Source organism: Eurosta solidaginis, unplaced genomic scaffold (assembly GCF_040869045.1).
Source record: "Eurosta solidaginis isolate ZX-2024a unplaced genomic scaffold, ASM4086904v1 ctg00001091.1, whole genome shotgun sequence".
NCBI lineage: Eukaryota > Metazoa > Arthropoda > Insecta > Diptera > Tephritidae > Eurosta > Eurosta solidaginis.
In genome coordinates this window covers 321,133-609,490 of record NW_027136929.1, presented here as the reverse complement: position 1 = coordinate 609,490, position 288,358 = coordinate 321,133, and positions in this window count along the sequence as shown.

The window sequence follows — 288,358 nt, the reverse complement described above, 5'->3', positions numbered from 1 at the left end:
TAAAATACGTAAGTCGTTTTGTTCAACAAATTTAAGTAGATAACTCATCAGTTGTTTGCATCAGAGAGATAATTTTTGAGATAGTTATTAAAACTGTTAAAGGTTGTCAAACGTTGTTTCTCGTTGTATATCCTTTAATTCTAGAGTTAAATTGATAAATAACGTGTACGAATTTGTTTAACGCATTTGTTTTGGTTACTCGACGTCTCCGTTCTCGTGTAGCCTACATATTGCGTTTTTTTTTTAATTTGCTTACCGGGCTAAAGGTTAACATGTTTAAAATACGTAAGTCGTTTTGTTCATCAAATTTAAGTAGATAACTCATCAGTTGTTTGCATCAGAGCGATAATTTTTGAGATAGTTATTAAAACTGTTTAAAGGTTGTCAAACGTTGTTTCTCGTTGTATATCCTTTAATTCTAGAGTTAAATTGATAAATAACGTGTACGAATTTGTTTAACGCATTTGTTTTGGTTACTCGACGTCTCCGTTCTCGTGCAGCCTACATATTGCGTTTTTTTTTTTTTTAATTTGCTTACCGGGCTAAAGGTTAGCATGTTTAAAATACGTAAGTCGTTTTGTTCAACAAATTTGAGTAGATAACTCAGCAGTTGTTTGCATCAGAGCGACAATTTTTGAGATAGTTATTAAAACTGTTTAAAGGTTGTCAAACGTTGTTTCTCGTTGTATATCCTTTAATTCTAGAGTTAAATTGATAAATAACGTGTACGAATTTGTTTAACGCATTTGTTTTGGTTACTCGACGTCTCCGTTCTCGTGTAGCCTACATATTGCGTTTCTTTTTTAATTTGCTTACCGGGCTAAAGGTTAACATGTTTAAAATACGTAAGTCGTTTTGTTCATCAAATTTAAGTAGATAACTCATCAGTTGTTTGCATCAGAGCGATAATTTTTGAGATAGTTATTAAAACTGTTTAAAGGTTGTCAAACGTTGTTTCTCGTTATATATCCTTTAATTCTAGAGTTAAATTGATAAATAACGTGTACGAATTTGTTTAACGCATTTCTTTTGGTTACTCGACGTCTCCGTTCTCGTGTAGCCTACATATTGCGTTTTTTTTTTAATTTGCTTACCGGGCTAAAGGTTAGCATGTTTAAAATACGTAAGTCGTTTTGTTCATCAAATTTAAGTAGATAACTCATCAGTTGTTTGCATCAGAGCGATAATTTTTGAGATAGTTATTAAAACTGTTTAAAGGTTGTCAAACGTTGTTTCTCGTTGTATATCCTTTAATTCTAGAGTTAAATTGATAAATAACGTGTACGAATTTGTTTAACGCATTTGTTTTGGTTACTCGACGTCTCCGTTCTCGTGTAGCCTACATATTGCGTTTTTTTTTTAATTTGCTTACCGGGCTAAAGGTTAGCATGTTTAAAATACGTAAGTCGTTTTGTTCAACAAATTTGAGTAGATAACTCAGCAGTTGTTTGCATCAGAGCGACAATTTTTGAGATAGTTATTAAAACTGTTTAAAGGTTGTCAAACGTTGTTTCTCGTTGTATATCCTTTAATTCTAGAGTTAAATTGATAAATAACGTGTACGAATTTGTTTAACGCATTTGTTTTGGTTACTCGACGTCTCCGTTCTCGTGTAGCCTACATATTGCGTTTTTTTTTTTTAATTTGCTTACCGGGCTAAAGGTTAGCATGCTTAAAATACGTAAGTCGTTTTGTTCAACAAACAATAATTTTTGAGATAGTTATTAAAACTGTTTAAAGGTTGTCAAACGTTGTTTCTCGTTGTATATCCTTTAATTCTAGAGTTAAATTGATAAATAACGTGTACGAATTTGTTTAACGCATTTGTTTTGGTTACTCGATGTCTCCGTTCTCGTGTAGCCTACATATTGCGTTTTTTTTTTAATTTGCTTACCGGGCTAAAGGTTAGCATGTTTAAAATACGTAAGTCGTTTTGTTCATCAAATTTAAGTAGATAACTCATCAGTTGTTTGCATCAGAGCGATAATTTTTGAGATAGTTATTAAAACTGTTTAAAGGTTGTCAAACGTTGTTTCTCGTTGTATATCTTTTAATTCTAGAGTTAAATTGATAAATAACGTGTACGAATTTGTTTAACGCATTTGTTTTTGTTACTCGACGTCTCCGTTCTCGTGTAGCCTACATATTGCGTTTTTTTTTTAATTTGCTTACCGGGCTAAAGGTTAGCATGTTTAAAATACGTAAGTCGTTTTGTTCAACAAATTTGAGTAGATAACTCAGCAGTTGTTTGCATCAGAGCGACAATTTTTGAGATAGTTATTAAAACTGTTTAAAGGTTGTCAAACGTTGTTTCTCGTTGTATATCCTTTAATTCTAGAGTTAAATTGATAAATAACGTGTACGAATTTGTTTAACGCATTTGTTTTGGTTACTCGACGTCTCCGTTCTCGTGTAGCCTACATATTGCGTTTTTTTTTTAATTTGCTTACCGTGCCAAAGGTTAGCATGTTTAAAATACGTAAGTCGTTTTGTTCAACAAATTTAAGTAGATAACTCATCAGTTGTTTGCATCAGAGCGACAATTTTTGAGATAGTTATTAAAACTGTTTAAAGGTTGTCAAACGTTGTTTCTCGTTGTATATCCTTTAATTCTAGAGTTAAATTGATAAATAACGTGTACGAATTTGTTTAACGCATTTGTTTTGGTTACTCGACGTCTCCGTTCTCGTGTAGCCTACATATTGCGTTTTTTTTTTAATTTGCTTACCGGGCTAAAGGTTAACATGTTTAAAATACGTAAGTCGTTTTGTTCATCAAATTTAAGTAGATAACTCATCAGTTGTTTGCATCAGAGCGATAATTTTTGAGATAGTTATTAAAACTGTTTAAAGGTTGTCAAACGTTGTTTCTCGTTGTATATCCTTTAATTCTAGAGTTAAATTGATAAATAACGTGTACGAATTTGTTTAACGCATTTGTTTTGGTTATTCGACGTCTCCGTTCTCGTGTAGCCTACATATTGCGTTTTTTTTTTTTAATTTGCTTACCGGGCTAAAGGTTAGCATATTTAAAATACGTAAGTCGTTTTGTTCAACAAATTTGAGTAGATAACTCAGCAGTTGTTTGCATCAGAGCGACAATTTTTGAGATAGTTATTAAAACTGTTTAAAGGTTGTCAAACGTTGTTTCTCGTTGTATATCCTTTAATTCTAGAGTTAAATTGATAAATAACGTGTACGAATTTGTTTAACGCATTTGTTTGGTTACTCGACGTCTCCGTTCTCGTGTAGCCTACATATTGCGTTTTTTTTTTAATTTGCTTACCGGGCTAAAGGTTTGCATGCTTAAAATACGTAAGTCGTTTTGTTCAACAAATTTAAGTAGATAACTCATCAGTTGTTTGCATCAGAGCGATAATTTTTGAGATAGTTATTAAAACTGTTTAAAGGTTGTCAAACGTTGTTTCTCGTTGTATATCCTTTAATTCTAGAGTTAAATTGATAAATAACGTGTACGAATTTGTTTAACGCATTTGTTTTGGTTACTCGACGTCTCCGTTCTCGTGTAGCCTACATATTGCGTTTTTTTTTTAATTTGCTTACCGGGCTAAAGGTTAGCATGTTTAAAATACGTAAGTCGTTTTGTTCATCAAATTTAAGTAGATAACTCATCAGTTGTTTGCATCAGAGCGATAATTTTTGAGATAGTTATTAAAACTGTTTAAAGGTTGTCAAACGTTGTTTCTCGTTGTATATCTTTTAATTCTAGAGTTAAATTGATAAATAACGTGTACGAATTTGTTTAACGCATTTGTTTTGGTTACTCGACGTCTCCGTTCTCGTGTAGCCTACATATTGCGTTTTTTTTTTAATTTGCTTACCGGGCTAAAGGTTAGCATGTTTAAAATACGTAAGTCGTTTTGTTCAACAAATTTGAGTAGATAACTCAGCAGTTGTTTGCATCAGAGCGACAATTTTTGAGATAGTTATTAAAACTGTTTAAAGGTTGTCAAACGTTGTTTCTCGTTGTATATCCTTTAATTCTAGAGTTAAATTGATAAATAACGTGTACGAATTTGTTTAACGCATTTGTTTTGGTTACTCGACGTCTCCGTTCTCGTGTAGCCTACATATTGCGTTTTTTTTTTAATTTGCTTACCGTGCCAAAGGTTAGCATGCTTAAAATACGTAAGTCGTTTTGTTCAACAAATTTAAGTAGATAACTCATCAGTTGTTTGCATCAGAGAGATAATTTTTGAGATAGTTATTAAAACTGTTAAAGGTTGTCAAACGTTGTTTCTCGTTGTATATCCTTTAATTCTAGAGTTAAATTGATAAATAACGTGTACGAATTTGTTTAACGCATTTGTTTTGGTTACTCGACGTCTCCGTTCTCGTGTAGCCTACATATTGCGTTTTTTTTTTAATTTGCTTACCGGGCTAAAGGTTAACATGTTTAAAATACGTAAGTCGTTTTGTTCATCAAATTTAAGTAGATAACTCATCAGTTGTTTGCATCAGAGCGATAATTTTTGAGATAGTTATTAAAACTGTTTAAAGGTTGTCAAACGTTGTTTCTCGTTGTATATCCTTTAATTCTAGAGTTAAATTGATAAATAACGTGTACGAATTTGTTTAACGCATTTGTTTTGGTTACTCGACGTCTCCGTTCTCGTGCAGCCTACATATTGCGTTTTTTTTTTTTTAATTTGCTTACCGGGCTAAAGGTTAGCATGTTTAAAATACGTAAGTCGTTTTGTTCAACAAATTTGAGTAGATAACTCAGCAGTTGTTTGCATCAGAGCGACAATTTTTGAGATAGTTATTAAAACTGTTTAAAGGTTGTCAAACGTTGTTTCTCGTTGTATATCCTTTAATTCTAGAGTTAAATTGATAAATAACGTGTACGAATTTGTTTAACGCATTTGTTTTGGTTACTCGACGTCTCCGTTCTCGTGTAGCCTACATATTGCGTTTTTTTTTTAATTTGCTTACCGGGCTAAAGGTTAACATGTTTAAAATACGTAAGTCGTTTTGTTCATCAAATTTAAGTAGATAACTCATCAGTTGTTTGCATCAGAGCGATAATTTTTGAGATAGTTATTAAAACTGTTTAAAGGTTGTCAAACGTTGTTTCTCGTTGTATATCCTTTAATTCTAGAGTTAAATTGATAAATAACGTGTACGAATTTGTTTAACGCATTTGTTTTGGTTACTCGACGTCTCCGTTCTCGTGTAGCCTACATATTGCGTTTTTTTTTAATTTGCTTACCGGGCTAAAGGTTAGCATGTTTAAAATACGTAAGTCGTCGTGTTCATCAAATTTAAGTAGATAACTCATCAGTTGTTTGCATCAGAGCGATAATTTTTGAGATAGTTATTAAAACTGTTTAAAGGTTGTCAATCGTTGTTTCTCGTTGTATATCCTTTAATTCTAGAGTTAAATTGATAAATAACGTGTACGAATTTGTTTAACGCATTTGTTTTGGTTACTCGACGTCTCCGTTCTCGTGTAGCCTACATATTGCGTTTTTTTTTTAATTTGCTTACCGGGCTAAAGGTTAGCATGTTTAAAATACGTAAGTCGTTTTGTTCAACAAATTTGAGTAGATAACTCAGCAGTTGTTTGCATCAGAGCGACAATTTTTGAGATAGTTATTAAAACTGTTTAAAGGTTGTCAAACGTTGTTTCTCGTTGTATATCCTTTAATTCTAGAGTTAAATTGATAAATGACGTGTACGAATTTGTTTAACGCATTGTTTTGGTTACTCGACGTCTCCGTTCTCGTGTAGCCTACATATTGCGTTTTTTTTTTTATTTTGCTTGCCGGGCTAAAGGTTAGCATGTTTAAAATACGTAAGTCGTTTTGTTCATCAAATTTAAGTAGATAACTCATCAGTTGTTTGCATTAGAGCGATAATTTTTGAGATAGTTATTAAAACTGTCTAAAGGTTGTCAAACGTTGTTTCTCGTTGTATATCCTTTAATTCTAGAGTTAAATTGATAAATAACGTGTACGAATTTGTTTAACGCATTTGTTTTGGTTACTCGACGTCTCCCTTCTCGTGTAGCCTACATATTGCGTTTTTTTTTAATTTGCTTACCGGGCTAAAGGTTAGCATGTTTAAAATACGTAAGTGGTTTTGTTCATCAAATTTAAGTAGATAACTCATCAGTTGTTTGCATCAGAGCGATAATTTTTGAGATAGTTATTAAAACTGTTTAAAGGTTGTCAAACGTTGTTTCTCGTTGTATATCCTTTAATTCTAGAGTTAAATTAATAAATAACGTGTACGAATTTGTTTAACGCATTTGTTTTGGTTACTCGACGTCTCCGTTCCCGTGTAGCCTACATATTGGGTTTTTTTTTTTAATTTGCTTACCGGGCTAAAGGTTAGCATGCTCAAAATACGTAAGTCGTTTTGTTCAACAAATTTGTGTAGATAACTCATCAGTTGTTTGCATCAGAGCGACAATTTTTGAGATAGTTATTAAAACTGTTTAAAGGTTGTCAAACGTTGTTTCTCGTTGTATATCCTTTAATTCTAGAGTTAAATTGATAAATAACGTGTACGAATTTGTTTAACGCATTTGTTTTGGTTACTCGACGTCTCCGTTCTCGTGTAGCCTACATATTGCGTTTTTTTTTTAATTTGCTTACCGGGCTAAAGGTTAGCATGTTTAAAATACGTAAGTCGTTTTGTTCAACAAATTTGAGTAGATAACTCATCAGTTGTTTGCATCAGAGCGACAATTTTTGAGATAGTTATTAAAACTGTTTAAAGGTTGTCAAACGTTGTTTCTCGTTGTATATCCTTTAATTCTAGAGTTAAATTGATAAATAACGTGTACGAATTTGTTTAACGCATTTGTTTTGGTTACTCGACGTCTCCGTTCTCGTGTAGCCTACATATTGCGTTTTTTTTTTAATTTGCTTACCGGGCTAAAGGTTAGCCTGCTTAAAATACGTAAGTCGTTTTGTTCATCAAATTTAAGTAGATAACTCATCAGTTGTTTGCATCAGAGCGATAATTTTTGAGATAGTTATTAAAACTGTTTAAAGGTTGTCAAACGTTGTTTCTCGTTGTATATCCTTTAATTCTAGAGTTAAATTGATAAATAACGTGTACGAATTTGTTTAACGCATTTGTTTTGGTTACTCGACGTCTCCGTTCTCGTGTAGCCTACATATTGCGTTTTTTTTTTTTAATTTGCTTACCGGGCTAAAGGTTAGCATATTTAAAATACGTAAGTCGTTTTGTTCAACAAATTTGAGTAGATAACTCAGCAGTTGTTTGCATCAGAGCGACAATTTTTGAGATAGTTATTAAAACTGTTTAAAGGTTGTCAAACGTTGTTTCTCGTTGTATATCCTTTAATTCTAGAGTTAAATTGATAAATAACGTGTACGAATTTGTTCAACGCATTTGTTTTGGTTACTCGACGTCTCCGTTCTCGTGTAGCCTACATATTGCTTTTTTTTTTAATTTGCTTACCGGGCTAAAGGTTTGCATGCTTAAAATACGTAAGTCGTTTTGTTCAACAAATTTAAGTAGATAACTCATCAGTTGTTTGCATCAGAGCGATAATTTTTGAGATAGTTATTAAAACTGTTTAAAGGTTGTCAAACGTTGTTTCTCGTTGTATATCCTTTAATTCTAGAGTTAAATTGATAAATAACGTGTACGAATTTGTTTAACGCATTTGTTTTGGTTACTCGACGTCTCCGTTCTCGTGTAGCCTACATATTGCGTTTTTTTTTTAATTTGCTTACCGGGCTAAAGGTTAGCATGTTTAAAATACGTAAGTCGTTTTGTTCATCAAATTTAAGTAGATAACTCATCAGTTGTTTGCATCAGAGCGATAATTTTTGAGATAGTTATTAAAACTGTTTAAAGGTTGTCAAACGTTGTTTCTCGTTGTATATCCTTTAATTCTAGAGTTAAATTGATAAATAACGTGTACGAATTTGTTTAACGCATTTGTTTTGGTTACTCGACGTCTCCGTTCTCGTGTAGCCTACATATTGCGTTTTTTTTTAATTTGCTTACCGGGCTAAAGGTTAGCATGTTTAAAATACGTAAGTCGTTTTGTTCAACAAATTTGAGTACATAACTCAGCAGTTGTTTGCATCAGAGCGACAATTTTTGAGATAGTTATTAAAACTGTTTAAAGGTTGTCAAACGTTGTTTCTCGTTGTATATCCTTTAATTCTAGAGTTAAATTGATAAATAACGTGTACGAATTTGTTTAACGCATTTGTTTTGGTTACTCGACGTCTCCGTTCTCGTGTAGCCTACATATTGCGTTTTTTTTTTAATTTGCTTACCGTGCCAAAGGTTAGCATGCTTAAAATACGTAAGTCGTTTTGTTCAACAAATTTAAGTAGATAACTCATCAGTTGTTTGCATCAGAGAGATAATTTTCGAGATAGTTATTAAAACTGTTAAAGGTTGTCAAACGTTGTTTCTCGTTGTATATCCTTTAATTCTAGAGTTAAATTGATAAATAACGTGTACGAATTTGTTTAACGCATTTGTTTTGGTTACTCGACGTCTCCGTTCTCGTGTAGCCTACATATTGCGTTTTTTTTTTTTAATTTGCTTACCGGGCTAAAGGTTAACATGTTTAAAATACGTAAGTCGTTTTGTTCATCAAATTTAAGTAGATAACTCATCAGTTGTTTGCATCAGAGCGATAATTTTTGAGATAGTTATTAAAACTGTTTAAAGGTTGTCAAACGTTGTTTCTCGTTGTATATCCTTTAATTCTAGAGTTAAATTGATAAATAACGTGTACGAATTTGTTTAACGCATTTGTTTTGGTTATTCGACGTCTCCGTTCTCGTGTAGCCTACATATTGCGTTTTTTTTTTTATTTTGCTTACCGGGCTAAAGGTTAGCATGTTTAAAATACGTAAGTCGTTTTGTTCATCAAATTTAAGTAGATAACTCATCAGTTGTTTGCATCAGAGCGATAATTTTTGAGATAGTTATTAAAACTGTTTAAAGGTTGTCAAACGTTGTTTCTCGTTGTATATCCTTTAATTCTAGAGTTAAATTGATAAATAACGTGTACGAATTTGTTTAACGCATTTGTTTTGGTTACTCGACGTCTCCGTTCTCGTGTAGCCTACATATTGCGTTTTTTTTTTAATTTGCTTACCGGGCTAAAGGTTAGCATGTTTAAAATACGTAAGTCGTTTTGTTCAACAAATTTAAGTAGATAACTCATCAGTTGTTTGCATCAGAGCGACAATTTTTGAGATAGTTATTAAAACTGTTTAAAGGTTGTCAAACGTTGTTTCTCGTTGTATATCCTTTAATTCTAGAGTTAAATTGATAAATAACGTGTACGAATTTGTTTAACGCATTTGTTTTGGTTACTCGACGTCTCCGTTCTCGTGTAGCCTACATATTGCGTTTTTTTTTTAATTTGCTTACCGGGCTAAAAGTTAGCATGTTTAAAATACGTAAGTGGTTTTGTTCATCAAATTTAAGTAGATAACTTATCAGTTGTTTGCATCAGAGCGATAATTTTTGAGATAGTTATTAAAACTGTTTAAAGGTTGTCAAACGTTGTTTCTCGTTGTATATCCTTTAATTCTAGAGTTAAATTGATAAATAACGTGTACGAATTTGTTTAACGCATTTGTTTTGGTTACTCGACGCCTCCGTTCTCGTGTAGCCTACATATTGCGTTTTTTTTTTAATTTGCTTACCGGGCTAAAGGTTAGCATGCTTAAAATACGTAAGTCGTTTTGTTCAACAAATTTGAGTAGATAACTCATCAGTTGTTTGCATCAGAGCGACAATTTTTGAGATAGTTATTAAAACTGTTTAAAGGTTGTCAAACGTTGTTTCTCGTTGTATATCCTTTAATTCTAGAGTTAAATTGATAAATAACGTGTACGAATTTGTTTAACGCATTTGTTTTGGTTACTCGACGTCTCCGTTCTCGTGTAGCCTACATATTGCGTTTTTTTTTTAATTTGCTTACCGGGCTAAAGGTTAGCATGTTTAAAATACGTAAGTCGTTTTGTTCATCAAATTTAAGTAGATAACTCATCAGTTGTTTGCATCAGAGCGACAATTTTTGAGATAGTTATCAAAACTGTTTAAAGGTTGTCAAACGTTATTTCTCGTTGTATATCCTTTAATTCTAGAGTTAAATTGATAAATAACGTGCACGAATTTGTTTAACGCATTTGTTTTGGTTACTCGACGTCTCCGTTCTCGTGTAGCCTACATATTGCGTGTTTTTTTTAATTTGCTTACCGGGCTAAAGGTTAGCATGTTTAAAATACGTAAGTTGTTTTGTTCAACAAATTTAAGTAGATAACTCATCAGTTGTTTGCATCAGAGCGACAATTTTTGAGATAGTTATTAAAACTGTTTAAAGGTTGTCAAACGTTGTTTCTCGTTGTATATCCTTTAATTCTAGAGTTAAATTGAAAAATAACGTGTACGAATTTGTTTAACGCATTTGTTTTGGTTACTCGACGTCTCCGTTCTCGTGTAGCCTACATATTGCGTTTTTTTTTTAATTTGCTTACCGGGCTAAAGGTTAGCATGTTTAAAATACGTAAGTCGTTTTGTTCAACAAATTTAAGTAGATAACTCATCAGTTGTTTGCATCAGAGCGACAATTTTTGAGATAGTTATTAAAACTGTTTAAAGGTTGTCAAACGTTGTTTCTCGTTGTATATCCTTTAATTCTAGAGTTAAATTGATAAATAACGTGTACGAATTTGTTTAACGCATTTGTTTTGGTTACTCGACGTCTCCGTTCTCGTGTAGCCTACATATTGCGTTTTTTTTTAATTTGCTTACCGGGCTAAAAGTTAGCATGTTTAAAATACGTAAGTGGTTTTGTTCATCAAATTTAAGTAGATAACTTATCAGTTGTTTGCATCAGAGCGATAATTTTTGAGATAGTTATTAAAACTGTTTAAAGGTTGTCAAACGTTGTTTCTCGTTGTATATCCTTTAATTCTAGAGTTAAATTGATAAATAACGTGTACGAATTTGTTTAACGCATTTGTTTTGGTTACTCGACGTCTCCGTTCTCGTGTAGCTTACATATTGCGTTTTTTTTTTTAATTTGCTTACCGGGCTAAAGGTTAACATGTTTAAAATACGTAAGTCGTTTTGTTCATCAAATTTAAGTAGATAACTCATCAGTTGTTTGCATCAGAGCGATAATTTTTGAGATAGTTATTAAAACTGTTTAAAGGTTGTCAAACGTTGTTTCTCGTTGTATATCCTTTAATTCTAGAGTTAAATTGATAAATAACGTGTACGAATTTGTTTAACGCATTTGTTTTGGTTACCCGACGTCTCCGTTCTCGTGCAGCCTACATATTGCGTTTTTTTTTTTAATTTGCTTACCGGGCTAAAGGTTAGCATGTTTAAAATACGTAAGTCGTTTTGTTCAACAAATTTGAGTAGATAACTCAGCAGTTGTTTGCATCAGAGCGACAATTTTTTAGATAGTTATTAAAACTGTTTAAAGGTTGTCAAACGTTGTTTCTCGTTGTATATCCTTTAATTCTAGAGTTAAATTGATAAATAACGTGTACGAATTTGTTTAACGCATTTGTTTTGGTTATTCGACGTCTCCGTTCTCGTGTAGCCTACATATTGCGTTTTTTTTTTATTTTGCTTACCGGGCTAAAGGTTAGCATGTTTAAAATACGTAAGTCGTTTTGTTCATCAAATTTAAGTAGATAACTCATCAGTTGTTTGCATCAGAGCGATAATTTTTGAGATAGTTATTAAAACTGTTTAAAGGTTGTCAAACGTTGTTTCTCGTTGTATATCCTTTAATTCTAGAGTTAAATTGATAAATAACGTGTACGAATTTGTTTAACGCATTTGTTTTGGTTACTCGACGTCTCCGTTCTCGTGTAGCCTACATATTGCGTTTTTTTTTTAATTTGCTTACCGGGCTAAAGGTTAGCATGTTTAAAATACTTAAGTCGTTTTGTTCATCAAATTTAAGTAGATAACTCATCAGTTGTTTGCATCAGAGCGACAATTTTTGAGATAGTTATTAAAACTGTTTAAAGGTTGTCAAACGTTGTTTCTCGTTGTATATCCTTTAATTCTAGAGTTAAATTGATAAATAACGTGTACGAATTTGTTTAACGCATTTGTTTTGGTTACTCGACGTCTCCGTTCTCGTGTAGCCTACATATTGCGTTTTTTTTTTAATTTGCTTACCGGGCTAAAGGTTAGCATGTTTAAAATACGTAAGTCGTTTCGTTCAACAAATTTGAGTAGATAACTCAGCAGTTGTTTGCATCAGAGCGACAATTTTTGAGATAGTTATTAAAACTGTTTAAAGGTTGTCAAACGTTGTTTCTCGTTGTATATCCTTTAATTCTAGAGTTAAATTGATAAATAACGTGTACGAATTTGTTTAACGCATTTGTTTTGGTTACTCGACGTCTCCGTTCTCGTGTAGCCTACATATTGCGTTTTTTTTTTAATTTGCTTACCGGGCTAAATGTTAGCATGCTTAAAATACGTAAGTCGTTTTGTTCAACAAATTTAAGTAGATAACTCATCAGTTGTTTGCATCAGAGCGATAAATTTTGAGATAGTTATTAAAACTGTTTAAAGGTTGTCAAACGTTGTTTCTCGTTGTATATCCTTTAATTCTAGAGTTAAATTGATAAATAACGTGTACGAATTTGTTTAACGCATTTGTTTTGGTTACTCGACGCCTCCGTTCTCGTGTAGCCTACATATTGCGTTTTTTTTTTTAATTTGCTTACCGGGCTAAAGGTTAGCATGCTTAAAATACGTAAGTCGTTTTGTTCAACAAATTTGAGTAGATAACTCATCAGTTGTTTGCATCAGAGCGACAATTTTTGAGATAGTTATTAAAACTGTTTAAAGGTTGTCAAACGTTGTTTCTCGTTGTATATCTCTTAATTCTAGAGTTAAATTGATAAATAACGTGTACGAATTTGTTTAACGCATTTGTTTTGGTTACTCGACGTCTCCGTTCTCGTGCAGCCTACATATTGCGTTTTTTTTTTTTAATTTGCTTACCGGGCTAAAGGTTAGCATGCTTAAAATACGTAAGTCGTTTTGTTCAACAAATTTGAGTAGATAACTCATCAGTTGTTTGCATCAGACCGACAATTTTTGAGATAGTTATTAAAACTGTTTAAAGGTTGTCAAACGTTGTTTCTCGTTGTATATCCTTTAATTCTAGAGTTAAATTGATAAATAACGTGTACGAATTTGTTTAACGCATTTGTTTTGGTTACTCGACGTCTCCGTTCTCGTGTAGCCTACATATTGCGTTTTTTTTTTAATTTGCTTACCGGGCTAAAGGTTAGCATGTTTAAAATACGTAAGTCGTTTTGTTCATCAAATTTAAGTAGATAACTCATCAGTTGTTTGCATCAGAGCGACAATTTTTGAGATAGTTATCAAAACTGTTTAAAGGTTGTCAAACGTTGTTTCTCGTTGTATATCCTTTAATTCTAGAGTTAAATTGATAAATAACGTGCACGAATTTGTTTAACGCATTTGTTTTGGTTACTCGACGTCTCCGTTCTCGTGTAGCCTACATATTGCGTGTTTTTTTTAATTTGCTTACCGGGCTAAAGGTTAGCATGTTTAAAATACGTAAGTCGTTTTGTTCAACAAATTTAAGTAGATAACTCATCAGTTGTTTGCATCAGAGCGACAATTTTTGAGATAGTTATTAAAACTGTTTAAAGGTTGTCAAACGTTGTTTCTCGTTGTATATCCTTTAATTCTAGAGTTAAATTGAAAAATAACGTGTACGAATTTGTTTAACGCATTTGTTTTGGTTACTCGACGTCTCCGTTCTCGTGTAGCCTACATATTGCGTTTTTTTTTTAATTTGCTTACCGGGCTAAAGGTTAGCATGTTTAAAATACGTAAGTCGTTTTGTTCAACAAATTTAAGTAGATAACTCATCAGTTGTTTGCATCAGAGCGACAATTTTTGAGATAGTTATTAAAACTGTTTAAAGGTTGTCAAACGTTGTTTCTCGTTGTATATCCTTTAATTCTAGAGTTAAATTGATAAATAACGTGTACGAATTTGTTTAACGCATTTGTTTTGGTTACTCGACGTCTCCGTTCTCGTGTAGCCTACATATTGCGTTTTTTTTTTTAATTTGCTTACCGGGCTAAAGGTTAGCATGTTTAAAATACGTAAGTCGTTTTGTTCATCAAATTTAAGTAGATAACTCATCAGTTGTTTGCATCAGAGCGACAATTTTTGAGATAGTTATTAAAACTGTTTAAAGGTTGTCAAACGTTGTTTCTCGTTGTATATCCTTTAATTCTAGAGTTAAATTGATAAATAACGTGTACGAATTTGTTTAACGCATTTGTTTTGGTTACTCGAAGTCTCCGTTCTCGTGTAGCCTACATATTGCGTTTTTTTTTTTTAATTTGCTTACCGGGCTAAAGGTTAGCATATTTAAAATACGTAAGTCGTTTCGTTCAACAAATTTGAGTAGATAACTCAGCCGTTGTTTGCATCAGAGCGACAATTTTTGAGATAGTTATTAAAACTGTTTAAAGGTTGTCAAACGTTGTTTCTCGTTGTATATCCTTTAATTCTAGAGTTAAATTGATAAATAACGTGTACGAATTTGTTTAACGCATTTGTTTTGGTTACTCGACGTCTCCGTTCTCGTGTAGCCTACATATTGCGTTTTTTTTTTAATTTGCTTACCGGGCTAAAGGTTAGCATGTTTAAAATACTTAAGTCGTTTTGTTCATCAAATTTAAGTAGATAACTCATCAGTTGTTTGCATCAGAGCGATAATTTTTGAGATAGTTATTAAAACTGTTTAAAGGTTGTCAAACGTTGTTTCTCGTTGTATATCCTTTAATTCTAGAGTTAAATTGATAAATAACGTGTACGAATTTGTTTAACTCATTTGTTTTGGTTACTCGACGTCTCCGTTCTCGTGTAGCCTACATATTGCGTTTTTTTTTTTAATTTGCTTACCGGGCTAAATGTTAGCATGCTTAAAATACGTAAGTCGTTTTGTTCAACAAATTTAAGTAGATAACTCATCAGTTGTTTGCATCAGAGCGATAATTTTTGAGATAGTTATTAAAACTGTTTAAAGGTTGTCAAACGTTGTTTCTCGTTGTATATCCTTTAATTCTAGAGTTAAATTGATAAATAACGTGTACGAATTTGTTTAACGCATTTGTTTTGGTTACTCGACGTCTCCGTTCTCGTGTAGCCTACATATTGCGTTTTTTTTTTTAATTTGCTTACCGGGCTAAAGGTTAGCATGTTTAAAATACGTAAGTCGTTTTGTTCATCAAATTTAAGTAGATAACTCATCAGTTGTTTGCATCAGAGCGACAATTTTTGAGATAGTTATTAAAACTGTTTAAAGGTTGTCAAACGTTGTTTCTCGTTCTATATCCTTTAATTCTAGAGTTATATTGATAAATAACGTGTACGAATTTGTTTAACGCATTTGTTTTGGTTACTCGACGTCTCCGTTCTCGTGTAGCCTACATATTGCGTTTTTTTTTTTTAATTTGCTTGCCGGGCTAAAGGTTACCATGTTTAAAATACGTAAGTCGTTTTGTTCATCAAATTTAAGTAGATAACTCATCAGTTGTTTGCATCAGAGCGACAATTTTTGAGATAGTTATTAAAACTGTTTAAAGGTTGTCAAACGTTGTTTCTCGTTGTATATCCTTTAATTCTAGAGTTAAATTGATAAATAACGTGTACGAATTTGTTTAACGTATTTGTTTTGGTTACTCGACGTCTCCGTTCTCGTGTAGCCTACATATTGCGTTTTTTTTTTTAATTTGCTTACCGGGCTAAAGGTTAGCATGTTTAAAATACGTAAGTCGTTTTGTTCATCAAATTTAAGTAGATAACTCATCAGTTGTTTGCATCAGAGCGACAATTTTTGAGATAGTTATTAAAACTGTTTAAAGGTTGTCAAACGTTGTTTCTCGTTGTATATCCTTTAATTCTAGAGTTAAATTGATAAATAACGTGTACGAATTTGTTTAACGCATTTGTTTTGGTTACTCGACGTCTCCGTTCTCGTGTAGCCTACATATTGCGTTTTTTTTTTAAATTTGCTTACCGGGCTAAAGGTTAGCATGTTTAAAATACGTAAGTCGTTTTGTTCATCAAATTTAAGTAGATAACTCATCAGTTGTTTGCATCAGAGCGACAATTTTTGAGATAGTTATTAAAACTGTTTAAAGGTTGTCAAACGTTGTTTCTCGTTGTATATCCTTTAATTCTAGAGTTAAAGTGATAAATAACGTGTACGAATTTGATAAACGCATTTGTTTTAGTTACTCGACGTCTCCGTTCTCGTGTAGCCTACATATTGCGTTTTTTTTTTAATTTGCTTACCGGGCTAAAGGTTAGCATGCTTAAAATACGTAAGTCGTTTTGTTCATCAAATTTAAGTAGATAACTCATCAGTTGTTTGCATCAGAGCGACAATTTTTGAGATAGTTATTAAAACTGTTTAAAGATTGTCAAACGTTGTTTCTCGTTGTATATCCTTTAATTCTAGAGTTAAATTGATAAATAACGTGTACGAATTTGTTTAACGCATTTGTTTTGGTTACTCGACGTCTCCGTTCTCGTGTAGCCTACATATTGCGTTTTTTTTTTAATTTGCTTACCGGGCTAAAGGTTAGCATGTTTAAAATACGTAAGTCGTTTTGTTCAACAAATCTGAGTAGATAACTCATCAGTTGTTTGCATCAGAGCGACAATTTTTGAGATAGTTATTAAAACTGTTTAAAGATTGTCAAACGTTGTTTCTCGTTGTATATCCTTTAATTCTAGAGTTAAATTGATAAATAACGTGTACGAATTTGTTTAACGCATTTGTTTTGGTTACTCGACGTCTCCGTTCTCGTGTAGCCTACATATTGCGTTTTGTTTTTAATTTGCTTACCGGGCTAAAGGTTAGCATGTTTAAAATACGTAAGTCGTTTTGTTCAACAAATCTGAGTAGATAACTCATCAGTTGTTTGCATCAGAGCGACAATTTTTGAGATAGTTATTAAAACTGTTTAAAGATTGTCAAACGTTGTTTCTCGTTGTATATCCTTTAATTCTAGAGTTAAATTGATAAATAAAGCGTACGAATTTGTTTAACGCATTTGTTTTGGTTACTCGACGTCTCCGTTCTCGTGTAGCCTACATATTGCGTTTTTTTTTTAATTTGCTTACCGGGCTAAAGGTTAGCATGTTTAAAATACGTAAGTCGTTTTGTCATCAAATTTGAGTAGATAACTCATCAGTTGTTTGCATCAGAGCGACAATTTTTGAGATAGTTATTAAAACTGTTTAAAGGTTGTCAAACGTTGTTTCTCGTTGTATATCCTTTAATTCTAGAGTTAAATTGATAAATAACGTGTACGAATTTGTTTAACGCATTTGTTTTGGTTACTCGACGTCTCCGTTCTCGTGTAGCCTACATATTGCGTTTTTTTTTTAATTTGCTTACCGGGCTAAAGGTTAGCATGCTTAAAATACGTAAGTCGTTTTGTTCATCAAATTTAAGTAGATAACTCATCAGTTGTTTGCATCAGAGCGATAATTTTTGAGATAGTTATTAAAACTGTTTAAAGGTTGTCAAACGTTGTTTCTCGTTGTATATCCTTTAATTCTAGAGTTAAATTGATAAATAACGTGTACGAATTTGTTTAACGCATTTGTTTTGGTTACTCGACGTCTCCGTTCTCGTGTAGCCTACATATTGCGTTTTTTTTTTAATTTGCTTACCGGGCTAAAGGTTAGCATGCTTAAAATACGTAAGTCGTTTTGTTCAACAAATTTAAGTAGATAACTCATCAGTTGTTTGCATCAGAGCGATAATTTTTGAGATATTTATTAAAACTGTTTAAAGGTTGTCAAACGTTGTTTCTCGTTGTATATCCTTTAATTCTAGAGTTAAATTGATAAATAACGTGTACGAATTTGTTTAACGCATTTGTTTTGGTTACTCGACGTCTCCGTTCTCGTGTAGCCTACATATTGCGTTTTTTTTTTAAATTTGCTTACCGGGCTAAAGGTTAGCATGTTTAAAATACGTAAGTCGTCGTGTTCATCAAATTTAAGTAGATAACTCATCAGTTGTTTGCATCAGAGCGATAATTTTTGAGATAGTTATTAAAACTGTTTAAAGGTTGTCAAACGTTGTTTCTCGTTGTATATCCTTTAATTCTAGAGTTAAATTGATAAATAACGTGTACGAATTTGTTTAACGCATTTGTTTTGGTTACTCGACGTCTCCGTTCTCGTGTAGCCTACATATTACGTTTTTTTTTAATTTGCTTACCGGGCTAAAGGTGAGCATGTTTAAAATACGTAAGTCGTTTTGTTCAACAAATTTGAGTAGATAACTCAGCAGTTGTTTGCATCAGAGCGACAATTTTTGAGATAGTTATTAAAACTGTTTAAAGGTTGTCAAACGTTGTTTCTCGTTGTATATCCTTTAATTCTAGAGTTAAATTGATAAATAACGTGTACGAATTTGTTTAACGCATTTGTTTTGGTTACTCGACGTCTTCGTTCTCGTGTAGCCTACATATTGCGTTTTTTTTTAATTTGCTTGCCGGGCTAAAGGTTAGCATGTTTAAAATACGAAAGTCGTTTTGTTCATCAAATTTAAGTAGATAACTCATCAGTTGTTTGCATCAGAGCGACAATTTTTGAGATAGTTATTAAAACTGTTTAAAGGTTGTCAAACGTTGTTTCTCGTTGTATATCCTTTAATTCTAGAGTTAAATTGATAAATAACGTGTACGAATTTGTTTAACGCATTTGTTTTGGTTACTTGACGTCTCCGTTCTCGTGTAGCCTACATATAGCGTTTTTTTTTTAATTTGCTTACCGGGCTAAAGGTTAGCATGTTTAAAATACGTAAGTCGTTTTGTTCAACAAATTTAAGTAGATAACTCATCAGTTGTTTGCATCAGAGCGACAATTTTTGAGATAGTTATTAAAACTGTTTAAAGGTTGTCAAACGTTGTTTCTCGTTGTATATCCTTTAAATCTAGAGTTAAATTGATAAATAACGTGTACGAATTTGTTTAACGCATTTGTTTTGGTTACTCGACGTCTCCGTTCTCGTGTAGCCTACATATTGCGTTTTTTTTTTTAATTTGCTTACCGGGCTAAAGGTTAGCATGTTTAAAATACGTAAGTCGTTTTGTTCAACAAATTTAAGTAGATAACTCATCAGTTGTTTGCATCAGAGCGACAATTTTTGAGATAGTTATTAAAACTGTTTAAAGGTTGTCAAACGTTGTTTCTCGTTGTATATCCTTTAATTCTAGAGTTAAATTGATAAATAACGTGTACGAATTTGTTTAACGCATTTGTTTTGGTTACTCGACATCTCCGTTCTCGTGTAGCCTACATATTGCGTTTTTTTTTTAATTTGCTTACCGGGCTAAAGGTTAGCATGTTTAAAATACGTAAGTCGTTTTGTTCATCAAATTTAAGTAGATAACTCATCAGTTGTTTGCATCAGAGCGATAATTTTTGAGATAGTTATTAAAACTGTTTAAAGGTTGTCAAACGTTGTTTCTCGTTGTATATCCTTTAAATCTAGAGTTAAATTGATAAATAACGTGTACGAATTTGTTTAACGCATTTGTTTTGGTTACTCGACGTCTCCGTTCTCGTGTAGCCTACATATTGCGTTTTTTTTTTAATTTGCTTACCGGGTTAGCATGTTTAGAATACGTAAGTCGTTTTGTTCAACAAATCTGAGTAGATAACTCATCAGTTGTTTGCATCAGAGCGACAATTTTTGAGATAGTTATTAAAACTGTTTAAAGGTTGTCAAACGTTGTTTCTCGTTGTATATCCTTTAATTCTAGAGTTAAATTGATAAATAACGTGTACGAATTTGTTTAACGCATTTGTTTTGGTTACTCGACGTCTCCGTTCTCGGGTAGCCTACATATTGCGTTTTTTTTTTTAATTTGCTTACCGGGCTAAAGGTTAGCATGTTTAAAATACGTAAGTCGTTTTGTCATCAAATTTGAGTAGATAACTCATCAGTTGTTTGCATCAGAGCGACAATTTTTGAGATAGTTATTAAAACTGTTTAAAGGTTGTCAAACGTTGTTTCTCGTTGTATATCCTTTAATTCTAGAGTTAAATTGATAAATAACGTGTACGAATTTGTTTAACGCATTTGTTTTGGTTACTCGACGTCTCCGTTCTCGTGTAGCCTACATATTGCGTTTTTTTTTTTAATTTGCTTACCGGGCTAAAGGTTAGCATGCTTAAAATACGTAAGTCGTTTTGTTCATCAAATTTAAGTAGATAACTCATCAGTTGTTTGCATCAGAGCGATAGTTTTTGAGATAGTTATTAAAACGGTTTAAAGGTTGTCAAACGTTGTTTCTCGTTGTATATCCTTTAATTCTAGAGTTAAATTGATAAATAACGTGTACGAATTTGTTTAACGCATTTGTTTTGGTTACTCGACGTCTCCGTTCTCGTGTAGCCTACATATTGCGTTTTTTTTTTAATTTGCTTACCGGGCTAAAGGTTAGCATGCTTAAAATACGTAAGTCGTTTTGTTCAACAAATTTAAGTAGATAACTCATCAGTTGTTTGCATCAGAGCGATAATTTTTGAGATAGTTATTAAAACTGTTTAAAGGTTGTCAAACGTTGTTTCTCGTTGTATATCCTTTAATTCTAGAGTTAAATTGATAAATAACGTGTACGAATTTGTTTAACGCATTTGTTTTGGTTACTCGACGTCTCCGTTCTCGTGTAGCCTACATATTGCGTTTTTTTTTAACTTGCTTACCGGGCTAAAGGTTAGCATGTTTAAAATGCGTAAGTCGTTTTGTTCAACAAATTTGAGTAGATAACTCAGCAGTTGTTTGCATCAGAGCGACAATTTTTGAGATAGTTATTAAAACTGTTTAAAGGTTGTCAAACGTTGTTTCTCGTTGTATATCCTTTAATTCTAGAGTTAAATTGATAAATAACGTGTACGAATTTGTTTAACGCATTTGTTTTGGTTACTCGACGTCTTCGTTCTCGTGTAGCCTACATATTGCGTTTTTTTTTAATTTGCTTGCCGGGCTAAAGGTTAGCATGTTTAAAATACGTAAGTCGTTTTGTTCATCAAATTTAAGTAGATAACTCATCAGTTGTTTGCATCAGAGCGACAATTTTTGAGATAGTTATTAAAACTGTTTAAAGGTTGTCAAACGTTGTTTCTCGTTGTATATCCTTTAATTCTAGAGTTAAATTGATAAATAACGTGTACGAATTTGTTTAACGCATTTGTTTTGGTTACTTGACGTCTCCGTTCTCGTGTAGCCTACATATTGCGTTTTTTTTTTAATTTGCTTACCGGGCTAAAGGTTAGCATGTTTAAAATACGTAAGTCGTTTTGTTCAACAAATTTAAGTAGATAACTCATCAGTTGTTTGCATCAGAGCGACAATTTTTGAGATAGTTATTAAAACTGTTTAAAGGTTGTCAAACGTTGTTTCCCGTTGTATATCCTTTAAATCTAGAGTTAAATTGATAAATAACGTGTACGAATTTGTTTAACGCATTTGTTTTGGTTACTCGACGTCTCCGTTCTCGTGTAGCCTACATATTGCGTTTTTTTTTTTAATTTGCTTACCGGGCTAAAGGTTAGCATGTTTAAAATACGTAAGTCGTTTTGTTCAACAAATTTAAGTAGATAACTCATCAGTTGTTTGCATCAGAGCGACAATTTTTGAGATAGTTATTAAAACTGTTTAAAGGTTGTCAAACGTTGTTCCTCGTTGTATATCCTTTAATTCTAGAGTTAAATTGATAAATAACGTGTACGAATTTGTTTAACGCATTTGTTTTGGTTACTCGACATCTCCGTTCTCGTGTAGCCTACATATTGCGTTTTTTTTTTAATTTGCTTACCGGGCTAAAGGTTAGCATGTTTAAAATACGTAAGTCGTTTTGTTCATCAAATTTAAGTAGATAACTCATCAGTTGTTTGCATCAGTGCGACAATTTTTGAGATAGTTATTAAAACTGTTTAAAGGTTGTCAAACGTTGTTCCTCGTTGTATATCCTTTAATTCTAGAGTTAAATTGATAAATAACGTGTACGAATTTGTTTAACGCATTTGTTTTGGTTACTCGACGTCTCCGTTCTCGTGTAGCCTACATATTGCGTTTTTTTTTTAATTTGCTTACCGGGCTAAAGGTTAGCATGTTTAAAATACGTAAGTCGTTTTGTTCAACAAATTTAAGTAGATAACTCATCAGTTGTTTGCATCAGAGCGACAATTTTTGAGATAGTTATTAAAACTGTTTAAAGGTTGTCAAACGTTGTTTCTCGTTGTATATCCTTTAATTCTAGAGTTAAATTGATAAATAACGTGTACGAATTTGTTTAACGCATTTGTTTTGGTTACTCGACGTCTCCGTTCTCGTGTAGCCTACATATTGCGTTTTTTTTTTAATTTGCTTACCGGGCTAAAGGTTAGCATGTTTAAAATACGTAAGTCGTTTTGTTCAACAAATTTGAGTAGATAACTCATCAGTTGTTTGCATCAGAGCGACAATTTTTGAGATAGTTATTAAAACTGTTTAAAGGTTGTCAAACGTTGTTTCTCGTTGTATATCCTTTAATTCTAGAGTTAAATTGATAAATAACGTGTACGAATTTGTTTAACGCATTTGTTTTGGTTACTCGACGTCTCCGTTCTCGTGTAGCCTACATATTGCGTTTTTTTTTTAATTTGCTTACCGGGCTAAAGGTTAGCATGTTTAAAATACGTAAGTCGTTTTGTTCAACAAATTTGAGTAGATAACTCATCAGTTGTTTGCATCAGAGCGATAATTTTTGAGATAGTTATTAAAACTGTTTAAAGGTTGTCAAACGTTGTTTCTCGTTGTATATCCTTTAATTCTAGAGTTAAATTGATAAATAACGTGTACGAATTTGTTTAACGCATTTGTTTTGGTTACTCGACGTCTCCGTTCTCGTGTAGCCTACATATTGCGTTTTTTTTTTATTTGCTTACCGGGCTAAAGGTTAGCATGTTTAAAATACGTAAGTCGTTTTGTTCAACAAATTTGAGTAGATAACTCAGCAGTTGTTTGCATCAGAGCGACAATTTTTGAGATAGTTATTAAAACTGTTTAAAGGTTGTCAAACGTTGTTTCTCGTTGTATATCCTTTAATTCTAGAGTTAAATTGATAAATAACGTGTACGAATTTGTTTAACGCATTTGTTTTGGTTACTCGACGTCTTCGTTCTCTTGTAGCCTACATATTGCGTTTTTTTTTTTATTTGCTTGCCGGGCTAAAGGTTAGCATGTTTAAAATACGTAAGTCGTTTTTTTCATCAAATTTAAGTAGATAACTCATCAGTTGTTTGCATCAGAGCGACAATTTTTGAGATAGTTATTAAAACTGTTTAAAGGTTGTCAAACGTTGTTTCTCGTTGTATATCCTTTAATTCTAGAGTTAAATTGATAAATAACGTGTACGAATTTGTTTAACGCATTTGTTTTGGTTACTTGACGTCTCCGTTCTCGTGTAGCCTACATATTGCGTTTTTTTTTTTAATTTGCTTACCGGGCTAAAGGTTAGCATGTTTAAAATACGTAAGTCGTTTTGTTCAACAAATTTAAGTAGATAACTCATCAGTTGTTTGCATCAGAGCGATAATTTTTGAGATAGTTATTAAAACTGTTTAAAGGTTGTCAAACGTTGTTTCTCGTTGTATATCCTTTAATTCTAGAGTTAAATTGATAAATAACGTGTAAGAATTTGTTTAACGCATTTGTTTTGGTTACTCGACGTCTCCGTTCTCGTGTAGCCTACATATTGCGTTTTTTTTTTTAATTTGCTTACCGGGCTAAAGGTTAGCATGTTTAAAATACGTAAGTCGTTTTGTTCAACAAATTTAAGTAGATAACTCATCAGTTGTTTGCATCAGAGCGACAATTTTTGAGATAGTTATTAAAACTGTTTAAAGGTTGTCAAACGTTGTTTCTCGTTGTATATCCTTTAATTCTAGAGTTAAATTGATAAATAACGTGTACGAATTTGTTTAACGCATTTGTTTTGGTTACTCGACGTCTCCGTTCTCGTGTAGCCTACATATTGCGTTTTTTTTTTAATTTTCTTACCGGGCTAAAGGTTAGCATGTTTAAAATACGTAAGTCGTTTTGTTCAACAAATTTGAGTAGATAACTCAGCAGTTGTTTGCATCAGAGCGACAATTTTTGAGATAGTTATTAAAACTGTTTAAAGGTTGTCAAACGTTGTTTCTCGTTGTATATCCTTTAATTCTAGAGTTAAATTGATAAATAACGTGTACGAATTTGTTTAACGCATTTGTTTTGGTTACTCGACGTCTCCGTTCTCGTGTAGCCTACATATTGCGTTTTTTTTTTAATTTGCTTACCGGGCTAAAGGTTAGCATGTTTAAAATACGTAAGTCGTTTTGTTCAACAAATTTGAGTAGATAACTCATCAGTTGTTTGCATCAGAGCGACAATTTTTGAGATAGTTATTAAAACTGTTTAAAGGTTGTCAAACGTTGTTTCTCGTTGTATATCCTTTAATTCTAGAGTTAAATTGATAAATAACGTGTACGAATTTGTTTAACGCATTTGTTTTGGTTACTCGACGTCTCCGTTCTCGTGTAGCCTACATATTGCGTTTTTTTTTTAATTTGCTTACCGGGCTAAAGGTTAGCATGTTTAAAATACGTAAGTCGTTTTGTTCAACAAATTTGAGTAGATAACTCATCAGTTGTTTGCATCAGAGCGATAATTTTTGAGATAGTTATTAAAACTGTTTAAAGGTTGTCAAACGTTGTTTCTCGTTGTATATCCTTTAATTCTAGAGTTAAATTGATAAATAACGTGTACGAATTTGTTTAACGCATTTGTTTTGGTTACTCGACGTCTCCGTTCTCGTGTAGCCTACATATTGCGTTTTTTTTTTATTTGCTTACCGGGCTAAAGGTTAGCATGTTTAAAATACGTAAGTCGTTTTGTTCAACAAATTTGAGTAGATAACTCAGCAGTTGTTTGCATCAGAGCGACAATTTTTGAGATAGTTATTAAAACTGTTTAAAGGTTGTCAAACGTTGTTTCTCGTTGTATATCCTTTAATTCTAGAGTTAAATTGATAAATAACGTGTACGAATTTGTTTAACGCATTTGTTTTGGTTACTCGACGTCTTCGTTCTCTTGTAGCCTACATATTGCGTTTTTTTTTAATTTGCTTGCCGGGCTAAAGGTTAGCATGTTTAAAATACGTAAGTCGTTTTGTTCATCAAATTTAAGTAGATAACTCATCAGTTGTTTGCATCAGAGCGACAATTTTTGAGATAGTTATTAAAACTGTTTAAAGGTTGTCAAACGTTGTTTCTCGTTGTATATCCTTTAATTCTAGAGTTAAATTGATAAATAACGTGTACGAATTTGTTTAACGCATTTGTTTTGGTTACTTGACGTCTCCGTTCTCGTGTAGCCTACATATTGCGTTTTTTTTTTAATTTGCTTACCGGGCTAAAGGTTAGCATGTTTAAAATACGTAAGTCGTTTTGTTCAACAAATTTAAGTAGATAACTCATCAGTTGTTTGCATCAGAGCGATAATTTTTGAGATAGTTATTAAAACTGTTTAAAGGTTGTCAAACGTTGTTTCTCGTTGTATATCCTTTAATTCTAGAGTTAAATTGATAAATAACGTGTACGAATTTGTTTAACGCATTTGTTTTGGTTACTCGACGTCTCCGTTCTCGTGTAGCCTACATATTGCGTTTTTTTTTTTTAATTTGCTTACCGGGCTAAAGGTTAGCATGTTTAAAATACGTAAGTCGTTTTGTTCAACAAATTTAAGTAGATAACTTATCAGTTGTTTGCATCAGAGCGATAATTTTTGAGATAGTTATTAAAACTGTTTAAAGGTTCTCAAACGTTGTTTCTCGTTGTATATCCTTTAATTCTAGAGTTAAATTGATAAATAACGTGTACGAATTTGTTTAACGCATTTGTTTTGGTTACTCGACGTCTCCGTTCTCGTGTAGGTTACATATTGCGTTTTTTTTTTAATTTGCTTACCGGGCTAAAGGTTAGCATGTTTAAAATACGTAAGTCGTCGTGTTCATCAAATTTAAGTAGATAACTCATCAGTTGTTTGCATCAGAGCGATAATTTTTGAGATAGTTATTAAAACTGTTTAAAGGTTGTCAAACGTTGTTTCTCGTTGTATATCCTTTAATTCTAGAGTTAAATTGATAAATAACGTGTACGAATTTGTTTAACGCATTTGTTTTGGTTACTCGACGTCTCCGTTCTCGTGTAGCCTACATATTGCGTTTTTTTTTAATTTGCTTACCGGGCTAAAGGTTAGCATGTTTAAAATACGTAAGTCGTTTTGTTCAACAAATTTGAGTAGATAACTCAGCAGTTGTTTGCATCAGAGCGACAATTTTTGAGATAGTTATTAAAACTGTTTAAAGGTTGTCAAACGTTGTTTCTCGTTGTATATCCTTTAATTCTAGAGTTAAATTGATAAATAACGTGTACGAATTTGTTTAACGCATTTGTTTTGGTTACTCGACGTCTTCGTTCTCGTGTAGCCTACATATTGCGTTTTTTTTTAATTTGCTTGCCGGGCTAAAGGTTAGCATGTTTAAAATACGTAAGTCGTTTTGTTCATCAAATTTAAGTAGATAACTCATCAGTTGTTTGCATCAGAGCGACAATTTTTGAGATAGTTATTAAAACTGTTTAAAGGTTGTCAAACGTTGTTTCTCGTTGTATATCCTTTAATTCTAGAGTTAAATTGATAAATAACGTGCACGAATTTGTTTAACGCATTTGTTTTGGTTACTTGACGTCTCCGTTCTCGTGTAGCCTACATATTGCGTTTTTTTTTTAATTTGCTTACCGGGCTAAAGGTTAGCATGTTTAAAATACGTAAGTCGTTTTGTTCAACAAATTTAAGTAGATAACTCATCAGTTGTTTGCATCAGAGCGACAATTTTTGAGATAGTTATTAAAACTGTTTAAAGGTTGTCAAACGTTGTTTCTCGTTGTATATCCTTTAAATCTAGAGTTAAATTGATAAATAACGTGTACGAATTTGTTTAACGCATTTGTTTTGGTTACTCGACGTCTCCGTTCTCATGTAGCCTACATATTGTGTTTTTTTTTTAATTTGCTTACCGGGCTAAAGGTTAGCATGTTTAAAATACGTAAGTCGCTTTGTTCAACAAATTTAAGTAGATAACTCATCAGTTGTTTGCATCAGAGCGACAATTTTTGAGATAGTTATTAAAACTGTTTAAAGGTTGTCAAACGTTGTTTCTCGTTGTATATCCTTTAATTCTAGAGTTAAATTGATAAATAACGTGTACGAATTTGTTTAACGCATTTGTTTTGGTTACTCGACATCTCCGTTCTCGTGTAGCCTACATATTGCGTTTTTTTTTTAATTTGCTTACCGGGCTAAAGGTTAGCATGTTTAAAATACATAAGTCGTTTTGTTCATCAAATTTAAGTAGATAACTCATCAGTTGTTTGCATCAGAGCGACAATTTTTGAGATAGTTATTAAAACTGTTTAAAGGTTGTCAAACGTTGTTTCTCGTTGCATATCCTTTAATTCTAGAGTTAAATTGATAAATAACATGTACGAATTTGTTTAACGCATTTGTTTTGGTTACTCGACGTCTCCGTTCACGTGTAGCCTACATATTGCGTTTTTTTTTTAATTTGCTTACCGGGCTAAAGGTTAAATAAAAAAAAATAAATGTAAGGCGCGATAACCTCCGAAGAGATCTAAGGCCGAGCTTCTCTTCCAATTTGCGTCGTGCTCCTCTTGATTTTTCCCTACAAATTGGCCGGACGGGACCTACATGTTTTATGCCGACTCCGAACGGCATCTGCAAGGCAGATGAGTTTTCACTGAGAGCTTTTCATGGCAGAAATACAATCGGAGCGCTTGCCAGACAAATTTAAGTAGATAACTCATCAGTTGTTTGCATCAGAGCGACAATTTTTGAGATAGTTATTAAAACTGTTTAAAGGTTGTCAAACGTTGTTTCTCGTTGTATATCCTTTAATTCTAGAGTTAAATTGATAAATAACGTGTACGAATTTGTTTAACGCATTTGTTTTGGTTACTCGACGTCTCCGTTGTCGTGTAGCCTACATATTGCGTTTTTTTTTTTAATTTGTTTACAGGGCTAAAGGTTAGCATGTTTAAAATACGTAAGTCGTTTTGTTCAACAAATTTAAGTAGATAACTCATCAGTTGTTTGCATCAGAGCGATAATTTTTGAGATAGTTATTAAAACTGTTTAAAGGTTGTCAAACGTTGTTTCTCGTTGTATATCCTTTAATTCTAGAGTTAAATTGATAAATAACGTGTACGAATTTGTTTAACGCATTTGTTTTGGTTACTCGACGTCTCCGTTCTCGTGTAGCCTACATATAGCGTTTTTTTTTTAATTTGCTTACCGGGCTAAAGGTTAGCATATTTAAAATACGTAAGTCGTCGTGTTCATCAAATTTAAGTAGATAACTCATCAGTTGTTTGCATCAGAGCGATAATTTTTGAGATAGTTATTAAAACTGTTTAAAGTTTGTCAAACGTTGTTTCTCGTTGTATATCCTTTAATTCTAGAATTAAATTGATAAATAACGTGTACGAATTTGTTTAACGCATTCGTTTTGGTTACTCGACGTCTCCGTTCTCGTGTAGCCTACATATTGCGTTTTTTTTTTTAATTTGCTTACCGGGCTAAAGGTTAGCATGTTTAAAATACGTAAGTCGTTTTGTTCATCAAATTTAAGTAGATAACTCATCAGTTGTTTGCATCAGTGCGACAATTTTTGAGATAGTTATTAAAACTGTTTAAAGGTTGTCAAACGTTGTTTCTCGTTGTATATCCTTTAATTCTAGAGTTAAATTGATAAATAACGTGTACGAATTTGTTTAACGCATTTGTTTTGGTTACTCGACGTCTCCGTTCTCGTGTAGCCTACATATTGCGTTTTTTTTTTAATTTTCTTACCGGGCTAAAGGTTAGCATGTTTAAAATACGTAAGTCGTTTTGTTCAACAAATTTGAGTAGATAACTCAGCAGTTGTTTGCATCAGAGCGACAATTTTTGAGATAGTTATTAAAACTGTTTAAAGGTTGTCAAACGTTGTTTCTCGTTGTATATCCTTTAACTCTAGAGTTAAATTGATAAATAACGTGTACGAATTTGTTTAACGCATTTGTTTTGGTTACTCGACGTCTCCGTTCTCGTGTAGCCTACATATTGCGTTTTTTTTTTAATTTGCTTACCGGGCTAAAGGTTAGCATGTTTAAAATACGTAAGTCGTTTTGTTCAACAAATTTGAGTAGATAACTCATCAGTTGTTTGCATCAGAGCGACAATTTTTGAGATAGTTATTAAAACTGTTTAAAGGTTGTCAAACGTTGTTTCTCGTTGTATATCCTTTAATTCTAGAGTTAAATTGATAAATAACGTGTACGAATTTGTTTAACGCATTTGTTTTGGTTACTCGACGTCTCCGTTCTCGTGTAGCCTACATATTGCGTTTTTTTTTAATTTGCTTACCGGGCTAAAGGTTAGCATGCTTAAAATACGTAAGTCGTTTTGTTCAACAAATTTAAGTAGATAACTCATCAGTTGTTTGCATCAGAGCGATAATTTTTGAGATAGTTATTAAAACTGTTTAAAGGTTGTCAAACGTTGTTTCTCGTTGTATATCCTTTAATTCTAGAGTTATATTGATAAATAACGTGTACGAATTTGTTTAACGCATTTGTTTTGGTTACTCGACGTTTCCGTTCTCGTGTAGCCTACATATTGCGTTTTTTTTTAATTTGCTTACCGGGCTAAATACGTAAGTCGTTTTGTTCAACAAATTTGAGTAGATAACTCATCAGTTGTTTGAATCAGAGCGATAATTTTTGAGATAGTTAATAAAACTGTTTAAAGGTTGTCAAACGTTGTTTCTCGTTGTATATCCTTTAATTCTAGAGTTAAATTGATAAATAACGTGTACGAATTTGTTTAACGCATTTGTTTTGGTTACTCGACGTCTCCGTTCTCGTGTAGCCTACATATTGCGTTTTTTTTTTAATTTGCTTACCGGGCTAAAGGTTAGCATATTTAAAATACGTAAGTCGTTTTGTTCAACAAATTTAAGTAGATAGCTCATCAGTTGTTTGCATCAGAGCGACAATTTTTGAGATAGTTATTAAAACTGTTTAAAGGTTGTCAAACGTTGTTTCTCGTTGTATATCCTTTAATTCTAGAGTTAAATTGATAAATAACGTGTACGAATTTGTTTAACGCATTTGTTTTGGTTACTCGACGTCTCCGTTCTCGTGTAGCCTACATATTGCGTTTTTTTTTTAATTTGCTTACCGGGCTAAAGGTTAGCATGTTTAAAATACGTAAGTCGTTTTGTTCAACAAATTTGAGTAGATAACTCAGCAGTTGTTTGCATCAGAGCGACAATTTTTGAGATAGTTATTAAAACTGTTTAAAGGTTGTCAAACGTTGTTTCTCGTTGTATATCCTTTAATTCTAGAGTTAAATTGATAAATAACGTGTACGAATTTGTTTAACGCATTTGTTTTGGTTACTCGACGTCTCCGTTGTCGTGTAGCCTACATATTGCGTTTTTTTTTTTAATTTGTTTACAGGGCTAAAGGTTAGCATGTTTAAAATACGTAAGTCGTTTTGTTCAACAAATTTAAGTAGATAACTCATCAGTTGTTTGCATCAGAGCGATAATTTTTGAGATAGTTATTAAAACTGTTTAAAGGTTGTCAAACGTTGTTTCTCGTTGTATATCCTTTAATTCTAGAGTTAAATTGATAAATAACGTGTACGAATTTGTTTAACGCATTTGTTTTGGTTACTCGACGTCTCCGTTCTCGTGTAGCCTACATATAGCGTTTTTTTTTTAATTTGCTTACCGGGCTAAAGGTTAGCATGTTTAAAATACGTAAGTCGTCGTGTTCATCAAATTTAAGTAGATAACTCATCAGTTGTTTGCATCAGAGCGATAATTTTTGAGATAGTTATTAAAACTGTTTAAAGGTTGTCAAACGTTGTTTCTCGTTGTATATCCTTTAATTCTAGAGTTAAATTGATAAATAACGTGTACGAATTTGTTTAACGCATTTGTTTTGGTTACTCGACGTCTCCGTTCTCGTGTAGCCTACATATTGCGTTTTTTTTTTTAATTTGCTTACCGGGCTAAAGGTTAGCATGTTTAAAATACGTAAGTCGTTTTGTTCAACAAATTTAAGTAGATAGCTCATCAGTTGTTTGCATCAGAGCGACAATTTTTGAGATAGTTATTAAAACTGTTTAAAGGTTGTCAAACGTTGTTTCTCGTTGTATATCCTTTAATTCTAGAGTTAAATTGATAAATAACGTGTACGAATTTGTTTAACGCATTTGTTTTGGTTACTCGACGTCTCCGTTCTCGTGTAGCCTACATATAGCGTTTTTTTTTTAATTTGCTTACCGGGCTAAAGGTTAGCATGTTTAAAATACGTAAGTCGTTTTGTTCAACAAATTTGAGTAGATAACTCAGCAGTTGTTTGCATCAGAGCGACAATTTTTGAGATAGTTATTAAAACTGTTTAAAGGTTGTCAAACGTTGTTTCTCGTTGTATATCCTTTAATTCTAGAGTTAAATTGATAAATAACGTGTACGAATTTGTTTAACGCATTTGTTTTGGTTACTCGACGTCTCCGTTCTCGTGTAGCCTACAGATTGCGTTTTTTTTTTTAATTTGCTTACCGGGCTAAAGGTTAGCATGTTTAAAATACGTAAGTCGTTTTGTTCAACAAATTTAAGTAGATAACTCATCAGTTGTTTGCATCAGAGCGACAATTTTTGAGATAGTTATTAAAACTGTTTAAAGGTTGTCAAACGTTGTTTCTCGTTGTATATCCTTTAATTCTAGAGTTAAATTGATAAATAACGTGTACGAATTTGTTTAACGCATTTGTTTTGGTTACTCGACGTCTCCGTTCTCGTGTAGCCTACATATTGCGTTTTTTTTTTTAATTTGCTTACCGGGCTAAAGGTTAGCATGTTTAAAATACGTAAGTCGTTTTGTTCAACAAATTTAAGTAGATAACTCATCAGTTGTTTGCATCAGAGCGACAATTTTTGAGATAGTTATTAAAACTGTTTAAAGGTTGTCAAACGTTGTTTCTCGTTGTATATCCTTTAATTCTAGAGTTAAATTGATAAATAACGTGTACGAATTTGTTTAGCGCATTTGTTTTGGTTACTCGACGTCTCCGTTCTCGTGTAGCCTACATATTGCGTTTTTTTTAAATTTTCTTACCGGGCTAAAGGTTAGCATGTTTAAAATACGTAAGTCGTTTTGTTCAACAAATTTGAGTAGATAACTCATCAATTGTTTGCATCAGAGCGACAATTTTTGAGATAGTTATTAAAACTGTTTAAAGGTTGTCAAACGTTGTTTCTCGTTGTATATCCTTTAATTCTAGAGTTAAATTGATAAATAACGTGTACGAATTTGTTTAACGCATTTGTTTTGGTTACTCGACGTCTCCGTTCTCGTGTAGCCTACATATTGCGTTTTTTTTTTTATTTGCTTACCGTGCTAAAGGTTAGCATGCTTAAAATACGTAAGTCGTTTTGTTCAACAAATTTAAGTAGATAACTCATCAGTTGTTTGCATCAGAGCGATAATTTTTGAGATAGTTATTAAAACTGTTTAAAGGTTGTCAAACGTTGTTTCTCGTTGTATATCCTTTAATTCTAGAGTTATATTGATAAATAACGTGTACGAATTTGTTTAACGCATTTGTTTTGGTTACTCGACGTTTCCGTTCTCGTGTAGCCTACATATTGCGTTTTTTTTTTTAATTTGCTTACCGGGCTAAAGGTTAGCATGTTTAAAATACGTAAGTCGTTTTGTTCAACAAATTTGAGTAGATAACTCATCAGTTGTTTGCATCAGAGCGATAATTTTTGAGATAGTTAATAAAACTGTTTAAAGGTTGTCAAACGTTGTTTCTCGTTGTATATCCTTTAATTCTAGAGTTAAATTGATAAATAACGTGTACGAATTTGTTTAACGCATTTGTTTTGGTTACTTGACGTCTCCGTTCTCGTGTAGCCTACATATTGCGTTTTTTTTTTTAATTTGCTTACCGGGCTAAAGGTTAGCATATTTAAAATACGTAAGTCGTTTTGTTCAACAAATTTAAGTAGATAGCTCATCAGTTGTTTGCATCAGAGCGACAATTTTTGAGATAGTTATTAAAACTGTTTAAAGGTTGTCAAACGTTGTTTCTCGTTGTATATCCTTTAATTCTAGAGTTAAATTGATAAATAACGTGTACGAATTTGTTTAACGCATTTGTTTTGGTTACTCGACGTCTCCGTTCTCGTGTAGCCTACATATTGCGTTTTTTTTTTAATTTGCTTACCGGGCTAAAGGTTAGCATGTTTAAAATACGTAAGTCGTTTTGTTCAACAAATTTGAGTAGATAACTCAGCAGTTGTTTGCATCAGAGCGACAATTTTTGAGATAGTTATTAAAACTGTTTAAAGGTTGTCAAACGTTGTTTCTCGTTGTATATCCTTTAATTCTAGAGTTAAATTGATAAATAACGTGTACGAATTTGTTTAACGCATTTGTTTTGGTTACTCGACGTCTCCGTTCTAGTGTAGCCTACATATTGCGTTTTTTTTTTAATTTGCTTACCGGACTAAAGGTTAGCATGTTTAAAATACGTAAGTCGTTTTGTTCATCAAATTTAAGTAGATAACTCATCAGTTGTTTGCATCAGAGCGACAATTTTTGAGATAGTTATTAAAACTGTTTAAAGGTTGTCAAACGTTGTTTCTCGTTGTATATCCTTTAATTCTAGAGTTAAATTGATAAATAACGTGTACGAATTTGTTTAACGCATTTGTTTTGGTTACTCGACGTCTCCGTTCTCGTGTAGCCTACATATTGCGTGTTTTTTTAATTTGCTTACCGGGCTAAAGGTTAGCATGCTTAAAATACGTAAGTCGTTTTGTTCATCAAATTTAAGTAGATAACTCATCAGTTGTTTGCATCAGAGCGATAATTTTTGAGATAGTTATTAAAACTGTTTAAAGGTTGTCAAAAGTTGTTTCTCGTTGTATATCCTTTAATTCTAGAGTTAAATTGATAAATAACGTGTACGAATTTGTTTAACGCATTTGTTTTGGTTACTCGACGTCTCCGTTCTCGTGTAGCCTACATATTGCGTTTTTTTTTTTTAATTTGCTTACCGGGCTAAAGGTTAGCATGTTTAAAATACGTAAGTCGTTTTGTTCATCAAATTTAAGAAGATAACTCATCAGTTGTTTGCATCAGAGCGACAATTTTTGAGATAGTTATTAAAACTGTTTAAAGGTTGTCAAACGTTGTTTCTCGTTGTATATCCTTTAATTCTAGAGTTAAATTGATAAATAACGTGTACGAATTTGTTTAACGCATTTGTTTTGGTTACTCGACGTCTCCGTTCTCGTGTAACCTACATATTGCGTTTTTTTTTAAATTTGCTTACCGGGCTAAAGGTTAGCATGTTTAAAATACGTAAGTCGTTTTGTTCATCAAATTTAAGTAGATAACTCATCAGTTGTTTGCATCAGAGCGACAATTTTTGAGATAGTTATTAAAACTGTTTAAAGGTTGTCAAACGTTGTTTGTCGTTGTATATCCTTTAATTCTAGAGTTAAATTGATAAATAACGTGTTCGAATTTGTTTAACGCATTTGTTTTGGTTACTCGACGTCTCCGTTCTCGTGTAGCCTACATATTGCGTTTTTTTTTTAATTTGCTTACCGGGCTAAAGGTTAGCATGTTTAAAATACGTAAGTCGTTTTGTTCATCAAATTTAAGTAGATAACTCATCAGTTTGCATCAGAGCGACAATTTTTGAGATAGTTATTAAAACTGTTTAAAGGTTGTCAAACGTTGTTTCTCGTTGTATATCCTTTAATTCTAGAGTTAAATTGATAAATAACGTGTACGAATTTGTTTAACGCATTTGTTTTGGTTACTCGACGTCTCCGTTCTCGTGTAGCCTACATATTGCGTTTTTTTTTTTAATTTGCTTACCGGGCTAAAGGTTAGCATGTTTAAAATACGTAAGTCGTTTTGTTCATCAAATTTAAGTAGATAACTCATCAGTTGTTTGCATCAGAGCGATAATTTTTGAGATAGTTATTAAAACTGTTTAAAGGTTGTCAAACGTTGTTTCTCGTTGTATATCCTTTAATTCTAGAGTTAAATTGATAAATAACGTGTACGAATTTGTTTAACGCATTTGTTTTGGTTACTCGACGTCTCCGTTCTCGTGTAGCCTACATATTGCGTTTTTTTTTTAATTTGCTTACCGGGCTAAAGGTTAGCATGTTTAAAATACGTAAGTCGTTTTGTTCAACAAATTTAAGTAGATAACTCATCAGTTGTTTGCATCAGAGCGATAATTTTTGAGATAGTTATTAAAACTGTTTAAAGGTTGTCAAACGTTGTTTCTCGTTGTATATCCTTTAATTCTAGAGTTAAATTGATAAATAACCTGTAGGAATTTGTTTATCGCATTTGTTTTGGTTACTCGACGTCTCCGTTCTCGTGTAGCCTACATATTGCGTTTTTTTTTTTTTAATTTGCTTACCGGGCTAAAGGTTAGCATGCTTAAAATACGTAAGTCGTTTTGTTCAACAAATTTAAGTAGATAACTCATCAGTTGTTTGCATCAGAGCGATAATTTTTGAGATAGTTATTAAAACTGTTTAAAGGTTGTCAAACGTTGTTTCTCGTTGTATATCCTTTAATTCTAGAGTTAAATTGATAAATAACGTGTACGAATTTGTTTAACGCATTTGTTTTGGTTACTCGACGTCTCTGTTCTCGTGTAGCCTACATATTGCGTTTTTTTTTTTAATTTGCTTACCGGGCTAAAGGTTAGCATGTTTAAAATACGTAAGTCGTTTTGTTCAACAAATTTAAGTAGATAACTCATCAGTTGTTTGCATCAGAGCGACAATTTTTGAGATAGTTATTAAAACTGTTTAAAGGTTGTCAAACGTTGTTTCTCGTTGTATATCCTTTAATTCTAGAGTTAAATTGATAAATAACGTGTACGAATTTGTTTAACGCATTTGTTTTGGTTACTCGACGTCTCCGTTCTCGTGTAGCCTACATATTGCGTTTTTTTTTAATTTGCTTACCGGGCTAAAGGTTAGCATGTTTAAAATACGTAAGTCGTTTTGTTCAACAAATTTGAGTAGATAACTCAGCAGTTGTTTGCATCAGAGCGACAATTTTTGAGATAGTTATTAAAACTGTTTATAGGTTGTCAAACGTTGTTTCTCGTTGTATATCCTTTAATTCTAGAGTTAAATTGATAAATAACGTGTACGAATTTGTTTAACGTATTTGTTTTGGTTACTCGACGTCTCCGTTCTCGTGTAGCCTACATATTGCGTTTTTTTTTAATTTGCTTACCGGGCTAAAGGTTAGCATGTTTAAAATACGTAAGTCGTTTTGTTCAACAAATTTGAGTAGATAACTCATCAGTTGTTTGCATCAGAGCGACAATTTTTGAGATAGTTATTAAAACTGTTTAAAGGTTGTCAAACGTTGTTTCTCGTTGTATATCCTTTAATTCTAGAGTTAAATTGATAAATAACGTGTACGAATTTGTTTAACGCATTTGTTTTGGTTACTCGACGTCCCCGTTCTCGTGTAGCCTACATATTGCGTTTTTTTTTTAATTTGCTTACCGGGCTAAAGGTTAGCATGCTTAAAATACGTAAGTCGTTTTGTTCAACAAATTTGAGTAGATAACTCATCAGTTGTTTGCATCAGAGCGACAATTTTTGAGATAGTTATTAAAACTGTTTAAAGGTTGTCAAACGTTGTTTCTCTTTGTATATCCTTTAATTCTAGAGTTAAATTGATAAATAACGTGTACGAATTTGTTTAACGCATTTGTTTTGGTTACTCGACGTCTCCGTTCTCGTGTAGCCTACATATTGCGTTTTTTTTTTTTTAATTTGCTTACCGGGCTAAAGGTTAGCATGTTTAAAATACGTAAGTCGTTTTGTTCAACAAATTTGAGTAGATAACTCAGCAGTTGTTTGCATCAGAGCGACAATTTTTGAGATAGTTATTAAAACTGTTTAAAGGTTGTCAAACGTTGTTTCTCGTTGTATATCCTTTAATTCTAGAGTTAAATTGATAAATAACGTGTGCGAATTTGTTTAACGCATTTGTTTTGGTTACTCGACGTCTCCGTTCTCGTGTAGCCTACATATTGCGTTTTTTTTTTTAATTTGCTTACCGGGCTAAAGGTTAGCATGTTTAAAATACGTAAGTCGTTTTGTTCAACAAATTTGAGTAGATAACTCAGCAGTTGTTTGCATCAGAGCGACAATTTTTGAGATAGTTATTAAAACTGTTTAAAGGTTGTCAAACGTTGTTTCTCGTTGTATATCCTTTAATTCTAGAGTTAAATTGATAAATAACGTGTACGAATTTGTTTAACGCATTTGTTTTGGTTACTCGACGTCTCCGTTCTCGTGTAGCCTACATATTGCGTTTTTTTTTTAATTTGCTTACCGGGCTAAAGGTTAGCATGCTTAAAATACGTAAGTCATTTTGTTCAACAAATTTAAGTAGATAACTCATCAGTTGTTTGCATCAGAGCGATAATTTTTGAGATAGTTATTAAAACTGTTTAAAGGTTGTCAAACGTTGTTTCTCGTTGTATATCCTTTAATTCTAGAGTTATATTGATAAATAACGTGTACGAATTTGTTTAACGCATTTGTTTTGGTTACTCGACGTTTCCGTTCTCGTGTAGCCTACATATTGCGTTTTTTTTTTTAATTTGCTTACCGGGCTAAAGGTTAGCATGTTTAAAATACGTAAGTCGTTTTGTTCAACAAATTTGAGTAGATAACTCATCAGTTGTTTGCATCAGAGCGATAATTTTTGAGATAGTTAATAAAACTGTTTAAAGGTTGTCAAACGTTGTTTCTCGTTGTATATCCTTTAATTCTAGAGTTAAATTGATAAATAACGTGTACGAATTTGTTTAACGCATTTGTTTTGGTTACTCGACGTCTCCGTTCTCGTGTAGCCTACATATTGCGTTTTTTTTTTTTAATTTGCTTACCGGGCTAAAGGTTAGCATATTTAAAATACGTAAGTCGTTTTGTTCAACAAATTTAAGTAGATAGCTCATCAGTTGTTTGCATCAGAGCGACAATTTTTGAGATAGTTATTAAAACTGTTTAAAGGTTGTCAAACGTTGTTTCTCGTTGTATATCCTTTAATTCTAGAGTTAAATTGATAAATAACGTGTACGAATTTGTTTAAGGCATTTGTTTTGGTTACTCGACGTCTCCGTTCTCGTGTAGCCTACATATTGCGTTTTTTTTTTAATTTGCTTACCGGGCTAAAGGTTAGCATGTTTAAAATACGTAAGTCGTTTTGTTCAACAAATTTGAGTAGATAACTCAGCAGTTGTTTGCATCAGAGCGACAATTTTTGAGATAGTTATTAAAACTGTTTAAAGGTTGTCAAACGTTGTTTCTCGTTGTATATCCTTTAATTCTAGAGTTAAATTGATAAATAACGTGTACGAATTTGTTTAACGCATTTGTTTTGGTTACTCGACGTCTCCGTTGTAGTGTAGCCTACATATTGCGTTTTTTTTTAATTTGCTTACCGGACTAAAGGTTAGCATGTTTAAAATACGTAAGTCGTTTTGTTCATCAAATTTAAGTAGATAACTCATCAGTTGTTTGCATCAGAGCGACAATTTTTGAGATAGTTATTAAAACTGTTTAAAGGTTGTCAAACGTTGTTTCTCGTTGTATATCCTTTAATTCTAGAGTTAAATTGATAAATAACGTGTACGAATTTGTTTAACGCATTTGTTTTGGTTACTCGACGTCTCCGTTCTCGTGTAGCCTACATATTGCGTGTTTTTTTAATTTGCTTACCGGGCTAAAGGTTAGCATGCTTAAAATACGTAAGTCGTTTTGTTCATCAAATTTAAGTAGATAACTCATCAGTTGTTTGCATCAGAGCGATAATTTTTGAGATAGTTATTAAAACTGTTTAAAGGTTGTCAAAAGTTGTTTCTCGTTGTATATCCTTTAATTCTAGAATTAAATTGATAAATAACGTGTACGAATTTGTTTAACGCATTTGTTTTGGTTACTCGACGTCTCCGTTCTCGTGTAGCCTACATATTGCGTTTTTTTTTTTTTAATTTGCTTACCGGGCTAAAGGTTAGCATGTTTAAAATACGTAAGTCGTTTTGTTCATCAAATTTAAGAAGATAACTCATCAGTTGTTTGCATCAGAGCGACAATTTTTGAGATAGTTATTAAAACTGTTTAAAGGTTGTCAAACGTTGTTTCTCGTTGTATATCCTTTAATTCTAGAGTTAAATTGATAAATAACGTGTACGAATTTGTTTAACGCATTTGTTTTGGTTACTCGACGTCTCCGTTCTCGTGTAACCTACATATTGCGTTTTTTTTTAAATTTGCTTACCGGGCTAAAGGTTAGCATGTTTAAAATACGTAAGTCGTTTTGTTCATCAAATTTAAGAAGATAACTCATCAGTTGTTTGCATCAGAGCGACAATTTTTGAGATAGTTATTAAAACTGTTTAAAGGTTGTCAAACGTTGTTTCTCGTTGTATATCCTTTAATTCTAGAGTTAAATTGATAAATAACGTGTACGAATTTGTTTAACGCATTTGTTTTGGTTACTCGACGTCTCCGTTCTCGTGTAGCCTACATATTGCTTTTTTTTTTAATTTGCTTACCGGGCTAAAGGTTAGCATGTTTAAAATACGTAAGTCGTTTTGTTCATCAAATTTAAGTAGATAACTCATCAGTTGTTTGCATCAGAGCGACAATTTTTGAGATAGTTATTAAAACTGTTTAAAGGTTGTCAAACGTTGTTTCTCGTTGTATATCCTTTAATTCTAGAGTTAAATTGATAAATAACGTGTACGAATTTGTTTAACGCATTTGTTTTGGTTACTCGACGTCTCCGTTCTCGTGTAGCCTACATATTGCGTTTTTTTTTTTAATTTGCTTACCGGGCTAAAGGTTAGCATGTTTAAAATACGTAAGTCGTTTTGTTCATCAAATTTAAGTAGATAACTCATCAGTTGTTTGCATCAGAGCGATAATTTTTGAGATAGTTATTAAAACTGTTTAAAGGTTGTCAAACGTTGTTTCTCGTTGTATATCCTTTAATTCTAGAGTTAAATTGATAAATAACGTGTACGAATTTGTTTAACGCATTTGTTTTGGTTACTCGACGTCTCCGTTCTCGTGTAGCCTACATATTGCGTTTTTTTTTTAATTTGCTTACCGGGCTAAAGGTTAGCATGTTTAAAATACGTAAGTCGTTTTGTTCAACAAATTTAAGTAGATAACTCATCAGTTGTTTGCATCAGAGCGATAATTTTTGAGATAGTTATTAAAACTGTTTAAAGGTTGTCAAACGTTGTTTCTCGTTGTATATCCTTTAATTCTAGAGTTAAATTGATAAATAACGTGTAGGAATTTGTTTATCGCATTTGTTTTGGTTACTCGACGTCTCCGTTCTCGTGTAGCCTACATATTGCGTTTTTTTTTTAATTTGCTTACCGGGCTAAAGGTTAGCATGCTTAAAATACGTAAGTCGTTTTGTTCAACAAATTTGAGTAGATAACTCAGCAGTTGTTTGCATCAGAGCGACAATTTTTGAGATAGTTATTAAAACTGTTTGTAGGTTGTCAAACGTTGTTTCTCGTTGTATATCCTTTAATTCTAGAGTTAAATTGATAAATAACGTGTACGAATTTGTTTAACGTATTTGTTTTGGTTACTCGACGTCTCCGTTCTCGTGTAGCCTACATATTGCGTTTTTTTTTAATTTGCTTACCGGGCTAAGGTTAGCATGTTTAAAATACGTAAGTCGTTTTGTTCAACAAATTTGAGTAGATAACTCATCAGTTGTTTGCATCAGAGCGACAATTTTTGAGATAGTTATTAAAACTGTTTAAAGGTTGTCAAACGTTGTTTCTCGTTGTATATCCTTTAATTCTAGAGTTAAATTGACAAATAACGTGTACGAATTTGTTTAACGCATTTGTTTTGGTTACTCGACGTCTCCGTTCTCGTGTAGCCTACATATTGCGTTTTTTTTTTTAATTTGCTTACCGGGCTAAAGGTTAGCATGCTTAAAATACGTAAGTCGTTTTGTTCAACAAATTTGAGTAGATAACTCATCAGTTGTTTGCATCAGAGCGACAATTTTTGAGATAGTTATTAAAACTGTTTAAAGGTTGTCAAACGTTGTTTCTCGTTGTATATCCTTTAATTCTAGAGTTAAATTGATAAATAACGTGTACGAATTAGTTTAACGCATTTGTTTTGGTTACTCGACGTCTCCGTTCTCGTGTAGCCTACATATTGCGTTTTTTTTTTTTTAATTTGCTTACCGGGCTAAAGGTTAGCATGTTTAAAATACGTAAGTCGTTTTGTTCAACAAATTTGAGTAGATAACTCAGCAGTTGTTTGCATCAGAGCGACAATTTTTGAGATAGTTATTAAAACTGTTTAAAGGTTGTCAAACGTTGTTTCTCGTTGTATATCCTTTAATTCTAGAGTTAAATTGATAAATAACGTGTACGAATTTGTTTAACGCATTTGTTTTGGTTACTCGACGTCTCCGTTCTAGTGTAGCCTACATATTGCGTTTTTTTTTTTAATTTGCTTACCGGGCTAAAGGTTAGCATGTTTAAAATACGTAAGTCGTTTTGTTCATCAAATTTAAGTAGATAACTCATCAGTTGTTTGCATCAGAGCGACAATTTTTGAGATAGTTATTAAAACTGTTTAAAGGTTGTCAAACGTTGTTTCTCGTTGTATATCCTTTAATTCTAGAGTTAAATTTATAAATAACGTGTACGAATTTGTTTAACGCATTTGTTTTGGTTACTCGACGTCTCCGTTCTCGTGTAGCCTACATATTGCGTGTTTTTTTTAATTTGCTTACCGGGCTAAAGGTTAGCATGCTTAAAATACGTAAGTCGTTTTGTTCATCAAATTTAAGTAGATAACTCATCAGTTGTTTGCATCAGAGCGATAATTTTTGAGATAGTTATTAAAACTGTTTAAAGGTTGTCAAACGTTGTTTCTCGTTGTATATCCTTTAATTCTAGAGTTAAATTGATAAATAACGTGTACGAATTTGTTTAACGCATTTGTTTTGGTTACTCGACGTCTCCGTTCTCGTGTAACCTACATATTGCGTTTTTTTTTTTTAATTTGCTTACCGGGCTAAAGGTTAGCATGTTTAAAATACGTAAGTCGTTTTGTTCATCAAATTTAAGTAGATAACTCATCAGTTGTTTGCATCAGAGCGACAATTTTTGAGATAGTTATTAAAACTGTTTAAAGGTTGTCAAACGTTGTTTCTCGTTGTATATCCTTTAATTCTAGAGCTAAATTGATAAATAACGTGTACGAATTTGTTTAACGCATTTGTTTTGGTTACTCGACGTCTCTGTTCTCGTGTAGCCTACATATTGCGTTTTTTTTTTTAATTTGCTTACCGGGCTAAAGGTTAGCATGTTTAAAATACGTAAGTCGTTTTGTTCATCAAATTTAAGTAGATAACTCATCAGTTGTTTGCATCAGAGCGACAATTTTTGAGATAGTTATTAAAACTGTTTAAAGGTTGTCAAACGTTGTTTCTCGTTGTATATCCTTTAATTCTAGAGTTAAATTGATAAATAACGTGTACGAATTTGTTTAACGCATTTGTTTTGGTTACTCGACGTCTCCGTTCTCGTGTAGCCTACATATTGCGTTTTTTTTTTAATTTGCTTACCGGGCTAAAGGTTAGCATGTTTAAAATACGTAAGTCGTTTTGTTCATCAAATTTAAGTAGATAACTCATCAGTTGTTTGCATCAGAGCGACAATTTTTGAGATAGTTATTAAAACTGTTTAAAGGTTGTCAAACGTTGTTTCTCGTTGTATATCCTTTAATTCTAGAGTTAAATTGATAAATAACGTGTACGAATTTGTTTAACGCATTTGTTTTGGTTACTCGACGTCTCCGTTCTCGTGTAGCCAACATATTGCGTTTTTTTTTTTAATTTGCTTACCGGGCTAAAGGTTAGCATGTTTAAAATACGTAAGTCGTTTTGTTCAACAAATTTAAGTAGATAACTCATCAGTTGTTTGCATCAGAGCGATAATTTTTGAGATAGTTATTAAAACTGTTTAAAGGTTGTCAAACGTTGTTTCTCGTTGTATATCCTTTAATTCTAGAGTTAAATTGATAAATAACGTGTAGGAATTTGTTTATCGCATTTGTTTTGGTTACTCGACGTCTCCGTTCTCGTGTAGCCTACATATTGCGTTTTTTTTTTAATTTGCTTACCGGGCTAAAGGTTAGCATGCTTAAAATACGTAAGTCGTTTTGTTCAACAAATTTAAGTAGATAACTCATCAGTTGTTTGCATCAGAGCGATAATTTTTAGATAGTTATTAAAACTGTTTAAATGTTGTCAAACGTTGTTTCTCGTTGTATATCCTTTAATTCTAGAGTTAAATTGATAAATAACGTGTACGAATTTGTTTAACGCATTTGTTTTGGTTACTCGACGTCTCTGTTCTCGTGTAGCCTACATATTGCGTTTTTTTTTTTAATTTGCTTACCGGGCTAAAGGTTAGCATGTTTAAAATACGTAAGTCGTTTTGTTCAACATATTTAAGTAGATAACTCATCAGTTGTTTGCATCAGAGCGACAATTTTTGAGATAGTTATTAAAACTGTTTAAAGGTTGTCAAACGTTGTTTCTCGTTGTATATCCTTTAATTCTAGAGTTAAATTGATAAATAACGTGTACGAATTTGTTTAACGCATTTGTTTTGGTTACTCGACGTCTCCGTTCTCGTGTAGCCTACATATTGCGTTTTTTTTTTTAATTTGCTTACCGGGCTAAAGGTTAGCATGTTTAAAATACGTAAGTCGTTTTGTTCAACAAATTTGAGTAGATAACTCAGCAGTTGTTTGCATCAGAGCGACAATTTTTGAGATAGTTATTAAAACTGTTTATAGGTTGTCAAACGTTGTTTCTCGTTGTATATCCTTTAATTCTAGAGTTAAATTGATAAATAACGTGTACGAATTTGTTTAACGCATTTGTTTTGGTTAGTCGACGTCTCCGTTCTCGTGTAGCCTACATATTGCGTTTTTTTTTAATTTGCTTACCGGGCTAAAGGTTAGCATGTTTAAAATACGTAAGTCGTTTTGTTCAACAAATTTGAGTAGATAACTCATCAGTTGTTTGCATCAGAGCGAAAATTTTTGAGATAGTTATTAAAACTGTTTAAAGGTTGTCAAACGTTGTTTCTCGTTGTATATCCTTTAATTCTAGAGTTAAATTGATAAATAACGTGTACGAATTTGTTTAACGCATTTGTTTTGGTTAGTCGACGTCTCCGTTCTCGTGTAGCCTACATATTGCGTTTTTTTTTTAATTTGCTTACCGGGCTAAAGGTTAGCATGCTTAAAATACGTAAGTCGTTTTGTTCAACAAATTTGAGTAGATAACTCATCAGTTGTTTGCATCAGAGCGACAATTTTTGAGATAGTTATTAAAACTGTTTAAAGGTTGTCAAACGTTGTTTCTCGTTGTATATCCTTTAATTCTAGAGTTAAATTGATAAATAACGTGTACGAATTTGTTTAACGCATTTGTTTTGGTTACTCGACGTCTCCGTTCTCGTGTAGCCTACATATTGCGTTTTTTTTTTTAATTTGCTTACCGGGCTAAAGGTTAGCATGCTTAAAATACGTAAGTCGTTTTGTTCATCAAATTTAAGTAGATAACTCATCAGTTGTTTGCATCAGAGCGATAATTTTTGAGATAGTTATTAAAACTGTTTAAAGGTTGTCAAACGTTGTTTCTCGTTGTATATCCTTTAATTCTAGAGTTAAATTGATAAATAACGTGTACGAATTTGTTTAACGCATTTGTTTTGGTTACTCGACGTCTCCGTTCTCGTGTAGCCTACATATTGCGTTTTTTTTTTTAATTTGCTTACCGGGCTAAGGTTAGCATGTTTAAAATACGTAAGTCGTTTTGTTCAACAAATTTAAGTAGATAACTCATCAGTTGTTTGCATCAGAGCGACAATTTTTGAGATAGTTATTAAAACTGTTTAAAGGTTGTCAAACGTTGTTTCTCGTTGTATATCCTTTAATTCTATAGTTAAATTGATAAATAACGTGTACGAATTTGTTTAACGCATTTGTTTTGTTTACTCGACGTCTCTGTTCTCGTGTAGCCTACATATTGGGTTTTTTTTTTTAATTTGCTTACCGGGCTAAAGGTTAGCATGCTTAAAATACTGTTACGAATATTAGCAAAACTAAGGAGTGCTGCCAGCTCTAAGCCGATCTAAGCAGTAACGTGAATGCACATCAATAATTCAATTATTATGTATCTACATAAACGAATAAATAATTGCGTCTACACATATGTACACATTCCGACGAGCAACAGTTACATACAAGGCAGCAAGAGATGAGATGTCACACACCGATGAATTTACTTATACGCTTATGTGGGTGCGGGAGACTGTAAACTACAAACACATGCATATACCTTATCTGAGTTGTCACAAGAGAGAGCAATAATTTGTGCGCGTAGTTGTGGCTGGCGATTTTGTAGCCGAAACAACTAGTAACTTCTGGAAATCGAAGAGCCTAGAAGTATGCAGCGTAAACTATAAAAGCGGCGCCAACGAGTAAGAAGTAATTCAGTTTGATTTGAATTGTCAAGCAGTTACGAGTAAGACAATATCTAGCGAGCAATACCACTATTATTTTGAAAGTCAGTTTCCTTTAAGATATCAGTTTGGTTATTAAGCTATTCGTTTTACAGTTTGAGTGTTATTGTGAAGTACTTAATAAAGGCCATTTTTCCATCATTCAATATTGGAGTTATTTATTCAACAGTTTAGTGATTCGAACTTAGCAGAGGATTGCAAATAAGAGGATTTGCAGCAAATTCGTTACAATTGGTGTCAGAAGAGGAATTGTTGAATAAATTCTAGAGGACAACAAGGACATGGCAAAGTTAAGTGAATTGAAGATCCCGCAACTGAAGAAGGAGTTGGAGAGCCGTGGATTGAATACAAGCGGCGTTAAACTCGAACTTCAGGCACGGCTACGAGAAGCAATGGAAGCAGAAGGAATTGATGTGGAAGAGCATGTCTTTCATCTTGATGGCGAGGAGACAACAAAAATTGAAGAGAAGAACGAAACATCGCAGACGGTTACCAGTACAGACTTGAACATGATTTTAGCTGCAATATCTGCTCAAACATCGACAGTGTCATCTCAACTGGCAGAACAGCAGACATATATGGAATCGCAGGAGAACCGTATAACATCCAAGATGGAAGAACAGAAGACATATATGGCATCACAACTAGAATCGCAGGAGACACGCATAACATCCAAGATTGAAGCACAAGAAACGCGTATGTCAGAAATGTCGACACAGATTACATCAAAAATGGAGACACAACTGAAAGCACAAGAGGCACGCATAACAGTACAACTCGAAGCACAAGAGGCGCGTATATCATCAAAACTCGAAGCACGTATGGACGAGAAAATAACGCAGTTTGAGGAAAAAATCGAAGCCGAGGTGGATGCTTTGAGAGGTCGTATACAAGAGTTGCAATTAAACCGCCCAGCTGTTTCAGCAAGCAATACAAAGGTAAAAACACCATCCTTTGACGGTTCTGTTCCTTTCCAGGTCTTTAAGCTACAGTTTGAGAAGACCGCAGCAGTGAACAACTGGAATGCGGAAGATAAAGTTGCTGCACTGTTCGTGGCATTGAAAGGGCCTGCAGCGGAAATCTTACAGACGATTCCAGAGTACGAACGGAACAGTTATGAAACATTGATGGCTGCTGTAGAACGACGTTATGGAAGCGAGCATAGGAAACAGATATTCCAAATTGAGTTGAAAAACCGCTATCAAAAAGCAAATGAGACATTGCAGGAGTTTGCTTCAGATATTGAAAGATTGGCTCATCTTGCAAATGCGGACGCACCCGTGGAATACACGGAAAGAGTGAAGATTCAAAGCTTTATAAATGGCATACGGGACGTCGAAACGAAGCGAGCCACATACGCGAACCCAAAGCAAACATTTTCTGAAACGGTATCACATGCATTGACTCAGGAAACGGCGTCATTATTGAGTAAACCAGCATACAAAGCTCATCGTGTGGAAGTAGAAAGGCCGGAGTGGGTAGACACAATTTTGGAAGCACTAAGGGGATCTCAACAGAAGAATGCCGGAGTTATTAAATGTTTCAAGTGCGGCAACCCAGGTCACATTGCACGTCATTGCGATCTTGGTCCTAATAGTTCCAACAATGTGGGTGGCCGTAAACGCAAAGCTGGCGGAAATGAGCAAGAGCGTGTCGAAAGTAAAGAACGAAAACTTGCCCCGGCTGTTGAATGTCCTGTGATATCTGTGTCGCAGATTGGAAGGAAATCAAGCAGTCTTACCATCAGAGGGAATGTGGATGGTAAAGAGCGTGTACTGACTGTAGATACGGGGGCATCTCATTCCTTGATTCGATCTGATTTGATCTACAGGGGAATAAAGTCATTACCTGGAGCGAGGTTGCGTACGGTCACAGGCGAATATAACCAAGTTCAGGGAGAAGTAATATGTGAAGTCCTAATTGGGAAGGTCATGGTTCTACACAAATTCGTTGTGGCGGAGATCGTTGATGAAGTTATATTGGGAGTGGATTTCTTGGTTGACCATGACATCAAGATCGATATGCAGAGAAGGGTGATGCATTATGAGAACCAAGATGTGCCACTTAACTTCAGTTTGGAAAAAGGGTTCAGCAGTAAGCGAGTGCTGGTCGAGGAGATTCGACAGAGACCACGAAAGTCAAGGAAAGTAGATCGAGCAAAGGTTGATGGATCGAATGTGCCAAATAAAGCGAAATTAAAAGTACCTGCGAGGAAAAGACCGGCATCAACAAACCCTAATGGACGCACTAAATTCACTGAAAGAATTTTTCAGAAAGAATGCAAGGATGATTTCAAGCCAGCGCGCACTTTTGTTGGGAAACGTCGGAACGATACTGAGTATGTGAAGCCAATCCGTCAAGAACAAGCTCTACAAAGTAGTTCTTCATTGGCCAAGCAACAGAGTGCGAGAGAACGATCCAGAATAATGAGTAGTAAGATGGAACACAGGTACGACAGGGAAAATAATTCGGAAGGTTTCCGGAATGGAGATTTGGTACTGTTAAACAACCCTCACCGGCGGAAAGGTGTCCCAGCCCAATTTCGGTGCAGTTGGGAAGGCCCGTACAAGATTGTGAAGAAGCTCAGTGATACCATCTACCGCATACAAAGCATTGAGAAACCACGGAGTAGAAGAAGAGTCAAACGTTGTTTCTCGTTGTATATCCTTTAATTCTAGAGTTAAATTGATAAATAACGTGTACGAATTTGTTTAACGCATTTGTTTTGGTTACTCGACGTCTCCGTTCTCGTGTAGCCTACATATTGCGTTTTTTTTTTTAATTTGCTTACCGGGCTAAAGGTTAGCATGTTTAAAATACGTAAGTCGTTTTGTTCAACAAATTTGAGTAGATAACTCAGCAGTTGTTTGCATCAGAGCGACAATTTTTGAGATAGTTATTAAAACTGTTTAAAGGTTGTCAAACGTTGTTTCTCGTTGTATATACTTTAATTCTAGAGTTAAATTGATAAATAACGTGTACGAATTTGTTTAACGCATTTGTTTTGGTTACTCGACGTCTCCGTTCTCGTGTAGCCTACATATTGCGTTTTTTTTTTAATTTGCTTATCGGGCTAAAGGTTAGCATGTTTAAAATACGTAAGTCGTTTTGTTCAACAAATTTAAGTAGATAACTCATCAGTTGTTTGCATCAGAGCGACAATTTTTGAGGTAGTTATTAAAACTGTTTAAAGGTTGTCAAACGTTGTTTCTCGTTGTATATCCTTTAATTCTAGAGTTAAATTGATAAATAACGTGTACGAATTTGTTTAACGCATTTGTTTTGGTTACTCGACGTCTCCGTTCTCGTGTAGCCTACATATTGCGTTTTTTTTTTAATTTGCTTACCGGGCTAAAAGTTAGCATGTTTAAAATACGTAAGTCGTTTTGTTCAACAAATTTAAGTAGATAACTCATCAGTTGTTTGCATCAGAGCGATAATTTTTGAGATTGTTATTAAAACTATTTAAAGGTTGTCAAACGTTGTTTCTCGTTGTATATCCTTTAATTCTAGAGTTAAATTGATAAATAACGTGTACGAATTTGTTTAACGCATTTGTTTTGGTTAATCGACGTCTCCGTTCTCGTGTAGCCTACATATTGCGTTTTTTTTTTAATTTGCTTACCGGGCTAAAGGTTAGCATGTTTAAAATACGTAAGTCGTTTTGTTCAACAAATTTAAGTAGATAACTCATCAGTTGTTTGCATCAGAGCGATAATTTTTGAGATAGTTACTAAAACTGTTTAAAGGTTGTCAAACGTTGTTTCTCGTTGTATATCCTTTAATTCTAGAGTTAAATTGATAAATAACGTGTACGAATTTGTTTAACGCATTTGTTTTGGTTACTCGACGTCTCCGTTCTCGTGTAGCCTACATATTGCGTTTTTTTTTTAATTTGTTTACCGGGCTAAAGGTTAGCTTGCTTAAAATACGTAAGTCGTTTTGTTCAACAAATTTAAGTAGATAACTCATCAGTTGTTTGCATCAGAGCGACAATTTTTGAGATAGTTATTAAAACTGTTTAAATGTTGTCAAACGTTGTTTCTCGTTGTATATCCTTTAATTCTAGAGTTAAATTGATAAATAACGTGTAAGAATTTGTTTAACGCATTTGTTTTGGTTACTCGACGTCTCCGTTCTCGTGTAGCCTACATATTGCGTTTTTTTTTTTAATTTGCTTACCGGGCTAAAGGTTAGCATGTTTAAAATACGTAAGTCGTTTTGTTCATCAAATTTGAGTAGATAACTCATCAGTTGTTTGCATCAGAGCGATAATTTTTGAGATAGTTATTAAAACTGTTTAAAGGTTGTCAAACGTTGTTTCTCGTTGTATATCCTTTAATTCTAGAGTTAAATTGATAAATAACGTGTACGAATTTGTTTAACGCATTTGTTTTGGTTACTCGACGTCTCCGTTCTCGTGTAGCCTACATATTGCGTTTTTTTTTTAATTTGCTTACCGGGCTAAAGGTTAGCATGTTTAAAATACGTAAGTCGTTTTGTTCATCAAATTTAAGTAGATAACTCATCAGTTGTTTGCATCAGAGCGACAATTTTTGAGATAGTTATTAAAACTGTTTAAAGGTTGTCAAACGTGGTTTCTCGTTGTATATCCTTTAATTCTAGAGTTAAATTGATAAATAACGTGTACGAATTTGTTTAACGCATTTGTTTTGGTTACTCGACGTCTCCGTTCTCGTGTAGCTTACATATTGCGTTTTTTTTTTAATTTGCTTACCGGGCTAAAGGTTAGCATGTTTAAAATACGTAAGTCGTTTTGTTCATCAAATTTAAGTAGATAACTCATCAGTTGTTTGCATCAGAGCGATAATTTTTGAGATAGTTATTAAAACTGTTTAAAGGTTGTCAAACGTTGTTTCTCGTTGTATATCCTTTAATTCTAGAGTTAAATTGATAAATAACGTGTACGAATTTGTTTAACGCATTTGTTTTGGTTACTCGACGTCTCCGTTCTCGTGTAGCCTACATATTGCGTTTTTTTTTTAATTTGCTTACCGGGCTAAACGTTAGCATGTTTAAAATACGTAATTGGTTTTGTTCATCAAATTTAAGTAGATAACTCATCAGTTGTTTGCATCAGAGCGACAATTGTTGAGATAGTTATTAAAACTGTTTAAAGGTTGTCAAACGTTGTTTCTCGTTGTATATCCTTTAATTCTAGAGTTAAATTGATAAATAACGTGTACGAATTTGTTTAACGCATTTGTTTTGGTTACTCGACGTCTCTGTTCTCGTGTAGCCTACATATTGCGTTTTTTTTTTTAATTTGCTTACCGGGCTAAAGTTTAGCATGTTTAAAATACGTAAGTCGTTTTGTTCATCAAATTTAAGTAGATAACTCATCAGTTGTTTGCATCAGAGCGACAATTTTTGAGATAGTTATTAAAACTGTTTAAAGGTTGTCAAACGTTGTTTCTCGTTGTATATCCTTTAATTCTAGAGTTAAATTGATAAATAACGTGTACGAATTTGTTTAACGCATTTGTTTTGGTTACTCGACGTCTCCGTTCTCGTGTAGCCTACATATTGCGTTTTTTTTTAATTTGCTTACCGGGCTAAAGGTTAGCATGCTTAAAATACGTAAGTCGTTTTGTTCAACAAATTTAAGTAGATAACTCATCAGTTGTTTGCATCAGAGCGATAATTTTTGAGATAGTTATTAAAACTGTTTAAAGGTTGTCAAACGTTGTTTCTCGTTGTATATCCTTTAATTCTAGAGTTAAATTGATAAATAACGTGTACGAATTTGTTTAACGCATTTGTTTTGGTTACTCGACGTCTCCGTTCTCGTGTAGCCTACATATTGCGTTTTTTTTTTAATTTTCTTACCGGGCTAAAGGTTAGCATGTTTAAAATACGTAAGTCGTTTTGTTCAACAAATTTGAGTAGATAACTCAGCAGTTGTTTGCATCAGAGCGACAATTTTTGAGATAGTTATTAAAACTGTTTAAAGGTTGTCAAACGTTGTTTCTCGTTGTATATCCTTTAATTCTAGAGTTAAATTGATAAATAACGTGTACGAATTTGTTTAACGCATTTGTTTTGGTTACTCGACGTCTCCGTTCTCGTGTAGCCTACATATTGCGTTTTTTTTTTAATTTGCTTACCGGGCTAAAGGTTAGCATGTTTAAAATACGTAAGTCGTTTTGTTCAACAAATTTAAGTAGATAACTCATCAGTTGTTTGCATCAGAGCGATAATTTTTGAGATAGTTATTAAAACTGTTTAAAGGTTGTCAAACGTTGTTTCTCGTTGTATATCCTTTAATTCTAGAGTTAAATTGATAAATAACGCGTACGAATTTGTTTAACGCATTTGTTTTGGTTACTCGACGTCTCCGTTCTCGTGTAGCCTACATATTGCGTTTTTTTTTTAATTTGCTTACCGGGCTAAAGGTTAGCATGTTTAAAATACGTAAGTCGTTTTGTTCATCAAATTTAAGTAGATAACTCATCAGTTGTTTGCATTAGAGCGACAATTTTTGAGATAGTTATTAAAACTGTTTAAAGGTTGTCAAACGTTGTTTCTCGTTGTATATCCTTTAATTCTAGAGTTAAATTGATAAATAACGTGTATGAATTTGTTTAACGCATTTGTTTTGGTTACTCGACGTCTCCGTTCTCGTGTAGCCTACATATTGCGTTTTTTTTTTAATTTGCTTACCGGGCTAAAGGTTAGCATGTTTAAAATACGTAAGTCGTTTTGTTCAACAAATGTAAGTAGATAACTCATCAGTTGTTTGCTTCAGAGCGATAATTTTTGAGATAGTTATTAAAACTGTTTAAAGGTTGTCAAACGTTGTTTCTCGTTGTATATCCTTTAATTCTAGAGTTAAATTGATAAATAACGTGTACGAATTTGTTTAACGCATTTGTTTTGGTTACTCGACGTCTCCGTTTTCGTGTAGCCTACATATTGCGTTTTTTTTTTAATTTGCTTACCGGGCTAAAGGTTAGCTTGCTTAAAATACGTAAGTCGTTTTGTTCAACAAATTTAAGTAGATAACTCATCAGTTGTTTGCATCAGAGCGACAATTTTTGAGATAGTTATTAAAACTGTTTAAAGGTTGTCAAACGTTGTTTCTCGTTGTATATCCTTTAATTCTAGAGTTAAATTGATAAATAACGTGTACGAATTTGTTTAACGCATTTATTTTGGTTACTCGACGTTTCCGTTCTCGTGTAGCCTACATATTGCGTTTTTTTTTTAATTTGCTTACCGGGCTAAAGGTTAGCATGTTTAAAATACGTAAGTCGTTTTGTTCATCAAATTTAAGTAGATAACTCATCAGTTGTTTGCATCAGAGCGATAATTTTTGAGATAGTTATTAAAACTGTTTAAAGGTTGTCAAACGTTGTTTCTCGTTGTATATCCTTTAATTCTAGAGTTAAATTGATAAATAACGTGTACGAATTTGTTTAACGCATTTGTTTTGGTTACTCGACGTCTCCGTTCTCGTGTAGCCTACATATTGCGTTTTTTTTTTTAATTTGCTTACCGGGCTAAAGGTTAGCATGTTTAAAATACGTAAGTCGTTTTGTTCATCAAATTTAAGTAGATAACTCATCAGTTGTTTGCATCAGAGCGACAATTTTTGAGATAGTTATTAAAACTGTTTAAAGGTTGTCAAACGTTGTTTCTCGTTGTATATCCTTTAATTCTAGAGTTAAATTGATAAATAACGTGTACGAATTTGTTTAACGCATTTGTTTTGGTTACTCGACGTCTCCGTTCTCGTGTAGCCTACATATTGCGTTTTTTTTTTTTTAATTTGCTTACCGGGCTAAAGGTTAGCATGTTTAAAATACGTAAGTCGTTTTGTTCATCAAATTTAAGTAGATAACTCATCAGTTGTTTGCATCAGAGCGATAATTTTTGAGATAGTTATTAAAACTGTTTAAAGGTTGTCAAACGTTGTTTCTCGTTGTATATCCTTTAATTCTAGAGTTAAATTGATAAATAACGTGTACGAATTTGTTTAACGCATTTGTTTTGGTTACTCGACGTCTCCGTTCTCGTGTAGCCTACATATTGCGTTTTTTTTTTAATTTGCTTACCGGGCTAAACGTTAGCATGTTTAAAATACGTAAGTCGTTTTGTTCATCAAATTTAAGTAGATAACCTCATCAGTTGTTTGCATCAGAGCGACAATTGTTGAGATAGTTATTAAAACTGTTTAAAGGTTGTCAAACGTTGTTTCTCGTTGTATATCCTTTAATTCTAGAGTTAAATTGATAAATAACGTGTACGAATTTGTTTAACGCATTTGTTTTGGTTACTCGACGTCTCTGTTCTCGTGTAGCCTACATATTGCGTTTTTTTTTTTAATTTGCTTACCGGGCTAAAGGTTAGCATGTTTAAAATACGTAAGTCGTTTTGTTCATCAAATTTAAGTAGATAACTCATCAGTTGTTTGCATCAGAGCGACAATTTTTGAGATAGTTATTAAAACTGTTTAAAGGTTGTCAAACGTTGTTTCTCGTTGTTTATCCTTTAATTCTAGAGTTAAATTGATAAATAACGTGTACGAATTTGTTTAACGCATTTGTTTTGGTTACTCGACGTCTCCGTTCTCGTGTAGCCTACATATTGCGTTTTTTTTTAATTTGCTTACCGGGCTAAAGGTTAGCATGCTTAAAATACGTAAGTCGTTTTGTTCAACAAATTTAAGTAGATAACTCATCAGTTGTTTGCATCAGAGCGATAATTTTTGAGATAGTTATTAAAACTGTTTAAAGGTTGTCAAACGTTGTTTCTCGTTGTATATCCTTTAATTCTAGAGTTAAATTGATAAATAACGTGTACGAATTTGTTTAACGCATTTGATTTGGTTACTCGACGTCTCCGTTCTCGTGTAGCCTACATATTGCGTTTTTTTTATTTGCTTACCGGGCTAAAGGCTAGCATGTTTAAAATAACGTAAGTCGTTTGTTCATCAAATTTAAGTAGATAACTCATCAGTTGTTTGCATCAGAGCGACAATTTTTGAGATAGTTATTAAAACTGTTTAAAGGTTGTCAAACGTTGTTTCTCGTTGTATATCCTTTAATTCTAGAGTTAAATTGATAAATAACGTGTACGAATTTGTTTAACGCATTTGTTTTGGTTACTCGACGTCTCCGTTCTCGTGTAGCCTACATATTGCGTTTTTTTTTTAATTTTCCTTACCGGGCTAAAGGTTAGCATGTTTAAAATACGTAAGTCGTTTTGTTCAACAAATTTGAGTAGATAACTCAGCAGTTGTTTGCATCAGAGCGACAATTTTTGAGATAGTTATTAAAACTGTTTAAAGGTTGTCAAACGTTGTTTCTCGTTGTATATCCTTTAATTCTAGAGTTAAATTGATAAATAACGTGTACGAATTTGTTTAACGCATGTTGTTTTGGTTACTCGACGTCTCCGTTCTCGTGTAGCCTACATATTGCGTTTTTTTTTAAATTTGCTTACCGGGCTAAAAGGTTAGCATGTTTAAAATACGTAAGTCGTTTTGTTCAACAAATTTAAGTAGATAAACTCATCAGTTGTTTGCCATCAGAGCGATACTTTTTGAGATAGTTATTAAAACTGTTTAAAAGGTTGTCAAACGTTGTTTCTCGTTGTATATCCTTTAATTCTAGAGTTAAATTGATAAATAACGTGTACGAATTTGTTTAACGCATTTGTTTTGGTTACTCGACGTCTCCGTTCTCGTGTAGCCTACATATTGCGTTTTTTTTTTAATTTGCTTACCGGGCTAAAGGTTAGCATGTTTAAAATACGTAAGGTCGTTTTGTTCATCAAATTTAAGTAGATAACTCATCAGTTGTTTGCATCAGAGCGACAATTTTTGAGATAGTTATTAAAACTGTTTAAAGGTTGTCAAACGTTGTTTCTCGTTGTATATCCTTTAATTCTAGAGTTAAATTGATAAATAACGTGTACGAATTTGTTTAACGCATTTGTTTTGGTTACTCGAACGTCTCCGTTCTCGTGTAGCCTACATATTGCGTTTTTTTTTTAATTTGCTTACCGGGCTAAAGGTTAGCATGTTTAAAATACGTAAGTCGTTTTGTTCATCAAATTTAAGTAGATAACTCATCAGTTGTTTGCATCAGAGCGACAATTTTTGAGATAGTTATTAAAACTGTTTAAAGGTTGTCAAACGTTGTTTCTCGTTGTATATCCTTTAATTCTAGAGTTAAATTGATAAATAACGTGTACGAATTTGTTTAACGCATTTCTTTTGGTTACTCGACGTCTCCGTTCTCGTGTAGCCTACATATTGCGTTTTTTTTTTTAATTTGCTTACCGGGCTAAAGGTTAGCATGTTTAAAATACGTAAGTCGTTTTGTTCATCAAATTTAAGTAGATAACTCATCAGTTGTTTGCATCAGAGCGATAATTTTTGAGATAGTTATTAAAATTGTTTAAAGGTTGTCAAACGTTGTTTCTCGTTGTATATCCTTTAATTCTAGAGTTAAATTGATAAATAACGTGTACAAATTTGTTTAACGCATTTGTTTTGGTTACCTCGACGTCTCCGTTCTCGTGTAGCCTACATATTGCGTTTTTTTTTTTAATTTGCTTACCGGGCTAAAGGTTAGCATGTTTAAAATACGTAAGTCGTTTTGTTCAACAAATTTAAGTAGATAACTCATCAGTTGTTTGCATCAGAGCGACAATTTTTGAGATAGTTATTTAAAACTGTTTAAAGGTTGTCAAACGTTGTTTCTCGTTTGTATATCCTTTAATTCTAGAGTTAAATTGATAAATAACGTGTACGAATTTGTTTAAACGCATTTGTTTTGGTTACTCGACGTCTCCGTTCTCGTGTAGCCTACATATTGCGTTTTTTTTTTAATTTGCTTACCGGGCTAAAGGTTAGCATGTTTAAAATACGTAAGTCGTTTTGTTCAACAAATTTGAGTAGATAACTCAGCAGTTGTTTGCATCAGAGCGACAATTTTTGAGATAGTTATTAAAACTGTTTAAAGGTTGTCAAACGTTGTTTCTCGTTGTATATCCTTTAATTCTAGAGTTAAATTGATAAATAACGTGTACGAATTTGTTTAACGCATTTGTTTTGGTTACTCGACGTCTCCGTTCTCGTGTAGCCTACATATTGCGTTTTTTTTTAATTTGCTTACCGGGCTAAAGGTTAGCATGCTTAAAATACGTAAGTCGTTTTGTTCAACAAATTTAAGTAGATAACTCATCAGTTGTTTGCATCAGAGCGATAATTTTTGAGATAGTTATTAAAACTGTTTAAAGGTTGTCAAACGTTGTTTCTCGTTGCATACCCTTTAATTCTAGAGTTAAATTGATAAATAACGTGTACGAATTTGTTTAACGTATTTGTTTTGGTTACTCGACGTCTCCGTTCTCGTGTAGCCTACATATTGCGTTTTTTTTTTTAATTTGCTTACCGGGCTAAAGGTTAGCATGTTTAAAATACGTAAGTCGTTTTGTTCAATAAATTTAAGTAGATAACTCATCAGTTGTTTGCATCAGAGCGACAATTTTTGAGATAGTTATTAAAACTGTTTAAAGGTTGTCAAACTTTGTTTCTCGTTGTATATCCTTTAATTCTAGAGTTAAATTGATAAATAACGTATACGAATTTGTTTAACGCATTTGTTTTGGTTACTCGACGTCTCCGTTCTCGTGTAGCCTACATATTGCGTTTTTTTTTTAATTTGCTTACCGGGCTAAAGGTTAGCATGTTTAAAATACGTAAGTCGTTTTGTTCATCAAATTTAAGTAGATAACTCATCAGTTGTTTGCATCAGAGCGACAATTTTTGAGATAGTTATTAAAACTGTTTAAAGGTTGTCAAACGTTGTTTCTCGTTGTATATCCTTTAGTTCTAGAGTTAAATTGATAAATAACATGTACGAATTTGTTTAACGCATTTGTTTTGGTTACTCGACGTCTCCGTTCTCGTGTAGCCTACATATTGCGTTTTTTTTTAATTTGCTTACCGGGCTAAAGGTTAGCATGTTTAAAATACGTAAGTCGTTTTGTTCAACAAATTTGAGTAGATAACTCATCAGTTGTTTGCATCAGAGCGACAATTTTTGAGATAGTTATTAAAACTGTTTAAAGGTTGTCAAACGTTGTTTCTCGTTGTATATCCTTTAATTCTAGAGTTAAATTGATAAATAACCTGTACGAATTTGTTTAACGCATTTGTTTTGGTTACTCGACGTCTCCGTTCTCGTGTAGCCTACATATTGCGTTTTTTTTTTTAATTTGCTTACCGGGCTCAAGGTTAGCATGTTTAAAATACGTAAGTCGTTTTGTTCAACAATCTGAGTAGATAACTCATCAGTTTGTTTGCATCAGAGCGACAATTTTTGAGATAGTTACTAAAACTGTTTTAAAGGTTGTCAAACGTTGTTTCTCGTTGTATATCCTTTAATTCTAGAGTTAAATTGATAAATAACGTGTACGAATTTGTTAACGCATTTGTTTTAATTACTTGACGTCTCCGTTCTCATGTAGCCTACTTATTGCGTTTTTTTTTTAATTTGCTTACCGGGCTAAAGGTTAGCATGTTTAAAATACGTAAGTCGTTTTGTTCAACAAATTTGAGTAGATAACTCATCAGTTGTTTGCATCAGAGCGATAATTTTTGAGATAGTTATTAAAACTGTTTAAAGTTGTCAAACGTTGTTTCTCGTTGTATATCCTTTAATTCTAGAGTTAAATTGATAAATAACGTGTACGAATTTGTTTAACGCATTTCTTTGGTTACTCGACGTCTCCGTTCTCGTGTAGCCTACATATTGCGTTTTTTTTTTTAATTTGCTTACCGGGCTAAAGGTTAGCATGCTTAAAATACGTAAGTCGTTTTGTTCAACAAATTTAAGTAGATAACTCATCAGTTGTTTGCATCAGAGCGATAATTTTTGAGATAGTTACTAAAACTGTTTAAAGGTTGTCAAACGTTGTTTCTCGTTGTATATCCTTTAATTCTAGAGTTAAATTGATAAATAACGTGTACGAATTTGTTTAACGCATTTGTTTTGGTTACTCGACGTCTCCGTTCTCGCGTAGCCTACATATTGCGTTTTTTTTTAATTTGCTTACCGGGCTAAAGGTTAGCATGTTTAAAATTCGTAAGTCGTTTTGTTCAACAAATTTGAGTAGATAACTCATCAGTTGTTTGCATCAGAGCGACAATTTTTGAGATAGTTATTAAAACTGTTTAAAGGTTGTCAAACGTTGTTTCTCGTTGTATATCCTTTAATTCTAGAGTTAAATTGATAAATAACGTGTACGAATTTGTTTAACGCATTTGTTTTGGTTACTCGACGTCTCCGTTGTCGTGTAGCCTACATATTGCGTTTTTTTTTTTAATTTGCTTACCGGGCTAAAGGTTAGCATGTTTAAAATACGTAAGTGGTTTTGTTCATCAAATTTAAGTAGATAACTCATCAGTTGTTTGCATCAGAGCGACAATTTTTGAGATAGTTTTTAAAACTGTTTAAAGGTTGTCAAACGTTGTTTCTCGTTGTATATCCTTTAATTCTAGAGTTAAATTGATAAATAACGTGTACGAATTTGTTTAACGCATTTGTTTTGGTTACTCGACGTCTCCGTTCTCGTGTAGCCTACATATTGCGTTTTTTTTTAATTTGCTTACCGGGCTAAAGGTTAGCATGTTTAAAATACGTAAGTCGTTTTGTTCATCAAATTTAAGTAGATAACACATAAGTTGTTTGCATCAGAGCGACAATTTTTGAGATAGTTATTAAAACTGTTTAAAGGTTGTCAAACGTTGTTTCTCGTTGTATATCCTTTAATTCTAGAGTTAAATTGATAAATAACGTGTACGAATTTGTTTAACGCATTTGTTTTGGTTACTCGACGTCTCCGTTCTCGTGTAGCCTACATATTGCGTTTTTTTTTTAATTTGCTTACCGGGCTAAAGGTTAGCATGTTTAAAATACGTAAGTCGTTTTGTTCAACAAATTTGAGTAGATAACTCATCAGTTGTTTGCATCAGAGCGATAATTTTTGAGATAGTTATTAAAACTGTTTAAAGGTTGTCAAACGTTGTTTCTCGTTGTATATCCTTTAATTCTAGAGTTAAATTGATAAATAACGTGTACGAATTTGTTTAACGCATTTGTTTTGGTTACTCGACGTCTCCGCTCTCGTGAAGCCTACATGTTGCGTTTTTTTTAATTTGCTTACCGGGCTAAAGGTTAGCATGTTTAAAATACGTAAGTCGTTTTGTTCATCAAATTTATGTAGATAACTCATCAGTTGTTTGCATCAGAGCGACAATTTTTGAGATAGTTATTAAAACAGTTTAAAGGTTGTCAAACGTTGTTTCTCGTTGTATATCCTTTAATTCTAGAGTTAAATTGATAAATAACGTGTACGAATTTGTTTAACGCATTTGTTTTGGTTACTCGACGTCTCCGCTCTCGTGTAGCCTACATGTTGCGTTTTTTTTAATTTGCTTACCGGGCTAAAGGTTAGCATGTTTAAAATACGTAAGTCGTTTTGTTCATCAAATTTAAGTAGATAACTCATCAGTTGTTTGCATCAGAGCGACAATTTTCGAGATAGTTTTTAAAACTGTTTAAAGGTTGTCAAACGTTGTTTCTCGTTGTATATCCTTTAATTCTAGAGTTAAATTAATAAATAACGTGTACGAATTTGTTTAACGCATTTGTTTTGGTTACTCGACGTCTCCGTTCTCGTGTAGCCTACATATTGCGTTTTTTTTTTTAATTTGCTTACCGGGCTAAAAGTTAGCATGTTTAAAATACGTAAGTCGTTTTGTTCAACAAATTTGAGTAGATAAGTCAGCAGTTGTTTGCATCAGAGCGACAATTTTTGAGATAGTTATTAAAACTGTTTAAAGGTTGTCAAACGTTGTTTCTCGTTGTATATCCTTTAACTCTAGAGCTAAATTGATAAATAACGTGTACGAATTGGTTTAACGCATTTGTTTTGGTTACTCGACGTCTCCGTTCTCGTGTAGCCTACCTATTGCGTTTTTTTTTTTAATTTGCTTACCGGGCTAAAGGTTAGCATGCTTAAAATACGTAAGTCGTTTTGTTCATCAAATTTAAGTAGATAACTCATCAGTTGTTTGCATCAGAGCGACAATTTTTGAGATAGTTATTAAAACTGTTTAAAGGTTGTCAAACGTTGTTTCTCGTTGTATATCCTTTAATTCTAGAGTTAAATTGATAAATAACGTGTACGAATTTGTTTAACGCATTTGTTTTGGTTACTCGACGTCTCCGTTCTCGTGTAGCCTACCGATTGCGTTGTTTTTTAATTTGCTTACCGGGCTAAAGGTTAGCATGCTTAAAATACGTAAGTCGTTTTGTTCAACAAATTTGAGTAGATAACTCATCAGTTGTTTGCATCAGAGCGACAATTTTTGAGATAGTTATTAAAACTGTTTAAAGGTTGTCAAACGTTGTTTCTCGTTGTATATCCTTTAATTCTAGAGTTAAATTGATAAATAACGTGTACGAATTTGTTTAACGCATTTGTTTTGGTTACTCGACGTCTCCGTTCTCGTGTAGCCTACATATTGCGTTTTTTTTTAAATTTGCTTACCGGGCTAAAAGTTAGCATGTTTAAAATACGTAAGTCGTTTTGTTCATCAAATTTAAGTAGATAACTCATCAGTTATTTGCATCAGAGCGACAATTTTTGAGATAGTTATTAAAACTGTTTAAAGGTTGTCAAACGTTGTTTCTCGTTGTATATCCTTTAATTCTAGAGTTAAATTGATAAATAACGTGTACGAATTTGTTTAACGCATTTGTTTTGGTTACTCGACGTCTCCGTTCTCGTGTAGCCTACCTATTGCGTTTTTTTTTTAATTTGCTTACCGGGCTAAAGGTTAGCATGCTTAAAATACGTAAGTCGTTTTGTTCAACAAATTTGAGTAGATAACTCATCAGTTGTTTGCATCAGAGCGACAAGTTTTGAGATAGTTATTAAAACTGTTTAAAGGTTGTCAAACGTTGTTTCTCGTTGTATATCCTTTAATTCTAGAGTTAAATTGATAAATAACATGTACGAATTTGTTTAACGCATTTGTTTTGGTTACTCGACGTCTCCGTTCTCGTGTAGCCTACATATTGCGTTTTTTTTTAATTTGCTTACCGGGCTAAAGGTTAGCATGTTTAAAATACGTAAGTCGTTTTGTTCATCAAATTTAAGTAGATAACTCATCAGTTGTTTGCATCAGAGCGACAATTTTTGAGATAGTTATTAAAACTGTTTAAAGGTTGTCAAACGTTGTTTCTCGTTGTATATCCTTTAATTCTAGAGTTAAATTGATAAAAAACGTGTACGAATTTGTTTAACGCATTTGTTTTGGTTACTCGACGTCTCCGTTCTCGTGTAGCTTACATATTGCGTTTTTTTTTTAATTTGCTTGCCGGGCTAAAGGTTAGCATGTTTAAAATACGTAAGTCGTTTTGTTCATCAAATTTAAGTAGATAACTCATCAGTTGTTTGCATCAGAGCGACAATTGTTGAGATAGTTATTAAAACTGTTTAAAGGTTGTCAAACGTTGTTTCTCGTTGTATATCCTTTAATTCAAGAGTTAAATTGATAAATAACGTGTACGAATTTGTTTAACGCATTTGGTTTGGTTACTCGACGTCTCTGTTCTCGTGTAGCCTACATATAGCGTTTTTTTTTAATTTGCTTACCGGGCTAAAGGTTAGCATGTTTAAAATACGTAAGTCGTTTTGTTCATCAAATTTAAGTAGATAACTCATCAGTTGTTTGCATCAGAGCGACAATTTTTGAGATAGTTATTAAAACGGTTTAAAGGTTGTCAAACGTTGTTTCTCGTTGTATATCCTTTAATTCTAGAGTTAAATTGATAAATAACGTGTACGAATTTGTTTAACGCATTTGTTTTGGTTGCTCGACGTCTCTGTTCTCGTGTAGCCTACATATTGCGTTTTTTTTTAATTTGCTTACCGGGCTAAAGGTTAGCATGTTTAAAATACGTAAGTCGTTTTGTTCATCAAATTTAAGTAGATAACTCATCAGTTGTTTGCATCAGAGCGACAATTTTTGAGATAGTTATTAAAACTGTTTAAAGGTTGTCAAACATTGTTTCTCGTTGTATATCCTTTAATTCTAGAGTTAAATTGATAAATAACGTGTACGAATTTGTTTAACGTATTTGTTTTGGTTACTCGACGTCTCCGTTCTCGTGTAGCCTACATATTGCGTTTTTTTTTTAATTTGCTTACCGGGCTAAAGGTTAGCATGCTTAAAATACGTAAGTCGTTTTGTTCAACATATTTAAGTAGATAACTCAGCAGTTGTTTGCATCAGAGCGACAATTTTTGAGATAGTTATTAAAACCGTCTAAAGGTTGTCAAACGTTGTTTCTCGTTGTGTATCCTTTAATTCTAGAGTTAAATTGATAAATAACGTGTACGAATTTGTTTAACGCATTTGTTTTGGTTACTCGACGTCTCCGTTCTCGTGTAGCCTACATATTGCGTTTTTTTTTAATTTGCTTACCGGGCTAAAGGTTAGCATGCTTAAAATACGTAAGTCGTTTTGTTCAACAAATTTGAGTAGATAACTCATCAGTTGTTTGCATCAGAGCGACAAGTTTTGAGATAGTTATTAAAACTGTTTAAAGGTTGTCAAACGTTGTTTCTCGTTGTATATCCTTTAATTCTAGAGTTAAATTGATAAATAACATGTACGAATTTGTTTAACGCATTTGTTTTGGTTACTCGACGTCTCCGTTCTCGTGTAGCCTAAATATTGCGTTTTTTTTTAATTTGCTTACCGGGCTAAAGGTTAGCATGTTTAAAATACGTAAGTCGTTTTGTTCATCAAATTTAAGTAGATAACTCATCAGTTGTTTGCATCAGAGCGACAATTTTTGAGATAGTTATTAAAACTGTTTAAAGGTTGTCAAACGTTGTTTCTCGTTGTATATCCTTTAATTCTAGAGTTAAATTGATAAAAAACGTGTACGAATTTGTTTAACGCATTTGTTTTGGTTACTCGACGTCTCCGTTCTCGTGTAGCTTACATATTGCGTTTTTTTTTTAATTTGCTTGCCGGGCTAAAGGTTAGCATGTTTAAAATACGTAAGTCGTTTTGTTCATCAAATTTAAGTAGATAACTCATCAGTTGTTTGCATCAGAGCGACAATTGTTGAGATAGTTATTAAAACTGTTTAAAGGTTGTCAAACGTTGTTTCTCGTTGTATATCCTTTAATTCAAGAGTTAAATTGATAAATAACGTGTACGAATTTGTTTAACGCATTTGGTTTGGTTACTCGACGTCTCTGTTCTCGTGTAGCCTACATATAGCGTTTTTTTTTTAATTTGCTTACCGGGCTAAAGGTTAGCATGTTTAAAATACGTAAGTCGTTTTGTTCATCAAATTTAAGTAGATAACTCATCAGTTGTTTGCATCAGAGCGACAATTTTTGAGATAGTTATTAAAACGGTTTAAAGGTTGTCAAACGTTGTTTCTCGTTGTATATCCTTTAATTCTAGAGTTAAATTGATAAATAACGTGTACGAATTTGTTTAACGCATTTGTTTTGGTTGCTCGACGTCTCTGTTCTCGTGTAGCCTACATATTGCGTTTTTTTTTAATTTGCTTACCGGGCTAAAAGTTAGCATGTTTAAAATACGTAAGTCGTTTTGTTCATCAAATTTAAGTAGATAACTCATCAGTTGTTTGCATCAGAGCGACAAAATTTGAGATAGTTATTAAAACTGTTTAAAGGTTGTCAAACATTGTTTCTCGTTGTATATCCTTTAATTCTAGAGTTAAATTGATAAATAACGTGTACGAATTTGTTTAACGTATTTGTTTTGGTTACTCGACGTCTCCGTTCTCGTGTAGCCTACATATTGCGTTTTTTTTTTAATTTGCTTACCGGGCTAAAGGTTAGCATGCTTAAAATACGTAAGTCGTTTTGTTCAACATATTTAAGTAGATAACTCAGCAGTTGTTTGCATCAGAGCGACAATTTTTGAGATAGTTATTAAAACCGTTTAAAGGTTGTCAAACGTTGTTTCTCGTTGTGTATCCTTTAATTCTAGAGTTAAATTGATAAATAACGTGTACGAATTTGTTTAACGCATTTGTTTTGGTTACTCGACGTCTCCGTTCTCGTGTAGCCTACATATTGCGTTTTTTTTTAAATTTGCTTACCGGGCTAAAGGTTAGCATGCTTAAAATACGTAAGTCGTTTTGTTCAACAAATTTAAGTAGATAACTCAGCAGTTGTTTGCATCAGAGCGACAATTTTTGAGATAGTTATTAAAACTGTTTAAAGGTTGTCAAACGTTGTTTCTCGTTGTATATCCTTTAATTCTAGAGTTAAATTGATAAATAACGTGTACGAATTTGTTTAACGCATTTGTTTTGGTTACTCGACGTCTCCGTTCTCGTGTAGCCCACATATTGCATTTTTTTTTTAATTTGCTTACCGGGCTAAAGGTTAGCATGTTTAAAATACGTAAGTCGTTTTGTTCATCAAATTTAAGTAGATAACTCATCAGTTGTTTGCATCAGAGCGATAATTTTTGAGATAGTTATTAAAACTGTTTAAAGGTTGTCAAACGTTGTTTCTCGTTGTATATCCTTTAATTCTAGAGTTAAATTGATAAATAACGTGTACGAATTTGTTTAACGCATTTGTTTTGGTTACTCGACGTCTCTGTTCTCGTGTAGCCTACATATTGCGTTTTTTTTTTATTTGCTTACCGGGCTAAAGGTTAGCATGTTTAAAATACGCAAGTCGTTTTGTTCATCAAATTTAAGTAGATAACTCATCAGTTGTTTGCATCAGAGCGACAATTTTTGAGATAGTTATTAAAACTGTTTAAAGGTTGTCAAACGTTGTTTCTCGTTGTATATCCTTTAATTCTAGAGTTAAATTGATAAATAACGTGTACGAATTTGTTAACGTATTTGTTTTGGTTACTCGACGTCTCAGTTCTCGGGTAGCCTACATATTGCTTTTTTTTTTTAATTTGCTTACCGGGCTAAAGGTTAGCATGTTTAAAATACGTAAGTCGTTTTGTTCAACAAATTTGAGTAGATAACTCAGCAGTTGTTTGCATCAGAGCGACAATTTTTGAGATAGTTATTAAAACTGTTTAAAGGTTGTCAAACGTTGTTTCTCGTTGTATATCCTTTAATTCTAGAGTTAAATTGATAAATAACGTGTACGAATTTGTTTAACGCATTTGTTTTGGTTACTCGACGTCTCCGTTCTCGTGTAGCCTACATATTGCGTTTTTTTTTTAATTTGCTTACCGGGCTAAAGGTTAGCATGCTTAAAATACGTAAGTCGTTTTGTTCAACAAATTTAAGTAGATAACTCATCAGTTGTTTGCATCAGAGCGATAATTTTTGAGATAGGTATTAAAACTGTTTAAAGGTTGTCAAACGTTGTTTCTCGTTGTATATCCTTTAATTCTAGAGTTAAATTGATAAATAACGTGTACGAATTTGTTTAACGCATTTGTTTTGGTTACTCGACGTCTCCGTTCTCGTGTAGCCTACATATTGCGTTTTTTTTTTAATTTGCTTACCGGGCTAAAGGTTAGCATGTTTAAAATACGTAAGTCGTTTTGTTCATCAAATTTAAGTAGATAACTCATCAGTTGTTTACATCAGAGCGACACTTTTTGAGATAGTTATTAAAACTGTTTAAAGGTTGTCAAACGTTGTTTCTCGTTGTATATCCTTTAATTCTAGAGTTAAATTGATAAATAACGTGTACGAATTTGTTTAACGCATTTGTTTTGGTAACTCGACGTCTCCGTTCTCGTGTAGCCTACATATTGCGTTTTTTTTTTTAATTTGCTTACCGGGCTAAAGGTTAGCATGTTTAAAATACGTAAGTCGTTTTGTTCATCAAATTTAAGTAGATAACTCATCAGTTGTTTGCATCAGAGCGACAATTTTTGAGATAGTTATTAAAACTGTTTAAAGGTTGTCAAACGTTGTTTCTCGTTGTATATCCTTTAATTCTAGAGTTAAATTGATAAATAACGTGTACGAATTTGTTTAACGCATTTGTTTTGGTTACTCGACGTCTCCGTTCTCGTGTAGCCCACATATTGCTTTTTTTTTTTAATTTGCTTACCGGGCTAAAGGTTAGCAGGTTTAAAATACGTAAGTCGTTTTGTTCATCAAATTTAAGTAGATAACTCATCAGTTGTTTGCATCAGAGCGATAATTTTTGAGATAGTTATTAAAACTGTTTAAAGGTTGTCAAACGTTGTTTCTCGTTGTATATCCTTTAATTCTAGAGTTATATTGATAAATAACGTGTACGAATTTGTTTAACGCATTTGTTTTGGTTACTCGACGTCTCTGTTCTCGTGTAGCCTACATAATGCGTTTTTTTTTTAATTTGCTTACCGGGCTAAAGGTTAGCATGTTTAAAATACGTAAGTCGTTTTGTTCATCAAATTTAAGTAGATAACTCATCAGTTGTTTGCATCAGAGCGACAATTTTTGAGATAGTTATTAAAACTGTTTAAAGGTTGTCAAACGTTGTTTCTCGTTGTATATCCTTTAATTCTAGAGTTAAATTGATAAATAACGTGTACGAATTTGTTTAACGTATTTGTTTTGGTTACTCGACGTCTCCGTTCTCGTGTAGCCTACATATTGCGTTTTTTTTTAATTTGCTTACCGGGCTAAAAGTTAGCATGTTTAAAATACGTAAGTCGTTTTGTTCAACAAATTTGAGTAGATAACTCAGCAGTTGTTTGCATCAGAGCGACAATTTTTGAGATAGTTATTAAAACTGTTTAAAGGTTGTCAAACGTTGTTTCTCGTTGTATATCCTTTAATTCTAGAGTTAAATTGATAAATAACGTGTACGAATTTGTTTAACGCATTTGTTTTGGTTACTCGACGTCTCCGTTCTCGTGTAGCCTACATATTGCGTTTTTTTTTTTAATTTGCTTACCGGGCTAAAGGTTAGCATGCTTAAAATACGTAAGTCGTTTTGTTCAACAAATTTAAGTAGATAACTCATCAGTTGTTTGCATCAGAGCGATAATTTTTGAGATAGTTATTAAAACTGTTTAAAGGTTGTCAAACGTTGTTTCTCGTTGTATATCCTTTAATTCTAGAGTTAAATTGATAAATAACGTGTACGAATTTGTTTAACGCATTTGTTTTGGTTACTCGAAGTCTCCGTTCTCGTGTAGCCTACATATTGCGTTTTTTTTTTAATTTGCTTACCGGGCTAAAGGTTAGCATGTTTAAAATACGTAAGTCGTTTTGTTCATCAAATTTAAGTAGATAACTCATCAGTTGTTTGCATCAGAGCGACAATTTTTGAGATAGTTATTAAAACTGTTTAAAGGTTGTCAAACGTTGTTTCTCGTTGTATATCCTTTAATCCTAGAGTTAAATTGATAAATAACGTGTACGAATTTGTTTAACGCATTTGTTTTGGTTACTCGACGTCTCCGTTCTCGTGTAGCCTACATATTGCGTTTTTTTTTTAATTTGCTTACCGGGCTAAAGGTTAGCATGTTTAAAATACGTAAGTCGTTTTGTTCATCAAATTTAAGTAGATAACTCATCAGTTGTTTGCATCAGAGCGACAATTTTTGAGATAGTTATTAAAACTGTTTAAAGGTTGTCAAACGTTGTTTCTCGTTGTATATCCTTTAATTCTAGAGTTAAATTGATAAATAACGTGTACGAATTTGTTTAACGCATTTGTTTTGGTTACTCGACGTCTCCGTTCTCGTGTAGCCCACATATTGCGTTATTTTTTTAATTTGCTTACCGGGCTAAAGGTTAGCATGTTTAAAATACGTAAGTCGGTTTGTTCAACAAATTTGAGTAGATAACTCAGCAGTTGTTTGCATCAGAGCGACAATTTTTGAGATAGTTATTAAAACTGTTTAAAGGTTGTCAAACGTTGTTTCTCGTTGTATATCCTTTAATTCTAGAGTTAAATTGATAAATAACGTGTACGAATTTGTTTAACGCATTTGTTTTGGTTACTCGACGTCTCCGTTCTCGTGTAGCCCACATATTGCGTTTTTTTTTTAATTTGCTTACCGCGCTAAAGGTTAGCATGTTTAAAATACGTAAGTCGTTTTGTTCATCAAATTTAAGTAGATAACTCATCAGTTGTTTGCATCAGAGCGACAATTTTTGAGATATTTATTAAAACTGTTTAAAGGTTGTCAAACGTTGTTTCTCGTTGTATATCCTTTAATTCTAGAGTTAAATTGATAAATAACGTGTACGAATTTGTTTAACGCATTTGTTTTGGTTACTCGATGTCTCCGTTCTCGTGTAGCCTACATATTGCGTTTTTTTTTTAATTTGCTTACCGGGCTAAAGGTTAGCATGTTTAAAATACGTAAGTCGTTTTGTTCAACAAATTTGAGTAGATAACTCAGCAGTTGTTTGCATCAGAGCGACAATTTTTGAGATAGTTATTAAAACTGTTTAAAGGTTGTCAAACGTTGTTTCTCGTTGTATATCCTTTAATTCTAGAGTTAAATTGATAAATAACGTGTACGAATTTGTTTAACGCATTTGTTTTGGTTACTCGACGTCTCCGTTCTCGTGTAGCCTACATATTGCGTTTTTTTTTTAATTTGCTTACCGGGCTAAAGGTTAGCATGTTTAAAATACGTAAGTCGTTTTGTTCAACAAATTTGAGTAGATAACTCAGCAGTTGTTTGCATCAGAGCGACAATTTTTGAGATAGTTATTAAAACTGTTTAAAGGTTGTCAAACGTTGTTTCTCGTTGTATATCCTTTAATTCTAGAGTTAAATTGATAAATAACGTGTACGAATTTGTTTAACGCATTTGTTTTGGTTACTCGACGTCTCCGTTCTCGTGTAGCCCACATATTGCGTTTTTTTTTTAATTTGCTTACCGGGCTAAAGGTTAGCATGTTTAAAATACGTAAGTCGTTTTGTTCATCAAATTTAAGTAGATAACTCATCAGTTGTTTGCATCAGAGCGATAATTTTTGAGATAGTTATTAAAACTGTTTAAAGGTAGTCAAACGTTGTTTCTCGTTGTATATCCTTTAATTCTAGAGTTAAATTGATAAATAACGTGTACGAATTTGTTTAACGCATTTGTTTTGGTTACTCGACGTCTCCGTTCTCGTGTAGCCTACATATTGCGTTTTTTTTTTAAATTTGCTTACCGGGCTAAAGGTTAGCATGTTTAAAATACGTAAGTCGTTTTGTTCATCAAATTTAAGTAGATAACTCATCAGTTGTTTGCATCAGAGCGACAATTTTTGAGATAGTTATTAAAACTGTTTAAAGGTTGTCAAACGTTGTTTCTCGTTGTATATCCTTTAATTCTAGAGTTAAATTGATAAATAACGTGTACGAATTTGTTTAACGCATTTGTTTTGGTTACTCGACGTCTCCGTTCTCGTGTAGCCTACATATTGCTTTTTTTTTTTAATTTGCTTACCGGGCTAAAGGTTAGCATGTTTAAAATACGTAAGTCGTTTTGTCCATAAAATTTAAGTAGATAACTCATCAGTTGTTTGCATCAGAGCGACAATTTTTGAGGTAGTTATTAAAACTGTTTAAAGGTTGTCAAACGTTGTTTCTCGTTGTATATCCTTTAATTCTAGAGTTAAATTGATAAATAACGTGTACGAATTTGTTTAACGCATTTGTTTTGGTTACTCGACGTCTCCGTTCTCGTGTAGCCTACATATTGCGTTTTTTTTTTAATTTGCTTACCGGGCTAAAGGTTAGCATGTTTAGAATACGTAAGTCGTTTTGTTCATCAAATTTAAGTAGATAACTCAGCAGTTGTTTGCATCAGAGCGACAATTTTTGAGATAGTTATTAAAACTGTTTAAAGGTTGTCAAACGTTGTTTCTCGTTGTATATCCTTTAATTCTAGAGCTAAATTGATAAATAACGTGTACGAATTTGTTTAACGCATTTGTTTTGGTTACTCGATGTCTCCGTTCTCGTGTAGCCTACATATTGCGTTTTTTTTTAATTTGCTTACCGGGCTAAAGGTTAGCATGTTTAAAATACGTAAGTCGTTTTGTTCAACAAATTTAAGTAGATAACTCAGCAGTTGTTTGCATCAGAGCGACAATTTTTGAGATAGTTATTAAAAATGTTTAAAGGCTGTCAAACGTTGTTTCTCGTTGTATATCCTTTAATTCTAGAGTTAAATTGATAAATAACGTGTACGAATTTGTTTAACGCATTTGTTTTGGTTACTCGACGTCTCCGTTCTCGTGTAGCCTACATATTGCGTTTTTTTTTTAATTTGCTTACCGGGCTAAAGGTTAGCATGTTTAAAATACGTAAGTCGTTTTGTTCATCAAATTTAAGTAGATAACTCATCAGTTGTTTGCATCAGAGCGATAATTTTTGAGATAGTTACTAAAACTGTTTAAAGGTTGTCAAACGTTGTTTCTCGTTGTATATCCTTTAATTCTAGAGTTAAATTGATAAATAACGTGTACGAATTTGTTTAACGCATTTGTTTTGGCTACTCGACGTCTCCGTTCTCGTGTAGCCTACATATTGCGTTTTTTTTTTTTTTAATTTGCTTACCGGGCTAAAGGTTAGCATGTTTAAAATACGTAAGTCGTTTTGTTCATCAAATTTAAGTAGATAACTCATCAGTTGTTTGCATCAGAGCGACAATTTTTGAGATAGTTATTAAAACTGTTTAAAGGTTGTCAAACGTTGTTTCTCGTTGTATATCCTTTAATTCTAGAGTTAAATTGATAAATAACCTGTACGAATTTGTTTAACGCATTTGTTTTGGTTACTCGACGTCTCCGTTCTCGTGTAGCCTACATATTGCGTTTTTTTTTTAATTTGCTTACCGGGCTAAAGGTTAGCATGTTTAAAATACGTAAGTCGTTTTGTTCATCAAATTTAAGTAGATAACTCATCAGTTGTTTGCATCAGAGCGATAATTTTTGAGATAGTTATTAAAACTGTTTAAAGGTTGTCAAACGTTGTTTCTCGTTGTATATCCTTTAATTCTAGAGTTAAATTGATAAATAACGTGTACGAATTTGTTTAACGCATTTGTTTTGGTTACTCGACGTCTCCGTTCTCGTGTATCCTACATATTGCGTTTTTTTTTAATTTGCTTACCGGGCTAAACGTTAGCATGTTTTAAATACGTAAGTCGTTTTGTTCATCAAATTTAAATAGATAACTCCTCAGTTGTTTGCATCAGAGCGACAATTGTTGAGATAGTTATTAAAACTGTTTAAAGGTTGTCAAACGTTGTTTCTCGTTATATATCCTTTAATTCTAGAGTTAAATTGATAAATAACGTGTACGAATTTGTTTAACGCATTTGTTTTGGTTACTCGACGTCTCTGTTCTCGTGTAGCCTACATATTGCGTTTTTTTTTTAATTTGCTTACCGGGCTAAAGGTTAGCATGTTTAAAATACGTAAGTCGTTTTGCTCATCAAATTTAAGTAGATAACTCATCAGTTGTTTGCATCAGAGCGACAATTTTTGAGATAGTTATTAAAACTGTTTAAAGGTTGTCAAACGTTGTTTCTCGTTGTATATCCTTTAATTCTAGAGTTAAATTGATAAATAACGTGTACGAATTTGTTTAACGCATTTGTTTTGGTTAGTCGACGTCTCCGTTCTCGTGTAGCCTACATATTGCGTTTTTTTTTTAATTTGCTTACCGGGCTAAAGGTTAGCATGCTTAAAATACGTAAGTCGTTTTGTTCAACAAATTTAAGTAGATAACTCATCAGTTGTTTGCATCAGAGCGATAATTTTTGAGATAGTTATTAAAACTGTTTAAAGGTTGTCAAACGTTGTTTCTCGTTGTATATCCTTTAATTGTAGAGTTAAATTGATAAATAACGTGTACGTATTTGTTTAACGCATTTGTTTTGGTTACTCGACGTCTCAGTTCTCGTGTAGCCTACATATTGCGTTTTTTTTTAATTTGCTTACCGGGCTAAAGGTTAGCATGTTTAAAATACGTAAGTCGTTTTGTTCATCAAATTTAAGTAGATAACTCATCAGTTGTTTGCATCAGAGCGATAATTTTTGAGATAGTTATTAAAACTGTTTAAAGGTTTTCAAACGTTATTTCTCGTTGTATATCCTTTAATTCTAGAGTTAAATTGATAAATAACGTGTACGAATTTGTTTAACGCATTTGTTTTGGTTACTCGACGTCTCCGTTCTCGTGTAGCCTACATATTGCGTTTTTTTTTTAATTTTCTTACCGGGCTAAAGGTTAGCATGTTTAAAATACGTAAGTCGTTTTGTTAAACAAATGTGAGTAGATAACTCAGCAGTTGTTTGCATCAGAGCGACAATTTTTGAGATAGTTATTAAAACTGTTTAAAGGTTGTCAAACGTTGTTTCTCGTTGTATATCCTTTAATTCTAGAGTTAAATTGCTAAATAACGTGTACGAATTTGTTTAACGCATTTGTTTTGGTTACTCGACGTCTCCGTTCTCGTGTAGCCTACATATTGCGTTTTTTTTTTTTAATTTGCTTACCGGGCTAAATGTTAGCATGTTTAAAATACGTAAGTCGTTTTGTTCAACAAATTTAAGTAGATAACTCATCAGTTGTTTGCATCAGAGCGATAATTTTTGAGATAGTTATTAAAACTGTTTAAAGGTTGTCAAACGTTGTTTCTCGTTGTATATCCTTTAATTCTAGAGTTAAATTGATAAATAACGTGTACGAATTTGTTTAACGCATTTGTTTTGGTTACTCGACGTCTCCGTTCTGGTGTAGCCTACATATTGCGTTTTTTTTTTAATTTGCTTACCGGGCTAAAGGTTAGCATGTTTAAAATACGTAAGTCGTTTTGTTCATCAAATTTAAGTAGATAACTCATCAGTTGTTTGCATCAGAGCGACAATTTTTGAGATAGTTATTAAAACTGTTTAAAGGTCAAACGTTGTTTCTCGTTGTATATCCTTTAATTCTAGAGTTAAATTGATAAATAACGTGTACGAATTTGTTTAACGCATTTGTTTTGGTTACTCGACGTCTCCGTTCTCGTGTAGCCTACATATTGCGTTTTTTTTTTAATTTGCTTACCGGGCTAAAGGTTAGCATGTTTAAAATACGTAAGTCGTTTTGTTCATCAAATTTAAGTAGATAACTCATCAGTTGTTTGCATCAGAGCGATAATTTTTGAGATAGTTATTAAAACTGTTTAAAGGTTGTCAAACGTTGTTTCTCGTTGTATATCCTTTAATTCTAGAGTTAAATTGATAAATAACGTGTACGAATTTGTTTAACGCATTTGTTTTGGTTACTCGACGTCTCCGTTCTCGTGTAGCCTACATATTGCGTTTTTTTTAATTTGCTTACCGGGCTAAACGTTAGCATGTTTTAAATACGTAAGTCGTTTTGTTCATCAAATTTAAGTAGATAACTCATCAGTTGTTTGCATCAGAGCGACAATTGTTGAGATAGTTATTAAAACTGTTTAAAGGTTGTCAAACGTTGTTTCTCGTTGTATATCCTTTAATTCTAGAGTTAAATTGATAAATAACGTGTACGAATTTGTTTAACGCATTTGTTTTGGTTACTCGACGTCTCTGTTCTCGTGTAGCCTACATATTGCGTTTTTTTTTTTTAATTTGCTTACCGGGCTAAAGGTTAGCATGTTTAAAATACGTAAGTCGTTTTGCTCATCAAATTTAAGTAGATAACTCATCACTTGTTTGCATCAGAGCGACAATTTTTGAGATAGTTATTAAAACTGTTTAAAGGTTGTCAAACGTTGTTTCTCGTTGTATATCCTTTAATTCTAGAGTTAAATTGATAAATAACGTGTACGAATTTGTTTAACGCATTTGTTTTGGTTACTCGAAGTCTCCGTTCTCGTGTAGCCTACATATTGCGTTTTTTTTTAATTTGCTTACCGGGCTAAAGGTTAGCATGCTTAAAATACGTAAGTCGTTTTGTTCAACAAATTTAAGTAGATAACTCATCAGTTGTTTGCATCAGAGCGATAATTTTTGAGATAGTTATTAAAACTGTTTAAAGGTTGTCAAACGTTGTTTCTCGTTGTATATCCTTTAATTGTAGAGTTAAATTGATAAATAACGTGTACGAATTTGTTTAACGCATTTGTTTTGGTTACTCGACGTCTCAGTTCTCGTGTAGCCTACATATTGCGTTTTTTTTTAATTTGCTTACCGGGCTAAAGGTTAGCATGTTTAAAATACGTAAGTCGTTTTGTTCATCAAATTTAAGTAGATAACTCATCAGTTGTTTGCATCAGAGCGATAATTTTTGAGATAGTTATTAAAACTGTTTAAAGGTTGTCAAACGTTGTTTCTCGTTGTATATCCTTTAATTCTAGAGTTAAATTGATAAATAACGTGTACGAATTTGTTTAACGCATTTGTTTTGGTTACTCGATGTCTCCGTTCTCGTGTAGCCTACATATTGCGTTTTTTTTTTGATTTTCTTACCGGGCTAAAGGTTAGCATGTTTAAAATACGTAAGTCGTTTTGATCAACAAATGTGAGTAGATAACTCAGCAGTTGTTTGCATCAGAGCGACAATTTTTGAGATAGTTATTAAAACTGTTTAAAGGTTGTCAAACGTTGTTTCTCGTTGTATATCCTTTAATTCTAGAGTTAAATTGATAAATAACGTGTACGAATTTGTTTAACGCATTTGTTTTGGTTACTCGACGTCTCCGTTCTCGTGTAGCCTACATATTGCGTTTTTTTTTTAATTTGCTTACCGGGCTAAAGGTTAGCATGTTTAAAATACGTAAGTCGTTTTGTTCAACAAATTTAAGTAGATAACTCATCAGTTGTTTGCATCAGAGCGATAATTTTTGAGATAGTTATTAAAACTGTTTAAAGGTTGTCAAACGTTGTTTCTCGTTGTATATCCTTTAATTCTAGAGTTAGATTGATAAATAACGTGTACGAATTTGTTTAACGCATTTGTTTTAGTTACTCGACGTCTCCGTTCTCGTGTAGCCTACATATTGCGTTTTTTTTTAATTTGCTTACCGGGCTAAAGGTTAGCATGCTTAAAATACGTAAGTCGTTTTGTTCAACAAATTTAAGTAGATAACTCATCAGTTGTTTGCATCAGAGCGATAATTTTTGAGATAGTTATTAAAACTGTTTAAAGGTTGTCAAACGTTGTTTCTCGTTGTATATCCTTTAATTCTAGAGTTAAATTGATAAATAACGTGTACGAATTTGTTTAACGCATTTGGTTTTGTTACTCGACGTCTCCGTTCTCGTGTAGCCTACATATTGCGTTTTTTTTTTAAATTTGCTTAACGGGCTAAAGGTTAGCATGTTTAAAATACGTAAGTCGTTTTGTTCATCAAATTTAAGTAGATAACTCATCAGTTGTTTGCATCAGAGCGATAATTTTTGAGATAGTTATTAAAACTGTTTAAAGGTTGTCAAACTTTGTTTCTCGTTGTATATCCTTTAATTCTAGAGTTAAATTGATAAATAACGTGTACGAATTTGTTTAACGCATTTGTTTTGGTTACTCGACGTCTCCGTTCTCGTGTAGCCTACATATTGCGTTTTTTTTTTAATTTTCTTACCGGGCTAAAGGTTAGCATGTTTAAAATACGTAAGTCGTTTTGTTCAACAAATTTGAGTAGATAACTCAGCAGTTGTTTGCATCAGAGCGACAATTTTTGAGATAGTTATTAAAACTGTTTAAAGGTTGTCAAACGTTGTTTCTCGTTGTATATCCTTTAATTCTAGAGTTAAATTGCTAAATAACGTGTACGAATTTGTTTAACGCATTTGTTTTGGTTACTCGACGTCTCCGTTCTCGTGTAGCCTACATATTGCGTTTTTTTTTTTTAATTTGCTTACCGGGCTAAAGGTTAGCATGTTGAAAATACGTAAGTCGTTTTGTTCAACAAATTTAAGTAGATAACTCATCAGTTGTTTGCATCAGAGCGATAATTTTTGAGATAGTTATTAAAACTGTTTAAAGGTTGTCAAACGTTGTTTCTCGTTGTATATCCTTTAATTCTAGAGTTAAATTGATAAATAACGTGTACGAATTTGTTTAACGCATTTGTTTTGGTTACTCGACGTCTCCGTTCTGGTGTAGCCTACATATTGCGTTTTTTTTTTAATTTGCTTACCGGGCTAAAGGTTAGCATGTTTAAAATACGTAAGTCGTTTTGTTCATCAAATTTAAGTAGATAACTCATCAGTTGTTTGCATCAGAGCGATAATTTTTGAGATAGTTATTAAAACTGTTTAAAGGTTGTCAAACGTTGTTTCTCGTTGTATATCCTTTAATTCTAGAGTTAAATTGATAAATAAAATGTACGAATTTGTTTAACGCATTTGTTTGGTTACTCGACGTCTCCGTTCTCGTGTAGCCTACATATTGCGTTTTTTTTTTAATTTGCTTACCGGGCTAAAGGTTAGCATGTTTAAAATACGTAAGTCGTTTTGTTCATCAAATTTAAGTAGATAACTCATCAGTTGTTTGCATCAGAGCGATAATTTTTGAGATAGTTATTAAAACTGTTTAAAGGTTGTCAAACGTTGTTTCTCGTTGTATATCCTTTAATTCTAGAGTTAAATTGATAAATAACGTGTACGAATTTGTTTAACGCATTTGTTTTGGTTACTCGACGTCTCCGTTCTCGTGTAGCCTACATATTGCGTTTTTTTTTTTAATTTGCTTACCGGGCTAAAGGTTAGCATGTTTAAAATAGGTAAGTCGTTTTGTTAATCAAATTTAAGTAGATAACTCATCAGTTGTTTGCATCAGAGCGACAATTTTTGAGATAGTTATTAAAACTGTTTAAAGGTTGTCAAACGTTGTTTCTCGTTGTATATCCTTTAATTCTAGAGTTAAATTGATAAATAACGTGTACGAATTTGTTAAACGCTAAAGGTTAGCATGTTTAAAATACGTAAGTCGTTTTGTTCAACAAATTTAAGTAGATAACTCAGCAGTTGTTTGCATCAGAGCGACAATTTTTGAGATAGTTATTAAAACTGTTTAAAGGCTGTCAAACGTTGTTTCTCGTTGTATATCCTTTAATTCTAGAGTTAAATTGATAAATAACGTGTACGAATTTGTTTAACGCATTTGTTTTGGTTACTCGACGTCTCCGTTCTCGTGTAGCCTACATATTGCGTTTTTTTTTTAATTTGCTTACCGGGCTAAAGGTTAGCATGTTTAAAATACGTAAGTCGTTTTGTTCATCAAATTTAAGTAGATAACTCATCAGTTGTTTGCATCAGAGCGACAATTTTTGAGATAGTTATTAAAACTGTTTAAAGGTTGTCAAACGTTTTTTCTCGTTGTATATCCTTTAATTCTAGAGTTAAATTGATAAATAACGTGTACGAATTTGTTTAACGCATTTGTTTTGGTTACTCGACGTCTCCGTTCTCGTGTAGCCAACATATTGCGTTTTTTTTTTTTAATTTGCTTACCGGGCTAAAGGTTAGCATGTTTAAAATACGTAAGTCGTTTTGTTCAACAAATTTAAGTAGATAACTCATCAGTTGTTTGCATCAGAGCGATAATTTTTGAGATAGTTATTAAAACTGTTTAAAGGTTGTCAAACGTTTTTTCTCGTTGTATATCCTTTAATTCTAGAGTTAAATTGATATATAACGGGTACGAATTTGTTTAACGCATTTGTTTTGGTTACTCGACGTCTCCGTTCTCGTGTAGCCTACATATTGCGTTTTTTTTTTAATTTGCTTACCGGGCTAAAGGTTAGCTTGCTTAAAATACGTAAGTCGTTTTGTTCAACAAATTTAAGTAGATAACTCATCAGTTGTTTGCATCAGAGCGACAATTTTTGAGATAGTTATTAAAACTGTTTAAAGGTTGTCAAACGTTGTTTCTCGTTGTATATCCTTTAATTCTAGAGTTAAATTGATAAATAACGTGTACGAATTTGTTTAACGAATTTGTTTTGGTTACTCGACGTCTCCGTTCTCGTGTAGCCTACATATTGCGTTTTTTTTTAATTTGCTTACCGGGCTAAAGGTTAGCATGTTTAAAATACGTAGGTCGTTTTGTTCATCAAATTTAAGTAGATAACTCATCAGTTGTTTGCATCAGAGCCATAATTTTTGAGATAGTTATTAAAACTGTTTAAAGGTTGTCAAACGTTGTTTCTCGTTGTATATCCTTTAATTCTAGAGTTAAATTGATAAATAACGTGTACGAATTTGTTTAACGCATTTGTTTTGGCTACTCGACGTCTCCGTTCTCGTGTAGCCTACATATTGCGTTTTTTTTTTAATTTGCTTACCGGGCTAAAGGTTAGCATGTTTAAAATACGTAAGTCGTTTTGTTCATCAAATTTAAGTAGATAACTCATCAGTTGTTTGCATCAGAGCGACAATTTTTGAGATAGTTATTAAAACTGTTTAAAGGTTGTCAAACGTTGTTTCTCGTTGTATATCCTTTAATTCTAGAGTTAAATTGATAAATAACGTGTACGAATTTGTTTAACGCATTTGTTTTGGTTACTCGACGTCTCCGTTCTCGTGTAGCCTACATATTGCGTTTTTTTTTTAATTTGCTTACCGGGCTAAAGGTTAGCATGTTTAAAATACGTAAGTCGTTTTGTTCATCAAATTTAAGTAGATAACTCATCAGTTGTTTGCATCAGAGCGATAATTTTTGAGATAGTTATTAAAACTGTTTAAAGGTTGTCAAACGTTGTTTCTCGTTGTATATCCTTTAATTCTAGAGTTAAATTGATAAATAACGTTTACGAATTTGTTTAACGCATTTGTTTTGGTTACTCGACGTCTCCGTTCTCGTGTAGCCTACATATTGCGTTTTTTTTTTAATTTGCTTACCGGGCTAAACGTTAGCATGTTTTAAATACGTAAGTCGTTTTGTTCATCAAATTTAAGTAGATAACTCATCAGTTGTTTGCATCAGAGCGACAATTGTTGAGATAGTTATTAAAACTGTTTAAAGGTTGTCAAACGTTGTTTCTCGTTGTATATCCTTTAATTCTAGAGTTAAATTGATAAATAACGTGTACGAATTTGTTTAACGCATTTGTTTTGGTTACTCGACGTCTCTGTTCTCGTGTAGCCTACATATTGCGTTTTTTTTTTTAATTTGCTTACCGGGCTAAAGGTTAGCATGTTTAAAATACGTAAGTCGATTTGTTCATCAAATTTAAGTAGATAACTCATCAGTTGTTTGCATCAGAGCGACAATTTTTGAGATAGTTATTAAAACTGTTTAAAGGTTGTCAAACGTTGTTTCTCGTTGTATATCCTTTAATTCTAGAGTTAAATTGATAAATAACGTGTACGAATTTGTTTAACGCATTTGTTTTGGTTACTCGACGTCTCCGTTCTCGTGTAGCCTACATATTGCGTTTTTTTTTAATTTGCTTACCGGGCTAAAGGTTAGCATGCTTAAAATACGTAAGTCGTTTTGTTCAACAAATTTAAGTAGATAACTCATCAGTTGTTTGCATCAGAGCGATAATTTTTGAGATAGTTATTAAAACTGTTTAAAGGTTGTCAAACGTTGTTTCTCGTTGTATATCCTTTAATTCTAGAGTTAAATTGATAAATAACGTGTACGAATTTGTTTAACGCATTTGTTTTGGTTACTCGACGTCTCAGTTCTCGTGTAGCCTACATATTGCGTTTTTTTTAATTTGCTTACCGGGCTAAAAGTTAGCATGTTTAAAATACGTAAGTCGTTTTGTTCATCAAATTTAAGTAGATAACTCATCAGTTGTTTGCATCAGAGCGATAATTTTTGAGATAGTTATTAAAACGGTTTAAAGGTTGTCAAACGTTGTTTCTCGTTGTATATCCTTTAATTCTAGAGTTAAATTGATAAATAACGTGTACGAATTTGTTTAACGCATTTGTTTTGGTTACTCGACGTCTCCGTTCTCGTGTAGCCTACATATTGCGTTTTTTTTTAATTTTTTAACCGGGCTAAAGGTTAGCATGTTTAAAATACGTAAGTCGTTTTGTTCAACAAATGTGAGTAGATAACTCAGCAGTTGTTTGCATCAGAGCGACAATTTTTGAGATAGTTATTAAAATTGTTTAAAGGTTGTCAAACGTTGTTTCTCGTTGTATATCCTTTAATTCTAGAGTTAAATTGATAAATAACGTGTACGAATTTGTTTAACGCATTTGTTTTGGTTACTCGACGTCTCCGTTCTCGTGTAGCCTACATATTGCGTTTTTTTTTTTAATTTGCTTACCGGGCTAAAGGTTAGCATGCTTAAAATACGTAAGTCGTTTTGTTCAACAAATTTAAGTAGATAACTCATCAGTTGTTTGCATCAGAGCGATAATTTTTGAGATAGTTATTAAAACTGTTTAAAGGTTGTCAAACGTTGTTTCTCGTTGTATATCCTTTAATTCTAGAGTTAAATTGATAAATAACGTGTACGAATTTGTTTAACGCATTTGGTTTGGTTACTCGACGTCTCCGTTCTCGTGTAGCCTACATATTGCGTTTTTTTTTTAATTTGCTTACCGGGCTAAAGGTTAGCATGCTTAAAATACGTAAGTCGTTTTGTTCAACAAATTTAAGTAGATAACTCATCAGTTGTTTGCATCAGAGCGATAATTTTTGAGATAGTTATTAAAACTGTTTAAAGGTTGTCAAACGTTGTTTCTCGTTGTATATCCTTTAATTCTAGAGTTAAATTGATAAATAACGTGTACGAATTTGTTTAACGCATTTGTTTTGGTTACTCGACGTCTCCGTTCTCGTGTAGCCTACATATTGCGTTTTTTTTTTAATTTGCTTACCGGGCTAAAGGTTAGCATGTTTAAAATACGTAAGTCGTTTTGTTCATCATATTTAAGTAGATAACTCATCAGTTGTTTGCATCAGAGCGATAATTTTTGAGATAGTTATTAAAACTGTTTAAAGGTTGTCAAACGTTGTTTCTCGTTGTATATCCTTTAATTCTAGAGTTAAATTGATAAATAACGTGTACGAATTTGTTTAACGCATTTGTTTTGGTTACTCGACGTCTCCGTTCTCGTGTAGCCTACATATTGCGTTTTTTTTTTAATTTGCTTACCGGGCTAAAGGTTAGCATGTTTAAAATACGTAAGTCGTTTTGTTCATCATATTTAAGTAGATAACTCATCAGTTGTTTGCATCAGAGCGATAATTTTTGAGATAGTTATTAAAACTGTTTAAAGGTTGTCAAACGTTGTTTCTCGTTGTATATCCTTTAATTCTAGAGTTAAATTGATAAATAACGTGTACGAATTTGTTTAACGCATTTGTTTTGGTTACTCGACGTCTCCGTTCCCGTGTAGCCTACATATTGCGTTTTTTTTTTTAATTTGCTTACCGGGCCAAAAGTTAGCATGTTTAAAATACGTAAGTCGTTTTGTTCATCATATTTAAGTAGATAACTCATCAGTTGTTTGCATCAGAGCGACAATTTTTGAGATAGTTACTAAAACTGTTTAAAGGTTGTCAAACGTTGTTTCTCGTTGTATATCCTTTAATTCTAGAGTTAAATTGATAAATAACGTGTACGAATTTGTTTAACGCATTTGTTTTGGTTACTCGACGTCTCCGTTCTCGTGTAGCCTACATATTGCGTTTTTTTTTTAATTTGCTTACCGGGCTAAAGGTTAGCATGTTTAAAATACGTAAGTCGTTTTGTTCATCATATTTAAGTAGATAACTCATCAGTTGTTTGCATCAGAGCGATAATTTTTGAGATAGTTATTAAAACTGTTTAAAGGTTGTCAAACGTTGTTTCTCGTTGTATATCCTTTAATTCTAGAGTTAAATTGATAAATAACGTGTACGAATTTGTTTAACGCATTTGTTTTGGTTACTCGACGTCTCCGTTCTCGTGTAGCCTACATATTGCGTTTTTTTTTTTAATTTGCTTACCGGGCTAAAGGTTAGCATGTTTAAAATACGTAAGTCGTTTTGTTCATCAAATTTAAGTAGATAACTCATCAGTTGTTTGCATCAAAGCGATAATTTTTGAGATAGTTATTAAAACTGTTTAAAGGTTGTCAAACGTTGTTTCTCGTTGTATATCCTTTAATTCTAGAGTTAAATTGATAAATAACGTATACGAATTTGTTTAACGCATTTGTTTTGGTTACTCGACGTCTCCGTTCTCGTGTAGCCTACATATTGCGTTTTTTTTTTAATTTGCTTACCGGGCTAAAGGTTAGCATGTTTAAAATACGTAAGTCGTTTTGTTCATCAAATTTAAGTAGATAACTCATCAGTTGTTTGCATCAGAGCGATAATTTTTGAGATAGTTATTAAAACTGTTTAAAGGTTGTCAAACGTTGTTTCTCGTTGTATATCCTTTAATTCTAGAGTTAAATTGATAAATAACGTGTACGAATTTGTTTAACGCATTTGTTTTGGTTACTCGACGTCTCCGTTCTCGTGTAGCCTACATATTGCGTTTTTTTTTTAATTTGCTTACCGGGCTAAAGGTTAGCATGTTTAAAATACGTAAGTCGTTTTGTTCGTCATATTTAAGTAGATAACTCATCAGTTGTTTGCATCAGAGCGATAATTTTTGAGATAGTTATTAAAACTGTTTAAAGGTTGTCAAACGTTGTTTTTCGTTGTATATCCTTTAATTCTAGAGTTAAATTGATAAATAACGTGTACGAATTTGTTTAACGCATTTGTTTTGGTTACTCGACGTCTCCGTTCTCGTGTAGCCTACATATTGCGTTTTTTTTTTTAATTTGCTTACCGGGCTAAAGGTTAGCATGTTTAAAATACGTAAGTCGTTTTGTTCATCAAATTTAAGTAGATAACTCATCAGTTGTTTGCTTCAGAGAGATAATTTTTGAGATAGTTATTAAAACTGTTTAAAGGTTGTCAAACGTTGTTTCTCGTTGTATATCCTTTAATTCTAGAGTTAAATTGAAAAATAACGTGTACCAATTTGTTTAACGCATTTGTTTTGGTTACTCGACGTCTCCGTTCTCGTGTAGCCTACATATTGCGTTTTTTTTTTTTATTTGCTTACCGGGCTAAAGGTTAGCATGTTTAAAATACGTAAGTGGTTTTGTTCATCAAATTTAAGTAGATAACTCATCAGTTGTTTGCATCAGAGCGATAATTTTTGAGATAGTTATTAAAACTGTTTAAAGGTTGTCAAACGTTGTTTCTCGTTGTATATCCTTTAATTCTAGAGTTAAATTGATAAATAACGTGTACGAATTTGTTTAACGCATTTGTTTTGGTTACTCGACGTCTCCGTTCTCGTGTAGCCTACATATTGCGTTTTTTTTTTAATTTGCTTACCGGGCTAAAGGTTAGCATGTTTAAAATACGTAAGTCGTTTTGTTCATCAAATTTAAGTAGATAACTCATCAGTTGTTTGCATCAGAGCGACAATTTTTGAGATAGTTATTAAAACTGTTTAAAGATTGTCAAACGTTGTTTCTCGTTGTATATCCTTTAATTCTAGAGTTAAATTGATAAATAACGTGTACGAATTTGTTTAACGCATTTGTTTTGGTTACTCGACGTCTCCGTTCTCGTGTAGCCTACATATTGCGTTTTTTTTTTAATTTGCTTACCGGGCTAAAGGTTAGCATGTTTAAAATACGTAAGTCGTTTTGTTCATCAAATTTAAGTAGATAACTCATCAGTTGTGTGCATCAGAGCGACAATTTTTGAGATAGTTATTAAAACTGTTTAAAGGTTGTCAAACGTTGTTTCTCGTTGTATATCCTTTAATCCTAGAGTTAAATTGATAAATAACGTGTACGAATTTGTTTAACGCATTTGTTTTGGTTACTCGACGTCTCCGTTCTCGTGTAGCCTACATATTGCGTTTTTTTTTTAATTTGCTTACCGGGCTAAAGGTTAGCATGTTTAAAATACGTAAGTCGTTTTGTTCATCAAATTTAAGTAGATAACTCAGCAGTTGTTTGCATCAGAGCGAAAATTTTTGAGATAGTTATTAAAACTGTTTAAAGGTTGTCAAACGTTGTTTCTCGTTGTATATCCTTTAATTCTAGAGTTAAATTGATAAATAACGTGTACGAATTTGTTTAACGCATTAGTTTTGGTTACTCGACGTCTCCGTTCTCGTGTAGCCTACATATTGCGTTTTTTTTTTAATTTGCTTACCGGGCTAAAGGTTAGCATGTTTAAAATACGTAAGTCGTTTTGTTCATCATATTTAAGTAGATAACTCATCAGTTGTTTGCATCAGAGCGATAATTTTTGAGATAGTTATTAAAACTGTTTAAAGGTTGTCAAACGTTGTTTCTCGTTGTATATCCTTTAATTCTAGAGTTAAATTGATAAATAACGTGTACGAATTTGTTTAACGCATTTGTTTTGGTTACTCGACGTCTCCGTTCTCGTGTAGCCTACATATTGCGTTTTTTTTTAATTTGCTTACCGGGCTAAAGGTTAGCATGTTTAAAATACGTAAGTCGTTTTGTTCATCATATTTAAGTAGATAACTCATCAGTATTTGCTTACCGGGCTAAAGGTTAGCATGTTTAAAATACGTAAGTCGTTTTGTTCAACAAATTTAAGTAGATAACTCATCAGTTGTTTGCATCAGAGCGACAATTTTTGAGATAGTTATTAAAACTGTTTACAGGTTGTCAAACGTTGTTTCTCGTTGTATATCCTTTAATTCTAGAGTTAAATTGATAAATAACGTGTACGAATTTGTTTAACGCATTTGTTTTGGTTACTCGACGTCTCCGTTCTCGTGTAGCCTACATATTGCGTTTTTTTTTTAATTTGCTTACCGGGCTAAAGGTTAGCATGTTTAAAATACGTAAGTCGTTTTGTTCATCAAATTTAAGTAGATAACTCATCAGTTGTTTGCATCAGAGCGATAATTTTTGAGATAGTTATTAAAACTGTTTAAAGGTTGTCAAACATTGTTTCTCGTTGTATATCCTTTAATTCTAGAGTTAAATTGATAAATAACGTCTACGAATTTGTTTAACGCATTTGTTTTGGTTACTCGACGTCTCCGTTCTCGTGTAGCCTACATATTGCGTTTTTTTTTAATTTGCTTACCGGGCTAAAGGTTAGCATGTTTAAAATACGTAAGTCGTTTTGCTCATCAAATTTAAGTAGATAACTCATCAGTTGTTTGCATCAGAGCGACAATTGTTGAGATAGTTATTAAAACTGTTTAAAGGTTGTCAAACGTTGTTTCTCGTTGTATATCCTTTAATTCTAGAGTTAAATTGATAAATAACGTGTACGAATTTGTTTAACGCATTTGTTTTGGTTACTCGACGTCTCCGTTCTCGTGTAGCCTACATATTGCGTTTTTTTTTTTAATTTGCTTACCGGGCTAAAGGTTAACATGTTTAAAATACGTAAGTCGTTTTGTTCATCAAATTTAAGTAGATAACTCATCAGTTGTTTGCATCAGAGCGACAATTTTTGAGATAGTTATTAAAACTGTTTAAAGGTTGTCAAACGTTGTTTCTCGTTGTATATCCTTTAATTCTAGAGTTAAATTGATAAATAACGTGTACGAATTTGTTTAACGCATTTGTTTTGGTTACTCGACGTCTCCGTTCTCGTGTAGCCTACATATTGCGTTTTTTTTTAATTTGCTTACCGGGCTAAAGGTTAGCATGTTTAAAATACGTAAGTCGTTTTGTTCATCAAATTTAAGTAGATAACTCATCAGTTGTTTGCATCAGGGCGACAATTGTTGAGATAGTTATTAAAACTGTTTAAAGGTTGTCAAACGTTGTTTCTCGTTGTATATCCTTTAATTCTAGAGTTAAATTGATAAATAACGTGTACGAATTTGTTTAACGCATTTGTTTTGGTTACTCGACGTCTCTGTTCTCGTGTAGCCTACATATTGCGTTTTTTTTTTAATTTGCTTACCGGGCTAAAGGTTAGCATGTTTAAAATACGTAAGTCGTTTTGTTCAACCAATGTGAGTAGATAACTCATCAGTTGTTTGCATCAGAACGACAATTTTTGAGATAGTTATTAAAACTGTTTAAAGGTTGTCAAACGTTGTTTCTCGTTGTATATCCTTTAATTCTAGAGTTAAATTGATAAATAACGTGTAAGAATTTGTTTAACGCATTTGTTTTGGTTACTCGACGTCTCCGTTCTCGTGTAGCCTACATATTGCGTTTTTTTTTTAATTTGCTTACCGGGCTAAAGGTTAGCATGTTTAAAATACGTAAGTCGTTTTGTTCAACAAATTTGAGTAGATAACTCATCAGTTGTTTGCATCAGAGCGACAATTTTTGAGATAGTTATTAAAACTGTTTAAAGGTTGTCAAACGTTGTTTCTCGTTGTATATCCTTTAATTCTAGAGTTAAATTGATAAATAACGTGTACGAATTTGTTTAACGCATTTGTTTTGGTTACTCGACGTCTCCGTTCTCGTGTAGCCTACATATTGCGTTTTGTTTTTTTAATTTGCTTACCGGGCTAAAGGTTAGCATGTTTAAAATACGTAAGTCGTTTTGTTCATCAAATTTAAGTAGATAACTCATCAGTTGTTTGCATCAGAGCGACAATTGTTGAGATAGTTATTAAAACTGTTTAAAGGTTGTCAAACGTTGTTTCTCGTTGTATATCCTTTAATTCTAGAGTTAAATTGATAAATAACGTGTACGAATTTGTTTAACGCATTTGTTTTGGTTACTCGACGTCTCCGTTCTCGTGTAGCCCACATATTGCGTTTTTTTTTAATTTGCTTACCGGGCTAAAGGTTAGCATGCTTAAAATACGTAAGTCGTTTTGTTCAACAAATTTAAGTAGATAACTCATCAGTTGTTTGCATCAGAGCGACAATTTTTGAGATAGTTATTAAAACTGTTTAAAGGTTGTCAAACGTTGTTTCTCGTTGTATATCCTTTAATTCTAGAGTTAAATTGATAAATAACGTGTACGAATTTGTTCAACGCATTTGTTTTGGTTACTCGACGTCTCCGTTCTCGTGTAGCCTACATATTGCGTTTTTTTTTTAATTTGCTTACCGGGCTAAAGGTTAGCATGTTTAAAATACGTAAGTCGTTTTGTTCATCATATTTAAGTAGATAACTCATCAGTTGTTTGCAGCAGAGCGATAATTTTTGAGATAGTTATTAAAACTGTTTAAAGGTTGTCAAACGTTGTTTCTCGTTGTATATCCTTTAATTCTAGAGTTAAATTGATAAATAACGTGTACGAATTTGTTTAACGCATTTGTTTTGGTTACTCGACGTCTCCGTTCTCGTGTAGCCTACATATTGCGTTTTTTTTTTAATTTGCTTACCGGGCTAAAGGTTAGCATGTTTAAAATACGTAAGTCGTTTTGTTCATCAAATTTAAGTAGATAACTCATCAGTTGTTTGCATCAGAGCGATAATTTTTGAGATAGTTATTAAAACTGTTTAAAGGTTGTCAAACGTTGTTTCTCGTTGTATATCCTTTAATTCTAGAGTTAAATTGATAAATAACGTGTACGAATTTGTTTAACGCATTTGTTTTGGTTACTCGACGTCTCCGTTCTCGTGTAGCCTACATATTGCGTTTTTTTTTTTAATTTGCTTACCGGGCTAAAGGTTAGCATGTTTAAAATACGTAAGTCGTTTTGTTCAACAAATTTGAGTAGATAACTCAGCAGTTGTTTGCATCAGAGCGACAATTTTTGAGATAGTTATTAAAACTGTTTAAAGGTTGTCAAACGTTGTTTCTCGTTGTATATCCTTTAATTCTAGAGTTAAATTGATAAATAACGTGTACGAATTTGTTTAACGCATTTGTTTTGGTTACTCGACGTCTCCGTTCTCGTGTAGCCTACATATTGCGTTTTTTTTTTAATTTGCTTACCGGGCTAAAGGTTAGCATGTTTAAAATACGTAAGTCGTTTTGTTCAACAAATTTGAGTAGATAACTCAGCAGTTGTTTGCATCAGAGCGACAATTTTTGAGATAGTTATTAAAACTGTTTAAAGGTTGTCAAACGTTGTTTCTCGTTGTATATCCTTTAATTCTAGAGTTAAATTTATAAATAACGTGTACGAATTTGTTTTGGTTACTCGACGTCTCCGTTCTCGTGTAGCCTACATATTGCGTTTTTTTTTTAATTTGCTTACCGGGCTAAAGGTTAGCATGTTTAAAATACGTAAGTCGTTTTGTTCATCATATTTAAGTAGATAACTCATCAGTTGTTTGCATCAGAGCGATAATTTTTGAGATAGTTATTAAAACTGTTTAAAGGTTGTCAAACGTTGTTTCTCGTTGTATATCCTTTAATTCTAGAGTTAAATTGATAAATAACGTGTACGAATTTGTTTAACGCATTTGTTTTGGTTACTCGACGTCTCCGTTCTCGTGTAGCCTACATATTGCGTTTTTTTTTTTAATTTGCTTACCGGGCTAAAGGTTAGCATGTTTAAAATACGTAAGTCGTTTTGTTCATCAAATTTAAGTAGATAACTCTTCAGTTGTTTGCATCAGAGCGATAATTTTTGAGATAGTTATTAAAACTGTTTAAAGGTTGTCAAACGTTGTTTCTCGTTGTATATCCTTTAATTCTAGAGTTAAATTGATAAATAACGTGTACGAATTTGTTTAACGCATTTGTTTTGGTTACTCGACGTCTCCGTTCTCGTGTAGCCTACATATTGCGTTTTTTTTAATTTGCTTACCGGGCTAAACGTTAGCATGTTTTAAATACGTAAGTCGTTTTGTTCATCAAATTTAAGTAGATAACTCATCAGTTGTTTGCATCAGAGCGACAATTGTTGAGATAGTTATTAAAACTGTTTAAAGGTTGTCAAACGTTGTTTCTCGTTGTATATCCTTTAATTCTAGAGTTAAATTGATAAATAACGTGTACGAATTTGTTTAACGCATTTGTTTTGGTTACTCGACGTCTCTGTTCTCGTGTAGCCTACATATTGCGTTTTTTTTTTTAATTTGCTTACCGGGCTAAAGGTTAGCATGTTTAAAATACGTAAGTCGTTTTGCTCATCAAATTTAAGTAGATAACTCATCACTTGTTTGCATCAGAGCGACAATTTTTGAGATAGTTATTAAAACTGTTTAAAGGTTGTCAAACGTTGTTTCTCGTTGTATATCCTTTAATTCTAGAGTTAAATTGATAAATAACGTGTACGAATTTGTTTAACGCATTTGTTTTGGTTACTCGACGTCTCCGTTCTCGTGTAGCCTACATATTGCGTTTTTTTTTAATTTGCTTACCGGGCTAAAGGTTAGCATGCTTAAAATACGTAAGTCGTTTTGTTCAACAAATTTAAGTAGATAACTCATCAGTTGTTTGCATCAGAGCGATAATTTTTGAGATAGTTATTAAAACTGTTTAAAGGTTGTCAAACGTTGTTTCTCGTTGTATATCCTTTAATTCTAGAGTTAAAATATATAAATAACGTGTACGAATTTGTTTAACGCATTTGGTTTGGTTACTCGACGTCTCCGTTCTCGTGTAGCCTACATATTGCGTTTTTTTTTAAATTTGCTTAACGGGCTAAAGGTTAGCATGTTTAAAATACGTAAGTCGTTTTGTTCATCAAATTTAAGTAGATAACTCATCAGTTGTTTGCATCAGAGCGATAATTTTTGAGATAGTTATTAAAACTGTTTAAAGGTTGTCAAACGTTGTTTCTCGTTGTATATCCTTTAATTCTAGAGTTAAATTGATAAATAACGTGTACGAATTTGTTTAACGCATTTGTTTTGGTTACTCGACGTCTCCGTTCTCGTGTAGCCTACATATTGCGTTTTTTTTTTAATTTTCTTACCGGGCTAAAGGTTAGCATGTTTAAAATACGTAAGTCGTTTTGTTCAACAAATTTGAGTAGATAACTCAGCAGTTGTTTGCATCAGAGCGACAATTTTTGAGATAGTTATTAAAACTGTTTAAAGGTTGTCAAACGTTGTTTCTCGTTGTATATCCTTTAATTCTAGAGTTAAATTGCTAAATAACGTGTACGAATTTGTTTAACGCATTTGTTTTGGTTACTCGACGTCTCCGTTCTCGTGTAGCCTACATATTGCGTTTTTTTTTTTTTTAATTTGCTTACCGGGCTAAAGGTTAGCATGTTTAAAATACGTAAGTCGTTTTGTTCAACAAATTTAAGTAGATAACTCATCAGTTGTTTGCATCAGAGCGATAATTTTTGAGATAGTTATTAAAACTGTTTAAAGGTTGTCAAACGTTGTTTCTCGTTGTATATCCTTTAATTCTAGAGTTAAATTGATAAATAACGTGTACGAATTTGTTTAACGCATTTGTTTTGGTTACTCGACGTCTCCGTTCTGGTGTAGCCTACATATTGCGTTTTTTTTTTAATTTGCTTACCGGGCTAAAGGTTAGCATGTTTAAAATACGTAAGTCGTTTTGTTCATCAAATTTAAGTAGATAACTCATCAGTTGTTTGCATCAGAGCGATAATTTTTGAGATAGTTATTAAAACTGTTTAAAGGTTGTCAAACGTTGTTTCTCGTTGTATATCCTTTAATTCTAGAGTTAAATTGATAAATAAAATGTACGAATTTGTTTAACGCATTTGTTTTGGTTACTCGACGTCTCCGTTCTCGTGTAGCCTACATATTGCGTTTTTTTTTTAATTTGCTTACCGGGCTAAAGGTTAGCATGTTTAAAATACGTAAGTCGTTTTGTTCATCAAATTTAAGTAGATAAATCATCAGTTGTTTGCATCAGAGCGATAATTTTTGAGATAGTTATTAAAACTGTTTAAAGGTTGCCAAACGTTGTTTCTCGTTGTATATCCTTTAATTCTAGAGTTAAATTGATAAATAACGTGTACGAATTTGTTTAACGCATTTGTTTTGGTTACTCGACGTCTCCGTTCTCGTGTAGCCTACATATTGCGTTTTTTTTTTAATTTGCTTACCGGGCTAAAGGTTAGCATGTTTAAAATAGGTAAGTCGTTTTGTTCATCAAATTTAAGTAGATAACTCATCAGTTGTTTGCATCAGAGCGACAATTTTTGAGATAGTTATTAAAACTGTTTAAAGGTTGTCAAACGTTGTTTCTCGTTGTATATCCTTTAATTCTAGAGTTAAATTGATAAATAACGTGTACGAATTTGTTAAACGCTAAAGGTTAGCATGTTTAAAATACGTAAGTCGTTTTGTTCAACAAATTTAAGTAGATAACTCAGCAGTTGTTTGCATCAGAGCGACAATTTTTGAGATAGTTATTAAAACTGTTTAAAGGTTGTCAAACGTTGTTTCTCGTTGTATATCCTTTAATTCTAGAGTTAAATTGATAAATAACGTGTACGAATTTGTTTAACGAATTTGTTTTGGTTACTCGACGTCTCCGTTCTCGTGTAGCCTACATATTGCGTTTTTTTTTAATTTGCTTACCGGGCTAAAGGTTAGCATGTTTAAAATACGTAGGTCGTTTTGTTCATCAAATTTAAGTAGATAACTCATCAGTTGTTTGCATCAGAGCCATAATTTTTGAGATAGTTATTAAAACTGTTTAAAGGTTGTCAAACGTTGTTTCTCGTTGTATATCCTTTAATTCTAGAGTTAAATTGATAAATAACGTGTACGAATTTGTTTAACGCATTTGTTTTGGCTACTCGACGTCTCCGTTCTCGTGTAGCCTACATATTGCGTTTTTTTTTTTTAATTTGCTTACCGGGCTAAAGGTTAGCATGTTTAAAATACGTAAGTCGTTTTGTTCATCAAATTTAAGTAGATAACTCATCAGTTGTTTGCATCAGAGCGACAATTTTTGAGATAGTTATTAAAACTGTTTAAAGGTTGTCAAACGTTGTTTCTCGTTGTATATCCTTTAATTCTAGAGTTAAATGGATAAATAACGTGTACGAATTTGTTTAACGCATTTGTTTTGGTTACTCGACGTCTCCGTTCTCGTGTAGCCTACATATTGCGTTTTTTTTTTAATTTGCTTACCGGGCTAAAGGTTAGCATGTTTAAAATACGTAAGTCGTTTTGTTCATCAAATTTAAGTAGATAACTCATCAGTTGTTTGCATCAGAGCGATAATTTTTGAGATAGTTATTAAAACTGTTTAAAGGTTGTCAAACGTTGTTTCTCGTTGTATATCCTTTAATTCTAGAGTTAAATTGATAAATAACGTGTACGAATTTGTTTAACGCATTTGTTTTGGTTACTCGACGTCTCCGTTCTCGTGTAGCCTACATATTGCGTTTTTTTTTTAATTTGCTTACCGGGCTAAACGTTAGCATGTTTTAAATACGTAAGTCGTTTTGTTCATCAAATTTAAGTAGATAACTCATCAGTTGTTTGCATCAGAGCGACAATTGTTGAGATAGTTATTAAAACTGTTTAAAGGTTGTCAAACGTTGTTTCTCGTTGTATATCCTTTAATTCTAGAGTTAAATTGATAAATAACGTGTACGAATTTGTTTAACGCATTTGTTTTGGTTACTCGACGTCTCTGTTCTCGTGTAGCCTACATATTGCGTTTTTTTTTTAATTTGCTTACCGGGCTAAAGGTTAGCATGTTTAAAATACGTAAGTCGTTTTGTTCATCAAATTTAAGTAGATAACTCATCAGTTGTTTGCATCAGAGCGACAATTTTTGAGATAGTTATTAAAACTGTTTAAAGGTTGTCAAACGTTGTTTCTCGTTGTATATCCTTTAATTCTAGAGTTAAATTGATAAATAACGTGTACGAATTTGTTTAACGCATTTGTTTTGGTTACTCGACGTCTCCGTTCTCGTGTAGCCTACATATTGCGTTTTTTTTTAATTTGCTTACCGGGCTAAAGGTTAGCATGCTTAAAATACGTAAGTCGTTTTGTTCAACAAATTTAAGTAGATAACTCATCAGTTGTTTGCATCAGAGCGATAATTTTTGAGATAGTTATTAAAACTGTTTAAAGGTTGTCAAACGTTGTTTCTCGTTGTATATCCTTTAATTCTAGAGTTAAATTGATAAATAACGTGTACGAATTAGTTTAACGCATTTGTTTTGGTTACTCGACGTCTCAGTTCTCGTGTAGCCTACATATTGCGTTTTTTTTTTAATTTGCTTACCGGGCTAAAGGTTAGCATGTTTAAAATACGTAAGTCGTTTTGTTCATCAAATTTAAGTAGATAACTCATCAGTTGTTTGCATCAGAGCGATAATTTTTGAGATAGTTATTAAAACGGTTTAAAGGTTGTCAAACGTTGTTTCTCGTTGTATATCCTTTAATTCTAGAGTTAAATTGATAAATAACGTGTACGAATTTGTTTAACGCATTTGTTTTGGTTACTCGACGTCTCCGTTCTCGTGTAGCCTACATATTGCGTTTTTTTTTTAATTTTTTAACCGGGCTAAAGGTTAGCATGTTTAAAATACGTAAGTCGTTTTGTTCAACAAATGTGAGTAGATAACTCAGCAGTTGTTTGCATCAGAGCGACAATTTTTGAGATAGTTATTAAAACTGTTTAAAGGTTGTCAAACGTTGTTTCTCGTTGTATATCCTTTAATTCTAGAGTTAAATTGATAAATAACGTGTACGAATTTGTTTAACGCATTTGTTTTGGTTACTCGACGTCTCCGTTCTCGTGTAGCCTACATATTGCGTTTTTTTTTTTAATTTGCTTACCGGGCTAAAGGTTAGCATGCTTAAAATACGTAAGTCGTTTTGTTCAACAAATTTAAGTAGATAACTCATCAGTTGTTTGCATCAGAGCGATAATTTTTGAGATAGTTATTAAAACTGTTTAAAGGTTGTCAAACGTTGTTTCTCGTTGTATATCCTTTAATTCTAGAGTTAAATTGATAAATAACGTGTACGAATTTGTTTAACGCATTTGGTTTGGTTACTCGACGTCTCCGTTCTCGTGTAGCCTACTTATTGCGTTTTTTTTTTAATTTGCTTACCGGGCTAAAGGTTAGCATGTTTAAAATACGTAAGTCGTTTTGTTCATCAAATTTAAGTAGATAACTCATCAGTTGTTTGCATCAGAGCGATAATTTTTGAGATAGTTATTAAAACTGTTTAAAGGTTGTCAAACGTTGTTTCTCGTTGTATATCCTTTAATTCTAGAGTTAAATTGATAAATAACGTGTACGAATTTGTTTAACGCATTTGTTTTGGTTACTCGACGTCTCCGTTCTCGTGTAGCCTACATATTGCGTTTTTTTTTTAATTTTCTTACCGGGCTAAAGGTTAGCATGTTTAAAATACGTAAGTCGTTTTGTTCAACAAATTTGAGTAGATAACTCAGCAGTTGTTTGCATCAGAGCGACAATTTTTGAGATAGTTATTAAAACTGTTTAAAGGTTGTCAAACGTTGTTTCTCGTTGTATATCCTTTAATTCTAGAGTTAAATTGATAAATAACGTGTACGAATTTGTTTAACGCATTTGTTTTGGTTACTCGACGTCTCCGTTCTCGTGTAGCCTACATATTGGGTTTTTTTTTTTTTTAATTTGCTTACCGGGCTAAAGGTTAGCATGTTTAAAATACGTAAGTCGTTTTGTTCAACAAATTTAAGTAGATAACTCATCAGTTGTTTGCATCAGAGCGATAATTTTTGAGATAGTTATTAGAACTGTTTAAAGGTTGTCAAACGTTGTTTCTCGTTGTATATCCTTTAATTCTAGAGTTAAATTGATAAATAACGTGTACGAATTTGTTTAACGCATTTGTTTTGGTTACTCGACGTCTCCGTTCTGGTGTAGCCTACATATTGCGTTTTTTTTTTAATTTGCTTACCGGGCTAAAGGTTAGCATGTTTAAAATACGTAAGTCGTTTTGTTCATCAAATTTAAGTAGATAACTCATCAGTTGTTTGCATCAGAGCGATAATTTTTGAGATAGTTATTAAAACTGTTTAAAGGTTGTCAAACGTTTTTTCTCGTTGTATATCCTTTAATTCTAGAGTTAAATTGATAAATAACGTGTACGAATTTGTTTAACGCATTTGTTTTGGTTACTCGACGTCTCCGTTCTCGTGTAGCCTACATATTGCGTTTTTTTTTTTTAATTTGCTTACCGGGCTAAAGGTTAGCATGTTTAAAATACGTAAGTCGTTTTGTTCATCAAATTTAAGTAGATAACTCATCAGTTGTTTGCATCAGAGCGACAATTTTTGAGATAGTTATTTAAACTGTTTAAAGGTTGTCAAACGTTGTTTCTCGTTGTATATCCTTTAATTCTAGAGTTAAATTGATAAATAACGTGTACGAATTTGTTTAACGCATTTGTTTTGGTTACTCGACGTCTCCGTTCTCGTGTAGCCTACATATTGCGTTTTTTTTTTAATTTGCTTACCGGGCTATAGGTTAGCATGTTTAAAATAGGTAAGTCGTTTTGTTCATCAAATTTAAGTAGATAACTCATCAGTTGTTTGCATCAGAGCGACAATTTTTGAGATAGTTATTTAAACTGTTTAAAGGTTGTCAAACGTTGTTTCTCGTTGTATATCCTTTAATTCTAGAGCTAAATTGATAAATAACGTGTACGAATTTGTTTAACGCATTTGTTTTGGTTACTCGACGTCTCCGTTCTCGTGTAGCCTATATATTGCGTTTTTTTTTTAATTTGCTTACCGGGCTAAAGGTTAGCATGTTTAAAATACGTAAGTCGTTTTGTTCAACAAACTTAAGTAGATAACTCATCAGTTGTTTGCATCAGAGCAATAATTTTTGAGATAGTTATTAAAATTGTTTAAAGGTTGTCAAACGTTGTTTCTCGTTGTATATCCTTTAATTCTAGAGTTAAATTGATAAATAATGTGTACGAATTTGTTTAACGCATTTGTTTTGGTTACTCGACGTCTCCGTTCTCGTGTAGCCTATATATTGCGTTTTTTTTTTAATTTGCTTACCGGGCTAAAGGTTAGCATGTTTAAAATACGTAAGTCGTTTTGTTCATCAAATTTAAGTAGATAACTCATCAGTTGTTTGCATCAGAGCGATAATTTTTGAGATAGTTATTAAAACTGTTTGAAGGTTGTCAAACGTTGTTTCTCGTTGTATATCCTTTAATTCTAGAGTTAAATTGATAAATAACATGTACGAATTTGTTTAACGCATTTGTTTTGGTTACTCGACGTCTCCGTTCTCGTGTAGCCTACATATTGCGTTTTTTTTTTAATTTGCTTACCGGGCTAAAGGTTAGCATGTTTAAAATACGTAAGTCGTTTTCTTCATCATATTTAAGTAGATAACTCATCAGTTGTTTGCATCAGAGCGATAATTTTTGAGATAGTTATTAAAACTGTTTAAAGGTTGTCAAACGTTGTTTCTCGTTGTATATCCTTTAATTCTAGAGTTAAATTGATAAATAACGTGTACGAATTTGTTTAACGCATTTGTTTTGGTTACTCGACGTCTCCGTTCTCGTGTAGCCTACATATTGCGTTTTTTTTTTAATTTGCTTACGGGGCTAAAGGTTAGCATGTTTAAAATACGTAAGTCGTTTTGTTCATCATATTTAAGTAGATAACTCATCAGTTGTTTGCATCAGAGCGATAATTTTTGAGATAGTTATTAAAACTGTTTAAAGGTTGTCAAACGTTGTTTCTCGTTGTATATCCTTTAATTCTAGAGTTAAATTGATAAATAACGTGTACGAATTTGTTTAACGCATTTGTTTTGGTTACTCGACGTCTCCGTTCTCGTGTAGCCTACATATTGCGTTTTTTTTTTAATTTGCTTACTGGGCTAAAGGTTAGCATGTTTAAAATACGTAAGTCGTTTTGTTCATCATATTTAAGTAGATAACTCATCAGTTGTTTGCATCAGAGCGATAATTTTTGAGATAGTTATTAAAACTGTTTAAAGGTTGTCAAACGTTGTTTCTCGTTGTATATCCTTTAATTCTAGAGTTAAATTGATAAATAACGTGTACGAATTTGTTTAACGCATTTGTTTTGGTTACTCGACGTCTCCGTTCTCGTGTAGCCTACATATTGCGTTTTTTTTTTTAATTTGCTTACCGGGCTAAAGGTTAGCATGTTTAAAATACGTAAGTCGTTTTGTTCATCAAATTTAAGTAGATAACTCATCAGTTGTTTGCATCAGAGCGATAATTTTTGAGATAGTTATTAAAACTGTTTAAAGGTTGTGAAACGTTGTTTCTCGTTGTATATCCTTTAATTCTAGAGTTAAATTGATAAATAACGTGTACGAATTTGTTTAACGCATTTGTTTTGGTTACTCGACGTCTCCGTTCTCGTGTAGCCTACATAATGCGTTTTTTTTTTTTATTTGCTTACCGGGCTAAAGGTTAGCATGTTTAAAATACGTAAGTCGTTTTGTTCAACAAATTTAAGTAGATAACTCATCAGTTGTTTGCATCAGAGCGACAATTTTTGAGATAGTTATTAAAACTGTTTAAAGGTTGTCAAACGTTGTTTCTCGTTGTATATCCTTTCATTCTAGAGTTAAATTGATAAATAACGTGTACGAATTTGTTTAACGCATTTGTTTTGGTTACTCGACGTCTCCGTTCTCGTGTAGCCTACATATTGCGTTTTTTTTTTAATTTGCTTACCGGGCTAAAGGTTAGCATGTTTAAAATACGTAAGTCGTTTTGTTCATCATATTTAAGTAGATAACTCATCAGTTGTTTGCATCAGAGCGATCATTTTTGAGATAATTATTAAAACTGTTTAAAGGTTGTCAAACATTGTTTCTCGTTGTATATCCTTTAATTCTAGAGTTAAATTGATAAATAACGTGTACGAATTTGTTTAACGCATTTGTTTTGGTTACTCGACGTCTCCGTTCTCGTGTAGCCTACATATTGCGTTTTTTTTTAAATTTGCTTACCGGGCTAAAGGTTAGCATGTTTAAAATAGGTAAGTCGTTTTGTTCATCAAATTTAAGTAGATAACTCATCAGTTGTTTGCATCAGAGCGATAATTTTGAGATAGTTATTAAAACTGTTTAAAGGTTGTCAAACGTTGTTTCTCGTTGTATATTCTTTAATTCTAGAGTTAAATTGATAAATAACGTGTGCGAATTTGTTTAACGCATTTGTTTTGGTTACTCGACGTCTCCGTTCTCGTGTAGCCTACATATTGCGTTTTTTTTTTAATTTGCTTATCGGGCTAAAGGTTAGCATGTTTAAAATACGTAAGTCGTTTTGTTCAACAAATTTAAGTAGATAACTCATCAGTTGTTTGCATCAGAGCGACAATTTTTGAGATAGTTATTAAAACTGTTTAAGGGTTGTCAAACGTTGTTTCTCGTTGTATATCCTTTAATTCTAGAGTTAAATTGATAAATAACGTGTACGAATTTGTTTAACGCATTTGTTTTGGTTACTCGACGTCTCCGTTCTCGTGTAGCCTACATATTGCGTTTTTTTTTTAATTTGCTTACCGGGCTAAAGGTTAGCATGTTTAAAATACGTAAGTCGTTTTGTTCATCATATTTAAGTAGATAACTCATCAGTTGTTTGCATCAGAGCGATAATTTTTGAGATAGTTATTAAAACTGTTTAAAGGTTGTCAAACGTTGTTTCTCGTTGTATATCCTTTAATTCTAGAGTTAAATTGATAAATAACGTGTACGAATTTGTTTAACGCATTTGTTTTGGTTACTCGACGTCTCCGTTCTCGTGTAGCCTACATATTGCGTTTTTTTTTTAATTTGCTTACCGGGCTAAAGGTTAGCATGTTTAAAATACGTAAGTCGTTTTGTTCATCATATTTAAGTAGATAACTCATCAGTTGTTTGCATCAGAGCGATAATTTTTGAGATAGATATTAAAACTGTTTAAAGGTTGTCAAACGTTTTTTCTCGTTGTATATCCTTTAATTCTAGAGTTAAATTGATAAATAACGTGTACGAATTTGTTTAACGCATTTGTTTTGGTTACTCGACGTCTCCGTTCCCGTGTAGCCTACATATTGCGTTTTTTTTTTTAATTTGCTTACCGGGCCAAAGGTTAGCATGTTTAAAATACGTAAGTCGTTTTGTTCATCATATTTAAGTAGATAACTCATCAGTTGTTTGCATCAGAGCGACAATTTTTGAGATAGTTATTAAAACTGTTTAAAGGTTGTCAAACGTTGTTTCTCGTTGTATATCCTTTAATTCTAGAGTTAAATTGATAAATAACGTGTACGAATTTGTTTAACGCATTTGTTTTGGTTACTCGACGTCTCCGTTTTCGTGTAGCCTACATATTGCGTTTTTTTTTTAATTTGCTTACCGGGCTAAAGGTTAGCATGTTTAAAATACGTAAGTCGTTTTGTTCATCATATTTAAGTAGATAACTCATCAGTTGTTTGCATCAGAGCGATAATTTTTGAGATAGTTATTAAAACTGTTTAAAGGTTGTCAAACGTTGTCTCTCGTTGTATATCCTTTAATTCTAGAGTTAAATTGATAAATAACGTGTACGAATTTGTTTAACGCATTTGTTTTGGTTACTCGACGTCTCCGTTCTCGTGTAGCCTACATATTGCGTTTTTTTTTTAAATTGCTTACCGGGCTAAAGGTTAGCATGTTTAAAATACGTAAGTCGTTTTGTTCATCAAATTTAAGTAGATAACTCATCAGTTGTTTGCATCAAAGCGATAATTTTTGAGATAGTTATTAAAACTGTTTAAAGGTTGTCAAACGTTGTTTCTCGTTGTATATCCTTTAATTCTAGAGTTAAATTGATAAATAACGTATACGAATTTGTTTAACGCATTTGTTTTGGTTACTCGACGTCTCCGTTCTCGTGTAGCCTACATATTGCGTTTTTTTTTTAATTTGCTTACCGGGCTAAAGGTTAGCATGTTTAAAATACGTAAGTCGTTTTGTTCATCAAATTTAAGTAGATAACTCATCAGTTGTTTGCATCAGAGCGATAATTTTTGAGATAGTTATTAAAACTGTTTAAAGGTTGTCAAACGTTGTTTCTCGTTGTATATCCTTTAATTCTAGAGTTAAATTGATAAATAACGTGTACGAATTTGTTTAACGCATTTGTTTTGGTTACTCGACGTCTCCGTTCTCGTGTAGCCTACATATTGCGTTTTTTTTTTAATTTGCTTACCGGGCTAAAGGTTAGCATGTTTAAAATACGTAAGTCGTTTTGTTCATCATATTTAAGTAGATAACTCATCAGTTGTTTGCATCAGAGCGATAATTTTTGAGATAGTTATTAAAACTGTTTAAAGGTTGTCAAACGTTGTTTCTCGTTGTATATCCTTTAATTCTAGAGTTAAATTGATAAATAACGTGTACGAATTTGTTTAACGCATTTGTTTTGGTTACTCGACGTCTCCATTCTCGTGTAGCCTACATATTGCGTTTTTTTTTTTAATTTGCTTACCGGGCTAAAGGTTAGCATGTTTAAAATACGTAAGTCGTTTTGTTCATCAAATTTAAGTAGATAACTCATCAGTTGTTTGCTTCAGAGCGATAATTTTTGAGATAGTTATTAAAACTGTTTAAAGGTTGTCAAACGTTGTTTCTCGTTGTATATCCTTTAATTCTAGAGTTAAATTGAAAAATAACGTGTACCAATTTGTTTAACGCATTTGTTTTGGTTACTCGACGTCTCCGTTCTCGTGTAGCCTACATATTGCGTTTTTTTTTTTTATTTGCTTACCGGGCTAAGGGCTAAAGGTTAGCATGTTTAAAATACGTAAGTCGTTTTGTTCATCAAATTTAAGTAGATAACTCATCAGTTGTTTGCATCAGAGCGATAATTTTTGAGATAGTTATTAAAACTGTTTAAAGGTTGTCAAACGTTGTTTCTCGTTGTATATCCTTTAATTCTAGAGTTAAATTGATAAATAACGTGTACGAATTTGTTTAACGCATTTGTTTTGGTTACTCGACGTCTCCGTTCTCGTGTAGCCTACATATTGCGTTTTTTTTTTAATTTGCTTACCGGGCTAAAGGTTAGCATGTTTAAAATACGTAAGTCGTTTTGTTCATCAAATTTAAGTAGATAACTCATCAGTTGTTTGCATCAGAGCGACAATTTTTGAGATAGTTATTAAAACTGTTTAAAGGTTGTCAAACGTTGTTTCTCGTTGTATATCCTTTAATTCTAGAGTTAAATTGATAAATAACGTGTACGAATTTGTTTAACGCATTTGTTTTGGTTACTCGACGTCTCCGTTCTCGTGTAGCCTACATATTGCGTTTTTTTTTTAATTTGCTTACCGGGCTAAAGGTTAGCATGTTTAAAATACGTAAGTCGTTTTGTTCATCAAATTTAAGTAGATAACTCATCAGTTGTGTGCATCAGAGCGACAATTTTTGAGATAGTTATTAAAACTGTTTAAAGGTTGTCAAACGTTGTTTCTCGTTGTATATCCTTTAATCCTAGAGTTAAATTGATAAATAACGTGTACGAATTTGTTTAACGCATTTGTTTTGGTTACTCGACGTCTCCGTTCTCGTGTAGCCTACATATTGCGTTTTTTTTTTAATTTGCTTACCGGGCTAAAGGTTAGCATGTTTAAAATACGTAAGTCGTTTTGTTCATCAAATTTAAGTAGATAACTCAGCAGTTGTTTGCATCAGAGCGAAAATTTTTGAGATAGTTATTAAAACTGTTTAAAGGTTGTCAAACGTTGTTTCTCGTTGTATATCCTTTAATTCTAGAGTTAAATTGATAAATAACGTGTACGAATTTGTTAAACGCATTAGTTTTGGTTACTCGACGTCTCCGTTCTCGTGTAGCCTACATATTGCGTTTTTTTTTTAATTTGCTTACCGGGCTAAAGGTTAGCATGTTTAAAATACGTAAGTCGTTTTGTTCATCATATTTAAGTAGATAACTCATCAGTTGTTTGCATCAGAGCGATAATTTTTGAGATAGTTATTAAAACTGTTTAAAGGTTGTCAAACGTTGTTTCTCGTTGTATATCCTTTAATTCTAGAGTTAAATTGATAAATAACGTGTACGAATTTGTTTAACGCATTTGTTTTGGTTACTCGACGTCTCCGTTCTCGTGTAGCCTACATATTGCGTTTTTTTTTAATTTGCTTACCGGGCTAAAGGTTAGCATGTTTAAAATACGTAAGTCGTTTTGTTCATCATATTTAAGTAGATAACTCATCAGTTGTTTGCATCAGAGCGATAATTTTTGAGATAGTTATTAAAACTGTTTAAAGGTTGTCAAACGTTATTTCTCGTTGTATATCCTTTAATTCTAGAGTTAAATTGATAAATAACGTGTACGAATTTGTTTAACGCATTTGTTTTGGTTACTCGACGTCTCCGTTCTCGTGTAGCCTACATATTGAGTTTTTTTTTTTAAATTTGCTTACCGGGCTAAAGGTTAGCATGTTTAAAATACGTAAGTCGTTTTGTTCAACAAATTTAAGTAGATAACTCATCAGTTGTTTGCATCAGAGCGACAATTTTTGAGATAGTTATTAAAACTGTTTAAAGGTTGTCAAACGTTGTTTCTCGTTGTATATCCTTTAATTCTAGAGTTAAATTGATAAATAACGTGTACGAATTTGTTTAACGCATTTGTTTTGGTTACTCGACGTCTCCGTTCTCGTGTAGCCTACATATTGCGTTTTTTTTTTAATTTGCTTACCGGGCTAAAGGTTAGCATGTTTAAAATACGTAAGTCGTTTTGTTCATCAAATTTAAGTAGATAACTCATCAGTTGTTTGCATCAGAGCGACAATTGTTGAGATAGTTATTAAAACTGTTTAAAGGTTGTCAAACGTTGTTTCTCGTTGTATATCCTTTAATTCTAGAGTTAAATTGATAAATAACGTGTACGAATTTGTTTAACGCATTTGTTTTGGTTACTCGACGTCTCCGTTCTCGTGTAGCCTACATATTGCGTTTTTTTTTTTAATTTGCTTACCGGGCTAAAGGTTAGCATGTTTAAAATACGTAAGTCGTTTTGTTCATCAAATTTAAGTAGATAACTCATCAGTTGTTTGCATCAGAGCGATAATTTTTGAGATAGTTATTAAAACTGTTTAAAGGTTGTCAAACATTGTTTCTCGTTGTATATCCTTTAATTCTAGAGTTAAATTGATAAATAACGTCTACGAATTTGTTTAACGCATTTGTTTTGGTTACTCGACGTCTCCGTTCTCGTGTAGCCTACATATTGCGTTTTTTTTTTAATTTGCTTACCGGGCTAAAGGTTAGCATGTTTAAAATACGTAAGTCGTTTTGTTCATCAAATTTAAGTAGATAACTCATCAGTTGTTTGCATCAGAGCGACAATTGTTGAGATAGTTATTAAAACTGTTTAAAGGTTGTCAAACGTTGTTTCTCGTTGTATATCCTTTAATTCTAGAGTTAAATTGATAAATAACGTGTACGAATTTGTTTAACGCATTTGTTTTGGTTACTCGACGTCTCCGTTCTCGTGTAGCCTACATATTGCGTTTTTTTTTTTAATTTGCTTACCGGGCTAAAGGTTAACATGTTTAAAATACGTAAGTCGTTTTGTTCATCAAATTTAAGTATATAACTCATCAGTTGTTTGCATCAGAGCGACAATTTTTGAGATAGTTATTAAAACTGTTTAAAGGTTGTCAAACGTTGTTTCTCGTTGTATATCCTTTAATTCTAGAGCTAAATTGATCAATAACGTGTACGAATTTGTTTAACGCATTTGTTTTGGTTACTCGACGTCTCCGTTCTCGTGTAGCCTACATATTGCGTTTTTTTTTTAATTTGCTTACCGGGCTAAAGGTTAGCATGTTTAAAATACGTAAGTCGTTTTGTTCATCAAATTTAAGTAGATAACTCATCAGTTGTTTGCATCAGAGCGACAATTGTTGAGATAGTTATTAAAACTGTTTAAAGGTTGTCAAACGTTGTTTCTCGTTGTATATCCTTTAATTCTAGAGTTAAATTGATAAATAACGTGTACGAATTTGTTTAACGCATTTGTTTTGGTTACTCGACGTCTCTGTTCTCGTGTAGCCTACATATTGCGTTTTTTTTTTAATTTGCTTACCGGGCTAAAGGTTAGCATGTTTAAAATACGTAAGTCGTTTTGTTCAACCAATGTGAGTAGATAACTCATCAGTTGTTTGCATCAGAACGACAATTTTTGAGATAGTTATTAAAACTGTTTAAAGGTTGTCAAACGTTGTTTCTCGTTGTATATCCTTTAATTCTAGAGTTAAATTGATAAATAACGTGTACGAATTTGTTTAACGCATTTGTTTTGGTTACTCGACGTCTCCGTTCTCGTGTAGCCTACATATTGCGTTTTTTTTTAATTTGCTTACCGGGCTAAAGGTTAGCATGTTTAAAATACGTAAGTCGTTTTGTTCAACAAATTTGAGTAGATAACTCATCAGCTGTTTGCATCAGAGCGACAATTTTTGAGATAGTTATTAAAACTGTTTAAAGGTTGTCAAACGTTGTTTCTCGTTGTATATCCTTTGATTCTAGAGTTAAATTGATAAATAACGTGTACGAATTTGTTTAACGCATTTGTTTTGGTTACTCGACGTCTCCGTTCTCGTGTAGCCTACATATTGCGTTTTTTTTTAATTTGCTTACCGGGCTAAAGGTTAGCATGTTTAAAATACGTAAGTCGTTTTGTTCAACAAATTTGAGTAGATAACTCATCAGTTGTTTGCATCAGAGCGACAATTTTTGAGATAGTTATTAAAACTGTTTAAAGGTTGTCAAACGTTGTTTCTCGTTGTATATCCTTTAATTCTAGAGTTAAATTGATAAATAACGTGTACGAATTTGTTTAACGCATTTGTTTTGGTTACTCGACGTCTCCGTTCTCGTGTAGCCTACATATTGCGTTTTGTTTTTTTAATTTGCTTACCGGGCTAAAGGTTAGCATGTTTAAAATACGTAAGTCGTTTTGTTCATCAAATTTAAGTAGATAACTCATCAGTTGTTTGCATCAGAGCGACAATTGTTGAGATAGTTATTAAAACTGTTTAAAGGTTGTCAAACGTTGTTTCTCGTTGTATATCCTTTAATTCTAGAGTTAAATTGATAAATAACGTGTACGAATTTGTTTAACGCATTTGTTTTAGTTACTCGACGTCTCCGTTCTCGTGTAGCCCACATATTGCGTTTTTTTTTAATTTGCTTACCGGGCTAAAGGTTAGCATGCTTAAAATACGTAAGTCGTTTTGTTCAACAAATTTAAGTAGATAACTCATCAGTTGTTTGCATCAGAGCGACAATTTTTGAGATAGTTATTAAAACTGTTTAAAGGTTGTCAAACGTTGTTTCTCGTTGTATATCCTTTAATTCTAGAGTTAGATTGATAAATAACGTGTACGAATTTGTTCAACGCATTTGTTTTGGTTACTCGACGTCTCCGTTCTCGTGTAGCCTACATATTGCGTTTTTTTTTTAATTTGCTTACCGGGCTAAAGGTTAGCATGTTTAAAATACGTAAGTCGTTTTGTTCATCATATTTAAGTAGATAACTCATCAGTTGTTTGCATCAGAGCGATAATTTTTGAGATAGTTATTAAAACTGTTTAAAGGTTGTCAAACGTTGTTTCTCGTTGTATATCCTTTAATTCTAGAGTTAAATTGATAAATAACGTGTACGAATTTGTTTAACGCATTTGTTTTGGTTACTCGACGTCTCCGTTCTCGTGTAGCCTACATATTGCGTTTTTTTTTTAATTTGCTTACCGGGCTAAAGGTTAGCATGTTTAAAATACGTAAGTCGTTTTGTTCATCAAATTTAAGTAGATAACTCATCAGTTGTTTGCATCAGAGCGATAATTTTTGAGATAGTTATTAAAACTGTTTAAAGGTTGTCAAACGTTGTTTCTCGTTGTATATCCTTTAATTCTAGAGTTAAATTGATAAATAACGTGTACGAATTTGTTTAACGCATTTGTTTTGGTTACTCGACGTCTCCGTTCTCGTGTAGCCTACATATTGCGTTTTTTTTTTAATTTGCTTACCGGGCTAAAGGTTAGCATGTTTAAAATACGTAAGTCGTTTTGTTCAACAAATTTGAGTAGATAACTCAGCAGTTGTTTGCATCAGAGCGACAATTTTTGAGATAGTTATTAAAACTGTTTAAAGGTTGTCAAACGTTGTTTCTCGTTGTATATCCTTTAATTCTAGAGTTAAATTTATAAATAACGTGTACGAATTTGTTTAACGCATTTGTTTTGGTTACTCGACGTCTCCGTTCTCGTGTAGCCTACATATTGCGTTTTTTTTTTAATTTGCTTACCGGGCTAAAGGTTAGCATGTTTAAAATACGTAAGTCGGTTCATCATATTTAAGTAGATAACTCATCAGTTGTTTGCATCAGAGCGATAATTTTTGAGATAGTTATTAAAACTGTTTAAAGGTTGTCAAACGTTGTTTCTCGTTGTATATCCTTTAATTCTAGAGTTAAATTGATAAATAACGTGTACGAATTTGTTTAACGCATTTGTTTTGGTTACTCGACGTCTCCGTTCTCGTGTAGCCTACATATTGCGTTTTTTTTTTTAATTTGCTTACCGGGCTAAAGGTTAGCATGTTTAAAATACGTAAGTCGTTTTGTTCATCAAATTTAAGTAGATAACTCTTCAGTTGTTTGCATCAGAGCGATAATTTTTGAGATAGTTATTAAAACTGTTTAAAGGTTGTCAAACGTTGTTTCTCGTTGTATATCCTTTAATTCTAGAGTTAAATTGATAAATAACGTGTACGAATTTGTTTAACGCATTTGTTTTGGTTACTCGACGTCTCCGTTCTCGTGTAGCCTACATATTGCGTTTTTTTTTTAAATTTGCTTACCGGGCTAAAGGTTAGCATGTTTAAAATACGTAAGTCGTTTTGTTCATCATATTTAAGTAGATAACTCATCAGTTGTTTGCATCAGAGCGATAATTTTTGAGATAGTTATTAAAACTGTTTAAAGGTTGTCAAACGTTGTTTCTCGTTGTATATCCTTTAATTCTAGAGTTAAATTGATAAATAACGTGTACGAATTTGTTTAACGCATTTGTTTTGGTTACTCGACGTCTCCGTTCTCGTGTAGCCTACATATTGCGTTTTTTTTTTAATTTGCTTACCGGGCTAAAGGTTAGCATGTTTAAAATACGTAAGTCGTTTTGTTCATCAAATTTAAGTAGATAACTCATCAGTTGTTTGCATCAGAGCGATAATTTTTGAGATAGTTATTAAAACTGTTTAAAGGTTGTCAAACGTTGTTTCTCGTTGTATATCCTTTAATTCTAGAGTTAAATTGATAAATAACGTGTACGAATTTGTTTAACGCATTTGTTTTGGTTACTCGACGTCTCCGTTCTCGTGTAGCCTACATATTGCGTTTTTTTTTAAATTTGCTTACCGGGCTAAAGGTTAGCATGTTTAAAATACGTAAGTCGTTTTGTTCATCATATTTAAATAGATAACTCATCAGTTGTTTGCATCAGAGCGATAATTTTTGAGATAGTTATTAAAACTGTTTAAAGGTTGTCAAACGTTGTTTCTCGTTGTATATCCTTTAATTCTAGAGTTAAATTGATAAATAACGTGTACGAATTTGTTTAACGGATTTGTTTTGGTTACTCGACGTCTCCGTTCTCGTGTAGCCTACATATTGCGTTTTTTTTTTAATTTGCTTACCGGGCTAAAGGTTAGCATGTTTAAAATACGTAAGTCGTTTTGTTCAACAAATTTAAGTAGATAACTCATCAGTTGTTTGCATCAGAGCGATAATTTTTGAGATAGTTATTAAAACTGTTTAAAGGTTGTCAAACGTTGTTTCTCGTTGTATATCCTTTAATTCTAGAGTTAAATTGATAAATAACGTGTACGAATTTGTTTAACGCATTTGTTTTGGTTACTCGAAGTCTCCGTTCTCGTGTAGCCTACATATTGCGTTTTTTTTTTAATTTGCTTACCGGGTTAAAGGTTAGCATGTTTAAAATACGTAAGTCGTTTTGTTCATCAAATTTAAGTAGATAACTCATCAGTTGTTTGCATCAGAGCGATAATTTTTGAGATAGTTATTAAAACTGTTTAAAGGTTGTCAAACGTTGTTTCTCGTTGTATATCCTTTAATTCTAGAGTTAAATTGATAAATAACGTGTACGAATTTGTTTAACGCATTTGTTTTGGTTACTCGACGTCTCCGTTCTCGTGTAGCCTACATATTGCGTTTTTTTTTTTAATTTGCTTACCGGGCTAAAAGTTAGCATGTTTAAAATACGTAAGTCGTTTTGTTCAACAAATTTGAGTAGATAACTCATCAGTTGTTTGCATCAGAGCGACAATTTTTGAGATAGTTATTAAAACTGTTTAAAGGTTATCAAACGTTGTTTCTCGTTGTATATCCTCTAATTCTAGAGTTAAATTGATAAATAACGTGTACGAATTTGTTTAACGCATTTGTTTTGGTTACTCGACGTCTCCGTTCTCGTGTAGCCTACATATTGCGTTTTTTTTTAATTTGCTTACCGGGCTAAAGGTTAGCATGTTTAAAATACGTAAGTCGTTTTGTTCATCAAATTTAAGTAGATAACTCATCAGTTGTTTGCATCAGAGCGATAATTTTTGAGATAGTTATTAAAACTGTTTAAAGGTTGTCAAACGTTGTTTCTCGTTGTATATCCTTTAATTCTAGAGTTAAATTGATAAATAACGTGTACGAATTTGTTTAACGCATTTGTTTTGGTTACTCGACGTCTCCGTTCTCGTGTAGCCTACATATTGCGTTTTTTTTTTAATTTGCTTACCGGGATAAAGGTTAGCATGTTTAAAATACGTAAGTCGTTTTGTTCAACAAATTTAAGTAGATAACTTATCAGTTGTTTGCATCAGAGCGATAATTTTTGAGATAGTTATTAAAACTGTTTAAAGGTTGTCAAACGTTGTTTCTCGTTGTATATCCTTTAATTCTAGAGTTAAATTGATAAATAACGTGTACGAATTTGTTTAACGTATTTGTTTTGGTTACTCGACGTCTCCGTTCTCGTGTAGCCTACATATTGCGTTTTTTTTTTTAATTTGCTTACCGGGCTAAAGGTTAGCATGTTTAAAATACGTAAGTCGTTTTGTTCAACAAATTTAAGTAGATAACTCATCAGTTGTTTGCATCAGAGCGATAATTTTTGAGATAGTTATTAAAACTGTTTAAAGGTTGTCAAACGTTGTTTCTCGTTGTATATCCTTTAATTCTAGAGTTAAATTGATAAATAACGTGTACGAATTTGTTTAACGCATTTGTTTTGGTTACTCGACGTCTCCGTTCTCGTGTAGCCTACATATTGCGTTTTTTTTTAATTTGCTTACCGGGCTAAAGGTTAGCATGTTTAAAATACGTAAGTCGTTTTGTTCAACAAATTTGAGTAGATAACTCATCAGTTGTTTGCATCAGAGCGACAATTTTTGAGATAGTTATTAAAACTGTTTAAAGGTTGTCAAACGTTGTTTCTCGTTGTATATCCTTTAATTCTAGAGTTAAATTGATAAATAACGTGTACGAATTTGTTTAACGCATTTGTTTTGGTTACTCGACGTCTCCGTTCTCGTGTAGCCTACATATTGCGTTTTGTTTTTTTAATTTGCTTACCGGGCTAAAGGTTAGCATGTTTAAAATACGTAAGTCGTTTTGTTCATCAAATTTAAGTAGATAACTCATCAGTTGTTTGCATCAGAGCGACAATTGTTGAGATAGTTATTAAAACTGTTTAAAGGTTGTCAAACGTTGTTTCTCGTTGTATATCCTTTAATTCTAGAGTTAAATTGATAAATAACGTGTACGAATTTGTTTAACGCATTTGTTTTGGTTACTCGACGTCTCCGTTCTCGTGTAGCCCACATATTGCGTTTTTTTTTAATTTGATTACCGGGCTAAAGGTTAGCATGCTTAAAATACGTAAGTCGTTTTGTTCAACAAATTTAAGTAGATAACTCATCAGTTGTTTGCATCAGAGCGACAATTTTTGAGATAGTTATTAAAACTGTTTAAAGGTTGTCAAACGTTGTTTCTCGTTGTATATCCTTTAATTCTAGAGTTAGATTGATAAATAACGTGTACGAATTTGTTCAACGCATTTGTTTTGGTTACTCGACGTCTCCGTTCTCGTGTAGCCTACATATTGCGTTTTTTTTTTAATTTGCTTACCGGGCTAAAGGTTAGCATGTTTAAAATACGTAAGTCGTTTTGTTCATCATATTTAAGTAGATAACTCATCAGTTGTTTGCATCAGAGCGATAATTTTTGAGATAGTTATTAAAACTGTTTAAAGGTTGTCAAACGTTGTTTCTCGTTGTATATCCTTTAATTCTAGAGTTAAATTGATAAATAACGTGTACGAATTTGTTTAACGCATTTGTTTTGGTTACTCGACGTCTCCGTTCTCGTGTAGCCTACATATTGCGTTTTTTTTTTAATTTGCTTACCGGGCTAAAGGTTAGCATGTTTAAAATACGTAAGTCGTTTTGTTCATCAAATTTAAGTAGATAACTCATCAGTTGTTTGCATCAGAGCGATAATTTTTGAGATAGTTATTAAAACTGTTTAAAGGTTGTCAAACGTTGTTTCTCGTTGTATATCCTTTAATTCTAGAGTTAAATTGATAAATAACGTGTACGAATTTGTTTAACGCATTTGTTTTGGTTACTCGACGTCTCCGTTCTCGTGTAGCCTACATATTGCGTTTTTTTTTTAATTTGCTTACCGGGCTAAAGGTTAGCATGTTTAAAATACGTAAGTCGTTTTGTTCAACAAATTTGAGTAGATAACTCAGCAGTTGTTTGCATCAGAGCGACAATTTTTGAGATAGTTATTAAAACTGTTTAAAGGTTGTCAAACGTTGTTTCTCGTTGTATATCCTTTAATTCTAGAGTTAAATTTATAAATAACGTGTACGAATTTGTTTAACGCATTTGTTTTGGTTACTCGACGTCTCCGTTCTCGTGTAGCCTACATATTGCGTTTTTTTTTTAATTTGCTTACCGGGCTAAAGGTTAGCATGTTTAAAATACGTAAGTCGTTTTATTCATCATATTTAAGTAGATAACTCATCAGTTGTTTGCATCAGAGCGATAATTTTTGAGATAGTTATTAAAACTGTTTAAAGGTTGTCAAACGTTGTTTCTCGTTGTATATCCTTTAATTCTAGAGTTAAATTGATAAATAACGTGTACGAATTTGTTTAACGCATTTGTTTTGGTTACTCGACGTCTCCGTTCTCGTGTAGCCTACATATTGCGTTTTTTTTTTTAATTTGCTTACCGGGCTAAAGGTTAGCATGTTTAAAATGTAAGTCGTTTTGTTCATCAAATTTAAGTAGATAACTCTTCAGTTGTTTGCATCAGAGCGATAATTTTTGAGATAGTTATTAAAACTGTTTAAAGGTTGTCAAACGTTGTTTCTCGTTGTATATCCTTTAATTCTAGAGTTAAATTGATAAATAACGTGTACGAATTTGTTTAACGCATTTGTTTTGGTTACTCGACGTCTCCGTTCTCGTGTAGCCTACATATTGCGTTTTTTTTTTTAAATTTGCTTACCGGGCTAAAGGTTAGCATGTTTAAAATACGTAAGTCGTTTTGTTCATCATATTTAAGTAGATAACTCATCAGTTGTTTGCATCAGAGCGATAATTTTTGAGATAGTTATTAAAACTGTTTAAAGGTTGTCAAACGTTGTTTCTCGTTGTATATCCTTTAATTCTAGAGTTAAATTGATAAATAACGTGTACGAATTTGTTTAACGCATTTGTTTTGGTTACTCGACGTCTCCGTTCTCGTGTAGCCTACATATTGCGTTTTTTTTTTAAATTTGCTTACCGGGCTAAAGGTTAGCATGTTTAAAATACGTAAGTCGTTTTGTTCATCAAATTTAAGTAGATAACTCATCAGTTGTTTGCATCAGAGCGATAATTTTTGAGATAGTTATTAAAACTGTTTAAAGGTTGTCAAACGTTGTTTCTCGTTGTATATCCTTTAATTCTAGAGTTAAATTGATAAATAACGTGTACGAATTAGTTTAACGCATTTGTTTTGGTTACTCGACGTCTCCGTTCTCGTGTAGCCTACATATTGCGTTTTTTTTTTAAATTTGCTTACCGGGCTAAAGGTTAGCATGTTTAAAATACGTAAGTCGTTTTGTTCATCATATTTAAATAGATAACTCATCAGTTGTTTGCATCAGAGCGATAATTTTTGAGATAGTTATTAAAACTGTTTAAAGGTTGTCAAACGTTGTTTCTCGTTGTATATCCTTTAATTCTAGAGTTAAATTGATAAATAACGTGTACGAATTTGTTTAACGGATTTGTTTTGGTTACTCGACGTCTCCGTTCTCGTGTAGCCTACATATTGCGTTTTTTTTTTAATTTGCTTACCGGGCTAAAGGTTAGCATGTTTAAAATACGTAAGTCGTTTTGTTCAACAAATTTAAGTAGATAACTCATCAGTTGTTTGCATCAGAGCGATAATTTTTGAGATAGTTATTAAAACTGTTTAAAGGTTGTCAAACGTTGTTTCTCGTTGTATATCCTTTAATTCTAGAGTTAAATTGATAAATAACGTGTACGAATTTGTTTAACGCATTTGTTTTGGTTACTCGAAGTCTCCGTTCTCGTGTAGCCTACATATTGCGTTTTTTTTTTAATTTGCTTACCGGGTTAAAGGTTAGCATGTTTAAAATACGTAAGTCGTTTTGTTCATCAAATTTAAGTAGATAACTCATCAGTTGTTTGCATCAGAGCGATAATTTTTGAGATAGTTATTAAAACTGTTTAAAGGTTGTCAAACGTTGTTTCTCGTTGTATATCCTTTAATTCTAGAGTTAAATTGATAAATAACGTGTACGAATTTGTTTAACGCATTTGTTTTGGTTACTCGACGTCTCCGTTCTCGTGTAGCCTACATATTGCGTTTTTTTTTTAATTTGCTTACCGGGCTAAAAGTTAGCATGTTTAAAATACGTAAGTCGTTTTGTTCAACAAATTTGAGTAGATAACTCATCAGTTGTTTGCATCAGAGCGACAATTTTTGAGATAGTTATTAAAACTGTTTAAAGGTTATCAAACGTTGTTTCTCGTTGTATATCCTTTAATTCTAGAGTTAAATTGATAAATAACGTGTTCGAATTTGTTTAACGCATTTGTTTTGGTTACTCGACGTCTCCGTTCTCGTGTAGCCTACATATTGCGTTTTTTTTTTAATTTGCTTACCGGGCTAAAGGTTAGCATGTTTAAAATACGTAAGTCGTTTTGTTCATCAAATTTAAGTAGATAACTCATCAGTTGTTTGCATCAGAGCGATAATTTTTGAGATAGTTATTAAAACTGTTTAAAGGTTGTCAAACGTTGTTTCTCGTTGTATATCCTTTAATTCTAGAGTTAAATTGATAAATAACGTGTACGAATTTGTTTAACGCATTTGTTTTGGTTACTCGACGTCTCCGTTCTCGTGTAGCCTACATATTGCGTTTTTTTTGTTAATTTGCTTACCGGGATAAAGGTTAGCATGTTTAAAATACGTAAGTCGTTTTGTTCAACAAATTTAAGTAGATAACTTATCAGTTGTTTGCATCAGAGCGATAATTTTTGAGATAGTTATTAAAACTGTTTAAAGGTTGTCAAACGTTGTGTCTCGTTGTATATCCTTTAATTCTAGAGTTAAATTGATAAATAACGTGTACGAATTTGTTTAACGTATTTGTTTTGGTTACTCGACGTCTCCGTTCTCGTGTAGCCTACATATTGCGTTTTTTTTTTAATTTGCTTACCGGGCTAAAGGTTAGCATGTTTAAAATACGTAAGTCGTTTTGTTCAACAAATTTAAGTAGATAACTCATCAGTTGTTTGCATCAGAGCGATAATTTTTGAGATAGTTATTAAAACTGTTTAAAGGTTGTCAAACGTTGTTTCTCGTTGTATATCCTTTAATTCTAGAGTTAAATTGATAAATAACGTGTACGAATTTGTTTAACGCATTTGTTTTGGTTACTCGACGTCTCCGTTCTCGTGTAGCCTACATATTGCGTTTTTTTTTTAATTTGCTTACCGGGCTAAAGGTTAGCATGTTTAAAATACGTAAGTCGTTTTGTTCATCATATTTAAGTAGATAACTCATCAGTTGTTTGCATCAGAGCGATAATTTTTGAGATAGTTATTAAAACTGTTTAAAGGTTGTCAAACGTTGTTTCTCGTTGTATATCCTTTAATTCTAGAGTTAAATTGATAAATAACGTGTACGAATTTGTTTAACGCATTTGTTTTGGTTACTCGACGTCTCCGTTCTCGTGTAGCCTACATATTGCGTTTTTTTTGTTAATTTGCTTACCGGGCTAAAGGTTAGCATGTTTAAAATACGTAAGTCGTTTTGTTCAACAAATTTAAGTAGATAACTCATCAGTTGTTTGCATCAGAGCGACAATTTTTGAGATAGTTATTAAAACTGTTTAAAGGTTGTCAAACGTTGTTTCTCGTTGTATATCCTTTAATTCTAGAGTTAAATTGATAAATAACGTGTACGAATTTGTTTAACGCATTTGTTTTGGTTACTCGACGTCTCCGTTCTCGTGTAGCCTACATATTGCGTTTTTTTTTAATTTGCTTACCGGGCTAAAGGTTAGCATGTTTAAAATACGTAAGTCGTTTTGTTCATCATATTTAAGTAGATAACTCATCAGTTGTTTGCATCAGAGCGATAATTTTTGAGATAGTTATTAAAACTGTTTAAAGGTTGTCAAACGTTGTTTCTCGTTGTATATCCTTTAATTCTAGAGTTAAATTGATAAATAACGTGTACGAATTTGTTTAACGCATTTGTTTTGGTTACTCGACGTCTCCGTTCTCGTGTAGCCTACATATTGCGTTTTTTTTTTTAATTTGCTTACCGGGCTAAAGGTTAGCATGTTTAAAATACGTAAGTCGTTTTGTTCAACAAATTTAAGTAGATAACTCATCAGTTGTTTGCATCAGAGCGACAATTTTTGAGATAGTTATTAAAACTGTTTAAAGGTTGTCAAACGTTGTTTCTCGTTGTATATCCTTTAATTCTAGAGTTAAATTGATAAATGACGTGTACGAATTTGTTTAACGCATTTGTTTTGGTTACTCGACGTCTCCGTTCTCGTGTAGCCTACATATTGCGTTTTTTTTTAATTTGCTTACCGGGCTAAAGGTTAGCATGTTTAAAATACGTAAGTCGTTTTGTTCAACAAATTTGAGTAGATAACTCAGCAGTTGTTTGCATCAGAGCGACAATTTTTGAGATAGTTATTAAAACTGTTTAAAGGTTGTCAAACGTTGTTTCTCGTTGTATATCCTTTAATTCTAGAGTTAAATTGATAAATAACGTTTACGAATTTGTTTAACGCATTTGTTTTGGTTACTCGACGTCTCCGTTCTCGTGTAGCCTACATATTGCGTTTTTTTTTTAATTTGCTTACCGGGCTAAAGGTTAGCATGTTTAAAATACGTAAGTCGTTTTGTTCATCATATTTAAGTAGATAACTCATCAGTTGTTTGCATCAGAGCGATAATTTTTGAGATAGTTATTAAAACTGTTTAAAGGTTGTCAAACGTTGTTTCTCGTTGTATATCCTTTAATTCTAGAGTTAAATTGATAAATAACGTGTACGAATTTGTTTAACGCATTTGTTTTGGTTACTCGACGTCTCCGTTCTCGTGTAGCCTACATATTGCGTTTTTTTTTTAATTTGCTTACCGGGCTAAAGGTTAGCATGTTTAAAATACGTAAGTCGTTTTGTTCATCAAATTTAAGTAGATAACTCATCAGTTGTTTGTATCAGAGCGATAATTTTTGAGATAGTTACTAAAACTGTTTAAAGGTTGTCAAACGTTGTTTCTCGTTGTATATCCTTTAATTCTAGAGTTAAATTGATAAATAACGTGTACGAATTTGTTTAACGCATTTGTTTTGGTTACTCGACGTCTCCGTTCTCGTGTAGCCTACATATTGCGTTTTTTTTTAATTTGCTTACCGGGCTAAAGGTTAGCATGTTTAAAATACGTAAGTCGTTTTGTTCATCATATTTAAGTAGATAACTCATCAGTTGTTTGCATCAGAGCGATAATTTTTGAGATAGTTATTAAAACTGTTTAAAGGTTGTCAAACGTTGTTTCTCGTTGTATATCCTTTAATTCTAGAGTTAAATTGATAAATAACGTGTACGAATTTTTTTAACGCATTTGTTTTGGTTACTCGACGTCTCCGTTCTCGTGTAGCCTACATATTGCGTTTTTTTTTAATTTGCTTACCGGGCTAAATGTTAGCATGTTTAAAATACGTAAGTCGTTTTGTTCATCAAATTTAAGTAGATAACTCATCAGTTGTTTGCATCAGAGCGATAATTTTTGAGATAGTTATTAAAACTATTTAAAGGTTGTCAAACGTTGTTTCTCGTTGTATATCCTTTAATTCTAGAGTTAAATTGATAACTAACGTGTACGAATTTGTTTAACGCATTTGTTTTGGTTACTCGACGTCTCCGTTCTCGTGTAGCCTACATATTGCGTTTTTTTTTAAATTTGCTTACCGGGCTCAAGGTTAGCATGTTTAAAATACGTAAGTCGTTTTGTTCATCATATTTAAGTAGATAACTCATCAGTTGTTTGCATCAGAGCGATAATTTTTGAGATAGTTATTAAAACTGTTTAAAGGTTGTCAAACGTTGTTTCTCGTTGTATATCCTTTAATTCTAGAGTTAAATTGATAAATGACGTGTACGAATTTGTTTAACGCATTTGTTTTGGTTACTCGACGTCTCCGTTCTCGTGTAGCCTACATATTGCGTTTTTTTTTTAATTTGCTTACCGGGCTAAAGGTTAGCATGTTTAAAATACGTAAGTCGTTTTGTTCAACAAATTTAAGTAAATAACTCATCAGTTGTTTGCATCAGAGCGATAATTTTTGAGATAGTTATTAAAACTGTTTGAAGGTTGTCAAACGTTTTTTCTCGTTGTATATCCTTTAATTCTAGAGTTAAATTGATAAATAACGTGTACGAATTTGTTTAACGCATTTGTTTTGGTTACTCGACGTCTCCGTTCTCGTGTAGCCTACATATTGCGTTTTTTTTTTTAATTTGCTTACCGGGCTAAAGGTTAGCATGTTTAAAATACGTAAGTCGTTTTGTTCAACAAATTTAAGTAGATAACTCATCAGTTGTTTGCATCAGAGCGATAATTTTTGAGATAGTTATTAAAACTGTTTAAAGGTTGTCAAACGTTGTTTCTCGTTGTATATCCTTTAATTCTAGAGTTAAATTGATAAATAACGTGTACGAATTTGTTTAACACATTTGTTTTGGTTACTCGACGTCTCCGTTCTCGTGTAGCCTACATATGGCGTTTTTTTTTTTAATTTGCTTACCGGGCTAAAGGTTAGCATGTTTAAAATACGTAAGTCGTTTTGTTCATCAAATTTAAGTAGATAACTCATCAGTTGTTTGCATCAGAGCGATAATTTTTGAGATAGTTATTAAAACTGTTTAAAGGTTGTCAAACGTTGTTTCTCGTTGTATATCCTTTAATTCTAGAGTTAAATTGATAAATAACGTGTACGAATTTGTTTAACGCATTTGTTTTGGTTACTCGACGTCTCCGTTCTCGTGTAGCCTACATATTGCGTTTTTTTTTTTAATTTGCTTACCGGGCTAAAGGTTAGCATGTTTAAAATACGTAAGTCGTTTTGTTCATCATATTTAAGTAGATAACTCATCAGTTGTTTGCATCAGAGCGATAATTTTTGAGATAGTTATTAAAACTGTTTAAAGGTTGTCAAACGTTGTTTCTCGTTGTATATCCTTTAATTCTAGAGTTAAATTGATAAATAACGTGTACGAATTTGTTTAACGCATTTGTTTTGGTTACTCGACGTCTCCGTTCTCGTGTAGCCTACATATTGCTTTTTTTTTTAATTTGCTTACCGGGCTAAAGGTTAGCATGTTTAAAATACGTAAGTCGTTTTGTTCATCAAATTTAAGTAGATAACTCATCAGTTGTTTGCATCAGAGCGATAATTTTTGAGATAGTTATTAAAACTGTTTAAAGGTTGTCAAACGTTGTTTCTCGTTGTATATCCTTTAATTCTAGAGTTAAATTGATAAATAACGTGTACGAATTTGTTTAACGCATTTGTTTTGGTTACTCGACGTCTCCGTTCTCGTGTAGCCTACATATTGCGTTTTTTTTTTAATTTGCTTACCGGGCTAAAAGTTAGCATGTTTAAAATACGTAAGTCGTTTTGTTCAACAAATTTGAGTAGATAACTCATCAGTTGTTTGCATCAGAGCGACAATTTTTGAGATAGTTATTAAAACTGTTTAATGGTTATCAAACGTTGTTTCTCGTTGTATATCCTTTAATTCTAGAGTTAAATTGATAAATAACGTGTACGAATTTGTTTAACGCATTTGTTTTGGTTACTCGACGTCTCCGTTCTCGTGTAGCCTACATATTGCGTTTTTTTTTTAATTTGCTTACCGGGCTAAAGGTTAGCATGTTTAAAATACGTAAGTCGTTTTGTTCATCAAATTTAAGTAGATAACTCATCAGTTGTTTGCATCAGAGCGATAATTTTTGAGATAGTTATTAAAACTGTTTAAAGGTTGTCAAACGTTGTTTCTCGTTGTATATACTTTAATTCTAGAGTTAAATTGATAAATAACGTGTACGAATTTGTTTAACGCATTTGTTTTGGTTACTCGACGTCTCCGTTCTCGTGTAGCCTACATATTGCGTTTTTTTTTTAATTTGCTTACCGGGCTAAAGGTTAGCATGTTTAAAATACGTAAGTCGTTTTGTTCATCAAATTTAAGTAGATAACTCATCAGTTGTTTGCATCAGAGCGATAATTTTTGAGATAGTTACTAAAACTGTTTAAAGGTTGTCAAACGTTGTTTCTCGTTGTATATCCTTTAATTCTAGAGTTAAATTGATAAATAACGTGTACGAATTTGTTTAACGCATTTGTTTTGGTTACTCGACGTCTCCGTTCTCGTGTAGCCTACATATTGCGTTTTTTTTAATTTGCTTACCGGGCTAAAGGTTAGCATGTTTAAAATACGTAAGTCGTTTTGTTCATCATATTTAAGTAGATAACTTATCAGTTGTTTGCATCAGAGCGATAATTTTTGAGATAGTTATTAAAACTGTTTAAAGGTTGTCAAACGTTGTTTCTCGTTGTATATCCTTTAATTCTAGAGTTAAATTGATAAATAACGTGTACGAATTTGTTTAACGCATTTGTTTTGGTTACTCGACGTCTCCGTTCTCGTGTAGCCTACATATTGCGTTTTTTTTTTAATTTGCTTACCGGGCTAAAGGTTAGCATGTTTAAAATACGTAAGTCGTTTTGTTCATCAAATTTAAGTAGATAACTCATCAGTTGTTTGCATCAGAGCGATAATTTTTGAGATAGTTATTAAAACTGTTTAAAGGTTGTCAAACGTTGTTTCTCGTTGTATATCCTTTAATTCTAGAGTTAAATTGATAAATAACGTGTACGAATTTGTTTAACGCATTTGTTTTGGTTACTCGACGTCTCCGTTCTCGTGCAGCCTACATATTGCTTTTTTTTTTAATTTGCTTACCGGGCTAAAGGTTAGCATGTTTAAAATACGTAAGTCGTTTTGTTCATCAAATTTAAGTAGATAACTCATCAGTTGTTTGCATCAGAGCGATAATTTTTGAGATAGTTATTAAAACTGTTTAAAGGTTGTCAAACGTTGTTTCTCGTTGTATATCCTTTAATTCTAGAGTTAAATTGATAAATAACGTGTACGAATTTGTTTAACGCATTTGTTTTGGTTACTCGACGTCTCCGTTCTCGTGTAGCCTACATATTGCGTTTTTTTTTTAATTTGCTTACCGGGCTAAAAGTTAGCATGTTCAAAATACGTAAGTCGTTTTGTTCAACAAATTTGAGTAGATAACTCATCAGTTGTTTGCATCAGAGCGACAATTTTTGAGATAGTTATTAAAACTGTTTAATGGTTATCAAACGTTGTTTCTCGTTGTATATCCTTTAATTCTAGAGTTAAATTGATAAATAACGTGTACGAATTTGTTTAACGCATTTGTTTTGGTTACTCGACGTCTCCGTTCTCGTGTAGCCTACATATTGCGTTTTTTTTTTAATTTGCTTACCGGGCTAAAAGTTAGCATGTTTAAAATACGTAAGTCGTTTTGTTCAACAAATTTGAGTAGATAACTCATCAGTTGTTTGCATCAGAGCGACAATTTTTGAGATAGTTATTAAAACTGTTTAATGGTTATCAAACGTTGTTTCTCGTTGTATATCCTTTAATTCTAGAGTTAAATTGATAAATAACGTGTACGAATTTGTTTAACGCATTTGTTTTGGTTACTCGACGTCTCCGTTCTCGTGTAGCCTACATATTGCGTTTTTTTTTAATTTGCTTACCGGGCTAAAGGTTAGCATGTTTAAAATACGTAAGTCGTTTTGTTCATCAAATTTAAGTAGATAACTCATCAGTTGTTTGCATCAGAGCGATAATTTTTGAGATAGTTACTAAAACTGTTTAAAGGTTGTCAAACGTTGTTTCTCGTTGTATATCCTTTAATTCTAGAGTTAAATTGATAAATAACGTGTACGAATTTGTTTAACGCATTTGTTTTGGTTACTCGACGTCTCCGTTCTCGTGTAGCCTACATATTGCGTTTTTTTTAATTTGCTTACCGGGCTAAAGGTTAGCATGTTTAAAATACGTAAGTCGTTTTGTTCATCATATTTAAGTAGATAACTTATCAGTTGTTTGCATCAGAGCGATAATTTTTGAGATAGTTATTAAAACTGTTTAAAGGTTGTCAAACGTTGTTTCTCGTTGTATATCCTTTAATTCTAGAGTTAAATTGATAAATAACGTGTACGAATTTGTTTAACGCATTTGTTTTGGTTACTCGACGTCTCCGTTCTCGTGTAGCCTACATATTGCGTTTTTTTTTTTAATTTGCTTACCGGGCTAAAGGTTAGCATGTTTAAAATACGTAAGTCGTTTTGTTCATCAAATTTAAGTAGATAACTCATCAGTTGTTTGCATCAGAGCGATAATTTTTGAGATAGTTATTAAAACTGTTTAAAGGTTGTCAAACGTTGTTTCTCGTTGTATATCCTTTAATTCTAGAGTTAAATTGATAAATAACGTGTACGAATTTGTTTAACGCATTTGTTTTGGTTACTCGACGTCTCCGTTCTCGTGTAGCCTACATATTGCGTTTTTTCTTTAATTTGCTTACCGGGCTAAAGGTTAGCATGTTTAAAATACGTAAGGCGTTTTGTTCATCATATTTAAGTAGATAACTCATCAGTTGTTTGCATCAGAGCGATAATTTTTGAGATAGTTATTAAAACTGTTTAAAGGTTGTCAAACGTTGTTTCTCGTTGTATATCCTTTAATTCTAGAGTTAAATTGATAAATAACGTGTACGAATTTGTTTAACGCATTTGTTTTGGTTACTCGACGTCTCCGTTCTCGTGCAGCCTACATATTGCTTTTTTTTTAATTTGCTTACCGGGCTAAAGGTTAGCATGTTTAAAATACGTAAGTCGTTTTGTTCATCAAATTTAAGTAGATAACTCATCAGTTGTTTGCATCAGAGCGATAATTTTTGAGATAGTTATTAAAACTGTTTAAAGGTTGTCAAACGTTGTTTCTCGTTGTATATCCTTTAATTCTAGAGTTAAATTGACAAATAACGTGTACGAATTTGTTTAACGCATTTGTTTTGGTTACTCGACGTCTCCGTTCTCGTGTAGCCTACATATTGCGTTTTTTTTTAAATTTGCTTACCGGGCTAAAAGTTAGCATGTTCAAAATACGTAAGTCGTTTTGTTCAACAAATTTTAGTAGATAACTCATCAGTTGTTTGCATCAGAGCGACAATTTTTGAGATAGTTATTAAAACTGTTTAAAGGTTATCAAACGTTGTTTCTCGTTGTATATCCTTTAATTCTAGAGTTAAATTGATAAATAACGTGTACGAATTTGTTTAACGCATTTGTTTTGGTTACTCGACGTCTCCGTTCTCGTGTAGCCTACATATTGCGTTTTTTTTTAATTTGCTTACCGGGCTAAAGGTTAGCATGTTTAAAATACGTAAGTCGTTTTGTTCATCAAATTTAAGTAGATAACTCATCAGTTGTTTGCATCAGAGCGATAATTTTTGAGATAGTTATTAAAACTGTTTAAAGGTTGTCAAACGTTGTTTCTCGTTGTATATACTTTAATTCTAGAGTTAAATTGATAAATAACGTGTACGAATTTGTTTAACGCATTTGTTTTGGTTACTCGACGTCTCCGTTCTCGTGTAGCCTACATATTGCGTTTTTTTTTTAATTTGCTTACCGGGCTAAAGGTTAGCATGTTTAAAATACGTAAGTCGTTTTGTTCAACAAATTTAAGTAGATAACTTATCAGTTGTTTGCATCAGAGCGATAATTTTTGAGATAGTTATTAAAACTGTTTAAAGGTTGTCAGACGTTGTTTCTCGTTGTATATCCTTTTATTCTAGAGTTAAATTGATAAATAACGTGTACGAATTTGTTTAACGCATTTGTTTTGGTTACTCGACGTCTCCGTTCTCGTGTAGCCTACATATTGCGTTTTTTTTTTTTAATTTGCTTACCGGGCTAAAGGTTAGCATGTTTAAAATACGTAAGTCGTTTTGTTCAACAAATTTAAGTAGATAACTCATCAGTTGTTTGCATCAGAGCGATAATTTTTGAGATAGTTATTAAAACTGTTTAAAGGTTGTCAAACGTTGTTTCTCGTTGTATATCCTTTAATTCTAGAGTTAAATTGATAAATAACGTGTACGAATTTGTTTAACGCATTTGTTTTGGTTACTCGACGTCTCCGTTCTCGTGTAGCCTACATATTGCGTTTTTTTTTTAATTTGCTTACCGGGCTAAAGGTTAGCATGTTTAAAATACGTAAGTCGTTTTGTTCATCATATTTAAGTAGATAACTCATGAGTTGTTTGCATCAGAGCGATAATTTTTGAGATAGTTATTAAAACTGTTTAAAGGTTGTCAAACGTTGTTTCTCGTTGTATATCCTTTAATTCTAGAGTTAAATTGATAAATAACGTGTACGAATTTGTTTAACGCATTTGTTTTGGTTACTCGACGTCTCCGTTCTCGTGTAGCCTACATATTGCGTTTTTTTTAAATTTGCTTACCGGGCTAAAGGTTAGCATGTTTAGAATACTGTTACGAATATTAGCAAAACTGAGGAGTGCTGCCATCTCCAGGCCGATGCTAAGCAGTGACGTCAATTCACATCAATAATTCAATCATTATGATCTCCATAAACGAATCAATAATTGCGTCTACACATATGTACACATTCCGACGAGCAACATTTACATACAAGGCAGCGAGAGATGAGATGTCACACACCGATGAATTTACTTATACGCTTATGTGTGTGCGGGAGACTGTAAACTACAAACACATGCATATACCTTATCTGAGTTGTCACAAGAGAGGGCAATAATTTGTGCACGTAGTTGTGGCTGGCGATTTTGTAGCCGAAACAACTAGTAACTTCTGGAAATCGAAGAGCCTAGAAGTATGCAGCGTAAACTATAAAAGCGATGCAGGCGAGTAAGAAGGAATTCAGTTTGATTTGAATTGTCAAGCAGTTACGAGTAAGACGATATCGAGCGAGCAATAGCAGTGTTATTTTGAATAGTAGAGTTTCATTGAGCTATCAAACAGTGTGGTTATTAAGCAAGCTATTCGTTGCACAGTTTGTTATTGTGAAGTACTTTAATAAAGGCCATTTTGCATTATTACAAATTGGAGTTATTTATTCAACAGTTTAGTGATTCGAACTTAGCAGAGGATTGCAAATAAGAGGATTTGCAAGCAAATCCGTTACAATTGGTGTCAGAAGAGGAATTGTTGAATAAATTCCAGAGGACAACAACGACATGGCAAAGTTCAGCGAATTGAAGATCCAGCAACTGAAAAAGGAGTTGGAGAACCGTGGATTAAATACAACCGGCAATAAGATCGAACTTCAAGCACGGCTACGAGAGGTAATGGAGTCGCAAGGAATTGATGTGGACGAGTTTGTCTTTTATCCTGATGGGGACGAAACAACAACAAAAATTGAAGAGAAAAACGAAACATCGCAGACGGTTACCAGCACAGACTTGAACATGATATTGGCTGCAATATCTGCACAAACATCGACAGTAGCATCAATGTCGTCGCAACTGGCATCCCAACTGGAAGCGCAGGAGACACGCATAACATCGAAGATGGAATCGCAGGAAACCCGTATAACATCACAATTGGAAGAACAGAAGACATATTTGGCATCTCAACTGGAAGCGCAAGAGGCACGTATATCTGAAATGTCGGCACTAATTTCGGAACAGGTATCATCGCAGCTCTTTGTGAAACTGGAAGAGCAGGATGCAAAAATTTTACAACTCGAGGACAAAATTGATGCCGAAATAGAAGCGTTAAAAGGTCGTATGGAGCAGTTACAACTAAACCGCCCAGCTGTTTCAGCGAGTAATCCAAAGGTAAAGACACCATCCTTTGACGGTTCTGTTCCTTTTCAGGTCTTTAAGCTACAGTTTGAGAAGACCGCAGCAGTGAACCAATGGAATGCTGAAGATAAAGTTGCAGCTCTGTTCGTGGCACTGAAAGGGACTGCCGCGGAAATCTTACAGACCATCCCAGAGTACGAGCGGAACCACTACGAAACATTGATGAGCGCTTTAGAGAGACGTTACGGAAGCGAGCATAGGAAACAGATATTCCAAATTGAGTTGCAAAACCGCTACCAAAAAGCAAATGAGACATTGCAGGAGTTTGCTTCAGATGTTGAAAGGTTGGCTCATCTCGCAAATGCGGGCGCACCCGTGGAATACACCGAGAGGGTAAAAATCCAGAGTTTTATAAATGGCATACGAGACGTGGAAACGAAGCGAGCTACATACGCGAACCCAAAACTGACATTTGCTGAAACGGTATCACATGCATTGACTCAGGAAACTGCCTCCCTATTAAGTAAACCAGCATATAAGGCTCATCGTGTAGAAGTAGAAAGGCCAGAATGGGTAGACACAATTTTGGAAGCACTGAAGGGATCACAACAGAAGAATGCCGGAGTTATTAAATGTTTCAAGTGCGGCAACCAAGGTCACATTGCACGTCATTGCGATCTTGGTCCTAATAGTTCCAACAATGTGGGTGGCCGCAAACGCAAAGCTGGCGGAAATGAGCAAGAGCGTGTCGAATGTAAAGAACGAAAACTTGCCCCTGCTGTTGAATGTCCTGTGATATCTGTGTCGCAAATCGGAAGGAAATCAAGCAGTCTTACCGTCAGAGGGAATGTGGATGGTAAAGAGCGTGTACTGACTGTAGATACGGGGGCATCTCATTCCTTGATTCGATCTGATTTGGTCTACAGGAGAGTAAAGTCATTACCTGGAGCAAGGTTGCGTACGGTAACAGGCGAATATAATCAAGTCCAAGGCGAAGTGGTATGTGAGGTATTAATTGGAAAAGTCATGGTTCTACACAAATTCGTTGTGGCGGAGATCGTTGATGAAGTCATATTGGGAGTGGACTTCTTGGTTGACCATGACGTCAGGATCGATATGCGGAGAAAAATTATGCGCTATAAGAACCAGGACATACCACTTAACTTTAGTTTGGAAAAAGGGTTCAGCAGTAATCGGGTACTGGTGGAAAAGACTCGACAAAGACCACGAAAGTCAAAGGCAAAGGTTGATAGATCGAATGGGGCAAATAAATCAAAATCAAAAGTACCAGCGAGAGAAACACTGGCATTGAAAAAACCTAAAATACGCAGGAAAACGAAGCAACGAATTTCCGAGAAAGAATGCGAGGGTAGTTTCAAGCCGGAGCGCACTACTGTTGTAAAATGTGGGAACGATACCGATTATGCAAAGAAAATTCGTCCAGCGCAAGCTCTACGAAGTGGTTCATTGACCAAACAACAGAGTGTGAAGGAACGGCCCAGGGTAATGAGTAGTAAGATGAAACACTGGCATGACAAGAACTTTAATTCGGAAGGTTTCTTGGCGGGAGATTTGGTACTGTTAAACAACCCTCACCGGCGGAAAAGTGTTCCAGCCAAATCTCGGTGCAGTTGGGAAGGCCCGTACAAAGTTGTGAAGAAGATCAGTGATACCATCTACCGCATACAAACCACTGGGAAACCACGGATTAGAAGAGTGGTACATTTGGAGATCCTAGCGGCGTTTAGATTGGGAGATTTGTCTGATCGGGACGATCAGACTTAGGTGGAGGGCAGTGTTACGAATATTAGCAAAACTGAGGAGTGCTGCCATCTCCAGGCCGATGCTAAGCAGTGACGTCAATTCACATCAATAATTCAATCATTATGATCTCCATAAACGAATCAATAATTGCGTCTACACATATGTACACATTCCGACGAGCAACATTTACATACAAGGCAACGAGAAATGAGATGTCACACACCGATGAATTTACTTATACGCTTATGTGTGTGCGGGAGACTGTAAACTACAAACACATGCATATACCTTATCTGAGTTGTCACAAGAGAGGGCAATAATTTGTGCACGTAGTTGTGGCTGGCGATTTTGTAGCCGAAACAACTAGTAACTTCTGGAAATCGAAGAGCCTAGAAGTATGCAGCGTAAACTATAAAAGCGATGCAGGCGAGTAAGAAGGAATTCAGTTTGATTTGAATTGTCAAGCAGTTACGAGTAAGACGATATCGAGCGAGCAATAGCAGTGTTATTTTGAATAGTAGAGTTTCATTGAGCTATCAATCAGTGTGGTTATTAAGCAAGCTATTCGTTGCACAGTTTGTTATTGTGAAGTACTTTAATAAAGGCCATTTTGCATTATCACAAATTGGAGTTATTTATTCAACAGTTTAGTGATTCGAACTTAGCAGAGGATTGCAAATAAGAGGATTTGCAAGCAAATCCGTTACAATACGTAAGTCGTTTTGTTCATCATATTTAAGTAGATAACTCATCAGTTGTTTGCATCAGAGCGATAATTTTTGAGATAGTTATTAAAACTGTTTAAAGGTTGTCAAACGTTGTTTCTCGTTAAATATCCTTTAATTCTAGAGTTAAATTGATAAATAACGTGTACGAATTTGTTTAACGCATTTGTTTTGGCTACTCGACGTCTCCGTTCTCGTGTAGCCTACATATTGCGTTTTTTTTTTAATTTGCTTACCGAGCTAAAGGTTAGCATGTTTAAAATACGTAAGTCGTTTTGTTCAACAAATTTAAGTAGATAACTCATCAGTTGTTTGCATCAGAGCGATAATTTTTGAGATAGTTATTAAAACTGTTTAAAGGTTGTCAAACGTTTTTTCTCGTTGTATATCCTTTAATTCTAGAGTTAAATTGATAAATAACGTGTACGAATTTGTTTAACGCATTTGTTTTGGTTACTCGACGTCTCCGTTCTCGTGTAGCCTACATATTGCGTTTTTTTTTAATTTGCTTACCGGGCTAAAGGTTAGCATGTTTAAAATACGTAAGTCGTTTTGTTCATCATATTTAAGTAGATAACTCATCAGTTGTTTGCATCAGAGCGATAATTTTTGAGATAGTTATTAAAACTGTTTAAAGGTTGTCAAACGTTGTTTCTCGTTGTATATCCTTTAATTCTAGAGTTAAATTGATAAATAACGTGTACGAATTTGTTTAACGCATTTGTTTTGGTTACTCGACGTCTCCGTTCTCATGTAGCCTACATATTGCGTTTTTTTTTTAATTTGCTTACCGGGCTAAAGGTTAGCATGTTTAAAATACGTAAGTCGTTTTGTTCAACAAATTTAAGTAGATAACTCATCAGTTGTTTGCATCAGAGCGACAATTTTTGAGATAGTTATTAAAACTGTTTAAAGGTTGTCAAACGTTGTTTCTCGTTGTATATCCTTTAATTCTAGAGTTAAATTGATAAATAACGTGTACGAATTTGTTTAACGCATTTGTTTTGGTTACTCGACGTCTCCGTTCTCGTGTAGCCTACATATTGCGTTTTTTTTTTAATTTGCTTACCGGGCTAAAGGTTAGCATGTTTAAAATACGTAAGTCGTTTTGTTCATCATATTTAAGTAGATAACTCATCAGTTGTTTGCATCAGAGCGATAATTTTTGAGATAGTTATTAAAACTGTTTAAAGGTTGTCAAACGTTGTTTCTCGTTGTATATCCTTTAATTCTAGAGTTAAATTGATAAATAACGTGTACGAATTTGTTTAACGCATTTGTTTTGGTTACTCGACGTCTCCGTTCTCGTGTAGCCTACATATTGGGTTTTTTTTTTAATTTGCTTACCGGGCTAAAGGTTAGCATGTTTAATATACGTAAGTCGTTTTGTTCAACAAATTTAAGTAGATAACTCATCAGTTGTTTGCATCAGAGCGACAATTTTTGAGATAGTTATTAAAACTGTTTAAAGGTTGTCAAACGTTGTTTCTCGTTGTATATCCTTTAATTCTAGAGTTAAATTGATAAATAACGTGTACGAATTTGTTTAACGCATTTGTTTTGGTTACTCGACGTCTCCGTTCTCGTGTAGCCTACATATTGCGTTTTTTTTAAATTTGCTTACCGGGCTAAAGGTTAGCATGTTTAAAATACGTAAGTCGTTTTGTTCATCATATTTAAGTAGATAACTCATCAGTTGTTTGCATCAGAGCGATAATTTTTGAGATAGTTATTAAAACTGTTTAAAGGTTGTCAAACGTTGTTTCTCGTTGTATATCCTTTAATTCTAGAGTTAAATTGATAAATAACGTGTACGAATTTTTTTAACGCATTTGTTTTGGTTACTCGACGTCTCCGTTCTCGTGTAGCCTACATATTGCGTTTTTTTTTTAATTTGCTTACCGGGCTAAAGGTTAGCATGTTTAAAATACGTAAGTCGTTTTGTTCAACAAATTTAAGTAGATAACTCATCAGTTGTTTGCATCAGAGCGATAATTTTTGAGATAGTTATTAAAACTGTTTAAAGGTTGTCAAACGTTGTTTCTCGTTGTATATCCTTTAATTCTAGAGTTAAATTGATAAATAACGTGTACGAATTTGTTTAACGCATTTGTTTTGGTTACTCGACGTCTCCGTTCTCGTGTAGCCTACATATTGCGTTTTTTTTTTAATTTGCTTACCGGGCTAAAGGTTAGCATGTTTAAAATACGTAAGTCGTTTTGTTCATTATATTTAAGTAGATAACTCATTAGTTGTTTGCATCAGAGCGACAATTTTTGAGATAGTTATTAAAACTGTTTAAAGGTTGTCAAACGTTGTTTCTCGTTGTATATCCTTTAATTCTAGAGATAATTTGATAAATAACGTGTACGAATTTGTTTAACGCATTTGTTTTGGTTACTCGACGTCTCCGTTCTCGTGTAGCCTACATATTGCGTTTTTTTTTTAATTTGCTTACCGGGCTAAAGGTTAGCATGTTTAAAATACGTAAGTCGTTTTGTTCATCATATTTAAGTAGATAACTCATCAGTTGTTTGCATCAGAGCGATAATTTTTGAGATAGTTATTAAAACTGTTTAAAGGTTGTCAAACGTTGTTTCTCGTTGTATATCCTTTAATTCTAGAGTTAAATTGATAAATAACGTGTACGAATTTGTTTAACGCATTTTTTACGTCTCCGTTCTCGTGTAGCCTACATATTGCGTTTTTTTTTTAATTTGCTTACCGGGCTAAAGGTTAGCATGTTTAAAATACGTAAGTCGTTTTGTTCAACAAATTTTAGTAGATAACTCAGCAGTTGTTTGCATCAGAGCGACAATTTTTGAGATAGTTATTAAAACTGTTTAAAGGTTGTCAAACGTTGTTTCTCGTTGTATATCCTTTAATTCTAGAGTTAAATTGATAAATAACGTGTACGAATTTGTTTAACGCATTTGTTTTGGTTACTCGACGTCTCCGTTCTCGTGTAGCCCACATATTGCGTTTTTTTTTAATTTGCTTACCGGGCTAAAGGTTAGCATGTTTAAAATACGTAAGTCGTTTTGTTCATCATATTTAAGTAGATAACTCATCAGTTGTTTGCATCAGAGCGATAATTTTTGAGATAGTTATTAAAACTGTTTAAAGGTTGTCAAACGTTGTTTCTCGTTGTATATCCTTTAATTCTAGAGTTAAATTGATAAATAACGTGTAGGAATTTGTTTAACGCATTTGTTTTGGTTACTCGACGTCTCCGTTCTCGTGTAGCCTACATATTGCGTTTTTTTTTTTAATTTGCTTACCGGGCTAAAGGTTAGCATGTTTAAAATACGTAAGTCGTTTTGTTCATCAAATTTAAGTAGATAACTCATCAGTTGTTTGCATCAAAGCGATAATTTTTGAGATAGTTATTAAAACTGTTTAAAGGTTGTCAAACGTTGTTTCTCGTTGTATATCCTTTAATTCTAGAGTTAAATTGATAAATAACGTGTACGAATTTGTTTAACGCATTTGTTTTGGTTACTCGACGTCTCCGTTCTCGTGTAGCCTACATATTGCGTTTTTTTTTAATTTGCTTACCGGGCTAAAGGTTAGCATGTTTAAAATACGTAAGTCGTTTTGTTCATCATATTTAAGTAGATAACTCATCAGTTGTTTGCATCAGAGCGATACTTTTTGAGATAGTTATTAAAACTGTTTAAAGGTTGTCAAACGTTGTTTCTCGTTGTATATCCTTTAATTCTAGAGTTAAATTGATAAATAACGTGTACGAATTTGTTTAACGCATTTGTTTTGGTTACTCGACGTCTCCGTTCTCGTGTAGCCTACATATTGCGTTTTTTTTTTAATTTGCTTACCGGGCTAAAGGTTAGCATGTTTAAAATACGTAAGTCGTTTTGTTCATCAAATTTAAGTAGATAACTCATCAGTTGTTTGCATCAGAGCGATAATTTTTTAGATAGTTATTAAAACTGTTTAAAGGTTGTCAAACGTTGTTTCTCGTTGTATATCCTTTAATTCTAGAGTTAAATTGATAAATAACGTGTACGAATTTGTTTAACGCATTTGTTTTGGTTACTCGACGTCTCCGTTCTCGTGTAGCCTACATATTGCGTTTTTTTTTAAATTTGCTTACCGGGCTAAAGGTTAGCATGTTTAGAATACGTAAGTCGTTTTGTTCATCATATTTAAGTAGATAACTCATCAGTTGTTTGCATCAGAGCGATAATTTTTGAGATAGTTATTAAAACTGTTTAAAGGTTGTCAAACGTTGTTTCTCGTTGTATATCCTTTAATTCTAGAGTTAAATTGATAAATAACGTGTACGAATTTGTTTAACGCATTTGTTTTGGCTACTCGACGTCTCCGTTCTCGTGTAGCCTACATATTGCGTTTTTTTTTTAATTTGCTTACCGGGCTAAAGGTTAGCATGTTTAAAATACGTAAGTCGTTTTGTTCAACAAATTTAAGTAGATAACTCATCAGTTGTTTGCATCAGAGCGATAATTTTTGAGATAGTTATTAAAACTGTTTAAAGGTTGTCAAACGTTGTTTCTCGTTGTATATCCTTTAATTCTAGAGTTAAATTGATAAATAACGTGTACGAATTTGTTTAACGCATTTGTTTTGGTTACTCGACGTCTCCGTTCTCGTGTAGCCTACATATTGCGTTTTTTTTTTTAATTTGCTTACCGGGCTAAAGGTTAGCATGTTTAAAATACGTAAGTCGTTTTGTTCATCAAATTTAAGTAGATAACTCATCAGTTGTTTGCATCAGAGCGATAATTTTTTAGATAGTTATTAAAACTGTTTAAAGGTTGTCAAACGTTGTTTCTCGTTGTATATCCTTTAATTCTAGAGTTAAATTGATAAATAACGTGTACGAATTTGTTTAACGCATTTGTTTTGGTTACTCGACGTCTCCGTTCTCGTGTAGCCTACATATTGCGTTTTTTTTTAAATTTGCTTACCGGGCTAAAGGTTAGCATGTTTAGAATACGTAAGTCGTTTTGTTCATCATATTTAAGTAGATAACTCATCAGTTGTTTGCATCAGAGCGATAATTTTTGAGATAGTTATTAAAACTGTTTAAAGGTTGTCAAACGTTGTTTCTCGTTGTATATCCTTTAATTCTAGAGTTAAATTGATAAATAACGTGTACGAATTTGTTTAACGCATTTGTTTTGGTTACTCGACGTCTCCGTTCTCGTGTAGCCTACATATTGCGTTTTTTTTTAAATTTGCTTACCGGGCTAAAGGTTAGCATGTTTAGAATACGTAAGTCGTTTTGTTCATCATATTTAAGTAGATAACTCATCAGTTGTTTGCATCAGAGCGATAATTTTTTAGATAGTTATTAAAACTGTTTAAAGGTTGTCAAACGTTGTTTCTCGTTGTATATCCTTTAATTCTAGAGTTAAATTGATAAATAACGTGTACGAATTTGTTTAACGCATTTGTTTTGGTTACTCGACGTCTCCGTTCTCGTGTAGCCTACATATTGCGTTTTTTTTTAAATTTGCTTACCGGGCTAAAGGTTAGCATGTTTAGAATACGTAAGTCGTTTTGTTCATCATATTTAAGTAGATAACTCATCAGTTGTTTGCATCAGAGCGATAATTTTTGAGATAGTTATTAAAACTGTTTAAAGGTTGTCAAACGTTGTTTCTCGTTGTATATCCTTTAATTCTAGAGTTAAATTGATAAATAACGTGTACGAATTTGTTTAACGCATTTGTTTTGGCTACTCGACGTCTCCGTTCTCGTGTAGCCTACATATTGCGTTTTTTTTTTAATTTGCTTACCGGGCTAAAGGTTAGCATGTTTAAAATACGTAAGTCGTTTTGTTCAACAAATTTAAGTAGATAACTCATCAGTTGTTTGCATCAGAGCGATAATTTTTGAGATAGTTATTAAAACTGTTTAAAGGTTGTCAAACGTTTTTTCTCGTTGTATATCCTTTAATTCTAGAGTTAAATTGATAAATAACGTGTACGAATTTGTTTAACGCATTTGTTTTGGTTACTCGACGTCTCCGTTCTCGTGTAGCCTACATATTGCGTTTTTTTAAATTTGCTTACCGGGCTAAAGGTTAGCATGTTTAAAATACGTAAGTCGTTTTGTTCATCATATTTAAGTAGATAACTCATCAGTTGTTTGCATCAGAGCGATAATTTTTGAGATAGTTATTAAAACTGTTTAAAGGTTGTCAAACGTTGTTTCTCGTTGTATATCCTTTAATTCTAGAGTTAAATTGATAAATAACGTGTACGAATTTGTTTAACGCATTTGTTTTGGTTACTCGATGTCTCCTTTCTCGTGTAGCCTACATATTGCGTTTTTTTTTTAATTTGCTTACCGGGCTAAAGGTTAGCATGTTTAAAATACGTAAGTCGTTTTGTTCATCATATTTAAGTAGATAACTCATCAGTTGTTTGCATCAGAGCGATACTTTTTGAGATAGTTATTAAAACTGTTTAAAGGTTGTCAAACGTTGTTTCTCGTTGTATATCCTTTAATTCTAGAGTTAAATTGATAAATAACGTGTACGAATTTGTTTAACGCATTTGTTTTGGTTACTCGACGTCTCCGTTCTCGTGTAGCCTACATATTGCGTTTTTTTTTTAATTTGCTTACCGGGCTAAAGGTTAGCATGTTTAAAATACGTAAGTCGTTTTGTTCATCATATTTAAGTAGATAACTCATCAGTTGTTTGCATCAGAGCGATACTTTTTGAGATAGTTATTAAAACTGTTTAAAGGTTGTCAAACGTTGTTTCTCGTTGTATATCCTTTAATTCTAGAGTTAAATTGATAAATAACGTGTACGAATTTGTTTAACGCATTTGTTTTGGTTACTCGACGTCTCCGTTCTCGTGTAGCCTACATATTGCGTTTTTTTTTTTAATTTGCTTACCGGGCTAAAGGTTAGCATGTTTAAAATACGTAAGTCGTTTTGTTCATCAAATTTAAGTAGATAACTCATCAGTTGTTTGCATCAGAGCGATAATTTTTTAGATAGTTATTAAAACTGTTTAAAGGTTGTCAAACGTTGTTTCTCGTTGTATATCCTTTAATTCTAGAGTTAAATTGATAAATAACGTGTACGAATTTGTTTAACGCATTTGTTTTGGTTACTCGACGTCTCCGTTCTCGTGTAGCCTACATATTGCGTTTTTTTTTAAATTTGCTTACCGGGCTAAAGGTTAGCATGTTTAGAATACGTAAGTCGTTTTGTTCATCATATTTAAGTAGATAACTCATCAGTTGTTTGCATCAGAGCGATAATTTTTGAGATAGTTATTAAAACTGTTTAAAGGTTGTCAAACGTTGTTTCTCGTTGTATATCCTTTAATTCTAGAGTTAAATTGATAAATAACGTGTACGAATTTGTTTAACGCATTTGTTTTGGCTACTCGACGTCTCCGTTCTCGTGTAGCCTACATATTGCGTTTTTTTTTTAATTTGCTTACCGGGCTAAAGGTTAGCATGTTTAAAATACGTAAGTCGTTTTGTTCATCATATTTAAGTAGATAACTCATCAGTTGTTTGCATCAGAGCGATACTTTTTGAGATAGTTATTAAAACTGTTTAAAGGTTGTCAAACGTTGTTTCTCGTTGTATATCCTTTAATTCTAGAGTTAAATTGATAAATAACGTGTACGAATTTGTTTAACGCATTTGTTTTGGTTACTCGACGTCTCCGTTCTCGTGTAGCCTACATATTGCGTTTTTTTTAAATTTGCTTACCGGGCTAAAGGTTAGCATGTTTAAAATACGTAAGTCGTTTTGTTCATCATATTTAAGTAGATAACTCATCAGTTGTTTGCATCAGAGCGATAATTTTTGAGATAGTTATTAAAACTGTTTAAAGGTTGTCAAACGTTGTTTCTCGTTGTATATCCTTTAATTCTAGAGTTAAATTGATAAATAACGTGTACGAATTTGTTTAACGCATTTGTTTTGGTTACTCGACGTCTCCGTTCTCGTGTAGCCTACATATTGCGTTTTTTTTTTAATTTGCTTACCGGGCTAAAGGTTAGCATGTTTAAAATACGTAAGTCGTTTTGTTCAACAAATTTAAGTAGATAACTCATCAGTTGTTTGCATCAGAGCGATAATTTTTGAGATAGTTATTAAAACTGTTTAAAGGTTGTCAAACGTTTTTTCGCGTTGTATATCCTTTAATTCTAGAGTTAAATTGATAAATAACGTGTACGAATTTGTTTAACGCATTTGTTTTGGTTACTCGACGTCTCCGTTCTCGTGTAGCCTACATATTGCGTTTTTTTAAATTTGCTTACCGGGCTAAAGGTTAGCATGTTTAAAATACGTAAGTCGTTTTGTTCATCATATTTAAGTAGATAACTCATCAGTTGTTTGCATCAGAGCGATAATTTTTGAGATAGTTATTAAAACTGTTTAAAGGTTGTCAAACGTTGTTTCTCGTTGTATATCCTTTAATTCTAGAGTTAAATTGATAAATAACGTGTACGAATTTGTTTAACGCATTTGTTTTGGTTACTCGATGTCTCCTTTCTCGTGTAGCCTACATATTGCGTTTTTTTTTTAATTTGCTTACCGGGCTAAAGGTTAGCATGTTTAAAATACGTAAGTCGTTTTGTTCATCATATTTAAGTAGATAACTCATCAGTTGTTTGCATCAGAGCGATACTTTTTGAGATAGTTATTAAAACTGTTTAAAGGTTGTCAAACGTTGTTTCTCGTTGTATATCCTTTAATTCTAGAGTTAAATTGATAAATAACGTGTACGAATTTGTTTAACGCATTTGTTTTGGTTACTCGACGTCTCCGTTCTCGTGTAGCCTACATATTGCGTTTTTTTTTTAATTTGCTTACCGGGCTAAAGGTTAGCATGTTTAAAATACGTAAGTCGTTTTGTTCATCATATTTAAGTAGATAACTCATCAGTTGTTTGCATCAGAGCGATACTTTTTGAGATAGTTATTAAAACTGTTTAAAGGTTGTCAAACGTTGTTTCTCGTTGTATATCCTTTAATTCTAGAGTTAAATTGATAAATAACGTGTACGAATTTGTTTAACGCATTTGTTTTGGTTACTCGACGTCTCCGTTCTCGTGTAGCCTACATATTGCGTTTTTTTTTTTAATTTGCTTACCGGGCTAAAGGTTAGCATGTTTAAAATACGTAAGTCGTTTTGTTCATCAAATTTAAGTAGATAACTCATCAGTTGTTTGCATCAGAGCGATAATTTTTTAGATAGTTATTAAAACTGTTTAAAGGTTGTCAAACGTTGTTTCTCGTTGTATATCCTTTAATTCTAGAGTTAAATTGATAAATAACGTGTACGAATTTGTTTAACGCATTTGTTTTGGTTACTCGACGTCTCCGTTCTCGTGTAGCCTACATATTGCGTTTTTTTTTAAATTTGCTTACCGGGCTAAAGGTTAGCATGTTTAGAATACGTAAGTCGTTTTGTTCATCATATTTAAGTAGATAACTCATCAGTTGTTTGCATCAGAGCGATAATTTTTGAGATAGTTATTAAAACTGTTTAAAGGTTGTCAAACGTTGTTTCTCGTTGTATATCCTTTAATTCTAGAGTTAAATTGATAAATAACGTGTACGAATTTGTTTAACGCATTTGTTTTGGCTACTCGACGTCTCCGTTCTCGTGTAGCCTACATATTGCGTTTTTTTTTTAATTTGCTTACCGGGCTAAAGGTTAGCATGTTTAAAATACGTAAGTCGTTTTGTTCATCATATTTAAGTAGATAACTCATCAGTTGTTTGCATCAGAGCGATACTTTTTGAGATAGTTATTAAAACTGTTTAAAGGTTGTCAAACGTTGTTTCTCGTTGTATATCCTTTAATTCTAGAGTTAAATTGATAAATAACGTGTACGAATTTGTTTAACGCATTTGTTTTGGTTACTCGACGTCTCCGTTCTCGTGTAGCCTACATATTGCGTTTTTTTTAAATTTGCTTACCGGGCTAAAGGTTAGCATGTTTAAAATACGTAAGTCGTTTTGTTCATCATATTTAAGTAGATAACTCATCAGTTGTTTGCATCAGAGCGATAATTTTTGAGATAGTTATTAAAACTGTTTAAAGGTTGTCAAACGTTGTTTCTCGTTGTATATCCTTTAATTCTAGAGTTAAATTGATAAATAACGTGTACGAATTTGTTTAACGCATTTGTTTTGGTTACTCGACGTCTCCGTTCTCGTGTAGCCTACATATTGCGTTTTTTTTTTAATTTGCTTACCGGGCTAAAGGTTAGCATGTTTAAAATACGTAAGTCGTTTTGTTCAACAAATTTAAGTAGATAACTCATCAGTTGTTTGCATCAGAGCGACAATTTTTGAGATAGTTATTAAAACTGTTTAAAGGTTGTCAAACGTTGTTTCTCGTTGTATATCCTTTAATTCTAGAGTTAAATTGATAAATAACGTGTACGAATTTGTTTAACGCATTTGTTTTGGTTACTCGACGTCTCCGTTCTCGTGTAGCCTACATATTGCGTTTTTTTTAAATTTGCTTACCGGGCTAAAGGTTAGCATGTTTAAAATACGTAAGTCGTTTTGTTCATCATATTTAAGTAGATAACTCATCAGTTGTTTGCATCAGAGCGATAATTTTTGAGATAGTTATTAAAACTCTTTAAAGGTTGTCAAACGTTGTTTCTCGTTGTATATCCTTTAATTCTAGAGTTAAATTGATAAATAACGTGTACGAATTTGTTTAACGCATTTGTTTTGGTTACTCGACGTCTCCGTTCTCGTGTAGCCTACATATTGCGTTTTTTTTTTTTTTTTGCTTACCGGGCTAAAGGTTAGCATATTTAGAATACGTAAGTCGTTTTGTTCAACAAATTTAAGTAGATAACTCATCAGTTGTTTGCATCAGAGCGATAATTTTTGAGATAGTTATTAAAACTGTTTAAAGGTTGTCAAACGTTGTTTCTCGTTGTATATCCTTTAATTCTAGAGTTAAATTGATAAATAACGTGTACGAATTTTTTTAACACATTTGTTTTGGTTACTCGACGTCTCCGTTCTCGTGTAGCCTACATATTGCGTTTTTTTTTTAATTTGCTTACCGGGCTAAAGGTTAGCATGTTTAAAATACGTAAGTCGTTTTGTTCATCATATTTAAGTAGATAACTCATCAGTTGTTTGCATCAGAGCGACAATTTTTGAGATAGTTATTAAAACTGTTTAAAGGTTGTCAAACGTTGTTTCTCGTTGTATATCCTTTAATTCTAGAGTTAAATTGATAAATAACGTGTACGAATTTGTTTAACGCATTTGTTTTGGTTACTCGACGTCTCCGTTCTCGTGTAGCCTACATATTGCGTTTTTTTTTAATTTGCTTACCGGGCTAAAGGTTAGCATGTTTAAAATACGTAAGTCGTTTTGTTCATCATATTTAAGTAGATAACTCATCAGTTGTTTGCATCAGAGCGATAATTTTTGAGATAGTTATTAAAACTGTTTAAAGGTTGTCAAACGTTGTTTCTCGTTGTATATCCTTTAATTCTAGAGTTAAATTGATAAATAACGTGTACGAATTTGTTTAACGCATTTTTTTTGGTTACTCGACGTCTCCGTTCTCGTGTAGCCTACATATTGCGTTTTTTTTTAATTTGCTTACCGGGCTAAAGGTTAGCATGTTTAAAATACGTAAGTCGTTTTGTTCAACAAATTTGAGTAGATAACTCAGCAGTTGTTTGCATCAGAGCGACAATTTTTGAGATAGTTATTAAAACTGTTTAAAGGTTGTCAAACGTTGTTTCTCGTTGTATATCCTTTAATTCTAGAGTTAAATTGATAAATAACGTGTACGAATTTGTTTAACGCATTTGTTTTGGTTACTCGACGTCTCCGTTCTCGTGTAGCCCACATATTGCGTTTTTTTTTTAATTTGCTTACCGGGCTAAAGGTTAGCATGTTTAAAATACGTAAGTCGTTTTGTTCATCATATTTAAGTAGATAACTCATCAGTTGTTTGCATCAGAGCGATAATTTTTGAGATAGTTATTAAAACTGTTTAAAGGTTGTCAAACGTTGTTTCTCGTTGTATATCCTTTAATTCTAGAGTTAAATTGATAAATAACGTGTACGAATTTGTTTAACGCATTTGTTTTGGTTACTCGACGTCTCCGGTCTCGTGTAGCCTACATATTGCGTTTTTTTTTTAAATTTGCTTACCGGGCTAAAGGTTAGCATGTTTAAAATACGTAAGTCGTTTTGTTCATCAAATTTAAGTAGATAACTCATCAGTTGTTTGCATCAGAGCGATAATTTTTGAGATAGTTATTAAAACTGTTTAAAGGTTGTCAAACGTTGTTTCTCGTTGTATATCCTTTAATTCTAGAGTTAAATTGATAAATAACGTGTACGAATTTGTTTAACGCATTTGTTTTGGTTACTCGACGTCTCCGTTCTCGTGTAGCCTACATATTGCGTTTTTTTTTTAATTTGCTTACCGGGCTAAAGGTTAGCATGTTTAAAATACGTAAGTCGTTTTGTTCATCATATTTAAGTAGATAACTCATCAGTTGTTTGCATCAGAGCGATACTTTTTGAGATAGTTATTAAAACTGTTTAAAGGTTGTCAAACGTTGTTTCTCGTTGTATATCCTTTAATTCTAGAGTTAAATTGATAAATAACGTGTACGAATTTGTTTAACGCATTTGTTTTGGTTACTCGACGTCTCCGTTCTCGTGTAGCCTACATATTGCGTTTTTTTTTTTAATTTGCTTACCGGGCTAAAGGTTAGCATGTTTAAAATACGTAAGTCGTTTTGTTTATCAAATTTAAGTAGATAACTCATCAGTTGTTTGCATCAGAGCGATAATTTTTGAGATAGTTATTAAAACTGTTTAAAGGTTGTCAAACGTTGTTTCTCGTTGTATATCCTTTAATTCTAGAGTTAAATTGATAAATAACGTGTACGAATTTGTTTAACGCATTTGTTTTGGTTACTCGACGTCTCCGTTCTCGTGTAGCCTACATATTGCGTTTTTTTTTAAATTTGCTTACCGGGCTAAAGGTTAGCATGTTTAGAATACGTAAGTCGTTTTGTTCATCATATTTAAGTAGATAACTCATCAGTTGTTTGCATCAGAGCGATAATTTTTGAGATAGTTATTAAAACTGTTTAAAGGTTGTCAAACGTTGTTTCTCGTTGTATATCCTTTAATTCTAGAGTTAAATTGATAAATAACGTGTACGAATTTGTTTAACGCATTTGTTTTGGTTACTCGACGTCTCCGTTCTCGTGTAGCCTACATATTGCGTTTTTTTTTAATTTGCTTACCGGGCTAAAGGTTAGCATGTTTAAAATACGTAAGTCGTTTTGTTCATCATATTTAAGTAGATAACTCATCAGTTGTTTGCATCAGAGCGATAATTTTTGAGATAGTTATTAAAACTGTTTAAAGGTTGTCAAACGTTGTTTCTCGTTGTATATCCTTTAATTCTAGAGTTAAATTGATAAATAACGTGTACGAATTTTTTTAACACATTTGTTTTGGTTACTCGACGTCTCCGTTCTCGTGTAGCCTACATATTGCGTTTTTTTTTTAATTTGCTTACCGGGCTAAAGGTTAGCATGTTTAAAATACGTAAGTCGTTTTGTTCATCATATTTAAGTAGATAACTCATCAGTTGTTTGCATCAGAGCGACAATTTTTGAGATAGTTATTAAAACTGTTTAAAGGTTGTCAAACGTTGTTTCTCGTTGTATATCCTTTAATTCTAGAGTTAAATTGATAAATAACGTGTACGAATTTGTTTAACGCATTTGTTTTGGTTACTCGACGTCTCCGTTCTCGTGTAGCCTACATATTGCGTTTTTTTTTAATTTGCTTACCGGGCTAAAGGTTAGCATGTTTAAAATACGTAAGTCGTTTTGTTCATCATATTTAAGTAGATAACTCATCAGTTGTTTGCATCAGAGCGATAATTTTTGAGATAGTTATTAAAACTGTTTAAAGGTTGTCAAACGTTGTTTCTCGTTGTATATCCTTTAATTCTAGAGTTAAATTGATAAATAACGTGTACGAATTTGTTTAACGCATTTTTTTTGGTTACTCGACGTCTCCGTTCTCGTGTAGCCTACATATTGCGTTTTTTTTTAATTTGCTTACCGGGCTAAAGGTTAGCATGTTTAAAATACGTAAGTCGTTTTGTTCAACAAATTTGAGTAGATAACTCAGCAGTTGTTTGCATCAGAGCGACAATTTTTGAGATAGTTATTAAAACTGTTTAAAGGTTGTCAAACGTTGTTTCTCGTTGTATATCCTTTAATTCTAGAGTTAAATTGATAAATAACGTGTACGAATTTGTTTAACGCATTTGTTTTGGTTACTCGACGTCTCCGTTCTCGTGTAGCCCACATATTGCGTTTTTTTTTTAATTTGCTTACCGGGCTAAAGGTTAGCATGTTTAAAATACGTAAGTCGTTTTGTTCATCATATTTAAGTAGATAACTCATCAGTTGTTTGCATCAGAGCGATAATTTTTGAGATAGTTATTAAAACTGTTTAAAGGTTGTCAAACGTTGTTTCTCGTTGTATATCCTTTAATTCTAGAGTTAAATTGATAAATAACGTGTACGAATTTGTTTAACGCATTTGTTTTGGTTACTCGACGTCTCCGGTCTCGTGTAGCCTACATATTGCGTTTTTTTTTTAAATTTGCTTACCGGGCTAAAGGTTAGCATGTTTAAAATACGTAAGTCGTTTTGTTCATCAAATTTAAGTAGATAACTCATCAGTTGTTTGCATCAGAGCGATAATTTTTGAGATAGTTATTAAAACTGTTTAAAGGTTGTCAAACGTTGTTTCTCGTTGTATATCCTTTAATTCTAGAGTTAAATTGATAAATAACGTGTACGAATTTGTTTAACGCATTTGTTTTGGTTACTCGACGTCTCCGTTCTCGTGTAGCCTACATATTGCGTTTTTTTTTTAATTTGCTTACCGGGCTAAAGGTTAGCATGTTTAAAATACGTAAGTCGTTTTGTTCATCATATTTAAGTAGATAACTCATCAGTTGTTTGCATCAGAGCGATACTTTTTGAGATAGTTATTAAAACTGTTTAAAGGTTGTCAAACGTTGTTTCTCGTTGTATATCCTTTAATTCTAGAGTTAAATTGATAAATAACGTGTACGAATTTGTTTAACGCATTTGTTTTGGTTACTCGACGTCTCCGTTCTCGTGTAGCCTACATATTGCGTTTTTTTTTTTAATTTGCTTACCGGGCTAAAGGTTAGCATGTTTAAAATACGTAAGTCGTTTTGTTTATCAAATTTAAGTAGATAACTCATCAGTTGTTTGCATCAGAGCGATAATTTTTGAGATAGTTATTAAAACTGTTTAAAGGTTGTCAAACGTTGTTTCTCGTTGTATATCCTTTAATTCTAGAGTTAAATTGATAAATAACGTGTACGAATTTGTTTAACGCATTTGTTTTGGTTACTCGACGTCTCCGTTCTCGTGTAGCCTACATATTGCGTTTTTTTTTAAATTTGCTTACCGGGCTAAAGGTTAGCATGTTTAGAATACGTAAGTCGTTTTGTTCATCATATTTAAGTAGATAACTCATCAGTTGTTTGCATCAGAGCGATAATTTTTGAGATAGTTATTAAAACTGTTTAAAGGTTGTCAAACGTTGTTTCTCGTTGTATATCCTTTAATTCTAGAGTTAAATTGATAAATAACGTGTACGAATTTGTTTAACGCATTTGTTTTGGTTACTCGACGTCTCCGTTCTCGTGTAGCCTACATATTGCGTTTTTTTTTTAATTTGCTTACCGGGCTAAAGGTTAGCATGTTTAAAATACGTAAGTCGTTTTGTTCAACAAATTTAAGTAGATAACTCATCAGTTGTTTGCATCAGAGCGATAATTTTTGAGATAGTTATTAAAACTGTTTAAAGGTTGTCAAACGTTGTTTCTCGTTGTATATCCTTTAATTCTAGAGTTAAATTGATAAATAACGTGTACGAATTTGTTTAACGCATTTGTTTTGGTTACTCGACGTCTCCGTTCTCGTGTAGCCTACATATTGCGTTTTTTTTTTTTTAATTTGCTTACCGGGCTAAAGGTTAGCATGTTTAAAATACGTAAGTCGTTTTGTTCAACAAATTTAAGTAGATAACTCATCAGTTGTTTGCATCAGAGCGATAATTTTTGAGATAGTTATTAAAACTGTTTAAAGGTTGTCAAACGTTGTTTCTCGTTGTATATCCTTTAATTCTAGAGTTAAATTGATAAATAACGTGTACGAATTTGTTTAACGCATTTGTTTTGGTTACTCGACGTCTCCGTTCTCGTGTAGCCTACATATTGCGTTTTTTTTTTTTAATTTGCTTACCGGGCTAAAGGTTAGCATGTTTAAAATACGTAAGTCGTTTTGTTCATCAAATTTAAGTAGATAACTCATCAGTTGTTTGCATCAGAGCGATAATTTTTGAGATAGTTATTAAAACTGTTTAAAGGTTGCCAAACGTTGTTTCTCGTTGTATATCCTTTAATTCTAGAGTTAAATTGATAAATAACGTGTACGAATTTGTTTAACGCATTTGTTTTGGTTACTCGACGTCTCCGTTCTCGTGTAGCCTACATATTGCGTTTTTTTTTTAATTTGCTTACCGGGCTAAAGGTTAGCATGTTTAAAATACGTAAGTCGTTTTGTTCATCATATTTAAGTAGATAACTCATCAGTTGTTTGCATCAGAGCGATAATTTTTGAGATAGTTATTAAAACTGTTTAAAGGTTGTCAAACGTTGTTTCTCGTTGTATATCCTTTAATTCTAGAGTTAAATTGATAAATAACGTGTACGAATTTGTTTAACGCATTTGTTTTGGTTACTCGACGTCTCCGTTCTCGTGTAGCCTACATATTGGGTTTTTTTTTTAATTTGCTTACCGGGCTAAAGGTTAGCATGTTTGAAATACGTAAGTCGTTTTGTTCATCAAATTTAAGTAGATAACTCATCAGTTGTTTGCATCAGAGCGATAATTTTTGAGATAGTTATTAAAACTGTTTAAAGGTTGTCAAACGTTGTTTCTCGTTGTATATCCTTTAATTCTAGAGTTAAATTGATAAATAACGTGTACGAATTTGTTTAACGCATTTGTTTTGGTTACTCGACGTCTCCGTTCTCGTGTAGCCTACATATTGCGTTTTTTTTTTAATTTGCTTACCGGGCTAAAGGTTAGCATGTTTAAAATACGTAAGTCGTTTTGTTCAACAAATTTAAGTAGATAACTCATCAGTTGTTTGCATCAGAGCGATAATTTTTGAGATAGTTATTAAAACTGTTTAAAGGTTGTCAAACGTTGTTTCTCGTTGTATATCCTTTAATTCTAGAGTTAAATTGATAAATAACGTGTACGAATTTGTTTAACGCATTTGTTTTGGTTACTCGACGTCTCCGTTCTCGTGTAGCCTACATATTGCGTTTTTTTTTTTAATTTGCTTACCGGGCTAAAGGTTAGCATGTTTAAAATACGTAAGTCGTTTTGTTCAACAAATTTAAGTAGATAACTCATCAGTTGTTTGCATCAGAGCGATAATTTTTGAGATAGTTATTAAAACTGTTTAAAGGTTGTCAAACGTTGTTTCTCGTTGTATATCCTTTAATTCTAGAGTTAAATTGATAAATAACGTGTACGAATTTGTTTAACGCATTTGTTTTGGTTACTCGACGTCTCCGTTCTCGTGTAGCCTACATATTGCGTTTTTTTTTTTTAATTTGCTTACCGGGCTAAAGGTTAGCATGTTTAAAATACGTAAGTCGTTTTGTTCATCAAATTTAAGTAGATAACTCATCAGTTGTTTGCATCAGAGCGATAATTTTTGAGATAGTTATTAAAACTGTTTAAAGGTTGCCAAACGTTGTTTCTCGTTGTATATCCTTTAATTCTAGAGTTAAATTGATAAATAACGTGTACGAATTTGTTTAACGCATTTGTTTTGGTTACTCGACGTCTCCGTTCTCGTGTAGCCTACATATTGCGTTTTTTTTTTAATTTGCTTACCGGGCTAAAGGTTAGCATGTTTAAAATACGTAAGTCGTTTTGTTCATCATATTTAAGTAGATAACTCATCAGTTGTTTGCATCAGAGCGATAATTTTTGAGATAGTTATTAAAACTGTTTAAAGGTTGTCAAACGTTGTTTCTCGTTGTATATCCTTTAATTCTAGAGTTAAATTGATAAATAACGTGTACGAATTTGTTTAACGCATTTGTTTTGGTTACTCGACGTCTCCGTTCTCGTGTAGCCTACATATTGGGTTTTTTTTTAATTTGCTTACCGGGCTAAAGGTTAGCATGTTTGAAATACGTAAGTCGTTTTGTTCATCAAATTTAAGTAGATAACTCATCAGTTGTTTGCATCAGAGCGATAATTTTTGAGATAGTTATTAAAACTGTTTAAAGGTTGTCAAACGTTGTTTCTCGTTGTATATCCTTTAATTCTAGAGTTAAATTGATAAATAACGTGTACGAATTTGTTTAACGCATTTGTTTTGGTTACTCGACGTCTCCGTTCTCGTGTAGCCTACATATTGCGTTTTTTTTTTAATTTGCTTACCGGGCTAAAGGTTAGCATGTTTAAAATACGTAAGTCGTTTTGTTCAACAAATTTAAGTAGATAACTCATCAGTTGTTTGCATCAGAGCGATAATTTTTGAGATAGTTATTAAAACTGTTTAAAGGTTGTCAAACGTTGTTTCTCGTTGTATATCCTTTAATTCTAGAGTTAAATTGATAAATAACGTGTACGAATTTGTTTAACGCATTTGTTTTGGTTACTCGACGTCTCCGTTCTCGTGTAGCCTACATATTGCGTTTTTTTTTTTAATTTGCTTACCGGGCTAAAGGTTAGCATGTTTAAAATACGTAAGTCGTTTTGTTCAACAAATTTAAGTAGATAACTCATCAGTTGTTTGCATCAGAGCGATAATTTTTGAGATAGTTATTAAAACTGTTTAAAGGTTGTCAAACGTTGTTTCTCGTTGTATATCCTTTAATTCTAGAGTTAAATTGATAAATAACGTGTACGAATTTGTTTAACGCATTTGTTTTGGTTACTCGACGTCTCCGTTCTCGTGTAGCCTACATATTGCGTTTTTTTTTTTTAATTTGCTTACCGGGCTAAAGGTTAGCATGTTTAAAATACGTAAGTCGTTTTGTTCATCAAATTTAAGTAGATAACTCATCAGTTGTTTGCATCAGAGCGATAATTTTTGAGATAGTTATTAAAACTGTTTAAAGGTTGCCAAACGTTGTTTCTCGTTGTATATCCTTTAATTCTAGAGTTAAATTGATAAATAACGTGTACGAATTTGTTTAACGCATTTGTTTTGGTTACTCGACGTCTCCGTTCTCGTGTAGCCTACATATTGCGTTTTTTTTTTAATTTGCTTACCGGGCTAAAGGTTAGCATGTTTAAAATACGTAAGTCGTTTTGTTCATCATATTTAAGTAGATAACTCATCAGTTGTTTGCATCAGAGCGATAATTTTTGAGATAGTTATTAAAACTGTTTAAAGGTTGTCAAACGTTGTTTCTCGTTGTATATCCTTTAATTCTAGAGTTAAATTGATAAATAACGTGTACGAATTTGTTTAACGCATTTGTTTTGGTTACTCGACGTCTCCGTTCTCGTGTAGCCTACATATTGGGTTTTTTTTTAATTTGCTTACCGGGCTAAAGGTTAGCATGTTTGAAATACGTAAGTCGTTTTGTTCATCAAATTTAAGTAGATAACTCATCAGTTGTTTGCATCAGAGCGATAATTTTTGAGATAGTTATTAAAACTGTTTAAAGGTTGTCAAACGTTGTTTCTCGTTGTATATCCTTTAATTCTAGAGTTAAATTGATAAATAACGTGTACGAATTTGTTTAACGCATTTGTTTTGGTTACTCGACGTCTCCGTTCTCGTGTAGCCTACATATTGCGTTTTTTTTTTTAATTTGCTTACCGGGCTAAAGGTTAGCATGTTTAAAATACGTAAGTCGTTTTGTTCAACAAATTTAAGTAGATAACTCATCAGTTGTTTGCATCAGAGCAATAATTTTTGAGATAGTTATTAAAACTGTTTAAAGGTTGTCAAACGTTGTTTCTCGTTGTATATCCTTTAATTCTAGAGTTAAATTGATAAATAACGTGTACGAATTTGTTTAACGCATTTGTTTTGGTTACTCGACGTCTCCGTTCTCGTGTAGCCTACATATTGCGTTTTTTTTTTAATTTGCTTACCGGGCTAAAGGTTAGCATGTTTAAAATACGTAAGTCGTTTTGTTCATCAAATTTAAGTAGATAACTCATCAGTTGTTTGCATCAGAGCGATAATTTTTGAGATAGTTATTAAAACTGTTTAAAGGTTGTCAAACGTTGTTTCTCGTTGTATATCCTTTAATTCTAGAGTTAAATTGATAAATAACGTGTACGAATTTGTTTAACGCATTTGTTTTGGTTACTCGACGTCTCCGTTCTCGTGTAGCCTACATATTGCGTTTTTTTTTTTAATTTGCTTACCGGGCTAAAGGTTAGCATGTTTAAAATACGTAAGTCGTTTTGTTCATCATATTTAAGTAGATAACTCATCAGTTGTTTGCATCAGAGCGACAATTTTTGAGATAGTTATTAAAACTGTTTAAAGGTTGTCAAACGTTGTTTCTCGTTGTATATCCTTTAATTCTAGAGTTAAATTGATAAATAACGTGTACGAATTTGTTTAACGCATTTGTTTTGGTTACTCGACGTCTCCGTTATCGTGTAGCCTACATATTGCGTTTTTTTTTTTAATTTGCTTACCGGGCTAAAGGTTAGCATGTTTAAAATACGTAAGTCGATTTGTTCATCAAATTTAAGTAGATAACTCATCAGTTGTTTGCATCAGAGCGACAATTTTTGAGATAGTTATTAAAACTGTTTAAAGGTTGTCAAACGCTGTTTCTCGTTGTATATCCTTTAATTCTAGAGTTAAATTGATAAATAACGTGTACGAATTTGTTTAACGCATTTGTTTTGGTTACTCGACGTCTCCGTTCTCGTGTAGCCTACATATTGCGTTTTTTTTTAAATTTGCTTACCGGGCTAAAGGTTAGCATGTTTAAAATACGTAAGTCGTTTTGTTCATCATATTTAAGTAGATAACTCATCAGTTGTTTGCATCAGAGCGATAATTTTTGAGATAGTTATTAAAACTGTTTAAAGGTTGTCAAACGTTGTTTCTCGTTGTATATCCTTTAATTCTAGAGTTAAGTTGATAAATAACGTGTACGAATTTGTTTAACGCATTTGTTTTGGTTACTCGACGTCTCCGTTCTCGTGTAGCCTACATATTGGGTTTTTTTTTTAATTTGCTTACCGGGCTAAAGGTTAGCATGTTTCAAATACGTAAGTCGTTTTGTTCAACAAAGTTAAGTAGATAACTCATCAGTTGTTTGCATCAGAGCGACAATTTTTGAGATAGTTATTAAAACTGTTTAAAGGTTGTCAAACGTTGTTTCTCGTTGTATATCCTTTAATTCTAGAGTTAAATTGATAAATAACGTGTACGAATTTGTTTAACGCATTTGTTTTGGTTACACGACGTCTCCGTTCTCGTGTAGGCCACATATTGCGTTTTTTTTTTAATTTGCTTACCGGGCTAAAGGTTAGCATGTTTAAAATACGTAAGTCGTTTTGTTCATCAAATTTAAGTAGATAACTCATCAGTTGTTTGCATCAGAGCGATAATTTTTGAGATAGTTATTAAAACTGTTTAAAGGTTGTCAAACGTTGTTTCTCGTTGTATATCCTTTAATTCTAGAGTTAAATTGATAAATAACGTGTACGAATTTGTTTAACGCATTTGTTTTGGTTACTCGACGTCTCCGTTCTCGTGTAGCCTACATATTGCGTTTTTTTTTTAATTTGTTTACCGGGCTAAAGGTTAGCATGTTTAAAATACGTAAGTCGTTTTGTTCATCAAATTTAAGTAGATAACTCATCAGTTGTTTGCATCAGAGCGATAATTTTTGAGATAGTTATTAAAACTGTTTAAAGGTTGTCAAACGTTGTTTCTCGTTGTATATCCTTTAATTCTAGAGTTAAATTGATAAATAACGTGTACGAATTTGTTTAACGCATTTGTTTTGGTTACTCGACGTCTCCGTTCTCGTGTAGCCTACATATTGCGTTTTTTTTTTAACTTGCTTACCGGGCTAAAGGTTAGCATGTTTAAAATACGTAAGCCGTTTTGTTCATCAAATTTAAGAAGATAACTCATCAGTTGTTTGCATCAGAGCGACAATTTTTGAGATAGTTATTAAAACTGTTTAAAGGTTGTCAAACGTTGTTTCTCGTTGTATATCCTTTAATTCTAGAGTTAAATTGATAAATAACGTGTACGAATTTGTTTAACGCATTTGTTTTGGTTACTCGACGTCTCCGTTCTCGTGTAGCCTACATATTGCGTTTTTTTTTTTAATTTGCTTACCGGGTTAAGGTTAGCATGTTTAAAATACGTAAGTCGTTTTGTTCAACAAATTTAAGTAGATAACTCATCAGTTGTTTGCATCAGAGCGACAATTTTTGAGATAGTTATTAAAACTGTTTAAAGGTTGTCAAACGTTGTTTCTCGTTGTATATCCTTTAATTCTAGAGTTAAATTGATAAATAACGTGTACGAATTTGTATAACGCATTTGTTTTGGTTACTCGACGTCTCCGTTCTCGTGTAGCCTACATATTGCGTTTTTTTTTTAATTTGCTTACCGGGCTAAAGGTTAGCATGTTTAAAATACGTAAGTCGTTTTGTTCATCAAATTAAGGTAGATAACTCATCAGTTGTTTGCATCAGAGCGACAATTTTTTAGATAGTTATTAAAACTGTTTAAAGGTTGTCAAACGTTGTTTCTCGTTGTATATCTTTTAATTCTAGAGTTAAATTGATAAATAACGTGTACGAATTTGTTTAACGCATTTGTTTTGGTTACTCGACGTCTCCGTTCTCGTGTAGCCTACATATTGCGTTTTTTTTTAATTTGCTTACCGGGCTAAAGGTTAGCATGTTTAAAATACGTAAGTCGTTTTGTTCATCATATTTAAGTAGATAACTCATCAGTTGTTTGCATCAGAGCGATAATTTTTGAGATAGTTATTAAAACTGTTTAAAGGTTGTCAAACGTTGTTTCTCGTTGTATATCCTTTAATTCTAGAGTTAAATTGATAAATAACGTGTACGAATTTGTTTAACGCATTTGTTTTGGTTACTCGACGTCTCCGTTCTCGTGTAGCCTACATATTGCGTTTTTTTTTTAATTTGCTTACCGGGCTAAAGGTTAGCATGTTTAAAATACGTAAGTCGTTTTGTTCATCATATTTAAGTAGATAACTCATCAGTTGTTTGCATCAGAGCGATAATTTTTGAGATAGTTATTAAAACTGTTTAAAGGTTGTCAAACGTTGTTTCTCGTTGTATATCCTTTAATTCTAGAGTTAAATTGATAAATAACGTGTACGAATTTGTTTAACGCATTTGTTTTGGTTACTCGACGTCTCCGTTCTCGTGTAGCCTACATATTGCGTTTTTTTTTAAATTTGCTTACCGGGCTAAAGGTTAGCATGTTTAAAATACGTAAGTCGTTTTGTTCAACAAATTTAAGTAGATAACTCATCAGTTGTTTGCATCAGAGCGACAGTTTTTGAGATAGTTATTAAAACTGTTTAGAGGTTGTCAAACGTTGTTTCTCGTTGTATATCCTTTAATTCTAGAGTTAAATTGATAAATAACGTGTACGAATTTGTTTAACGCATTTGTTTTGGTTACTCGACGTCTCCGTTCTCGTGTAGCCTACATATTGCGTTTTTTTTTTAATTTGCTTACCGGGCTAAAGGTTAGCATGTTTAAAATACGTAAGTCGTTTTGTTCATCAAATTTAAGTAGATAACTCATCAGTTGTTTGCATCAGAGCGACAATTTTTGAGATAGTTATTAAAACTGTTTAAAGGTTGTCAAACGTTGTTTCTCGTTGTATATCCTTTAATTCTAGAGTTAAATTGATAAATAACGTGTACGAATTTGTTTAACGCATTTGTTTTGGTTACTCGACATCTCCGTTCTCGTGTAGCCTACATATTGCGTTTTTTTTTAATTTGCTTACCGGGCTAAAGGTTAGCATGTTTAAAATACGCAAGTCGTTTTGTTCATCATATTTAAGTAGATAACTCATCAGTTGTTTGCATCAGAGCGATAATTTTTGAGATAGTTATTAAAACTGTTTAAAGGTTGTCAAACGTTGTTTCTCGTTGTATATCCTTTAATTCTAGAGTTAAATTGATAAATAACGTGTACGAATTTGTTTAACGCATTTGTTTTGGTTACTCGACGTCTCCGTTCTCGTGTAGCCTACATATTGCGTTTTTTTTTTAATTTGCTTACCGGGCTAAAAGTTAACATGTTTAAAATACGTAAGTCGTTTTGTTCATCAAATTTAAGTAGATAACTCATCAGTTGTTTGCATCAGAGCGATAATTTTTGAGATAGTTATTAAAACTGTTTAAAGGTTGTCAAACGTTGTTTCTCGTTGTATATCCTTTAATTCTAGAGTTAAATTGATAAATAACGTGTACGAATTTGTTTAACGTATTTGTTTTGGTTACTCGACGTCTCCGTTCTCGTGTAGCCTACATATTGCGTTTTTTTTTTTAATTTGCTTACCGGGCTAAAGGTTAGCATGTTTAAAATACGTAAGTCGTTTTGTTCATCATATTTAAGTAGATAACTCATCAGTTGTTTGCATCAGAGCGATAATTTTTGAGATAGTTATTAAAACTGTTTAAAGGTTGTCAAACGTTGTTTCTCGTTGTATATCCTTTAATTCTAGAGTTAAATTGATAAATAACGTGTACGAATTTGTTTAACGCATTTGTTTTGGTTACTCGACGTCTCCGTTCTCGTGTAGCCTACATATTGCGTTTTTTTTTTAATTTGCTTACCGGGCTAAAGGTTAGCATGTTTAAAATACGTAAGTCGTTTTGTTCATCATATTTAAGTAGATAACTCATCAGTTGTTTGCATCAGAGCGATAATTTTTGAGATAGTTATTAAAACTGTTTAAAGGTTGTCAAACGTTGTTTCTCGTTGTATATCCTTTAATTCTAGAGTTAAGTTGATAAATAACGTGTACGAATTTGTTTAACGCATTTGTTTTGGTTACTCGACGTCTCCGTTCTCGTGTAGCCTACATATTGCGTTTTTTTTTTTAATTTGCTTACCGGGCTAAAGGTTAGCATGTTTAAAATACGTAAGTCGTTTTGTTCATCAAATTTAAGTAGATAACTCATCAGTTGTTTGCATCAGAGCGATAATTTTTGAGATAGTTATTAAAACTGTTTAAAGGTTGTCAAACGTTGTTTCTCGTTGTATATCCTTTAATTCTAGAGTTAAATTGATAAATAACGTGTACGAATTTGTTTAACGCATTTGTTTTGGTTACTCGACGTCTCCGTTCTCGTGTAGCCTACATATTGCGTTTTTTTTTAATTTGCTTACCGGGCTAAAGGTTAGCATGTTTAAAATACGTAAGTCGTTTTGTTCATCATATTTAAGTAGATAACTCATCAGTTGTTTGCATCAGAGCGATAATTTTTGAGATAGTTATTAAAACTGTTTAAAGGTTGTCAAACGTTGTTTCTCGTTGTATATCCTTTAATTCTAGAGTTAAATTGATAAATAACGTGTACGAATTTGTTTAACGCATTTGTTTTGGTTACTCGACGTCTCCGTTCTCGTGTAGCCTACATATTGCGTTTTTTTTTTTAATTTGCTTACCGGGCTAAAGGTTAGCATGTTTAAAATACGTAAGTCGTTTTGTTCAACAAATTTAAGTAGATAACTCATCAGTTGTTTGCATCAGAGCGATAATTTTTGAGATAGTTATTAAAACTGTTTAAAGGTTGTCAAACGTTGCTTCTCGTTGTATATCCTTTAATTCTAGAGTTAAATTGATAAATAACGTGTACGAATTTGTTTAACGCATTTGTTTTGGTTACTCGACGTCTCCGTTCTCGTGTAGCCTACATATTGCGTTTTTTTTTTTAATTTGCTTACCGGGCTAAAGGTTAGCATGTTTAAAATACGTAAGTCGTTTTGTTCAACAAATTTAGGTAGATAACTCATCAGTTGTTTGCATCAGAGCGATAATTTTTGAGATATTTATTAAAACTGTTTAAAGGTTGTCAAACGTTGTTTCTCGTTGTATATCCTTTAATTCTAGAGTTAAATTGATAAATAACGTGTACGAATTTGTTTAACGCATTTGTTTTGGTTAGTCGACGTCTCCGTTCTCGTGTAGCCTACATATTGCGTTTTTTTTTTAATTTGCTTACCGGGCTAAAGGTTAGCATGTTTAAAATACGTAAGTCGTTTTGTTCATCAAATTTAAGTAGATAACTCATCAGTTGTTTGCATCAGAGCGACAATTTTTGAGATAGTTATTAAAACTGTTTAAAGGTTGTCAAACGTTGTTTCTCGTTGTATATCCTTTAATTCTAGAGTTAAATTGATAAATAACGTGTACGAATTTGTTTAACGCATTTGTTTTGGTTACTCGACGTCTCCGTTCTCGTGTAGCCTACATATTGCGTTTTTTTTTTAATTTGCTTACCGGGCTAAAGGTTAGCATGTTTAAAATACGTAAGTCGTTTTGTTCGTCATATTTAAGTAGATAACTCATCAGTTGTTTGCATCAGAGCGATAATTTTTGAGATAGTTATTAAAACTGTTTAAAGGCTGTCAAACGTTGTTTCTCGTTGTATATCCTTTAATTCTAGAGTTAAATTGATAAATAACGTGTACGAATTTGTTTAACGCATTTGTTTTGGTTACTCGACGTCTCCGTTCTCGTGTAGCCTACATATTGCGTTTTTTTTTTAATTTGCTTACCGGGCTAAAGGTTAGCATGTTTAAAATACGTAAGTCGTTTTGTTCATCATATTTAAGTAGATAACTCATCAGTTGTTTGCATCAGAGCGATAATTTTTGAGATAGTTATTAAAACTGTTTAAAGGTTGTCAAACGTTGTTTCTCGTTGTATATCCTTTAATTCTAGAGTTAAATTGATAAATAACGTGTACGAATTTGTTTAACGCATTTGTTTTGGTTACTCGACGTCTCCGTTCTCGTGTAGCCTACATATTGCGTTTTTTTTTTTAATTTGCTTACCGGGCTAAAGGTTAGCATGTTTAAAATACGTAAGTCGTTTTGTTCAACAAATTTGAGTAGATAACTCATCAGTTGTTTGCATCAGAGCGATAATTTTTGAGATAGTTATTAAAACTGTTTAAAGGTTGTCAAACGTTGTTTCTCGTTGTATATCCTTTAATTCTAGAGTTAAATTGATAAATAACGTGTACGAATTTGTTTAACGCATTTGTTTTGGTTACTCGACGTCTCCGTTCTCGTGTAGCCTACATATTGCGTTTTTTTTTTAATTTGCTTACCGGGCTAAAGGTTAGCATGTTTAAAATACGTAAGTCGTTTTGTTCATCAAATTTAAGTAGATAACTCATCAGTTGTTTGCATCAGAGCGATAATTTTTGAGATAGTTATTAAAACTGTTTAAAGGTTGCCAAACTTTGTTTCTCGTTGTATATCCTTTAATTCTAGAGTTAAATTGATAAATAACGTGTACGAATTTGTTTAACGCATTTGTTTTGGTTACTCGACGTCTCCGTTCTCGTGTAGCCTACATATTGCGTTTTTTTTTTAATTTGCTTACCGGGCTAAAGGTTAGCATGTTTAAAATACGTAAGTCGTTTTGTTCATCATATTTAAGTAGATAACTCATCAGTTGTTTGCATCAGAGCGATAATTTTTGAGATAGTTATTAAAACTGTTTAAAGGTTGTCAAACGTTGTTTCTCGTTGTATATCCTTAATTCTAGAGTTAAATTGATAAATAACGTGTACGAATTTGTTTAACGCATTTGTTTTGGTTACTCGACGTCTCCGTTCTCGTGTAGCCTACATATTGCGTTTTTTTTTTAATTTGCTTACCGGGCTAAAGGTTAGCATGTTTAAAATACGTAAGTCGTTTTGTTCATCAAATTTAAGTAGATAACTCATCAGTTGTTTGCATCAGAGCGATAATTTTTGAGATAGTTATTAAAACTGTTTAAAGGTTGTCAAACTTTGTTTCTCGTTGTATATCCTTTAATTCTAGAGTTAAATTGATAAATAACGTGTACGAATTTGTTTAACGCATTTGTTTTGGTTACTCGACGTCTCCGTTCTCGTGTAGCCTACATATTGCGTTTTTTTTTTAATTTGCTTACCGGGCTAAAGGTTAGCATGCTTAAAATACGTAAGTCGTTTTGTTCAACAAATTTAAGTAGATAACTCATCAGTTGTTTGCATCAGAGCGACAATTTTTGAGATAGTTATTAAAACTGTTTAAAGGTTGTCAAACGTTGTTTCTCGTTGTATATCCTTTAATTCTAGAGTTAAATTGATAAATAACGTGTACGAATTTGTTTAACGCATTTGTTTTGGTTACTCGACGTCTCCGTTCTCGTGTAGCCTACATATTGCGTTTTTTTTTAATTTGCTTACCGGGCTAAAGGTTAGCATGTTTAAAATACGTAAGTCGTTTTGTTCATCATATTTAAGTAGATAACTCATCAGTTGTTTGCATCAGAGCGATAATTTTTGAGATAGTTATTAAAACTGTTTAAAGGTTGTCAAACGTTTTTTCTCGTTGTATATCCTTTAATTCTAGGGTTAAATTGATAAATAACGTGTACGAATTTGTTTAACGCATTTGTTTTGGTTACTCGACGTCTCCGTTCTCGTGTAGCCTACATATTGCGTTTTTTTTTTAATTTGCTTACCGGGCTAAAGGTTAGCATGTTTAAAATACGTAAGTCGTTTTGTTCATCATATTTAAGTAGATAACTCATCAGTTGTTTGCATCAGAGCGATAATTTTTGAGATAGTTATTAAAACTGTTTAAAGGTTGTCAAACGTTGTTTCTCGTTGTATATCCTTTAATTCTAGAGTTAAATTGATAAATAACGTGTACGAATTTGTTTAACGCATTTGTTTTGGTTACTCGACGTCTCCGTTCTCGTGTAGCCTACATATTGCGTTTTTTTTTTAATTTGCTTACCGGGCTAAAGGTTAGCATGTTTAAAATACGTAAGTCGTTTTGTTCATCATATTTAAGTAGATAACTCATCAGTTGTTTGCATCAGAGCGATAATTTTTGAGATAGTTATTAAAACTGTTTAAAGGTTGTCAAACGTTGTTTCTCGTTGTATATCCTTTAATTCTAGATTTAAATTGATAAATAACGTGTACGTATTTGTTTAACGCATTTGTTTTGGTTACTCGACGTCTCCGTTCTCGTGTAGCCTACATATTGCGTTTTTTTTTAATTTGCTTACCGGGCTAAAGGTTAGCATGTTTAAAATACGTAAGTCGTTTTGTTCATCAAATTTAAGTAGATAACTCATCAGTTGTTTGCATCAGAGCGATAATTTTTGAGATAGTTATTAAAACTGTTTAAAGGTTGTCAAACGTTGTTTCTCGTTGTATATCCTTTAATTCTAGAGTTAAATTGATAAATAACGTGTACGAATTTGTTTAACGCATTTGTTTTGGTTACTCGACGTCTCCGTTCTCGTGTAGCCTACATATTGCGTTTTTTTTTTAATTTGCTTACCGGGCTAAAGGTTAGCATGTTTAAAATACGTAAGTCGTTTTGTTCATCAAATTTAAGTAGATAACTCATCAGTTGTTTGCATCAGAGCGATAATTTTTGAGATAGTTATTAAAACTGTTTAAAGGTTGTCAAACGTTGTTTCTCGTTGTATATCCTTTAATTTTAGAGTTAAATTGATAAATAACGTGTACGAATTTGTTTAACGCATTTGTTTTGGTTACTCGACGTCTCCGTTCTCGTGTAGCCTACATATTGCGTTTTTTTTTTAATTTGCTTACCGGGCTAAAGGTTAGCATGTTTAAAATACGTAAGTCGTTTTGTTCATCAAATTTAAGTAGATAACTCATCAGTTGTTTGCATCAGAGCGATAATTTTTCAGATAGTTATTAAAACTGTTTAAAGGTTGTCAAACGTTGTTTCTCGTTGTATATCCTTTAATTCTAGAGTTAAATTGATAAATAACGTGTACGAATTTGTTTAACGCATTTGTTTTGGTTACTCGACGTCTCTGTTCTCGTGTAGCCTACATATTGCGTTTTTTTTTTAATTTGCTTACCGGGCTAAAGGTTAGCATGTTTAAAATACGTAAGTCGTTTTGTTCATCATATTTAATAGATAACTCATCAGTTGTTTGCATCAGAGCGATAATTTTTGAGATAGTTATTAAAACTGTTTAAAGGTTGTCAAACGTTGTTTCTCGTTGTATATCCTTTAATTTTAGAGTTATATTGATAAATAACGTGTACGAATTTGTTTAACGCATTTGTTTTGGTTACTCGACGTCTCCGTTCTCGTGTAGCCTACATATTGCGTTTTTTTTTTAATTTGCTTACCGGGCTAAAGGTTAGCATGTTTAAAATACGTAAGTCGTTTTGTTCAACAAATTTAAGTAGATAACTCATCAGTTGTTTGCATCAGAGCGATAATTTTTGAGATAGTTATTAAAACTGTTTAAAGGTTGTCAAACGTTGTTTCTCGTTGTATATCCTTTAATTCTAGAGTTAAATTGATAAATAACGTGTACGAATTTGTTTAACGCATTTGTTTTGGTTACTCGACGTCTCCGTTCTCGTGTAGCCTACATATTGCGTTTTTTTTTTAATTTGTTTACCGGGCTAAAGGTTAGCATGTTTAAAATACGTAAGTCGTTTTGTTCATCAAATTTAAGTAGATAACTCATCAGTTGTTTGCATCAGAGCGATAATTTTTGAGATAGTTATTAAAACTGTTTAAAGGTTGTCAAACGTTGTTTCTCGTTGTATATCCTTTAATTCTAGAGTTAAATTGATAAATAACGTGTACGAATTTGTTTAACGCATTTGTTTTGGTTACTCGACGTCTCCGTTCTCGTGTAGCCTACATATTGCGTTTTTTTTTAATTTGCTTACCGGGCTAAAGGTTAGCATGTTTAAAATACGTAAGTCGTTTTGTTCAACAAATATGTGTAGATAACTCATCAGTTGTTTGCATCAGAGCGATAATTTTTGAGATAGTTATTAAAACTGTTTAAAGGTTGTCAAACGTTGTTTCTCGTTGTATATCCTTTAATTCTAGAGTTAAATTGATAAATAACGTGTACGAATTTGTTTAACGCATTTGTTTTGGTTACTCGACGTCTCCGTTCTCGTGTAGCCTACATATTGCGTTTTTTTTTAATTTGCTTACCGGGCTAAAGGTTAGCATGTTTAAAATACGTAAGTCGTTTTGTTCAACAAATTTAAGTAGATAACTCATCAGTTGTTTGCATCAGAGCGATAATTTTTGAGATAGTTATTAAAACTGTTTAAAGGTTGTCAAACGTTGTTTCTCGTTGTATATCCTTTAATTCTAGAGTTAAATTGATAAATAACGTGTACGAATTTGTTTAACGCATTTGTTTTGGTTACTCGACGTCTCCGTTCTCGTGTAGCCTACATATTGCGTTTTTTTTTTAATTTGCTTACCGGGCTGAAGGTTAGCATGTTTAAAATACGTAAGTCGTTTTGTTCATCAAATTTAAGTAGATAACTCATCAGTTGTTTGCATCAGAGCGACAATTTTTGAGATAGTTATTAAAACTGTTTAAAGGTTGTCAAACGTTGTTTCTCGTTGTATATCCTTTAATTCTAGAGTTAAATTGATAAATAACGTGTACGAATTTGTTTAACGCATTTGTTTTGGTTACTCGACGTCTCCGTTCTCGTGTAGCCTACATATTGCGTTTTTTTTTTAATTTGCTTACCGGGCTAAAGGTTAGCATTCTTAAAATACGTAAGTCGTTTTGTTCATCAAATTTAAGTAGATAACTCATCAGTTGTTTGCATCAGAGCGACAATTTTTGAGATAGTTATTAAAACTGTTTAAAGGTTGTCAAACGTTGTTTCTCGTTGTATATCCTTTAATTCTAGAGTTAAATTGATAAATAACGTGTACGAATTTGTTTAACGCATTTGTTTTGGTTACTCGACGTCTCTGTTCTCGTGTAGCCTACATATTGCGTTTTTTTTTAATTTGCTTACCGGGCTAAAGGTTAGCATGTTTAAAATACGTAAGTCGTTTTGTTCATCAAATTTAAGTAGATAACTCATCAGTTGTTTGCATCAGAGCGACAATTTTTGAGATAGTTATTAAAACTGTTTAAAGGTTGTCAAACGTTGTTTCTCGTTGTATATCCTTTAATTCTAGATTTAAATTGATAAATAACGTGTACGTATTTGTTTAACGCATTTGTTTTGGTTACTCGACGTCTCCGTTCTCGTGTAGCCTACATATTGCGTTTTTTTTTTAATTTGCTTACCGGGCTAAAGGTTAGCATGTTTAAAATACGTAAGTCGTTTTGTTCATCAAATTTAAGTAGATAACTCATCAGTTGTTTGCATCAGAGCGATAATTTTTGAGATAGTTATTAAAACTGTTTAAAGGTTGTCAAACGTTGTTTCTCGTTGTATATCCTTTAATTCTAGAGTTAAATTGATAAATAGCGTGTACGAATTTGTTTAACGCATTTGTTTTGGTTACTCGACGTCTCCGTTCTCGTGTAGCCTACATATTGTGTTTTTTTTTTAATTTGCTTACCGGGCTAAAGGTTAGCATGTTTAAAATACGTAAGTCGTTTTGTTCATCAAATTTAAGTAGATAACTCATCATTTGTTTGCATCAGAGCGATAATTTTTGAGATAGTTATTAAAACTGTTTAAAGGTTGTCAAACGTTGTTTCTCGTTGTATATCCTTTAATTCTAGAGTTAAATTGATAAATAACGTGTACGAATTTGTTTAACGCATTTGTTTTGGTTACTCGACGTCTCCGTTCTCGTGTAGCCTACATATTGCGTTTTTTTTTTAATTTGCTTACCGGGCTAAAGGTTAGCATGTTTAAAATACGTAAGTCGTTTTGTTCATCATATTTAAGTAGATAACTCATCAGTTGTTTGCATCAGAGCGATAATTTTTGAGATAGTTATTAAAACTGTTTAAAGGTTGTCAAACGTTGTTTCTCGTTGTATATCCTTTAATTTTAGAGTTAAATTGATAAATAACGTGTACGAATTTGTTTAACGCATTTGTTTTGGTTACTCGACGTCTCCGTTCTCGTGTAGCCTACATATTGCGTTTTTTTTTTAATTTGCTTACCGGGCTAAAGGTTAGCATGTTTAAAATACGTAAGTCGTTTTGTTCAACAAATTTAAGTAGATAACTCATCAGTTGTTTGCATCAGAGCGATAATTTTTGAGATAGTTATTAAAACTGTTTAAAGGTTGTCAAACGTTGTTTCTCGTTGTATATCCTTTAATTCTAGAGTTAAATTGATAAATAACGTGTACGAATTTGTTTAACGCATTTGTTTTGGTTACTCGGCGTCTCCGTTCTCGTGTAGCCTACATATTGCGTTTTTTTTTTAATTTGCTTACCGGGCTAAAGGGCATGTTTAAAATACGTAAGTCGTTTTGTTCAACAAATTTAAGTAGATAACTCATCAGTTGTTTGCATCAGAGCGATAATTTTTGAGATAGTTATTAAAACTGTTTAAAGGTTGTCAAACGTTGTTTCTCGTTGTATATCCTTTAATTCTAGAGTTAAATTGATAAATAACGTGTACGAATTTGTTTAACGCATTTGTTTTGGTTACTCGACGTCTCCGTTCTCGTGTAGCCTACATATTGCGTTTTTTTTTAATTTGCTTACCGGGCTAAAGGTTAGCATGTTTAAAATACGTAAGTCGTTTTGTTCATCTAATTTAAGTAGATAACTCATCAGTTGTTTGCATCAGAGCGACAATTTTTGAGATAGTTATTAAAACTGTTTAAAGGTTGTCAAACGTTGTTTCTCGTTGTATATCCTTTAATTCTAGAGTTAAATTGATAAATAACGTGTACGAATTTGTTTAACGCATTTGTTTTGGTTACTCGACGTCTCCGTTCTCGTGTAGCCTACATATTGCGTTTTTTTTTAATTTGCTTACCGGGCTAAAGGTTAGCATTCTTAAAATACGTAAGTCGTTTTGTTCATCAAATTTAAGTAGATAACTCATCAGTTGTTTGCATCAGAGCGACAATTTTTGAGATAGTTATTAAAACTGTTTAAAGGTTGTCAAACGTTGTTTCTCGTTGTATATCCTTTAATTCTAGAGTTAAATTGATAAATAACGTGTACGAATTTGTTTAACGCATTTGTTTTGGTTACTCGACGTCTCCGTTCTCGTGTAGCCTACATATTGCGTTTTTTTTTTAATTTGCTTACCGGGCTAAAGGGCATGTTTAAAATACGTAAGTCGTTTTGTTCAACAAATTTAAGTAGATAACTCATCAGTTGTTTGCATCAGAGCGATAATTTTGGAGATAGTTATTAAAACTGTTTAAAGGTTGTCAAACGTTGTTTCTCGTTGTATATCCTTTAATTCTAGAGTTAAATTGATAAATAACGTGTACGAATTTGTTTAACGCATTTGTTTTGGTTACTCGACGTCTCCGTTCTCGTGTAGCCTACATATTGCGTTTTTTTTTTTAATTTCCTTACCGGGCTAAAGGTTAGCATGTTTAAAATACGTAAGTCCTTTTGTTCATCAAATTTAAGTAGATAACTCATCAGTTGTTTGCATCAGAGCGATAATTTTTGAGATAGTTATTAAAACTGTTTAAAGGTTGTCAAACGTTGTTTCTCGTTGTATATCCTTTAATTCTAGAGTTAAATTGATAAATAACGTGTACGAATTTGTTTAACGCATTTGTTTTGGTTACTCGACGTCTCCGTTCTCGTGTAGCCTACATATTGCGTTTTTTTTTTAATTTGCTTACCGGGCTAAAGGTTAGCATGTTTAAAATACGTAAGTCGTTTTGTTCATCATATTTAAGTAGATAACTCATCAGTTGTTTGCATCAGAGCGATAATTTTTGAGATAGTTATTAAAACTGTTTAAAGGTTGTCAAACGTTGTTTCTCGTTGTATATCCTTTAATTCTAGAGTTAAATTGATAAATAACGTGTACGAATTTGTTTAACGCATTTGTTTTGGTTACTCGACGTCTCCGTTCTCGTGTAGCCCACATATTGCGTTTTTTTTTTAATTTGCTTACCGGGCTAAAGGTTAGCATGTTTAAAATACGTAAGTCGTTTTGTTCATCAAATTTAAGTAGATAACTCATCAGTTGTTTGCATCAGAGCGATAATTTTTGAGATAGTTATTAAAACTGTTTAAAGGTTGTCAAACGTTGTTCCTCGTTGTATATCCTTTAATTCTAGAGTTAAATTGATAAATAACGTGTACGAATTTGTTTAACGCATTTGTTTTGGTTACTCGACGTCTCCGTTCTCGTGTAGCCTACATATTGCGTTTTTTTTTTTAATTTGCTTACCGGGCTAAAGGTTAGCATGTTTAAAATACGTAAGTCGTTTTGTTCATCATATTTAAGTAGATAACTCATCAGTTGTTTGCATCAGAGCGATAATTTTTGAGATAGTTATTAAAACTTTTTAAAGGTTGTCAAACGTTGTTTCTCGTTGTATATCCTTTAATTCTAGAGTTAAATTGATAAATAGCGTGTACGAATTTGTTTAACGCATTTGTTTTGGTTACTCGACGTCTCCGTTCTCGTGTAGCCCACATATTGCGTTTTTTTTTTTAATTTGCTTACCGGGCTAAAGGTTAGCATGTTTAAAATACGTAAGTCGTTTTGTTCATCAAATTTAAGTAGATAACTCATCAGTTGTTTGCATCAGAGCGATAATTTTTGAGATAGTTATTAAAACTGTTTAAAGGTTGTCAAACGTTGTTTCTCGTTGTATATCCTTTAATTCTAGAGTTAAATTGATAAATAACGTGTACGAATTTGTTTAACGCATTTGTTTTGGTTACTCGACGTCTCCGTTCTCGTGTAGCCTACATATTGCTTTTTTTATTTAATTTGCTTACCGGGCTAAAGGTTAGCATGTTTAAAATACGTAAGTCGTTTTGTTCATCATATTTAAGTAGATAACTCATCAGTTGTTTGCATCAGAGCGACAATTTTTGAGATAGTTATTAAAACTGTTTAAAGGTTGTCAAACGTTGTTTCTCGTTGTATATCCTTTAATTCTAGAGTTAAATTGATAAATAACGTGTACGAATTTGTTTAACGCATTTGTTTTGGTTACTCGACGTCTCCGTTCTCGTGTAGCCCACATATTGCGTTTTTTTTTTAATTTGCTTACGGGGCTAAAGGTTAGCATGTTTAAAATACGTAAGTCGTTTTGTTCATCAAATTTAAGTAGATAACTCATCAGTTGTTTGCATCAGAGCGATAATTTTTGAGATAGTTATTAAAACTGTTTAAAGGTTGTCAAACGTTGTTTCTCGTTGTATATCCTTTAATTCTAGAGTTAAATTGATAAATAACGTGTACGAATTTGTTTAACGCATTTGTTTTGGTTACTCGACGTCTCCGTTCTCTTGTAGCCTACATATTGCGTTTTTTTTTTAATTTGCTTACCGGGCTAAAGGTTTGCATGTTTAAAATACGTAAGTCGTTTTGTTCAACAAATTTAAGTAGATAACTCATCAGTTGTTTGCATCAGAGCGACAATTTTTGAGATAGTTATTAAAACTGTTTAAAGGTTGTCAAACGTTGTTTCTCGTTGTATATCCTTTAATTCTAGAGTTAAATTGATAAATAACGTGTACGAATTTGTTTAACGCATTTGTTTTGGTTACTCGACGTCTCCGTTCTCGTGTAGCCTACATATTGCGTTTTTTTTTTTAATTTGTTTACCGGGCTAAAGGTTAGCATGTTTAAAATACGTAAGTCGTTTTGTTCATCATATTTAAGTAGATAACTCATCAGTTGTTTGCATCAGAGCGATAATTTTTGAGATAGTTATTAAAACTGTTTAAAGGTTGTCAAACGTTGTTTCTCGTTGTATATCCTTTAATTCTAGAGTTAAATTGATAAATAACGTGTACGAATTTGTTTAACGCATTTGTTTTGGTTACTCGACGTCTCCGTTCTCGTGTAGCCTACATATTGCGTTTTTTTTTTAATTTGCTTACCGGGCTAAAGGTTAGCATGTTTAAAATACGTAAGTCGTTTTGTTCATCATATTTAAGTAGATAACTCATCAGTTGTTTGCATCAGAGCGATAATTTTTGAGATAGTTATTAAAACTGTTTAAAGGTTGTCAAACGTTGTTTCTCGTTGTATATCCTTTAATTCTAGAGTTAAATTGATAAATAACGTGTACGAATTTGTTTAACGCATTTGTTTTGGTTACTCGACGTCTCCGTTCTCGTGTAGCCTACATATTGCGTTTTTTTTTTAATTTGCTTACCGGGCTAAAGGTTAGCATGTTTAAAATACGTAAGTCGTTTTGTTCATCAAATTTAAGTAGATAACTCATCAGTTGTTTGCATCAGAGCGATAATTTTTGAGATAGTTATTAAAACTGTTTAAAGGTTGTCAAACGTTGTTTCTCGTTGTATATCCTTTAATTCTAGAGTTAAATTGATAAATAACGTGTACGAATTTGTTTAACGCATTTGTTTTGGTTACTCGACGTCTCCGTTCTCGTGTAGCCTACATATTGCGTTTTTTTTTTAATTTTCTTACCGGGCTGAAGGTTAGCATGTTTAAAATACGTAAGTCGTTTTGTTCATCAAATTTAAGTAGATAACTCATCAGTTGTTTGCATCAGAGCGACAATTTTTGAGATAGTTATTAAAACTGTTTAAAGGTTGTCAAACGTTGTTTCTCGTTGTATATCCTTTAATTCTAGAGTTAAATTGATAAATAACGTGTACGAATTTGTTTAACGCATTTGTTTTGGTTACTCGACGTCTCCGTTCTCGTGTAGCCTACATATTGCGTTTTTTTTTTAATTTGCTTACCGGTCTAAAGGTTAGCATTCTTAAAATACGTAAGTCGTTTTGTTCATCAAATTTAAGTAGATAACTCATCAGTTGTTTGCATCAGAGCGACAATTTTTGAGATAGTTATTAAAACTGTTTAAAGGTTGTCAAACGTTGTTTCTCGTTGTATATCCTTTAATTCTAGAGTTAAATTGATAAATAACGTGTACGAATTTGTTTAACGCATTTGTTTTGGTTACTCGACGTCTCTGTTCTCGTGTAGCCTACATATTGCGTTTTTTTTTAATTTGCTTACCCGGCTAAAGGTTAGCATGTTTAAAATACGTAAGTCGTTTTGTTCATCAAATTTAAGTAGATAACTCATCAGTTGTTTGCATCAGAGCGATAATTTTTGAGATAGTTATTAAAACTGTTTAAAGGTTGTCAAACGTTGTTTCTCGTTGTATATCCTTTAATTCTAGAGTTAAATTGATAAATAACGTGTACGAATTTGTTTAACGCATTTGTTTTGGTTACTCGATGTCTCCGTTCTCGTGTAGCCTACATATTGCGTTTTTTTTTTAATTTGCTTACCGGGCTAAAGGTTAGCATGTTTAAAATACGTAAGTCGTTTTGTTCAACAAATTTAAGTAGATAACTCATCAGTTGTTTGCATCAGAGCGACAAGTTTTGAGATAGTTATTAAAACTGTTTAAAGGTTGTCAAACGTTGTTTCTCGTTGTATATCCTTTAATTCTAGAGTTAAATTGATAACTAACGTGTACGAATTTGTTTAACGCATTTGTTTTGGTTACTCGACGTCTCCGTTCTCGTGTAGCCTACATATTGCGTTTTTTTTTTTAATTTGTTTACCGGGCTAAAGGTTAGCATGTTTAAAATATGTAAGTCGTTTTGTTCATCATATTTAAGTAGATAACTCATCAGTTGTTTGCATCAGAGCGATAATTTTTGAGATAGTTATTAAAACTGTTTAAAGGTTGTCAAACGTTGTTTCTCGTTGTATATCCTTTAATTCTAGAGTTAAATTGATAAATAACGTGTACGAATTTGTTTAACGCATTTGTTTTGGTTACTCGACGTCTCCGTTCTCGTGTAGCCTACATATTGCGTTTTTTTTTTAATTTGCTTACCGGGCTAAAGGTTAGCATGTTTAAAATACGTAAGTCGTTTTGTTCATCATATTTAAGTAGATAACTCATCAGTTGTTTGCATCAGAGCGATAATTTTTGAGATAGTTATTAAAACTGTTTAAAGGTTGTCAAACGTTGTTTCTCGTTGTATATCCTTTAATTCTAGAGTTAAATTGATAAATAACGTGTACGAATTTGTTTAACGCATTTGTTTTGGTTACTCGACGTCTCCGTTCTCGTGTAGCCTACATATTGCGTTTTTTTTTTAATTTGCTTACCGGGCTAAAGGTTAGCATGTTTAAAATACGTAAGTCGTTTTGTTCATCAAATTTAAGTAGATAACTCATCAGTTGTTTGCATCAGAGCGATAATTTTTGAGATAGTTATTAAAACTGTTTAAAGGTTGTCAAACGTTGTTTCTCGTTGTATATCCTTTAATTCTAGAGTTAAATTGATAAATAACGTGTACGAATTTGTTTAACGCATTTGTTTTGCTTACTCGACGTCTCCGTTCTCGTGTAGCCTACATATTGCGTTTTTTTTTTAAATTTTCTTACCGGGCTGAAGGTTAGCATGTTTAAAATACGTAAGTCGTTTTGTTCATCAAATTTAAGTAGATAACTCATCAGTTGTTTGCATCAGAGCGACAATTTTTGAGATAGTTATTAAAACTGTTTAAAGGTTGTCAAACGTTGTTTCTCGTTGTATATCCTTTAATTCTAGAGTTAAATTGATAAATAACGTGTACGAATTTGTTTAACGCATTTGTTTTGGTTACTCGACGTCTCCGTTCTCGTGTAGCCTACATATTGCGTTTTTTTTTTAATTTGCTTACCGGGCTAAAGGTTAGCATTCTTAAAATACGTAAGTCGTTTTGTTCATCAAATTTAAGTAGATAACTCATCAGTTGTTTGCATCAGAGCGACAATTTTTGAGATAGTTATTAAAACTGTTTAAAGGTTGTCAAACGTTGTTTCTCGTTGTATATCCTTTAATTCTAGAGTTAAATTGATAAATAACGTGTACGAATTTGTTTAACGCATTTGTTTTGGTTACTCGACGTCTCCGTTCTCGTGTAGCCTACATATTGCGTTTTTTTTTTAATTTGCTTACCGGGCTAAAGGTTAGCATGTTTAAAATACGTAAGTCGTTTTGTTCAACAAATTTAAGTAGATAACTCATCAGTTGTTTGCATCAGAGCGACAATTTTTGAGATAGTTATTAAAACTGTTTAAAGGTTGTCAAACGTTGTTTCTCGTTGTATATCCTTTAATTCTTGAGTTAAATTGATAAATAACGTGTACGAATTTGTTTAACGCATTTGTTTTGGTTACTCGACGTCTCCGTTCTCGTGTAGCCTACATATTGCGTTTTTTTTTAAATTTGTTTACCGGGCTAAAGGTTAGCATGTTTAAAATACGTAAGTCGTTTTGTTCATCATATTTAAGTAGATAACTCATCAGTTGTTTGCATCAGAGCGATAATTTTTGAGATAGTTATTAAAACTGTTTAAAGGTTGTCAAACGTTGTTTCTCGTTGTATATCCTTTAATTCTAGAGTTAAATTGATAAATAACGTGTACGAATTTGTTTAACGCATTTGTTTTGGTTACTCGACGTCTCCGTTCTCGTGTAGCCTACATATTGCGTTTTTTTTTTAATTTGCTTACCGGGCTAAAGGTTAGCATGTTTAAAATACGTAAGTCGTTTTGTTCATCATATTTAAGTAGATAACTCATCAGTTGTTTGCATCAGAGCGATAATTTTTGAGATAGTTATTAAAACTGTTTAAAGGTTGTCAAACGTTGTTTCTCGTTGTATATCCTTTAATTCTAGAGTTAAATTGATAAATAACGTGTACGAATTTGTTTAACGCATTTGTTTTGGTTACTCGACGTCTCCGTTCACGTGTAGCCTACATATTGCGTTTTTTTTTAATTTGCTTACCGGGCTAAAGGTTAGCATGTTTAAAATACGTAAGTCGTTTTGTTCATCAAATTTAAGTAGATAACTCATCAGTTGTTTGCATCAGAGCGATAATTTTTGAGATAGTTATTAAAACTGTTTAAAGGTTGTCAAACGTTGTTTCTCGTTGTATATCCTTTAATTCTAGAGTTAAATTGATAAATAACGTGTACGAATTTGTTTAACGCATTTGTTTTGGTTACTCGACGTCTCCGTTCTCGTGTAGCCTACATATTGCGTTTTTTTTTAAATTTTCTTACCGGGCTGAAGGTTAGCATGTTTAAAATACGTAAGTCGTTTTGTTCATCAAATTTAAGTAGATAACTCATCAGTTGTTTGCATCAGAGCGACAATTTTTGAGATAGTTATTAAAACTGTTTAAAGGTTGTCAAACGTTGTTTCTCGTTGTATATCCTTTAATTCTAGAGTTAAATTGATAAATAACGTGTACGAATTTGTTTAACGCATTTGTTTTGGTTACTCGACGTCTCCGTTCTCGTGTAGCCTACATATTGCGTTTTTTTTTTTAATTTGCTTACCGGGCTAAAGGTTAGCATGTTTAAAATACGTAAGTCGTTTTGTTCAACAAATTTAAGTAGATAACTCATCAGTTGTTTGCATCAGAGCGACAATTTTTGAGATAGTTATTAAAACTGTTTAAAGGTTGTCAAACGTTGTTTCTCGTTGTATATCCTTTAATTCTTGAGTTAAATTGATAAATAACGTGTACGAATTTGTTTAACGCATTTGTTTTGGTTACTCGACGTCTCCGTTCTCGTGTAGCCTACATATTGCGTTTTTTTTTTAATTTGCTTACCGGGCTAAAGGTTAGCATGTTTAAAATACGTAAGTCGTTTTGTTCAACAAATTTAAGTAGATAACTCATCAGTTGTTTGCATCAGAGCGATAATTTTTGAGATAGTTATTAAAACTGTTTAAAGGTTGTCAAACGTTGTTTCTCGTTGTATATCCTTTAATTCTAGAGTTAAATTGATAAATAACGTGTACGAATTTGTTTAACGCATTTGTTTTGGTTACTCGACGTCTCCGTTCTCGTGTAGCCTACATATTGCGTTTTTTTTTAAATTTTCTTACCGGGCTGTCAAACGTTGTCATCAGTTGTTTGCATCAGAGCGACAATTTTTGAGATAGTTATTAAAACTGTTTAAAGGTTGTCAAACGTTGTTTCTCGTTGTATATCCTTTAATTCTTGAGTTAAATTGATAAATAACGTGTACGAATTTGTTTAACGCATTTGTTTTGGTTACTCGACGTCTCCGTTCTCGTGTAGCCTACATATTGCGTTTTTTTTTTAATTTGTTTACCGGGCTAAAGGTTAGCATGTTTAAAATACGTAAGTCGTTTTGTTCATCATATTTAAGTAGATAACTCATCAGTTGTTTGCATCAGAGCTATAATTTTTGAGATAGTTATTAAAACTGTTTAAAGGTTGTCAAACGTTGTTTCTCGTTGTATATCCTTTAATTCTAGAGTTAAATTGATAAATAACGTGTACGAATTTGTTTAACGCATTTGTTTTGGTTACTCGACGTCTCCGTTCTCGTGTAGCCTACATATTGCGTTTTTTTTTTTTAATTTGCTTACCGGGCTAAAGGTTAGCATGTTTAAAATACGTAAGTCGTTTTTTTCATCATATTTAAGTAGATAACTCATCAGTTGTTTGCATCAGAGCGATAATTTTTGAGATAGTTATTAAAACTGTTTAAAGGTTGTCAAACGTTGTTTCTCGTTGTATATCCTTTAATTCTAGAGTTAAATTGATAAATAACGTGTACGAATTTGTTTAACGCATTTGTTTTGGTTACTCGACGTCTCCGTTCTCGTGTAGCCTACATATTGCGTTTTTTTTAATTTGCTTACCGGGCTAAAGGTTAGCATGTTTAAAATACGTAAGTCGTTTTGTTCATCAAATTTAAGTAGATAACTCATCAGTTGTTTGCATCAGAGCGATAATTTTTGAGATAGTTATTAAAACTGTTTAAAGGTTGTCAAACGTTGTTTCTCGTTGTATATCCTTTAATTCTAGAGTTAAATTGATAAATAACGTGTACGAATTTGTTTAACGCATTTGTTTTGGTTACTCGACGTCTCCGTTCTCGTGTAGCCTACATATTGCGTTTTTTTTTAAATTTTCTTACCGGGCTGAAGGTTAGCATGTTTAAAATACGTAAGTCGTTTTGTTCATCAAATTTAAGTAGATAACTCATCAGTTGTTTGCATCAGAGCGACAATTTTTGAGATAGTTATTAAAACTGTTTAAAGGTTGTCAAACGTTGTTTCTCGTTGTATATCCTTTAATTCTAGAGTTAAATTGATAAATAACGTGTACGAATTTGTTTAACGCATTTGTTTTGGTTACTCGACGTCTCCGTTCTCGTGTAGCCTACATATTGCGTTTTTTTTTTAATTTGCTTACCGGGCTAAAGGTTAGCATTCTTAAAATACGTAAGTCGTTTTGTTCATCAAATTTAAGTAGATAACTCATCAGTTGTTTGCATCAGAGCGACAATTTTTGAGATAGTTATTAAAACTGTTTAAAGGTTGTCAAACGTTGTTTCTCGTTGTATATCCTTTAATTCTAGAGTTAAATTGATAAATAACGTGTACGAATTTGTTTAACGCATTTGTTTTGGTTACTCGACGTCTCTGTTCTCGTGTAGCCTACATATTGCGTTTTTTTTTAATTTGCTTACCCGGCTAAAGGTTAGCATGTTTAAAATACGTAAGTCGTTTTGTTCATCAAATTTAAGTAGATAACTCATCAGTTGTTTGCATCAGAGCGATAATTTTTGAGATAGTTATTAAAACTGTTTAAAGGTTGTCAAACGTTGTTTCTCGTTGTATATCCTTTAATTCTAGAGTTAAATTGATAAATAACGTGTACGAATTTGTTTAACGCATTTGTTTTGGTTACTCGACGTCTCCGTTCTCGTGTAGCCTACATATTGCGTTTTTTTTTTAATTTGCTTACCGGGCTAAAGGTTAGCATGTTTAAAATACGTAAGTCGTTTTGTTCATCATATTTAAGTAGATAACTCATCAGTTGTTTGCATCAGAGCGATAATTTTTGAGATAGTTATTAAAACTGTTTAAAGGTTGTCAAACGTTGTTTCTCGTTGTATATCCTTTAATTCTAGAGTTAAATTGATAAATAACGTGTACGAATTTGTTTAACGCATTTGTTTTGGTTACTCGACGTCTCCGTTCTCGTGTAGCCTACATATTGCGTTTTTTTTTTAATTTGCTTACCGGGCTAAAGGTTAGCATGTTTAAAATACGTAAGTCGTTTTGTTCATCAAATTTAAGTAGATAACTCATCAGTTGTTTGCATCAGAGCGATAATTTTTGAGATAGTTATTAAAACTGTTTAAAGGTTGTCAAACGTTGTTTCTCGTTGTATATCCTTTAATTCTAGAGTTAAATTGATAAATAACGTGTACGAATTTGTTTAACGCATTTGTTTTGGTTACTCGACGTCTCCGTTCTCGTGTAGCCTACATATTGCGTTTTTTTTTAAATTTTCTTACCGGGCTGAAGGTTAGCATGTTTAAAATACGTAAGTCGTTTTGTTCATCAAATTTAAGTAGATAACTAATCAGTTGTTTGCATCAGAGCGACAATTTTTGAGATAGTTATTAAAACTGTTTAAAGGTTGTCAAACGTTGTTTCTCGTTGTATATCCTTTAATTCTAGAGTTAAATTGATAAATAACGTGTACGAATTTGTTTAACGCATTTGTTTTGGTTACTCGACGTCTCCGTTCTCGTGTAGCCTACATATTGCGTTTTTTTTTTTAATTTGCTTACCGGGCTAAAGGTTAGCATTCTTAAAATACTTAAGTCGTTTTGTTCATCAAATTTAAGTAGATAACTCATCAGTTGTTTGCATCAGAGCGACAATTTTTGAGATAGTTATTAAAACTGTTTAAAGGTTGTCAAACGTTGTTTCTCGTTGTATATCCTTTAATTCTAGAGTTAAATTGATAAATAACGTGTACGAATTTGTTTAACGCATTTGTTTTGGTTACTCGACGTCTCTGTTCTCGTGTAGCCTACATATTGCGTTTTTTTTTAATTTGCTTACCCGGCTAAAGGTTAGCATGTTTAAAATACGTAAGTCGTTTTGTTCATCAAATTTAAGTAGATAACTCATCAGTTGTTTGCATCAGAGCGACAATTTTTGAGATAGTTATTAAAACTGTTTAAAGGTTGTCAAACGTTGTTTCTCGTTGTATATCCTTTAATTCTAGAGTTAAATTGATAAATAACGTGTACGAATTTGTTTAACGCATTTGTTTTGGTTACTCGACGTCTCCGTTCTCGTGTAGCCTACATATTGCGTTTTTTTTTTAATTTGCTTACCGGGCTAAAGGTTAGCATGCTTAAAATACGTAAGTCGTTTTGTTCAACAAATTTAAGTAGATAACTCATCAGTTGTTTGCATCAGAGCGACAATTTTTGAGATAGTTATTAAAACTGTTTAAAGGTTGTCAAACGTTGTTTCTCGTTGTATATCCTTTAATTCTAGAGTTAAATTGATAAATAACGTGTACGAATTTGTTTAACGCATTTGTTTTGGTTACTCGACGTCTCCGTTCTCGTGTAGCCTACATATTGCGTTTTTTTTTTAATTTGCTTACCGGGCTAAAGGTTAGCATGTTTAAAATACGTAAGTCGTTTTGTTCAACAAATTTAAGTAGATAACTCATCAGTTGTTTGCATCAGAGCGACAATTTTTGAGATAGTTATTAAAACTGTTTAAAGGTTGTCAAACGTTGTTTCTCGTTGTATATCCTTTAATCCTAGAGTTAAATTGATAAATAACGTGTATGAATTTGTTTAACGCATTTGTTTTGGTTACTCGACGTCTCCGTTCTCGTGTAGCCTACATATTGCGTTTTTTTTTAATTTGCTTACCGGGCTAAAGGTTAGCATGTTTAAAATACGTAAGTCGTTTTGTTCAACAAATTTAAGTAGATAACTCATCAGTTGTTTGCATCAGAGCGACAATTTTTGAGATAGTTATTAAAACTGTTTAAAGGTTGTCAAACGTTGTTTCTCGTTGTATATCCTTTAATTCTAGAGTTAAATTGATAAATAACGTGTACGAATTTGTTTAACGCATTTGTTTTGGTTACTCGACGTCTCCGTCCTCGTGTAGCCAACATATTGCGTTTTGTTTTTAATTTGCTTACCGGGCTAAAGGTTAGCATGTTTAAAATACGTAAGTCGTTTTGTTCATCAAATTTAAGTAGATAACTCATCAGTTGTTTGCATCAGAGCGATAATTTTTTAGATAGTTATTAAAACTGTTTAAAGGTTGTCAAACGTTGTTTCTCGTTGTATATCCTTTAATTCTAGAGTTAAATTGATAAATAACGTGTACGAATTTGTTTAACGCATTTGTTTTGGTTACTCGACGTCTTCGTTCTCGTGTAGCCTACATATTGCGTTTTTTTTTTTTAATTTGCTTACCGGGCTAAAGGTTAGCATGTTTAAAATACGTAAGTCGTTTTGTTCAACAAATTTAAGTAGATAACTCTTCAGTTGTTTGCATCAGAGCGACAATTTTTGAGATAGTTATTAAAACTGTTTAAAGGTTGTCAAACGTTGTTTCTCGTTGTATACCCTTTAATTCTAGAGTTAAATTGATAAATAACGTGTACGAATTTGTTTAACGCATTTGTTTTGGTTACTCGACGTCTCCGTTCTCGTGTAGCCCACATATTGCGTTTTTTTTTTTAATATGCTTACCGGGCTAAAGGTTAGCATGTTTAAAATACGTAAGTCGTTTTGTTCAACAAATTTAAGTAGATAACTCATCAGTTGTTTGCATCAGAGCGATAATTTTTGAGATAGTTATTAAAACTGTTTAAAGGTTGTCAAACATTGTTTCTCGTTGTATATCCTTTAATTCTAGAGTTAAATTGATAAATAACGTGTACGAATTTGTTTAACGCATTTGTTTTGGTTACTCGACGTCTCCGTTCTCGTGTAGCCTACATATTGCGTTTTTTTTTTAATTTGCTTACCGGGCTAAAGGTTAGCATGTTTAAAATACGTAAGTCGTTTTGTTCATCAAATTTAAGTAGATAACTCATCAGTTGTTTGCATCAGAGCGATAATTTTTTAGATAGTTATTAAAACTGTTTAAAGGTTGTCAAACGTTGTTTCTCGTTGTATATCCTTTAACTCTAGAGTTAAATTGATAAATAACGTGTACGAATTTGTTTAACGCATTTGTTTTGGTTACTCGACGTCTCCGTTCTCGTGTAGCCTACATATTGCGTTTTTTTTTTAATTTGCTTACCGGGCTAAAGGTTAGCATGTTTAAAATACGTAAGTCGTTTTGTTCATCAAATTTAAGTAGATAACTCATCAGTTGTTTGCATCAGAGCGATAATTTTTGAGATAGTTATTAAAACTGTTTAAAGGTTGTCAAACGTTGTTTCTCGTTGTATATCCTTTAATTCTAGAGTTAAATTGATAAATAACGTGTACGAATTTGTTTAACGCATTTGTTTTGGTTACTCGACGTCTCCGTTCTCGTGTAGCCTACATATTGCGTTTTTTTTTTTAATTTGCTTACCGGGCTAAAGGTTAGCATGTTTAAAATACGTAAGTCGTTTTGTTCATCATATTTAAGTAGATAACTCATCAGTTGTTTGCATCAGAGCGATAATTTTTTAGATAGTTATTAAAACTGTTTAAAGGTTGTCAAACGTTGTTTCTCGTTGTATATCCTTTAATTCTAGAGTTAAATTGATAAATAACGTGTACGAATTTGTTTAACGCATTTGTTTTGGTTACTCGACGTCTCCGTTCTCATGTAGCCTACATATTGCGTTTTTTTTTTAATTTGCTTACCGGGCTAGAGGTTAGCATGTTAAAAATACGTAAGTCGTTTTGTTCAACAAATTTAAGTAGATAACTCATCAGTTGTTTGCATTAGAGCGATAATTTTTGAGATAGTTATTAAAACTGTTTAAAGGTTGTCAAACGTTGTTTCTCGTTGTATATCCTATAATTCTAGAGTTAAATTGATAAATAACGTGTACGAATTGGTTTAACGCATTTGTTTTGGTTACTCGACGTCTCCGTTCTCGTGTAGCCTATATATTGCGTTTTTTTTTTAATTTGCTTACCGGGCTAAAGGTTAGCATGTTTAAAATACGTAAGTCGTTTTGTTCATCAAATTTAAGTAGATAACTCATCAGTTGTTTGCATCAGAGCGATAATTTTTTAGATAGTTATTAAAACTGTTTAAAGGTTGTCAAACGTTGTTTCTCGTTGTATATCCTTTAATTCTAGAGTTAAATTGATAAATAACGTGTACGAATTTGTTTAACGCATTTGTTTTGGTTACTCGACGTCTCCGTTCTCGTGTAGCCTACATATTGCGTTTTTTTTTTAATTTGCTTACCGGGCTAAGGGTTAGCATGTTTAAAATACGTAAGTCGTTTTGTTCATCAAATTTAAGTAGATAACTCATCAGTTGTTTGCATCAGAGCGATAATTTTTGAGATAGTTATTAAAACTGTTTAAAGGTTGTCAAACGTTGTTTCTCGTTGTATATCCTTTAATTCTAGAGTTAAATTGATAAATAACGTGTACGAATTTGTTTAACGCATTTGTTTTGGTTACTCGACGTCTCCGTTCTCGTGTAGCCTACATATTGCGTTTTTTTTTAAATTTTCTTACCGGGCTGAAGGTTAGCATGTTTAAAATACGTAAGTCGTTTTGTTCATCAAATTTAAGTAGATAACTCATCAGTTGTTTGCATCAGAGCGACAATTTTTGAGATAGTTATTAAAACTGTTTAAAGGTTGTCAAACGTTGTTTCTCGTTGTATATCCTTTAATTCTAGAGCTAAATTGATAAATAACGTGTACGAATTTGTTTAACGCATTTGTTTTGGTTACTCGACGTCTCCGTTCTCGTGTAGCCTACATATTGCGTTTTTTTTTAAATTTGCTTACCGGGCTAAAGGTTAGCATTCTTAAAATACGTAAGTCGTTTTGTTCATCAAATTTAAGTAGATAACTCATCAGTTGTTTGCATCAGAGCGACAATTTTTGAGATAGTTATTAAAACTGTTTAAAGGTTGTCAAACGTTGTTTCTCGTTGTATATCCTTTAATTCTAGAGTTAAATTGATAAATAACGTGTACGAATTTGTTTAACGCATTTGTTTTGGTTACTCGACGTCTCTGTTCTCGTGTAGCCTACATATTGCGTTTTTTTTTAATTTGCTTACCCGGCTAAAGGTTAGCATGTTTAAAATACGTAAGTCGTTTTGTTCATCAAATTTAAGTAGATAACTCATCAGTTGTTTGCATCAGAGCGACAATTTTTGAGATAGTTATTAAAACTGTTTAAAGGTTGGTAAACGTTGTTTCTCGTTGTATATCCTTTAATTCTAGAGTTAAATTGATAAATAACGTGTACGAATTTGTTTAACGCATTTGTTTTGGTTACTCGACGTCTCCGTTCTCGTGTAGCCTACATATTGCGTTTTTTTTTTTAATTTGCTTACCGGGCTAAAGGTTAGCATGCTTAAAATACGTAAGTCGTTTTGTTCAACAAATTTAAGGAGATAACTCATCAGTTGTTTGCATCAGAGCGACAATTTTTGAGATAGTTATTAAAACTGTTTAAAGGTTGTCAAACGTTGTTTCTCGTTGTATATCCTTTAATTCTAGAGTTAAATTGATAAATAACGTGTACGAATTTGTTTAACGCATTTGTTTTGGTTACTCGACGTCTCCGTTCTCGTGTAGCCTACATATTGCGTTTTTTTTTAATTTGCTTACCGGGCTAAAGGTTAGCATGTTTAAAATACGTAAGTCGTTTTGTTCAACAAATTTAAGTAGATAACTCATCAGTTGTTTGCATCAGAGCGACAATTTTTGAGATAGTTATTAAAACTGTTTAAAGGTTGTCAAACGTTGTTTCTCGTTGTATATCCTTTAATCCTAGAGTTAAATTGATAAATAACGTGTACGAATTTGTTTAACGCATTTGTTTTGGTTACTCGACGTCTCCGTTCTCGTGTAGCCTACATATTGCGTTTTTTTTTAATTTGCTTACCGGGCTAAAGGTTAGCATGTTTAAAATACGTAAGTCGTTTTGTTCAACAAATTTAAGTAGATAACTCATCAGTTGTTTGCATCAGAGCGACAATTTTTGAGATAGTTATTAAAACTGTTTAAAGGTTGTCAAACGTTGTTTCTCGTTGTATATCCTTTAATTCTAGAGTTAAATTGATAAATAACGTGTACGAATTTGTTTAACGCATTTGTTTTGGTTACTCGACGTCTCCGTCCTCGTGTAGCCCACATATTGCGTTTTGTTTTTAATTTGCTTACCGGGCTAAAGGTTAGCATGTTTAAAATACGTAAGTCGTTTTGTTCATCAAATTTAAGTAGATAACTCATCAGTTGTTTTCATCAGAGCGATAATTTTTTAGATAGTTATTAAAACTGTTTAAAGGTTGTCAAACGTTGTTTCTCGTTGTATATCCTTTAATTCTAAAGTTAAATTGATAAATAACGTGTACGAATTTGTTTAACGCATTTGTTTTGGTTACTCGACGTCTTCGTTCTCGTGTAGCCTACATATTGCGTTTTTTTTTTAATTTGCTTACCGGGCTAAAGGTTAGCATGTTTAAAATACGTAAGTCGTTTTGTTCAACAAATTTAAGTAGATAACTCAGTTGTTTGCATCAGAGCGACAATTTTTGAGATAGTTATTAAAACTGTTTAAAGGTTGTCAAACGTTGTTTCTCGTTGTATATCCTTTAATTCTAGAGTTAAATTGATAAATAACGTGTACGAATTTGTTTAACGCATTTGTTTTGGTTACTCGACGTCTCCGTTCTCGTGTAGCCCACATATTGCGTTTTTTTTTTTAATATGCTTACCGGGCTAAAGGTTAGCATGTTTAAAATACGTAAGTCGTTTTGTTCAACAAATTTAAGTAGATAACTCATCAGTTGTTTGCATCAGAGCGATAATTTTTGAGATAGTTATTAAAACTGTTTAAAGGTTGTCAAACATTGTTTCTCGTTGTATATCCTTTAATTCTAGAGTTAAATTGATAAATAACGTGTACGAATTTGTTTAACGCATTTGTTTTGGTTACTCGACGTCTCCGTTCTCGTGTAGCCTACATATTGCGTTTTTTTTTTAATTTGCTTACCGGGCTAAAGGTTAGCATGTTTAAAATACGTAAGTCGTTTTGTTCATCAAATTTAAGTAGATAACTCATCAGTTGTTTGCATCAGAGCGATAATTTTTTAGATAGTTATTAAAACTGTTTAAAGGTTGTCAAACGTTGTTTCTCGTTGTATATCCTTTAACTCTAGAGTTAAATTGATAAATAACGTGTACGAATTTGTTTAACGCATTTGTTTTGGTTACTCGACGTCTCCGTTCTCGTGTAGCCTACATATTGCGTTTTTTTTTTAATTTGCTTACCGGGCTAAAGGTTAGCATGTTTAAAATACGTAAGTCGTTTTGTTCATCAAATTTAAGTAGATAACTCATCAGTTGTTTGCATCAGAGCGATAATTTTTGAGATAGTTATTAAAACTGTTTAAAGGTTGTCAAACGTTGTTTCTCGTTGTATATCCTTTAATTCTAGAGTTAAATTGATAAATAACGTGTACGAATTTGTTTAACGCATTTGTTTTGGTTACTCGACGTCTCCGTTCTCGTGTAGCCTACATATTGCGTTTTTTTTTTTAATTTGCTTACCGGGCTAAAGGTTAGCATGTTTAAAATACGTAAGTCGTTTTGTTCATCATATTTAAGTAGATAACTCATCAGTTGTTTGCATCAGAGCGATAATTTTTTAGATAGTTATTAAAACTGTTTAAAGGTTGTCAAACGTTGTTTCTCGTTGTATATCCTTTAATTCTAGAGTTAAATTGATAAATAACGTGTACGAATTTGTTTAACGCATTTGTTTTGGTTACTCGACGTCTCCGTTCTCGTGTAGCCTACATATTGCGTTTTTTTTTAATTTGCTTACCGGGCTAGAGGTTAGCATGTTAAAAATACGTAAGTCGTTTTGTTCAACAAATTTAAGTAGATAACTCATCAGTTGTTTGCATTAGAGCGATAATTTTTGAGATAGTTATTAAAACTGTTTAAAGGTTGTCAAACGTTGTTTCTCGTTGTATATCCTATAATTCTAGAGTTAAATTGATAAATAACGTGTACGAATTGGTTTAACGCATTTGTTTTGGTTACTCGACGTCTCCGTTCTCGTGTAGCCTACATATTGCGTTTTTTTTTTAATTTGCTTACCGGGCTAAAGGTTAGCATGTTTAAAATACGTAAGTCGTTTTGTTCATCATATTTAAGTAGATAACTCATCAGTTGTTTGCATCAGAGCGACAATTTTTGAGATAGTTATTAAAACTGTTTAAAGGTTGTCAAACGTTGTTTCTCGTTGTATATCCTTTAATTCTAGAGTTAAATTGATAAATAACGTGTACGAATTTGTTTAACGCATTTGTTTTGGTTACTCGACGTCTCCGTTCTCGTGTAGCCTACATATTGCGTTTTTTTTTAAATTTGCTTACCGGGCTAAAGGTTAGCATGTTTAAAATACGTAAGTCGTTTTGTTCAACAAATTTAAGTAGATAACTCATCAGTTGTTTGCATCAGAGCGACAATTTTTGAGATAGTTATTAAAACTGTTTAAAGGTTGTCAAACGTTGTTTCTCGTTTTATATCCTTTAATTCTAGAGTTAAATTGATAAATAACGTGTACGAATTTGTTTAACGCATTTGTTTTGGTTACTCGACGTCTCCGTTCTCCTGTAGCCTACATATTGCGTTTTTTTTTTAATTTGCTTACCGGGTTAAAGGTTAGCATGTTTAAAATACAAAAGTCGTTTTGTTCATCAAATTTAAGTAGATAACTCATCAGTTAATTGCATCAGAGCGATAATTTTTGAGATAGTTATTAAAACTGTTTAAAGGTTGTCAAACGTTGTTTCTCGTTGTATATCCTTTAATTCTAGAGTTAAATTGATAAATAACGTGTACGAATTTGTTTAACGCATTTGTTTTGGTTACTCGACGTCTCCGTTCTCGTGTAGCCTACATATTGCGTTTTTTTTTTAATTTGCTTACCGGGCTAAAGGTTAGCATGTTTAAAATACGTAAGTCGTTTTGTTCAACAAATTTAAGTAGATAACTCATCAGTTGTTTGCATCAGAGCGACAATTTTTGAGATAGTTATTAAAACTGTTTAAAGGTTGTCAAACGTTGTTTCTCGTTGTATATCCTTTAATTCTAGAGTTAAATTGATAAATAACGTGTACGAATTTGTTTAACGCATTTGTTTTGGTTACTCGACGTCTCCGTTCTCGTGTAGCCTACATATTGCGTTTTTTTTTAATTTGCTTACCGGGCTAAAGGTTAGCATGTTTAAAATACGTAAGTCGTTTTGTTCAACAAATTTAAGTAGATAACTCATCAGTTGTTTGCATCAGAGCGACAATTTTTGAGATAGTTATTAAAACTGTTTAAAGGTTGTCAAACGTTGTTCTCGTTGTATATCCTTTAATTCTAGAGTTAAATTGATAAATAACGTGTACGAATTTGTTTAACGCATTTGTTTTGGTTACTCGACGTCTCCGTTCTCGTGTAGCCTAGATATTGCGTTTTTTTTTTTAATTTGCTTACCGGGCTAAAGGTTAGCATGTTTAAAATACGTAAGTCGTTTTGTTCATCAAATTTAAGTAGATAACTCATCAGTTGTTTGCATCAGAGCGATAATTTTTGAGATAGTTATTAAAACTGTTTAAAGGTTGTCAAACGTTGTTTCTCGTTGTATATCCTTTAATTCTAGAGTTAAATTGATAAATAACGTGTACGAATTTGTTTAACGCATTTGTTTTGGTTACTCGACGTCTCCGTTCTCGTGTAGCCTACATATTGCGTTTTTTTTTTAATTTGCTTACCGGGCTAAAGGTAAGCATGTTTAAAATAAGTAAGTCGTTTTGTTCATCATATTTAAGTAGATAACTCATCAGTTGTTTGCATCAGAGCGTTAATTTTTGAGATAGTTATTAAAACTGTTTAAAGGTTGTCAAACGTTGTTTCTCGTTGTATATCCTTTAATTCTAGAGTTAAATTGATAAATAACGTGTACGAATTTGTTTAACGCATTTGTTTTGGTTACTCGACGTCTCCGTTCTCGTGTAGCCCACATATTGCGTTTTTTTTTTAATTTGCTTACCGGGCTAAAAGTTAGCATGTTTAAAATACGTAAGTCGTTTTGTTCATCAAATTTAAGTAGATAACTCATCAGTTGTTTGCATCAGAGCGATAATTTTTGAGATAGTTATTAAAACTGTTTAAAGGTTGTCAAACGTTGTTTCTCGTTGTATATCCTTTAATTCTAGAGTTAAATTGATAAATAACGTGTACGAATTTGTTTAACGCATTTGTTTTGGTTACTCGACGTCTCCGTTCTCGTGTAGCCTACATATTGCGTTTTTTTTTAATTTTCTTACCGGGCTAAAGGTTAGCATGTTTAAAATACGTAAGTCGTTTTGTTCAACAAATTTAAGTAGATAACTCATCAGTTGTTTGCATCAGAGCGACAATTTTTGAGATAGTTATTAAAACTGTTTAAAGGTTGTCAAACGTTGTTTCTCGTTGTATATCCTTTAATTCTAGAGTTAAATTGATAAATAACGTGTACGAATTTGTTTAACGCATTTGTTTTGGTTACTCGACGTCTCCGTTCTCGTGTAGCCTACATATTGCGTTTTTTTTTAATTTGCTTACCGGGCTAAAGGTTAGCATGTTTAAAATACGTAAGTCGTTTTGTTCAACAAATTTAAGTAGATAACTCATCAGTTGTTTGCATCAGAGCAACAATTTTTGAGATAGTTATTAAAACTGTTTAAAGGTTGTCAAACGTTGTTTCTCGTTGTATATCCTTTAATTCTAGAGTTAAATTGATAAATAACGTGTACGAATTTGTTTAACGCATTTGTTTTGGTTACTCGACGTCTCCGTTCTCGTGTAGCCTACATATTGCGTTTTTTTTTTAATTTGCTTACCGGGCTAAAGGTTAGCATGTTTAAAATACGTAAGTCGTTTTGTTCATCATATTTAAGTAGATAACTCATCAGTTGTTTGCATCAGAGCGATAATTTTTGAGATAGTTATTAAAACTGTTTAAAGGTTGTCAAACGTTGTTTCTCGTTGTATATCCTTTAATTCTAGAGTTAAATTGATAAATAACGTGTACGAATTTGTTTAACGCATTTGTTTTGGTTACTCGACGTCTCCGTTCTCGTGTAGCCCACATATTGCGTTTTTTTTTTAATTTGCTTACCGGGCTAAAGGTTAGCATGTTTAAAATACGTAAGTCCTTTTGTTCATCAAATTTAAGTAGATAACTCATCAGTTGTTTGCATCAGAGCGATAATTTTTGAGATAGTTATTAAAACTGTTTAAAGGTTGTCAAACGTTGTTTCTCGTTGTATATCCTTTAATACTAGAGTTAAATTGATAAATAACGTGTACGAATTTGTTTAACGCATTTGTTTTGGTTACTCGACGTCTCCGTTCTCGTGTAGCCTACATATTGCGTTTTTTTTTTAATTTGCTTACCGGGCTAAAGGTGAGCATGTTTAAAATAAGTAAGTCGTTTTGTTCATCATATTTAAGTAGATAACTCATCAGTTGTTTGCATCAGAGCGATAATTTTTGAGATAGTTATTAAAACTGTTTAAAGGTTGTCAAACGTTGTTTCTCGTTGTATATCCTTTAATTCTAGAGTTAAATTGATAAATAACGTGTACGAATTTGTTTAACGCATTTGTTTTGGTTACTCGACGTCTCCGTTCTCGTGTAGCCCACATATTGCGTTTTTTTTTAATTTGCTTACCGGGCTAAAGGTTAGCATGTTTAAAATACGTAAGTCGTTTTGTTCATCAAATTTAAGTAGATAACTCATCAGTTGTTTGCATCAGAGCGATAATTTTTGAGATAGTTATTAAAACTGTTTAAAGGTTGTCAAACGTTGTTTCTCGTTGTATATCCTTTAATTCTAGAGTTAAATTGATAAATAACGTGTACGAATTTGTTTAACGCATTTGTTTGGTTACTCGACGTCTCCGTTCTCGTGTAGCCTACATATTGCGTTTTTTTTTTAATTTGCTTACCGGGCTAAAGGTTAGCATGTTTAAAATACGTAAGTCGTTTTGTTCATCATATTTAAGTAGATAACTCATCAGTTGTTTGCATCAGAGCGATAATTTTTGAGATAGTTATTAAAACTGTTTAAAGGTTGTCAAACGTTGTTTCTCGTTGTATATCCTTTAATTCTAGAGTTAAATTGATAAATAACGTGTACGAATTTGTTTAACGCATTTGTTTTGGTTACTCGACGTCTCCGTTCTCGTGTAGCCCACATATTGCGTTTTTTTTTTTAATTTGCTTACCGGGCTAAAGGTTAGCATGTTTAAAATACGTAAGTCGTTTTGTTCATCAAATTTAAGTAGATAACTCATCAGTTGTTTGCATCAGAGCGATAATTTTGAGATAGTTATTAAAACTGTTTAAAGGTTGTCAAACGTTGCTTCTCGTTGTATATCCTTTAATTCTAGAGTTAAATTGATAAATAACGTGTACGAATTTGTTTAACGCATTTGTTTTGGTTACTCGACGTCTCCGTTCTCGTGTAGCCTACATATTGCGTTTTTTTTTTTTAATTTGCTTACCGGGCTAAAGGTTAGCATGTTTAAAATACGTAAGTCGTTTTGTTCAACAAATTTAAGTAGATAACTCATCAGTTGTTTGCATCAGAGCGACAATTTTTGAGATAGTTATTAAAACTGTTTAAAGGTTGTCAAACGTTGTTTCTCGTTGTATATCCTTTAATTCTAGAGTTAAATTGATAAATAACGTGTAAGAATTTGTTTAACGCATTTGTTTTGGTTACTCGACGTCTCTGTTCTCGTGTAGCCTACATATTGCGTTTTTTTTTTAATTTGCTTACCGGGCTAAAGGTTAGCATGTTTAAAATACGTAAGTCGTTTTGTTCATCATATTTAAGTAGATAACTCATCAGTTGTTTGCATCAGAGCGACAATTTTTGAGATAGTTATTAAAACCGTTTAAAGGTTGTCAAACGTTGTTTCTCGTTGTATATCCTTTAATTCTAGAGTTAAATTGATAAATAACGTGTACGAATTTGTTTAACGCATTTGTTTTGGTTACTCGACGTCTCCGTTCTCGTGTAGCCTACATATTGCGTTTTTTTTTTTAATTTGCTTACCGGGCTAAAGGTTAGCATGTTTAAAATACGTAAGTCGTTTTGTTCATCATATTTAAGTAGATAACTCATCAGTTGTTTGCATCAGAGCGATAATTTTTGAGATAGTTATTAAAACTGTTTAAAGGTTGTCAAACGTTGTTTCTCGTTGTATATCCTTTAATTCTAGAGTTAAATTGATAAATAACGTGTACGAATTTGTTTAACGCATTTGTTTTGGTTTCTCGACGTCTCCGTTCTCGTGTAGCCTACATATTGCGTTTTTTTTTTAATTTGCTTACCGGGCTAAAGGTTAGCATGTTTAAAATACGTAAGTCGTTTTGTTCATCAAATTTAAGTAGATAACTCATCAGTTGTTTGCATCAGAGCGATAATTTTTGAGATAGTTATTAAAACTGTTTAAAGGTTGTCAAATGTTGTTTCTCGTTGTATATCCTTTAATTCTAGAGTTAAATTGATAAATAACGTGTACGAATTTGTTTAACGCATTTGTTTTGGTTACTCGCCGTCTCCGTTCTCGTGTAGCCTACATATTGCGTTTTTTTTTTTATTTGCTTACCGGGCTAAAGGTTAGCATGTTTAAAATACGTAAGTCGTTTTGTTCAACAAATTTAAGTAGATAACTCATCAGTTGTTTGCATCAGGAGCGATAATTTTTGAGATAGTTATTAAAACTGTTTAAAGGTTGTCAAACGTTGTTTCTCGTTGTATATCCTTTAATTCTAGAGTTAAATTAATAAATAACGTGTACGAATTTGTTTAACGCATTTGTTTTGGTTACTCGACGTCTCCGTTCTCGTGTAGCCTACATATTACGTTTTTTTTTTAATTTGCTTACCGGGCTAAAGGTTAGCATGTTTAAAATACGTAAGTCGTTTTGTTCATCAAATTTAAGTAGATAACTCATCAGTTGTTTGCATCAGAGCGATAATTTTTGAGATAGTTATTAAAACTGTTTAAAGGTTGTCAAACGTTGTTTCTCGTTGTATATCCTTTAATTCTAGAGTTAAATTGATAAATAACGTGTACGAATTTGTTTAACGCATTTGTTTTGGTTACTCGACGTCTCCGTTCTCGTGTAGCCTACATATTGCGTTTTTTTTTTAATTTGCTTACCGGGCTAAAGGTTAGCATGCTTAAAATACGTAAGTCGTTTTGTTCAACAAATTTAAGTAGATAACTCATCAGTTGTTTGCATCAGAGCGATAATTTTTGAGATAGTTATTAAAACTGTTTAAAGGTTGTCAAACGTTGTTTCTCGTTGTATATCCTTTAATTCTAGAGTTAAATTGATAAATAACTTGCACGAATTTGTTTAACGCATTTGTTTTGGTTACTCGACGTCTCCGTTCTCGTGTAGCCTACATATTGCGTTTTTTTTTTAATTTGCTTACCGGGCTAAAGGTTAGCATGTTTAAAATACGTAAGTCGTTTTGTTCATCAAATTTAAGTAGATAACTCATCAGTTGTTTGCATCAGAGCGATAATTTTTGAGATAGTTATTAAAACTGTTTAAAGGTTGTCAAACGTTGTTTCTCGTTGTATATCCTTTAATTCTAGAGTTAAATTGATAAATAACGTGTACGAATTTGTTTAACGCATTTGTTTTAGTTACTCGACGTCTCCGTTATCGTGTAGCCTACATATTGCGTTTTTTTTTTTAATTTGCTTACCGGGCTAAAGGTTAGCATGTTTAAAATACGTAAGTCGTTTTGTTCATCAAATTTAAGTAGATAACTCATCAGTTGTTTGCATCAGAGCGATAATTTTTGAGATAGTTATTAAAACTGTTTAAAGGTTGTCAAACGTTGTTTCTCGTTGTATATCCTTTAATTCTAGAGTTAAATTGATAAATAACGTGTACGAATTTGTTTAACGCATTTGTTTTGGTTACTCGACGTCTCCGTTCTCGTGTAGCCTACATATTGCGCTTTTTTTAATATGCTTACCGGGCTAAAGGTTAGCATGTTTAAAATACGTAAGTCGTTTTATTCATCAAATTTAAGTAGATAACTCATCAGTTGTTTGCATCAGAGCGACAATTTTTGAGATAGTTATTAAAACTGTTTAAAGGTTGTCAAACGTTGTTTCTCGTTGTATATCCTTTAATTCTAGAGTTAAATTGATAAATAACGTGTACGAATTTGTTTAACGCATTTGTTTTGGTTACTCGACGTCTCCGTTCTCGTGTAGCCTACATATTGCGTTTTTTTTTAAATTTGCTTACCGGGCTAAAGGTTAGCATGTTTAAAATACGTAAGTCGTTTTGTTCATCATATTTAAGTAGATAACTCATCAGTTGTTTGCATCAGAGCGATAATTTTTGAGATAGTTATTAAAACTGTTTAAAGGTTGTCAAACGTTGTTTCTCGTTGTATATCCTTTAATTCTAGAGTTAAATTGATAAATAACGTGTACGAATTTGTTTAACGCATTTGTTTTCGTTACTCGACGTCTCCGTTCTCGTGTAGCCTACATATTGCGTTTTTTTTTAATTTGCTTACCGGGCTAAAGGTTAGCATGTTTAAAATACGTAAGTCGTTTTGTTCATCAAATTTAAGTAGATAACTCATCAGTTGTTTGCATCAGAGCGATAATTTTTGAGATAGTTATTAAAACTGTTTAAAGGTTGTCAAACGTTGTTTCTCGATGTATATCCTTTAATTCTAGAGTTAAATTGATAAATAACGTGTACGAATTTGTTTAACGCATTTGTTTTGGTTACTCGACGTCTCCGTTCTCGTGTAGCCTACATATTGCGTTTTTTTTTAAATTTGCTTACCGGGCTAAAGGTTAGCATGTTTAAAATACGTAAGTCGTTTTGTTCATCAAATTTAAGTAGATAACTCATCAGTTGTTTGCATCAGAGCGACAATTTTTGAGATAGTTATTAAAACTGTTTAAAGGTTGTCAAACGTTGTTTCTCGTTGTATATCCTTTAATTCTAGAGTTAAATTGATAAATAACGTGTACGAATTTGTTTAACGCATTTGTTTTGGTTACTCGACGTCTCCGTTCTCGTGTAGCCTACATATTGCGTTTTTTTTTTAATTTGCTTACCGGGCTAAAGGTTAGCATGTTTAAAATACGTAAGTCGTTTTGTTCATCAAATTTAAGTAGATAACTCATCAGTTGTTTGCATCAGAGCGATAATTTTTGAGATAGTTATTAAAACTGTTTAAAGGTTGTCAAATGTTGTTTCTCGTTGTATATCCTTTAATTCTAGAGTTAAATTGATAAATAACGTGTACGAATTTGTTTAACGCATTTGTTTTGGTTACTCGCCGTCTCCGTTCTCGTGTAGCCTACATATTGCGTTTTTTTTTTTATTTGCTTACCGGGCTAAAGGTTAGCATGTTTAAAATACGTAAGTCGTTTTGTTCAACAAATTTAAGTAGATAACTCATCAGTTGTTTGCATCAGGAGCGATAATTTTTGAGATAGTTATTAAAACTGTTTAAAGGTTGTCAAACGTTGTTTCTCGTTGTATATCCTTTAATTCTAGAGTTAAATTAATAAATAACGTGTACGAATTTGTTTAACGCATTTGTTTTGGTTACTCGACGTCTCCGTTCTCGTGTAGCCTACATATTACGTTTTTTTTTTAATTTGCTTACCGGGCTAAAGGTTAGCATGTTTAAAATACGTAAGTCGTTTTGTTCATCAAATTTAAGTAGATAACTCATCAGTTGTTTGCATCAGAGCGATAATTTTTGAGATAGTTATTAAAACTGTTTAAAGGTTGTCAAACGTTGTTTCTCGTTGTATATCCTTTAATTCTAGAGTTAAATTGATAAATAACGTGTACGAATTTGTTTAACGCATTTGTTTTGGTTACTCGACGTCTCCGTTCTCGTGTAGCCTACATATTGCGCTTTTTTTAATATGCTTACCGGGCTAAAGGTTAGCATGTTTAAAATACGTAAGTCGTTTTATTCATCAAATTTAAGTAGATAACTCATCAGTTGTTTGCATCAGAGCGACAATTTTTGAGATAGTTATTAAAACTGTTTAAAGGTTGTCAAACGTTGTTTCTCGTTGTATATCCTTTAATTCTAGAGTTAAATTGATAAATAACGTGTACGAATTTGTTTAACGCATTTGTTTTGGTTACTCGACGTCTCCGTTCTCGTGTAGCCTACATATTGCGTTTTTTTTTAAATTTGCTTACCGGGCTAAAGGTTAGCATGTTTAAAATACGTAAGTCGTTTTGTTCATCATATTTAAGTAGATAACTCATCAGTTGTTTGCATCAGAGCGATAATTTTTGAGATAGTTATTAAAACTGTTTAAAGGTTGTCAAACGTTGTTTCTCGTTGTATATCCTTTAATTCTAGAGTTAAATTGATAAATAACGTGTACGAATTTGTTTAACGCATTTGTTTTCGTTACTCGACGTCTCCGTTCTCGTGTAGCCTACATATTGCGTTTTTTTTTAATTTGCTTACCGGGCTAAAGGTTAGCATGTTTAAAATACGTAAGTCGTTTTGTTCATCAAATTTAAGTAGATAACTCATCAGTTGTTTGCATCAGAGCGATAATTTTTGAGATAGTTATTAAAACTGTTTAAAGGTTGTCAAACGTTGTTTCTCGATGTATATCCTTTAATTCTAGAGTTAAATTGATAAATAACGTGTACGAATTTGTTTAACGCATTTGTTTTGGTTACTCGACGTCTCCGTTCTCGTGTAGCCTACATATTGCGTTTTTTTTTAAATTTGCTTACCGGGCTAAAGGTTAGCATGTTTAAAATACGTAAGTCGTTTTGTTCATCAAATTTAAGTAGATAACTCATCAGTTGTTTGCATCAGAGCGACAATTTTTGAGATAGTTATTAAAACTGTTTAAAGGTTGTCAAACGTTGTTTCTCGTTGTATATCCTTTAATTCTAGAGTTAAATTGATAAATAACGTGTACGAATTTGTTTAACGCATTTGTTTTGGTTACTCGACGTCTCCGTTCTCGTGTAGCCTACATATTGCGTTTTTTTTTAATTTGTTTACCGGGCTAAAGGTTAGCATGTTTAAAATACGTAAGTCGTTTTGTTCATCATATTTAAGTAGATAACTCATCAGTTGTTTGCATCAGAGCGATAATTTTTGAGATAGTTATTAAAACTGTTTAAAGGTTGTCAAACGTTGTTTCTCGTTGTATATCCTTTAATTCTAGAGTTAAATTGATAAATAACGTGTACGAATTTGTTTAACGCATTTGTTTTGGTTACTCGACGTCTCCGTTCTCGTGTAGCCTACATATTGCGTTTTTTTTTTAATTTGCTTACCGGGCTAAAGGTTAGCATGCTTAAAATACGTAAGTCGTTTTGTTCAACAAATTTAAGTAGATAACTCATCAGTTGTTTGCATCAGAGCGATAATTTTTGAGATAGTTATTAAAACTGTTTAAAGGTTGTCAAACGTTGTTTCTCGTTGTATATCCTTTAATTCTAGAGTTAAATTGATAAATAACTTGCACGAATTTGTTTAACGCATTTGTTTTGGTTACTCGACGTCTCCGTTCTCGTGTAGCCTACATATTGCGTTTTTTTTTAATTTGCTTACCGGGCTAAAGGTTAGCATGTTTAAAATACGTAAGTCGTTTTGTTCATCAAATTTAAGTAGATAACTCATCAGTTGTTTGCATCAGAGCGATAATTTTTGAGATAGTTATTAAAACTGTTTAAAGGTTGTCAAACGTTGTTTCTCGTTGTATATCCTTTAATTCTAGAGTTAAATTGATAAATAACGTGTACGAATTTGTTTAACGCATTTGTTTTAGTTACTCGACGTCTCCGTTCTCGTGTAGCCTACATATTGCGTTTTTTTTTTTAATTTGCTTACCGGGCTAAAGGTTAGCATGTTTAAAATACGTAAGTCGTTTTATTCATCAAATTTAAGTAGATAACTCATCAGTTGTTTGCATCAGAGCGACAATTTTTGAGATAGTTATTAAAACTGTTTAAAGGTTGTCAAACGTTGTTTCTCGTTGTATATCCTTTAATTCTAGAGTTAAATTGATAAATAACGTGTACGAATTTGTTTAACGCATTTGTTTTGGTTACTCGACGTCTCCGTTCTCGTGTAGCCTACATATTGCGTTTTTTTTTAAATTTGCTTACCGGGCTAAAGGTTAGCATGTTTAAAATACGTAAGTCGTTTTGTTCATCATATTTAAGTAGATAACTCATCAGTTGTTTGCATCAGAGCGATAATTTTTGAGATAGTTATTAAAACTGTTTAAAGGTTGTCAAACGTTGTTTCTCGTTGTATATCCTTTAATTCTAGAGTTAAATTGATAAATAACGTGTACGAATTTGTTTAACGCATTTGTTTTCGTTACTCGACGTCTCCGTTCTCGTGTAGCCTACATATTGCGTTTTTTTTTAATTTGCTTACCGGGCTAAAGGTTAGCATGTTTAAAATACGTAAGTCGTTTTGTTCATCAAATTTAAGTAGATAACTCATCAGTTGTTTGCATCAGAGCGATAATTTTTGAGATAGTTATTAAAACTGTTTAAAGGTTGTCAAACGTTGTTTCTCGATGTATATCCTTTAATTCTAGAGTTAAATTGATAAATAACGTGTACGAATTTGTTTAACGCATTTGTTTTGGTTACTCGACGTCTCCGTTCTCGTGTAGCCTACATATTGCGTTTTTTTTTAAATTTGCTTACCGGGCTAAAGGTTAGCATGTTTAAAATACGTAAGTCGTTTTGTTCATCAAATTTAAGTAGATAACTCATCAGTTGTTTGCATCAGAGCGACAATTTTTGAGATAGTTATTAAAACTGTTTAAAGGTTGTCAAACGTTGTTTCTCGTTGTATATCCTTTAATTCTAGAGTTAAATTGATAAATAACGTGTACGAATTTGTTTAACGCATTTGTTTTGGTTACTCGACGTCTCCGTTCTCGTGTAGCCTACATATTGCGTTTTTTTTTTAATTTGTTTACCGGGCTAAAGGTTAGCATGTTTAAAATACGTAAGTCGTTTTGTTCATCATATTTAAGTAGATAACTCATCAGTTGTTTGCATCAGAGCGATAATTTTTGAGATAGTTATTAAAACTGTTTAAAGGTTGTCAAACGTTGTTTCTCGTTGTATATCCTTTAATTCTAGAGTTAAATTGATAAATAACGTGTACGAATTTGTTTAATGCATTTGTTTTGGTTACTCGACGTCTCCGTTCTCGTGTAGCCTACATATTGCGTTTTTTTTTTAATTTGCTTACCGGGCCAAAGGTTAGCATGTTTAAAATACGTAAGTTGTTTTGTTCATCAAATTTAAGTAGATAACTCATCAGTTGTTTGCATCAGAGCGATAATTTTTGAGATAGTTATTAAAACTGTTTAAAGGTTGTCAAACGTTGTTTCTCGTTGTATATCCTTTAATTCTAGAGTTAAATTGATAAATAACGTGTAAGAATTTGTTTAACGCATTTGTTTTGGTTACTCGACGTCTCCGTTCTCGTGTAGCCTACATATTGCGTTTTTTTTTAATTTGCTTACCGGGCTAAAGGTTAGCATGTTTAAAATACGTAAGTCGTTTTGTTCATCAAATTTAAGTAGATAACTCATCAGTTGTTTGCATCAGAGCGATAATTTTTGAGATAGTTATTAAAACTGTTTAAAGGTTGTCAAACGTTGTTTCTCGTTGTATATCCTTTAATTCTAGAGTTAAATTGATAAATAACGTGTACGAATTTGTTTAACGCATTTGTTTTGGTTACTCGACGTCTCTGTTCTCGTGTAGCCTACATATTGCGTTTTTTTTTTAATTTGTTTACCGGGCTAAAGGTTAGCATGTTTAAAATACGTAAGTCGTTTTGTTCAACAAATTTAAGTAGATAACTCATCAGTTGTTTGCATCAGAGCGACAATTTTTGAGATAGTTATTAAAACTGTTTAAAGGTTGTCAAACGTTGTTTCTCGTTGTATATCCTTTAATTCTAGAGTTAAATTGATAAATAACGTGTACGAATTTGTTTAACGCATTTGTTTTGGTTACTCGAAGTCTCCGTTCTCGTGTAGCCTACATATTGCGTTTTTTTTTTTAATTTGCTTACCGGGCTAAAGGTTAGCATGTTTAAAATACGTAAGTCGTTTTGTTCACCAAATTTAAGTAGATAACTCATCAGTTGTTTGCATCAGAGCGACAATTTTTGAGATAGTTATTAAAACTGTTTAAAGGTTGTCAAACGTTGTTTCTCGTTGTATATCCTTTAATTCTAGAGTTAAATTGATAAATAACGTGTACGAATTTGTTTAACGCATTTGTTTTGGTTACTCGACGTCTCCGTTCTCGTGTAGCCTACATATTGCGTTTTTTTTTTAATTTGCTTACCGGGCTAAAGGTTAGCATGTTTAAAATACGTAAGTCGTTTTCTTCATCAAATTTAGGTAGATAACTCATCAGTTATTTGCATCAGAGCGATAATTTTTGAGATAGTTATCAAAACTGTTTAAAGGTTGTCAAACGTTGTTTCTCGTTGTATATCCTTTAATTCTAGAGTTAAATTGATAAATAATGTGTACGAATTCGTTTAACGCATTTGTTTTGGTTACTCGACGTCTCCGTTCTCGTGTAGCCTACATATTGCGTTTTTTTTTTAATTTGCTTACCGGGCTAAAGGTTAGCATGTTTAAAATACGTAAGTCGTTTTGTTCAACAAATTTAAGTAGATAAATCATCAGTTGTTTGCATCAGAGCGACAATTTTTGAGATAGTTATTAAAACTGTTTAAAGGTTGTCAAACGTTGTTTCTCGTTGTATATCCTTTAATTCTAGAGTTAAATTGATAAATAACGTGTACGAATTTGTTTAACGCATTTGCTTTGGTTACTCGACGTCTCCGTTCTCGTGTAGCCTACATATTGCGTTTTTTTTTTAATTTGCTTACCGGGCTAAAGGTTAGCATGTTTAAAATACGTAAGTCGTTTTCTTCATCAAATTTAAGTAGATAACTCATCAGTTGTTTGCATCAGAGCGATAATTTTTGAGATAGTTATTAAAACTGTTTAAAGGTTGTCAAACGTTGTTTCTCGTTGTATATCCTTTAATTCTAGAGTTAAATTGATAAATAACGTGTACGAATTTGTTTAACGCATTTGTTTTGGTTACTCGACGTCTCCGTTCTCGTGTAGCCTACATATTGCGTTTTTTTTTTTTAATTTGCTTACCGGGCTAAAGGTTAGCATGTTTAAAATACGTAAGTCGTTTTGTTCATCATATTTAAGTAGATAACTCATCAGTTGTTTGCATCAGAGCGATAATTTTTGAGATAGTTATTAAAATTGTTTAAAGGTTGTCAAACGTTGTTTCTCGTTGTATATCCTTTAATTCTAGAGTTAAATTGATAAATAACGTGTACGAATTTGTTTAACGCATTTGTTTTGGTTACTCGACGTCTCCGTTCTCGTGTAGCCTACATATTGCGTTTTTTTTTTAATTTGCTTACCGGGCTAAAGGTTAGCATGTTTAAAATACGTAAGTCGTTTTGTTCATCATATTTAAGTAGATAACTCATCAGTTGTTTGCATCAGAGCGATAATTTTTGAGATAGTTATTAAAACTGTTTAAAGGTTGTCAAACGTTGTTTCTCGTTGTATATCCTTTAATTCTAGAGTTAAATTGATAAATAACGTGTACGAATTTGTTTAACGCATTTGTTTTGGTTACTCGACGTCTCCGTTCTCGTGTAGCCTACATATTGCGTTTTTTTTTTAATTTGCTTACCGGGCTAAAGGTTAGCATGTTTAAAATACGTAAGTCGTTTTGTTCATCATATTTAAGTAGATAACTCATCAGTTGTTTGCATCAGAGCGATAATTTTTGAGATAGTTATTAAAACTGTTTAAAGGTTGTCAAACGTTGTTTCTCGTTGTATATCCTTTAATTCTAGAGTTAAATTGATAAATAACGTGTACGAATTTGTTTAACGCATTTGTTTTGGTTACTCGACGTCTCCGTTCTCGTGTAGCCTACATATTGCGTTTTTTTTTAATTTGCTTACCGGGCTAAAGGTTAGCATGCTTAAAATACGTAAGTGGTTTTTTTCAACAAATTTAAGTAGATAACTCATCAGTTGTTTGCATCAGAGCGACAATTTTTGAGATAGTTATTAAAACTGTTTAAAGGTTGTCAAACGTTGTTTCTCGTTGTATATCCTTTAATTCTAGAGTTAAATTGATAAATAAATTGTACGAATTTGTTTAACGCATTTGTTTTGGTTACTCGACGTCTCCGTTCTCGTGTAGCCTACATATTGCGTTTTTTTTAATTTGCTTACCGGGCTAAAGGTTAGCATGCTTAAAATACGTAAGTCGTTTTTTTCAACAAATTTAAGTAGATAACTCATCAGTTGTTTGCATCAGAGCGACAATTTTTGAGATAGTTATTAAAACTGTTTAAAGGTTGTCAAACGTTGTTTCTCGTTGTATATCCTTTAATGCTAGAGTTAAATTGATAAATAACGTGTACGAATTTGTTTAACGCATTTGTTTTGGTTACTCGACGTCTCCGTTCTCGTGTAGCCTACATATTGCGTTTTTTTTTAAATTTGCTTACCGGGCTAAAGGTTGGCATGTTTAAAATACGTAAGTCGTTTCGTTCAACAAATTTAAGTAGATAACTCATCAGTTGTTTGCATCAGAGCGATAATTTTTGAGATAGTTATTAAAACTGTTTAAAGGTTGTCAAACGTTGTTTCTCGTTGTATATCCTTTAATTCTAGAGTTAAATTGATAAATAACGTGTACGAATTTGTTTAACGCATTTGTTTGGTTACTCGACGTCTCCGTTCTCGTGTAGCCTACATATTGCGTTTTTTTTTTAATTTGCTTACCGGGCTAAAGGTTAGCATGTTTAAAATACGTAAGTCGTTTTGTTCATCAAATTTAAGTAGATAACTCATCAGTTGTTTGCATCAGAGCGATAATTTTTGAGATAGTTATTAAAACTGTTTAAAGGTTGTCAAACGTTGTTTCTCGTTGTATATCCTTTAATTCTAGAGTTAAATTGATAAATAACGTGTACGAATTTGTTTAACGCATTTGTTTTAGTTACTCGACGTCTCCGTTCTCGTGTAGCCTACATATTGCGTTTTTTTTTTTAATTTGCTTACCGGGCTAAAGGTTAGCATGTTTAAAATACGTAAGTCGTTTTGTTCATCAAATTTAAGTAGATAACTCATCAGTTGTTTGCATCAGAGCGATAATTTTTGAGATAGTTATTAAAACTGTTTAAAGGTTGTCAAACGTTGTTTCTCGTTGTATATCCTTTAATTCTAGAGTTAAATTGATAAATAACGTGTACGAATTTGTTTAACGCATTTGTTTGGTTACTCGACGTCTCCGTTCTCGTGTAGCCTACATATTGCGTTTTTTTTTTAATTTGCTTACCGGGCTAAAGGTTAGCATGTTTAAAATACGTAAGTCGTTTTGTTCATCATATTTAAGTAGATAACTCATCAGTTGTTTGCATCAGAGCGATAATTTTTGAGATAGTTATTAAAACTGTTTAAAGGTTGTCAAACGTTGTTTCTCGTTGTATATCCTTTAATTCTAGAGTTAAATTGATAAATAACGTGTACAAATTTGTTTAACGCATTTGTTTTGGTTACTCGACGTCTCCGTTCTCGTGTAGCCCACATATTGCGTTTTTTTTTTAATTTGCTTACCGGGCTAAAGGTTAGCATGTTTAAAATACGTAAGTCGTTTTGTTCATCAAATTTAAGTAGATAACTCATCAGTTGTTTGCATCAGAGCGATAATTTTGAGATAGTTATTAAAACTGTTTAAAGGTTGTCAAACGTTGCTTCTCGTTGTATATCCTTTAATTCTAGAGTTAAATTGATAAATAACGTGTACGAATTTGTTTAACGCATTTGTTTTGGTTACTCGACGTCTCCGTTCTCGTGTAGCCTACATATTGCGTTTTTTTTTTTTAATTTGCTCACCGGGCTAAAGGTTAGCATGTTTAAAATACGTAAGTCGTTTTGTTCAACAAATTTAAGTAGATAACTCATCAGTTGTTTGCATCAGAGCGACAATTTTTGAGATAGTTATTAAAACTGTTTAAAGGTTGTCAAACGTTGTTTCTCGTTGTATATCCTTTAATTCTAGAGTTAAATTGATAAATAACGTGTAAGAATTTGTTTAACGCATTTGTTTTGGTTACTCGACGTCTCTGTTCTCGTGTAGCCTACATATTGCGTTTTTTTTTTAATTTGCTTACCGGGCTAAAGGTTAGCATGTTTAAAATACGTAAGTCGTTTTGTTCATCATATTTAAGTAGATAACTCATCAGTTGTTTGCATCAGAGCGACAATTTTTGAGATAGTTATTAAAACTGTTTAAAGGTTTTTAAACGTTGTTTCTCGTTGTATATCCTTTAATTCTAGAGTTAAATTGATAAATAACGTGTACGAATTTGTTTAACGCATTTGTTTTGGTTACTCGACGTCTCCGTTCTCGTGTAGCCTACATATTGCGTTTTTTTTTTTAATTTGCTTACCGGGCTAAAGGTTAGCATGTTTAAAATACGTAAGTCGTTTTGTTCATCATATTTAAGTAGATAACTCATCAGTTGTTTGCATCAGAGCGATAATTTTTGAGATAGTTATTAAAACTGTTTAAAGGTTGTCAAACGTTGTTTCTCGTTGTATATCCTTTAATTCTAGAGTTAAATTGATAAATAACGTGTACGAATTTGTTTAACGCATTTGTTTTGGTTTCTCGACGTCTCCGTTCTCGTGTAGCCTACATATTGCGTTTTTTTTTTAATTTGCTTACCGGGCTAAAGGTTAGCATGTTTAAAATACGTAAGTCGTTTTGTTCATCAAATTTAAGTAGATAACTCATCAGTTGTTTGCATCAGAGCGATAATTTTTGAGATAGTTATTAAAACTGTTTAAAGGTTGTCAAATGTTGTTTCTCGTTGTATATCCTTTAATTCTAGAGTTAAATTGATAAATAACGTGTACGAATTTGTTTAACGCATTTGTTTTGGTTACTCGCCGTCTCCGTTCTCGTGTAGCCTACATATTGCGTTTTTTTTTTTATTTGCTTACCGGGCTAAAGGTTAGCATGTTTAAAATACGTAAGTCGTTTTGTTCAACAAATTTAAGTAGATAACTCATCAGTTGTTTGCATCAGGAGCGATAATTTTTGAGATAGTTATTAAAACTGTTTAAAGGTTGTCAAACGTTGTTTCTCGTTGTATATCCTTTAATTATAGAGTTAAATTAATAAATAACGTGTACGAATTTGTTTAACGCATTTGTTTTGGTTACTCGACGTCTCCGTTCTCGTGTAGCCTACATATTACGTTTTTTTTTTAATTTGCTTACCGGGCTAAAGGTTAGCATGTTTAAAATACGTAAGTCGTTTTGTTCATCAAATTTAAGTAGATAACTCATCAGTTGTTTGCATCAGAGCTATAATTTTTGAGATAGTTATTAAAACTGTTTAAAGGTTGTCAAACGTTGTTTCTCGTTGTATATCCTTTAATTCTAGAGTTAAATTGATAAATAACGTGTACGAATTTGTTTAACGCATTTGTTTTGGTTACTCGACGTCTCCGTTCTCGTGTAGCCTACATATTGCGTTTTTTTTTTAATTTGCTTACCGGGCTAAAGGTTAGCATGCTTAAAATACGTAAGTCGTTTTGTTCAACAAATTTAAGTAGATAACTCATCAGTTGTTTGCATCAGAGCGATAATTTTTGAGATAGTTATTAAAACTGTTTAAAGGTTGTCAAACGTTGTTTCTCGTTGTATATCCTTTAATTCTAGAGTTAAATTGATAAATAACTTGCACGAATTTGTTTAACGCATTTGTTTTGGTTACTCGACGTCTCCGTTCTCGTGTAGCCTACATATTGCGTTTTTTTTTTAATTTGCTTACCGGGCTAAAGGTTAGCATGTTTAAAATACGTAAGTCGTTTTGTTCATCAAATTTAAGTAGATAACTCGTCAGTTGTTTGCATCAGAGCGATAATTTTTGAGATAGTTATTAAAACTGTTTAAAGGTTGTCAAACGTTGTTTCTCGTTGTATATCCTTTAATTCTAGAGTTAAATTGATAAATAACGTGTACGAATTTGTTTAACGCATTTGTTTTAGTTACTCGACGTCTCCGTTCTCGTGTAGCCTACATATTGCGTTTTTTTTTTTAATTTGCTTACCGGGCTAAAGGTTAGCATGTTTAAAATACGTAAGTCGTTTTGTTCATCAAATTTAAGTAGATAACTCATCAGTTGTTTGCATCAGAGCGATAATTTTTGAGATAGTTATTAAAACTGTTTAAAGGTTGTCAAACGTTGTTTCTCGTTGTATATCCTTTAATTCTAGAGTTAAATTGATAAATAACGTGTACGAATTTGTTTAACGCATTTGTTTTGGTTACTCGACGTCTCCGTTCTCGTGTAGCCTACATATTGCGTTTTTTTTAATATGCTTACCGGGCTAAAGGTTAGCATGTTTAAAATACGTAAGTCGTTTTATTCATCAAATTTAAGTAGATAACTCATCAGTTGTTTGCATCAGAGCGACAATTTTTGAGATAGTTATTAAAACTGTTTAAAGGTTGTCAAACGTTGTTTCTCGTTGTATATCCTTTAATTCTAGAGTTAAATTGATAAATAACGTGTACGAATTTGTTTAACGCATTTGTTTTGGTTACTCGACGTCTCCGTTCTCGTGTAGCCTACATATTGCGTTTTTTTTTTAAATTTGCTTACCGGGCTAAAGGTTAGCATGTTTAAAATACGTAAGTCGTTTTGTTCATCATATTTAAGTAGATAACTCATCAGTTGTTTGCATCAGAGCGATAATTTTTGAGATAGTTATTAAAACTGTTTAAAGGTTGTCAAACGTTGTTTCTCGTTGTATATCCTTTAATTCTAGAGTTAAATTGATAAATAACGTGTACGAATTTGTTTAACGCATTTGTTTTCGTTACTCGACGTCTCCGTTCTCGTGTAGCCTACATATTGCGTTTTTTTTTAATTTGCTTACCGGGCTAAAGGTTAGCATGTTTAAAATACGTAAGTCGTTTTGTTCATCAAATTTAAGTAGATAACTCATCAGTTGTTTGCATCAGAGCGATAATTTTTGAGATAGTTATTAAAACTGTTTAAAGGTTGTCAAACGTTGTTTCTCGATGTATATCCTTTAATTCTAGAGTTAAATTGATAAATAACGTGTACGAATTTGTTTAACGCATTTGTTTTGGTTACTCGACGTCTCCGTTCTCGTGTAGCCTACATATTGCGTTTTTTTTTAAATTTGCTTACCGGGCTAAAGGTTAGCATGTTTAAAATACGTAAGTCGTTTTGTTCATCAAATTTAAGTAGATAACTCATCAGTTGTTTGCATCAGAGCGACAATTTTTGAGATAGTTATTAAAACTGTTTAAAGGTTGTCAAACGTTGTTTCTCGTTGTATATCCTTTAATTCTAGAGTTAAATTGATAAATAACGTGTACGAATTTGTTTAACGCATTTGTTTTGGTTACTCGACGTCTCCGTTCTCGTGTAGCCTACATATTGCGTTTTTTTTTTAATTTGTTTACCGGGCTAAAGGTTAGCATGTTTAAAATACGTAAGTCGTTTTGTTCATCATATTTAAGTAGATAACTCATCAGTTGTTTGCATCAGAGCGATAATTTTTGAGATAGTTATTAAAACTGTTTAAAGGTTGTCAAACGTTGTTTCTCGTTGTATATCCTTTAATTCTAGAGTTAAATTGATAAATAACGTGTACGAATTTGTTTAACGCATTTGTTTTGGTTACTCGACGTCTCCGTTCTCGTGTAGCCTACATATTGCGTTTTTTTTTTAATTTGCTTACCGGGCCAAAGGTTAGCATGTTTAAAATACGTAAGTTGTTTTGTTCATCAAATTTAAGTAGATAAATCATCAGTTGTTTGCATCAGAGCGATAATTTTTGAGATAGTTATTAAAACTGTTTAAAGGTTGTCAAACGTTGTTTCTCGTTGTATATCCTTTAATTCTAGAGTTAAATTGATAAATAACGTGTAAGAATTTGTTTAACGCATTTGTTTTGGTTACTCGACGTCTCCGTTCTCGTGTAGCCTACATATTGCGTTTTTTTTAATTTGCTTACCGGGCTAAAGGTTAGCATGTTTAAAATACGTAAGTCGTTTTGTTCATCAAATTTAAGTAGATAACTCATCAGTTGTTTGCATCAGAGCGATAATTTTTGAGATAGTTATTAAAACTGTTTAAAGGTTGTCAAACGTTGTTTCTCGTTGTATATCCTTTAATTCTAGAGTTAAATTGATAAATAACGTGTACGAATTTGTTTAACGCATTTGTTTTGGTTACTCGACGTCTCTGTTCTCGTGTAGCCTACATATTGCGTTTTTTTTTTAATTTGTTTACCGGGCTAAAGGTTAGCATGTTTAAAATACGTAAGTCGTTTTGTTCAACAAATTTAAGTAGATAACTCATCAGTTGTTTGCATCAGAGCGACAATTTTTGAGATAGTTATTAAAACTGTTTAAAGGTTGTCAAACGTTGTTTCTCGTTGTATATCCTTTAATTCTAGAGTTAAATTGATAAATAACGTGTACGAATTTGTTTAACGCATTTGTTTTGGTTACTCGACGTCTCCGTTCTCGTGTAGCCTACATATTGCGTTTTTTTTTTTAATTTGCTTACCGGGCTAAAGGTTAGCATGTTTAAAATACGTAAGTCGTTTTGTTCATCAAATTTAAGTAGATAACTCATCAGTTGTTTGCATCAGAGCGACAATTTTTGAGATAGTTATTAAAACTGTTTAAAGGTTGTCAAACGTTGTTTCTCGTTGTATATCCTTTAATTCTAGAGTTAAATTGATAAATAACGTGTACGAATTTGTTTAACGCATTTGTTTTGGTTACTCGACGTCTCCGTTCTCGTGTAGCCTACATATTGCGTTTTTTTTTAATTTGCTTACCGGGCTAAAGGTTAGCATGTTTAAAATACGTAAGTCGTTTTCTTCATCAAATTTAGGTAGATAACTCATCAGTTATTTGCATCAGAGCGATAATTTTTGAGATAGTTATCAAAACTGTTTAAAGGTTGTCAAACGTTGTTTCTCGTTGTATATCCTTTAATTCTAGAGTTAAATTGATAAATAACGTGTACGAATTCGTTTAACGCATTTGTTTTGGTTACTCGACGTCTCCGTTCTCGTGTAGCCTACATATTGCGTTTTTTTTTTAATTTGCTTACCGGGCTAAAGGTTAGCATGTTTAAAATACGTAAGTCGTTTTGTTCAACAAATTTAAGTAGATAAATCATCAGTTGTTTGCATCAGAGCGACAATTTTTGAGATAGTTATTAAAACTGTTTAAAGGTTGTCAAACGTTGTTTCTCGTTGTATATCCTTTAATTCTAGAGTTAAATTGATAAATAACGTGTACGAATTTGGTTAACGCATTTGCTTTGGTTACTCGACGTCTCCGTTCTCGTGTAGCCTACATATTGCGTTTTTTTTTAATTTGCTTACCGGGCTAAAGGTTAGCATGTTTAAAATACGTAAGTCGTTTTCTTCATCAAATTTAAGTAGATAACTCATCAGTTGTTTGCATCAGAGCGATAATTTTTGAGATAGTTATTAAAACTGTTTAAAGGTTGTCAAACGTTGTTTCTCGTTGTATATCCTTTAATTCTAGAGTTAAATTGATAAATAACGTGTACGAATTTGTTTAACGCATTTGTTTTGGTTACTCGACGTCTCCGTTCTCGTGTAGCCTACATATTGCGTTTTTTTTTTTTAATTTGCTTACCGGGCTAAAGGTTAGCATGTTTAAAATACGTAAGTCGTTTTGTTCATCATATTTAAGTAGATAACTCATCAGTTGTTTGCATCAGAGCGATAATTTTTGAGATAGTTATTAAAATTGTTTAAAGGTTGTCAAACGTTGTTTCTCGTTGTATATCCTTTAATTCTAGAGTTAAATTGATAAATAACGTGTACGAATTTGTTTAACGCATTTGTTTTGGTTACTCGACGTCTCCGTTCTCGTGTAGCCTACATATTGCGTTTTTTTTTTAATTTGCTTACCGGGCTAAAGGTTAGCATGTTTAAAATACGTAAGTCGCTTTGTTCATCATATTTAAGTAGATAACTCATCAGTTGTTTGCATCAGAGCGATAATTTTTGAGATAGTTATTAAAACTGTTTAAAGGTTGTCAAACGTTGTTTCTCGTTGTATATCCTTTAATTCTAGAGTTAAATTGATAAATAACGTGTACGAATTTGTTTAACGCATTTGTTTTGGTTACTCGACGTCTCCGTTCTCGTGTAGCCTACATATTGCGTTTTTTTTTTAATTTGCTTACCGGGCTAAAGGTACCGGGCTAAAGGTTAGCATGTTTAAAATACGTAAGTCGTTTTGTTCATCAAATTTAAGTAGATAACTCATCAGTTGTTTGCATCAGAGCGATAATTTTTGAGATAGTTATTAAAACTGTTTAAAGGTTGTCAAACGTTGTTTCTCGTTGTATATCCTTTAATTCTAGAGTTAAATTGATAAATAACGTGTACGAATTTGTTTAACGCATTTGTTTTGGTTACTCGACGTCTCCGTTCTCGTGTAGCCTAAATATTGCGTTTTTTTTTTAATTTGCTTACCGGGCTAAAGGTTAGCATGTTTAAAATACGTAAGTCGTTTTGTTCATCAAATTTAAGTAGATAACTCATCAGTTGTTTGCATCAGAGCGATAATTTTTGAGATAGTTATTAAAACTGTTTAAAGGTTGTCAAACGTTGTTTCTCGTTGTATATCCTTTAATTCTAGAGTTAAATTGATAAATAACGTGTACGAATTTGTTTAACGCATTTGTTTTGGTTACTCGACGTCTCCGTTCTCGTGTAGCCTACATATTGCGTTTTTTTTTTAATTTGCTTACCGGGCTAAAGGTTAGCATGTTTAAAATACGTAAGTCGTTTTGTTCATCATATTTAAGTAGATAACTCATCAGTTGTTTGCATCAAGCGATAATTTTTGAGATAGTTATTAAAACAGTTTAAAGGTTGTCAAACGTTGTTTCTCGTTGTATATCCTTTAATTCTAGAGTTAAATTGATAAATAACGTGTACGAATTTGTTTAACGCATTTGTTTTGGTTACTCGACGTCTCCGTTCTCGTGTAGCCTACATATTGCGTTTTTTTTTTTTAATTTGCTTACCGGGCTAAAGGTTAGCATGTTTAAAATACGTAAGTCGTTTTGTTCATCAAATTTAAGTAGATAACTCATCAGTTGTTTGCATCAGAGCGATAATTTTTGAGATAGTTATTAAAACTGTTTAAAGGTTGTCAAACGTTGTTTCTCGATGTATATCCTTTAATTCTAGAGTTAAATTGATAAATAACGTGTACGAATTTGTTTAACGCATTTGTTTTGGTTACTCGACGTCTCCGTTCTCGTGTAGCCTACATATTGCGTTTTTTTTTTAATTTGCTTACCGGGCTAAAGGTTAGCATGTTTAAAATACGTAAGTCGTTTTGTTCAACAAATTTAAGTAGATAACTCATCAGTTGTTTGCATCAGAGCGATAATTTTTGAGATAGTTATTAAAACTGTTTAAAGGTTGTCAAACGTTGTTTCTCGTTGTATATCCTTTAATTCTAGAGTTAAATTGACAAATAACGTGTACGAATTTGTTTAACGCATTTGTTTTGGTTACTCGACGTCTCCGTTCTCGTGTGGCATACATATTGCGTTTTTTTTTTAATTTGCTTACCGGGCTAAAGGTTAGCATGTTTAAAATACGTAAGTCGTTTTGTTCAACAAATTTGAGTAGATAACTCATCAGTTGTTTGCATCAGAGCGACAATTTTTGAGATAGTTATTAAAACTGTTTAAAGGTTGTCAAACGTTGTTTCTCGTTGTATATCCTTTAATTCTAGAGTTAAATTGATAAATAACGTGTACGAATTTGTTTAACGCATATGTTTTGGTTACTCGACGTCTCCGTTCTCGTGTAGCCTACATATTGCGTTTTTTTTTTAATTTGCTTACCGGGCTAAAGGTTAGCATGTTTAAAATACGTAAGTCGTTTTGTTCAACAAATTTGAGTAGATAACTCATCAGTTGTTTGCATCAGAGCGACAATTTTTGAGATAGTTATTAAAACTGTTTAAAGGTTGTCAAACGTTGTTTCTCGTTGTATATCCTTTAATTCTAGAGTTAAATTGATAAATAACGTGTACGAATTTGTTTAACGCATATGTTTTGGTTACTCGACGTCTCCGTTCTCGTGTAGCCTACATATTGCGTTTTTTTTTTAATTTGCTTACCGGGCTAAAGGTTAGCATGTTTAAAATACGTAAGTCGTTTTGTTCAACAAATTTGAGTAGATAACTCATCAGTTGTTTGCATCAGAGCGACAAATTTTGAGATAGTTATTAAAACTGTTTAAAGGTTGTCAAACGTTGTTTCTCGTTGTATATCCTTTAATTCTAGAGTTAAATTGATAAATAACGTGTACGAATTTGTTTAACGCATATGTTTTGGTTACTCGACGTCTCCGTTCTCGTGTAGCCTACATATCGCGTTTTTTTTTTTAATTTGCTTACCGGGCTAAAGGTTAGCATGCTTAAAATACGTAAGTCGTTTTGTTCATCAAATTTAAGTAGATAACTCATCAGTTGTTTGCATCAGAGCGATAATTTTTGAGATAGTTATTAAAACTGTTTAAAGGTTGTCAAACAATGTTTCTCGTTGTATATCCTTTAATTCTAGAGTTAAATTGATAAATAACGTGTACGAATTTGTTTAGCGCATTTGTTTTGGTTACTCGACGTCTCCGTTCTCGTGTAGCCTACATATTGCGTTTTTTTTTAATTTGCTTACCGGGCTAAAGGTTAGCATGTTTAAAATACGTAAGTCGTTTTGCTCATCAAATTTAAGTAGATAACTCATCAGTTGTTTGCATCAGAGCGATAATTTTTGAGATAGTTATTAAAACTGTTTAGAGGTTGTCAAACGTTGTTTCTCGTTGTATATCCTTTAATTCTAGAGTTAAATTGATAAATAACGTGTACGAATTTGTTTAACGCATTTGTTTTGGTTACTCGACGTCTCCGTTCTCGTGTAGCCTACATAATGCGTTTTTTTTTTTAATTTGCTTACCGGGCTAAAGGTTAGCATGTTTAAAATACGTAAGTCGTTTTGTTCATCATATTTAAGTAGATAACTCATCAGTTGTTTGCATCAGAGCGATAATTTTTGAGATAATTATTAAAACTGTTTAAAGGTTGCCAAACGTTGTTTCTCGTTGTATATCCTTTAATTCTAGAGTTAAATTGATAAATAACGGGTACGAATTAGTTTAACGCATTTGTTTTGGTTACTCGACGTCTCCGTTCTCGTGTAGCCTACATATTGCGTTTTTTTTTTTAATTTGCTTACCGGGCTAAAGGTTAGCATGTTTAAAATACGTAAGTCGTTTTGTTCATCAAATTTAAGTAGATAACTCATCAGTTGTTTGCATCAGAGCGATAATTTTTGAGATAGTTATTAAAACTGTTTAAAGGTTGTCAAACGTTGTTTCTCGTTGTATATCCTTTAATTCTAGAGTTAAATTGATAAATAACGTGTACGAATTTGTTTAACGCATTTGTTTTGGTTACTCGACGTCTCCGTTCTCGTGTAGCCTACATATTGCGTTTTTTTTTTAATTTGCTTACCGGGCTAAAGGTTAGCATGTCTAAAATACGTAAGTCGTTTTGTTCATCAAATTTAAGTAGATAACTCATCAGTTGTTTGCATCAGAGCGATAATTTTTGAGATAGTTATTAAAACTGTTTAAAGGTTGTCAAACGTTGTTTCTCGTTGTATATCCTTTAATTCTAGAGTTAAATTGATAAATAACGTGTACGAATTTGTTTAACGCATTTGTTTTGGTTACTCGACGTCTCCGTTCTCGTGTAGCCTACATATTGCGTTTTTTTTTTTAATTTGCTTACCGGGCTAAAGGTTAGCATGTTTAAAATACGTAAGTCGTTTTGTTCATCACATTTAAGTAGATAACTCATCAGTTGTTTGCATCAGAGCGATAATTTTTGAGATAGTTATTAAAACTGTTTAAAGGTTGTCAAACGTTGTTTCTCGTTGTATATCCTTTAATTCTAGAGTTAAATTGATAAATAACGTGTACGAATTTGTTTAACGCATTTGTTTTGGTTACTCGACGTCTCCGTTTTCGTGTAGCCTACATATTGCGTTTTTTTTTTTTTAATTTGCTTACCGGGCTAAAGGTTAGCATGTTTAAAATACGTAAGTCGTTTTGTTCAACAAATTTAAGTAGATAACTCATCAGTTGTTTGCATCAGAGCGACAATTTTTGAGATAGTTATTAAAACTGTTTAAAGGTTGTCAAACGTTGTTTCTCGTTGTATATCCTTTAATTCAAGAGTTAAATTGATAAATAACGTGTACGAATTTGTTTAACGCATTTGTTTTGGTTACTCGACGTCTCCGTTCTCGTGTAGCCTACATATTGCGTTTTTTTTTTAATTTGCTTACCGGGCTAAAGGTTAGCATGTTTAAAATACGTAAGTCGTTTTGATCATCAAATTTAAGTAGATAACTCATCAGTTGTTTGCATCAGAGCGATAATTTTTGAGATAGTTATTAAAACTGTTTAAAGGTTGTCAAACGTTGTTTCTCGTTGTATATCCTTTAATTCTAGAGTTAAATTGATAAATAACGTGTACGAATTTGTTTAACGCATTTGTTTTGGTTACTCGACGTCTCCGTTCTCGTGTAGCCTACATATTGCGTTTTTTTTTTTTAATTTGCTTACCGGGCTAAAGGTTAGCATGTTTAAAATACGTAAGTCGTTTTGTTCATCATATTTAAGTAGATAACTCATCAGTTGTTTGCATCAGAGCGATAATTTTTGAGATAGTTATTAAAACTGTTTAAAGGTTGTCAAACGTTGTTTCTCGTTGTATATCCTTTAATTCTAGAGTTAAATTGATAAATAACGTGTACGAATTTGTTTAACGCATTTGTTTTGGTTACTCGACGTCTCCGTTCTCGTGTAGCCTACATATTGCGTTTTTTTTTTAATTTGCTTACCGGGCTAAAGGTTAGCATGTTTAAAATACGTAAGTCGTTTTGTTCATCAAATTTAAGTAGATAACTCATCAGTTGTTTGCATCAGAGCGATAATTTTTGAGATAGTTATTAAAACTGTTTAAAGGTTGTCAAACGTTGTTTCTCGTTGTATATCCTTTAATTCTAGAGTTAAATTGATAAATAACGTGTAGGAGTTTGTTTAACGCATTTGTTTTGGTTACTCGACGTCTCCGTTCTCGTGTAGCCTACATATTTCGTTTTTTTTTTAATTTGCTTACCGGGCTAAAGGGTAGCATGTTTAAAATACGTAAGTCGTTTTGTTCATCAAATTTAAGTAGATAACTCATCAGTTGTTTGCATCAGAGCGATAATTTTTGAGATAGTTATTAAAACTGTTTAAAGATTGTCAAACGTTGTTTCTCGTTGTATATCCTTTAATTCTAGAGTTAAATTGATAAATAACGTGTACGAATTTGTTTAACGCATTTGTTTTGGTTACTCGACGTCTCCGTTTTCGTGTAGCCTACATATTGCGTTTTTTTTTTTAATTTGCTTACCGGGCTAAAGGTTAGCATGTTTAAAATACGTAAGTCGTTTTGTTCAACAAATTTAAGTAGATAACTCATCAGTTGTTTGCATCAGAGCGATAATTTTTGAGATAGTTATTAAAACTGTTTAAAGGTTGTCAAACGTTGTTTCTCGTTGTATATCCTTTAATTCTAGAGTTAAATTGATAAATAACGTGTACGAATTTGTTTAACGCATTTGTTTTGGTTACTCGACGTCTCCGTTCTCGTGTAGCCTACATATTGCGTTTTTTTTTTAATTTGCTTACCGGGCTAAAGGTTAGCATGTTTAAGATACGTAAGTCGTTTTGTTCAACAAATTTGAGTAGATAACTCATCAGTTGTTTGCATCAGAGCGATAATTTATGAGATAGTTATTAAAACTATTTAAAGGTTGTCAAACGTTGTTTCTCGTTGTATATCCTTTAATTCTAGAGTTAAATTGATAAATAACGTGTACGAATTTGTTTAACGCATTTGTTTTGGTTACTCGACGTCTCCGTTCTCGTGTAGCCTACATATTGCGTTTTTTTTTAATTTGCTTACCGGGCTAAAGGTTACCATGTTTAAAATACGTAAGTCGTTTTGTTCATCAAATTTAAGTAGATAACTCATCAGTTGTTTGCATCAGAGCGATAATTTTTGAGATAGTTATTAAAACTGTTTAAAGGTTGTCAAACGTTGTTTCTCGTTGTATATCCTTTAATTCTAGAGTTAAATTGATAAATAACGTGTACGAATTTGTTTAACGCATTTGTTTTGGTTACTCGACGTCTCCGTTCTCGTGTAGCCTACATATTGCGTTTTTTTTTTAATTTGCTTACCGGGCTAAAGGTTAGCATGTTTAAAATACGTAAGTCGTTTTGTTCATCAAATTTAAGTAGATAACTCATCAGTTGTTTGCATCAGAGCGATAATTTTTGAGATAGTTATTAAAACTGTTTAAAGGTTGTCAAACGTTGTTTCTCGTTGTATATCCTTTAATTCTAGAGTTAAATTGATAAATAACGTGTACGAATTTGTTTAACGCATTTGTTTTGGTTACTCGACGTCTCCGTTCTCGTGTAGCCTACATATTGCGTTTTTTTTTTTAATTTGCTTAACGGGCTAAAGGTTAGCATGTTTAAAATACGTAAGTCGTTTTGTTCATCATATTTAAGTAGATAATCGTCAGTTGTTTGCATCAAGTGATAATTTTTGAGATAGTTATTAAAACTGTTTAAAGGTTGTCAAACGTTGTTTCTCGTTGTATATCCTTTAATTCTAGAGTTAAATTGATAAATAACGTGTACGAATTTGTTTAACGCATTTGTTTTGGTTACTCGACGTCTCCGTTCTCGTGTAGCCTACACATTGCGTTTTTTTTTTTTAATTTGCTTACCGGGCTAAAGGTTAGCGTGTTTAAAATACGTAAGTCGTTTTGTTCATCAAATTTAAGTAGATAACTCATCAGTTGTTTGCATCAGAGCGATAATTTTTGAGATAGTTATTAAAACTGTTTAAAGATTGTCAAACGTTGTTTCTCGATGTATATCCTTTAGTTCTAGAGTTAAATTGATAAATAACGTGTACGAATTTGTTTAACGCATTTGTTTTGGTTACTCGACGTCTCCGTTCTCGTGTAGCCTACATATTGCGTTTTTTTTTTAATTTGCTTACCGGGCTAAAGGTTAGCATGTTTAAAATACGTAAGTCGTTTTGTTCATCAAATTTAAGTAGATAACTCATCAGTTGTTTGCATCAGAGCGACAATTTTTGAGATAGTTATTAAAACTGTTTAAAGGTTGTCAAACGTTGTTTCTCGTTGTATATCCTTTAATTCTAGAGTTAAATTGATAAATAACGTGTACGAATTTGTTTAACGCATTTGTTTTGGTTACTCGACGTCTCCGTTCTCGTGTAGCCTACATATAGCGTTTTTTTTTAATTTGCTTACCGGGCTAAAGGTTAGCATGTTTAAAATACGTAAGTCGTTTTGTTCATCATATTTAAGTAGATAACTCATCAGTTGTTTGCATCAGAGCGATAATTTTTGAGATAGTTATTAAAACTGTTTAAAGGTTGTCAAACGTTGTTTCTCCTTGTATATCCTTTAATTCTAGAGTTAAGTTGATAAATAACGTGTACGAATTTGTTTAACGCATTTGTTTTGGTTACTCGACGTCTCCGTTCTCGTGTAGCCTACATATTGCGTTTTTTTTTAATTTGCTTACCGGGCTAAAGGTTAGCATGTTTAAAATACGTAAGTCGTTTTGTTCAACAAATTTAAGTAGATAACTCATCAGTTGTTTGCATCAGAGCGATAATTTTTGAGATAGTTATTAAAACTGTTTAAAGGTTGTCAAACGTTGTTTCTCGTTGTATATCCTTTAATTCTAGAGTTAAATTGATAAATAACGTGTACGAATTTGTTTAACGCATTTGTTTTGGTTACTCGACGTCTCCGTTCTCGTGTAGCCTACATATTGCGTTTTTTTTTTAATTTGCTTACCGGGCTAAAGGTTAGCATGTTTAAAATACGTAAGTCGTTTTGTTCAACAAATTTGAGTAGATAACTCATCAGTTGTTTGCATCAGAGCGACAATTTTTGAGATAGTTATTAAAACTGTTTAAAGGTTGTCAAACGTTGTTTCTCGTTGTATATCCTTTAATTCTAGAGTTAAATTGATAAATAACGTGTACGAATTTGTTTAACGCATATGTTTTGGTTACTCGACGTCTCCGTTCTCGTGTAGCCTACATATTGCGTTTTTTTTTTTAATTTGCTTACCGGGCTAAAGGTTAGCATGTTTAAAATACGTAAGTCGTTTTGTTCATCATATTTAAGTAGATAACTCATCAGTTGTTTGCATCAGAGCGATAATTTTTGAGATAGTTATTAAAACTGTTTAAAGGTTGTCAAACGTTGTTTCTCGTTGTATATCCTTTAATTCTAGAGTTAAATTGATAAATAACGTGTACGAATTTGTTTAACGCATTTGTTTTGGTTACTCGACGTCTCCGTTCTCGTGTAGCCTACATATAGCGTTTTTTTTTAATTTGCTTACCGGGCTAAAGGTTAGCATGTTTAAAATACGTAAGTCGTTTTGTTCATCATATTTAAGTAGATAACTCATCAGTTGTTTGCATCAGAGCGATAATTTTTGAGATAGTTATTAAAACTGTTTAAAGGTTGTCAAACGTTGTTTCTCCTTGTATATCCTTTAATTCTAGAGTTAAGTTGATAAATAACGTGTACGAATTTGTTTAACGCATTTGTTTTGGTTACTCGACGTCTCCGTTCTCGTGTAGCCTACATATTGCGTTTTTTTTTAATTTGCTTACCGGGCTAAAGGTTAGCATGTTTAAAATACGTAAGTCGTTTTGTTCAACAAATTTAAGTAGATAACTCATCAGTTGTTTGCATCAGAGCGATAATTTTTGAGATAGTTATTAAAACTGTTTAAAGGTTGTCAAACGTTGTTTCTCGTTGTATATCCTTTAATTCAAGAGTTAAATTGATAAATAACGTGTACGAATTTGTTTAACGCATTTGTTTTGGTTACTCGACGTCTCCGTTCTCGTGTAGCCTACATAATGCGTTTTTTTTTTTAATTTGCTTACCGGGCTAAAGGTTAGCATGTTTAAAATACGTAAGTCGTTTTGTTCATCATATTTAAGTAGATAACTCATCAGTTGTTTGCATCAGAGCGATAATTTTTGAGATAGTTATTAAAACTGTTTAAAGGTTGCCAAACGTTGTTTCTCGTTGTATATCCTTTAATTCTAGAGTTAAATTGATAAATAACGTGTACGAATTAGTTTAACGCATTTGTTTTGGTTACTCGACGTCTCCGTTCTCGTGTAGCCTACATATTGCGTTTTTTTTTTTAATTTGCTTACCGGGCTAAAGGTTAGCATGTTTAAAATACGTAAGTCGTTTTGTTCATCAAATTTAAGTAGATAACTCATCAGTTGTTTGCATCAGAGCGATAATTTTTGAGATAGTTATTAAAACTGTTTAAAGGTTGTCAAACGTTGTTTCTCGTTGTATATCCTTTAATTCTAGAGTTAAATTGATAAATAACGTGTACGAATTTGTTTAACGCATTTGTTTTGGTTACTCGACGTCTCCGTTCTCGTGTAGCCTACATATTGCGTTTTTTTTTAATTTGCTTACCGGGCTAAAGGTTAGCATGTCTAAAATACGTAAGTCGTTTTGTTCATCAAATTTAAGTAGATAACTCATCAGTTGTTTGCATCAGAGCGATAATTTTTGAGATAGTTATTAAAACTGTTTAAAGGTTGTCAAACGTTGTTTCTCGTTGTATATCCTTTAATTCTAGAGTTAAATTGATAAATAACGTGTACGAATTTGTTTAACGCATTTGTTTTGGTTACTCGACGTCTCCGTTCTCGTGTAGCCTACATATTGCGTTTTTTTTTTAATTTGCTTACCGGGCTAAAGGTTAGCATGTTTAAAATACGTAAGTCGTTTTGTTCATCATATTTAAGTAGATAATTCATCAGTTGTTTGCATCAGAGCGATAATTTTTGAGATAGTTATTAAAACTGTTTAAAGGTTGTCAAACGTTGTTTCTCGTTGTATATCCTTTAATTCTAGAGTTAAATTGATAAATAACGTGTACGAATTTGTTTAACGCATTTGTTTTGGTTACTCGACGTCTCCGTTTTCGTGTAGCCTACATATTGCGTTTTTTTCTTTAATTTGCTTACCGGGCTAAAGGTTAGCATGTTTAAAATACGTAAGTCGTTTTGTTCAACAAATTTAAGTAGATAACTCATCAGTTGTTTGCATCAGAGCGACAATTTTTGAGATAGTTATTAAAACTGTTTAAAGGTTGTCAAACGTTGTTTCTCGTTGTATATCCTTTAATTCAAGAGTTAAATTGATAAATAACGTGTACGAATTTGTTTAACGCATTTGTTTTGGTTACTCGACGTCTCCGTTCTCGTGTAGCCTACATATTGCGTTTTTTTTTTAATTTGCTTACCGGGCTAAAGGTTAGCATGTTTAAAATACGTAAGTCGTTTTGATCATCAAATTTAAGTAGATAACTCATCAGTTGTTTGCATCAGAGCGATAATTTTTGAGATAGTTATTAAAACTGTTTAAAGGTTGTCAAACGTTGTTTCTCGTTATATATCCTTTAATTCTAGAGTTAAATTGATAAATAACGTGTACGAATTTGTTTAACGCATTTGTTTTGGTTACTCGACATCTCCGTTCTCGTGTAGCCTACATATTGCGTTTTTTTTTTTTAATTTGCTTACCGGGCTAAAGGTTAGCATGTTTAAAATACGTAAGTCGTTTTGTTCATCATATTTAAGTAGATAACTCATCAGTTGTTTGCATCAGAGCGATAATTTTTGAGATAGTTATTAAAACTGTTTAAAGGTTGTCAAACGTTGTTTCTCGTTGTATATCCTTTAATTCTAGAGTTAAATTGATAAATAACGTGTACGAATTTGTTTAACGCATTTGTTTTGGTTACTCGACGTCTCCGTTCTCGTGTAGCCTACATATTGCGTTTTTTTTTTAATTTGCTTACCGGGCTAAAGGTTAGCATGTTTAAAATACGTAAGTCGTTTTGTTCATCAAATTTAAGTAGATAACTCATCAGTTGTTTGCATCAGAGCGATAATTTTTGAGATAGTTATTAAAACTGTTTAAAGGTTGTCAAACGTTGTTTCTCGTTGTATATCCTTTAATTCTAGAGTTAAATTGATAAATAACGTGTAGGAGTTTGTTTAACGCATTTGTTTTGGTTACTCGACGTCTCCGTTCTCGTGTAGCCTACATATTTCGTTTTTTTTTTAATTTGCTTACCGGGCTAAAGGGTAGCATGTTTAAAATACGTAAGTCGTTTTGTTCATCAAATTTAAGTAGATAACTCATCAGTTGTTTGCATCAGAGCGATAATTTTTGAGATAGTTATTAAAACTGTTTAAAGATTGTCAAACGTTGTTTCTCGTTGTATATCCTTTAATTCTAGAGTTAAATTGATAAATAACGTGTACGAATTTGTTTAACGCATTTGTTTTGGTTACTCGACGTCTCCGTTTTCGTGTAGCCTACATATTGCGTTTTTTTTTTTAATTTGCTTACCGGGCTAAAGGTTAGCATGTTTAAAATACGTAAGTCGTTTTGTTCAACAAATTTAAGTAGATAACTCATCAGTTGTTTGCATCAGAGCGATAATTTTTGAGATAGTTATTAAAACTGTTTAAAGGTTGTCAAACGTTGTTTCTCGTTGTATATCCTTTAATTCTAGAGTTAAATTGATAAATAACGTGTACGAATTTGTTTAACGCATTTGTTTTGGTTACTCGACGTCTCCGTTCTCGTGTAGCCTACATATTGCGTTTTTTTTTTAATTTGCTTACCGGGCTAAAGGTTAGCATGTTTAAGATACGTAAGTCGTTTTGTTCAACAAATTTGAGTAGATAACTCATCAGTTGTTTGCATCAGAGCGATAATTTATGAGATAGTTATTAAAACTATTTAAAGGTTGTCAAACGTTGTTTCTCGTTGTATATCCTTTAATTCTAGAGTTAAATTGATAAATAACGTGTACGAATTTGTTTAACGCATTTGTTTTGGTTACTCGACGTCTCCGTTCTCGTGTAGCCTACATATTGCGTTTTTTTTTAATTTGCTTACCGGGCTAAAGGTTACCATGTTTAAAATACGTAAGTCGTTTTGTTCATCAAATTTAAGTAGATAACTCATCAGTTGTTTGCATCAGAGCGATAATTTTTGAGATAGTTATTAAAACTGTTTAAAGGTTGTCAAACGTTGTTTCTCGTTGTATATCCTTTAATTCTAGAGTTAAATTGATAAATAACGTGTACGAATTTGTTTAACGCATTTGTTTTGGTTACTCGACGTCTCCGTTCTCGTGTAGCCTACATATTGCGTTTTTTTTTAATTTGCTTACCGGGCTAAAGGTTAGCATGTTTAAAATACGTAAGTCGTTTTGTTCATCAAATTTAAGTAGATAACTCATCAGTTGTTTGCATCAGAGCGATAATTTTTGAGATAGTTATTAAAACTGTTTAAAGGTTGTCAAACGTTGTTTCTCGTTGTATATCCTTTAATTCTAGAGTTAAATTGATAAATAACGTGTACGAATTTGTTTAACGCATTTGTTTTGGTTACTCGACGTCTCCGTTCTCGTGTAGCCTACATATTGCGTTTTTTTTTTTAATTTGCTTAACGGGCTAAAGGTTAGCATGTTTAAAATACGTAAGTCGTTTTGTTCATCATATTTAAGTAGATAATCATCAGTTGTTTGCATCAAGTGATAATTTTTGAGATAGTTATTAAAACTGTTTAAAGGTTGTCAAACGTTGTTTCTCGTTGTATATCCTTTAATCCTAGAGTTAAATTGATAAATAACGTGTACGAATTTGTTTAACGCATTTGTTTTGGTTACTCGACGTCTCCGTTCTCGTGTAGCCTACACATTGCGTTTTTTTTTTTAATTTGCTTACCGGGCTAAAGGTTAGCGTGTTTAAAATATGTAAGTCGTTTTGTTCATCAAATTTAAGTAGATAACTCATCAGTTGTTTGCATCAGAGCGATAATTTTTGAGATAGTTATTAAAACTGTTTAAAGATTGTCAAACGTTGTTTCTCGATGTATATCCTTTAATTCTAGAGTTAAATTGATAAATAACGTGTACGAATTTGTTTAACGCATTTGTTTTGGTTACTCGACGTCTCCGTTCTCGTGTAGCCTACATATTGCGTTTTTTTTTTAATTTGCTTACCGGGCTAAAGGTTAGCATGTTTAAAATACGTAAGTCGTTTTGTTCATCAAATTTAAGTAGATAACTCATCAGTTGTTTGCATCAGAGCGACAATTTTTGAGATAGTTATTAAAACTGTTTAAAGGTTGTCAAACGTTGTTTCTCGTTGTATATCCTTTAATTCTAGAGTTAAATTGATAAATAACGTGTACGAATTTGTTTAACGCATTTGTTTTGGTTACTCGACGTCTCCGTTCTCGTGTAGCCTACATATAGCGTTTTTTTTTAATTTGCTTACCGGGCTAAAGGTTAGCATGTTTAAAATACGTAAGTCGTTTTGTTCATCATATTTAAGTAGATAACTCATCAGTTGTTTGCATCAGAGCGATAATTTTTGAGATAGTTATTAAAACTGTTTAAAGGTTGTCAAACGTTGTTTCTCCTTGTATATCCTTTAATTCTAGAGTTAAGTTGATAAATAACGTGTACGAATTTGTTTAACGCATTTGTTTTGGTTACTCGACGTCTCCGTTCTCGTGTAGCCTACATATTGCGTTTTTTTTTAATTTGCTTACCGGGCTAAAGGTTAGCATGTTTAAAATACGTAAGTCGTTTTGTTCAACAAATTTAAGTAGATAACTCATCAGTTGTTTGCATCAGAGCGATAATTTTTGAGATAGTTATTAAAACTGTTTAAAGGTTGTCAAACGTTGTTTCTCGTTGTATATCCTTTAATTCTAGAGTTAAATTGATAAATAACGTGTACGAATTTGTTTAACGCATTTGTTTTGGTTACTCGACGTCTCCGTTCTCGTGTAGCCTACATATTGCGTTTTTTTTTTAATTTGCTTACCGGGCTAAAGGTTAGCATGTTTAAAATACGTAAGTCGTTTTGTTCAACAAATTTGAGTAGATAACTCATCAGTTGTTTGCATCAGAGCGACAATTTTTGAGATAGTTATTAAAACTGTTTAAAGGTTGTCAAACGTTGTTTCTCGTTGTATATCCTTTAATTCTAGAGTTAAATTGATAAATAACGTGTACGAATTTGTTTAACGCATATGTTTTGGTTACTCGACGTCTCCGTTCTCGTGTAGCCTACATATTGCGTTTTTTTTTAATTTGCTTACCGGGCTAAAGGTTAGCATGTTTAAAATACGTAAGTCGTTTTGTTCATCATATTTAAGTAGATAACTCATCAGTTGTTTGCATCAGAGCGATAATTTTTGAGATAGTTATTAAAACTGTTTAAAGGTTGTCAAACGTTGTTTCTCGTTGTATATCCTTTAATTCTAGAGTTAAATTGATAAATAACGTGTACGAATTTGTTTAACGCATTTGTTTTGGTTACTCGACGTCTCCGTTCTCGTGTAGCCTACATATTGCGTTTTTTTTTAATTTGCTTACCGGGCTAAAGTTAGCATGTTTAAAATACGTAAGTCGTTTTGTTCATCATATTTAAGTAGATAACTCATCAGTTGTTTGCATCAGAGCGATAATTTTTGAGATAGTTATTAAAACTGTTTAAAGGTTGTCAAACGTTGTTTCTCGTTGTATATCCTTTAATTCTAGAGTTAAATTGATAAATAACGTGTACGAATTTGTTTAACGCATTTGTTTTGGTTACTCGACGTCTCCGTTCTCGTGTAGCCTACATATTGCGTTTTTTTTTTTAATTTGCTTACCAGGCTAAAGGTTAGCATGTTTAAAATACGTAAGTCGTTTTGTTCAACAAATTTGAGTAGATAACTCATCAGTTGTTTGCATCAGAGCGATAATTTTTGAGATAGTTATTAAAACTGTTTAAAGGTTGTCAAACGTTGTTTCTCGTTGTATATCCTTTAATTCTAGAGTTAAATTGATAAATAACGTGTACGAATTTGTTTAACGCATTTGTTTTGGTTACTCGACGTCTCCGTTCTCGTGTAGCCTACATATTGCGTTTTTTTTTAAATTTGCTTACCGGGCTAAAGGTTAGCATGTTTAAAATACGTAAGTCGTTTTGTTCATCATATTTAAGTAGATAACTCATCAGTTGTTTGCATCAAGCGATAATTTTTGAGATAGTTATTAAAACTGTTTAAAGGTTGTCAAACGTTGTTTCTCGTTGTATATCCTTTAATTCTAGAGTTAAATTGATAAATAACGTGTACGAATTTGTTTAACGCATTTGTTTTGGTTACTCGACGTTTCCGTTCTCGTGTAGCCTACATATTGCGTTTTTTTTAAATTTGCTTACCGGGCTAAAGGTTAGCATGTTTAAAATACGTAAGTCGTTTTGTTCATCATATTTAAGTAGATAACTCATCAGTTGTTTGCATCAGGCGATAATTTTTGAGATAGTTATTAAAACTGTTTAAAGGTTGTCAAACGTTGTTTCTCGTTGTATATCCTTTAATTCTAGAGTTAAATTGATAAATAACGTGTACGAATTTGTTTAACGCATTTGTTTTGGTTACTCGACGTCTCCGTTCTCGTGTAGCCTACATATTGCGTTTTTTTTTTTAATTTGCTTACCGGGCTAAAGGTTAGCATGTTTAAAATACGTAAGTCGCTTTGTTCATCAAATTTAAGTAGATAACTCATCAGTTGTTTGCATCAGAGCGATAATTTTTGAGATAGTTATTAAAACTGTTTAAAGGTTGTCAAACGTTGTTTCTCGTTGTATATCCTTTAATTCTAGAGTTAAATTGATAAATAACGTGTACGAATTTGTTTAACGCATTTGTTTTGGTTACTCGACGTCTCCGTTCTCGTGTAGCCTACATATTGCGTTTTTTTTTTAATTTGCTTACCGGGCTAAAGGTTAGCATGTTTAAAATACGTAAGTCGTTTTGTTCATCAAATTTAAGTAGATAACTCAACAGTTGTTTGCATCAGAGCGACAATTTTTGAGATAGTTATTAAAACTGTTTAAAGGTTGTCAAACGTTGTTTCTCGTTGTATATCCTTTAATTCTAGAGTTAAATTGATAAATAACGTGTACGAATTTGTTTAACGCATTTGTTTTGGTTACTCGACGTCTCCGTTCTCGTGTAGCCTACATATTGGGTTTTTTTTTAATTTGCTTACCGGGCTAAAGGTTAGCATGTTTAAAATACGTAAGTCGTTTTGTTCATCATATTTAAGTAGATAACTCATCAGTTGTTTGCATCAGAGCGATAATTTTTGAGATAGTTATTAAAACTGTTTAAAGGTTGTCAAACATTGTTTCTCGTTGTATATCCTTTAATTCTAGAGTTAAGTTGATAAATAACGTGTACGAATTTGTTTAACGCATTTGTTTTGGTTACTCGACGTCTCCGTTCTCGTGTAGCCTACATATTGCGTTTTTTTTTAATTTGCTTACCGGGCTAAAGGTTAGCATGTTTAAAATACGTAAGTCGTTTTGTTCATCATATTTAAGTAGATAACTCATCAGTTGTTTGCATCAGAGCGATAATTTTTGAGATAGTTATTAAAACTGTTTAAAGGTTGTCAAACGTTTTTTCTCGTTGTATATCCTTTAATTCTGGAGTTAAATTGATAAATAACGTGTACGAATTTGTTTAACGCATTTGTTTTGGTTATTCGACGTCTCCGTTCTCGTGTAGCCTACATAGTGCGTTTTTTTTTTTAATTTGCTTACCGGGCTAAAGGTTAGCATGTTTAAAATACGTAAGTCGTTTTGTTCAACAAATTTGAGTAGATAACTCATCAGTTGTTTGCATCAGAGAGACAATTTTTGAGATAGTTATTAAAACTGTTTAAAGGTTGTCAAACGTTGTTTCTCGTTGTATATCCTTTAATTCTAGAGTTAAATTGATAAATAACGTGTACGAATTTGTTTAACGCATTTGTTTTGGTTACTCGACGTCTCCGTTCTCGTGTAGCCTACATATTGCGTTTTTTTTTTAATTTGCTTACCGGGCTAAAGGTTAGCATGCTTAAAATACGTAAGTCGTTTTGTTCATCAAATTTAAGTAGATAACTCATCAATTGTTTGCATCAGAGCGATAATTTTTGAGATAGTTATTAAAACTGTTTAAAGGTTGTCAAACGTTGTTTCTCGTTGTATATCCTTTAATTCTAGAGTTAAATTGATAAATAACGTGTACGAATTTGTTTAACGCATTTGTTTTGGTTACTCGACGTCTCCGTTCTCGTGTAGCCTACATATTGCGTTTTTTTTTTTAATTTGCTTACCGGGCTAAAGGTTAGCATGTTTAAAATACGTAAGTCGTTTTGTTCATCAAATTAAGTAGATAACTCATCAGTTGTTTGCATCAGAGCGATAATTTTTGAGATAGTTATTAAAACTGTTTAAAGATTGTCAAACGTTGTTTCTCGTTGTATATCCTTTAATTCTAGAGTTAAATTGATAAATAACGTGTACGAATTTGTTTAACGCATTTGTTTTGGTTACTCGACGTCTCCGTTCTCGTGTAGCCTACATATTGCGTTTTTTTTTTAATTTGCTTACCGGGCTAAAGGTTAGCATGTTTAAAATACGTAAGTCGTTTTGTTCATCAAATTTAAGTAGATAACTCATCAGTTGTTTGCATCAGATCGATAATTTTTGAGATAGTTATTAAAACTGTTTAAAGGTTGTCAAACGTTGTTTCTCGTTGTATATCCTTTAATTCTAGAGTTAAATTGATAAATAACGTGTACGAATTTGTTTAACGCATTTGTTTTGGTTACTCGACGTCTCCGTTCTCGTGTAGCCTACATATTGCGTTTTTTTTTAATTTGCTTACCGGGCTAAAGGTTAGCATGTTTAAAATACGTAAGTCGTTTTGTTCAACAAATTTAAGTAGATAACTCATCAGTTGTTTGCATCAGAGCGATAATTTTTGAGATAGTTATTAAAGCTGTTTAAAGGTTGTCAAACGTTGTTTCTCGTTGTATATCCTTTAATTCTAGAGTTAAATTGATAAATAACGTGTACGAATTTGTTTAACGCATTTGTTTTGGTTACTCGACGTCTCCGTTCTCGTGTAGCCTACATATTGCGTTTTTTTTTAATTTGCTTACCGGGCTAAAGGTTAGCATGTTTAAAATACGTAAGTCGTTTTGTTCAACAAATTTAAGTAGATAACTCATCAGTTGTTTGCATCAGAGCGATAATTTTTAGATAGTTATTAAAACTGTTTAAAGGTTGTCAAACGTTGTTTCTCGTTGTATATCCTTTAATTCTAGAGTTAAATTGATAAATAACGTGTACGAATTTGTTTAACGCATAACGCATTTGTTTTGGTTACTCGACGTCTCCGTTCTCGTGTAGCCTACATATTGCGTTTTTTTTTTAATTTGCTTACCGGGCTAAAGGTTAGCATGTTCAAAATACGTAAGTCGTTTTGTTCATCATATTTAAGTAGATAACTCATCAGTTGTTTGCATCAGAGCGATAATTTTTGAGATAGTTATTAAAACTGTTTAAAGGTTGTCAAACGTTGTTTCTCGTTGTATATCCTTTAATTCTAGAGTTAAATTGATAAATAACTTGTACGAATTTGTTTAACGCATTTGTTTTGGTTACTCGACGTCTCCGTTCTCGTGTAGCCTACATATTGCGTTTTTTTTTTTTAATTTGCTTACCGGGCTAAAGGTTAGCATGTTTAAAATACGTAAGTCGTTTTGTTCATCAAATTTAAGTAGATAACTCATCAGTTGTTTGCATCAGAGCGATAATTTTTGAGATAGTTATTAAAACTGTTTAAAGGTTGTCAAACGTTGTTTCTCGTTGTATATCCTTTAATTCTAGAGTTAAATTGATAAATAACGTGTACGAATTTGTTTAACGCATTTGTTTTGGTTACTCGACGTCTCCGTTCTCGTGTAGCCTACATATAGCGTTTTTTTTTTAATTTGCTTACCGGGCTAAAGGTTAGCATGCTTAAAATACGTAAGTCGTTTTGCTCAACAAATTTGAGTAGATAACTCATCAGTTGTTTGCATCAGAGCGATAATTTTTGAGATAGTTATTAAAACTGTTTAAAGGTTGTCAAACGTTGTTTCTCGTTGTATATCCTTTAATTCTAGAGTTAAATTGATAAATAACGTGTACGAATTTGTTTAACGCATTTGTTTTGGTTACTCGACGTCTCCGTTCTCGTGTAGCCTACATATTGCGTTTTTTTTTTAATTTGCTTACCGGGCTAAAGGTTAGCATGTTTAAAATACGTAAGTCGTTTTGTTCATCAAATTTAAATAGATAACTCATCAGTTGTTTGCATCAGAGCGATAACTTTTTGAGATAATTTTTAAAACTGTTTAAAGGTTGTCAAACGTTGTTTCTCGTTGTATATCCTTTAATTCTAGAGTTAAATTGATAAATAACGTATACGAATTTGTTTAACGCATTTGTTTTAGTTACACGACGTCTCCGTTCTCGTGTAGCCTACATATTGCGTTTTTTTTTTAATTTGCTTACCGGGCTAAAGGTTAGCATGCTTAAAATACGTAAGTCGTTTTGCTCAACAAATTTGAGTAGATAACTCATCAGTTGTTTGCATCAGAGCGATAATTTTTGAGATAGTTATTAAAACTGTTTAAAGGTTGTCAAACGTTGTTTCTCGTTGTATATCCTTTAATTCTAGAGTTAAATTGATAAATAACGTGTACGAATTTGTTTAACGTATTTGTTTTGGTTACTCGACGTCTCCGTTCTCGTGTAGCCTACATATTGCGTTTTTTTTTTAATTTGCTTACCGGGCTAAAGGTTAGCATGCTTAAAATACGTAAGTCGTTTTGCTCAACAAATTTGAGTAGATAACTCATCAGTTGTTTGCATCAGAGCGATAATTTTTGAGATAGTTATTAAAACTGTTTAAAGGTTGTCAAACGTTGTTTCTCGTTGTATATCCTTTAATTCTAGAGTTAAATTGATAAATAACGTGTACGAATTTGTTTAACGCATTTGTTTTGGTTACTCGACGTCTCCGTTCTCGTGTAGCCTACATATAGCGTTTTTTTTTTAATTTGCTTACCGGGCTAAAGGTTAGCATGCTTAAAATACGTAAGTCGTTTTGCTCAACAAATTTAAGTAGATAACTCATCAGTTGTTTGCATCAGAGCGACAATTTTTGAGATAGTTATTAAAACTGTTTAAAGGTTGTCAAACGTTGTTTCTCGTTGTATATCCTTTAATTCTAGAGTTAAATTGATAAATAACGTGTACGAATTTGTTTAACGCATTTGTTTTGGTTACTCGACGTCTCCGTTCTCGTGTAGCCTACATATTGCGTTTTTTTTTTTAATTTGCTTACCGGGCTAAAGGTTAGCATGTTTAAAATACGTAAGTCGTTTTGTTCAACAAATTTGAGTAGATAACTCATCAGTTGTTTGCATCAGAGCGATAATTTTTGAGATAGTTATTAAAACTGTTTAAAGTTTGTCAAACGTTGTTTCTCGTTGTATATCCTTTAATTCTAGAGTTAAATTGATAAATAACGTGTACGAATTTGTTTAACGCATTTGTTTTGGTTACTCGACGTCTCCGTTCTCGTGTAGCCTACATATTGCGTTTTTTTTTAAATTTGCTTACCGGGCTAAAGGTTGGCATGTTTAAAATACGTAAGTCGTTTTGTTCAACAAATTTGAGTAGATAACTCATCAGTTGTTTGCATCAGAGCGATAATTTTTGAGATAGTTATTAAAACTGTTTAAAGGTTGTCAAACGTTGTTTCTCGTTGTATATCCTTTAATTCTAGAGTTAAATTGATAAATAACGTATACGAATTTGTTTAACGCATTTGTTTTAGTTACACGACGTCTCCGTTCTCGTGTAGCCTACATATTGCGTTTTTTTTTTAATTTGCTTACCGGGCTAAAGGTTAGCATGTTTAAAATACGTAAGTCGTTTTGTTCATCAAATTTAAGTAGATAACTCATCAGTTGTTTGCATCAGAGCGACAATTTTTGAGATAGTTATTAAAACTGTTTAAAGGTTGTCAAACGTTGTTTCTCGTTGTATATCCTTTAATTCTAGAGTTAAATTGATAAATAACGTGTACGAATTTGTTTAACGCATTTGTTTTGGTTACTCGACGTCTCCGTTCTCGTGTAGCCTACATATTGCGTTTTTTTTTTAATTTGCTTACCGGGCTAAAGGTTAGCATGTTTAAAATACGTAAGTCGTTTTGTTCAACAAATTTGAGTAGATAACTCATCAGTTGTTTGCATCAGAGCGATAATTTTTGAGATAGTTATTAAAACTGTTTAAAGGTTGTCAAACGTTGTTTCTCGTTGTATATCCTTTAATTCTAGAGTTAAATTGATAAATAACGTATACGAATTTGTTTAACGCATTTGTTTTAGTTACACGACGTCTCCGTTCTCGTGTAGCCTACATATTGCGTTTTTTTTTTAATTTGCTTACCGGGCTAAAGGTTAGCATGTTTAAAATACGTAAGTCGTTTTGTTCATCAAATTTAAGTAGATAACTCATCAGTTGTTTGCATCAGAGCGACAATTTTTGAGATAGTTATTAAAACTGTTTAAAGATTGTCAAACGTTGTTTCTCGTTGTATATGCTTTAATTCTAGAGTTAAATTGATAAATAACGTGTACGAATTTGTTTAACGCATTTGTTTTGGTTACTCGACGTCTCCGTTCTCGTGTAGCCTACATATTGCGTTTTTTTTTTAATTTGCTTACCGGGCTAAAGGTTAGCATGTTTAAAATACGTAAGTCGTTTTGTTCAACAAATTTGAGTAGATAACTCATCAGTTGTTTGCATCAGAGCGATAATTTTTGAGATAGTTATTAAAACTGTTTAAAGGTTGTCAAACGTTGTTTCTCGTTGTATATCCTTTAATTCTAGAGTTAAATTGATAAATAACGTATACGAATTTGTTTAACGCATTTGTTTTAGTTACACGACGTCTCCGTTCTCGTGTAGCCTACATATTGCGTTTTTTTTTTAATTTGCTTACCGGGCTAAAGGTTAGCATGTTTAAAATACGTAAGTCGTTTTGTTCATCAAATTTATGTAGATAACTCATCAGTTGTTTGCATCAGAGCGACAATTTTTGAGATAGTTATTAAAACTGTTTAAAGGTTGTCAAACGTTGTTTCTCGTTGTATATCCTTTAATTCTAGAGTTAAATTGATAAATAACGTGTACGAATTTGTTTAACGCATTTGTTTTGGTTACTCGACGTCTCCGTTCTCGTGTAGCCTACATATTGCGTTTTTTTTTAAATTTGCTTACCGGGCTAAAGGTTAGCATGTTTAAAATACGTAAGTCGTTTTGTTCAACAAATTTGAGTAGATAACTCATCAGTTGTTTGCATCAGAGCGATAATTTTTGAGATAGTTATTAAAACTGTTTAAAGGTTGTCAAACGTTGTTTCTCGTTGTATATCCTTTAATTCTAGAGTTAAATTGATAAATAACGTATACGAATTTGTTTAACGCATTTGTTTTAGTTACACGACGTCTCCGTTCTCGTGTAGCCTACATATTGCGTTTTTTTTTTAATTTGCTTACCGGGCTAAAGGTTAGCATGTTTAAAATACGTAAGTCGTTTTGTTCATCAAATTTAAGTAGATAACTCATCAGTTGTTTGCATCAGAGCGACAATTTTTGAGATAGTTATTAAAACTGTTTAAAGGTTGTCAAACGTTGTTTCTCGTTGTATATCCTTTAATTCTAGAGTTAAATTGATAAATAACGTGTACGAATTTGTTTAACGCATTTGTTTTGGTTACTCGACGTCTCCGTTCTCGTGTAGCCTACATATTGCGTTTTTTTTTTAAATTTGCTTACCGGGCTAAAGGTTAGCATGTTTAAAATACGTCAGTCGTTTTGTTCAACAAATTTGAGTAGATAACTCATCAGTTGTTTGCATCAGAGCGATAATTTTTGAGATAGTTATTAAAACTGTTTAAAGGTTGTCAAACGTTGTTTCTCGTTGTATATCCTTTAATTCTAGAGTTAAATTGATAAATAACGTATACGAATTTGTTTAACGCATTTGTTTTAGTTACACGACGTCTCCTTTCTCGTGTAGCCTACATATTGCGTTTTTTTTTTAATTTGCTTACCGGGCTAAAGGTTAGCATGTTTAAAATACGTAAGTCGTTTTGTTCATCAAATTTAAGTAGATAACTCATCAGTTGTTTGCATCAGAGCGACAATTTTTGAGATAGTTATTAAAACTGTTTAAAGGTTGTCAAACGTTGTTTCTCGTTGTATATCCTTTAATTCTAGAGTTAAATTGATAAATAACGTGTACGAATTTGTTTAACGCATTTGTTTTGGTTACTCGACGTCTCCGTTCTCGTGTAGCCTACATATTGCGTTTTTTTTTTAATTTGCTTACCGGGCTAAAGGTTAGCATGTTTAAAATACGTAAGTCGTTTTGTTCAACAAATTTGAGTAGATAACTCATCAGTTGTTTGCATCAGAGCGATAATTTTTGAGATAGTTATTAAAACTATTTAAAGGTTGTCAAACGTTGTTTTTCGTTGTATATCCTTTAATTCTAGAGTTAAATTGATAAATAACGTGTACGAATTTGTTTAACGCATTTGTTTTGGTTACTCGACGTCTCCGTTCTCGTGTAGCCTACATATTGCGTTTTTTTTTAAATTTGCTTACCGGGCTAAAGGTTAGCATGTTTAAAATACGTAAGTCGTTTTGTTCAACAAATTTGAGTAGATAACTCATCAGTTGTTTGCATCAGAGCGATAATTTTTGAGATAGTTATTAAAACTGTTTAAAGGTTGTCAAACGTTGTTTCTCGTTGTATATCCTTTAATTCTAGAGTTAAATTGATAAATAACGTGTACGAATTTGTTTAACGCATTTGTTTTGGTTACTCGACGTCTCCGTTCTCGTGTAGCCTACATATTGCGTTTTTTTTTTAATTTGCTTACCGGGCTAAAGGTTAGCATGTTTAAAATACGTAAGTCGTTTTGTTCATCAAATTTAAGTAGATAACTCATCAGTTGTTTGCATCAGAGCGATAATTTTTGAGATAGTTATTAAAACTGTTTAAAGGTTGTCAAACGTTGTTTCTCGTTGTATATCCTTTAATTCTAGAGTTAGATTGATAAATAACGTGTACGAATTTGTTTAACGCATTTGTTTTGGTTACTCGACGTCTCCGTTCTCGTGTAGCCTACATATTTCGTTTTTTTTTTAATTTGCTTACCGGGCTAAAGGTTAGCATGTTTAAAATACGTAAGTCGTTTTGTTCATCAAATTTAAGTAGATAACTCATCAGTTGTTTGCATCAGAGCGATAATTTTTGAGATAGTTATTAAAACTGTTTAAAGGTTGTCAAACGTTGTTCCTCGTTGTGTATCCTATAATTCTAGAGTTAAATTGATAAATAACGTGTACAAATTTGTTTAACGCATTTGTTTTGGTTACTCGACGTCTCCGTTCTCGTGTAGCCTACATATTGCGTTTTTTTTTAATTTGCTTACCGGGCTAAAGGTTAGCATGTTTAAAATACGTAAGTCGTTTTGTTCATCATATTTAAGTAGATAACTCATCAGTTGTTTGCATCAGAGCGATAATTTTTGAGATAGTTATTAAAACTGTTTAAAGGTTGTCAAACGTTGTTTCTCGTTGTATATCCTTTAATCCTAGAGTTAAATTGATAAATAACGTGTACGAATTTGTTTAACGCATTTGTTTTGGTTACTCGACGTCTCCGTTCTCGTGTAGGCTACATATTGCGTTTTTTTTTAATTTGCTTACCGGGCTAAAGGTTAGCATGTTTAAAATACGTAAGTCGTTTTGTTCAACAAATTTAAGTAGATAACTCATCAGTTGTTTGCATCAGAGCGACAATTTTTGAGATAGTTATTAAAACTGTTTAAAGGTTGTCAAACGTTGTTTCTCGTTGTATATCCTTTAATTCTAGAGGTAAATTGATAAATAACGTGTACGAATTTGTTTAACGCATTTGTTTTGGTTACTCGACGTCTCCGTTCTCGTGTAGCCTACATATTGCGTTTTTTTTTAAATTTGCTTACCGGGCTAAAGGTTAGCATGTTTAAAATACGTAAGTCGTTTTGTTCATCAAATTTAAGTAGATAACTCATCAGTTGTTTGCATCAGAGCGATAATTTTTGAGATAGTTATTAAAACTGTTTAAAGGTTGTCAAACGTTGTTTCTCGTTGTATATCCTTTAATTCTAGAGTTAAATTGATAAATAACGTATACGAATTTGTTTAACGCATTTGTTTTGGTTACTCGACGTCTCCGTTCTCGTGTAGCCTACATATTGCGTTTTTTTTTTTAATTTGCTTACCGGGCTAAAGGTTAGCATGTTTAAAATACGTAAGTCGTTTTGTTCATCATATTTAAGTAGATAACTCATCAGTTGTTTGCATCAGAGCGATAATTTTTGAGATAGTTATTTAAACTGTTTAAAGGTTGTCAAACGTTGTTTCTCGTTGTATATCCTTTAATTTTAGAGTTAAATTGATAAATAACGTGTACGAATTTGTTTAACGCATTTGTTTTGGTTACTCGACGTCTCCGTTCTCGTGTAGCCTACATATTGCGTTTTTTTTTTAATTTGCTTACCGGGCTAAAGGTTAGCATGTTTAAAATACGTAAGTCGTTTTGTTCAACAAATTTGAGTAGATAACTCATCAGTTGTTTGCATCAGAGCGATAATTTTTGAGATAGTTATTAAAACTGTTTAAAGGTTGTCAAACGTTATTTCTCGTTGTATATCCTTTAATTCTAGAGTTAAATTGATAAATAACGTGTACGAATTTGTTTAACGCATTTGTTTTGGTTACTCGACGTCTCCGTTCTCGTGTAGCCTACATATTGCGTTTTTTTTTTAATTTGCTTACCGGGCTAAAGGTTAGCATGTTTAAAATACGTAAGTCGTTTTGTTCATCAAATTTAAGTAGATAACTCATCAGTTGTTTGCATCAGAGCGATAATTTTTGAGATAGTTATTAAAACTGTTTAAAGGTTGTCAAACGTTGTTTCTCGTTGTATATCCTTTAATTCTAGAGTTAAATTGATAAATAACGTGTACGAATTTGTTTAACGCATTTGTTTTGGTTACTCGACGTCTCCGTTCTCGTGTAGCCTACATATTGCGTTTTTTTTTAATTTGCTTACCGGGCTAAAGGTTAGCATGTTTAAAATACGTAAGTCGTTTTGTTCATCAAATTTAAGTAGATAACTCATCAGTTGTTTGCATCAGAGCGATAATTTTTGAGATAGTTATTAAAACTATTTAAAGGTTGTCAAACGTTGTTTCTCGTTGTATATCCTTTAATTCTAGAGCTAAATTGATAAATAACGTGTACGAATTTGTTTAACGCATTTGTTTTGGTTACTCGACGTCACCGTTCTCGTGTAGCCTACATATTGCGTTTTTTTTTTAATTTGCTTACCGGGCTAAAGGTTAGCATGTTTAAAATACGTAAGTCGTTTTGTTCATCATATTTAAGTAGATAACTCATCAGTTGTTTGCATCAAGCGATAATTTTTGAGATAGTTATTAAAACAGTTTAAAGGTTGTCAAACGTTGTTTCTCGTTGTATATCCTTTAATTCTAGAGTTAAATTGATAAATAACGTGTACGAATTTGTTTAACGCATTTGTTTTGGTTACTCGACGTCTCCGTTCTCGTGTAGCCTACATATTGCGTTTGTTTTTTTTAATTTGCTTACCGGGCTAAAGGTTAGCATGTTTAAAATACGTAAGTCGTTTTGTTCATCAAATTTAAGTAGATAACTCATCAGTTGTTTGCATCAGAGCGATAATTTTTGAGATAATTATTAAAACTGTTTAAAGGTTGTCAAACGTTGTTTCTCGATGTATATCCTTTAATTCTAGAGTTAAATTGTTTCTCGTTGTATATCCTTTAATTCTAGAGTTAAATTGATAAATAACGTGTACGAATTTGTTTAACGCATTTGTTTTGGTTACTCGACGTCTCCGTTCTCGTGTAGCCTACATATTGCGTTTTTTTTTTAATTTGCTTACCGGGCTAAAGGTTAGCATGTTTAAAATACGTAAGTCGTTTTGTTCAACAAATTTAAGTAGATAACTCATCAGTTGTTTGCATCAGAGCGATAATTTTTGAGATAGTTATTAAAACTGTTTAAAGGTTGTCAAACGTTGTTTCTCGTTGTATATCCTTTAATTCTAGAGTTAAATTGATAAATAACGTGTACGAATTTGTTTAACGCATTTGTTTTGGTTACTCGACGTCTCCGTTCTCGTGTGGCCTACATATTGCGTTTTTTTTTTTAATTTGCTTACCGGGCTAAAGGTTAGCATGTTTAAAATACGCAAGTCGTTTTGTTCAACAAATTTGAGTAGATAACTCATCAGTTGTTTGCATCAGAGCGACAATTTTTGAGATAGTTATTAAAACTGTTTAAAGGTTGTCAAACGTTGTTTCTCGTTGTATATCCTTTAATTCTAGAGTTAAATTGATAAATAACGTGTACGAATTTGTTTAACGCATATGTTTTGGTTACTCGACGTCTCCGTTCTCGTGTAGCCTACATATTGCGTTTTTTTTTTTAATTTGCTTACCGGGCTAAAGGTTAGCATGTTTAAAATACGTAAGTCGTTTTGTTCAACAAATTTGAGTAGATAACTCATCAGTTGTTTGCATCAGAGCGACAATTTTTGAGATAGTTATTAAAACTGTTTAAAGGTTGTCAAACGTTGTTTCTCGTTGTATATCCTTTAATTCTAGAGTTAAATTGATAAATAACGTGTACGAATTTGTTTAACGCATATGTTTTGGTTACTCGACGTCTCCGTTCTCGTGTAGCCTACATATTGCGTTTTTTTTTTAATTTGCTTACCGGGCTAAAGGTTAGCATGTTTAAAATACGTAAGTCGTTTTGTTCAACAAATTTGAGTAGATAACTCATCAGTTGTTTGCATCAGAGCGACAATTTTTGAGATAGTTATTAAAACTGTTTAAAGGTTGTCAAACGTTGTTTCTCGTTGTATATCCTTTAATTCTAGAGTTAAATTGATAAATAACGTGTACGAATTTGTATAACGCATATGTTTTGGTTACTCGACGTCTCCGTTCTCGTGTAGCCTACATATTGCGTTTTTTTTTTTAATTTGCTTACCGGGCTAAAGGTTAGCATGCTTAAAATACGTAAGTCGTTTTGTTCATCAAATTTAAGTAGATAACTCATCAGTTGTTTGCATCAGAGCGATAATTTTTGAGATAGTTATTAAAACTGTTTAAAGGTTGTCAAACAATGTTTCTCGTTGTATATCCTTTAATTCTAGATTTAAATTGATAAATAACGTGTACGAATTTGTTTAGCGCATTTGTTTTGGTTACTCGACGTCTCCGTTCTCGTGTAGCCTACATATTGCGTTTTTTTTTAATTTGCTTACGGGGCTAAAGGTTAGCATGTTTAAAATACGTAAGTCGTTTTGCTCATCAAATTTAAGTAGATAACTCATCAGTTGTTTGCATCAGAGCGATAATTTTTGAGATAGTTATTAAAACTGTTTAGAGGTTGACAAACGTTGTTTCTCGTTGTATATCCTTTAATTCTAGAGTTAAATTGATAAATAACGTGTACGAATTTGTTTAACGCATTTGTTTTGGTTACTCGACGTCTCCGTTCTCGTGTAGCCTACATAATGCGTTTTTTTTTTTAATTTGCTTACCGGGCTAAAGGTTAGCATGTTTAAAATACGTAAGTCGTTTTGTTCATCATATTTAAGTAGATAACTCATCAGTTGTTTGCATCAGAGCGATAATTTTTGAGATAGTTATTAAAACTGTTTAAAGGTTGTCAAACGTTGTTTCTCGTTGTATATCCTTTAATTCTAGAGTTAAATTGATAAATAACGTGTACGAATTTGTTTAACGCATTTGTTTTGGTTACTCGACGTCTCCGTTCTCGTGTAGCCTACATATTGCGTTTTTTTTTTTAATTTGCTTACCGGGCTAAAGGTTAGCATGTTTAAAATACGTAAGTCGTTTTGTTCATCAAATTTAAGTAGATAACTCATCAGTTGTTTGCATCAGAGCGATAATTTTTGAGATAGTTATTAAAACTGTTTAAAGGTTGTCAAACGTTGTTTCTCGTTGTATATCCTTTAATTCTAGAGTTAAATTGATAAATAACGTGTACGAATTTGTTTAACGCATTTGTTTTGGTTACTCGACGTCTCCGTTCTCGTGTAGCCTACATATTGCGTTTTTTTTTAATTTGCTTACCGGGCTAAAGGTTAGCATGTCTAAAATACGTAAGTCGTTTTGTTCATCAAATTTAAGTAGATAACTCATCAGTTGTTTGCATCAGAGCGATAATTTTTGAGATAGTTATTAAAACTGTTTAAAGGTTGTCAAACGTTGTTTCTCGTTGTATATCCTTTAATTCTAGAGTTAAATTGATAAATAACGTGTACGAATTTGTTTAACGCATTTGTTTTGGTTACTCGACGTCTCCGTTCTCGTGTAGCCTACATATTGCGTTTTTTTTTTTAATTTGCTTACCGGGCTAAAGGTTAGCATGTTTAAAATACGTAAGTCGTTTTGTTCATCATATTTAAGTAGATAACTCATCAGTTGTTTGCATCAGAGCGATAATTTTTGAGATAGTTATTAAAACTGTTTAAAGGTTGTCAAACGTTGTTTCTCGTTGTATATCCTTTAATTCTAGAGTTAAATTGATAAATAACGTGTACGAATTTGTTTAACGCATTTGTTTTGGTTACTCGACGTCTCCGTTTTCGTGTAGCCTACATATTGCGTTTTTTTTTTAATTTGCTTACCGGGCTAAACGTTAGCATGTTTAAAATACGTAAGTCGTTTTGTTCAACAAATTTAAGTAGATAACTCATCAGTTGTTTGCATCAGAGCGACAATTTTTGAGATAGTTATTAAAACTGTTTAAAGGTTGTCAAACGTTGTTTCTCGTTGTATATCCTTTAATTCTAGAGTTAAATTGATAAATAACGTGTACGAATTTGTTTAACGCATTTGTTTTGGTTACTCGACGTCTCCGTTTTCGTGTAGCCTACATATTGCGTTTTTTTTTTAATTTGCTTACCGGGCTAAAGGGTAGCATGTTTAAAATACGTAAGTCGTTTTGTTCATCAAATTTAAGTAGATAACTCATCAGTTGTTTGCATCAGAGCGATAATTTTTGAGATAGTTATTAAAACTGTTTAAAGATTGTCAAACGTTGTTTCTCGTTGTATATCCTTTAATTCTAGAGTTAAATTGATAAATAACGTGTACGAATTTGTTTAACGCATTTGTTTTGGTTACTCGACGTCTCCGTTCTCGTGTAGCCTACATATTGCGTTTTTTTTTTAATTTGCTTACCGGGCTAAAGGGTAGCATGTTTAAAATACGTAAGTCGTTTTGTTCATCAAATTTAAGTAGATAACTCATCAGTTGTTTGCATCAGAGCGATAATTTTTGAGATAGTTATTAAAACTGTTTAAAGATTGTCAAACGTTGTTTCTCGTTGTATATCCTTTAATTCTAGAGTTAAATTGATAAATAACGTGTACGAATTTGTTTAACGCATTTGTTTTGGTTACTCGACGTCTCCGTTTTCGTGTAGCCTACATATTGCGTTTTTTTTTTAATTTGCTTACCGGGCTAAAGGTTAGCATGTTTAAAATACGTAAGTCGTTTTGTTCAACAAATTTAAGTAGATAACTCATCAGTTGTTTGCATCAGAGCGATAATTTTTGAGATAGTTATTAAAACTGTTTAAAGGTTGTCAAACGTTGTTTCTCGTTGTATATCCTTTAATTCTAGAGTTAAATTGATAATAACGTGTACGAATTTGTTTAACGCATTTGTTTTGGTTACTCGACGTCTCCGTTCTCGTGTAGCCTACATATTGCGTTTTTTTTTTAATTTGCTTACCGGGCTAAAGGTTAGCATGTTTAAAATACGTAAGTCGTTTTGTTCAACAAATTTGAGTAGATAACTCATCAGTTGTTTGCATCAGAGCGATAATTTTTGAGATAGTTATTAAAACTATTTAAAGGTTGTCAAACGTTGTTTCTCGTTGTATATCCTTTAATTCTAGAGTTAAATTGATAAATAACGTGTACGAATTTGTTTAACGCATTTGTTTTGGTTACTCGACGTCTCCGTTCTCGTGTAGCCTACATATTGCGTTTTTTTTTAATTTGCTTACCGGGCTAAAGGTTAGCATGTTTAAAATACGTAAGTCGTTTTGTTCATCAAATTTAAGTAGATAACTCATCAGTTGTTTGCATCAGAGCGATAATTTTTGAGATAGTTATTAAAACTGTTTAAAGGTTGTCAAACGTTTTTTCTCGTGGTATATCCTTTAATTCTAGAGTTAAATTGATAAATAACGTGTACGAATTTGTTTAACGCATTTGTTTTGGTTACTCGACGTCTCCGTTCTCGTGTAGCCTACATATTGCGTTTTTTTTTTAATTTGCTTACCGGGCTAAAGGTTAGCATGTTTAAAATACGTAAGTCGTTTTGTTCATCAAATTTAAGTAGATAACTCATCAGTTGTTTGCATCAGAGCGATAATTTTTGAGATAGTTATTAAAACTGTTTAAAGGTTGTCAAACGTTGTTTCTCGTTGTATATCCTTTAATTCTAGAGTTAAATTGATAAATAACGTGTACGAATTTGTTTAACGCATTTGTTTTGGTTACTCGACGTCTCCGTTCTCGTGTAGCCTACATATTGCGTTTTTTTTTTAATTTGCTTACCGGGCTAAAGGTTAGCATGTTTAAAATACGTAAGTCGTTTTGTTCATCATATTTAAGTAGATAATCATCAGTTGTTTGCATCAAGTGATAATTTTTGAGATAGTTATTAAAACTGTTTAAAGGTTGTCAAACGTTGTTTCTCGTTGTATATCCTTTAATTCTAGAGTTAAATTGATAAATAACGTGTACGAATTTGTTTAACGCATTTGTTTTGGTTACTCGACGTCTCCGTTCTCGTGTAGCCTACATATTGCGTTTTTTTTTTTAATTTGCTTACCGGGCTAAAGGTTAGCGTGTTTAAAATATGTAAGTCGTTTTGTTCATCAAATTTAAGTAGATAACTCATCAGTTGTTTGCATCAGAGCGATAATTTTTGAGATAGTTATTAAAACTGTTTAAAGGTTGTCAAACGTTGTTTCTCGATGTATATCCTTTAATTCTAGAGTTAAATTGATAAATAACGTGTACGAATTTGTTTAACGCATTTGTTTTGGTTACTCGACGTCTCCGTTCTCGTGTAGCCTACATATTGCGTTTTTTTTTTAATTTGCTTACCGGGCTAAAGGTTAGCATGTTTAAAATACGTAAGTCGTTTTGTTCATCAAATTTAAGTAGATAACTCATCAGTTGTTTGCATCAGAGCGACAATTTTTGAGATAGTTATTAAAACTGTTTAAAGGTTGTCAAACGTTGTTTCTCGTTGTATATCCTTTAATTCTAGAGTTAAATTGATAAATAACGTGTACGAATTTGTTTAACGCATTTGTTTTGGTTACTCGACGTCTCCGTTCTCGTGTAGCCTACATATAGCGTTTTTTTTTAATTTGCTTACCGGGCTAAAGGTTAGCATGTTTAAAATACGTAAGTCGTTTTGTTCATCATATTTAAGTAGATAACTCATCAGTTGTTTGCATCAGAGCGATAATTTTTGAGATAGTTATTAAAACTGTTTAAAGGTTGTCAAACGTTGTTTCTCCTTGTATATCCTTTAATTCTAGAGTTAAGTTGATAAATAACGTGTACGAATTTGTTTAACGCATTTGTTTTGGTTACTCGACGTCTCCGTTCTCGTGTAGCCTACATATTGCGTTTTTTTTTTAATTTGCTTACCGGGCTAAAGGTTAGCATGTTTAAAATACGTAAGTCGTTTTGTTCAACAAATTTAAGTAGATAACTCATCAGTTGTTTGCATCAGAGCGATAATTTTTGAGATAGTTATTAAAACTGTTTAAAGGTTGTCAAACGTTGTTTCTCGTTGTATATCCTTTAATTCTAGAGTTAAATTGATAAATAACGTGTACGAATTTGTTTAACGCATTTGTTTTGGTTACTCGACGTCTCCGTTCTCGTGTAGCCTACATATTGCGTTTTTTTTTTAATTTGCTTACCGGGCTAAAGGTTAGCATGTTTAAAATACGTAAGTCGTTTTGTTCAACAAATTTTAGTAGATAACTCATCAGTTGTTTGCATCAGAGCGACAATTTTTGAGATAGTTATTAAAACTGTTTAAAGGTTGTCAAACGTTGTTTCTCGTTGTATATCCTTTAATTCTAGAGTTAAATTGATAAATAACGTGTACGAATTTGTTTAACGCATATGTTTTGGTTACTCGACGTCTCCGTTCTCGTGTAGCCTACATATTGCGTTTTTTTTTTTAATTTGCTTACCGGGCTAAAGGTTAGCATGTTTAAAATACGTAAGTCGTTTTGTTCAACAAATTTGAGTTGTTGTTTGCATCAGAGCGACAATTTTTGAGATAGTTATTAAAACTGTTTAAAGGTTGTCAAACGTTGTTTCTCGTTGTATATCCTTTAATTCTAGAGTTAAATTGATAAATAACGTGTACGAATTTGTTTAACGCATATGTTTTGGTTACTCGACGTCTCCGTTCTCGTGTAGCCTACATATTGCGTTTTTTTTTTAATTTGCTTACCGGGCTAAATTTTAGCATGTTTAAAATACGTAAGTCGTTTTGTTCATCAAATTTAAGTAGATAACTCATCAGTTGTTTGCATCAGAGCGATAATTTTTGAGATAGTTATTAAAACTGTTTAAAGGTTGTCAAAAGTTGTTTCTCGTTGTATATCCTTTAATTCTAGAGTTAAATTGATAAATAACGTGTAAGAATTTGTTTAACGCATTTGTTTTGGTTACTCGACGTCTCCGTTCTCGTGTAGCCTACATATTGCGTTTTTTTTTTTAATTTGCTTACCGGGCTAAAGGTTAGCATGTTTAAAATACGTAAGTCGTTTTGTTCATCATATTTAAGTAGATAACTCATCAGTTGTTGGCATCAGAGCGATAATTTTTGAGATAGTTATTAAAACTGTTTAAAGGTTGTCAAACGTTGTTTCTCGTTGTATATCCTTTAATTCTAGAGTTAAATTGATAAATAACGTGTACGAATTTGTTTAACGCATTTGTTTTGGTTACTCGACGTCTCCGTTCTCGTGTAGCCTACATATTGCGTTTTTTTTTTAATTTGCTTACCGGGCTAAAGGTTAGCATGTTTAAAATACGTAAGTCGTTTTGTTCAACAAATTTGAGTAGATAACTCATCAGTTGTTTGCATCAGAGCGACAATTTTTGAGATAGTTATTAAAACTGTTTAAAGGTTGTCAAACGTTGTTTCTCGTTGTATATCCTTTAATTCTAGAGTTAAATTGATAAATAACGTGTACGAATTTGTTTAACGCATATGTTTTGGTTACTCGACGTCTCCGTTCTCGTGCAGCCTACATATTGCGTTTTTTTTTTAATTTGCTTACCGGGCTAAAGGTTAGCATGCTTAAAATACGTAAGTCGTTTTGTTCATCAAATTTAAGTAGATAACTCATCAGTTGTTTGCATCAGAGCGATAATTTTTGAGATAGTTATTAAAACTGTTTAAAGGTTGTCAAACGTTGTTTCTCGTTGTATATCCTTTAATTCTAGAGTTAAATTGATAAATAACGTGTACGAATTTGTTTAGCGCATTTGTTTTGGTTACTCGACGTCTCCGTTCTCGTGTAGCCTACATATTGCGTTTTTTTTTAATTTGCTTACCGGGCTAAAGGTTAGCATGTGTAAAATACGTAAGTCGTTTTGCTCATCAAATTTAAGTAGATAACTCATCAGTTGTTTGCATCAGAGCGATAATTTTTGAGATAGTTATTAAAACTGTTTAGAGGTTGTCAAACGTTGTTTCTCGTTGTATATCCTTTAATTCTAGAGTTAAATTGATAAATAACGTGTACGAATTTGTTTAACGCATTTGTTTTGGTTACTCGACGTCTCCGTTCTCGTGTAGCCTACATAATGCGTTTTTTTTTTAATTTGCTTACCGGGCTAAAGGTTAGCATGTTTAAAATACGTAAGTCGTTTTGTTAATCATATTTAAGTAGATAACTCATCAGTTGTTTGCATCAGAGCGATAATTTTTGAGATAGTTATTAAAACTGCTTAAAGGTTGTCAAACGTTGTTTCTCGTTGTATATCCTTTAATTCTAGAGTTAAATTGATAAATAACGTGTACGAATTTGTTTAACGCATTTGTTTTGGTTACTCGACGTCTCCGTTCTCGTGTAGCCTACATATTGCGTTTTTTTTTAATTTGCTTACCGGGCTAAAGGTTAGCATGCTTAAAATACGTAAGTCGTTTTGTTCATCAAATTTAAGTAGATAACTCATCAGTTGTTTGCATCAGAGCGATAATTTTTGAGATAGTTATTAAAACTGTTTAAAGGTTGTCAAACGTTGTTTCTCGTTGTATATCCTTTAATTCTAGAGTTAAATTAAAAAATAACGTGTACGAATTTGTTTAACGCATTTGTTTTGGTTACTCGACGTCTCCGTTCTCGTGTAGCCTACATATTGCGTTTTTTTTTAATTTGCTTACCGGGCTAAAGGTTAGCATGTCTAAAATACGTAAGTCGTTTTGTTCATCAAATTTAAGTAGATAACTCATCAGTTGTTTGCATCAGAGCGATAATTTTTGAGATAGTTATTAAAACTGTTTAAAGGTTGTCAAACATTGTTTCTCGATGTATATCCTTTAATTCTAGAGTTAAATTGATAAATAACGTGTACGAATTTGTTTAACGCATTTGTTTTGGTTACTCGACGTCTCCGTTCTCGTGTAGCCTACATATTGCGTTTTTTTTTTTTAATTTGCTTACCGGGCTAAAGGTTAGCATGTTTAAAATACGTAAGTCGTTTTGTTCATCATATTTAAGTAGATAACTCATCAGTTGTTTGCATCAGAGCGATAATTTTTGAGATAGTTATTAAAACTGTTTAAAGGTTGTCAAACGTTGTTTCTCGTTGTATATCCCTTAATTCTAGAGTTAAATTGATAAATAACGTGTACGAATTTGTTTAACGCATTTGTTTTGGTTACTCGACGTCTCCGTTTTCGTGTAGCCTACATATTGCGTTTTTTTTTTTAATTTGCTTTCCGGGCTAAAGGTTAGCATGTTTAAAATACGTAAGTCGTTTTGTTCAACAAATTTAAGTAGATAACTCATCAGTTGTTTGCATCAGAGCGACAATTTTTGAGATAGTTATTAAAACTGTTTAAAGGTTGTCAAACGTTGTTTCTCGTTGTATATCCTTTAATTCTAGAGTTAAATTGATAAATAACGTGTACGAATTTGTTTAACGCATTTGTTTTGGTTACTCGACGTCTCCGTTCTCGTGTAGCCTACATATTGCGTTTTTTTTTTTAATTTGCTTACCGGGCTAAAGGTTAGCATGTTTAAAATACGTAAGTCGTTTTGTTCATCAAATTTAAGTAGATAACTCATCAGTTGTTTGCATCAGAGCGATAATTTTTGAGATAGTTATTAAAACTGTTTAAAGGTTGTCAAACGTTGTTTCTCGTTGTATATCCTTTAATTCTAGAGTTAAATTGATAAATAACGTGTACGAATTTGTTTAACGCATTTGTCTTGGTTACTCGACGTCTCCGTTCTCGTGTAGCCTACATATTGCGTTTTTTTTTTTTTAATTTGCTTACCGGGCTAAAGGTTAGCTTGTTTAAAATACGTAAGTCGTTTTGTTCATCATATTTAAGTAGATAACTCATCAGTTGTTTGCATCAGAGCGATAATTTTTGAGATAGTTATTAAAACTGTTTAAAGGTTGTCAAACGTTGTTTCTCGTTGTATATCCTTTAATTCTAGAGTTAAATTGATAAATAACGTGTACGAATTTGTTTAACGCATTTGTTTTGGTTACTCGACGTCTCCGTTCTCGTGTAGCCTACATATTGCGTTTTTTTTTTAATTTGCTTACCGGGCTAAAGGTTAGCATGTTTAAAATACGTAAGTCGTTTTGTTCATCAAATTTAAGTAGATAACTCATCAGTTGTTTGCATCAGAGCGATAATTTTTGAGATAGTTATTAAAACTGTTTAAAGGTTGTCAAACGTTGTTTCTCGTTGTATATCCTATAATTCTAGAGTTAAATTGATAAATAACGTGTAGGAATTTGTTTAACGCATTTGTTTTGGTTACTCGACGTCTCCGTTCTCGTGTAGCCTACATATTTCGTTTTTTTTTTAATTTGCTTACCGGGCTAAAGGGTAGCATGTTTAAAATACGTAAGTCGTTTTGTTCATCAAATTTAAGTAGATAACTCATCAGTTGTTTGCATCAGAGCGATAATTTTTGAGATAGTTATTAAAACTGTTTAAAGGTTGTCAAACGTTGTTTCTCGTTGTATATCCTTTAATTCTAGAGTTAAATTGATAAATAACGTGTACGAATTTGTTTAACGCATTCGTTTTGGTTACTCGACGTCTCCGTTCTCGTGTAGCCTACATATTGCGTTTTTTTTTTAATTTGCTTACCGGGCTAAAGGTTAGCATGTTTAAAATACGTAAGTCGTTTTGTTCATCATATTTAAGTAGATAACTCATCAGTTGTTTGCATCAGAGCGATAATTTTTGAGATAGTTATTAAAACTGTTTAAAGGTTGTCAAACGTTGTTTCTCGTTGTATATCCTTTAATTCTAGAGTTAAATTGATAAATAACGTGTACGAATTTGTTTAACGCATTTGTTTTGGTTACTCGACGTCTCCGTTCTCGTGTAGCCTACATATTGCGTTTTTTTTTTAATTTGCTTACCGGGCTAAAGGTTAGCATGTTTAAAATACGTAAGTCGTTTTGTTCAACAAATTTGAGTAGATAACTCATCAGTTGTTTGCATCAGAGCGATAATTTTTGAGATAGTTATTAAAACTGTTTAAAGGTTGTCAAACGTTGTTTCTCGTTGTATATCCTTTAATTCTAGAGTTAAATTGATAAATAACGTGTACGAATTTGTTTAACGCATTTGTTTTGGTTACTCGACGTCTCCGTTCTCGTGTAGCCTACATATTGCGTTTTTTTTTTAATTTGCTTACCGGGCTAAAGGTTAGCATGTTTAAAATACGTAAGTCGTTTTGTTCATCAAATTTAAGTAGATAACTCATCAGTTGTTTGCATCAGAGCGATAATTTTTGAGATAGTTATTAAAACTGTTTAAAGGTTGTCAAACGTTGTTTCTCGTTGTATATCCTTTAATTCTAGAGTTAAATTGATAAATAACGTGTACGAATTTGTTTAACGCATTTGTTTTGGGTACTCGACGTCTCCGTTCTCGTGTAGCCTACATATTGCGTTTTTTTTTTAATTTGCTTACCGGGCTAAAGGTTAGCATGTTTAAAATACGTAAGTCGTTTTGTTCAACAAATTTAAGTAGATAACTCATCAGTTGTTTGCATCAGAGCGACAATTTTTGAGATAGTTATTAAAACTGTTTAAAGGTTGTCAAACGTTGTTTCTCGTTGTATATCCTTTAATTCTAGAGTTAAATTGATAAATAACGTGTACGAATTTGTTTAACGCATTTGTTTTGGTTACTCGACGTCTCCGTTCTCGTGTAGCCTACATATTGCGTTTTTTTTTTAATTTGCTTACCGGGCTAAAGGTTAGCATGTTTAAAATACGTAAGTCGTTTTGTTCATCAAATTTAAGTAGATAACTCATCAGTTGTTTACATCAGAGCGATAATTTTTGAGATAGTTATTAAAACTGTTTAAAGGTTGTCAAACGTTGTTTCTCGTTGTATATCCTTTAATTCTAGAGTTAAATTGATAAATAACGTGTACGAATTTGTTTAACGCATTTGTTTTGGTTACTCGACGTCTCCGTTCTCGTGTAGCCTACATATTGCGTTTTTTTTTTTAATTTGCTTACCGGGCTAAAGGTTAGCATGTTTAAAATACGTAAGTCGTTTTGTTCATCATATTTAAGTAGATAACTCATCAGCTGTTTGCATCAGAGCGATAATTTTTGAGACAGTTATTAAAACTGTTTAAAGGTTGTCAAACCTTGTTTCTCGTTGTATATCCTTTAATTCTAGAGTTAAATTGATAAATAACGTGTACGAATTTGTTTAACGCATTTGTTTTGGTTACTCGACGTCTCCGTTCTCGTGTAGCCTACATATTGCGTTTTTTTTTTAATTTGCTTACCGGGCTAAAGGTTAGCATGTTTAAAATACGTAAGTCGTTTTGTTCATCAAATTTAAGTAGATAACTCATCAGTTGTTTGCATCAGAGCGATAATTTTTGAGATAGTTATTAAAACTGTTTAAAGGTTGTCAAACGTTGTTTCTCGTTGTATATCCTTTAATTCTAGAGTTAAATTGATAAATAACGTGTACGAATTTGTTTAACGCATTTGTTTTGGTTACTCGACGTCTCCGTTCTCGTGTAGCCTACATATTGCGTTTTTTTTTTAATTTGCTTACCGGGCTAAAGGTTAGCATGTTTAAAATACGTAAGTCGTTTTGTTCATCATATTTAAGTAGATAACTCATCAGTTGTTTGCATCAGAGCGATAATTTTTGAGATAGTTATTAAAACTGTTTAAAGGTTGTCAAACGTTGTTTCTCGTTGTATATCATTTAATTCTAGAGTTAAATTGATAAATAACGTGTACGAATTTGTTTAACGCATTTGTTTTGGTTACTCGACGTCTCCGTTCTCGTGTAGCCTACATATTGCGTTTTTTTTTTTAATTTGCTTACCGGGCTAAAGGTTAGCATGTTTAAAATACGTAAGTCGTTTTGTTCAACAAATTTGAGTAGATAACTCATCAGTTGTTTGCATCAGAGCGACAATTTTTGAGATAGTTATTAAAACTGTTTAAAGGTTGTCAAACGTTGTTTCTCGTTGTATATCCTTTAATTCTAGAGTTAAATTGATAAATAACGTGTACGAATTTGTTTAACGCATATGTTTTGGTTACTCGACGTCTCCGTTCTCGTGTAGCCTGTTGTTTGCATCAGAGCGATAATTTTTGAGATAGTTATTAAAACTGTTTAAAGGTTGTCAAACGTTGTTTCTCGTTGTATATCCTTTAATTCTAGAGTTAAATTGATAAATAACGTGTACGAATTTGTTTAACGCATTTGTTTTGGTTACTCGACGTCTCCGTTCTCGTGTAGCCTACATATTGCGTTTTTTTTTTTAATTTGCTTACCGGGCTAAAGGTTAGCATGTTTAAAATACGTAAGTCGTTTTGTTCATCAAATTTAAGTAGATAACTCATCAGTTGTTTGCATCAGAGCGATAATTTTTGAGATAGTTATTAAAACTGTTTAAAGGTTGTCAAACGTTGTTTCTCGTTGTATATCCTTTAATTCTAGAGTTAAATTGATAAATAACGTGTAGGAATTTGTTTAACGCATTTGTTTTGGTTACTCGACGTCTCCGTTCTCGTGTAGCCTACATATTTCGTTTTTTTTTTAATTTGCTTACCGGGCTAAAGGGTAGCATGTTTAAAATACGTAAGTCGTTTTGTTCATCAAATTTAAGTAGATAACTCATCAGTTGTTTGCATCAGAGCGATAATTTTTGAGATAGTTATTAAAACTGTTTAAAGGTTGTCAAACGTTGTTTCTCGTTGTATATCCTTTAATTCTAGAGTTAAATTGATAAATAACGTGTACGAATTTGTTTAACGCATTTGTTTTGGTTACTCGACGTCTCCGTTCTCGTGTAGCCTACATATTGCGTTTTTTTTTAATTTGCTATCCTTTAATTCTAGAGTTAAATTGATAAATAACGTGTACGAATTTGTTTAACGCATTTGTTTTGGTTACTCGACGTCTCCGTTTTCGTGTAGCCTACATATTGCGTTTTTTTTTTTAATTTGCTTACCGGGCTAAAGGTTAGCATGTTTAAAATACGTAAGTCGTTTTGTTCAACAAATTTAAGTAGATAACTCATCAGTTGTTTGCATCAGAGCGACAATTTTTGAGATAGTTATTAAAACTGTTTAAAGGTTGTCAAACGTTGTTTCTCGTTGTATATCCTTTAATTCTAGAGTAAAATTGATAAATAACGTGTACGAATTTGTTTAACGCATTTGTTTTGGTTACTCGACGTCTCCGTTCTCGTGTAGCCTACATATTGCGTTTTTTTTTTAATTTGCTTACCGGGCTAAAGGTTAGCATGTTTAAAATACGTAAGTCGTTTTGTTCATCAAATTTAAGTAGATAACTCCTCAGTTGTTTGCATCAGAGCGATAATTTTTGAGATAGTTATTAAAACTGTTTAAAGGTTGTCAAACGTTGTTTCTCGTTGTATATCCTTTAATTCTAGAGTTAAATTGATAAATAACGTGTACGAATTTGTTTAACGCATTTGTTTTGGTTACTCGACGTCTCCGTTCTCGTGTAGCCTACATATTGCGTTTTTTTTTTAATTTGCTTACCGGGCTAAAGGTTAGCATGTTTAAAATACGTAAGTCGTTTTGTTCATCATATTTAAGTAGATAACTCATCAGTTGTTTGCATCAGAGCGATAATTTTTAAGATAGTTATTAAAACTGTTTAAAGGTTGTCAAACGTTGTTTCTCGTTGTATATCCTTTAATTCTAGAGTTAAGTTGATAAATAACGTGTACGAATTTGTTTAACGCATTTGTTTTGGTTACTCGACGTCTCCGTTCTCGTGTAGCCTACATATTGCGTTTTTTTTTTAATTTGCTTACCGGGCTAAAGGTTAGCATGTTTAAAATACGTAAGTCGTTTTGTTCATCAAATTTAAGTAGATAACTCATCAGTTGTTTGCATCAGAGCGATAATTTTTGAGATAGTTATTAAAACTGTTTAAAGGTTGTCAAACGTTGTTTCTCGTTGTATATCCTTTAATTCTAGAGTTAAATTGATAAATAACGTGTAGGAATTTGTTTAACGCATTTGTTTTGGTTACTCGACGTCTCCGTTCTCGTGTAGCCTACATATTTCGTTTTTTTTTTTAATTTGCTTACCGGGCTAAAGGGTAGCATGTTTAAAATACGTAAGTCGTTTTGTTCATCAAATTTAAGTAGATAACTCATCAGTTGTTTGCATCAGAGCGATAATTTTTGAGATAGTTATTAAAACTGTTTAAAGGTTGTCAAACGTTGTTTCTCGTTGTATATCCTTTAATTCTAGAGTTAAATTGATAAATAACGTGTACGAATTTGTTTAACGCATTTGTTTTGGTTACTCGACGTCTCCGTTCTCGTGTAGCCTACATATTGCGTTTTTTTTTTAATTTGCTTACCGGGCTAAAGGTTAGCATGTTTAAAATACGTAAGTCGTTTTGTTCATCATATTTAAGTAGATAACTCATCAGTTGTTTGCATCAGAGCGATAATTTTTGAGATAGTTATTAAAACTGTTTAAAGGTTGTCAAACGTTGTTTCTCGTTGTATATCCTTTAATTCTAGAGTTAAATTGATAAATAACGTGTACGAATTTGTTTAACGCATTTGTTTTGGTTACTCGACGTCTCCGTTCTCGTGTAGCCTACATATTGCGTTTTTTTTTTAATTTGCTTACCGGGCTAAAGGTTAGCATGTTTAAAATACGTAAGTCGTTTTGTTCAACAAATTTGAGTAGATAACTCATCAGTTGTTTGCATCAGAGCGATAATTTTTGAGATAGTTATTAAAACTGTTTAAAGGTTGTCAAACGTTGTTTCTCGTTGTATATCCTTTAATTCTAGAGTTAAATTGATAAATAACGTGTACGAATTTGTTTAACGCATTTGTTTTGGTTACTCGACGTCTCCGTTCTCGTGTAGCCTACATATTGCGTTTTTTTTTTAATTTGCTTACCGGGCTAAAGGTTAGCATGTTTAAAATACGTAAGTCGTTTTGTTCATCAAATTTAAGTAGATAACTCATCAGTTGTTTGCATCAGAGCGATAATTTTTGAGATAGTTATTAAAACTGTTTAAAGGTTGTCAAACGTTGTTTCTCGTTGTATATCCTTTAATTCTAGAGTTAAATTGATAAATAACGTGTACGAATTTGTTTAACGCATATGTTTTGGTTACTCGACGTCTCCGTTCTCGTGTAGCCTACATATTGCGTTTTTTTTTTAATTTGCTTACCGGGCTAAAGGTTAGCATGTTTAAAATACGTAAGTCGTTTTGTTCATCAAATTTAAGTAGATAACTCATCAGTTGTTTGCACCAGAGCGATAATTTTTGAGATAGTTATTAAAACTGTTTAAAGGTTGTCAAACGTTGTTTCTCGTTGTATATTCTTTAATTCTAGAGTTAAATTGATAAATAACGTGTACGAATTTGTTTAACGCATTTGTTTTGGTTACTCGACGTCTCCGTTCTCGTGTAGCCTACATATTGCGTTTTTTTTTTAAATTTGCTTACCGGGCTAAAGGTTAGCATTTTTAAAATACGTAAGTCGTTCTGTTCATCATATTTAAGTAGATAACTCATCAGTTGTTTGCATCAAGCGATAGTTTTTGAGATAGTTATTAAAACTGTTTAAAGGTTGTCAAACGTTGTTTCTCGTTGTATATCCTTTAATTCTAGAGTTAAATTGATAAATAACGTGTACGAATTTGTTTAACGCATTTGTTTTGGTTACTCGACGTCTCCGTTCTCGTGTAGCCTACATATTGCGTTTTTTTTTTTTAATTTGCTTACCGGGCTAAAGGTTAGCATGTTTAAAATACGTAAGTCGTTTTGTTCATCAAATTTAAGTAGATAACTCATCAGTTGTTTGCATCAGAGCGATAATTTTTGAGATAGTTATTAAAACTGTTTAAAGGTTGTCAAACGTTGTTTCTCGTTGTATATCCTTTAATTCTAGAGTTAAGTTGATAAATAACGTGTACGAATTTGTTTAACGCATTTGTTTTGGTTACTCGACGTCTCCGTTCTCGTGTAGCCTACATATTGCGTTTTTTTTTTAATTTGCTTACCGGGCTAAAGGTTAGCATGTTTAAAATACGTAAGTCGTTTTGTTCAACAAATTTGAGTAGATAACTCATCAGTTGTTTGCATCAGAGCGACAATTTTTGAGATAGATATTAAAACTGTTTAAAGGTTGTCAAACGTTGTTTCTCGTTGTATATCTTTTAATTCTAGAGTTAAATTGATAAATAACGTGTACGAATTTGTTTAACGCATTTGTTTTGGTTACTCGACGTCTCCGTTCTCGTGTAGCCTACATATTGCGTTTTTTTTTTAATTTGCTTACCGGGCTAAAGGTTAGCATGTTTAAAATACGTAAGTCGTTTTGTTCAACAAATTTAAGTAGATAACTCATCAGTTGTTTGCATCAGAGCGATAATTTTTGAGATAGTTATTAAAACTGTTTAAAGGTTGTCAAACGTTGTTTCTCGTTGTATATCCTTTAATTCTAGAGTTAAATTGATAAATAACGTGTACGAATTTGTTTAACGCATTTGTTTTGGTTACTCGACGTCTCCGTTCTCCTGTAGCCTACATATTGCGTTTTTTTTTAATTTGCTTACCGGGCTAAAGGTTAGCATGTTTAAAATACGTAAGTCGTTTTGTTCAACAAATTTGAGTAGATAACTCATCAGTTGTTTGCATCAGAGCGACAATTTTTGAGATAGATATTAAAACTGTTTAAAGGTTGTCAAACGTTGTTTCTCGTTGTATATCTTTTAATTCTAGAGTTAAATTGATAAATAACGTGTACGAATTTGTTTAACGCATTTGTTTTGGTTACTCGACGTCTCCGTTTTCGTGTAGCCTACATATTGCGTTTTTTTTTTAATTTGCTTACCGGGCTAAAGGTTAGCATGCTTAAAATACGTAAGTCGTTTTGTTCATCAAATTTAAGTAGATAACTCATCAGTTGTTTGCATCAGAGCGATAATTTTTGAGATAGTTATTAAAACTGTTTAAAGGTTGTCAAACGTTGTTTCTCGTTGTATATCCTTTAATTCTAGAGTTAAATTGATAAATAACGTGTACGAATTTGTTTAGCGCATTTGTTTTGGTTACTCGACGTCTCCGTTCTCGTGTAGCTTACATATTGCGTTTTTTTTTTTATTTGCTTACCGGGCTAAAGGTTAGCATGTTTAAAATACGTAAGTCGTTTTGTTCATCAAATTTAAGTAGATAACTCATCAGTTGTTTGCATCAGAGCGATAATTTTTGAGATAGTTATTAAAACTGTTTAAAGGTTGTCAAACGTTGTTTCTCGTTGTATATCCTTTAATTCTAGAGTTAAATTGATAAATAACGTGTACCAATTTGTTTAACGCATTTGTTTTGGTTACTCGACGTCTCCGTTCTCGTGTAGCCTACATATTGCGTTGTTTTTTTTAATTTGCTTACCGGGCTAAAGGTTAGCATGTTTAAAATACGTAAGTCGTTTTGTTCAACAAATTTAAGTAGATAACTCATCAGTTGTTTGCATCAGAGCGATAATTTTTGAGATAGTTATTAAAACTGTTTAAAGGTTGTCAAACGTTGTTTCTCGTTGTATATCCTTTAATTCTAGAGTTATATTGATAAATAACGTGTACGAATTTGTTTAACGCATTTGTTTTGGTTACTCGACGTCTCCGTTCTCGTGTAGCCTACATATTGCGTTTTTTTTTTTAATTTGCTTACCGGGCTAAAGGTTAGCATGTTTAAAATACGTAAGTCGTTTTGTTCATCATATTTAAGTAGATAACTCATCAGTTGTTTGCATCAGAGCGATAATTTTTAAGATAGTTATTAAAACTGTTTAAAGGTTGTCAAACGTTGTTTCTCGTTGTATATCCTTTAATTCTAGAGTTAAATTGATAAATAACGTGTACGAATTTGTTTAACGCATTTGTTTTGGTTACTCGACGTCTCCTTCTCGTGTAGCCTACATATTGCGTTTTTTTTTTAATTTGCTTACCGGGCTAAAGGTTAGCATGTTTAAAATACGTAAGTCGTTTTGTTCATCAAATTTAAGTAGATAACTCATCAGTTGTTTGCATCAGAGCGATAATTTTTGAGATAGTTATTAAAACTGTTTAAAGGTTGTCAAACGTTGTTTCTCGTTGTATATCCTTTAATTCTAGAGTTAAATTGATAAATAACGTGTAGGAATTTGTTTAACGCATTTGTTTTGGTTACTCGACGTCTCCGTTCTCGTGTAGCCTACATATTTCGTTTTTTTTTTTAATTTGCTTACCGGGCTAAAGGGTAGCATGTTTAAAATACGTATGTCGTTTTGTTCATCAAATTTAAGTAGATAACTCATCAGTTGTTTGCATCAGAGCGATAATTTTTGAGATAGTTATTAAAACTGTTTAAAGGTTGTCAAACGTTGTTTCTCGTTGTATATCCTTTAATTCTAGAGTTAAATTGATAAATAACGTGTACGAATTTGTTTAACGCATTTGTTTTGGTTACTCGACGTCTCCGTTCTCGTGTAGCCTACATATTGCGTTTTTTTTTAATTTGCTTACCGGGCTAAAGGTTAGCATGTTTAAAATACGTAAGTCGTTTTGTTCATCATATTTAAGTAGATAACTCATCAGTTGTTTGCATCAGAGCGATAATTTTTGAGATAGTTATTAAAACTGTTTAAAGGTTGTCAAACGTTGTTTCTCGTTGTATATCCTTTAATTCTAGAGTTAAATTGATAAATAACATGTACGAATTTGTTTAACGCATTTGTTTTGGTTACTCGACGTCTCCGTTCTCGTGTAGCCTACATATTGCGTTTTTTTTTTAATTTGCTTACCGGGCTAAAGGTTAGCATGTTTAAAATACGTAGGTCGTTTTGTTCAACAAATTTGAGTAGATAACTCATCAGTTGTTTGCATCAGAGCGATAATTTTTGAGATAGTTATTAAAACTGTTTAAAGGTTGTCAAACGTTGTTTCTCGTTGTATATCCTTTAATTCTAGAGTTAAATTGATAAATAACGTGTACGAATTTGTTTAACGCATTTGTTTTGGTTACTCGACGTCTCCGTTCTCGTGTAGCCTACATATTGCGTTTTTTTTTTAATTTGCTTACCGGGCTAAAGGTTAGCATGTTTAAAATACGTAAGTCGTTTTGTTCATCAAATTTAAGTAGATAACTCATCAGTTGTTTGCATCAGAGCGATAATTTTTGAGATAGTTATTAAAACTGTTTAAAGGTTGTCAAACGTTGTTTCTCGTTGTATATCCTTTAATTCTAGAGTTAAATTGATAAATAACGTGTACGAATTTGTTTAACGCATTTGTTTTGGTTACTCGACGTCTCCGTTCTCGTGTAGCCTACATATTGCGTTTTTTTTTAAATTTGCTTACCGGGCTAAAGGTTAGCATGTTTAAAATACGTAAGTCGTTTTGTTCATCATATTTAAGTAGATAACTCATCAGTTGTTTGCATCAAGCGATAATTTTTGAGATAGTTATTAAAACTGTTTAAAGGTTGTCAAACGTTGTTTCTCGTTGTATATCCTTTAATTCTAGAGTTAAATTGATAAATAACGTGTACGAATTTGTTTAACGCATTTGTTTTGGTTACTCGACGTCTCCGTTCTCGTGTAGCCTACATATTGCGTTTTTTTTTTTAATTTGCTTACCGGGCTAAAGGTTAGCATGTTTAAAATACGTAAGTCGTTTTGTTCATCAAATTTAAGTAGATAACTCATCAGTTGTTTGCATCAGAGCGATAATTTTTGAGATAGTTATTAAAACTGTTTAAAGGTTGTCAAACGTTGTTTCTCGTTGTATATCCTTTAATTCTAGAGTTAAATTGATAAATAACGTGTACGAATTTGTTTAACGCATTTGTTTTGGTTACTCGACGTCTCCGTTCTCGTGTAGCCTACATATTGCGTTTTTTTTTTAATTTGCTTACCGGGCTAAAGGTTAGCATGTTTAAAATACGTAAGTCGTTTTGTTCATCATATTTAAGTAGATAACTCATCAGTTGTTTGCATCAGAGCGATAATTTTTGAGATAGTTATTAAAACTGTTTAAAGGTTGTCAAACGTTGTTTCTCGTTGTATATCCTTTAATTCTAGAGTTAAGTTGATAAATAACGTGTACGAATTTGTTTAACGCATTTGTTTTGGTTACTCGACGTCTCCGTTCTCGTGTAGCCTACATATTGCGTTTTTTTTTTTAATTTGCTTACCGGGCTAAAGGTTAGCATGTTTAAAATACGTAAGTCGTTTTGTTCAACAAATTTAAGTAGATAACTCATCAGTTGTTTGCATCAGAGCGATAATTTTTGAGATAGTTATTAAAACTGTTTAAAGGTTGTCAAACGTTGTTTCTCGTTGTATATCCTTTAATTCTAGAGTTAAATTGATAAATAACGTGTACGAATTTGTTTAACGCATTTGTTTTGGTTACTCGACGTCTCCGTTCTCCTGTAGCCTACATATTGCGTTTTTTTTTTAATTTGCTTACCGGGCTAAAGGTTAGCATGTTTAAAATACGTAAGTCGTTTTGTTCAACAAATTTGAGTAGATAACTCATCAGTTGTTTGCATCAGAGCGACAATTTTTGAGATAGTTATTAAAACTGTTTAAAGGTTGTCAAACGTTGTTTCTCGTTGTATATCCTTTAATTCTAGAGTTAAATTGATAAATAACGTGTACGAATTTGTTTAACGCATTTGTTTTGGTTACTCGACGTCTCCGTTCTCGTGTAGCCTACATATTGCGTTTTTTTTTTAATTTGCTTACCGGGCTAAAGGTTAGCATGCTTAAAATACGTAAGTCGTTTTGTTCATCAAATTTAAGTAGATAACTCATCAGTTGTTTGCATCAGAGCGATAATTTTTGAGATAGTTATTAAAACTGTTTAAAGGTTGTCAAACGTTGTTTCGCGTTGTATATCCTTTAATTCTAGAGTTAAATTGATAAATAACGTGTACGAATTTGTTTAGCGCATTTGTTTTGGTTACTCGACGTCTCCGTTCTCGTGTAGCCTACATATTGCGTTTTTTTTTTTATTTGCTTACCGAGCTAAAGGTTAGCATGTTTAAAATACGTAAGTCTTTTGTTCATCAAATTTAAGTAGATAACTCATCAGTTGTTTGCATCAGAGCGATAATTTTTGAGATAGTTATTAAAACTGTTTAAAGGTTGTCAAACGTTGTTTCTCGTTGTATATCCTTTAATTCTAGAGTTAAATTGATAAATAACGTGTACGAATTTGTTTAACGCATTTGTTTTGGTTACTCGACGTCTCCGTTCTCGTGTAGCCTACATATTGCGTTGTTTTTTTTAATTTGCTTACCGGGCTAAAGGTTAGCATGTTTAAAATACGTAAGTCGTTTTGTTCATCAAATTTAAGTAGATAACTCATCAGTTGTTTGCATCAGAGCGATAATTTTTTAGATAGTTATTAAAACTGTTTAAAGGTTGTCAAACGTTGTTTCTCGTTGTATAACCTTTAATTCTAGAGTTAAATTGATAAATAACGTGTACGAATTTGTTTAACGCATTTGTTTTGGTTACTCGACGTCTCCGTTCTCGTGTAGCCTACATATTGCGTTTTTTTTTTTTAATTTGCTTACCGGGCTAAAGGTTAGCATGTTTAAAATACGTAAGTCGTTTTGTTCATCAAATTTAAGTAGATAACTCATCAGTTGTTTGCATCAGAGCGATAATTTTTGGGATAGTTATTAAAACTGTTTAAAGGTTGTCAAACGTTGTTTCTCGTTGTATATCCTTTAATTCTAGAGTTAAATTGATAAATAACGTGTACGAATTTGTTTAGCGCATTTGTTTTGGTTACTCGACGTCTCCGTTCTCGTGTAGCCTACATATTGCGTTTTTTTTTTAATTTGCTTACCGGGCTAAAGGTTAGCATGCTTAAAATACGTAAGTCGTTTTGTTCATCAAATTTAAGTAGATAACTCATCAGTTGTTTGCATCAGAGCGATAATTTTTGAGATAGTTATTAAAACTGTTTAAAGGTTGTTAAACGTTGTTTCTCGTTGTATATCCTTTAATTCTAGAGTTAAATTGATAAACAACGTGTACGAATTTGTTTAGCGCATTTGTTTTGGTTACTCGACGTCTCCGTTCTCGTGTAGCTTACATATTGCGTTTTTTTTTTTATTTGTTTACCGGGCTAAAGGTTAGCATGTTTAAAATACGTAAGTCGTTTTGTTCATCAAATTTAAGTAGATAACTCATCAGTTGTTTGCATCAGAGCGATAATTTTTGAGATAGTTATTAAAACTGTTAAAAGGTTGTCAAACGTTGTTTCTCGTTGTATATCCTTTAATTCTAGAGTTAAATTGATAAATAACGTGTACGAATTTGTTTAACGCATTTGTTTTGGTTACTCGACGTCTCCGTTCTCGTGTAGCCTACATATTGCGTTGTTTTTTTTAATTTGCTTACCGGGCTAAAGGTTAGCATGTTTAAAATACGTAAGTCGTTTTGTTCAACAAATTTAAGTAGATAACTCATCAGTTGTTTGCATCAGAGCGATAATTTTTGAGATAGTTATTAAAACTGTTTAAAGGTTGTCAAACGTTGTTTCTCGTTGTATATCCTTTAATTCTAGAGTTAAATTGATAAATAACGTGTACGAATTTGTTTAACGCATTTGTTTTGGTTACTCGACGTCTCCGTTCTCGTGTAGCCTACATATTGCGTTTTTTTTTTAATTTGCTTACCGGGCTAAAGGTTAGCATGTTTAAAATACGTAAGTCGTTTTGTTCATCAAATTTAAGTAGATAACTCATCAGTTGTTTGCATCAGAGCGATAATTTTTGAGATAGTTATTAAAACTGTTTAAAGGTTGTCAAACGTTGTTTCTCGTTGTATATCCTTTAATTCTAGAGTTAAATTGATAAATAACGTGTACGAATTTGTTTAACGCATTTGTTTTGGTTACTCGACGTCTCCGTTCTCGTGTAGCCTACATATTGCGTTTTTTTTTTAATTTGCTTACCGGGCCAAAGGTTAGCATGTTTAAAATACGTAAGTCGTTTTGTTCATCATATTTAAGTAGATAACTCATCAGTTGTTTGCATCAGAGCGATAATTTTTAAGATAGTTATTAAAACTGTTTAAAGGTTGTCAAACGTTGTTTCTCGTTGTATATCCTTTAATTCTAGAGTTAAATTGATAAATAACGTGTACGAATTTGTTTAACGCATTTGTTTTGGTTACTCGACGTCTCCGTTCTCGTGTAGCCTACATATTGCGTTTTTTTTTTTAATTTGCTGACCGGGCTAAAGGTTAGCATGTTTAAAATACGTAAGTCGTTTTGTTCATCAAATTTAAGTAGATAACTCATCAGTTGTTTGCATCAGAGCGATAATTTTTGAGATAGTTATTAAAACTGTTTAAAGGTTGTCAAACGTTGTTTCTCGTTGTATATCCTTTAATTCTAGAGTTAAATTGATAAATAACGTGTAGGAATTTGTTTAACGCATTTGTTTTGGTTACTCGACGTCTCCGTTCTCGTGTAGCCTACATATTTCGATTTTTTTTTTAATTTGCTTACCGGGCTAAAGGGTAGCATGTTTAAAATACGTATGTCGTTTTGTTCATCAAATTTAAGTAGATAACTCATTAGTTGTTTGCATCAGAGCGATAATTTTTGAGATAGTTATTAAAACTGTTTAAAGGTTGTCAAACGTTGTTTCTCGTTGTATATCCTTTAATTCTAGAGTTAAATTGATAAATAACGTGTACGAGTTTGTTTAACGCATTTGTTTTGGTTACTCGACGTCTCCGTTCTCGTGTAGCCTACATATTGCGTTTTTTTTTAATTTGCTTACCGGGCTAAAGGTTAGCATGTTTAAAATACGTAAGTCGTTTTGTTCATCATATTTAAGTAGATAACTCATCAGTTGTTTGCATCAGAGCGATCATTTTTGAGATAGTTATTAAAACTGTTTAAAGGTTGTCAAACGTTGTTTCTCGTTGTATATCCTTTAATTCTAGAGTTAAATTGATAAATAACGTGTACGAATTTGTTTAACGCATTTGTTTTGGTTACTCGACGTCTCCGTTCTCGTGTAGCCTACATATTGCGTTTTTTTTTTAATTTGCTTACCGGGCTAAAGGTTAGCATGTTTAAAATACGTAAGTCGTTTTGTTCAACAAATTTGAGTAGATAACTCATCAGTTGTTTGCATCAGAGCGATAATTTTTGAGATAGTTATTAAAACTGTTTAAAGGTTGTCAAACGTTGTTTCTCGTTGTATATCCTTTAATTCTAGAGTTAAATTGATAAATAACGTGTACGAATTTGTTTAACGCATTTGTTTTGGTTACTCGACGTCTCCGTTCTCGTGTAGCCTACATATTGCGTTTTTTTTTTAATTTGCTTACCGGGCTAAAGGTTAGCATGTTTAAAATACGTAAGTCGTTTTGTTCATCAAATTTAAGTAGATAACTCATCAGTTGTTTGCATCAGAGCGATAATTTTTGAGATAGTTATTAAAACTGTTTAAAGGTTGTCAAACGTTGTTTCTCGTTGTATATCCTTTAATTCTAGAGTTAAATTGATAAATAACGTGTACGAATTTGTTTAACGCATTTGTTTTGGTTACTCGACGTCTCCGTTCTCGTGTAGCCTACATATTGCGTTTTTTTTTTAATTTGCTTACCGGGCTAAAGGTTAGCATGTTTAAAATACGTAAGTCGTTTTGTTCATCAAATTTAAGTAGATAACTCATCAGTTGTTTGCATCAGAGCGATAATTTTTGAGATAGTTATTAAAACTGTTTAAAGGTTGTCAAACGTTGTTTCTCGTTGTATATCCTTTAATTCTAGAGTTAAATTGATAAATAACGTGTACGAATTTGTTTAACGCATTTGTTTTGGTTACTCGACGTCTCCGTTCTCGTGTAGCCTACATATTGCGTTTTTTTTTAAATTTGCTTACCGGGCTAAAGGTTAGCATGTTTAAAATACGTAAGTCGTTTTGTTCATCATATTTAAGTAGATAACTCATCAGTTGTTTGCATCAAGCGATAATTTTTGAGATAGTTATTAAAACTGTTTAAAGGTTGTCAAACGTTGTTTCTCGTTGTATATCCTTTAATTCTAGAGTTAAATTGATAAATAACGTGTACGAATTTGTTTAACGCATTTGTTTTGGTTACTCGACGTCTCCGTTCTCGTGTAGCCTACATATTGCGTTTTTTTTTTTAATTTGCTTACCGGGCTAAAGGTTAGCATGTTTAAAATACGTAAGTCGTTTTGTTCATCAAATTTAAGTAGATAACTCATCAGTTGTTTGCATCAGAGCGATAATTTTTGAGATAGTTATTAAAACTGTTTAAAGGTTGTCAAACGTTGTTTCTCGTTGTATATCCTTTAATTCTAGAGTTAAATTGATAAATAACGTGTACGAATTTGTTTAACGCATTTGTTTTGGTTACTCGACGTCTCCGTTCTCGTGTTGCCTACATATTGCGTTTTTTTTTTAATTTGCTTACCGGGCTAAAGGTTAGCATGTTTAAAATACGTAAGTCGTTTTGTTCATCATATTTAAGTAGATAACTCATCAGTTGTTTGCATCAGAGCGATAATTTTTGAGATAGTTATTAAAACTGTTTAAAGGTTGTCAAACGTTGTTTCTCGTTGTATATCCTTTAATTCTAGAGTTAAGTTGATAAATAACGTGTACGAATTTGTTTAACGCATTTGTTTTGGTTACTCGACGTCTCCGTTCTCGTGTAGCCTACATATTGCGTTTTTTTTTAATTTGCTTACCGGGCTAAAGGTTAGCATGTTTAAAATACGTAAGTCGTTTTGTTCAACAAATTTAAGTAGATAACTCATCAGTTGTTTGCATCAGAGCGATAATTTTTGAGATAGTTATTAAAACTGTTTAAAGGTTGTCAAACGTTGTTTCTCGTTGTATATCCTTTAATTCTAGAGTTAAATTGATAAATAACGTGTACGAATTTGTTTAACGCATTTGTTTTGGTTACTCGACGTCTCCGTTCTCCTGTAGCCTACATATTGCGTTTTTTTTTTAATTTGCTTACCGGGCTAAAGGTTAGCATGTTTAAAATACGTAAGTCGTTTTGTTCAACAAATTTGAGTAGATAACTCATCAGTTGTTTGCATCAGAGCGACAATTTTTGAGATAGTTATTAAAACTGTTTAAAGGTTGTCAAACGTTGTTTCTCGTTGTATATCCTTTAATTCTAGAGTTAAATTGATAAATAACGTGTACGAATTTGTTTAACGCATTTGTTTTGGTTACTCGACGTCTCCGTTCTCGTGTAGCCTACATATTGCGTTTTTTTTTTAATTTGCTTACCGGGCTAAAGGTTAGCATGCTTAAAATACGTAAGTCGTTTTGTTCATCAAATTTAAGTAGATAACTCATCAGTTGTTTGCATCAGAGCGATAATTTTTGAGATAGTTATTAAAACTGTTTAAAGGTTGTCAAACGTTGTTTCGCGTTGTATATCCTTTAATTCTAGAGTTAAATTGATAAATAACGTGTACGAATTTGTTTAGCGCATTTGTTTTGGTTACTCGACGTCTCCGTTCTCGTGTAGCTTACATATTGCGTTTTTTTTTTTATTTGCTTACCGGGCTAAAGGTTAGCATGTTTAAAATACGTAAGTCGTTTTGTTCATCAAATTTAAGTAGATAACTCATCAGTTGTTTGCATCAGAGCGATAATTTTTGAGATAGTTATTAAAACTGTTTAAAGGTTGTCAAACGTTGTTTCTCGTTGTATATCCTTTAATTCTAGAGTTAAATTGATAAATAACGTGTACGAATTTGTTTAACGCATTTGTTTTGGTTACTCGACGTCTCCGTTCTCGTGTAGCCTACATATTGCGTTGTTTTTTTTAATTTGCTTACCGGGCTAAAGGTTAGCATGTTTAAAATACGTAAGTCGTTTTGTTCATCAAATTTAAGTAGATAACTCATCAGTTGTTTGCATCAGAGCGATAATTTTTTAGATAGTTATTAAAACTGTTTAAAGGTTGTCAAACGTTGTTTCTCGTTGTATATCCTTTAATTCTAGAGTTAAATTGATAAATAACGTGTACGAATTTGTTTAACGCATTTGTTTTGGTTACTCGACGTCTCCGTTCTCGTGTAGCCTACATATTGCGTTTTTTTTTTAATTTGCTTACCGGGCTAAAGGTTAGCATGTTTAAAATACGTAAGTCGTTTTGTTCATCAAATTTAAGTAGATAACTCATCAGTTGTTTGCATCAGAGCGATAATTTTTGAGATAGTTATTAAAACTGTTTAAAGGTTGTCAAACGTTGTTTCTCGTTGTATATCCTTTAATTCTAGAGTTAAATTGATAAATAACGTGTACGAATTTGTTTAACGCATTTGTTTTGGTTACTCGACGTCTCCGTTCTCGTGTAGCCTACATATTGCGTTTTTTTTTAAATTTGCTTACCGGGCTAAAGGTTAGCATGTTTAAAATACGTAAGTCGTTTTGTTCATCATATTTAAGTAGATAACTCATCAGTTGTTTGCATCAAGCGATAATTTTTGAGATAGTTATTAAAACTGTTTAAAGGTTGTCAAACGTTGTTTCTCGTTGTATATCCTTTAATTCTAGAGTTAAATTGATAAATAACGTGTACGAATTTGTTTAACGCATTTGTTTTGGTTACTCGACGTCTCCGTTCTCGTGTAGCCTACATATTGCGTTTTTTTTTTTAATTTGCTTACCGGGCTAAAGGTTAGCATGTTTAAAATACGTAAGTCGTTTTGTTCATCAAATTTAAGTAGATAACTCATCAGTTGTTTGCATCAGAGCGATAATTTTTGAGATAGTTATTAAAACTGTTTAAAGGTTGTCAAACGTTGTTTCTCGTTGTATATCCTTTAATTCTAGAGTTAAATTGATAAATAACGTGTACGAATTTGTTTAACGCATTTGTTTTGGTTACTCGACGTCTCCGTTCTCGTGTTGCCTACATATTGCGTTTTTTTTTTAATTTGCTTACCGGGCTAAAGGTTAGCATGTTTAAAATACGTAAGTCGTTTTGTTCATCATATTTAAGTAGATAACTCATCAGTTGTTTGCATCAGAGCGATAATTTTTGAGATAGTTATTAAAACTGTTTAAAGGTTGTCAAACGTTGTTTCTCGTTGTATATCCTTTAATTCTAGAGTTAAGTTGATAAATAACGTGTACGAATTTGTTTAACGCATTTGTTTTGGTTACTCGACGTCTCCGTTCTCGTGTAGCCTACATATTGCGTTTTTTTTTAATTTGCTTACCGGGCTAAAGGTTAGCATGTTTAAAATACGTAAGTCGTTTTGTTCAACAAATTTAAGTAGATAACTCATCAGTTGTTTGCATCAGAGCGATAATTTTTGAGATAGTTATTAAAACTGTTTAAAGGTTGTCAAACGTTGTTTCTCGTTGTATATCCTTTAATTCTAGAGTTAAATTGATAAATAACGTGTACGAATTTGTTTAACGCATTTGTTTTGGTTACTCGACGTCTCCGTTCTCCTGTAGCCTACATATTGCGTTTTTTTTTTAATTTGCTTACCGGGCTAAAGGTTAGCATGTTTAAAATACGTAAGTCGTTTTGTTCAACAAATTTGAGTAGATAACTCATCAGTTGTTTGCATCAGAGCGACAATTTTTGAGATAGTTATTAAAACTGTTTAAAGGTTGTCAAACGTTGTTTCTCGTTGTATATCCTTTAATTCTAGAGTTAAATTGATAAATAACGTGTACGAATTTGTTTAACGCATTTGTTTTGGTTACTCGACGTCTCCGTTCTCGTGTAGCCTACATATTGCGTTTTTTTTTTAATTTGCTTACCGGGCTAAAGGTTAGCATGCTTAAAATACGTAAGTCGTTTTGTTCATCAAATTTAAGTAGATAACTCATCAGTTGTTTGCATCAGAGCGATAATTTTTGAGATAGTTATTAAAACTGTTTAAAGGTTGTCAAACGTTGTTTCGCGTTGTATATCCTTTAATTCTAGAGTTAAATTGATAAATAACGTGTACGAATTTGTTTAGCGCATTTGTTTTGGTTACTCGACGTCTCCGTTCTCGTGTAGCTTACATATTGCGTTTTTTTTTTTATTTGCTTACCGGGCTAAAGGTTAGCATGTTTAAAATACGTAAGTCGTTTTGTTCATCAAATTTAAGTAGATAACTCATCAGTTGTTTGCATCAGAGCGATAATTTTTGAGATAGTTATTAAAACTGTTTAAAGGTTGTCAAACGTTGTTTCTCGTTGTATATCCTTTAATTCTAGAGTTAAATTGATAAATAACGTGTACGAATTTGTTTAACGCATTTGTTTTGGTTACTCGACGTCTCCGTTCTCGTGTAGCCTACATATTGCGTTGTTTTTTTTAATTTGCTTACCGGGCTAAAGGTTAGCATGTTTAAAATACGTAAGTCGTTTTGTTCATCAAATTTAAGTAGATAACTCATCAGTTGTTTGCATCAGAGCGATAATTTTTTAGATAGTTATTAAAACTGTTTAAAGGTTGTCAAACGTTGTTTCTCGTTGTATATCCTTTAATTCTAGAGTTAAATTGATAAATAACGTGTACGAATTTGTTTAACGCATTTGTTTTGGTTACTCGACGTCTCCGTTCTCGTGTAGCCTACATATTGCGTTTTTTTTTTTTTAATTTGCTTACCGGGCTAAAGGTTAGCATGTTTAAAATACGTAAGTCGTTTTGTTCATCAAATTTAAGTAGATAACTCATCAGTTGTTTGCATCAGAGCGATAATTTTTGGGATAGTTATTAAAACTGTTTAAAGGTTGTCAAACGTTGTTTCTCGTTGTATATCCTTTAATTCTAGAGTTAAATTGATAAATAACGTGTACGAATTTGTTTAACGCATTTGTTTTGGTTACTCGACGTCTCCGTTCTCGTGTAGCCTACATATTGCGTTTTTTTTTTTTAATTTGCTTACCGGGCTAAAGGTTAGCATGTTTAAAATACGTAAGTCGTTTTGGTCATCATATTTAAGTAGGTAACTCATCAGTTGTTTGCATCAGAGCGATAATTTTTGAGATAGTTATTAAAACTGTTTAAAGGTTGTCAAACGTTGTTTCTCGTTGTATATCCTTTAATTCTAGAGTTAAATTGATAAATAACGTGTACGAATTTGTTTAACGCATTTGTTTTGGTTACTCGACGTCTCCGTTCTCGTGTAGCCTACATATTGCGTTTTTTTTTTAATTTGCTTACCGGGCTAAAGGTTAGCATGTTTAAAATACGTAAGTCGTTTTGTTCAACAAATTTAAGTAGATAACTCATCAGTTGTTTGCATCAGAGCGACAATTTTTGAGATAGTTATTAAAACTGTTTAAAGGTTGTCAAACGTTGTTTCTCGTTGTATATCCTTTAATTCTAGAGTTAAATTGATAAATAACGTGTACGAATTTGTTTAACGCATTTGTTTTGGTTACTCGACGTCTCCGTTCTCGTGTAGCCTACATATTGCGTTTTTTTTTTTAATTTGCTTACCGGGCTAAAGGTTAGCATGTTTAAAATACGTAAGTCGTTTTGTTCATCATATTTAAGTAGATAACTCATCAGTTGTTTGCATCAGAGCGATAATTTTTGAGACAGTTATTAAAACTGTTTAAAGGTTGTCAAACCTTGTTTCTCGTTGTATATCCTTTAATTCTAGAGTTAAATTGATAAATAACGTGTACGAATTTGTTTAACGCATTTGTTTTGGTTACTCGACGTCTCCGTTCTCGTGTAGCCTACATATTGCGTTTTTTTTTTAATTTGCTTACCGGGCTAAAGGTTAGCATGTTTAAAATACGTAAGTCGTTTTGTTCATCAAATTTAAGTAGATAACTCATCAGTTGTTTGCATCAGAGCGATAATTTTTGAGATAGTTATTAAAACTGTTTAAAGGTTGTCAAACGTTGTTTCTCGTTGTATATCCTTTAATTCTAGAGTTAAATTGATAAATAACGTGTACGAATTTGTTTAACGCATTTGTTTTGGTTACTCGACGTCTCCGTTCTCGTGTAGCCTACATATTGCGTTTTTTTTTTAATTTGCTTACGGGCTAAAGGTTAGCATGTTTAAAATACGTAAGTCGTTTTGTTCATCAAATTTAAGTAGATAACTCATCAGTTGTTTGCATCAGAGCGATAATTTTTGAGATAGTTATTAAAACTGTTTAAAGGTTGTCAAACGTTGTTTCTCGTTGTATATCCTTTAATTCTAGAGTTAAATTGATAAATAACGTGTACGAATTTGTTTAACGCATTTGTTTTGGTTACTCGACGTCTCCGTTCTCGTGTAGCCTACATATTGCGTTTTTTTTTTTTAATTTGCTTACCGGGCTAAAGGTTAGCATGTTTAAAATACGTAAGTCGTTTTGCTCATCAAATTTAAGTAGATAACTCATGAGTTGTTTGCATCAGAGCGATAATTTTTGAGATAGTTATTAAAACTGTTTAAAGGTTGTCAAACGTTGTTTCTCGTTGTATATCCTTTAATTCTAGAGTTAAATTGATAAATAACGTGTACGAATTTGTTTAACGCATTTGTTTTGGTTACTCGGCGTCTCCGTTCTCGTGTAGCCTAGATATTGCATTTTTTTTTTATTTGCTTACCGGGCTAAAGGTTAGCATGTTTAAAATACGTAAGTCGTTTTGTTCATCATATTTAAGTAGATAACTCATCAGTTGTTTGCATCAGAGCGATAATTTTTGAGATAGTTATTAAAACTGTTTAAAGGTTGTCAAACGTTGTTTCTCGTTGTATATCCTTTAATTCTAGAGTTAAATTGATAAATAACGTGTACGAATTTGTTTAACGCATTTGTTTTGGTTACTCGACGTCTCCGTTCTCGTGTAGCCTACATATTGCGTTTTTTTTTTAATTTGCTTACCGGGCTAAAGGTTAGCATGTTTAAAATACGTAAGTCGTTTTGTTCATCAAATTTAAGTAGATAACTCCTCAGTTGTTTGCATCAGAGCGATAATTTTTGAGATAGTTATTAAAACTGTTTAAAGGTTGTCAAACGTTGTTTCTCGTTGTATATCCTTTAATTCTAGAGTTAAATTGATAAATAACGCGTACGAATTTGTTTAACGCATTTGTTTTGGTTACTCGACGTCTCCGTTCTCGTGTAGCCTACATATTGCGTTTTTTTTTTTAATTTGATTACCGGGCTAAAGGTTAGCATGCTTAAAATACGTAAGTCGTTTTGTTCAACAAATTTAAGTAGATAACTCATCGTTTGCATCAGAGCGATAATTTTTGAGATAGTTATCAAAATTGTTTAAAGGTTGTCAAACGTTGTTTCTCGTTGTATATCCTTTAATTCTAGAGTTAAATTGATAAATAACGTGTACGAATTTGTTTAACTAATTTGTTTTGGTTACTCGACGTCTCCGTTCTCGTGTAGCCTACATATTGCGTTTTTTTTTTAATTTGCTTACCGGGCTAAAGGTTAGCATGCTTAAAATACGTAAGTCGTTTTGTTCAACAAATTTAAGTAGATAACTCATCAGTTGTTTGCATCAGAGCGACAATTTTTGAGATAGTTATTAAAACTGTTTAAAGGTTGTCAAACGTTGTTTCTCGTTGTATATCCTTTAATTCTAGAGTTAAATTGATAAATAACGTGTAAGAATTTGTTTAACGTACTTGTTTTGGTTAATCGACGTCTCCGTTCTCGTGTAGCCTACATATTGCGTTTTTTTTTAATTTGCTTACCGGGCTAAAGGTTAGCATGTTTAAAATACGTAAGTCGTTTTGTTCATCAAATTTAAGTAGATAACTCATCAGTTGTTTGCATCAGAGCGATAATTTTTGAGATAGTTATTAAAACTGTTTAAAGGTTGTCAAACGTTGTTTCTCGTTGTATATCCTTTAATTCTAGAGTTAAATTGATAAATAAGGTGTACGAATTTGTTTAACGCATTTGTTTTGGTTACTCGACGTCTCCGTTCTCGTGTAGCCTACATATTGCGTTTTTTTTTTAATTTGCTTACCGGGCTAAAGGTTAGCATGCTTAAAATACGTAAGTCGTTTTGTTCATCAAATTTAAGTAGATAACTCATCAGTTGTTTGCATCAGAGCGATAATTTTTGAGATAGTTATTAAAACTGTTTAAAGGTTGTCAAACGTTGTTTCTCGTTGTATATCCTTTAATTCTAGAGTTAAATTGATAAATAACGTGTACGAATTTGTTTAACGCATTTCTTTTGGTTACTCGACGTCTCCGTTCTCGTGTAGCCTACATATTGCGTTTTTTTTTTTTAATTTGCTTACCGGGCTAAAGGTTAGCATGTTTAAAATACGTAAGTCGTTTTGTTCAACAAATTTGAGAAGATAATTCAGCAGTTGTTTGCATCAGAGCGACAATTTTTGAGATAGTTACTAAAACTGTTTAAAGGTTGTCAAACGTTGTTTCTCGTTGTATATCCTTTAATTCTAGAGTTAAATTGATAAATAACGTGTACGAATTTGTTTAACGCATTTGTTTTGGTTACTCGACGTCTCCGTTCTCGTGTAGCCTACATATTGCGTTTTTTTTTTTAATTTGCTTACCGGGCTAAAGGTTAGCATGTTTAAAATACGTAAGTCGTTTTGTTCATCAAATTTAAGTAGATAACTCATCAGTTGTTTGCATCAGAGCGATAATTTTTGAGATAGTTATTAAAACTGTTTAAAGGTTGTCAAACGTTGTTTCTCGTTGTATATCCTTTAATTCTAGAGTTAAATTGATAAATAACGTGTACGAATTTGTTTAACGCATTTGTTTTGGTTACTCGACGTCTCCGTTCTCGTGTAGCCTACATATTGCGTTTTTTTTTTAATTTGCTTACCGGGCTAAAGGTTAGCATGTTTAAAATACGTAAGTCGTTTTGTTCAACAAATTTAAGTAGATAATTCATCAGTTGTTTGCATCAGAGCGACAATTTTTGAGATAGTTATTAAAACTGTTTAAAGGTTGTCAAACGTTGTTTCTCGTTGTATATCCTTTAATTCTAGAGTTAAATTGATAAATAACGTGTACGAATTTGTTTAACGCATTTGTTTTGGTTACTCGACGTCTCTGTTCTCTTGTAGCCTACATATTGCGTTTTTTTTTAATTTGCTTACCGGGCTAAAGGTTAGCATGTTTAAAATACGTAAGTCGTTTTGTTCATCAAATTTAGGTAGATAACTCATCAGTTGTTTGCATCAGAGCAATAATTTTTGAGATAGTTATTAAAACTGTTTTAAGGTTGTCAAACGTTGTTTCTCGTTGTATATCCTTTAATTCTAGAGTTAAATTGATAAATAACGTGTACGAATTTGTTTAACGCATTTGTTTTGGTTACTCGACGTCTCCGTTCTCGTGTAGCCTACATATTGCGTTTTTTTTTTTAATTTGCTTACCGGGCTAAAGGTTAGCATGTTTAAAATACGTAAGTCGTTTTGTTCAACAAATTTGAGTAGATAACTCATCAGTTGTTTGCATCAGAGCGACAATTTTTGAGATAGTTATTAAAACTGTTTAAAGGTTGTCAAACGTTGTTTCTCGTTGTATATCCTTTAATTCTAGAGTTAAATTGATAAATAACGTGTACAAATTTGTTTAACGCATTTGTTTTGGTTACTCGACGTCTCCGTTCTCGTGTAGCCTACATATTGCGTTTTTTTTTTAATTTGCTTACCGGGCTAAAGGTTAGCCTGTTTAAAATACGTAAGTCGTTTTGTTCATCAAATTTAAGTAGATAACTCATCAGTTGTTTGCATCAGAGCGATAATTTTTGAGATAGTTATTAAAACTGTTTAAAGGTTGTCAAACGTTGTTTCTCGTTGTATATCCTTTAATTCTAGAGTTAAATTGATAAATAACGTGTACGAATTTGTTTAACGCATTTGTTTTGGTTACTCGACGTCTCCGTTCTCGTGTAGCCTACATATTGCGTTTTTTTTTAATTTGCTTACCGGGCTAAAGGTTAGCATGTTTAAAATACGTAAGCCGTTTTGTTCAACAAATTTAAGTAGATAACTCATCAGTTGTTTGCATCAGAGCGACAATTTTTGAGATAGTTATTAAAACTGTTTAAAGGTTGTCAAACGTTGTTTCTCGTTGTATATCCTTTAATTCTAGAGTTAAATTGATAAATAACGTGTACGAATTTGTTTAACGTATTTGTTTTGGTTACTCGACATCTCCGTTCTCGTGTAGCATACATATTGCGTTTTTTTTTTAATTTGCTTACCGGGCTAAAGGTTAGCATGTTTAAAATACGTAAGTCGTTTTTTTCAACAAATTTGAGTAGATAACTCATCAGTTGTTTGCATCAGAGCGACAATTTTTGAGATAGTTATTAAAACTGTTTAAAGGTTGTCAAACGTTGTTTCTCGTTGTATATCCTTTAATTCTAGAGTTAAATTGATAAATAACGTGTACGAATTTGTTTAACGCATTTGTTTTGGTTACTCGACGTCTCCGTTCTCGTGTAGCCTACACATTGCGTTTTTTTTTAATTTGCTTACCGGGCTAAAGGTTAGCATGCTTAAAATACGTAAGTCGTTTTGTTCAACAAATTTAAGTAGATAACTCATCAGTTGTTTGCATCAGAGCGATAATTTTTGAGATAGTTATTAAAACAGTTTAAAGGTTGTCAAACGTTGTTTCTCGTTGTATATCCTTTAATTCTAGAGTTAAATTGATAAATAACGTGTACGAATTTGTTTAACGCATTTGTTTTGGCTACTCGACGTCTCCGTTCTCGTGTAGCCTACATATTGCGTTTTTTTTTAATTTGCTTACCGGGCTAAAGGTTAGCATGTTTAAAATACGTAAGTCGTTTTGTTCATCAAATTTAAGTAGATAACTCATCAGTTGTTTGCATCAGAGCGACAATTTTTGAGATAGTTATTAAAACTGTTTAAAGGTTGTCAAACGTTGTTTCTCGTTGTATGTCCTTTAATTCTAGAGTTAAATTGATAAATAACGTGTACGAATTTGTTTAACGCATTTGTTTTGGTTACTCGACGTCTCCGTTCTCGTGTAGCCTACATATTGCGTTTTTTTTTTAATTTGCTTACCGGGCTAAAAGTTAGCATGCTTAAAATACGTAAGTCGTTTTGTTCAACAAATTTAACTAGATAACTCATCAGTTGTTTGCATCAGAGGGATAATTTTTGAGATAGTTATTAAAACTGTTTAATGGTTGTCAAACGTTGTTTCTCGTTGTATATCCTTTAATTCTAGAGTTAAATTGATAAACAACGTGTACGAATTTGTTTAACGCATTTGTTTTGGTTACTCGACGTCTCCGTTCTCGTGTAGCCTACATATTGCGTTTTTTTTTTAATTTGCTTACCGGGCTAAAGGTTAGCATGTTTAAAATACGTAAGTCGTTTTGTTCATCAAATTTAAGTAGATAACTCATCAGTTGTTTGCATCAGAGCGATAATTTTTGAGGTAGTTATTAAAACTGTTTAAAGGTTGTCAAACGTTGTTTCTCGTTGTATATCCTTTAATTCTAGAGTTAAATTGATAAATAACGTGTACGAATTTGTTTAACGCATTTGTTTTGGTTACTCGACGTCTCCGTTCTCGTGTAGCCTACATATTGCGTTTTTTTTTTTAATTTGCTTACCGGGCTAAAGGTTAGCATGTTTAAAATACGTAAGTCGTTTTGTTCATCAAATTTAAGTAGATAACTCATCAGTTGTTTGCATCAGAGCGATAATTTTTGAGATAGTTATTAAAACTGTTTAAAGGTTGTCAAACGTTGTTTCTCGTTGTATATCCTTTAATTCTAGAGTTAAATTGATAAATAACGTGTACGAATTTATTTAAAGCATTTGTTTTGGTTACTCGACGTCTCCGTTCTCGTGTAGCCTACATATTGCGTTTTTTTTTTAGTTTGCTTACCGGGCTAAAGGTTAGCATGTTTAAAATACGTAAGTCGTTTTGTTCATCAAATTTAAGTAGATAACTCATCAGTTGTTTGCATCAGAGCGATAATTTTTGAGATAGTTATTAAAACTGTTTAAAGGTTGTCAAACGTTGTTTCTCGTTGTATATCCTTTAATTCTAGAGTTAAATTGATAAATAACGTGTACGAATTTATTTAAAGCATTTGTTTTGGTTACTCGACGTCTCCGTTCTCGTGTAGCCTACATATTGCGTTTTTTTTTTAGTTTGCTTACCGGGCTAAAGGTTAGCATGTTTAAAATACGTAAGTCGTTTTGTTCAACAAATTTAAGTAGATAACTCATCAGTTGTTTGCATCAGAGCGACAATTTTTGAGATAGTTATTAAAACTGTTTAAAGGTTGTCAAACGTTGTTTCTCGTTGTATATCCTTTAATTCTAGAGTTAAATTGATAAATAACGTGTACGAATTTGTTTAACGCATTTGTTTTGGTTACTCGACGTCTCCGTCCTCGTGTAGCCTACATATTGCGTTTTGTTTTTAATTTGCTTACCGGGCTAAAGGTTAGCATGTTTAAAATACGTAAGTCGTTTTGTTCATCAAATTTAAGTAGATAACTCATCAGTTGTTTGCATCAGAGCGATAATTTTTGAGATAGTTATTAAAACTGTTTAAAGGTTGTCAAACGTTGTTTCTCGTTGTATATCCTTTAATTCTAGAGTTAAATTGATAAATAACGTGTACGAATTTGTTTAACGCATTTGTTTTGGTTACTCGACGTCTCCGTTCTCGTGTAGCCTACATATTGCGTTTTTTTTTTTAATTTGCTTACCGGGCTAAAGGTTAGCATGCTTAAAATACGTAAGTCGTTTTGTTCATCAAATTTAAGTAGATAACTCATCAGTTGTTTGCATCAGAGCGACAATTTTTGAGATAGTTATTAAAACTGTTTAAAGGTTGTCAAACGTTGTTTCTCGTTGTATATCCTTTAATTCTAGAGTTAAATTGATAAATAACGTGTACGAATTTGTTTAACGCATTTGTTTTGGTTACTCGACGTCTCCGTTCTCGTGTAGCCTACATATTGCGTTTTTTTTTTAATTTGCCTACCGGGCTAAAGGTTAGCATGTTTAAAATACGTAAGTCGTTTTGTTCAACAAATTTAAGTAGATAACTCATCAGTTGTTTGCATCAGAGCGACAATTTTTGAGATAGTTATTAAAACTGTTTAAAGGTTGTCAAACGTTATTTCTCGTTGTATATCCTTTAATTCTAGAGTTAAATTGATAAATAACGTGTACGAATTTGTTTAACGCATTTGTTTTGGTTACTCGACGTCTCCGTTCTCGTGTAGCCTACATATTGCGTTTTTTTTTTAATTTGCTTGCCGGGCTAAAGGTTAGCATGTTTAAAATACGTAAGTCGTTTTGTTCAACAAATTTGAGTAGATAACTCATCAGTTGTTTGCATCAGAACGACAATTTTTGAGATAGTTATTAAAACTGTTTAAAGGTTGTCAAACGTTGTTTCTCGTTGTATATCCTTTAATTCTAGAGTTAAATTGATAAATAACGTGTACGAATTTGTTTAACGCATTTGTTTTGGTTACTCGACGTCTCCGTTCTCGTGTAGCCTACATATTGCGTTTTTTTTTTAATTTGCTTACCGGGCTAAAGGTTAGCATGTTTAAAATACGTAAGTCGTTTTGTTCAACAAATTTAAGTAGATAACTCATCAGTTGTTTGCATCAGAGCGACAATTTTTGAGATAGTTATTAAAACTGTTTCAAGGTTGTCAAACGTTGTTTCTCGTTGTATATCCTTTAATTCTAGAGTTAAATTGATAAATAACGTGTACGAATTTGTTTAACGCATTTGTTTTGGTTACTCGACGTCTCCGTTCTCGTGTAGCCTACATATTGCGTTTTTTTTTTAATTTGCTTACCGGGCTAAAGGTTAGCATGTTTAAAATACGTAAGTCGTTTTGTTCATCAAATTTAAGTAGATAACTCATCAGTTGTTTGCATCAGAACGATAATTTTTGAGATAGTTATTAAAACTGTTTAAAGGTTGTCAAACGTTGTTTCTCGTTGTATATCCTTTAATTCTAGAGTTAAATTGATAAATAACGTGTACGAATTTGTTTAACGCATTTGTTTTGGTTACTCGACGTCTCCGTTCTCGTGTAGCCTACATATTGCGTTTTTTTTTTTAATTTGCTTACCGGGCTAAAGGTTAGCATGTTTAAAATACGTAAGTCGTTTTGTTCATCAAATTTAAGTAGATAACTCATCAGTTGTTTGCATCAGAGCGATAATTTTTGAGATAGTTATTAAAACTGTTTAAAGGTTTTCAAACGTTTTTTCTCGTTTTATATCCTTTAATTCTAGAGTTAAATTGATAAATAACGTGTACGAATTTGTTTAACGCATTTGTTTTGGTTACTCGACGTCTCCGTTCTCGTGTAGCCTACATATTCCGTTTTTTTTTTAATTTGCTTACCGGGCTAAAGGTTAGCATGCTTAAAATACGTAAGTCGTTTTGTTCATCAAATTTAAGTAGATAACTCATCAGTTGTTTGCATCAGAGCGATAATTTTTGAGATAGTTATTAAAACTGTTTAAAGGTTGTCAAACGTTGTTTCTCGTTGTATATCCTTTAATTCTAGAGTTAAATTGATAAATAACGTGTACGAATTTGTTTAACGCATTTGTTTTGGTTACTCGACGTCTCCGTTCTCGTGTAGCCTACATATTGCGTTTTTTTTTTAATTTGCTTACCGGACTAAAGGTTAGCATGCTTAAAATACGTAAGTCGTTTTGTTCATCAAATTTAAGTAGATAACTCATCAGTTGTTTGCATCAGAGCGATAATTTTTGAGATAGTTATTAAAACTGTTTAAAGGTTGTCAAACGTTGTTTCTCGTTGTATATCCTTTAATTCTAGAGTTAAATTGATAAATAACGTGTACGAATTTGTTTAACGCATTTGTTTTGGTTACTCGACGTCTCCGTTCTCGTGTAGCCTACATATTGCGTTTTTTTTTAATTTGCTTACCGGGCTAAAGGTTAGCATGTTTAAAATACGTAAGTCGTTTTGTTCATCAAATTTAAGTAGATAACTCATCAGTTGTTTGCATCAGAGCGACAATTTTTGAGATAGTTATTAAAACTGTTTAAAGGTTGTCAAACGTTGTTTCTCGTTGTATATCCTTTAATTCTAGAGTTAAATTGATAAATAACGTGTACGAATTTGTTTAACGCATTTGTTTTGGTTACTCGACGTCTCCGTTCTCGTGTAGCCTACATATTGCGTTTTTTTTTAATTTGCTTACCGGGCTAAAGGTTAGCATGCTTAAAACACGTAAGTCGTTTTGTTCATCAAATTTAAGTAGATAACTCATCAGTTGTTTGCATCAGAGCGATAATTTTTGAGATAGTTATTAAAACTGTTTGAAGGTTGTCAAACGTTGTTTCTCGTTGTATATCCTTTAATTCTAGAGTTAAATTGATAAATAACGTGTACGAATTTGTTTAACGCATTTGTTTTGGTTACTCGACGTCTCCGTTCTCGTGTAGCCTACATATTGCGTTTTTTTTTTAATTTGCTTACCGGGCTAAAGGTTAGCATGTTTAAAATACGTAAGTCGTTTTGTTCATCAAATTTAAGTAGATAACTCATCAGTTGTTTGCATCAGAGCGACAATTTTTGAGATAGTTATTAAAACTGTTTAAAGGTTGTCAAACGTTGTTTCTCGTTGTATATCCTTTAATTCTAGAGTTAAATTGATAAATAACGTGTACGAATTTGTTTAACGCATTTGTTTTGGTTACTCGACGTCTCCGTTCTCGTGTAGCCTACATATTGCGTTTTTTTTTTTAATTTGCTTACCGGGCGAAAGGTTAGCATGTTTAAAATACGTAAGTCGTTTTGTTCAACAAATTTGAGTAGATAACTCATCAGTTGTTTGCATCAGAGCGACAATTTTTGAGATAGTTATTAAAACTGTTTAAAGGTTGTCAAACGTTGTTTCTCGTTGTATATCCTTTAATTCTAGAGTTAAATTGATAAATAACGTGTACGAATTTGTTTAACGCATTTGTTTTGGTTACTCGACGTCTCCGTTCTCGTGTAGCCTACATATTGCGTTTTTTTTTTTAATTTGCTTACCGGGCTAAAGGTTAGCATGTTTAAAATACGTAAGTCGTTTTGTTCAACAAATTTGAGTAGATAACTCATCAGTTGTTTGCATCAGAGCGACAATTTTTGAGATAGTTATTAAAACTGTTTAAAGGTTGTCAAACGTTGTTTCTCGTTGTATATCCTTTAATTCTAGAGTTAAATTGATAAATAACGTGTACGAATTTGTTTAACGCATTTGTTTTGGTTACTCGACGTCTCCGTTCTCGTGTAGCCTACATATTGCGTTTTTTTTTAATTTGCTTACCGGGCTAAAGGTTAGCATGTTTAAAATACGTAAGTCGTTTTGTTCAACAAATTTAAGTAGATAACTCATCAGTTGTTTGCATCAGAGCGACAATTTTTGAGATAGTTATTAAAACTGTTTAAAGGTTGTCAAACGTTGTTTCTCGTTGTATATCCTTTAATTCTAGAGTTAAATTGATAAATAACGTGTACGAATTTGTTTAACGCATTTGTTTTGGTTACTCGACGTCTCCGTTCTCGTGTAGCCTACATATTGCGTTTTTTTTTTAATTTGCTTACCGGGCTAAAGGTTAGCATGTTTAAAATACGTAAGTCGTTTTGTTCATCAAATTTAAGTAGATAACTCATCAGTTGTTTGCATCAGAACGATAATTTTTGAGATAGTTATTAAAACTGTTTAAAGGTTGTCAAACGTTGTTTCTCGTTGTATATCCTTTAATTCTAGAGTTAAATTGATAAATAACGTGTACGAATTTGTTTAACGCATTTGTTTTGGTTACTCGACGTCTCCGTTCTCGTGTAGCCTACATATTGCGTTTTTTTTTTAATTTGCTTACCGGGCTAAAGGTTAGCATGTTTAAAATACGTAAGTCGTTTTGTTCATCAAATTTAAGTAGATAACTCATCAGTTGTTTGCATCAGAGCGATAATTTTTGAGATAGTTATTAAAACTGTTTAAAGGTTTTCAAACGTTTTTTCTCGTTGTATATCCTTTAATTCTAGAGTTAAATTGATAAATAACGTGTACGAATTTGTTTAACGCATTTGTTTTGGTTACTCGACGTCTCCGTTCTCGTGTAGCCTACATATTCCGTTTTTTTTTTTAATTTGCTTACCGGGCTAAAGGTTAGCAAGCTTAAAATACGTAAGTCGTTTTGTTCATCAAATTTAAGTAGATAACTCATCAGTTGTTTGCATCAGAGCGATAATTTTTGAGATAGTTATTAAAACTGTTTAAAGGTTGTCAAACGTTGTTTCTCGTTGTATATCCTTTAATTCTAGAGTTAAATTGATAAATAACGTGTACGAATTTGTTTAACGCATTTGTTTTGGTTACTCGACGTCTCCGTTCTCGTGTAGCCTACATATTGCGTTTTTTTTTTTTAATTTGCTTACCGGGCTAAAGGTTAGCATGCTTAAAATACGTAAGTCGTTTTGTTCATCAAATTTAAGTAGATAACTCATCAGTTGTTTGCATCAGAGCGATAATTTTTGAGATAGTTATTAAAACTGTTTAAAGGTTGTCAAACGTTGTTTCTCGTTGTATATCCTTTAATTCTAGAGTTAAATTGATAAATAACGTGTACGAATTTGTTTAACGCATTTGTTTTGGTTACTCGACGTCTCCGTTCTCGTGTAGCCTACATATTGCGTTTTTTTTTTAATTTGCTTACCGGGCTAAAGGTTAGCATGTTTAAAATACGTAAGTCGTTTTGTTCATCAAATTTAAGTAGGTAACTCATCAGTTGTTTGCATCAGAGCGACAATTTTTGAGATAGTTATTAAAACTGTTTAAAGGTTGTCAAACGTTGTTTCTCGTTGTATATCCTTTAATTCTAGAGTTAAATTGATAAATAACGTGTACGAATTTGTTTAACGCATTTGTTTTGGTTACTCGACGTCTCCGTTCTCGTGTAGCCTACATATTGCGTTTTTTTTTAATTTGCTTACCGGGCTAAAGGCTAGCATGCTTAAAACACGTAAGTCGTTTTGTTCATCAAATTTAAGTAGATAACTCATCAGTTGTTTGCATCAGAGCGATAATTTTTGAGATAGTTATTAAAACTGTTTGAAGGTTGTCAAACGTTGTTTCTCGTTGTATATCCTTTAATTCTAGAGTTAAATTGATAAATAACGTGTACGAATTTGTTTAACGCATTTGTTTTGGTTACTCGACGTCTCCGTTCTCGTGTAGCCTACATATTGCGTTTTTTTTTTAATTTGCTTACCGGGCTAAAGGTTAGCATGTTTAAAATACGTAAGTCGTTTTGTTCATCAAATTTAAGTAGATAACTCATCAGTTGTTTGCATCAGAGCGACAATTTTTGAGATAGTTATTAAAACTGTTTAAAGGTTGTCAAACGTTGTTTCTCGTTGTACATCCTTTAATTCTAGAGTTAAATTGATAAATAACGTCTACGAATTTGTTTAACGCATTTGTTTTGGTAACTCGACGTCTCCGTTCTCGTGTAGCCTACATATTGCGTTTTTTTTTTAATTTGCTTACCGGGCTAAAGGTTAGCATGCTTAAAATACGTAAGTCGTTTTGTTCATCAAATTTAAGTAGATAACTCATCAGTTGTTTGCATCAGAGCGATAATTTTTGAGATAGTTATTAAAACTGTTTAAAGGTTGTCAAACGTTGTTTCTCGTTGTATATCCTTTAATTCTAGAGTTAAATTGATAAATAACGTGTACGAATTTGTTTAACGCATTTGTTTTGGTTACTCGACGTCTCCGTTCTCGTGTAGCCTACATATTGCGTTTTTTTTTAATTTGCTTACCGGGCTAAAGGTTAGCATGTTTAAAATACGTAAGTCGTTTTGTTCAACAAATTTAAGTAGATAACTCATCAGTTGTTTGCATCAGAGCGACAATTTTTGAGATAGTTATTAAAACTGTTTAAAGGTTGTCAAACGTTGTTTCTCGTTGTATATCCTTTAATTCTAGAGTTAAATTGATAAATAACGTGTACGAATTTGTTTAACGCATTTGTTTTGGTTACTCGACGTCTCCGTTCTCGTGTAGCCTACATATTGCGTTTTTTTTTTAATTTGCTTACCGGGCTAAAGGTTAGCATGTTTAAAATACGTAAGTCGTTTTGTTCATCAAATTTAAGTAGATAACTCATCAGTTGTTTGCATCAGAACGATAATTTTTGAGATAGTTATTAAAACTGTTTAAAGGTTGTCAAACGTTGTTTCTCGTTGTATATCCTTTAATTCTAGAGTTAAATTGATAAATAACGTGTACGAATTTGTTTAACGCATTTGTTTTGGTTACTCGACGTCTCCGTTCTCGTGTAGCCTACATATTGCGTTTTTTTTTTAATTTGCTTACCGGGCTAAAGGTTAGCATGTTTAAAATACGTAAGTCGTTTTGTTCAACAAATTTAAGTAGATAACTCATCAGTTGTTTGCATCAGAGCGATAATTTTTGAGATAGTTATTAAAACTGTTTAAAGGTTTTCAAACGTTTTTTCTCGTTGTATATCCTTTAATTCTAGAGTTAAATTGATAAATAACGTGTACGAATTTGTTTAACGCATTTGTTTTGGTTACTCGACGTCTCCGTTCTCGTGTAGCCTACATATTCCGTTTTTTTTTTAATTTGCTTACCGGGCTAAAGGTTAGCATGCTTAAAATACGTAAGTCGTTTTGTTCATCAAATTTAAGTAGATAACTCATCAGTTGTTTGCATCAGAGCGATAATTTTTGAGATAGTTATTAAAACTGTTTAAAGGTTGTCAAACGTTGTTTCTCGTTGTATATCCTTTAATTCTAGAGTTAAATTGATAAATAACGTGTACGAATTTGTTTAACGCATTTGTTTTGGTTACTCGACGTCTCCGTTCTCGTGTAGCCTACATATTGCGTTTTTTTTTTTTAATTTGCTTACCGGGCTAAAGGTTAGCATGCTTAAAATACGTAAGTCGTTTTGTTCATCAAATTTAAGTAGATAACTCATCAGTTGTTTGCATCAGAGCGACAATTTTTGAGATAGTTATTAAAACTGTTTAAAGGTTGTCAAACGTTGTTTCTCGTTGTATATCCTTTAATTCTAGAGTTAAATTGATAAATAACGTGTACGAATTTGTTTAACGCATTTGTTTTGGTTACTCGACGTCTCCGTTCTCGTGTAGCCTACATATTGCGTTTTTTTTTTAATTTGCTTACCGGGCTAAAGGTTAGCATGTTTAAAATACGTAAGTCGTTTTGTTCATCAAATTTAAGTAGATAACTCATCAGTTGTTTGCATCAGAGCGACAATTTTTGAGATAGTTATTAAAACTGTTTAAAGGTTGTCAAACGTTGTTTCTCGTTGTATATCCTTTAATTCTAGAGTTAAATTGATAAATAACGTGTACGAATTTGTTTAACGCATTTGTTTTGGTTACTCGACGTCTCCGTTCTCGTGTAGCCTACATATTGCGTTTTTTTTTTAATTTGCTTACCGGGCTAAAGGTTAGCATGCTTAAAACACGTAAGTCGTTTTGTTCATCTAATTTAAGTAGATAACTCATCAGTTGTTTGCATCAGAGCGATAATTTTTGAGATAGTTATTAAAACTGTTTGAAGGTTGTCAAACGTTGTTTCTCGTTGTATATCCTTTAATTCTAGAGTTAAATTGATAAATAACGTGTACGAATTTGTTTAACGCATTGTTTTGGTTACTCGACGTCTCCGTTCTCGTGTAGCCTACATATTGCGTTTTTTTTTTAATTTGCTTACCGGGCTAAAGGTTAGCATGTTTAAAATACGTAAGTCGTTTTGTTCATCAAATTTAAGTAGATAACTCATCAGTTGTTTGCATCAGAGCGACAATTTTTGAGATAGTTATTAAAACTGTTTAAAGGTTGTCAAACGTTGTTTCTCGTTGTATATCCTTTAATTCTAGAGTTAAATTGATAAATAACGTCTACGAATTTGTTTAACGCATTTGTTTTGGTTACTCGACGTCTCCGTTCTCGTGTAGCCTACATATTGCGTTTTTTTTTTAATTTGCTTACCGGGCGAAAGGTTAGCATGTTTAAAATACGTAAGTCGTTTTGTTCAACAAATTTGAGTAGATAACTCATCAGTTGTTTGCATCAGAGCGACAATTTTTGAGATAGTTATTAAAACTGTTTAAAGGTTGTCAAACGTTGTTTCTCGTTGTATATCCTTTAATTCTAGAGTTAAATTGATCAATAACGTGTACGAATTTGTTTAACGCATTTGTTTTGGTTACTCGACGTCTCCGTTCTCGTGTAGCCTACATATTGCGTTTTTTTTTTTAATTTGCTTACCGGGCTAAAGGTTAGCATGTTTAAAATACGTAAGTCGTTTTGTTCAACAAATTTGAGTAGATAACTCATCAGTTGTTTGCATCAGAGCGACAATTTTTGAGATAGTTATTAAAACTGTTTAAAGGTTGTCAAGCGTTGTTTCTCGTTGTATATCCTTTAATTCTAGAGTTAAATTGATAAATAACGTGTACGAATTTGTTTAACGCATTTGTTTTGGTTACTCGACGTCTCCGTTCTCGTGTAGCCTACATATTGCGTTTTTTTTTAATTTGCTTACCGGGCTAAAGGTTAGCATGTTTAAAATACGTAAGTCGTTTTGTTCAACAAATTTAAGTAGATAACTCATCAGTTGTTTGCATCAGAGCGAAAATTTTTGAGATAGTTATTAAAACTGTTTAAAGGTTGTCAAACGTTGTTTCTCGTTGTATATCCTTTAATTCTAGAGTTAAATTGATAAATAACGTGTACGAATTTGTTTAACGCATTTGTTTTGGTTACTCGACGTCTCCGTTCTCGTGTAGCCTACATATTGCGTTTTTTTTTTTAATTTGCTTACCGGGCTAAAGGTTAGCATGTTTAAAATACGTAAGTCGTTTTGTTCATCAAATTTAAGTAGATAACTCATCAGTTGTTTGCATCAGAGCGACAATTTTTGAGATAGTTATTAAAACTGTTTAAAGGTTGTCAAGCGTTGTTTCTCGTTGTATATCCTTTAATTCTAGAGTTAAATTGATAAATAACGTGTACGAATTTGTTTAACGCATTTGTTTTGGTTACTCGACGTCTCCGTTCTCGTGTAGCCTACATATTGCGTTTTTTTTTTTAATTTGCTTACCGGGCTAAAGGTTAGCATGTTTAAAATACGTAAGTCGTTTTGTTCATCAAATTTAAGTAGATAACTCATCAGTTGTTTGCATCAGAGCGACAATTTTTGAGATAGTTATTAAAACTGTTTAAAGGTTGTCAAGCGTTGTTTCTTGTTGTATATCCTTTAATTCTAGAGTTAAATTGATAAATAACGTGTACGAATTTGTTTAACGCATTTGTTTTGGTTACTCGACGTCTCCGTTCTCGTGTAGCCTACATATTGCGTTTTTTTTTTTAATTTGCTTACCGGGCTAAAGGTTAGCATGTTTAAAATACGTAAGTCGTTTTGTTCAACAAATTTGAGTAGATAACTCATCAGTTGTTTGCATCAGAGCGACAATTTTTGAGATAGTTATTAAAACTGTTTAAAGGTTGTCAAGCGTTGTTTCTCGTTGTATATCCTTTAATTCTAGAGTTAAATTGATAAATAACGTGTACGAATTTGTTTAACGCATTTGTTTTGGTTACTCGACGTCTCCGTTCTCGTGTAGCCTACATATTGCGTTTTTTTTTAATTTGCTTACCGGGCTAAAGATTAGCATGTTTAAAATACGTAAGTCGTTTTGTTCAACAAATTTAAGTAGATAACTCATCAGTTGTTTGCATCAGAGCGACAATTTTTGAGATAGTTATTAAAACTGTTTAAAGGTTGTCAAACGTTGTTTCTCGTTGTATATCCTTTAATTCTAGAGTTAAATTGATAAATAACGTGTACGAATTTGTTTAACGCATTTGTTTTGGTTACTCGACGTCTCCGTTCTCGTGTAGCCTACATATTGCGTTTTTTTTTTTAATTTGCTTACCGGGCTAAAGGTTAGCATGTTCAAAATACGTAAGTCGTTTTGTTCATCAAATTTAAGTAGATAACTCATCAGTTGTTTGCATCAGAGCGATAATTTTTGAGATAGTTATTAAAACTGTTTAAAGGTTTTCAAACGTTTTTTCTCGTTGTATATCCTTTAATTCTAGAGTTAAATTGATAAATAACATGTACGAATTTGTTTAACGCATTTGTTTTGGTTACTCGACGTCTCCGTTCTCGTGTAGCCTACATATTGCGTTTTTTTTTTAATTTGCTTACCGGGCTAAAGGTTAGCATGTTTAAAATACGTAAGTCGTTTTGTTCATCAAATTTAAGTAGATAACTCATCAGTTGTTTGCATCAGAACGATAATTTTTGAGATAGTTATTAAAACTGTTTAAAGGTTGTCAAACGTTGTTTCTCGTTGTATATCCTTTAATTCTAGAGTTAAATTGATAAATAACGTGTACGAATTTGTTTAACGCATTTGTTTTGGTTACTCGACGTCTCCGTTCTCGTGTAGCCTACATATTGCGTTTTTTTTTTAATTTGCTTACCGGGCTAAAGGTTAGCATGTTTAAAATACGTAAGTCGTTTTGTTCATCATATTTAAGTAGATAACTCATCAGTTGTTTGCATCAGAGCGATAATTTTTGAGATAGTTATTAAAACTGTTTAAAGGTTGTTAAACGTTGTTTCTCGTTGTATATCCTTTAATTCTAGAGTTAAATTGATAAATAACGTGTACGAATTTGTTTAACGCATTTGTTTTGGTTACTCGACGTCTCCGTTCTCGTGTAGCCTACATATTGCGTTTTTTTTTTAATTTGCTTACCGGGCTAAAGGTTAGCATGTTTAAAATACGTAAGTCGTTTTGTTCATCAAATTTAAGTAGATAACTCATCAGTTGTTTGCATCAGAGCGATAATTTTTGAGATAGTTATTAAAACTGTTTAAAGGTTGTCAAACGTTGTTTCTCGTTGTATATCCTTTAATTCTAGAGTTAAATTGATAAATAACGTGTACGAATTTGTTTAACGCATTTGTTTTGGTTACTCGACGTCTCCGTTCTCGTGTAGCCTACATATTGCGTTTTTTTTTAATTTGCTTACCGGGCTAAAGGTTAGCATGTTTAAAATACGTAAGTCGTTTTGTTCATCATATTTAAGTAGATAACTCATCAGTTGTTTGCATCAGAGCGATAATTTTTGAGATAGTTATTAAAACTGTTTAAAGGTTGTCAAACGTTATTTCTCGTTGTATATCCTTTAATTCTAGAGTTAAATTGATAAATAACGTGTACGAATTTGTTTAACGCATTTGTTTTGGTTACTCGACGTCTCCGTTCTCGTGTAGCCTACATATTGCGTTTTTTTTTTAATTTGCTTACCGGGCTAAAGGTTAGCATGTTTAAAATACGTAAGTCGTTTTGTTCATCAAATTTAAGTAGATAACTCATCAGTTGTTTGCATCAGAGCGATAATTTTTGAGATAGTTATTAAAATTGTTTAAAGGTTGTCAAACGTTGTTTCTCGTTGTATATCCTTTAATTCTAGAGTTAAATTGATAAATAACGTGTACGAATTTGTTTAACGCATTTGTTTTGGTTACTCGACGTCTCCGTTCTCGTGTAGCCAACATATTGCGTTTTTTTTTTAATTTGCTTACCGGGCTAAAGGTTAGCATGTTTAAAATACGTAAGTCGTTTTGTTCATCAAATTTAAGTAGATAACTCATCAGTTGTTTGCATCAGAGCGATAATTTTTGAGATAGTTATTAAAACTGTTTAAAGGTTGTCAAACGTTGTTTCTCGTTGTATATCCTTTAATTCTAGAGTTAAATTGATAAATAACGTGTACGAATTTGTTTAACGCATTTGTTTTGGTTACTCGACGTCTCCGTTCTCGTGTAGCCTACTAATTGCGTTTTTTTTTTAATTTGCTTACCGGGCTAAAGGTTAGCATGCTTAAAATACGTAAGTCGTTTTGTTCAACAAATTTGAGTAGATAACTCATCAGTTGTTTGCATCAGAGCGACAATTTTTGAGATAGTTATTAAAATTGTTTAAAGGTTGTCAAACGTTGTTTCTCGTTGTATATCCTTTAATTCTAGAGTTAAATTGATAAATAACGTGTACCAATTTGTTTAACGCATTTGTTTTGGTTACTCGACGTCTCCGTTCTCGTGTAGCCTACATATTGCGTTTTTTTTTTAATTTGCTTACCGGGCTAAAGGTTAGCATGTTTAAAATACGTAAGTCGTTTTGTTCATCAAATTTAAGTAGATAACTCATCAGTTGTTTGCATCAGAGCGATAATTTTTCAGATAGTTATTAAAACTGTTTAAAGGTTGTCAAACGTTGTTTCTCGTTGTATATCCTTTAATTCTAGAGTTAAATTGATAAATAACGTGTACGAATTTGTTTAACGCATTTGTTTTGGTTACTCGACGTCTCCGTTCTCGTGTAGCCTACATATTGCGTTTTTTTTTTTTAATTTGCTTACCGGGCTAAAGGTTAGCATGCTTAAAATACGTAAGTCATTTTGTTCATCAAATTTAAGTAGATAACTCATCAGTTGTTTGCATTAGAGCGATAATTTTTGAGATATTTATTAAAACTGTTTAAAGGTTGTCAAACGTTGTTTCTCGTTGTATATCCTTTAATTCTATAGTTAAATTGATAAATAACGTGTACGAATTTGTTTAACGCATTTGTTTTGGTTACTCGACGTCTCCGTTCTCGTGTAGCCTACATATTGCGTTTTTTTTTAATTTGCTTACCGGGCTAAAGGTTAGCATGCTTAAAATACGTAAGTCGTTTTGTTCATCATATTTAAGTAGATAACTCATCAGTTGTTTGCATCAGAGCGATAATTTTTGAGATAGTTATTAAAACTGTTTAAAGGTTGTCAAACGTTGTTTCTCGTTGTATATCCTTTAATTCTAGAGTTAAATTGATAAATAACGTGTACGAATTTGTTTAACGCATTTGTTTTGGTTACTCGACGTCTCCGTTCTCGTGTAGCCTACATATTGCGTTTTTTTTTAATTTGCTTACCGGGCTAAAGGTTAGCATGTTTAAAATACGTAAGTCGTTTTTTTCAACAAATTTAAGTAGATAGCTCATCAGTTGTTTGCATCAGAGCGATAATTTTTGAGATAGTTATTAAAACTGTTTAAAGGTTGTCAAACGTTGTTTCTCGTTGTATATCCTTTAATTCTAGAGATAAATTGATAAATAACGTGTACGAATTTGTTTAACGCATTTGTTTTGGTTACTCGACGTCTCCGTTCTCGTGTAGCCTACATATTGCGTTTTTTTTTAATTTGCTTACCGGGCTAAAGGTTAGCATGCTTAAAATACGTAAGTCGTTTTGTTCATCATATTTAAGTAGATAACTCATCAGTTGTTTGCATCAGAGCGATAATTTTTGAGATAGTTATTAAAACTGTTTAAAGGTTGTCAAACGTTGTTTCTCGTTGTATATCCTTTAATTCTAGAGTTAAATTGATAAATAACGTGTACGAATTTGTTTAACGCATTTGTTTTGGTTACTCGACGTCTCCGTTCTCGTGTAGCCTACATATTCCGTTTTTTTTTTAATTTGCTTACCGGGCTAAAGGTTAGCATGCCTAAAATACGTAAGTCGTTTTGTTCATCAAATTTAAGTAGATAACTCATCAGTTGTTTGCATCAGAGCGATAATTTTTGAGATAGTTATTAAAACTGTTTAAAGGTTGTCAAACGTTGTTTCTCGTTGTATATCCTTTAATTCTAGAGTTAAATTGATAAATAACGTGTACGAATTTGTTTAACGCATTTGTTTTGGTTACTCGACGTCTCCGTTCTCGTGTAGCCTACATATTGCGTTTTTTTTTTAATTTGCTTACCGGGCTAAAGGTTAGCATGCTTAAAATACGTAAGTCGTTTTGTTCATCAAATTTAAGTAGATAACTCATCAGTTGTTTGCATCAGAGCGATAATTTTTGAGATAGTTATTAAAACTGTTTAAAGGTTGTCAAACGTTGTTTCTCGTTGTATATCCTTTAATTCTAGAGTTAAATTGATAAATAACGTGTACGAATTTGTTTAACGCATTTGTTTTGGTTACTCGACGTCTCCGTTCTCGTGTAGCCTACATATTGCGTTTTTTTTTTTAATTTGCTTACCGGGCTAAAGGTTAGCATGTTTAAAATACGTAAGTCGTTTTGTTCATCAAATTTAAGTAGATAACTCATCAGTTGTTTGCATCAGAGCGACAATTTTTGAGATAGTTATTAAAACTGTTTAAAGGTTGTCAAACGTTGTTTCTCGTTGTATATCCTTTAATTCTAGAGTTAAATTGATAAATAACGTGTACGAATTTGTTTAACGCATTTGTTTTGGTTACTCGACGTCTCCGTTCTCGTGTAGCCTACATATTGCGTTTTTTTTTTAATTTGCTTACCGGGCTAAAGGTTAGCATGCTTAAAATACGTAAGTCGTTTTGTTCATCAAATTTAAGTAGATAACTCATCAGTTGTTTGCATCAGAGCGATAATTTTTGAGATAGTTATTAAAACTGTTTAAAGGTTGTCAAACGTTGTTTCTCGTTGTATATCCTTTAATTCTAGAGTTAAAGTGATAAATAACGTGTACGAATTTGTTTAACGCATTTGTTTTGGTTACTCGACGTCTCCGTTCTCGTGTAGCCTACATATTGCGTTTTTTTTTTTAATTTGCTTACCGGGCTAAAGGTTAGCATGTTTAAAATACGTAAGTCGTTTTGTTCATCAAATTTAAGTAGATAACTCATCAGTTGTTTGCATCAGAGCGACAATTTTTGAGATAGTTATTAAAACTGTTTAAAGGTTGTCAAACGTTGTTTCTCGTTGTATATCCTTTAATTCTAGAGTTAAATTGATAAATAACGTGTACGAATTTGTTTAACGCATTTGTTTTGGTTACTCGACGTCTCCGTTCTCGTGTAGCCTACATATTGCGTTTTTTTTTTAATTTGCTTACCGGGCGAAAGGTTAGCATGTTTAAAATACGTAAGTCGTTTTGTTCAACAAATTTGAGTAGATAACTCATCAGTTGTTTGCATCAGAGCGACAATTTTTGAGATAGTTATTAAAACTGTTTAAAGGTTGTCAAACGTTGTTTCTCGTTGTATATCCTTTAATTCTAGAGTTAAATTGATAAATAACGTGTACGAATTTGTTTAACGCATTTGTTTTGGTTACTCGACGTCTCCGTTCTCGTGTAGCCTACATATTGCGTTTTTTTTTTAATTTGCTTACCGGGCTAAAGGTTAGCATGTTTAAAATACGTAAGTCGTTTTGTTCATCAAATTTAAGTAGATAACTCATCAGTTGTTTGCATCAGAGCGACAATTTTTGAGATAGTTATTAAAACTGTTTAAAGGTTGTCAAACGTTGTTTCTCGTTGTATATCCTTTAATTCTAGAGTTAAATTGATAAATAACGTGTACGAATTTGTTTAACGCATTTGTTTTGGTTACTCGACGTCTCCGTTCTCGTGTAGCTTACATATTGCGTTTTTTTTTAATTTGCTTACCGGGCTAAAGGTTAGCATGTTTAAAATACGTAAGTCGTTTTGTTCATCTTATTTAAGTAGATAACTCATCAGTTGTTTGCATCAGAGCGATAATTTTTGAGATAGTTATTAAAACTGTTTAAAGGTTGTCAAACGTTGTTTCTCGTTGTATATCCTTTAATTCTAGAGTTAAATTGATAAATAACGTGTACGAATTTGTTTAACGCATTTGTTTTGGTTACTCGACGTCTCCGTTCTCGTGTAGCCTACATATTGCGTTTTTTTTTTAATTTGCTTACCGGGCTAAAGGTTAGCATGTTTAAAATACGTAAGTCGTTTTGTTCATCAAATTTAAGTAGATAACTCATCAGTTGTTTGCATCAGAGCGATAATTTTTGAGATAGTTATTAAAACTGTTTAAAGGTTGTCAAACGTTGTTTCTCGTTGTATATCCTTTAATTCTAGAGTTAAATTGATAAATAACGTGTACGAATTTGTTTAACGCATTTGTTTTGGTTACTCGACGTCTCCGTTCTCGTGTAGCCTACATATTGCGTTTTTTTTTAATTTGCTTACCGGGCTAAAGGTTAGCATGTTTAAAATACGTAAGTCGTTTTGTTCATCATATTTAAGTAGATAACTCATCAGTTGTTTGCATCAGAGCGATAATTTTTGAGATAGTTATTAAAACTGTTTAAAGGTTGTCAAACGTTATTTCTCGTTGTATATCCTTTAATTCTAGAGTTAAATTGATAAATAACGTGTACGAATTTGTTTAACGCATTTGTTTTGGTTACTCGACGTCTCCGTTCTCGTGTTGCCTACATATTGCGTTTTTTTTTTTAATTTGCTTACCGGGCTAAAGGTTAGCATGTTTAAAATACGTAAGTCGTTTTGTTCATCAAATTTAAGTAGATAACTCATCAGTTGTTTGCATCAGAGCGATAATTTTTGAGATAGTTATTAAAATTGTTTAAAGGTTGTCAAACGTTGTTTCTCGTTGTATATCCTTTAATTCTAGAGTTAAATTGATAAATAACGTGTACGAATTTGTTTAACGCATTTGTTTTGGTTACTCGACGTCTCCGTTCTCGTGTAGCCTACATATTCCGTTTTTTTTTTAATTTGCTTACCGGGCTAAAGGTTAGCATGCTTAAAATACGTAAGTCGTTTTGTTCATCAAATTTAAGTAGATAACTCATCAGTTGTTTGCATCAGAGCGATAATTTTTGAGATAGTTATTAAAACTGTTTAAAGGTTGTCAAACGTTGTTTCTCGTTGTATATCCTTTAATTCTAGAGTTAAATTGATAAATAACGTGTACGAATTTGTTTAACGCATTTGTTTTGGTTACTCGACGTCTCCGTTCTCGTGTAGCCTACTAATTGCGTTTTTTTTTTTAATTTGCTTACCGGGCTAAAGGTTAGCATGCTTAAAATACGTAAGTCGTTTTGTTCAACAAATTTGAGTAGATAACTCATCAGTTGTTTGCATCAGAGCGACAATTTTTGAGATAGTTATTAAAATTGTTTAAAGGTTGTCAAACGTTGTTTCTCGTTGTATATCCTTTAATTCTAGAGTTAAATTGATAAATAACGTGTACCAATTTGTTTAACGCATTTGTTTTGGTTACTCGACGTCTCCGTTCTCGTGTAGCCTACATATTGCGTTTTTTTTTTAATTTGCTTACCGGGCTAAAGGTTAGCATGTTTAAAATACGTAAGTCGTTTTGTTCATCAAATTTAAGTAGATAACTCATCAGTTGTTTGCATCAGAGCGATAATTTTTCAGATAGTTATTAAAACTGTTTAAAGGTTGTCAAACGTTGTTTCTCGTTGTATATCCTTTAATTCTAGAGTTAAATTGATAAATAACGTGTACGAATTTGTTTAACGCATTTGTTTTGGTTACTCGACGTCTCCGTTCTCGTGTAGCCTACATATTGCGTTTTTTTTTTTTAATTTGCTTACCGGGCTAAAGGTTAGCATGCTTAAAATACGTAAGTCGTTTTGTTCATCAAATTTAAGTAGATAACTCATCAGTTGTTTGCATTAGAGCGATAATTTTTGAGATATTTATTAAAACTGTTTAAAGGTTGTCAAACGTTGTTTCTCGTTGTATATCCTTTAATTCTATAGTTAAATTGATAAATAACGTGTACGAATTTGTTTAACGCATTTGTTTTGGTTACTCGACGTCTCCGTTCTCGTGTAGCCTACATATTGCGTTTTTTTTTAATTTGCTTACCGGGCTAAAGGTTAGCATGCTTAAAATACGTAAGTCGTTTTGTTCATCATATTTAAGTAGATAACTCATCAGTTGTTTGCATCAGAGCGATAATTTTTGAGATAGTTATTAAAACTGTTTAAAGGTTGTCAAACGTTGTTTCTCGTTGTATATCCTTTAATTCTAGAGTTAAATTGATAAATAACGTGTACGAATTTGTTTAACGCATTTGTTTTGGTTACTCGACGTCTCCGTTCTCGTGTAGCCTACATATTGCGTTTTTTTTTAATTTGCTTACCGGGCTAAAGGTTAGCATGTTTAAAATACGTAAGTCGTTTTTTTCAACAAATTTAAGTAGATAGCTCATCAGTTGTTTGCATCAGAGCGATAATTTTTGAGATAGTTATTAAAACTGTTTAAAGGTTGTCAAACGTTGTTTCTCGTTGTATATCCTTTAATTCTAGAGATAAATTGATAAATAACGTGTACGAATTTGTTTAACGCATTTGTTTTGGTTACTCGACGTCTCCGTTCTCGTGTAGCCTACATATTGCGTTTTTTTTTAATTTGCTTACCGGGCTAAAGGTTAGCATGCTTAAAATACGTAAGTCGTTTTGTTCATCATATTTAAGTAGATAACTCATCAGTTGTTTGCATCAGAGCGATAATTTTTGAGATAGTTATTAAAACTGTTTAAAGGTTGTCAAACGTTGTTTCTCGTTGTATATCCTTTAATTCTAGAGTTAAATTGATAAATAACGTGTACGAATTTGTTTAACGCATTTGTTTTGGTTACTCGACGTCTCCGTTCTCGTGTAGCCTACATATTCCGTTTTTTTTTTAATTTGCTTACCGGGCTAAAGGTTAGCATGCTTAAAATACGTAAGTCGTTTTGTTCATCAAATTTAAGTAGATAACTCATCAGTTGTTTGCATCAGAGCGATAATGTTTGAGATAGTTATTAAAACTGTTTAAAGGTTGTCAAACGTTGTTTCTCGTTGTATA